Source organism: Scardinius erythrophthalmus (genome assembly GCF_964197995.2).
Source record: "Scardinius erythrophthalmus genome assembly, chromosome: 25".
In the NCBI taxonomy this organism is placed as follows: domain Eukaryota; kingdom Metazoa; phylum Chordata; class Actinopteri; order Cypriniformes; family Leuciscidae; genus Scardinius; species Scardinius erythrophthalmus.
Genome location: NC_138245.1, coordinates 12,248,997 through 12,492,789, shown reverse-complemented (window position 1 = coordinate 12,492,789; position 243,793 = coordinate 12,248,997). Strand labels below are relative to the sequence as shown.

Sequence of the window (243,793 nt, the reverse complement as noted above, 5' to 3'; positions counted from 1 at the left end):
TGTAAACTTGAATTTTTTTCTCACAGAGTAATTCTCATTTTGGATGAACACAATACAGATTGTCACTATCCACGATACATATTGTTGCATTTTTGTATTAACACCCCTATCCCTCAGCCATCTCTTTATCAACAGTCATTCTTCAAATCTCCCTCTTGCATTAGTGGAATTGCATTAGCATGGTTTAAATCATACTTATCTGACCGTTATCAGTTTGTAGCAATAAATGAAGAGATGTCTTATCGATCACAAGTTCAGTATGGCGTACCACAAGGCTCAATACTAGGACCTTTGCTGTTCACTCTGTACATGCTACCATTAGGAGATATCATTAGGAAACATGGAATTAGCTTCCACTGTTATGCCGACGATACTCAGCTGTATATTTCTTCAAAACCTAACGAGACTTACCAATTCACTAAATTAACAGAATGCATACTGTAGCTGATATAAAAAATTGGATGACTCGTAATTTCCTACTTCTAAATTCTGAAAAAAACAGAGATTCTAATTATTGGACAAAAAACTTCCTCATGTAATAATCTAGAATACTGTCTAACACTTGATGGCTGCTCTGTTAAGTCTTCGTCGTCGGTTAGGAACCAGGAAGTATGACCATATTAGCCCAGTTCTGTCAACACTGCATTGGCTCCCTATTAAACATCGCATCCATTTTAAAATATTGCTGATCACTTACAAAGCACTAAATGGTTTAGCTCCGCAGTACTTGAGTGAGCTCTTAACGCATTATAGTCCTTCACGTCTATTGCGATCTCAAAATTCCGGCCAGTTGATAATACCTAGAATATCAAAATCGACTGCTGGCGGTAGATCCTTTTCCTATTTAGAACCAAAACTTTGGAACAATCTTCCTACCATTGTCCGGGAAGCAGACACACTCTGTCAGTTCAAAGCCAGATTAAAGACACATCTCTTTGACCTAGCATTCACATAATACATTATAGACTTCTATAATTCATTATTAGGCTCATAGATTAGGTCAGCTGGAACCGGGAACACTTCCAATAAATCCTGATGTACTCGTTACAGAAGAATGACATCTATGCTAATTTTAGTGTCTTTGTTTATCCCAAGGTTTTCCCGCAGCCTGCCGGATCCCGGCTGTATCCAGATCTGACGAAGGACCTTCTCCAGGACCCGATGACAACGCAGTGCTGAAGTGCCAACTAGTCTCTCCCTATGGAGGATCCCTTTACCACTCTACAGATAAAGCGTCGTCGGGAAACTCAATTCGCGTATCTACCCCGAACTGATAAAAAAAAAAAAAAAAATTCTGTATCAAAATTATAAGGAAACACCATTACTTTGTTTAGGCTTGGTTTGTAGGGAATTCCAAACCTGCGCGCATATATTCGAACGCACATAACTATAGAACCAATTCTTAATGCACATACAACATTTTTAACATATAGAGAATATAAGTTTAGCGTGTTGTGTGTATTTCCTAATTATAAGCTTTTGGTGAAATTGCAACAAAACTAAAAGAGTAAAAGTGCATAAAAACATAAAAACATGGCGTCGTCTCAAGAAATATCTGCGTACACACTAAACCACTGAAACCGACTCAAAACGATGTAGCCTAGTAGGCTATACATACCAGACCAGGCACTGTAATTCTGCCACATTAAAAACGGAGAAGACTTAAAGCATGCGCATAAACCTCGCGCGCTATACAACAATAATATTAGGCACAGTAGCTTCTTTTTTTTTTCTTTTCTTTTTTTATCAAGAACTTTGTTGAACAATATGAACAACCATAAATGGTCTGGTACAAAATATGAGTCACGATATTCGATAGTTAACGGATGCATAAAGCTTGCCACAAAGAACTGGCAAAAGTAATCATGTGTCAAATATAGCAAGGAGACATTTTAATTGTTTACTAATCAACTAGTGTTTTATGTGTCAGTCAAAGATGTTGACAATGCTGACTCGTCATCTTCGCAGATATTGTGAACGTGCCTATAGAGAGAAATGCACACAAGAGAGTTGTCTGTTTCTTTTCGTTTTGAATTGTTTTGTTTAAAAGTGGACATATCAAGCTTTCTAGATACATTTCTGAGTTTCGGTTCATTTGAGACGAGCTCAGTTCACGAGCAATGCAAGTTATATCGCGCCGGTGCCTCCATTTCATGATGTTTTATTAACAAAGTTCGGGAGGAGCACGTTCAAATAATCAAGCAATCAATCAATCAACTCATCAAACAATTACCATGTCTACCCTATCAGCATGAGAGGAAGCATATATATATTCACTGTCAACTCACCTAACTTCCTTGACAGTTTTCAGCATCCCTCCACCACCCCGACTCCTCACTCTTGGCTTGTTCTTTCACAGCCAGGAATACGGGGGAGTACTCTGGGTTCGGGCCAAATACCGAGCCCGGAGCCCTCTCCTCGGACAGCACGCCAAATACGCATTTATTCTATCTGACTTATTTGTAAGTGTGAACTCGTGAACTGATTAAATCGTCTTAAATGCGTCTCCGTGTGGACAGAAACCAATGTAATCTTCCTGATTTAATCACGTAAAACACAAGTCTAAACACAAGCACCACTCTTCTGAATGATGGTAACCACAAACCTCCAAGAGTTTGTAAACCAATTGTTTGTAAAACATATTTAATATTTACAAATTCAAATTAAAAAAAAAAAAAAAAAAAAAAGTTTTACAGTGTATAAATAAAACGACATGAAGAAAGTTATTTCCAAAATGTAATTAATTGCACAGTCTTTGTTTTAGCTGCTTGTTTTAGCTGCTACCAATTGCACAGAGTCAAGAAATTACAACCACCCACCCCCCAGGTCTGTTGATTCAACCCCCAATGCAAATCGATCTCCTCTCAGGGAATCAAAAGAAAACCGGTTTTTTTTTTAATCCCTTGCAGTTCCTTTGTTTAAATGCTATTTAAGCAAATATACTATACATACGCTTTAAGTTATTTCAAATTAATGTTTATAGCTTAATTTGTTGATATCGCGTAACTTAATTTGACATATGTTGATATAACCAACTGACATTGTAGATTCCATTGCATGCCAGGAAGAGGCTTATGCTTTGTTTTAAGTAATGAGCATTTACTATAATATAGCCGCACTCAAGCGCACGACCGCACGCATAAAGCTTGCCACAAAGAACCGGTAAAAGTAATGATTATGAATGCGTCTAAATGTGTCTAAATACACTGTAAATGTGAATGTGCATTACACGCTGAGTTTCGGTTCAGTTATGAGATATCGCCGGCGCCTCTAATGTCGTAATTGTCTGCTATATTTACTTCTTAAATCCAGGCAATTGGTTCACGAAACATTGATTCAAATTAAGACATAATTAATACAAAACGAAATTCGATTTAAAGAAAGGCAGCTGTTCTGTTTGAGGTCTCTGTGAAAGTTTTAAAGCAGTCTTTTAGTGCCGCTTTTAGAGCGCTCACGTCCATAACCGTAAACTGACACGTTGTTTTTTCCCCTCATAAATGCGAACACGAAAATTAAAATAAAATTAATATTATAATTTTTTTTGTTGTGTCAGACAATGATTACAAAAATTTTCTCTCATATTGCTCCTCATAACCACTGAAAACGGTCAACGGAAGTTAAAAGTGGTGGGTACAAAATGACTCATGACGAAATCTGGTGGTTACACGTACACTGTGTTTGTATCTCTTTAGAATATTGCTTTTAGAAAAACTTTTAGTTGTTTTACTTTTACTTTTAGAAAAAAACGACATACTTATGAATCAAATTATTATGAACAAGTAATGAAACTGTGTCAAAATTCGACAACACAAATAATGATCAAAAAGCGATATAACGCACATCTCAGGTTAAATTAATTATATAAAAAACAGGGAACATTTTGTAAAAGCAAAACTGAACAAAATGCATACTTAAAATAATTGTATTAGGCTATGTGTTACCGAATATTTAATACCACTTCCCCATAATGTTGTAATTATTTTTTTAAAACAACATCTGTCAAACTGTCAATCAGATACCTCTTATCTGGTCATTTTTATTTTATTTTAGAAGTCATAACTGTTGATCACCCTTTGTATGGAATTTGTGAATATGAATATTTAGAAGATTTACAAACTGTCGGCAAGACCTCAAACCAACCCCGGACATTCTGAGACTAACGTGGAAAAATCTTTATGCTTAATGCATTAAGACAGTTCAATTAAAATATTTATTAATAATGTAATGGCAAATCAGATGCGCCCAAAATATAAATGCTACGCGTTGTGCTGCAACATTACCTCACAAGAAATATCTGCACAAGAACAATCACACAAGAAATATCTGCACGAATTAAGAATCTGGGTAAGTCGCATTATTTAATTTCATTATGTTAGGATGATTTTGTGTATATATATAAAAAATACTGATGGGTTTTTACAGGCAGAGTCACGTGTATTATGCTCACACTAAATTCTCTGTTGCACTTATATGCACAATCATCCTAATAGTTGTACAAAAAAGTTATGCGCTGGCAAGAACGTCACTTTGCTGTTTTAATAAAAGCAATGTTAAATATTCTGCATGCACTCATCTCCTGGAAACCACAGCAATGACAAAGCATATAAAAATTCGTAAACGTTGTCCAATACCCCTTCTTGTCTTAATTAACCTTTTGCATTTACAAATATTTTCAAATGTCTGTATAATATGGAGCGAAATATGTGCCATAATTTAACAAACAAATCCAGCATTTTGCAAACAAACTCAATCTACTTTGCAAAGGAAAACTCGACTCGCAAACAAACTCAATCTACTTCGCAAAGGAAAACTCGACTCGCAAACAAACTCGATCCGCTTTGCAAAGGAAATCATCGCAAACAAACAGAAAGCAATGTGCAAGCACAAAGGTCACAAATGCGTGCAGGCAGATTTTCTCACAAATGCGTCCAGGCAGATTTTCTCACAAATGTGTCCAGGCATATTTTCTCACAAATGCAGTTGAGCAACTTCCTCCTCTAAAACAGTAGATGGCGCTAAACTATAGGCTAATTTAGCGCTAGTCTCCCAGGAGAAGCACTGATTTGAAACTTGCCTTTGCCTACAGCTGAGGAAAATGACCGGTGAACGGGTGTGTTTCTGTCTTATTTGATCTATAATTAACCTTTTTGAGGTTTTCTCTTGCCAAACGTTTATTTCATATCTAGACAGAAATCCACATTAGCACCATAAATTAGTGATTATGTCTACACTTGAACGAATCTATTTCTTTCATTCTCCATAAATGAATGAGAACATTTCATTTAATTGAGCGGCGGGTTTCATTTGTGTGTCCAAAATAATAATTTGGGCACTGCATAGGCTACGTCACAGGCAAGATATGAAACAATTGTATATTGTTTTGTTTTTTTGTTTTTTTTGCATTAATTATTTTATTACATTAATTGTTAAGCTGACTGAATTCCAACTAGGCTAAATAAATAAATAAGTGGGAGCCTCCTTTCAATTAAATTAAATGTTCTCATTAATTTATGGAGAACGAAAGAAATAGATTCATTCAAGTGTAGACATAATCACTAATTTAGTAATTTCGCATGAGTCCGATGCAGAAAAAAATGACAAAAAGCAACAAGATGGCAGAGCTTTCAGCTTATAGATTCCCCGATCCTAGAGAGTGAAGTGCTACTAAGTGCTAATGTGAATTTCTGTCTAGATATGCAATAAACGTTTGGCAAGAGAAAACCTCAAAAAGGTTAATTATAGATCAAATAAGACAGAAACACACCCGTTCACCGGTCATTTTCCTCAGCTGTAGGCAAAGGCAAGTTTCAAATCAGTGCTTCTCCTGGGAGACTAGCACTAAATTAGCCTATAGTTTAGCGCCATCTACTGTTTTAGAAGAGGAAGTTGCTCAACTGCATTTGTGAGAAAATCTGCCTGGACGCATTTGTGAGAAAATCTGCCTGGACACATTTGTGAGAAAATCTGCCTGCACGCATTTGTGAGAAAATCTGCCTGCACGCATTTGTGAGAAAATCTGCCTGCGCGCATTTGTGACCTTTGTGCTTGCACATTGGTTTCTTTTTGTTTGCGAGTCGAGATTTCCTTTGCAAAGCAGATCGAGTTTGTTTGCGAGTCGAGTTTTCCTTTGCGAAGTAGATTGAGTTTGTTTGCGAGTCGAGTTTTCCTTTGCGAAGTAGATTGAGTTTGTTTGCAAAATGCTGGATTTGTTTGTTAAATTATGGCACATAATTCGCTCCATAGTATAATACAGTAGCCTACTGTAAATATTTGTGTCTATTACTATTTATAATTTATATTTTATTGTGGATGTTTTCTCACAATCATGACGTAATGTGAATGTTTTATGCGCCACCTGGTGGATATTCTGTGAAGCGAAACACATTGAGGGATCTTTTAAGTAGCCCCCCCCCAAAAGCACTTGCAGAATTCTGCGAGACTCTACGAGACGAATTGCCTAATGCCGCGGGAGAAAACGCGCGTTTTTAAAGGCCAGATCTGTATGAACGCCATTAGCGTTTATCACAGGTTCGCGTTTAAAGTTTGTGTAGAGAGAATGGTGTCGTCTTAGTGGCCCCTAATTTAATAACAAATGATCGTTGCGACGGAAGCGAATCAATCAAAACTAACTTTAGCTGGAAAATAACTTTATTAAAGAACCGCTATAAAGCCAAAACAATCTTACCTTAAATTATACGTTGATCTCTGTAAAGCTGCTTTGAAACAATCTACATTGTCAAAAGCGCTATATAAATGAAGATGACTTGACTTGACTTGACTTGCTCACTCTCTCTCTCTCATCGCCCAACATGAGTGCATACACCCCCTACAGCAGTATTGGCTACAGGTTTGTTGTGGTTCTTGGTCTGATCCACTTTCAACCACTGATCCACTTTTTTTTGTTTTTCAGAAATCGCTTACTGCATCTTTAACCCATCTTTAGCTTCTTCAGTTGTGTTTGATCAGGGTTGAAGCCGAACTTTGCAGGAAGGTAGATCTTTAGGAATAGATTTGGGTACCCCTGGATTAGCGTATGTTTACATACTGTGCAAAAGTCTTAGGCTTGTTAATATGTTCAACCCAAAAAAATGGTTTTAAGCCAGTTATTTATATATTTTGCTGTGTCGGTAGGAAATATCAGTTTACATTTGCAAACATTCCTTTTGCCATTAATTTTAGTAATCCAGTGAGATTTTTATATGCACAAGGAGTCTGACAACAGCCAATATGCTCCACATGGAGATCTGATCTCACCATTATCAAATCCATCTGGGATTACATAAAGAAACTGAAAATAATTGAGACAGACTGAATCCAGAAGAACTGTGGCAACGTCTCCAAGATGCTTGAAGAAACCAAGCTGCAAAGCTACCTGAAAAACTATGTGCAAGTGTACCTGGACAAAAGCTGTTTTAAATGCAAATGGTGGTCACACCAAATATCGATGTGATTTAGTTAATAGAAGTTCATTGAAAAATAAAATCTATTTATGACATTATTTTTGAAAGCATGCACTTTACAGCATTTTTTTACACAAGTGCCTCAAACATTTCATTGGATTATTATAACTAATGGCAAAAGGAATGTTTGGAAATATAAACTGATATTTCCTACTGATGCACTACAGCAAAAATATAAATAACTGGCTTAAATACATTGTATTGGGGTGAACATGCTATATATATATATATATATACATACACACACACAATCTGCTTTTGTATAGTAAATAAGACATATGGTCTTTTATTATGCTAGGATATTTGTAACATTGGATTCAGATATACCTTGATGCATATAAAAGGTAAGACAATATAAAAAATAAGACAACACTTTTCAGAAAAATGCCAGTTTGAAATAAATAAATCACAAATTTCCTTTAGATTATAGTGCAGGGGTGCAAAACTCAATTCCTGGAGGGCCACAGCCCAGCAGCGTTTAGTTTCATCCCTGCTCCAAAACACACCTAGCTTTCACCAGCTATTATAAACCTCCTTGGCCTGATGTGCTCATGCAGTACCAGCAGAACTCAAAAGGGGGTGCACAACATCAGCAAAGATGCTCAGACTCATTGGAGGCCGAACTGTAAGTCAGGTTCACAGATTCTGGTAGCCTACACGTTTCACCCATGATCAAATAATTAATGAAACGTAATAAGATGCAGTGAATCTTTTTTTAAGCTACATAGAAGTCAAGCAGATGCTGATTTCTAATGCTTTTTTTTTTCTCAGTGAAGAAGTCACAGGGTGCACTTCATGTTTACTTCGCCAAAAATATTTCAGAGAGTAAAAATGGCCTCCGCTGTTATGAATTGCTCCTAATCCACTGGAGAGGGTCCAAAATATTATGATATTTATCTGCATCATCCGAGTCTTTAAATGTGGGTGTGTTTGAGTATGGTTCAGTAATTTGATAGCACATCTGTCGATCCACAATCTCTTCAAACCGCTGCCTTTAACTCATGCAGCGCACTTTCATGTGTGTTTAATTCGCCAATTAGTCTCAATGACTTCACATGTTTTTAAAAGCATCTTTGTGAAGGTCTCAGCTTTTAAAGGGCTAAAGTGAGATAAACCCTGGGATATTAAATTCAGCATACTGGCTGGTCATGGAATGGATCTGCAGGCTTTCCAGCACTTTTGTGCCAGCAGGCATTTAAAGTTTACAGCAGGGCTTCATATGGGACTTGATGACCTTCACAAACTGCATCAGAGGAGGCATGACTACAGCTGTAGAGACATTTCAAATTCAGCCATGTCCTGTGTCGGAGACATTTACTCTTACAAGGAGTAAGGGCTCCAACATTTCTGTGGTACATGGACCTTTGAAATGTTAAAAACTAGTGCAAGATGTTGTATTTTTTTGAGTTGAGAGTGTTGAAAGTGTGTTGAGGGGTTGTTAAAATGCATTGCCTGCAGTTAGGAATACTATAGCAGATGATTTCACATACAAAACCAGGTGGATCATTCCTACTACGCACTGCATTTTCATGTAATTATAGTAATTAATGAATTATCTTTTATTATAATTTTTTTTTTTATCTCACCCTGAAAATAATTTATTGGAAAGATATAATTAATAAAATGCCTGAGCTGGTCTAAATACAAATATTTCCAAATAAATACAAAACAAAAAGGTTAAAAAGGCACTGCATAACAATGAGCCATATTTGTAATTACAAACTTTAAAATAACAGCAAGACTAAGTGAGGAGTAACACATCACCTCAAGCAAAACTCCTGTGGTGTGTGTGAGAAAGTGTTTGTATATTTGTGTTTTCTCTCTTTCAGCTTACAAAGTGCTCAAGTAAAGCTTTTGCTGCCGTCCGGCAAAAGTACAGCTCCGTTTGAAGCTTTATTGGAAAGGTATGCTTGTTCCCTCAAGTATAGTTTTACACACATGGTGGTTGCTGGAGTGTGCGGCAGATCTTTCAGGAAAGAAAAAACAGATGTGGCCTCTTGTCTCTGTTAGCCACATCTCTCTTCAGGCCAATATACATTTCTAACTGACTGCTTTTAAGAAAGTGACCCATTACGCTGACAGATATATTTTTCAAACATTGTCCGGGCTTGTCAAAAGATTTCCAGGAGGTAGTGTAATTTGTTTGTGAACAGTTTATTAGCAGCAGCGGTAACATTTCCTCTCAGAGCATCTATTAGGGCTTTCAGAGTTTGAATATGATCGCTGATGGATCTAATGCAGCAGTGAAGGAGGCAGATAAGAGAATGTCAGAATAAAACAAAGCCAAGTGAGCAGATCCAGTCATAGGGTCAAACTCCAGTGAGTCACGCTGCCCTCTGCTGGCAAACACTTAATCTTAGGCCAAGACCCGCAGCGCAAAACCAGTAAAACTAGTGTGAATCACATTTCATGTGAAAGTGTAAACAATGTGAACTAGGCTGGATATTTATTTCCACTGTAACATGTCTTTGTTAATATATAAAAAAAAAGAAAAGAAAGATACTTCTCTTCTTATTCAGAAAGCCAGTCAGTCACATAGACACATGCTGTTTTATCAGGGAATTTGAATAATATTTTATTTTATAATAGCCAAGCATTACTTTTTCTCTGCTAGTATGCTATTTAGAATATATATATATATATATATATATATATATATATATATATATATATATATTTTTTTTTTTTTTTTTTTTTTGGCATCTGCGTGTGCTGTGTCTCCTCCTATAACATCTGTATCCTGGGTATAATGATTTCACAATCCCCTCCACAAGTCATTAAGCACTCCATGCTCCATACATATATGCAGAACACACCCTGAATCTTTAATACATGAGCACCATTAATCTCTGTACCATCTTTAAAAGCAGAATTAAACTTTCATTTGTATTTTTCTTTCCTGTGTGTCTGTTGAGCCCCCAGCCTACTCTACTTTTTAAATATTAATCAGTGCTGAATCACACATTGTAGAGCGTCTCTCTCTCTCTCTCTCTCTCTCTCTCTCTCTCTCTCTCTCTCTCTCTCTCTCTCTCTCTCTCTCTCTCTCTCTCTCTCTCTCTCTTCTCTCTCTCTCTCTCTCTCTGTTTTACACTAAACACAGCAACAAGCACCAACAAGCACTGGAAATACAGTACAAACAGTAATATTGTAAAATATCATTGCACTTTAAAATAGCTGTTTTCTGTTTTAATATAATTTAAAATGTAATTTATTTATGGGATGTCAAAGCTGAATTTGCAGCATCATTACTTCTCTCATTTGATGATTTAACATGTAACAAACTAATGATCTTATAGGATCATCATCTGTTTTTGTCCTGGACATAAAATCTAGTTTTTAGGTTTTGGTTTAGTTTTAGGCTTGAGCTGTTATCACCTACAATTTCCCTCCAATTTGTGGTATAGTTATTAGGTTTAGGGATAGGTTAAGGACTATATGGATTTGACAGGAATGCTGTTCCAAGAATATGTTCTACATTTGTGAACTACAGCTCATTTCAGGGTACTTTTCAAATATAGGCTATGCTCCATTTCTAGACAAAAGCAAGAAATCAAGAAACTTTAAAGAAGTCAAAGATTAAAATATGAAAATTCAATTAATAAATTCTAACATATGGATATTAAATAATTTAGGTAATAATAAATTAATTTTCCTGAGTGGAAATTACACTGTAAATTTCAATTTTACACAGAAAATGAATGTAAATAATGCCAAACTGTCAACTGTAAATTACTTTCAAAGGCAATATACATTTTACAAAAAAAAAAAAAAAAAAAAAAAAAAATGTTTTTTTAGAATTAATAATTAACTCAGTATATCTGTCCCAATATATAAAGTACTGGTCAAAAGTTTGGAAACATTAAGATTTTGAATACTTTTGAAATAAATCCATTAAGCTCACAAAAATTCAGTACAAACAGTAATATTGTGAAAAATTATTACACTTTAAAATAGCAGTTTTCTGTTTAATATAATTTAAAATGTAATTTATTTCTGTGATGTCAAAGCTGAATTTGCAGCATTATTATTCCAGTCTTCAATGTCACATCATCCTTCAGAAACAGTACAATTTTCTGATTTTCTGCTCAATTATTATCAATTATTATTGATGCTAATGATTAATAATGGTTCTTTTTTATGAATGTTGAAAAACACTTTTGCATGCTTAATATTTTTGTGGAAACTGTGATACATTTTAATCCAGATTCTTTGATGAATAGAAAGTTCAAAATAACAGCATTAATTTGAAATATAAATCTTTTGTAACAATATAAATGTATTTACTGTCTCTTTTGATCAATTTAATGTGTCCTTGCTGAATAAAAGTATTATTTTACTTACACCAAACCTTTGAATGGCAGTGTATGGTTGGTCATGTTTTTTTAAAAAAAATATAAAGCAGCACAACTGTTTTCAACATTGATAATAATAATGAATGCATGTTAGAATGATTTCTGAAGCTGATGAGTGGAGTTGATGCTGAAAATTAAGCTTTACCATCATAGAAATATTACTTTTAAAACATTAAAATAGTTATTTTAAATTGCAATACTATTTCACAATATTACTGTTTTACTGTATGTTTAATCAAATAAATACCGCTTTGGTGAGCAGAAGAGACTTCTTTCAGAAACATTAAAAAATCGTAAGGTTTCCAGACACTTGACTGGTACTGTATTTATCAGTACATTTTACAATTAATTTGCAAACTATGCAGTTTTTTTATTTATTTTTTTAAAAACCGCACCGTAATGCGTGTAATATTGTCCCTGAATTTGTACGGTAAAGATCTGGTAAGCACAGCTGGCATTTAGTTTTTACCGCAAATTTACTAAAATAAAAAAAAATAATAATAATAATTTATAGTGCTCATCTTACAAGCAACAACATTTAAACATGTCAAACAACCCACACAATCTTGCACTTATCATTCTTTATCTAATGCGAACTGTAATTAAGTTTAATTTCATATAATGGCCTTCTTAACGGGCAATATCTCCAAAGTTTCAGTGTGTAGGTCCAGGCGGTCCCTCTTCAAGCAGCTCCGCCCCGCAGTCGAGGAGACAGCGAAGAGACTGAGACATGTGCTGAGAGAGACAGCGCGTTGTGGAGGCAGGACCGATCGTCTTTAGGTAGGAAACAGATAAAATGTCATTTCACACTCGCGAGAGCCACTGTGTGTAAGGAGCAGCAAGTTGTTCGCGCGCAGAAGCGACATTTAAAGCGGCACACCGTCAACTTTGCGCGTGATGCGGCGCGTGTGGGTTCAGCATCGCGTCTGTGAGCGCGCCACGAGCCCGCAACCGTGATAACTTTCACATGGCAGTTCGACACTGAAGTGATGGCTACTTTTTACTCTCATTGACTGATGATAAAGAAGACCGACTCGGTCAGGTGGCTTAAGAGAGGAGTCTCACGGATCACGCGCATGTGTGGAGTATCAGCAGGATTTTAGAGCGCGCACGTTCGCCTGAATGGATGGTAACTATCTGGCCACTTTTTACGAGTCTGAAAAAAGTTATTTTAAAGCCACTGCAAGGAAGAATGGATGTGAAAAGCAAGCGGTATTGTAGTTTAACAAGCAGTGCTTCTGAGATGGAAACATCTCAAGCTATGGAGGTCGAGATGCTGGATGGATCCTCCGTGATAAGTTCTTTCACTGAGCTTTGACTTTACTTTTATTCCTTCACAGAAGAATGTGATGCTTTTGAATAAGACTCTCACACATATGATCGTTCCCTTTAAACGCATCTATTATTAACTGAGCTTGTATTTTCTCCCTGTTAATTGACATTATGGACAAGAACTCTGTTGCATATCAGATGGAGTTGACACTTTTCATGGTCGTCTTCCTGTTTTGGGTCACCGTGTGTGCGGATGACAGTAAGATCATTTCAGACCGGTATGCTGTGTACTGGAACAGCACGAATCCCAGGTAAGAAACACCTCAGTGCATCACAACTGAAAGGAGTGTGAGTCAAGTTTCAACTGCTATTGCAGAGTCATGGCTAGCAAGTTTTACTCTAGTTCTTCAAAACTATAGTCAGGCCAGAGTTGTTTGGAACTTTTCCCAGTGTATATATATATATATATACACACACACACACACACACACACACACACACACACACACACACATATATACACACACACACACACATATATATATATATATATATATATATATATATATATATATATATATATATATATATATATATATATATATATATGTATATATGTGTGTGTGTGTGTGTGTGTGTTTGTATATATATATATATGTATATGTATATGTGTGTGTGTGTGTGTGTGTGTGTATGGGAAACATATGGGTGACTCTTCAATTAGGGAAACTTTTCTGACCCTCTAGAAAAAAAGGCTTTATATAAACAACCCTTGTTCTAGTGTCCAACTTTTTATTTTGTCTGTTTACTTTTACCTAATTTGAAATATAGAAATAGTTGCGAATGCAATATTTAAAACATTTAAACATTATGTTGGGCTCATCTTCTATCTAGATATAAAAAAAAATCTTTTTTACTTGCACTTAAAGCATATTTTTATTATAATTATTTTATTATTATTTCAATTTATAATTGTATTTTATATGTCAGAGATTCTGCTGTCATTACCATCATTTTGAACATTTAGGAAAACATTTTTTTTTTCCTAAAAAAGTTTCTAACTGGTTATCATGTAAATATAAATTAATTTGTGCTTTTCAACTTTTCTCCAAAATAAAAAAAAATAAAAAAATAAATAAAAATTCATTACCGTCACAGATTATTTTACTATCCTGAAATCCACTCGAAGGTTGCTCAGGCCATATACTCCGATCTTTATTGTAGGATGTGTGATGTATATTTTAATATTGATTAAACAATTTGGAAGTTGTCGAAAAAGCCTCTAATTGAAGAATCACCATATATTATTTTATTTTTTAAATATGTTTTTCTTTGATCATTTTTGATACAAGTTAGGTGAAGTGATTTAAATCAGTCCTTAACATCAAGGGACACTCAGGGTCTTCCATTTGAGTTTTTTTATGTGCGATTTCACTCATAAAACCATCAAGATTTTATAACGCACACAAAAAGGCCTCACTTGGGCACTGTTTTAACAACTTGTGTGTTCTATTTAAAAGTACTTATAGGGCTTCTCACAAAATCAGCCTCTCTATGAGCATATTGTAACTTTATGGGCTCATTTATTGCACGCTTACTGTTTGACACTTGGTGTCTGTTATGAGTTACTGAGGGCTGTGTACAGTTACATTGTGTGCCTTTGGGGTGCGGGGTTGATAATCACCCAAAATATGTTAATACATGCATAGTCTGATTTCCTGTCAGCTTTTGAAGATACTGTTATTTTGTTTACTATTCTTTCTTCATGGATGTTTCTGAGGGGGGATCAGTACTGTTCATTTCATATCACCATATGGTTTAAATAGTCTAAGATGAAGCCCCCCTCTTGGAACACCCCAGCACCCCTCATCAGACCGCTTTCAAAGGCTGTTTCTGGCAGAGGACAGGGCTTTGTGTAACCACACAGTCAAACTTATACATTACATGCCACAGTTTTAACCAATTATAAGGCATTACTGAAAAGTCCACAGATGTTTGTTCTCATTAGTTCTGTGAAGAATTTCTAAAGTTCTTTTTTGAGTTCTAGATTTGTAGTTTTTGCTTTTTGTCTTCTGTAAGAACGTTTGTATTGAACTTTTTTTTAATGAAAAACAATAGCATGGAAGGAAGTTAACAAAGAAAAAGAGAAGAGAATTTTATTTGCGTATCTTATTTTTTTTTCCAGTTCATCTTAAAGGAAAGAATGCTGAGTTGAGTGTATAATGTATTTATTTATTTTTTAAGAAAGAGACTGCACATAGTTTAAGCCTTTAAAAAGTTAATGGCCTTTTTTTTTTTAAGTTTTCTGTCCCATATTCCATGCATCCATAGATTCAGATAATTAAAAATCTCTGATTACAGCAGAGATATATTTTAATATATATTAAAAATATATATAATATATTTTTTCTATATATTTTTCCACCTGTAAGTTGTGTGTGTTTGTGTCTGCTGTGCTATGTCAGAGCAGTGAAATTTTTGTTCAGCTAAACTGAGATGGGTCTTCCCTCTGTGTGTGTGTGTGTGAGAGAGAGAGAGCTCAGGGAAAAGGCATCTCTATTATTAGGCTGCAGAGTTTTTAACCCGTACTATTGATTTTTACCGGTCAGCCAGTAAATCAATGAGATGTATCAGTTCTTCCAGGTTTGGATGGTCAGAAACGCAGAGCAGATATGCATTGTAGCTCCATTGATTTGCATTGGTTGTTTGCAAACCTGGAAAACTGAAATTTGAGTTTGCGGGCTCATTCTGAGCGGTGGTTTTCTAGCACGTCACCATAAAAGCGAGCTGTGCCGTCTGGTGTGGTTTGAGTCAAGTCTCGACTGTTTGAGTCTGTTGTGTGGCTCAATTAGAAGTGTGAGACTGAAATGACTTGTGCTAAATGACCCCAATCAGAGCATAAATAAATACACTGAAATACATTTCTGCTCTCTATGAGGTTCAGCCCTGAGGTGTCGATTTAACCCTTGTGGCTTTACGGTGAGGTCCACGAGGAGACTGGTGACTTATAAAGAGCATTTAGGGTGAAATGTGAGTTTTTACATAGGTACCCCATCATGCAGCACTTTGGAACCGTTTCAGAATGGAGCTGTTCAGGTCCGAAGAGTAATCTTTGTGATTACATTTTTGAGTGGAGCAGCTAAATAGTTAGTGAATGCTTGTGTGAATAAAGTTTAGTTTTTAAGCTATTTAGCAGGCGCTCTTATCTGTAGAGACTTAGGAAGAAGACTTTAGTTTAATTTGTGACCTGCTGAGAACTACATGGCATGTCTTATTATTGATGTTTTGCTAAGTGTTGGAAAAATGTTTTATTTTTGTAGTTTGGCACTTTTAGTTTTTCTTTTTTTATGGCTATTATTATTATTATTATTTTTAAATAATAATTCTTTATTTTAATTAATTAATGAAAGGAAATATTTTATTGGATTGATTTTTTTTTTCCGCGTGCCAGTAAAATATGCAATGAATTGTTTCTTCATAACGAATAAAGATTTTTCTGAATTTTTTTAAGCGACTCATAAAAATCCTGTTATGAAATCCGAATTTTTTTCACTATAATCTTCACTATTAAATATCAATTCACTATAATAAGAACCCATTGTTCTGGTAGGGAAGCATTTCTTTGTATGGTTTTATTTTATTTTCTCACTCTTTGGCATAGTGTAATTGGTTCCTCAAGGTTATGAGGGATGCCTAGTGTCAGAGGACTTCTGTATGAGGGCAAGACACAGATATGACTGTCTGAATCCACATGGATTTTTATTCTCTTAGGGTCATTAACCTCTATTGTGATTGGTATGCTTGAAATTAATGACTTCAAGCTTGACCTTGGATGCTCGTGTCAAACTTCAGCTCCTGTAGGTGGCAGTGCACCACATTCTGCCCCAGTTTACGGATTTGTCCGCCATTTTGTGAACCCTCACACTTGCATCTGGATTATGGTGCAAGACGATGACAAAAAAATGGAGTATGGGGTTAATTCAGTCATACTATGAGAATTAACCAGTTTTTTTTTTTTTTTTTCATTTTATTACAAATAACAAAATTTTGAGGTTTATCACCTAGGGCATTATTTTGAAACTATTAGTATATTATTGACAGTTATAATTTAGTTGTCATTTTCATATCTATCTAGCATAGAGTGTTGAAAAAATTAATGCGCTAAATGTACTTGCATTTATTGTAGAGACAAATTATCGTTACGGTAAAGCATCTGTTATTCAGACATGCGTTCTTGAATTTGTTCAAGATTTTGTGTTGTTCGCTTAAACAACACAATTCATAACACAGTTATTTAGCAAACAAGTGTGCTGATTTTTTTTAATCTAATTTATCTCTCTATGGCAAGTCATATAAATACCCAGTGCCCAGTTTATTGTGCCTGACATTAATTGATTTTTCTGTTTTAAGCAGCACTTAGAGTTCAGTCAGCTTCCACTTCTTTGTTTGTGCATTCTTTCCGTATGTGTTTATAATTCATTTCTGGGCAGCTGGAGGGTGGCAATTTACAGTCTGCTTTCATCTAGACAGAAATACCTCAAATTTCACAATGCATGACCGAGTGTTTCTTCTGCTAAGACTGTGACCTGCCGTCCCGAGGGTTGGGGGAACAATTTAGCCTCTTTGTAGGAAAACACTTTGAGAGAAAACCCATTCCAACCACCAAATTGTCGTCCATCCCGTGACTTATTGCAACTTTAGCATGAGATCGCTGTTTTGTTCGGTGGTTTAATCAAATTAACTCATCCATTAAAGTGTATAAATATAATCATTGTTTTTTTCCCAACGACCCTCGTCCATTAATACGCAGTAACTACAGTGAGGGAAAGCACTTAAACTGACAGCGCTCTGGGCACAGTGAATTCGTTAGTTTGGAAATCAGATTACAGTGGGAATGGCAGTCAGCTGTGTCCACTTGCTAAAACAACAGTGCATCTTTTAAGATGGGTGCATGGAGTCACGCAGCCTCACTGGTGCTTTGTTTCTATGAGATTACGGGCTACTTCTGTTGGAGAACTGTAGGAAGAAATTCAGTTACTGGGGTCTGTAGGTCAGCGGTTATTATAGCTATAATGCTTCCATTCTGTTATTGATGTTTACCGCTGGACTTCAGATTCATCTGCTAATGATTATCAATGACAGAATGTTTCATGAGACCTTTGTTCTCTAAATACATGAACCAAAAAGGGAATTGAGCCCTTGTCGGCAGTGAATGATGCAAATGGTCGAACGCCATATTGCATCAAAAGGCTCCAACATGTAATTAAAGATTAAAGTTGCAGCATGTTTTTTACATAAAACGACTATGAAATTTTGTAATCAGTAATCTAGGTTCAAAGATTCGTTGAGTAAAATGACGACTCATCGGCGTATTTCATTTTCAGCATTAATCAAAGTTATATTTCCTTAGGTTGGAATAAAACATCCCACTGTGCCAGTCACTGAATAGTGGAAACAGTCGTGCTTCTCTAAATTTGTATTGCAGGAGTAACATAACCCTCTCCGCCATTATCTGCACTATCCTGCCCCCCACCCTGCAACAAGATGACTGCTCATACCTGAACATTTGCACAGATGTGACATTCTTTGCAAACAACTCAAAAAACTTCAGTGTACAAACAGACAATATAGACAAACATCAAGGTTGGTGTTTATAAACGCATGTTTATTTATATTTTAAAGCAAAATATTTTAAGCTAGTTTATGTTTACGCCAGATATGTTTTGTTAAAAAAATACCCGTTAGTGTTATTGTTGTATAGTGTATAAGTTTAATGTCAAACATCGTGCTTTTTTTTTTAAACAGTGATTTATTTATCTTTAATTGTTTTGTTGTAAGGTGTATTCATTTTTCTTTGTCTGCTTTCAAAACGTTTGAAATCACTCTGATTAGAACGTCAAAACTGTTTTATAGAAAGCAGCAGCCAAAATGCTTTCTGTGCAGGCACTATGACAGTCAATTTTCACGCTTGTTCTCTGCGGTGGACACAAACCAGAATTCATTCTCAGGACCTTACAGGGCACCTTATCACCCCTGCGTCCTCACCTCTTTGTGTGGCGGTTTATTTTTGTCTGTTTTTATACCCAGCAACAGCCCCAATCACAGCGTCACCCTGCCTTCTGTATTACTCATAAATTTTAATGCCTGACCCACATTCACGTAGCACATTGGCAGTCACGTGCATCCAGGGAACTCAAACTTGGTTTGAGGTAGGTGTTCGTTCATGGGTGGATCTTTCCCTCAACGGAAGATTTCAAAGCAGCATTGCATGCTGGCTTTGGTTTAAATAGCAAATCTGAGGACTAGGTGTTTGTTTAAATATCTTCTTGTCGTGCTTTTATCCAGGTGCTATTGGGTTCTCGGTCAAGTTAGCTCGGGACGCTCCTCTCTCTCAGGACCAAGGCCTTTCTCATTTAGTGTACAGTATTTATGAGACGCAGAGTGCCAGAAAGCCCTCCCTCAGATGGGATTGTTTTTAAGCGAAGTGAGATCACCAAAACCACTTTCTCTTTCTTGTATTGTGGGCCGAATGAGCTTTTAAGTTAAATTATTTTTTAAACAAACTAATTGTTTTCTTAATTTCTTTTCCTTAATATTAATTACGCTGATTTCATGTTTGTGTTTTATAAAAATATACATATAATCACATTTCTTGAAAAACTAATTTAAGGCACCAGGCATCACATTGTTTAATTTATTCACTGTCTTAATTCGGCTGGAACTGTAGTTTAGTTCTGTTGACCCACATATAGTCGGCTCATTATGTCTATCCACAAACTCCTCATTTCTCTCCTCGAGTGATTTTTATTCGGAAATACACTCTGCTCTCTGCTAGGAAAGGGAGGGTGATTTTATGTCTCAAACCTAATTTGTGAAATTGCTTGTACATAGCCGTTTTTTTTTTTTTTTACGGGAGTCTTATATGTTATAATACTTAAAATACCTGATGTTATTCATCTGTGCTATAACTGAAAATGAAAGACATGCACTATACACATTATATGGTGGCAGAAAGAATTATGGGGAAATATATTCTCTGAAAAAAATAAATAAAAATTAGTCAGTGCCGAATTGTTTTTATTTTGACATGATTATTCAGTATTAACATGGTCAAAGTACAGTGCACTTCCTGAGAAAAATAAAGATGCAATCATTTGTCAAACAATCCTCCAAAAAATTGTTACATGGGTTTTGCTTCATAAGTTTATCATAAGGTGTCAGACGTATTCAGTCTGAATCGAGCAGTGCCGTCTTCTGTACTTCATGTGCATTTTCCTGATTATTATTTAAATGTATATATATATATATTTTTATAATGTTAAACCTTTTACTCTTCCGCACTAAGTAATTAAGTTTTACTGCTGTAATAATTGCCAAAACGATAGAAAAAATGCACATCGCTTTAAAAAAGGAACCGCATATGCTGCAATGAAATGTAACATAAAGTATTTATAAAATATTATTTTATTTTGTGTGGAATGCATGTGAATTTGAAATTATGCAGAATCCTCAATTATAATTCACACTATGGACATATAAAATACTCACAATATAAAATATTTTTTATAAATATTCACATTTATGGAGAGAGATTTTATGCGTTATGTTTCATATAGTTTAATATTCTATGTACAATAAAATCACGAACAAGATAATTTGACATGAAAGTGCCCACTTACAAAGTGGCTCACAAATATATTTCTCAGTTGGGAAAACTGAGGCCACATTTACACATAGCCGGGTATTTAGAGAAACGAATATTTCCCCCCCTCCGTTTTCAAAAATAACATCGTGCAGACATCATCGTTTTAAAAAAAATTGTCGTTTACATCAACCCGCATAACTACGCTGTCGAGCGCCATTATAACTATACCAAACCTATGGGCGGCAGTGTAGGGAGGAGCCAAACAAACTCTAAACATAGGGCGCTCACATGACGTAAGCATTTTCTAGCGCATAATATGACGTTTGAGAACCTAAAACCCCGTTTCTCACAGTTGACACGGCAACACATAACCGGCGTTTTCAGAAATCTCCACTTTGGCCGGAGTTTTTAGAAATAATCGTTTTCTGGGATAAAAACGGCGTTTCGTGTAAATGACAGGCCAAAACGCAGAGAAATATCTGTGTTTTCCCATCGTGTAAACGGGGCCTGAATATACTTGAATATTTTACTAAATGATACATATCAGTAAATAAGAATATCATACCACCTGGATTTTGGCAAAACTCTGAATGTCTCAGCTGTGTAAAATTTGAGTAATTAAGTTTAGGAGAATATGATTCCTGATGCTGGAGCCTCCAGGTGACTTTTATTTGATCTAAAAAACATTTTTTTAGTCTGTTTTGCATGTGACTCCATCTCCCTAAAGCTGAATTAGTGCCGATGTGTTTAGTTGATTCACCTGTTTTCACTTTGCAAATGTCTTCTTTTCACCAATGGGTTGAAAAGCCACTGAACACATGGTTCTGTCTTCAAGTGAGAGGGAGGAGCTGCCCACACATCTCAGTAGGCCTTGACCTTCAAATAACTCGACATTTCTAAAGGAAAAGAATAGGAAAGCATGTGAGAAGTGGAACATTGCCTCCTTAGTCATCTGGGAGTTTTCTCTCTTGAACTGTAGATACGTCAAACCTGTCATTCTTGCAGAACCAGAGAAAAGCCCTCTTATGCAGGGAATGTGTTGGCAGAGCAGGGACTTGGGTTTGGGACCAATTCATGAAGGAAAACTGCCGACCCTTACCCTAAATATCTGCTGCACGCCCACTGCCAGGGATAGTGGGACAGTTTTTAAATGCATATCTGTATCACCTCATGCTCTCCATGCACTGCAAACCATGCGGTTTCATGAACTCAGCCAGCATCTGTAGCTATGCTTACCACTGACAGATCCTGCTCAGCATTTACTTAGAAAAGCTGAATTAAGCAGTAATTCTAAAAATAACTTTAATTTGAGCAATAACATGTTTGCTATAAATGAACATAAAAATTACATACAGTTAAAATCCAATATTTATTCAGCAAATAAACATTTTGTTTTGTTTGGTTTTTAAAACAAATTAGTTCGGGATTGTATTACTTGTGAATAAAATGGTCATACCTAGGATATCTAGGTCCACCAAAGGAGGGAGAGCATTTTCACATTTAGCTCCAAAACTCTGGAATAGCCTTCCTGATACTGTTCGTTGCTCAGACTCGCTCTCCCAGTTTAAAACTAGATTAAAGACGCATCTCTTCAGCCAGGCATTCATATAATACTAATAGTTCATAAACGCCAGAGGAGAACTGGCCCCCGACTGAGCCTGGGTTCTCCCAAGGTTTTTTTTTTTTTCTCCATTAGGTCACCTGATGGAGTTTTTCGGTTCCTTGCCACTGTTGCCTTTGGCTTGCTCAGTTGGGGATATTTAATTTAATTAATCAATCAACACTATTGATCAGCATTACCAAACGTGGACGTTTTCCACTAGAAACAAACATTGATGTATTATTTTAATTTAATACTGTGAAGCTGCTTTGATACAATCTGTATTGTGAAAAGCGCAATATAAATAAACTTGACTTGACTAGATGGAGAGTAACACGGCATATTGTTTAATGTCAAATGTAGGAGAGTGATGATGCTCAATAACTGTATGCGTTGTTGACTATGTAGATTTAGGAAGATATTATGATATTGCTGAATTCAGGTTTAATCCTTTTGTTGGGGTAACTATATTAATAATTAAGACATTCATACATTAATTACATTATACCTGTATATTGTTGTATTTTTGCAATGCGTTTGTATGGTGTTACTTAACGTTTTTTTTTATTTTTTTTTTATTAAGTACAGAAATGCAGCCCAAAAAATAAAATGTTCAAAATGTTGTGTAGTGCTTTTCGGTAGTTTTTGCTACTCAAGAAGCAGAATTATTTTCAGAAGTGTCTTTTAGTGACAAATTGTTGTTTTCTCATAGTCTTAATCAGGAGCAGGCGTGGACAAGGAGGTCAGTTTCTGTGCCCTTTTTTTCGCCCCCAGCACAAAGACAATCACGCCTCCGACTGAACCACCAACCCCCCCCAAAAAAGTGGAATTTTTGATGTCTTCTGATGACAGGGTTCTGCGAGAGAGACTGTGGTTGATATCGATTAATAATGACAAAACTATAACATAACTGCGTGAGCTTATTTGCCAACCAGATGTTTACAAGTTATTGTGGAGAATGGGGCTAGTTGTCAAGCTTTTTACTCCTGTGAATATATTTATTCAGAGTAGGTTTATTTTTGAAAGTTAATTTCTACAGGCATAAACGATAAAAAGTCTTGGCTTTTCCGGTTAAAATTGACCTTTGTTCAATAGTAGATTCTTGTCGGGTTTGTGTACTATTTAAGTTGTAATAAAAATATGATTAAGTAATTTTGTTGTTGTTGCGCAATGCACGGATGAAAAAAAAAAGTAGTGTGCACAAAAATATTATAATATTTGACTTGAAACGTCTACAGATCCAAATTTAGGAAATAACCCACTTGACATCTGCCATATACTATACATGACTCTAAGTGTAAAAATACACTTTCCTTCCCAAAGAGAGAACTTTCCTGATGTTTGTTACACCCGTATATTTGTTACAGTGAAGATCAGTTAGTTTTCTCTGCTTGTTTTGTGAAAGGCAAAGAGACAGTAAAGTACACGGAAAGAGAGAGCACGCGGTTCGGCCTTTTTATGTTGCATGATGGGTAGGATGATTGAGCTGTGTGCGGGCGGCACTGCATATGCCCGAAACAGCCTTAAAAATGCCTCGGCTGCCTCCAAATGTAGGTTACTGTGACAGGCAAAGCAAAAATGTAATTCTCACAAGCCTGCAGTGATGCTATGGTACCTTTGACCCATGTGTCATAATGTAACACTCGGAAATACATACTTGGAGTTTTAATGTAACTCTTGAAATAATTTGGTAAGAAAAAAAGATGTTCTCTACGGAAATTTTTTATAATATTGCTAAATATTAAGATTTCTAAAGTGCGTTGTGGTTTAAGCATACAGGAACATGGGGCCAAGGCTGCAGTGCAAGGAACAAATTGCATTTCAGTTATATATACATATATTTTTTTTACACCATTGGAAATAAATTGAATTGGTTGATTCGGCTTCAGCAGGTCAGTGTGTTCAGTCCAGATTTGTGCTGAAAAGAAGCGTTGCATAAAAACCCATTGACAGAAGCTAGAGAAGTACTTATCTTGCAAATTTCCACGGCATATACTGTACGTTATTCTGCCATGAAATGGCTAATCCCGGCACAGGTGTGATCACGGATTGATGTCTCACCTTTTGAGCTGTGAACGAGCCAGCTGCTGATCAGGACACAGGAAGATTACCTGGGCAGTGTTGTGAGTTTAAACAGGATTAGCCATTTCAACTCAGGTGCTACGCTAACAGGATTATAGACTTACTTCACTGCACCATCCCAGCTTCCAGTTGTAGTCCAAAACAAAGGTATGTTTGACACACCACACATTATTGTTGTCGACAAACATTTGGCCACACGCTTAGTGTTTGTTTTTTGATGATCAAATACTTTTTAACATTCCAATGTAATATGCTAACTACAAGTAAGACATTAATAAGTTGATTCCCCTGAAAAGTGTAAACACACTGTCTCTGAGGTAATATCAAAACAAATTCTGTTTGCGAACTCTGACCAGCCTGACATAGCAACAGTGGCTCACCCAATGGCGTGAGTTCGGGGGTGAGGCTGTCTGTTATTTTGACCAATGAGAGACATGGGTGACTTTTTGAAAACAGTTGTTATTTTCTATAAATAAATTCTGTTTGGTAAGGCTAGTTGCAAAAATCTGTCATACTTTAGCTTGAACATACCCTGATTAACATTATATTAGTTTTTAAATTAACTGGATACTGTTTACCGTTTGTGTTTTAGCGAATGAGATAGATTCTCAGCCCTGATCTCTGTTCACATGATATTCTGGTTATGATTATTATCACATGCTTCATGTTCTGTGTGACAAGGGTTGATGACAACCCGCAGGACTTTGGTCTGTTCAAGGCCAAACAGAGAGAAAATCCCAAGAAGGATGTATTTTTAATCCAAGGATTTTGTCTTGAAAAGCCAAACTCCTCCAGAGGGCTTTGAGGTTCCTCCAGAATTCCACGGCTCCTCAGCCACGTATCATGGGGGAGGAAAGAAACTGCATGTCTATACTGATAAAGAAAGATTAGTGTTGGAAATTAATTATTATGAAAATAATTTTATTGTCATGTTTGAAGTCTTAAATGACATTCGTTCATGAAATATGTTGCACAAGCCAGTATTGGTTAAATATGGTTCTTTTAAAAAAAGATTCTTTTTTTTTTTTCTGGTCAACCATTGTTACAAATCTGATGTAGTTACAGTTGTGGTCAGAATAATTGGCACCCCTGGTAAATATGATCAAAGATGGCTGTAAAATAAATCTGCATTGTTTATCCTTTTGATCTTTCATTCAAAAAATGTGCAAAAATCTAAACTTTCATTGAAGTAAAATAATTGAAAGTGGGGGCAAATTGCATTATGAAATAAATGTTTTTTCTTCTTCTCCAAAACACGTTGGCCATAATTATTGGCACCCTTTTATTTAATACTTTTTTGCAACCTCCTTTTACCAAGATAACAGCTCTGAGTTTTCTCCTGTAACGCCTGATGAGTTTGGAGAACACCTGACAAGAGATTAGAGACCATTCTTCTTTACAGAATCTCTCCAGATCCTTGTTGGTGCTTCTTCTCTTCAGTTCACCCCACTCATTTTCTATAGGGTTCAAATCAGGGGACTGTGATGGTAATGGCAGAAGCTTCATTTTGTGATAAGTGACACTTTTTTGTGTTGATTTTGATGTTTGTTTTGGATTGTTGTTCTGGCCCATTATAAGATTTCTAGCAGGGGCTGTCAGGTTTTGATTTTTTATATGTTGGTATTTGCTACAATCCATGATACCATGTATCTGAACAACATTTCCAGGACCTTCAGCAAAACTAATAGGCCCACAACATTAAAGATCCAGCAGTATATTTTACTGTGGGCATGGGGTACTTTTTATCCCTGTTTGCACCAAACTCATCTTTTTTTTTTTTTTTTTTTTTTTAGTTTAATCTGACCATAGAATCCGGTCCCTTTTAAAGATCCTGTCTGACAACTGAAAATGCTAAATTTTTAGTGAGGAGGATTTTTCTTGAAACCCTCCCAAATAACGTGGTGATGTAGGGGTTGTTTTATTTATTTAATTTTTTTTAGGCTTTCTGACCCCAAGACTCAATTTATCTCTGCAATTCTCCATCTGTGATCCTTGAAGAGTCTTTGGCCACTCAAACTTTCCTCCTCACCGTGTATTAAGACAATATAGACACATCCTCTTCCAGGCAGATTTGTAACATCTTTGATTGGAACTTCTTAATTATTACCCTGATGGTGGAAATGGGATTTTTCAATGCTTTAGCTATTTTCTTACAGCCACTTTCTATTTTGTGAAGCACAACAATCTTTTGCTGTACATCAGAACTATATTCTTTGGTTTTACCCATTGGGATGGATGATTAAGGAAATTTGGCCTTTGTGTTTTCTCATATTTATACTCCCGTGAAACAAGAAGTCATAGCTAGACAATTTCATGTTCCTAGACACCCTGGTGAGCTAAATTTTTTTAATATTAATGGGAATAATCTTCAGAGATATCTTACCTGTAAAAAATTCTAGGGGTGACAATAATTGTGGCCAACGTGTTTTGGAGAAAAAAACATTTATTTCATAATATGATTTCCCCTGACTTTTAATTATTTTACTTCAATAAAAGGTTCGTTTTTTTTTTTTTTTTTAATGAGAGATCAAAAGGATAAAAAATGCTGATTTATTTTTACAGCCATCTTTGATCATATTTACCAGGGGTGCCAATAATTCTGACCACAACTGTATGACTGTGTTGTACATGATTATGTAGCATTTGATACTATGGTGATGGGAAAAGTTTTTTTTAACACCAAAAAGTACACTATGCCTATTCATCAACTCTTTTCTAAAGAGTTTAACCAAAGCACTGTAACGATATATTCATTTGATGGTTTTCCCAATGCCACATGGGAACTATTCACATTTTTTTTTTGTACTAAAACATCCCTGATCCAGATCTCACAGACGGCATCTCTAAATCATGTGTCTGACAGGTAAAGGGCACTTAACAGGGCAAGCTGGAATTCATCAAAGCAATCTTTTTAATGGTAGGCCATTCCTCGATTCTCTTTGTGTCTTTTCCAACCAATTACAATGAAGAGAAATAATATATATTTTTAATTGTTATTATTATTATTATTATTATTATTATCATTTCACTCTAATGCTAACATTTCTGCAAGACAGTTACTTTATAAAGTAATAAAACAAATAAAAAAATCATTGCTGTCGGGCAGAAAACTCCATATTTCAACATTTTAATTTGTCTTTATAAATCATTAGCTACTATTGGTCACCTCTTATGCTGTCTGTGGGTTTCACAAAAATTTAACAAATGAAAATAGCTTGTGACTAACCCTTGTAACTCCATTGGCCCCTCAAACTCCACCCTCCTCAAAATTGAATGCATTGCAAACAAGCATAAACGATCCAAAAATGTGTGTAGCACTTCAAAGGTAAATAAGGAACTGTTTGTTTGTATAAGTACAGCTTTTTCTTTCTATACTCAAGAAACACTATATATAAAGGCTAAAGTTTCATGTATTTCTTTTAAGCGGTGAAGAGTGTCTTAGTCTAGCATTTGTCGTCGAGTCATAGCCAATACTGTCTTAAATAGCCTGTGTGTAGCACTTTATCTTTTTATAACATGAGATTTTGACCAAATGACAGAAAAAACGGAGCGCCCACATAGCTACAATAACCTTCATAACCTGTAAGTTGATGCGGATGTAAGTTGCCTCAGATGCGGCCATTCTAATAACAGAAAAAAAAAAGAAAACATGACATTCGCTGGTCAAAAACTTTGTAACTTTGTTTGAGCTTGATTGTTGTAAAATTTAAATTATATAATGACTCATGCAAGTAAATGATCATAATGACGCAATATCAACTTTGACAACACAGTGTTTATTTATTTTTAAAATAGAGGGTTTTTTTCCATTTCTTGAAGTAGCAGTTTTGGTTATACAAGGTTGCTGGGAAGGCAAAAATTTATTTTGTCTATGTCATAATATGTAAATCCAAAAATCCGTCCCTGCACAAAGATATGAATATTGACACAGACTTTCTTAATTTTAAAGCGTGCCCTTTTCCCCCTTTTTTTATATATATTTTCAAATCATGCATTGATGCGTTTTTACACTCTTAAGCATTCACTTTGCCTTCACATTTGAACAGAAGCAGATTTTTGTCAGGTACCAAAATTTAGTATCTGTGTATTTTAGCAATACAGAGGAACAGTTGGAGTTGGTATATTCAGTTCTTCTTTAAACTTGCATGGAAATGTACAAAACTTCTGAACGTAACCTTTCATCATCTGTAGTTTGACCCAGATAGTTAATTATGATGGAGAATTCTCTCCAACGCTGAGGGCAGTCACAAAGGTCAAATGAACGATCCATTTCTATCCCTTTTCTTCCAGATGTTTGGAGTTCAGTGACAATGGCAACAATCACAGGAGATTCAGTGTCATTAACCTCTTATTCCATCACCATTAACCCTCCGGTGAAGAAAAAATCTAAACCAAACACATCAGTGAGACACATAATCTGTCTATTGCTGTCAGTTCATAATGTCTTATTTTTAGGTCAAACAGATGTGCTGTTTCATCATGGTTGGTGTCTGTGTGTGTGCGTGTGTGTGTGTTTGGAAAAATATTGTCAACACTGATAGCTCTATTCCTAAACCTAGTGAGCTGCCTTGTTTCATATGGCCTACATAGGCAAATGATTTGTAAGGCAGCATCCTAAAAAAATCAACCTCTAACTTGTTTGTTTTGGAATGCTCTTCATGGAAAAATAGGTAAAGGAAGAATAAATATATTCTAAAAAGAATAAGTATATGTAGCACACACAAATGTTAAAATAAAATAGATAAATAGGGATGCGCCGATAATAAAATTCTAGCCAAAAACATTTTATTTTATGGCCGATAATCAGTAAATAGCAGATTATCACAATTCTATACTATTTTGTCACACACACAAAAAAAAACTGTGCTTTTAAAGATTACCTTTGAGTGTTAGATTCAAAGGTTTGGAGACGATTTTGTTATATTTTTGAAAGCAAATCTCTTATGCATTTATTTGATCAAAAGTACAATAGAACAGTAATGTGAAATATTGTTACAAATAAAATAATTGTTTTTCTATTTTAATATCTTTTAAAATATAATTTATTCCTGTGATGGCAAAGCCTGTCATATGATCCATCTAATAAGGAATCATTCAAGCCTATTTTGTACTCAAGAAACCATGATACAATTTCTTTTCTTTTTGGTACTGAATGATTATATATAACTATATAACTGCAGTCTATCTATAAAAATTTCACCGCATTCTGGTGAAGAACAATGCTCTCGTTTTTGGAGGCAGCATGGGAGGCCTTAAAATGCTAACTAGATTTTGGAAGAGCAATGTGTGTTGATGGCTCTGTTTCTGCTTCCTTACTGCATCATTAGATCATCTCTTTGTCCTGCGTCTGTTCCACATGTCTGGCTGTTCAGCGGCTCTGCATGTCAACACATCACGGTCAGCAGGATTAACCGGTTCCTCTCCATTAGAGAGCCTCCCACTCGGACACACTGAGAGTATGACATTTGCCATTCCCGTATGCTGTAAAAAACATAGCTTAATACACTCCATTACCAAGCACTCTGGGAAAATGTCTTTTTACCTCATGTAACGGTAACAGACTCTCTTTTTTTTCTCGAAACCTGTAGCCAGTGGTCAAAGTAACCGTTTGCTCACTAGACAGCAGCGCACTTAGTTCTTTTGAAAAGCCACTGCCTTATACTGCTGCTTCTCAGGTCGAGGAAAGAGGGAATTTCATGGGTCATTAGCATGGTTCATAACCACGCCTTACGCTAAGGACTTTTCAAGATGTGATCTCGATGGGCCTGCATTTGATGGTATAAAAAGAAAGAGCATTTGGGGCCTCGCCTGGATGTGGGGGAAATTTCTATGCACTGAACTGCCTGCCTGAAGGGAGACCAGGAGTCGAACGGTGACTCACAGTGTGGCGAGTGATCTAAACATCCAGGAGGACTGGAAAGGTGAGAGGTCTTTTAAAACCGAGTTCAGGGGTCGATCTTTTGGTAAGCTCTCGGTGACATCTTGAAACTTCAGCTTCAAGACCAGAATGTTTGTGCCCAGTAAGTGGACACGTTTGATGCCTTTGGAGGAGCGGCAGGCTCATCCTGGTTTGATCCCTTACAGTCTCCCTTTCTAAGTGCTAGTAGGTGCTGGTGAGGTTGTTTTAATCTGTCTGCAGAATGGGCAATTAGGAAATCCTCGGAAGCACCGGGCCACTGAGCCCTTTATTGAGGAGCTCACTCCACACACAGGGATTAAATCGGCAGAGAGAGACTCCGCTGCAAGGGTCTTTTCTGCCACATTAGCTTTTACAAAAGGGATTTCAGAGGTCTAGGAACAGCAGCCCCCACCTTTGCCCCATCCTCCGTCAGAGTTCGGTGGTCGCAATTAACCGATGTTCCCATAGAAGGTGCATCTGCAGGTCCGGTCGGGATGAGGGCCCCTGTGTCCCCTGCACTACACCCTTTAAAACTATAATTAAAGTTGAGACAACTCTTAGAACCAAAGAGATGATGGGAGGGCTAAAGGCGCTTTGTTCAAGGCCTTTTTGGAGGAAATCAAGCCTTGTTGGTTGAACTAGTCTGCATGACTGATCAGCTTCAACAGACCACAGGGTGTAGATGGGCTTTGTGTGCTGGAGAAGGGGGTGGCATCAATAAAATGCATTGAGTACTACTCGGATAACTTCAAAAGCCAGTGGCTCAAACTAGCCTGTATCTAAGCTGACAGATGAAGACTAGACTTTCGATTGTTATTTAAATGACACTTGAATAAAGCACATTTTCTTTTTTCAAGCAAAAGAGACAAGAGACATGTCTAAGGACATCACACAGCACCTAAAAAAGGCTAATGCGTATTTACCGGTCAGTTCAGTACTGAGGTATTGCTGTACTACAGGCTGTTTTTTTAATATGTTTACTGTGTCGGAAACGAAAAGAGACATATTTTATCCATTAGACAAACTTTATTAAATCCCGGGGCACTCAGGGGAAAATAGCAGAGGGATTATTGCTCTTTTACAAACGACTAGTTTTGTATTACGATATATTGCCTCTTTAGACACTCTGAAACTTCATTCTTGGCTTTGCCGGTGTTTGTACTATGTTGAATGCTGGCCTCTGCAGTGCCGGCTTGGTTCGCAGTGGCACAGTGCACCAGGCTTTGTTAATACTGCCCTTAATCCCTGCCCTTCAGGGGGCCTTATACCCAACACCCACTCTCTTCTAAGATCAAGAGCCCTGTGGGCGACACTTTCACTGTAGAATAGCCTCGGGGTATCATTCCGGTCACAATCACATCGCCACACTGAGTTATGGCACAACTGTTAAACTTGGGCTTTTACTTGTCTGATATCTGACAGAAAACTTGAGACACTTGTAAGAGTTAGAAAACACTCCTGAGTTTAACTTGTCTTATTTTGTGGTTCGCAGAGTTTTTAATGGCTGATGCAGAGGACTGGTCAGCAGGGTGACTGATGGCCTGGTTGTGCCTGCAGAACACATTTTAAACAAAAGCTTCACAGAATAAAGTGAATGCCTGTCTACATGTGTCCTGCCCCTTGGATGTTCATTTATTAAATATTTTGGCTAATTTGATGATGTGGCCAGTGCAAGTTCAGTACCCTCAACTCTGTTTAACACATTTTATGCTATTTTTCCCACCAAAAGCAGCACAGAAAATTACAGAAAAAGTCTGAAAATGGGAACAAAAGGCTGATTCTTATATACATTTTGGAACTGACACTGTGGAATGCCCACTTTAATTAATCGGCTGTTCAAGGTACAGTTATACGGACCCCAGTAATTTCAAAATATTGGACAGTTAATTGGCTTGGATGATATAATGATCTTACTGTGGTGAAGCTCAAAGTGCAAATCTGTTTGACTGGCAGTTTTGACAGGAATTTTGCTTCTGTACGTTTATCTCATAGAATGTCCTATTCTACTGCCTCCTCATCGTCTAAAATCAGGAATGAATTTTTTTGATGGACAAGGATAGAAAATTATACAACTTTTGTTCAGACTAATTGAGTGATATGTTGTGAACTTTTTACAGTTTGGACCTGAAGACACAAAATGAATGTATTAATTATTGGTTATTTAGACAAAATGTCATACATGGGAAGATGTTGACCTTTCTGCAAACTCCACGTTATGTTATTACCACACTCCAGAAAAGAGTCATCTCTAATGAAAAACAAACAACGCTTTCTTTATTGTCTTTTGCCAGCCTGTGATTTGATATACATTGTTTAATTTCTGTCGAGTAATGTATACTATATATACTCATGAAATGGAAGCATTTTTGTACCCATTGACTGTTCATTATGGATGACTTCAGATCGCTGCATGTAGCCTTTTCATAAATCATTTAAAACCAAAGAATAACTGTTGTTCATATCTTTCCCTACCCGCAGGGAATGAGACCTAGTTACACACGAGTTTGAGCTATTTGGATCCAAGTAGAAAGAAATGGAATGAATTATGCGGTGCATTTATGTAATGGCTCTTTTAAAGACATGCTTCCCTGATCAAAAAGAGCCGGTTCGACACAGCCTCTGGCCTCCCAGTACATTAAAACCATTACACTGTCAGATACGGAACCACACGCCAGTGATTGATAAGTGTTGCTTACAGTAAACACGTGTTTGTACAATGTATCATTCAAACGGGGCCCCACATCCTTCTAGCTTTTTTCGAGTTTGAGGAGGGTGTTGGGAATCTGAAACATGATATTACACCTCAGAGCATTCCGTCACTCTGTACTTTTTACCCTTGGCCAGAAATCATTCAAGACTTTGCCGGTGTGAATTCCCACCACTGTAACCCAAGGCTAGTGCAGAATTCTTCAACATGCATTACACAGGTGCCATTAGCCTCTGACCACGTTTCTCTTCTGTTGGGGTTTTCTCTGTTGCTCACAGTAGAACTTTAGGAGAGTCTTCATTACAAAAACAAACAAACAAACAAACAAACAAACAAATTGCTTATTGACTGGCATTAGTCTTTCTCCAAATCTGCCCTTACTGACCATAACTGTGGTACCCATCTCTGATAGCCCATATCCTGGCAGGGAAGATATTTTCTCATGTGATACTATACCACAGCCTACTGTGTGTATTTCCTCAGGAAAATCACAGCTGCGTGTGGGACTGGATGTGTTTGCATGTGTAAGAACACGTGTAATGTTTTTTCCAAGTCGCCATTATTTAGAGTAATTTACCGTATATTTTCATGTGCAGTCTGATATTTTAATAATTTTTATGATATTGAAGTTTTATTCAATCAAATTAAAAAATGGTAAGTTTTTTTTTCACTGTAAAAATATGATCAGTAATTTCTGACAACATGTGTTTTTACATTGCTTTTACCTATCATCATGAGTTAAGCAATTTCAACCTTTTTTATAAGTTATACAAGATTCAATCTTTTTTTTAATGTTAATGTAATTTAAGTTGAAATTATTTCCAAGTTGTTTGTACTTAAATTTAAGGCAGCAACTTTTTTTTTACAGTGTTCAAACATATCATGTCATACCAAAGAAGCTTACCTTGAGTTTTTTCATTACAAACACTATATAACTGTAAAAATAAATTTAACCTCTCAACGGGTCTCAAGAAGTATTTATGGTTTCAGTGCTATTTAACACACATTAAAGTCGGCATTCAATTGAAGTAAAGATCTCTTTTCTTCCCTATTGTTAAGTATGTCTGAGTGAAATGACTTCTTGAACAAGAAAATTTGTTCTTGGGACTTGATTGGATGATTGGAGTTTAGCTATGTTGAGCTAAGTTGAGCTATTCCAATTAACAATAACAATTTGTAGAGATTTTTTTATATACATTTTGTGCATATTTTTCATGTTCAAATTTAGGCTGGATGCCTGAACCAAAAACTGTTTGATTCCCATTGAGTTTCATCACAAAACAATGTTAGTTGCCATGTTTTTAGCATCAAGCCATTAATAAGTTTTATTTCAACCAAGATGTTTTTTTGTTATAAGTCATTAAGTCCACCTTGACTGGGCTATTGGACAACATAACCTTGTACATAGTAAACTCATAATCACCACTTAATACTACCACAATCCTCTGTTTATGAAATGATTTCCTCTGCTAGGGTCCATCTCCTTTGATTTCTTTTTACCTTGGCCTAAAATCCTCCTAGTTTTTCCTTTCTTTTCTCCATTTTTTTGGGGCTGCCGTACGAGCGGGGCAGAGGACGATGGTAAAGGCAGAGCAATAACAGGAGAGTTAATGGGATTATGCAAATGAGAGCACTCTTAAAGGGCCCATTTGAAGTGTTTAATGGAGATTATGGAAATGGTTCACTGGCTTCAGCGTTTGGAGTGGAAATGAAAGGCGTTGGAAAGGTTTTGGGAGGAGGTTTGGTGAGTAGGGGACACAAATAAATAAATAAATCCAATGGGTCTGCTTGTCAGCATTGTGGGAGGAGAAGGCAGGATGGATTGAGGGATGAGCCGACTAGGAGGAGGAGGAGGAGATGGAGTGGAGAGAGCAAGATATTTGCTTGGCTCAAAGGTTATAATGCTCTTTTTTTGCGATTTGGGGCAGAGGTTCAGTTTGCTGTCAGATTTAATATTAATGTTACAAACTCATGAAAGTTTGGAAGCACACTCACAGACCATTCTTCCCAAGAAGTGTGTTTTATGCTGGGAAAATTGCGGTTCTGAACTTGGAATTAATCACGAAAGTGCAGACGATGTTGGATACCTCTCTGTGAGTGTGTTTTTGGATCTCCAGTCATGTCCAGAAGAAAAATCCTGAAGAGAGCTTATAACTTTGCTTGAAGATGGTGATCTGCCCTTTTTTAGTCCTGTCTAGATGGACATTTGACTAAATGACATTAAGTCTGGTTCACAACGCAGCTTATGCTGGCCAAGAACCCCTATTTAGACAGAAAGAGAATGACCAGTTACAGTTGTTTTTTTATGGAATATTTAGGAGTGTGAATAATAATAGATCTGTCTTTAAAAATCACTAAAATAATGGTTTAGACATCAAGTGAGCTTAGAAAGCAAACGAACAGTTCTACTCGCTCGTCTGGATTGCCACAAACTTTCATGAAGCCAATCAAAATATAGCTTCACTAAAAAAAAAATATGGTGTAGGATTTACTTTGAAACAATTTTCACTCAGGAATTGCTAGTAAATTTTACAAATAATTATACAGAAACAGCAAGTAACGTTTTGAATTAAACATGACATTTTGAAGTGGAACTAAAGAAATGTTATTTTCTTGTACAACATACTCAAGTATTTTTTTTTTTTATATAGAACTTCTAAAAATCGTTTTTTTTTACATTATACCAGAATAACCAGATGTGATGACAAGTGATTCCAAGTTTTGTGGGTGGTCTGTAGGCAAAATAGAGAAAAGGCATATATTATTGATAATTGCATACATTTACTTATTTGTTTACTTGAGTTGACTAAATAATACAATTGATTAGCAAACTATTTGAATCTGCATCAGCCCTACTTAACATTGTTTTTCAATTTTGGATCAATTTCACACTATTGTGAATGGACAGTTATAAATGTGCACAGAGCAAATGGGGAAACATAGTCGGCCCATGCGTATACTGCATAAATTTATTACTTAATAAAGTAATTGTGAAAGGATTTGGCCTTGTTAGTTAAAACTGTCCCTCTCTGGTTTTACAACAAAAATGGCTTCCAAAGTAAGCACCCCTGTGGCTAACATATTTTAATGTTGAAAAAAACTGCCTCAATATTTGCATGTATTTTCTACAGAGCCTTGGACACAGATTCGGTCCAGAGAGCAAATAAACCCACCTGATCTCGGTCCATTGCTCATTGAACTAAGCGAGCAGAAGCAATTGAACATGCTACACATTTGAGACTAATTTTCCCGGCCTTTAATTAGAGGGGCTCCCACACATTGTATGGCTCGGCTGTTTGAGCTCAGGATTTAATTGCCATAAGACACTTCAATAAACATGAATATTCAATAAATAAAATAAGAATGGACACTTTTACTTTTGCCGTTTTGTGTTAGAGCAATATTAGGAAATTCAGCTTCACAGAAATGTTTAAAGATATACAAGCGAGCACATTACAAGCTGCTAGCTGAGCTAACTCTTCGTTTAGCAGGAAATTAATGTCCATGTTCAATTTACACATGCTGTAGATATCTCTTTTGCTCTGTTAACGGCTCACTTTAATGGCATATAGTTACTGTATATTAGCAGAGCTGAATCACTCTCTTATTTTTTTTTATTAATGGCAGTGAATGCAAGTACTCCTTTATAGCTTTAATTTAATTAAGATTAGCTACTTTAGTGGCCTAGCTTTTGTTTTGTTTGTGGAATAGATTGTTCATTGCCGTTTTGAAAATTAGCAAATATTCATACACTGACGTAAACTATGATTATTGGAGTATGTTTTACAAGAAAATACTATTTCAGTCTTTCTACTTCAAATTTACAAGTGTCAAATGTTCCAGGACAGGTTCAAACTATGGTAATTGATTTAAGCCCTATTCGCACTGGATTAGTATTATGGGGACCTCGTGCGATTTAGAAATGATCCCCTCACATCTGAATTTCGTGTGACGCATTCGCACGGGATAAGCGAAGCCTGTGATTTTACTAGAATTTACTGACTTATCTCCCGGATACCTGTATGATATCAATAGGCTATTGCTTGGAAATGCCTTGTCGTTATAGGTCTAGCTGTATGATATATCATAAACAGAAGAATGTTCCTTACCGCATGCTGCTATACATCCATCTACATCCATCTTTGGCGAAATATGGTAGGTCATTTGCGGGGGAATTTGTACTTTACCAATTACAGACATGGCCGATTCGCACGGGATTAAGATCACAGACAACCTCCGCAATTATTACAAATGACTAGAGGTCACCAGGTAATACTTATCCCGTGCGAATAGGGCTTATGGCACATACAGTACATTGCGTTTTTGTCATTTCTGTCATTGTTAGCGGGAGGAAGAACAGCACATTTCTAGTGACTGTTGCTCAGAGCAGGTGCATACAGGGGGGGAAATACCCTTGGAAAGCTATCAAGCGCATTTTATTACGTGTAACTGCACCACTGGCTCCATAATTAAAGTTTAGGAGTGCATGTATATTGTTAACTTTCAGAGCAGTGATTTGGCACTGCACAGGTTTAGATGTTTGGAAGCACTGAGTTTAATGTAGAAGAAAGCTCATTCGATGGTAGAGCATGTATCTTTACTACTAGACTGGCTGAAATCTGTTCTATTTAAATTTAAAACGATGCATTATTTAAATACTTTCTGCCATGGAGCAGTGCAATGCTGAAGAGGAAGATTTGTTTTGATGAATGATTATTATCCACATGAGCATTCATTGTAAATACATTGCATTTCACAAAGCTTCACTTCACAAAGATTATTATTTTTTTGATTCCTCATTTAATCTCATGGCTCTAACATTGTTTTTCTTTTATTAATGTCCAAATTGTAGGTATATACAGGGTTTGAGGGAGGTGGGACACTGAGTCCATTGTGTGAATTTCAAGGAGGGAGTTCCAGTTTAAAATGTAGAGGATTTCCATCTTTTATTCACGCAATAGCCTCCAAATGCTATGCAACTTTCATACATAAATATAGTGGGATTTTCTGCATCTATGGTTTAAAAATGTAAAATATGTCCCCAACCAAGGTCCCCCCAGTGAATCTGTGTGTGTGTATATATACTTTAAGTAAAAAGTAATAATAGCTGTTCCTTAGATCTTAAAAAAAGGTTTGACATAATATTAATTTATACATAAATCAATATTTATTTAGTTAAGTAATATAGTTTTGTATTACCTTACAGAATATTTAAAACTTTGGTGTAAGGAATATCTAGTATTAATTTGTACTTGGTTATAAAATAAAAATATAACAGTTATTCAAACCATGAGAAACCAGCATGATTATATATAGTTTTCCTTTTCTATATCGTGGACACTTTGTCATTGACCCATTCGTATTCTCCTTCCTTTTTTTCTTTGCGCCAATGCCAGTAATGGATTTCGAATACATTACATCACCTTTGATGTGTAGTTGTGTAAAAAAAATAGCCTGTGCTTTTAAAATAACAGTAACCTGTCATCCAGCCTCAGCCTCATCCAGCCCCGGCCTGTCCACATTCTCCTGCACATGATTATTGATTATCATGCTCACAGAATTAACACTCAAGGCTGGAGGAGAATCGGAAACAGGGGTCCGAGCAGCAGGCCCGACGGTTCTGGCTGAATGAGGAGCTGTGTTCAAAATTTAAAACAGCCCCAGACATGTTATTCTGTTAGCAGCACTTCAAAGTCACCACTGGTTTAAAAGCAAGAAGAGTGAATTAAATTGACTTTGTGAAGTTCTCGACCTTAGTCTGCACATAAAACCTATTCTTCCTGTCCCAGAGCCTGCGGCTCGGATGGAATCGGAGATTCTTATAATTTTTTCCTTCACTTTTGGTACCAGATTGATAGTGTTAACAAATTAAGTATGTAGAATAACAGAACATGTTAACTATCTCTTCATTCAATCTTTTCCTGGGTAAATTGCGATAGTTTGAAAGATGTAAGTCACCTTTCGAATAACCCCTTATGCCCCGTTCTCCGTTAGCTCCTCGGGCTCCTCTCGACAGCTTTGTCTTGGAAATACCAATCAGGGGCCCACATCAGAGAGCTTCACTCCTAGTCCTGTTACTTAACTTTCATTCCCTGAAATTGATATCGAGTGATGAGATGGATGAATCGCCCTCTGAGACGTGGGGTCCGCCGTCCCTCCCGGACTGTGGTCTGGACAAATGAGTAAGATTTGGGAGATGGAAAGGTATCTTAGCACTAATGTGGTTCTATTCCAGAATGCTCTGAATATATATCCCGGCCAACTCTATTATGGTATCATCAAAGAAAAATAATGACCTCCACGTTACCGACCGAAATTGAAAATCTCTCTCATCTTCGTCATCACTTAAACCACTCAGTTTTGCTCCGAACCATCAGGCTTTTCTTAAATTATGTGACTTAGATGATTTTCAACAGAGATCTAGGGCATTTATATTCAGGCTTTGACTTGGACAGCTCTTGTTTTGTGATGATGGATGCAAAATCAGTGCTACCCCCGCAGGCTTCCTGTGCGCCTCGTCCTCTGGGCCGATTTCCTTTGAGAATGGAAGCCGCATAAGCAAAGCACTTGGGTGGTGGATGGACACTCCAGTCCTTTCCTGTTTGGCATTTGTCTCTTCCCTCCAACCTGTTGAGACACAGAGCCTGCAGCCGTTCCATTTAAACAGAAGCCTCTCCTTCTCCTCTCCGCTCCAACTTTCATGTTAACAAGTGCTCCCAGGTGGGAGTTGCCATGGCGATTTCCCCATGGCTGCCTTGGAGACGGGATTGGGGCGGAACGGGGAGCAGGTTTTCTGCAGACAGCTGAAGCCCCTTCTTTTGCCCTCTTCCATTTCCTCTGTTAATTTTTTTTTGTGCTCAAAGCTAAACCTCACCTCTTAGAGCATGGCTATAAATCAGTGATTTGTGTCCATCTGCGAAGTTGCGTCACTCAACTAAATTGAATTGTGCATAAATCGCCTTCAATTTGGCCTGAAGTGCTCACTCGCGGAAGTCTCTGGTTACGCGGTGATGCCTGCGGATGCAAATTGAGTGATGGCGCATGAGTTTTGTTTTCATCTTTGTTGAAATGTCCATCCATCATAAATTTATTAGTCATAAATGTGCCTTACATAAATGCTCAAGCAATTTGACACAGCACATGAGCTCATTCTTCAGGAAATTGAGCATCACTTGAGCCCGATGCTGTTTAAGGTGATGTCTTTTTGCAATAAACTGTAATTTTTATCCGCCTGGATGAACTCAGGCTTTTATTGTTCCTGCTTAAAAGACCAGTTTAGACCAGCATTTAGGGGTCAATGACAAATACGAGTGTTCAAAAATAAAGAAAACTTTTAAAAATGTAGTTTAAAACAAATATGGCAAGATCTTAGAAATGCATTTTTGTTATTAATAAAGTTTTATATATATATATATATATATACATATATATATATATATATATATATATATATATATATATATATATATATATATACATATACATATACATATACATATACATATATATATATATATATATATATATATATATATATATATATATATATATATATATACATATATATATATACATATATATATATATATATACATATATATATATATATATATACATATATATATATATACATATATATATATACATATACATATATATATATACATATATATATATACATATATATATATACATATACATATATATATATATATATATATATATATATATATATATATATATATATATATATATACATACATATACATACATATATATACATACATATATACAGTGGGGAGAACAAATATTTGATACACTGCCGATTTTGTAGGTTTTCCCACTTACAAAGCATGTAGAAGTCTGTAATTTTTATCATAGGTACTCTTCAACTGTGAGTGACGGAATATAAAACAAAAATCTAGAAAATCAAGTAATTATTTTTGATTAAGTAATTAATTTGCATTTTATTGCATGACATAAGTATTTGATACATCAGAAAAGCAGAACTTAATATTTGGTACAGAAATCTTTGTTTGCTATTACAGAGATCATACGTTTCCTGTAGTTCCTGACCAGGTTTGCACACACTGCAGCAGGGATTTTGGCCCACTCCTCCATACAGACCTTCTCCAGATCCTTCATATTTCGAGGCTGTCGCTGGGCAATACGGACTTTCAGCTCCCTCCAAAGATTTTCTATTGGGTTCAGGTCTAGAGACTGGCTAGGCCACTCCCGGACCTTGAGATGCTTCTTACGGAGCCACTCCTTAGTTGCCCTGGCTGTGTGTTTTGGGTCGTTGTCATGCTGGAAGACCCAACCACGACCCATCTTCAATGCTCTTACTGAGGGAAGGAGGTTGTTGGCCAAGATCTCGCAATACATGGCACCATCCATCCTCCCCTCAATACGGTGCAGTCGTCCTGTCCCCTTTGCAGAAAAGCATCCCCAAAGAATGATGTTTCCACCTCCATGCTTCACGGTTGGAATGGTGTTCTTGAGGTTGTACCCATCCTTCTTCCTCCAACACGGCGAGTGGAGTTTAGACCAAAAAGCTCCATTTTTGTCTCATCAGACCACATGACCATCTCCCATTCCTCCTCTGGATCATCCAGATGGTCATTGGCAAACTTCAGACGGGCCTGGACATGCGCTGGCTTGAGCAGGGGGACCTTGCGTGCGCTGCAGGATTTTAATCCATGACGATGTAGTGTGTTACTAATGGTTTTCTTTGAGACTGTGGTCCCAGCTCTCTTCAGGTCATTGACCAGGTCCTGCCATGTAGTTCTGGGCTGATCCCTCACCTTCCTCATGATCATTGATGCCCCACGAGGTGAGATCTTGCATGGTGCCCCAGACCGAGGGAGATTGACCGTCATCTTGAACTTCTTCCATTTTCTAATAATTGCGCCAACAGTTGTTGCCTTCTCACCAAGCTGCTTGCCTATTGTCCTGTAGCCCATCCCAGCCTTGTGCAGGTCTACAATTTTATCCCTGATGTCCTTGCACAGCTCTCTGGTCTTGGCCATTGTGGAGAGGTTGGAGTCTGTTTGATTGAGTGTGTGGACAGGTGTCTTTTATACAGGTAACGAGTTCAAACAGGTGCAGTTAATACAGGTAATGAGTGGAGAACAGGAGGGCTTCTTAAAGAAAAACTAACAGGTCTGTGAGAGCCGAAATTCTTACTGGTTGGTAGGTGATCAAATACTTATGTCATGCAATAAAATGCAAATTAATTATTTAAAAATCATACAATGTGATTTTCTGGATTTTTGTTTTAGATTCCGTCTCTCACAGTTGAAGTGTACCTATGATAAAAATTACAGACCTCTACATGCTTTGCAAGTAGGAAAACCTGCAAAATCGGCAGTGTATCAAATACTTGTTCTCCCCACTGTATATACACGCAAACAATCAGCAGCCACCTTTACTTTAATTCACTCCTGAACCAAAACAACTAGTTTATGCAGTTCATGCCATCTCATTATTACCATAATTAAGTGATGGCAAGCCATCACGTTCTACGGGAGCCGTTATACGCTCACATACGCGGAATAATGCGTTTCTATGGCAACGGCAACACTATCAACAGCGAAATGAATCTGCGGCAGTCAGGTGGTACAAGTCGGAACTCTTTAAGTTGTTTACGTTCATTAATTGTAATATTATGTGCTTTGAGATGAGGTAATTTAACGCTGTCTCTCGTGATGCTTTGCAGACTCTGCTCTGGCTGTGTGTGTTCATGTGTTTTTGAGGAGGCATGGCTTTGGAGAGCGCTCTGAAGGGAGACTGGGATCTTATGCTTTTAAAGCTAGCATGCTATTGCTACCCTCTCCAAAATTGCCTATCCTTACTAGAATATCATGAATTATTAATTACTAAATATGATTGTTTTTTGGGTGGTTGTACCACATGACATTTTACAGACATTTAACAAAGTATTTTGCCCTTTCTATGACATGGCAAAATTTAAGGAACTAATTTACACACAGTCATGAGGGTCTTCAGGAGTTTTCTCCATGATATATAATTTCTCTATATGACATATCACCTTTTTCATGTTTTGTTCCTAAATGTTTTTGCATGTTGGTCGCACCACATGATGGCACATGATGGGTAGTTGTGGCCTAATGGTTCTAACCTGAAAGTTGTGGGTTCGAGTCTCAGTAGCGGCAGGAAATGTAGATGTGGGGAGAGAATGAACGGCGCTCTCTTCCCACAACTGAGGTGTCCTTGAGCAAGGCACCTAACCCCCAATCTCTCCCTGGGCGCCGCAGAAAATAAAACGGCTGCCCACTGCGTGTTCAAAAACTCACTGCTGTGTGTGTGCACTTGGATGGGTGAAATACAGAGCACAAATTCCGAGTACGGGACACCATACTTGGCTACACGTCACTTCACTTTCACTTGACTTTGGCAGCCAATTTTTTTTCTAGTATTGATCAATTTTTTTCTTCATTATATTCACATTTTAAGTGTATATCAATTTATTTAAATTCAGAAAAAAAAACATGCTCAGAAGAAGTGTATTTAAGTCATGACTTGCATTTTTAATGTACTTTTAAATAAATTAATAGATTTAGACAGAAAATGAGCATCATGTTATATAAATTGTCTGGACTGGTGCATATTGGTTTGGAGAATGTTAATTTGTGGACCAGAATGACCTTTTTTTGTGAACCTGGATGTTGCAGCATAAGATGGTCAAAAAGACTGTCTAGAACACCATGCTGATGACCAATAATGCTGGTCCTTCTAGCAGGGGTAGTCGAGGTAATTATAGTTAATCATATCAGGTTGATATTCTACTTGGGGTATCATAAATGTCGGACTGGTGAATTACTAATCAGCTAGCAACACTCTGACACCTCTGATGTTTTCCTTACAGAGGCGACTGTATCCTTTCCTGTGTCTGTGAGAAACGCTGAGTCTGAGATGAGATAGATATGGTATAAGAGATCAAGTTTTCCCTTATATAGAGTCTTCCCTCCTAGGGGGTTCAGCCTTCAGATATCTTCCTGTGGGTTAAATATTGATGTATCTGCACAGGTCAGGATTACGGGATTACACTTGAATCTCCGTAAAGCGCATACTGTAAAGTCTGTAGTTCTTTTTTAGCGCTTATCCTGAGTCCACCCAGAGGATGTGCTTACTGTTTCAGAAGAGAAATGTGAACATCTACAGCGTGTCCTGTAACCTTTTTTTTTAGCCCAAACCACAAAGTAATTCACATGATACAGTTCTCATCTACAGAGGGTTTAGGCTCGACAGGGCCACCCTTGCCCTCTACAGGCGAGTGAAAGTGTATCATATGAGATTGGCTCCAGAACAAAATAAGTTAGCCACACAGTGTGAAATGAGAGAAACTCGGGGAGACGGAGAGATTTTAACCCTGGTTTCGGGTTTATCTTTCTTTTGATTGTACTCTCAGTGCTTGAATTGGCGACTGCCCCACAATCAGGTAAATACACCACTATTTGTTAGTATGTTGTCACTATGAAACCAAAAATTGTCAATTCTTGTTTTTAAGAATAATATTTCAGCATTTATTATAAATGATTTATGTGGACATCACTATTAAACAAATCATGCGCCCTCATCATTTTTTATCAAAATAATTTTGATTAAAGTTATCATTTGGTCAAACCTTCTCTTCTCTGTTAACGTGTATTACTGGGATAAACTGACACTCACATGAGATCGCAGCAAAAGCAATCTAACCACAATCTAAGAACAATCTAACAATTTCATTTGGACATACATCACAACATGGAAGACAAGACTATCACAACTTCTGTTTCATGCCTACTTTAAAGAAATGTATACTTTCATTCAGCAAGGATGCATTAACTTGATCAAGAGATTTCTAATTCAGATAAATGCTGTTCTTTTGAATTTTCTATTCATCAAAGAATCCTGAAAAAATGTATTGCAGTTCCCACAACATTTTTATGCAGCAACACTTAATAATTTAAAGGGTCATGTGACACTGAAGACTGGAGTAATGGCTGGTGAAAATTCAGCTTTACCATCACAGGAAAAATTATATTTTAAAGTATATTAAAATTGTTAAATTAAAAACTGTTATATAATAAAATATAAAATATTTCACAATATTACTGTTCTTACTGTGTTTTTGATTAAATTGTTGTAAACATTTTATATTTAATTAACAAAATTCCCCATCTGCAGACTTCTAATGAATAAAACAAGCTTATTTTATGATTCTTCAATTATAATATAAATATATAAATGTACAAATAAAAATATTTATGCCCCCTCCCAATCTATAATTATGATTTTTTTATTATAATTTGCATAATATATGTATGCGCTTTTGATTTACATGATCTAATCACATCATTTAATCAGTGTTTTCTTCTAATTTATTGTATAATTGTGCTATTCATATTATTTTACAGGATAGAGTAAGATACAATGAGGTGTGCTCTTCACGACTGAAGTGGACTTGACAAAACAGTCAGTAGACCTGGTGGGATCGTAATGCATTAGATCAGCGTGTTTAGCGTTTATGATCTTCAAAAAAGTGGCATATTGGAGCTGATGAACTGGAATGAATTTGCTCTTGTGGATTTGTGTCAGTTTGATAGCTGTCAAAAGCGGAGATATTTTAATCAATTTCTCTTCATCCTCTCCCCTTGTTTTTCTTCTTCACACTGTCTGCTACAAGAAATATCTCTTTCTAAGAAACATTAACGTAAGCCTGATATACAGCTGAGATGTCCTGCCCTCTGCTGAAGTGCTTTCAGACCTGTATGTCTCCGTACACCCCCGAGGGCAGGCCGGAATGTCTTACTGTGCGGAAAAGTGTTTTTTTAGGGATAGCGATCGGGGAAGCGGTCGGAGTGGCCTCCTCTGTCATTCACAGCTCAGGATGATGCGTATCCTGAGGGCCATTTCAAATGACTCCTCTCGTCTCCTCCTTCCTCTCGTTGGGAGGGAGCCCTAGTATTTGGGCGGAGTTGGAAGGCCTGCTGGCCAGGGAAATAGTTTTTATTCAATGCATACATAATCAGGCACCCTATCTGAGCGTTCACCTTTCTCTCTCTCTCTCATACACACATTACCGACGAGCAGATCTGCTTCGAGGCCGAAACACATTATACACTCACTTACACTAACACAATACTTAGCACAGACACGGCTGGAAATACACACACACACACACACACACACACACACACACACACACACACACACAGAGTTTTACTCTTTGTTCTCTCTCTCTGTCTATACACCAGCTGCTTGATCACTCAAATTTGGGGACGCCACATATATCATGCATGCCCACACAAACACACAGACACATGTAAAGTCTTTGCAGGCTGTGTAAGTGGTTGGCCTTTGCTTTTATTAATGGGCCAGATTCCCAAAACGCTTTGTTTACCCAGAATGCATTTTTTTTTTCTCCAGCAAAAAATATTTGTTCGAAACCAATGGCAGCTGCCTTTTTGTCCAGTCAGTTGATGACTTTGTGTACACTTTGAATGAGGAAACTGGTGTCAGACTGGCTTTCAGATCACTTTAATGTATGTTGTTGTTCTTTACAAAAATATTAATATACATAGATTGTACAAAACTGCTTAATTGATTATTAATTTTAGAAAAAAATCGTGTGACTAACATTTAGAAACAAAAACATGACAGGAAATTATATCACAGTGTCAAGGTCAGTAAGTCTCTTAAAATATCAGATAATTTGACCTTTGGAATGAAAAATAAAAACGTAGCCTATGTCTGGAAGAGTTGTTCACAATAAGATCAACCTCATGCAACGATATTTAAAAGTGATTCATTTTCTATATAATAATAAATATTAATAATTAAAAATGAATTTTCATTTTTAGTTCAAAAATGAAAAATAAATAAATAAACTGTCAAAATTCCACGTTGAAGCTCGATGAATTTTCTGCATTATGCTGCTTTTTTTGCCTCTATCACCTATGCTTCCTTTTTAAAAAGAGGGAGGCTCTGATATAATCTAGGGACCTGAGCATTCAGGATACTGCTGTGATTTAGGTCAGTAGTTTCGTTTGTTTTTATGGGCTGTTCGTAGCTCCCAAATGAAACGGTCTTGGAGAAATTATATGATTAACAGAGTCAACAGAGAAGCCAGACAAATGTGCTCCCCTGAAACTGCCAGATACAAAAACGAGAGACAGTGAAAGGTTTGGATGAGGACACACTAAAAATGGAAGTCATCCTAGTTTTGGAGGTCCTGTTTGACTCGCATTCAGTCTGCATGCTGTCATACTCCAGACAGCCCTGGTGCTCAAGACCCTCTAGAGAGTGATGCACCCCCCACCCCCCAAAAAGACGACTCTCCTCGTGGGCCGCCTTTTACCCCTCGCCCTCTGTCTCGTCTCTGTTTAAGGTGGTGCAATTTGGGGCTTTCAGCTCACAAGCTTTAATTCTTAAAGACAGGCCTCTATAAATTATTCATGCTTCCATTGCCAGCTTTCTGCATATGGTGCTGGAGTATTACTGGTGTGTGTGTGTGTGTGTGTGTGTGTGTGTGTGTGTTTGTGTTTGGGGTGGGGGGGAAGGTGGGCCACAAAGGCAAAGCTAACGAATGCTGGGGTCTTAGCAAGCTTCCTGTTTAGCATTGTAGATACACCTTCAGAGGACCGGGTTACTCTTTGTTTCTCTCTCTCTCTCTCTTTGTGTGTGCATTTATAGCTAAGGGAATGGTGCCTTTGGCAAAATAACTAAATCATTTTAGCAATTGCCAGGCCTCTACTAGCTACAGTAAGAGATCATTTGGAGAAAGTTTTTACCTTTGGTTTAATTTTACGCCTCACTAGGGCTTCCTTCTTGAAACAAAATGGAAGCAAGAGGACGAGGTTGTCTAGCTTATGGCATAGATTGAAACCTTGTTCTCTGGGTTTGACTTGTGCGTGATTGGCAGTCCTCTTTTTTCAAAGTATACATGTGTCCACACATTGATTCAAATTGATATGAATGGATGATGAATTGTTCTCTATTTTAGAAGCATTTACCATTTTAAAAGCTTTTTTGATACAATTAGTTTAGGGATCCAGTATCAATGACTGTCCAGATTTGTATGTCTTTCTGTCTATATATAGAAATATACATATTCATAGATGGATTGAAGAGCCTTAAAATCATTAAATTGTGGTAGATGCACTAACACAGCAGTTAGGCTTCAGGAAAAAAAAAACTGCTGAATCATTTATGAATTTTTCTAATGTTTTTTTTTTTTTTTTCTGCAGAGATGCTGGATCAAAGAACAGCAGTACTACAGCCCTCCACTGACTTTAACATGTGCTTAGACTGTCAACCACTTCTCTCTGATTTTTGTGTCAAAAAACACAATACTGGTCAATGTTATTTGTAACATGGACAATTAGGACTCGTCTTGTTGACCAACAAGCAGAGACCTGTATTGTGTTTGACACTACACACACACATGCAGCAGCAGTATTTAAAACTCAATTTAAAATAAAAATACAAAGCTTAAGAGCACTTTAAAGTAGTTGGGGTCTGATAAAACATCTACTATAATACAATACTTTGTGTCGCTCGCAAAAAAAAAAAAAAAGTCAGAGTACAAGGCTACTTTGAATGGCTGTCAATGTACAAGCTTTTTGACAGAATAAGTCACAAAATGGAGAGTGAGTCTGAAGCTGGCGCTTTGGTAAAGCTCATTTTTGGAGGGATGCTGGGCAGCGGCTGGCAAAGAAACTTGGTGATTAGAAGTGAATTTGCTCACTCTCTGGAGAATTATTAATTCCAGCCATTTAAATGTACCCGGCGCTGCCCATGTCCTGCTCTAAACACAGTGACTGAGTGTTGTTACAGAGAAACGATCCTAACTTACTGCAATTACAGAGTCTTGCTATTAGAGCCAAGAAAATGCTCAAAGAAAAAAAAAGCCATTTCTCTTTTGCAGTGTTGCTCACAATGACTCACAGCTGTGATTGGAAGGCTGCTGTGAAAGAGAACAAATGGATTCCTATTTGATAAATTTGGTTTAATTTCTCTTGCTCTCTCCCTGGCTGTGGTCCTGAGTGGGAGTGGACTTGTGGATGGTGTGAATTTGCTTTCTGGTGCTTTGGTTGGAAAGTTCAGAGGCGTTTATGCCTTGGCACACTCGTCCAAGCACAGTCTGTCTCGGTAATTGTGGATATAAGCAGTCAGTCATGCTTTTCCCTGCCCACCAGCTAACTGGACATACACGGCAGTGGTAAGGCCAGAAATTTCCAAGCGAGTTGACCCAGTGGAAATTGGATCTATTTGTCTATTTTATTTAAGTTTTCCTCAAAGATTTGACACCCTTCCTTAAGCCTTTACAACATATCTGCTCATTTACACAAGCAAGCAGGGCTCAGTTTCCATGCAATGAATGATGGGAAACTGAGCCCTGCCTGTTTGTGTAATGAGCAGACAATAAATGGTGTGAATTACTGATTTACCACTTATTGTTTTACTGTTTACTAGTGCTGTACAATGCACTAACAATTCACTAACAAGTGATTATAACAGTCACTAACAGTCAGCTGTGTGGAACAGGGCTTTGTTGATTTCTCGATTTTAATTGATACTTATATGGATTCTTAATCTCAAGATTGATCTTTGTGTATATAATGTTTTCTGTTGATGTGTGAACAAAACTTCAATAAACTTTTTTAGCATGCCTGCCATCCAATAATCACAATTAGCTTTGTGCTTTGTTACTTTTAATGTGAAACATCTCAACTTTTGTTGATTTTATCACGAAATTTAAAGAATAAATGTTGTTTTGGCACTTTTTAATACAGCGTGACAGATCACTCTCTATAGCTGCATCAGTTCAAGTGGCAGCATGAACTGATCATCTCTTACTTTTTCTTTACTACTAGTTATAACATTAAATAAACGTGAATGAACATCAGAAGGTATGTTGAAAATAGGATGACTGACTGAAATGCATAATGTCAGCTTGTAAACAATATGTCATGTAACGTTACATTTACAGTACCTCAGGAAAGCCACTCAGTGTCCATATCCTGTTAGTTAGCTAGTAAAATAACTAGAAAGCAGCATTGTGCTAAATATATGCACTGTATTACATATTCATTTTTAGTAATGTCTTCATTATGAATGTTTGAATAAATCTGTCTTGAAAGCAAAATTACAGCCGTTGTTTAAATGGTTATATTTCACAAACAAATTGAAGTAGAAACATTATTCTGTTATTAAACAGTAATATATTTTATTAATTGATTTATTATTAAATAACCCTTTATTTAACTGTTTAGGTAAAATTAATGAAAATAATAATAATAATAATGATTTTCAGTTTCAGTTTAAGCCCAGAAATTGTATTTCTGTGCATATGGTATTTTCCATGCACATGCATGTAATCAAATAGTCACTATAAAGTGATAATACAGCTGTCATATTAAGAGTTATGATTTCTTCCATTTATGTAATTACTGTATACATTCTCTGATGTCACTCCAAATGGTTGATTTCAATGCCATGTTCTTGTCCTGAAGTGTTTTAATTTTTTTCATAATAAGGCTAGTCTCACGTTTTGAGTTTGTTTTTTGATCTGTTTCTCTGTTCTGTTCATGTTTGAATTTCCATGTTATTCTTCTAGTCATTTAATTGGTTCAGTTCTCCTCATCATCTCCCTGTTTGTTTCTATGGTTTCTAATTGATTGTTTTAGTTCAGTTCAGGTGTGTCATTAATGATCTCATCCGCTCCTCTGTCTGCCCTCACATATTTAAGCCCTCAGTTTCTGTCTGTTCTTTGTCTAGCTTTGTTTTATGTCAGTGAGTTTGTGGTATGTTTCTCCTTGTTGATACTTCTGTTTATTGTTTGGATTATTATTTTAAAAGTCTCCTTGAATATATCTCCTTTGTTGTGCGCTTTAGTACTGCAGCCACCACTACCTGACATCTAGCCAGACAAATGTGTTCCAAACTACCATATTGGATATGCGACCAACTGCTGTTCAAACATGAAACTCATTCTTCAGACAAATTCAGTACATTTTTCTTTTCTGGGAACATGCTTTGTTAATTAGCATCATCATAATCAACCTTCCTTCTCCTTTTCCTCCTTCATTAAACGGCGTGTTTAAGTAATGGTTTTGATGACCGCTTGATTAGCAGTGTTAAATGTAGTCATTTGTATTTTCACAGAGCGCTGTTTATTTTCTCACATGCTCTTCAGAAGGCTGTTTTATTTTTTTGTGTGTGTGTATGGAGCTGTAATTCATTTTTATGTCAGGACTAATTTGTGTGGATGGAGTACTTGGTGTTTTGTGTTCTCTCACCTCAGATGACACTAATGACTTGTCCCCGTGCACTCAGAAAGCAACACAAGCCGCTGAGGACATGAGAGGCACATAATTATTACTTATTTTGGAATCGCCTGTTCTTGTTAATTTGTAAATGTGCTTCTTACAAGCAAACTTGAACATCTTTCCCTGTATTTCTACATGATGCTGTTACAGTTAGAATAACGCAGATTAAGCGTGTTTTCTGACTTCCTGTGTAAGTTTGGCTCAAGGCTCTGGCAGTGACAGAGTAACAGTCATTGGAAAATGACTGACAGTTCAGGCTGTGCTTTGATTGTGGCTAACAAGACCGCAGTGGTCAAGTCAATTTCAAACTTAAAAAAAAAAAAAAAACTGGTAAGCTTGTTTTAGTCGATCAAACAAAACAACATCAGTCTGTCATCATTGTCAATATCATAATTTTTGAAGGAAGTATTGAGATCTGCGCACACACAAAAACAGATTAGATCAACAAATTAGAGTAGACCATTATTCCTGGACACACAAGAGAGACCAGAGGTTGCTCTTTCATAGCTGAGGTGAATTAATATTATTCTCAGTTTAGTTTAATTTAATTATCAATTTTATCTCTGTTTCTCCTAAAATTCTTCAATTAAAACCTAAAATGGCACAATTGTTAAAGGAATAGTTCACTTAAAAATGAAAATTCTGTAATTTACTTACCCTCAAGTTGTTTCAAACCTGTATGAATTTCTTTCTTCTACTGAACACAAACGAATATATTTTGAAGAATGTCAGTAACCAAACAGTTGATGGACCCCATTTTTTTCCTACTATGGAAGTCAGTGGGGTCCAACTGTCTGGTTACCGACATTCTTCAAAATATATTCCTTTGTGTTCAGCAGAAGAAAGAGATTCATACAGGTTTGGAACAACATGAGGGTGAGTAAATGATGACAGAATTTTTAAATTAAGTGAACTATTCCTTTAAGTATAAAGCTGTCAAATGAATGTGAATAACATAGTACATACTGTTTATAATTGGGTCTTGGAAGAAATGGATGAGTAATGTTTGAGTTCATTATTTTGACATTTCTGATTGCAGATATTTTTGCTTTGGAATTGTGAGCACAGTTTGAGATGTTGAGATCTTGAGGTGACACATGTGAGACAGCTTATTAATTATTCAAAGCTTATTAATAATTAAATAAATTTTGTCTGCCAAATCGAAGTTATGTGGTCCAACCATCATGCTGAAACATGCAGGAAAAAAGGACTGTGTGTCAAGGTTAGTACATTTCTTATAACATATCAGATAATAAATATCAGGCAATTTGACCTTATAATGACAAAGCAGGGTTAGGTCAGGATGTAATATGTCGTGATTTGACTCCCCAAAAACGTAATGTAATTTATGAATTAATTATTCATTATATTTACACTTTTGTTTTACCCTAATGCAAAAGTCTCAGTTTGATCTCTGTTTAATCTTGTTGCCATTTTCTATACATTGTGACGTCGCAATTTAACAGGCCCCACCCACGACTGGTGAAGGAATCTGGCCTGTTAGCTTATGGCTCATTTCCACTGAGCGATACGGTACAGTACAGTACGGTACGCAATTATTTCCATTTCCACTGTCAAAAGTTGTGAATGGTACCAAAATGCCGAACCGTACCGTTAGGGTCGCCATTTCCATAACACCAAAAAGGAGGACACTTTGCGGCATTTAGTGAGGCAAGAATAATTGCATAGGACTCTGGTGTACTTGCAACTACAATACAATTTTGGCCATCATATCGATGGTATCATGATACAGTGATTCTGAAATAGTCTATTCATTGCCAGACAATTTGATCTACGATATATATCTTGATGTAGACCTATGAGTAACAGAAGATGCAAAAAAGTGTTTGTTCACAGTATTTGTATTCAAGACATTGTGATGTTTGTTTCAAAAACTGACCACTGAGATGAACCTGTCTTGAAAAGTGCACAGTGCCAGAAAACATAACATTTCTGGACTTCTGGAAATAACAGCAATAGGCTACATAAATAAACAAATAATGAATGCAAAAAATAAATAAATACACATTTCACTTCTTAAAGAAGTTCACTGTCTGCAGCAGCTCAGGCGACAACAGTACCTCTAGGGTCATCATGGCCAAATTCGTGCTCTTTTGTACCCTGGTAATTCAGAGTTCTCGCGAGAGCACAAGTTGAATTTGCTCAGTGAGTTACTTTGGTGTCGAGTAAAGATGCTCATTAAATATGCCCCTCTATCTGAGCTGCACCAATCACATCGGGTTATCTGATATAGGCGGGCCAGAGGCGAGATGACAACAGCACTGCGACGTCGAAGTCATTAGTAAACATTGCAAGATGGCTATGGATGAACACCATTTGTTTGAAACGGCTTTGGCCGCTACAATGAAATATTTATACTTTTTCTCTAAAAGAGGAACAGAAGACGGCGCTCGAATCGTTCCTTTGCAAGAAGGGTGTTTTTGCTGTTTTGCCGACCGGATACGGTAAGAGTCTAATCTACCAGTTAGCTCTGCTGGTAGCTAAGCGATAACTTGTTGTGATTGATCGTAGTGTTATCCAATTGCGTGCAGTGAGATTTTCAAATGCATGCTTGGTGCCGCCCCTCGAGCTGGCCGATTTTCATTAGTCGACGCCAGACCATTAATCTTTCAGATTTAGGTCTGGATTTCCAGGCTAGCTCTTTTGTCCATTCCGGATTAAATGAGGTCTGACTTTTTGGCATGTTAATGTTATGATATGACGTAGCCAGCACGTGGACTCCACGAGGTAGAGGCTTGTTTACGTTTTTAACCAATGATATAGCAAATATTTATTTGACAACGCTTTCAGACAATCATTTGTTTGACCAGAGATCTTACAGCATTAGACGTTATGCTGCTGCGTCCCAATAAAGATTCTAGAGCGGGGTTTTTTTAGGCCGATTCAGCGCAACTCCAAAAAGGAGGACAAATGAGTGTCCGGCTTGAGGCTGCGCCGGACGCCGGACAGTGGGCTTAAAAACCGGACTGTCTGGCCAAGTCCGAACTTTGCATATATGTATTGAGAAACGCCTAATGTCAGCGCTTGTCTTCTTGGCCTCGTTTACACTGCAGGTCTTGATGCCCAATTCTGATTTGTTGCCTATATCCGATATTTTTGACCGTCCATTTACACGTTCTTTCGATTGTGACCCATATCCGATTCATGTGTTTACACTTGACATACTATCTGAAACGTTGCGCATGCTTAAAGGGGTTTTTTTGCACAGATGGACGAATGCGAAATATGCTTGATGCTAGTTTTGCGATATATGCAAAGTTTGCCAAACATCACCATGATTTTGAGGTGGAGGACAAAAAGGGCCATCAAAACGCGAAAACTGTGTGTCATGCACGTGAAAACTGTGTATCAAATGCACGCAAAAACAATTTTTGCTGTAAATGGCACGAGAAATAAAATTTGTGCTAGCCTATAGATACGCACTTTCATGAGATCGTGGCAGGCTTTAACGGGGAGCAGTGGGTCTGAAATTTTAGGATGAGCAAGCCAACCTTTGATATGTTTTGTCAACGTGTGTCCACATTCCTCTCCTACGACAACACTACGTTTCGTCGGGCCATTCCGTCCCTTTGCAGATGCGGTTTCTATCATCATTAAACCGCGGAGACATAGCCTAATGCCTCAGAAAATACGATCTGCCTGTTTATATGACAGTCACATTGGGACAAATCTGATTTATATCTGATTTATTTCCACATATGAATGAGGCCTGAAACCGATTTCGAAATATCCTAATGTGTTTTTTTTCCTGTTTACACTGTCGGAACACATCCGATCTGTGTCACATATAAGCAAAAAATCGGAATTTGGTCACATTTCTCTGACAGAGTAAACGAGACCCTTGTGAAAAACATGCCGAGAAACAAGTACAAGATCAGCTGTATGTCATCCATTGTTGTTTACTATGTCGCTTTCTTCTTCGCGCGAAAATGACGTCAATCGCTTCTTTCAGGCATAGGCTACACCACACCTATCAAGTAAGGGTACTGTTGGCGGTGGAAACGCAAGCTGGATCAGGGTTTACCGTCCCGAATCATACTGTACCGCTCAGTGGAAACGAGCCATTAGATCCTCCTCTGAGAGAGCTGCACACAGTCCGCCATGTTTGTCTCCTTGCTAGAGCAGCGAGTGGAAACACAAGTATGTCTTAGCAACGTGATAAACAATCTAAGAGCCCATTCACAAGGAACGCACTTTTTCATTCCATTGTACTACTTTTCCATTGTTTTTCCAATGTAAATATGCTAGATGGACGTTTGACCATTGCGCTCGCATCTCGCACATTTAAAGTGTCTAGCGTTAGTGGCATTTTAATAATGCAGCGCTCATGTTAAAAAAATCACTTCTTGACACCTTGCGTTTTACACTGCCCACATCTCGCATCTCGTGTGTGAATGGCCCCGAATAGGAGAAAAAAGACGCAAGGTCCATCTAGCGCACTTGTATTTTACATTGAAAATAATGGAAAGCAATGCTTTTTCTTTGGAAACGGCTCCATACTGTTTCTCCAGTTTTGTTGTTGCCAAAGTATCCAAGGCACGAGCTGTAAAGGCATAGCCCTCTTCTGGAAAGGTGGGTGGGGAGCAGCAGCTCATCTGCATTTAAAGATACACACACAAAAACAGCTTTGTTTTGTTTCCACCCAAAAAGGGGCATTTTGGGCATGGTATAACAAATGATTTGTGGGGTATTTTAAGCTCAAACTTTAGACACATTCTGGGGAAACCTAAGACTTATATTGCATCTTGTAAAAAGGGACATAATAGGGCCCCTTAAAATCAATCCTGTGGGACATACTGGACAGAAAGAAACTGGCAAAAGTAACAGCATCTCAGACCTTATAAATGTATTTTCTGATTTTTGTCAGTGCACAAATGATTCATGCTCTTGGGAGCTCTATCCACCCTTCAAAAATCCCATGAGTCAGTTCCCCATCAAAGGTGTTTGCCACATCTGACTACACAGGGAAGAGAGCTGCATAGTGCTAATCCTATAGAAAAGCTGAAATATGATGTTGTGTGCAGCTCTATGGGGGATTACTTTCCTCTAGTTCAGATGTAATCCCCTAAAGTGAATTCACTAATGACATTAACACCTTTCTCTCTGCTGGAGGGGAAAATGGGAAGGAAAGGCTATTGCTCAAAGGACTGTGTGACCTCACATCGGATGTAGTGATTGTGACATCACATTGGTGAAATGTAGGTTGGTGGGAGTGGAGCTCCAGGAAGAATAGAAGATTCTGATTTCATAATCTCACTTATTAAGCGATGAGCTCCCTTCCAGTGTCCTTGATGAGCTCCTTATTAATAACCGAGCACATGTTTCATTTCTGATAAATTCAAGCACACGGATTCAAGCACACGCATCGCCAAAGTGAGACCCCCCACCCCAGCCCCCCTCTTCTCTTTTATTATTGCTTTCCTTTCCCTAACCTGCTGCGTTAAGTTGCATGAGTTGGACGTCAGGCTCTCTGGCAAACATGCTTGCTCGGTCTGTCAGATGTGACGGTGGGAGAATCGGTGGGTGATTAATGAACTCGTGTCTGTTACCAAGCTCAAACTGTCTCCGTCAACTCATGGGTGGATGTGAGGGGCTGACAGCCCACGGCGGATTAGCCAGCTCCGGACCGTTTCTGTGTGGCTCTCGAATCTGTAGCCTGAGGATTTAATCTGGACAAGAGAAACATGGCCACACGCCTAAAAAAAAAAGTATCCTTCAGCTCGACAGGGACAGCGTTTTGGCCGAAGCTTTTATGCGTTACCCGCAGAGTCTATTTACATGTCATACAAAAGTGCGCAAGTAGATAGGTTTGATAGAAGTAAGTTCAAGGGCCTGAACCTGACACAGTTGATCCATGTTTAGATGTTAACCGAAACATATAGTTTCCATAGAAACCTCAAACGGTCTTGGCATAATATACAATCAGCTGGTCATTATGAAATGAACCCCAACATGGTGAATTAGGACATGTCAAACTTGAAGGGGTTTATTTTGTGATAATGACTGTCTGATTGTAAGTTATGCTGCTTATTACATGACTACCTGGCTACCTGCAATAATACATGGCTGCTTATTACATTGATACCTGCAAAGTAAATAAATTAAATGGACATAATATTGATCTGAGATGAAATAGTAATATTTTATCATTGTGTGAAAAAAAGAGATGAAATAAAGGGGTTTTGGGATATGATATTGTTTGCTTTCGGAAACAGTGAGTTATAAAGTTTATTGTTCATTATAGCAAAATAATGAGCACTATGATTAGAGTGGACTACATAAGCAAAAATGTATATAATTGAAAATTTTATAAAAAATAAAAATTGGGAAAAGGTAAAAATGTATCAAAGTGAAAATGATGATCAATACAAATGTATACACAATATACTGTACAATCTCATTACATTTTAATACCTACTGCAAACTCAAAAAACGAGTAAAATATGATTTTTTTTTTTTTTTTTTTTGCCATGCATTGGAGAAACACTGGCATAACCATAACAAATAAGACATTTATGTTTGTGTTTATCAGCCTTTAAAGGAATTTCAAATTACAGTCAGGTTCTTCTGCTTTACTGTAACTTTATTCTATACTCCCACAATAAAGTTAAACCCACAGCAGTGCAGGACTAAAGCATGGGCACAAGCACTTTAAAGTTGCAGACTCTCCGTCGCCTCTAGACCTTTTCAAGGGTCATCATAGCTGTCTCTTCACACGGCTGTTTCTCCTCAGTTCAGGCTACAGTCGCTCTAGAGACAAAACTGAAGGGTTGTTCTTGGATTCTGTGCTTTTCCTGTGGGTGTCTCTTTAGATTAACTTTGGCTGCTGATTTTTTTCCCTCAGGAAGAAAATGGCAAGAAAAATGGTGTTCTTTAACCCTGGGCAGATTTTCCAGGCCTGCTAAAGTGCTCTAATAAAAGGGGCCCCTTCAGACTCAAGCGAAGGCTGAGCGCAGTTTATGGGCGCTTGCAGATATGGATGACTAGCTGTCAGTGGCCTTGTTATAACCACACTTTCCACCTCCATTTTGTTTTTTTAAAAGGCTGCTTGTTGTTCCCTTAATAAACTCACAGGTTAAGATTGCATTCAGACACCTTATATTTATACTTTTTCTAAGGGTGTCAAAAGTACTTTTGTGTTTCCTCTTGAAGCACTTTCAAAGCAGGCATCAGGACAACATGTTGAAAGTTCTTGTGCAGTGAAATGATGTGGATGTTCTTTTAAATTCATTAAAATAAGAGACCTTAAAGAATTATTCTTAAAGTAGGACAATGCAATGAAGTCAATATTGATGCCACATCAATGCCACAAAAAAAGTTACTCAAAGGTGAAAAGAAACAGCAGTTATTTTGTCTTCAAATTACATCTTAAAGGTCTTAAACTAATAATTTACCCAAATAAGAAAATTATAATTATTTACTCACCCTCATGTCATTTCAAATATGTACGACCTTCTTACTTTCATAGAAAGCTAAAGGAGATATTTTGAATTATTATACTGCAAACAATTTAGAAGAATTATACTTGCTGTGTGATTAGGTTTCCATCTAAGTATTATGAAAGTGGCCTATATATGCTTGTCTTCTGGAGTCATACGAGAGCTTTCCACAAGGATCGGATTAAAATCTGTGAGTTGAACATGAGAACAGGATCAGTCCGATTTGTGAACAAATTCAGATTCATTAAAAAAAAGATGACGCAAAAGAACGATTAATTTACACAACAGATATTGCTACATCTCTCATGGATGCCCCAATAAGGGCAGAAAGAAGGACAAATGGGTTTGAAATGACACAAGGGTGAGTAAATAATGACAGAATTTTCATTTTTGGATGAACTAATCCTTTAATCTGCTGTGTGACAAACTAGTTTTTGCAACAATTTGTGCCATTTTGTGATAAGTGTGAATACCATTGAGGGATCCCGCCTGCCTTTTGACTGATCTCTGGCTTGAATCTGGCTTAAATCTCATTGGAGCAGCACAGAGGAGAAAGGCCAGCGAGTAACAAATTATTAAGGCATGTTACCGCCGCTGATTCTCAGAGATGTGTCAGAAAAGTGGCTTTAATGAGCTTCTCCAATCAATAATCCTTTAACGAGGATAAGAACTCTCTGATGAAGTGGGATGCCGAATTCCCCTCTGCAACATCTTTTTCCGCCTCTCACTCACCTGCTTTGTTTGTCTCAGTGGAGGCACGGTCACAGAACGCAGTGCTCCCCTCACCGGCAATCTGCAGTTACACAGCAACTCTTTCCCCGCATTAGCAAGCTGCAATCACACAACGCACCCCGCATCGGCAATCTGCAGTCAATAGGCTTGAAAAAGACTTTATTTGCGAGTATTGACAAATGGGATGATGAAGTCAGGATGGGTTCTCTCTCCCTACTCGGCTTGAAGTCTCATTCCATTTGGATCGAGAACAGACAGTGGTTGTTAAATTAATGTTTCGAAATACTGAGTTTAGGGATGAGACGGTAAAGGGATAGTTCACCCCAAAATGATAATCATCTACTCACTCCTGCTTTGTTACAAACTTATCTGCTGTTATTTAAGACTTCTGAAGTCATACATTTGAGGGACAATCACATTTCAAGATTAGTAAAATCATACGGGTTTGGAGCGTCATGGGGATGAGTATATAATGACAAAATGTATATTTTTGGGTGTGAACAGTCCATTTAAGGCGACATAGTGTGCAGTGCACTTATTCATATGTTTGCTATTTTTTTTTATTAGTGTTTTATCGTGCAGAGGCATTTTTAGGCTTGTTTGTATTTTGATTTTCCAGATTTCCATTCGAGGCCATGTCAGATGCCTAGATATCATTTATTCTCTCACCATGAGTGTCACAGAAATCCACATAGTTTTTAATGCCCTTTCAATGATTTAGTCATTAATCATGAGAACAAATGAAGTAAGTTATGAAATGTTCGTGGAAAGACAGTGGAAAACTAGTAAAATTCACCTCAGGTCCCAAAGATGAAACTGCTGACACAGATTCTTTGTTTCATTTCTTATTCACATAGTGCAGGCACCCCCTGTTGATTAATACTTCTCATGATTGATACTTTTTCCACCATTGTTAAATGACTGGGTTGCAACAAAAGCTTGCAGAGATTTCCAAGAATGACTGGCCTCTCTCTTGTTTTCCTTTTAATTTCTTCCTGAGGTTTTTTTATTTTTTATTTTGGTCTGTTTTAAAGCTGAAGTGTGAAATTTCTCTGTCACTACACCACCGAACCGGAATAGCGAAATTGATGAGTGTTTTTAAAATGTAACTGATTTCCATTGTTAGGGTCAACTGTTAGCTCCACCCCAAACTGGGGCTAACAGGATTCTCAAACAAATAGAGCAATGTTTTGAAAAATAAAAAAAACTACAGTGTTTTCAGTGAGTCAGCCTACAAATGGCTTACTTATTTTTGATTCTGCATATAAAGCTGAGATAGGAGAAAGTATTAAACATAACAGTTTACCTGTCAGGGATAGTTTTTTTTCTTTCTGTAAAATATTATTTTTTGTGTGTTCTGCAGGAGAAAGAAAATAATACAGGTTTGGAACGGCAACGAAATGACTTGGGTAGTGTGTTGTCTTTACTTAGCTGTTTCAGTGATGCTGTTATCACGATGATACTGTGGACCAGCATCAGGCAGAAGATAGTCCATGCTTTATGTGATTACTGTAGAAATCCACAGTGAGTTCACTTGCTGGAACATGTCATGTTAATGAAGTAAGAGTAGATTTACAGAAACATTAGGCACTATTAAAACTCTATTTTAGAGAACCAACTGGCTCCACATAAAAAAAAAAACAACAACACATTTTTACATGATTTTTAGCTGAATATATATATATATATATATATATATATATATATATATATATAATATAATATAATATAATATAATATAATATAATATAATATAATATAATATAATATAATATATATATATATATATATATATATATATATATATATATATATATATATATATATATATATATATATATTTTTTGTCTCATAGTTCAGCATTGTACTGGTAGGGACCCTGAATGATTGCCCCAGCCTGGTAGGGTGGTATTTACAGGGTTTCTGGAGGGGGATTGGGGGCATGTTCCTGTCAAAAGGAGGGTCGCCTCTCCACACAGCCAACTGCTACTCATGAGTACGGCCAACGTTGCCTGTGGTAACCTGACAAAGCCAGCAATGGTGAGGTCATTAGAGGTTGGAAGGAGTGCAACACAACTCTTGCTGTTTTTTTTTTTTTTTCACAGACAAGGGGAGGGAGAGGGTGACGGGTGGGGTTCAGGATTATGGGGCTTGTCCTTTGGAAACCTTTTCATTTTTTCCCCAAATCTGATTAGCCTTTGAGATGTGTTTTTGCAAAAAGGGAGCGAGGGACGCAAGAGGGGGATGAGAGGGGTTAGATCTCTCATCCTTCAGCTATTGTTCACCTACTATAGAACGACTCAGTATTTCACAGCAAATTAGTCTCTCTTAAGAGCTGTAGTCTGGAGGATCTCACAGCACCGATGCCTGTTTTTCGGTTCGCAGGTAATGAAGGGGTAGTTCACTGAAATATGACAATACTTTAATTTAGGCCTTGTCTCTCCGTTTTGGCCTTGCGTCCACACTGAGACTGCGTTTTTATTAATGAAAACAAACCTTTTTGAAAACGCTCTCCAACGTTGATAAATTTGAAAATGCCGTTTTCGCGTTGTAGTGTGGAGTGTCAAAACAGAGGTATTTAAAAAACGATGACGCAAGTTTAGTCGTGACACATATTGAACCTATAGATAATCATGTTTATACAGGTATTGTGCCTATTATGTGCTATTAACTGTCACACAGTTGCTAAATATGTTACTTTGCACACTCTTCACATCACAGTCCTGCAAATATGACAGAAAATGTACTCACATTTGCTGTCCTGCAGCAATAGATGAGAGTAGTTGTGTTTTAGACCAAACATATGGTGACTGAGTGCGACCTGGACGCATCCTGCCAGAAGAATTGCGCGATAACTTTATTATTTATTTTTCCGTCAGTATCATCTCAGTGAGCTTTTGTGAGGGTTTACGCATGCGCAGTAAGGTGAATTTGGCGTTTTCAGACGTTTCAGTGCGGATGAGAAACTTTTGGAAAACGTTTGAAAACACTAGTGTGGACTGGTAAAAAAGCCATTTGTATCCGGATTAATGTAGACGTAGCCTTAATCATTTACTAACTCTTATGTTGTTTCAAACCTATATGACCTTTTTTGTAGTGTAACACAAAAGAAGAATTTAATAATGTAATACATATTTAATAAATGTAATAATGTTGTGGTATTTTTTTTTTAATGCAGTTACAGTTAATGGCGACTGGAGCTTCAGAAAGAATGAAAAAACATCATAAAAATATATATTTTTTTAAATGGCTGATACAAAGCATGCAATATTTTCCAAGTTACTGTCTGAAGCCATACACGAGAGAGTGTGAGGAACATAGTAGAAGGGTTAGTTCACCCAAAAAAACAAACAAACAAAAAAACCTTAAAGCATTACTATTACCTTAAACTAATTCACCCTGCCTCTGCTTCAACCAAGTCTGACTCAAAAGAGCAATTTGTTCACACATGTTCGCAATTCTTATACAAACTGTTCATATGATTTGGATATTTTTAATGAATCAGTTGATTCAATTCACAAAACTAGTCTGAATGATTTGTTTGAATTTAATTCTGGAGTAATTCAATTCTCACCAGCTCACTCCATTCACATCAGTTAACAGCTCACAAAAGGGGAAAGATCATATAAAGAAAATTTTGGTCTGTTCATCACGCCAAGCTATTGTATGACTTCAGACTTCATTTGGAATATAATAGACCACTTTTATGCTTTTTTTTCATGAAAGCTCATCATCCACAATCATGTAAGGTCTAGTCCACATTTATTGTAACTGCATGGAAAAGAGAAACTAGCACATTATTCAAAACATCTCCTTTTGTTTTCCTTGGGTGAAAGGAAGTCATACAATTTTGGAATGAAATGAGAGTGAGTAAATGATTCTAGAATGCTACATTTTAAATAAACAATCCCTTTGAGCCATTAAACAAGCTTATAGTGTACAATCTAGGGTTCCTCCAAAAGTATGTGGCAAGAAAAAGATTCCTGGTACTCCTGGATTATCCAGGCTTTATCCAGAAAGAGGGGCCCATTCTCTGTTTCCACAGTGCTAAACTGGGCTCTGCGCCCACGCTACAGTAGATTCATGACACGGGCATTTGGCCGACAGTCTCTCTGACTGTGGAAAAATGAGCGGGCAGGAAGCTCAGAGTCTTTTGTTCTCTTTTGCCGCTGCCCTCACAGGAAAACACCAGGGTCACATGGTGTATGATGGCCCTGATGCTTAAATGCACATAATGGAGGGCAAGACAGGCCGAGAGAGAAAATAGATGGGTGAAATTTTGCACGCATGAAAGATAAAAGATACGAGACAGCTGTGACTGCAGCCTGGATTGGTATTTTATAGGAGCCTGTTTTCGAAGTAATTTTTCATCCCTATGTTTCAGAGCAACATTATGTTATTTGAAACTACACAAACTTTCCGTGATTCTTTGTAATAATATCTTTGTAATAATGTAATATAATATTGCATGTGTAACTGGTCATTTCTTTTACTTTAGACTCAGCGTAGATGGGAAGGGGGAGTTCTGTAGTTTCATTTGTTGACTTTTTCAGGCCCGTATCCACATCTGTGTTTAATATCCTCCTTGATTTGCCGTTCCAATGTTTAATGGAAGTAGTTATTGTCATTATGTTGTACACATTGGCTGATGTGTTGTTATTAAAATGACTATAATTTATAGCAAAATGCAAGAGTATGTACAAGTAATTGAATGTATAAAATCTCTGATGGGAAGCCAGTAAATGTGCCGTTTCCCAGATTCCAAGCAATTCGTTTGAAAAATTAACCCAACATGCGTAGGGTTCTGTGTCACTCACTATGCAAAAAAAAAAAAAAAAAAAATGTTGAAGGGCATTTCATCATTTCATCTGTGCACTATCCTTCTCTTAAAATAATCTCAGTATAATATATCACACATCCAACGAGATCCAAAAAGGAGTCTTAAATGCTTTGATGTGCTCAGTTGGATTACTCTAAAGCATTTTTAAGGAACGGGAAAAGAAGAATTCCCGAAGATGAAGGATCTGATATTGCTGTGCTGTTCCCCCCTCAATAACTCCTTTTAGGATCAAATGTTTTACAGAGAGAGCACCTGCACTTGTTCTTGACAAAAGCAGAAAACACTTGGATAAGTGGAGCTCCATGTCATGGTTAACCCAAGACCTATATACCCCCATCACGTCTCTAAAACAAACCTCCTGATTCTTGTGAAGCTTCGCACCCCTGCCGAGCTGCTCTTGAAGTTACGGGGCTTCCTGCGAGGAAGAATGGAGACTCTATGAGAACTAAACTCATTCAATCTGGGGATTGGGGGGGATCCTGCTTCTTTGTCTAGATGGAGACGGGTTCTGTGACCAATTAGTGTTTTATTGGTTAGCAGTGAGCAAGAGGCTCTGTCGTATGTGTCCTAAGAAGTGTGTGACTGAATATTCTGGTCTTCCCTCCCTGTGGCCTTTTCTTTCCCCTTCAGGGGTGCGTTTCCTGAAAGCATCGTTAGCCAACTATGGTCGCAAGTTCCGTCATTATCAGCATAGTTCAACGATTTGGTGTTTCCCGAAACCATCGTTCCAACGAACGTTGGAAAAAACTTGTGTGGTTGGAACGACAGCTCTCGAGCTGTGGTTAGAAGCATAGTTTCTAGTTTACATGAGATGTAGACTGAATAAATCCTTATCTTTAGCAAAATAAGCAAGCTGACATTCAGTACAGCCCGTGTTAATTATTTTGAATACATACAAATGTAATTTACGTCTTTCAGTTTGTCAAGAGATTTAAAGCACCGTTTTTGAAGAGTGCGCATGTGCGAACGTGCTCTACTATGTAAGAACGAGCCAAATATTGAGTCTGGTAATAAAGCAAAATAACTGAGAAAAATTAGAAATGGTCTTCAGATGCCATGTCTGTAACTTATATGACAAAATCTAGCGTTAATTCGATCTCAAACAGATTAATTAAAATAAATTATTAGTCCACCACGTGCGAGACGTCATAAACCAACGTGGTTGAACGATACTTTGCCACATACGGTTTCGGGAAACAGTCGTGACTAGCTAGTTGATTTCTCCAACGATGCATCGTACTATGGTAGTTAAGCAGCGAGCTATATAGTTGTACGGGAAACGCACCCCAGGATAGATACACTGTGTGTCCGAACCTCATTAGAAGAACAGCGAGCGTGTTGTTTTTTCGAGAAAGAGAAACCTAGAAATGGAGTAGGTGGTCTAGCATCCTCCAGCAAGGGAATGTCCTGGGTTCAATTCGAGTTAAGCTGTATCGACAGCATCTGTGGCGTAATGCAGATGACCTCAGGAAATAATTACAACTCTTACAACAGCTGTTAGTTGAAGTACAGTAAGTACGTTTGCATGTGCAGTTATAAGGGTCAATGACATGTCAGTGATACAAGGGAAAGTCTTTTAAATATCTAATTTTTAACACATGTACAAAAAGTACAATTAGGTAAAGGTTGCAATTTAATTTGCATTTACATTCAGGCATTTTGCAGACACTTTTATCCAAAGCAGTTTACAAAAGATGAACAATGACTCTAAAATGTCATGTGGTATAACCATCAAGTATATATTTTTAGTGTACATATATTCGCAAAGACAGAGTATAACTGCACACTCATTTAAGTATTTTTTATTATTTTCCGAAATTTCGGCAAATAAGCAGTCTTTGTCAAGGTACAACTTGTCAAGAACACCATAAATAGAGCTGACAATTACTCAAAGCAATGGTGTTTTCCAATTCCTAAGAAGTTGTACCTTGACAAAGGCTGCTTGTCGGCCGAAACGTCGGAAATTATAAAAATACTTAAGTGAGTGTGCATTTATTCTTTACAAAGTTCTTTTTTTTAACTTGCTCCTCAAAAATGTGTGTGTTTGCCCTAGCTATCGCTCTATTTAAGAGGCATCTTAGTCATTTTTTTTTTTTTTTTTTACATATTTGAGGTAAAACATGTTTATTAATTATAGTATTATACATTTTACATTTACATTTACATTTAGTCATTTAGCAGACGCTTTTATCCAAAGCGACTTACAAATTAGGACTAAATTAAGCGAGTCATCATGAAGAGGCAAAAACAACAACAATGCAAGAAGTGCTCAAAATACGAAGTTCAGGCATTATTCAGAGTAGCATAAGCCCGATAAGTGAGGTTTTAAAGGGAAAGGTTTTTTTTTTTTTTATGAGGTTAAGTGCTCACGGAAGAGATTGGTTTTCAGTTGTCTTTTGAATGTTGTCAGGGATTCTGCATTCCGGACGAGGGAGGGGAGAGCGTTCCACCAGCATGGAACTGTGAATGAGAATGTTCTGGAAAGTGATTTTGTGGCTTTCTGTGATGGAACCACGAGACGTCGCTCTTTGACCGATCGTAGGCTTCTGGTAGGGATATAGGCTCGTAGGAGTGAGTGAAAGTAGGAGGGAGCTGAGCCTGTGATAGATCTGTAAGCAAGCGTCAATGCCTTGAACTTGATGCGAGCAGCAAGAGGAAAGGCCTGATCTTCCTGATGTTGTGCAGTGCAAACCTGCATGATCGAGCTGTCTTTGAAATGTGATCTGTGAAGGTCAGCTAGTCATCAAACGTTACTCCAAGATTTCTGACCGACCTTGATGGGGTGATTGATGATGAATCTAGCTGGATGGTGAAGTCGTGCTGTAGAGACGGATTGGTAGGGAGGACGAGAAGCTCAGTCTTTGCCAGGTTGAGCTGCAGGTGATGTTCCTTCATCCATGTGGAGATGTCCGCCAGACAGCTTGAGACCCGTGCAGCTACTATGGGATCATCTGGTTGAAATGAGAGGAAGAGCTGTGTGTCATCAGCATAGCAGTGGTAGGAGAAACCATGTGCCTGTATGATGTGTCCCAGTGATGTAGTGTAGATGGAGAAGAGGAGGGGACCAAGAACTAAACCCTGGGGAACCCCTGTGGTCAGTTGATGAGCTCTGGATATCTCGCCTCTCCATGCGACCTTGAAGGACCTACCTGTGAGATAGGACTCAAACCAGTGGAGTGAAGTTCCTGTGATGCCCAGAGATGAGAGGGTGGACATAAGGATCTGATGATTCACAGTGTCGAAAGCAGCAGACAGATCCAGGAGAATGAGGACTGAAGATTTGGAAGCAGCTTTTGCGATCCGTAGGGCTTCTGTGACCGACAGTAATGCAGTCTCGGTCGAATGCCCTTTCTTGACATCCAGCTGGTTGTTTAGAGACAAGAAGGATGTTACTTGGTTGAAAACAGCTCTTTCAAGTGTTTTCGCAATGAATGGTAGGAGAGAGATAGGCCTGTAATTCTCTACAAATGATGTGTTTAGTGTTGGTTTTTTAAGCAGTGGAGTAACCCGAGCCTGCTTGAATGCTGTAGGGAAAGTGCCAGTATGGAGGGATGAGTTGATGATGTGTTTGAGTGCTGGTAGAAGTGTGGGAGAGATGGCTTGTAGAAGGTGTGAGGGGATGTGGTCTAGAGGGCAGGTGGTAGGATGACTGGAGAGGAGAAGTGTAGATACTTCTTCCTCGGTTAGCGGAGAAAAGGAGGACAGAGGGTTATTGGCTGTGGAAGGGGTCAGTCTGGGTTCCTGAGTGTGTGGAGCTGAGAACTGATTGCTGATAGTTGTTGTTTTGTTGGTGAAGAAGTTCGCAAAATCGTCAGCAGTTAAAGAGGAGGTGGGTGGTGGTGGAGGTGGACAGAGGAGAGAGTTGAATGTCTTGAAGAGTAATCGTGTGTTGGAGGAGCTGTTGATCTTGTTGTGGAAGTATGAAGATTTTGCAGCATGAACATCAACAGAAAAGGAAGAGAGGAGAGATTTATACATACTCAGGTCAGATGCGTCTTTTGATTTACGCCATTTCCTCTCAGCTGCCCTGAGTTCTGTCCGGTGTTCACAAAGAACCTCAGACAACCAGGGGTTAGAGGGAGTAGCGCGTGCTGGCCTGGAGGAAAGAGGGCAGATATTGTCTAGAGAAGAGGTTAGAGTGGAGCATAAGGTATCCGTTGCGGTATTCACATCCAGAGATGAGAATTGTGAGGGTCGGGGAAGAGAAGATGACACGGCAGAGGAAAGATGGGAGGGGGAAAGTGAGCGCAGGTTTCGCCTGAAGGTGATTGGTGGTGGGGTTGGTGGTGCAGGGGTAGAGAGTTGTAGACTGAAAGTAATGAGGAAATGATCTGAAACATGGAGGGGTCTCACCAAAATGTTGTCTGTGGTGCAGTTGCGTGTGTAAACCAGGTCCAGTTGGTTGCCAGATTTGTGAGTACCTGTGGTGATGAGTCGTTTGAGATCGAAAGAGGCTAGGAGAGAGGTGAAGTCTGTTGCATGCGGCTTTTCAAAATGAATGTTGAAGTCACCGAAGACTAGAAGTGGGGTGCCGTCCTCAGGGAAAGAGGACAGCAGCACATCCAGCTCCTCTACGAAGTTACCCAGCTGACCTGGGGGGCGGTAAATGACTACAATATGGATCTTGTTGGGAGTTGTAAGTGTAATAGCATGATATTCAAATGAGTTGTTGTTGCATAGAGAAGAGAGCGCTGAGTATTTCCAATTGTTAGAAACGAGAAGCCCTGTACCCCCACCCCTCCAAGACTGGCGAGGGGAGTGAGAGAAGGAGAAATTGCTAGAGAGAGTAGCGGGGGTTGCTGAGTCTTCTGGACGAATCCAGGTCTCAGTCAAGCCCAGGATACTAAGAGTAGAATGAGATGCAAAGGCTGGAATGAAGTCAGCTTTATTGACTGCAGACTGACAATTCCACAGACCCACGGAAAGAGAGAGAGGAGTGTGTGAGGATGAGATAATGGGACGCAGATTAGCAGTATTGCGCTGCCTTTTGCGCGTGATGAAAGGGCGTTGCCGAGAGATAACCGGGATGTATTGAAAGCACATGTTGATTAAGGTGAACAATAAGATAAAAAGTGGAAAGGGAGAAGGAGATACTTAAGTGCCTTTCTGGTGTCCTTGTCCTTGCTCGGTGGAGTCGCGCAGGTAGAGTCGCTGGTCTTTACCCGAGTCGGTCTGAACACGAGGAGGCTGAACACGAGAGCTGAACGCTTCCGCTGACGCTTCCGCGACAGCGCGCAAATTACATAGATATAGATATAATGCCTTCACCGGCTGAGTGAGGACAGCTGTTGTCTCGGTCCGGCAATTAAGTCAATAAAGCGAAAATGGGGCAAATCGAAACTGCTAGGAGCAAATACTTAAGTGCTATTAAACTGCAATAATAATTTCCACATGCGGCTTTTTATTAAAATAGCAACGCGTTTAAAGAAAATACAGAATTATGTGAAGTTAAAAATGAAACATAAGCAGAGAATCGAAGATAGGCTTACCTTGACTTAAATATAACACTGAAATAACAGGAGAACTGAGTATTCGAAAAAAACACTTGCGCGCTCTTGCCGTGCGTCTTCTGCTGACCGCTGGTCCTAATTAAAATTAAATTATTTTACTTATTCATTCTTAAATATCTATGTTTTTGGGGAGTGGCTTGTGAGATTTGAAGCTTGCCTTATCATAAAAAGGTCAAATTATTTGATAAGAGACGAACTGACCTTGACACACAGTCATAAGGGTTTCCAGGGTATCTATGATATCATTTCCTGTTTGATGTTTTTTTCTGCATGTTGGTCACACCACATGACGTTGAATTGGTGGGCAAACATAATTAATACATAGTAAAGCAGTTTTGTTTAAATATTTTTTCTAAGAAATAATGATAAAAAGATTATGGAAAACTACTAAGGTTTGGTTTTTGTCTTTATCACTTACTAGCTTTCTCTGTGTAAAGTATCATTAGTTAAGCTGGTAAAGTTGGTTACTTTTGTACGGATTCTAGTGCCAGTTGCTTCCAGCTCCTAGCTCTTTCCAAATTGCTATTTTTAATAACTAGGGATGAGTCATAATTGTTTTCTGTGGTAATCATCATTAATCAGTGAACATTGTTGATTGTGTGTAACGTTTGAACCCGGAACATTCCCAGACATGAAGACATTTGCATTTGTAAACAGCTTCTAAAAAAATAAAATAAAAAACAGTTCTCACAACAACATTTACATGTTTGTATATATTACAGTTGTAATGGAAAGTGAAATTTCATCCAGTTCGCTTTCTTTCTCCTTAAAAAACATACTTCCCAACAACCCTTGTCCTATGATTGGCATGTCATTAGAAACATGCACATATGTGACCTTACATACACTCTTACCCGTTTGGTTGTTTTTCATAATATCTGAATGTTTGGAGCAAACTATTATTCTTTGCTTTAGTAAATGAAATATTTATTTTGATAAGAATTAAAAAAACATGAACTGAATTTATGTTTATTGTTTCTAATACCAGTTCTTTTCTCTCTTCTCTCTCTCTCTCTCTCTCTCTCTCTCTCTCTCTCTCTCTCTCTCTCTCTCTCTCTCTCTCTCTCTCTCTCTCTCTCTCTCTCTCTCTCTCTCTCTCGCTCTCTCTCTCTCTCTCTCTTTCTCTTTTTCTGGTTCGCCTCATCCTGAATTGCTGCTGTTGTGGAAAAAGGTAAGACATTCTACTTAAATATGGTCCTATTCTTGTGGTATTTGAATGTCTGACAAGTTTATTCTTTCATTACTAATAAAAAATAGCCCATCTCATCATCAGATCCAAATGTTCAAACTTTTGCAACACACTTTGCTACCTGATGTATTTTTTATTTTATTTTTTTGTAATTTAGTGTTTTTATTTATTTTGACAAAGTATACAAAATATTTTGCAATAAAAGAAAGAAAACTTATACAACTACTAATTCCCCTCTAACCTCCCCCCTTCCCGCACCCACCCCATTGCACTACGGGACATTGAGCAATATCTGAATAACCAGGGATAAAATAAAATTCATACAGAGAAAGACAAATAAATAACACTAATAATAACACCCAAAATAGTAGCTGCAGATTAAGTAACCAAAACTGTCTTGACTGTAGAAATCCAATTCTTCCACATCGACAAAGTCCTAGAGTTAGCGTGATTGGACCGTGCAGATGACAGCTCCAGGTATAATATCTCCAATAAAGAATGCAGCCAATGTTTAATAGAAAGGTCATGCGGAGGTTTCCAGCGTACCTGATGCATTTCTGAGTGAAATAGAATATGCAACAAGAATGACATTTTGTCCATTAGGTCAAGTCAAGTCAAGTCAACTTTATTTATATAGCGCTTTTCACAATACAGATTGTATCAAAGCAGCTTCACAGTATTAAATAAAATAGTACATCAGTGTTTGTTTCTGGTGTAAAACATCCACGTTTGGTAATGCTGATCAATAGCACTGTTGAATCGATTAATCAAATTAAGTATCCCCAACTGAGCAAGCCAAAGGCAACAGTGGCAAGGAACCGAAAAACTCCATCAGGTGACCTAATGGGGGAAAAAAAAAACCTTGGGAGAACCCAGGCTCAGTCGGGGACAGTTCTCCTCTGGCGTTTATGAAGTAGAGACCGGATTTAACTGTAAGATTAAAAGTAGGCTATTATATAAATGCCTGGCTGAAGAGGTTAATTAATCTCTTTAATCTGGTTTTAAACTGGGAGAGCGAGTCTGAGCAACGAACAGTATCAGGAAGACTATTCCAGAGTTTTGGAGCTAAATGTGAAAATGCTCTCCCTCCTTTGGTGGATCTGGATATCCTAGGTATGACCAAACGCCTCGAATTTAGTGATCTTAAAGAGCGCGATGGATTATAGGGCGATAGAAGATCCGTTAAATAAACTGGAGCTAAGCCGTTTAGGGCTTTATAAGTCAGTAGCAATACCTTGTAATTAATACGGAACTTTATAGGTAACCAATGTAGTGATGATAAAATTGGTGTTATATGGTCAAATTTTCTTGATCTAGTAAGAACTCTAGCGGCGGCATTTTGGACTAACTGTAGCTTGTTTATTGAGGATGCAGGACAACCGGCTAATAAAGCATTACAGTAATCTAGTCTCGAGGTCATGAATGCATGAACTAACTTTTCTGCATCAGAAACTGATAGCATATTACGTAACTTAGCAATGTTTCTAAGGTGGAAAAAGGCTGTTCTTGTAACATATGAAATATGATTTTCAAAAGACAAGTTACAATCTAATATAACACCCAGGTCTTTTACTGTAGAGGATAAAGTAACAGGACATCCTACTATGTTAAAGTTGTATTGTAAGAGGTTTTGTGGGCGGTTTTTTGAACCGATAAGTATTACCTCTGTCTTATCTGGATTTAATAAAAGAAAATTGTGCGTTAATTTAGCGTTTTCATCCGGCCGTGATGAAATATATAGTTGAGTGTCATCAGCATAACAATGGAAACTAATTCCATGTTTCCTTATAATATTTCCAAGTGGCAGCATATATATTGAGAATAATAGAGGGCCTAACACAGATCCCTGCGGCACTCCATAGTTTACTGGAGTTATGATCGATTTTTTTCCATTTGAATAGACAAAATGGTAGCGGTCTGATAAGTATGATCTGAACCAGCTTAATTGCTTGTCCTTGAACACCGGTATAGTTTTGTAGTCGATCTAAGAGTATTATGTGATCTATAGTATCGAACGCAGCACTAAGATCAAGTAAAACTAGTATTGAGATACAGCCTTGGTCAGAAGCTAAGAGTAAATCATTTGTGATTTTAACGAGCGCAGTTTCAGTGCTATGGTGCGGCCTGAGCCCAGACTGAAACTTTTCATAGGTGTCATTTTCTTGCAAGAAAGAGCCCAGTTGGGCAGACACAACTTTTTCTAATATTTTGGACATAAAAGGTAGATTTGAAATGGGTCTATAATTTGCTAGGTTATTTGGGTCTAATTGTGGTTTCTTAATGAGAGGTTTTATAACTGCCAGTTTAAATGTTCTTGGAACATGACCTAAAGTTAAAGATGAGTTAATAATATTGAGGAGAGGCTCTTCCACTATAGGTAACACTTCTTTCAATAGTTTAGTTGGTATGGGATCTTATAAACATGTTGTTGTTTTAGAGGAAATGATAAGTTTATTTAACTCTTTTTGTTCTATAGTTGTAAAGCACTGTAATTGTTCTTGCGGGGTGATAATCGAGGCTGAATTATAAGGTGCGATTGAGGATTGAACGTTTACAATTGTGGTTCTGATGTTTTCTATTTTCTCAGTGAAAAAATTCATGAAATCATTACTACTAAACTGTAACGGGATATTTTGTTCAGGAGACATCTGTTTATTTGTTAGTCTAGCCACGGTGTTAAATAAGAACCTAGGATTGTTATGGTTGTTTTCTATTAGTTTGCGGAGATGCTCAGCCCTGGCCGCTTTTAGGGCCTTTTTATAGCGTGACATACTGTCTTTCCACGCGATTCTAAAGACCTCTAAATTAGTTTGTTTCCATTTACGCTCTAAATTACGGGTTTCTCTCTTTAGGACATGCGTAGTATTGTTGTACCATGGGGCTTTAATTTTCTCTCTGACCTTTTTTAGTCTCATAGGTGCAACAATATCCAATTTTCCAGAGAGAATAGTGCTCATAGTGCTGGTTCTTTTAGGAAATCAGCGTAAGGCCCTGGTGGTCTATATACGGTAGCCAAGGCTAAAGATAATAGGGATGTTTTTCTATCATCTAAGAGCTGCATTTAGTACAAGTACTTCAAATGAAATAAACTTATAACCCGTTTTCTGAGTAACACTAAGAAAATCTCTATAGATAGTTGCAACACCGCCGCCACGACCAATCAGACGGGGCTCGTGCTTATAGGAGTATCCTGATGGAGTAGACTCATTTAGACCGAAATAATCATTTGGTTTAAGCCAGGTTTCAGTAAGGCAAAGTACATCGATGCTATTATCTGTGACTATTTCATTTACAATAACTGCCTTAGGTGTGAGTGATCTAATGTTTAAAAGACCTAGCTTTAGAAATTGTTTTTGTTTACTAATAACAACATTTTCTGTTTTAATAACAATTAGATTTTTCCTAGATCCTGCAGTAGATTTATTATTTGATCGCACTAAACGAGGAATAGACACAGTTTCTATGCAATGTTCTACACTAGTATTTATATCAGTTAATTTGGTGCAGCAGAGACTATGATTTGGACTTTTGGTTACTAGTCAAAAGGTATTTAACATTTTGGAGATGTTATCTGACAGAAGATCCGATCCGAATCTGTTTGGGTGTAAGCCATCAGCACGGAAAAGCCTAGGACGCTCCCAAAACAGATTCCAATTATTTACAAAGAGCAGTTTCTGTTCATTGCACCATGACGTTAACCATTCATTTAGCGCGAATAATCTACTAAACTTGTCATGTCCTAGACGGTACGTGGGAAGCGGTCCTGACACAATGATCGTTGTTTCAGGCGATGTGCTGCGTACCGTATCGATCAGATTCCTGAAGTCTTTCTTCAGAACTTCCGTCTGGCGCAGCCTGATGTCGTTCACTCCCGCGTGCAATACCAAAGTTCCGACGCGCTCGTTATCGTTCAGAATATCGGGAACGCGAGCAGCGATTTCAGAAACACGAGCACCAGGAAAGCAGTGACTGTGCACCTTATTTTTACCTGATGTAGCATGGACGTGCCGAACAATGGAATCACCGATGATCACAGCATCGCGTTCTGTTTCGCGAAGAGGGGAGAAGCGGTTTTGTGTGGATATCTCGAAAACCGGGAGGGTCGGAGAGAGTCTTGGTCTAGACCTGACTCGCGTCTTCCGCTGCAGAAATATCCAGGCTTCGTGGTGGCGTGTTGGAGCCGGAGTGAACGAGACCATGGCTTATCGCGACCTTGGCGCTTGGGACCGATGCCGAGTAACGCACGGAGTAGACGAGGTCGGAGTCAGCGGGTTAGTAACATTAATCTCTGATTTGTGAGCATCGGCGCGTGATGTTTCAAGAGCCAAACGCCGGTCTATCAGCTCGGCCTGTCTCACTAAAAGGTCGTGGATCTGTTTCTCAACAGCTTCCAGCTCAGACTGCACCGCGTGCAGCTCAAAGGTGTCTTCACCTGCACCAAAAGGTAGACTACATACATCTGATATATTCGCCATTTTAACAGATGGACAGTAAGTTAGCAACGACACTACCAGTGATGCTATCAATTAATACTAATTTCTGACAAACGTCTTAGATATAATCCGTCTTTTTAGTGGTACGGGTGTAGAGTAGACGCACGATAGGTGAAAAATGTTTGTAAGTGAGTGTTGAGAAGACGCGTTTAGCCGTGATCCCCGGGAGTAACCTATAAGAGTATCCAGCGTTGGATCCCTAACAGGCTTGAGACACGTCTGCTCAACAGTCCGCATTGTAACTATGAGGTTTGAGCAGTAGTGCTTCTCAGTGAGGAAAAGTAGAAAATGTTTGTTGTAAGTAAGTTTAAAGAGTAAAATCAAGAATTATAAATCAAATCGATGGAGCTCCAAAGACAACAACGCGTTCAGACGCTCTATTAGACTGGTAGTATGAGGGGAGGATTAATAAGAGTGATTGACATAATCAGCTGAAAATCAGTAAATTAATAAAACTTAATAAAAAAAATTCAACTATGTATGGGTCATTTTGATTTAATGTTAATTTTAATATTTGGTATCAGTCAAGTTCAGTTGATTTTAAATGTAGGTATATATATATATATATATATATATATATATATATATATATATATGGGTATGTGAGGGTAGACCCCTCACATTTCAGCAAACATTTTCGTATATCTTCTCAAGGGACAATACTATAGAAATGAAACTTGGATAGATTTTAAAGTAGTCAATGTGCTGCTTGTATAGCAGTATATATTTACTGTCCTCTGAAAATAACTCAACATACAGCCATTGTTGTCAAAATACAGTAGCTGGCAACAAAAGTGAGTATACCCTAAGTGAACATGTCAAAACTGTGTCCAAAGTGTCAATATTTTGTGTGAGCACCATTGTTATCTAGCAATGCCTTAATCCTCCTAGGCATGGAATTCACCAGAGCTGCACAGGTTGTTGCTGGGATCCTCTTCCACTCCTCCATAATGACATCATAGAGCTGCTGGATGTTAGACACATGGCGCTTCTCCACCTTCCACTTGAGGATGCTCCACAGGTGCTCAATAGGGTTCAAGGTCTGGAGACATACTTGGCCACTCCATTACCTTCACCTTCAGCTTCCTCAGCAAGGCAGTTGTCATCTTGGCGGTGTGTTTGGGGTCGTTATCATGCTGTTTGGCCCAGTTTCTGAAAGGAGGGCATCATGTTCTGCTTCAGAATGTCACAGTACATGTTGGAATCCATGTTTCACTCAATGAAGCGTAACTCCACAGGACCAGCAGCACTCATGCAGCCCCAGACCATGATGCTACCACCACCATGCTTGACTGTAGGCAAGACACAATTTTCTTGGTACTCCTCACCAGGGCGTCGCCACTCATGCTGGACACCATCTGAGCCAAACAAGTTTATCTAAGTCTCATCAGACCACAGTACATGGTTCCAGTAATTCATGCTTTTGGACAGGTTGCTTTCAGCAAGGTGTTTGCGGGCTTTCTTGTGAGCCAGCTTCAGAAGAGGCTTCCTTCTGGGACGACGTGTATGGTCTGAGCACTGAAAAGCTGACCTTCCGCTTCTGCAACCTCTAAGCAATGCTGGCAGCACTTATGCGTCTGTTTTTTGAAGCCAGCTTCTGCACCTGACGCACAGCACAAGGACTCAATTTCTTTGATTGACCCTTGCGAGGCCTGTTCCGAGTGGAACCCGTCTTGTAAAACCTCTGTATGACCCTGGCCTGTACTGTAACTCAGTTTCAGGGTGTTACCAAACTTCTTATAGCCTAGGCCAGGGGTGCCCAATCCTGCTCCTGCCGATCGACTGTCCTGCACAGTTCATCTCCAACCCTAATCAAACACACCTGCCTTTAATTTTCAAGTGATCCTGAAGACCTTAATTGGTTGCTTCAGGTATGTTTGATTAGGGTTGGAGATGAACTGTGCAGGACAGTCGATCGGCAGGAGCAGGATTGGGCACCCCTGGCCTAGGCCATCTTTTTTGGGAGCAACAATTTAAATTCTCAAATCCTTAGAGAGTTCTTTGCCATGAGGTGCCATGTTGAACATCCAGTGGCCAGTATGAGAAAATTGTACTCAAGGCACGAATTTTAACTGCTTTAATACAAGATACACAAATTTGTATGGTCCTGTCAAGCAGACAAAAACATGAACATGATGAATAGGAGCTATTTTGACAATAATGGCTGTATGTTGAGTTATTTTCAGAGGACAGTAAATATATACTGCTATACAAGCAGCACATGGACCACTCTAAAATATATTCAAGTTTCATTTCTATAGTATTGTCCCTTGAGAAGATATACTAAAATGTTTGCTGAAATGTCAGGGGTGTATTCGCTTTTATGAGATACTATATATACATATATATATATATATATGAAGAGTTCAGATGCAAAAGCCTCTAAATGCCATCTGAAATTTTCTTCTAGAATGATCATTTTTATCAAGCTCGTATATTTAAATTCAATAATTTCACTTAAATGGCAATGAAGATTACCTATTAATAGTCATTTAAGTGAAATTACTGAACTTAAATATACAAGCTTGATAAAAATGATCATTCTAGAAGAAAATTTCAGATGGCATTTAGAGGCTTTTGCATCTGAACTCTTCATATATATATATATATATATATATATATATATATATATATATATATATATATATATATATATATATATATATATATATATATATATATATATATATATATATATATATATATATATATATATACCTGAAATCCACCCTAAAGCCAGAGCCTTTGACTGTGAGATGATCTCAGCAAAGAGCCAGTGAATTCCCACAGGATGCGCCGCTCCAGACTTCAGTCCTTTTATCAGAACCCACATTATGTGTAATGCAGGAGAGGTTCCTGTCCTGCTCAGCAATGATTTTCCTGACAATTGTGGGATACTTTTAAGACCAAGATGGACTGAGAGAATGCACAGAACTGTTGAATGTCAACTGTTTCAATAGAAGCAGAGACAGTGTGCTTTTTGAAGCACACCACAGATCTTTAGGCGGTGTAGTTAACCTGGAGCGGAAACCCCACATTTCCAGGCTGCTCGTCCTTTTGAAGATCACTCATGAGGTCTATAACATGGACCCGGGGTTTGCAGGTTTGTGGATAAGCCGAGTTTCTGAGCTGAATATGAATGTTTGAGCGTGTGCAGTCATGCAGATGAGTGAATATGTGTGTGTGTGTGTGTGTGTGTGTGTGTTTACGGAGGGATTGGGTCTGAAATATGCTGTTTATTTATGAACTGTGCTTTCAGACAAATCATGATTTCATCGTGCAGAGATGATGCTCCTGTCTTTCCAATGAAAAGCCTTTAGTATCCGTTTAACTGTCCATGGGTCTGCATTTGTAAGTGTGTTTGTATATTGTATATATAAATTAGAAGCGTGAGAACACGGCGGGTCCTGAAAGCTTCATAGTCATGATTTTCGGCTATACACATAACAGTGACCTCATGATTTAAGAGTAATTTTTGGCCTAAAAATTCTCTCCCGTGCGCTAAATGAAGATGAATGGCTTTCCTCGCTCTCACGTTGCTCCCTTATTTGTGCAGCTTTGCTCTTGTCATGTACAGTTTTGCTCGGTATCGCTCAAGAACGAGAAAAAAAGACCCAAATGATCTCTAAGAGATATTTTCTAGCAGATTTGACAGCATACGATCTTTTCCAATCTAATGGCTCTTTATTGGCCTAATGATGAATTTCTGTTAAAGCGCCCAGCGTAAAACAATCTCTAATGGCCTCGTGTCATGAGAGAAGAAATCATTCCGGGGGTCAGCACTGGAATTTTCTAGCTCCACCAGCACTTCTCATTTAGCATTCGCTGTGTCGTTCTTGTTAAATAATTGCCTTCCCCGGCTGGAAAGCAAGAAGGTTCTCCTGATAATATAAGTTTAGTAAGAGGCTCTCGACAGCGATATTCCATGATTCAATTAAAATTGATTCAGTTTAGTCTGTCCGGGAATATGATTTTCACTTTGCTCCTCATAAATCGAGAGCGGAGCTGTTTTACTTCGAGTGATGCCTTATCACTGTTGACATTGGAAAGCTGTTTAGAGTCACGGTCACATTTACAAACACAATTTGGACAAGAATGCAGTCGCTGCTCTTGTTTATGTAATATGAGAATGTGCAAAGACATTGTATTGTTTCTGTGTAGCTACCCATAATGAACAAAATACAAGAGTGTCTCAAACGATTTAATAAACAAAAAATGAGTACAGTTATGGTTTCTTTGTGAAGGACATCATTTTGTTTTCTTTCTTTCAGTCTTTTTCATGAGCAGCATAGGTTATTTGTAGCAGATAAGCGGGTGTTATAATGGGAATGGTAGGGATAGTTGACTAGGTGACTAGTTGTCAAACAACCAAGTCAGTTAAAGTGTTTTAGTTTGTCGGATAGGCTTTTTCTTACATTATAATGAATATCAGCAGTGCTTAAATTATTGTGTACTGTATGACGACCACATTTAAATGGACCTTGACCATTGCATTTCACACTGCTTTTGAACATTTGAAATGGTCTGTAACCACCCTAATTAATACAGGGCTTTGATTTTGATTGGTTGATTAGTCAAAACATGTCCCTGTGATGGAGTGCTCAGAAAGTCAGTGGTTTGCTGTTCTGTTTTGCTAAAGAACGCACAACTAAAGTCATCTCAAATCATCTCAGTCTGGAGATTTGGAACCCTTTTCATGGGTTCAGCGCAGAAAAGTAGATTGAAGGCCCCTCTGAGGTGGTCCGCACGCTTCCCTCACCTCCTCTGAACAGGTTACTCTCCTGCCATAGGATTAGATTTCTTCAAGCCGAAGTTCTCAGTTTGCCTTTTTGACGGAGGAGTGTAGCTTGTTAAACTTTTCTCTGCAGACAGGTTCGCTCTAAGCTTTAAGAGAGCTTTGCGGCTGTTTTCTACTACATCTGCTGTCTGTACTGGTTCGTGGCTGTAGGAGAAGATATTTTTTGATGGACAGTGGCCTAAAAGGGCCACTTTCCAAACCAACATGTGTTATATTGAGTCACTTGGACACAAATTAGGGATTATGTATTTCTTTCATTGTACAGGGAGTTTGTATGTATCCTCAAAGGCATTAAACTGCTTCAATACTTTTTTGTGTTTTTTTTTTCTTTTCTTTGTTTTGTCAAGTCAAGTCACATTTATTTATATAGCGCTTTTTACAATACAGATTGTTTCAAAGCAGCTTTACAGAGATAACAGGAAAATAATGCAAACAAGTTTGTTTCCAGAAGAAAATAGTGTCACAGTCCAGCTTAAGTAAGTTCAGTTTAATTTTTGTTTTAAAAAAAAGTTATTAATTTAGTTCATTTATATATATATATATATATATATATTATATATATATATATATATATATATATATATATATATATATATATATATATATATATATATATATATATATATATATATATATATATATATATTTTTTTTTTTTACTGGTTATATATATTGCATAACCGTGATGTCATCGTCCAGCTCAGTTCATTTAGTGTCAATGCAGGCATATCAATATTATTGTTGAATATTAAATTAAATGTTAAATTTAATGTCCCCAACTAAGCAAGCCAAGCCAATGGCAAAGGTGGAAAAAGGCGACAGTGACAAGGAACCAAAACTCCATCAGGGCAGAATGGAGAAAAAAACCTTGGGAGAACCCAGGCTCAGTCATGGGGCCAGTTCTCCTCTGGCCAATGAACAAACAGTGTATGATTATGATTCAGGCAGCATTATAGTTCAGAAGTCAGATTGGTTTGGAACAATCAGAATATTATCCAGTTCCATCTGGTTGAAGATCAGAGCCACGCCGGTATGGAGACGGGTTTGTTGAGGATCAGTGCTGATGGCTGTCGTGTCGATGAGGCCTTCGATGAGAGTCTAGCTGACACAACCTCTGCTGACACTTCAGGGATGTGTTGTGGTCGTGTCTAGGTACAGGTCCGCCATCTGATCATGTATATGGCCTGATTTTGTCTTATTTAATTTAATTTAATTTATTTTAATTTCATTTTATTTTGTTTTATTTTGTTTAATTTCATTTTTTTTTATTTTGTTTAATTTCATTTTATTTTAATTGTTAACAGAATGCATGTTTATGTATAATATAAAATGTGTCTACATTTTTATCTAAATATCAAAATGTTTATAATTTCGTTTTTATTTATCATTATATATACATTTATTTAAATCAATTCAAATGTATTTATTCATTTATTTATTTATGGAAGGGATTTGGGGCCAATGAGGTTAAAGGGGCACATCCCTGTTTAGGAGACATAGCTGTCTCCCTACCCTACTGTCCAGGGATGGGGGCGCAAGGACTCTCTCTACCAGCTGCCCCTCTGTCCTCTCAGGGGTCAAAGTTTAAGCTGAGTGCCCACTCATCTGGAACCAGCAGCCATCACCAGATGCCTTTGCTGATACCATGGTTTCCTCTGCTCAAACACACACACACACAGCAGCAGTCTCATGAAGGCCATTCATAGCTGTTTTTAAGAGGCGCCCAGCTGTTGAAGAGAGGTAGTAGGAATCTCACGTTTCCTAACCTCTGTTTAGAGCTCAGTCGGAGCTTAGTTAATTGTTTAACCAGATTCATCAGCTGATGTGGGCCCCTTTGTTCTGGTTTTGTGGTAAATCCACTCATTGAAAAAGACTGTTGAAAACTACAAAGCGGAGAACACCTCAGACAGCACTTTAATTTCAAGGATTTGTGCATGGTTCAAACTTATTGTATAGGGGTTGAATACTTGTACTATGTGTGTGTTGTGGGATCAGGTTTTACCAGGGAATGTTCTAATACAAAAAATATATATATATTTTTTTAGTGAAAATCTTAAAATGTAGACTGTTTGAGGTAGGGCTGGGCGGTATATCGAGTTTGTACGATGCATCAAAATATATATATTTTTTTATCAGCAATATAGAATGAGGCAATACCGTTTGTATCGATATACATTTGTTTGAAATTACGAGCACATCTGAAAACTAGTGGAGGACACAGATTGAGCTGCTGCTGGGAAATGCATAATCCAACTTGGCCTAAACATGAGATGCTTTATATTAAGGGCTTCAAAATAAGGCGTATAGGATATAGTTGCTGCATATAGTTTAAAGCGGCTAGCCCAGTCAGATGCTCTGATAGATTGTGCTGTTTAATGCGTTGAGATGTGGTGTTTTTCTCAGTGCAGAACTTACATTTCACAGGCATATTTTCAATCTGTAAATGTTAAAAGATCATGCAAATATTTCCATTTAGAAACTATCAACTTATTATATATCAACTTATTATTTAATAAAAGCAATTCCCTACATCATAAAAAGTATTGCTTTGTCTGTGTTTGTGAGATTATAGATTACATTCCCTAAAATTAGAGCAATTCATCTTAAATCTAAATAGTATTTTGTGATAATAAATTTGCAATAAAATAAATTAATACTTTATTTAGCAAAGATGCGTTAAATTAAACAAATGTGATAGTAAAAACATTTATACTATTACATTTCAAATGCGTTTAAATATATTTGTACCGCCATTTCCACAAAAATATTTAGCAACTGTTTTCATCATTAGTAATAATAAGAAATGTTTATGGAGAAGGATCATGTGACACTGAAGACTGGAGAAATGGCTGCTGAAAATTCAGCTTTGCCATCACAGGAATAAATTACATTTTAAAATATATTAAAATAAAAATAGAAACAGTTATTTTAAATTTGAATATGTTGCAATATTATTGTTTTTGCTGTATTACTGCTTCAAAAATGTCTCCTTGTTGCGCACAAGAGACTTTCAAAAATGTTAAACAAATCTTTCCAACCCCAAAACAATTAAATAGTTTTATTTATATAGTTTAAATCATATTACATTATTTAAAGGGATACTCCACTTTTTTTGGAAATAGGCTAATTTTACAACTCCCCCAGAGTTAAACAGTTGAGTTTTACCGTTTTCGAATCCATTCAGCCGATCTCCGGGTCTGGCGGTACCACTTTTAGCATAGCTTAGCATAGATCATTGAATCGGACAGGACCATTAGCATCTCTCTAAAAAAAAATGACCAAAGAGTTTAGATATTTTTCCTATTTAAAAACTTGACTCTTCTGTAGTTACATCGTGTACTAAGACCGACGGAAAATGTAAAGTTGCGATTTTCTAGGCTGATATGGCTAGGAACTATACTCTCATTCCTGCGTAATAATCAAGAAACTTTGCTGCCGTATATGGGTGCAGCAGGCGTAATGATATGACGCTGCGCCTGAAAATAGGTCTAATAGGTTAGACAAACTTAGTCCCGGTCACGTTGGAAGTTACCGAGCTGGGACTATTTTCAGGCGCTGCGTCATATCATTACGGCTGCTGGACTCATGGTACTTTAAGGTACCAAGTTTTAAATAGGAAAAATATCGAAACTCTTTGGTCATTTTTTTGAGAGAGATACTAATGGTCCTGTCCGATTCAATGATCTATGCCAGACCCGCCAGACCCGGAGTGCGGCTGAATGTATTCGGAACTCAACTGTTTAACTCTGGGGGAGTTGTGAAATGAGCCTGTTTCCAAAAAAAAGTGGAGTATCCCTTTAACAATACTTTCCTGTAGTTAATAAATTATATTATTAACATTCTCTCTTTCAGTGCATTCTGGGATTTTTCTTAAAACTAAGGGGATGTATGCAATTATTTTTGCCAAAATCAGGTATCTACCTTTTGGAACAGCCTTAGATGACCATAAATGCTGCCTGCAGAAGAAGCTTACTAGGTTTTGTAACACAGCATGTGTCCATGTGAATCAGCGTTACAGTGAGGATGTGTGGATAGTAAGGACGTAGTGAAGTGCTAATCACCTGAAGCACAAGGGATCCTGTGAACGTGATTGTGTGTGTTTGTGAATGTCTTAAAGGACGGTGAAACACAGATAGCCTTTCATCCCCTCTTCAGGGCATCCTTCAGCCACTATCTCCATAGGTGGGTTAATCGTCCCAATCACTGGCCATGACACTGTTTGTCTGTGGGATTTGCATGAAATTTTAATGAGTGATTGGATTAAAATGGCTATAGGGCCATGCTTCCAGCAGTCTGTAGCATGTAATCCCTGCCGTGGCAGGCTAGCGATAAGGGCACGTACTGGCCCAGTGTGAGCAAAACCCCAGAACGGCCAAGAGCAGCAGCGCAGACACCCAGATACAAGGATGCACAAATCCTTCTCTGATTGGCCATGCTTAGAGTTTGCAGCTTTTTCATTGGCTTACCAAAATCCTTTTTTTGAAAATCACTTCAGTGGTTCAGTGGTACCTGAATTATATGTAATGGAAAGAAGTTATTTGCCCGATTTTCCTTCTGTATGGAAAAGAAGAAAGGGAAAAGAACAAAGTAGAAGAATAGAAGAAATCCACATTTGTTTTTCTTTTTATGGAGGCTTAGTCTGTTGTATTTAGCACCCATTATGCTCCTTATAATTTTTTATTTATTTTTTAATTATACAATTCAGCTAACTGACCCACTTTTAGAGAGCACAGATAAAAGGGTAGAGAAAATAATTTACTGTTAATCTGTTAAATTTGAATGTTCCAGTATAAGATATATACTATATACCATACTATTATATATTTGACTACATATTATGAAAAAATATTGTATTATAGAATAATTGTTTATATAGTACATTATACTATAAAACAAATATGTTACATCATTATATAAACATTTAGTTTTAGTCCTGTTTTTGGGCTAAATGAGATAAGAAAAGAGAAATGTCATTTTAAATTTCAAATAAAAAGAGAGAAAAAAAAGTTGTTTAGAAAATTTAGACTTTTCGTCACCTCTTATTTTTGAAACATTTCTCCCAACTCCTGGTGTCTGCTATAGTATGCAAATGCTACTTGGGGGAAATCCTTGCCCTTTTCACAAAGTATCTCAGAGAGAGTTTATTGTTGTCCAGCCTCTTTGATTGTCCTTCCATATCCAGGACTGACAGGCAGCCACCTCAGGGGTTGTGTGAATACTGCAGACATGCACCCAAGCAGAACAAATCTTCCCTCCCTCTGCCCCCCTCATAGCACTGTACCTTAGGACACTTCAGAAGTAACCTGACCATTACACACATTCACAATATGGTGAAAAAAGTACATAAAAAAGAAAAGAGGGGAGATGGTGTTACACAATGGCTCTCACACTGAGCATGGACTCTTTATTTGAATTTTCTATGGTTTTGAGGCCAAGCTCCTCGCTGAAGTAAATAGAAAAGTGGTCTCGGAAATACTGTTTACTCAGCAGAACCTGAGTATTAAAAATCCTTTCCTTGGAAGGTTAATGTTTCCTTGTGCAGTGGCCACAGCCGTCCTTTGTTCTTCCTGGTTATAAGAACCAGGATGACCTACAGATAGAAAAATAAAACATAACCATGTTATTTCCAGAGCACCAATGCTGTTAAACAGTTCCATCCCAGAGCCTGAAATGCAATAAAGTTCACGGCATGTGTTCAGCACTGTGAATCGGTAATTCATTTTTCTCCATTCCTCATGTTTCTGCTTTTAAAACCCAGATGAGATTGAATTACCCATGGAACTTTGCCACAAATATGCAACTTTTTTCCGCTCTTTTCGTTTTCTTTTCCTTTTATAATGGCTCCCCACTGTGAAGTTCTCCCATAAACACTCAAAACAGACAGGGCTGGGAACAGGTTAACCTGACCATGTTGCGTCACGCTAGCACCCTGCAGTCCTCAATGGCGAACCTATAACATGGGAAAAGTTTAGTTTGAAAAATGGGGGTTGATATAGGAGGGATCACGTGGAGTACAAATTAATCTCTCGCATGGCACATCGTAGTTTGTTGATCTTTAAAGAGTTCCCTTTCGTTTGGCAACTCCTACGTCTCGTCGGAGGAGTTTCCAACGAATTGGGATCACGCTAGGGAGACCAATTGCCTTTGAGTGAATTAAAACGAGCCAATGAACATTGGCATGCAAGATTTGCATTCCGCGGCCCGCATACCAGTGTGGGTTTAAAGACGGAAGCAAGCGCATACACAAACGCTTTCTGCTTCGGAGCCGACCGGTTGTGTCTTCTGAGTGAATGAGCGGTCGGATTGTGTTTTTCCGTGAGAGCTCAACGAGTCTGCTGTTTCAAGACCTCTCTGTGTTGGTGTTACGGCGCAGCAGTGATCTTTGCGATCTCCCGGATATCAACTGTCACTTCACCAGATCTGCTTCTTTCAAAGAGCTGTTGTCACAGCTGGTATCTGGTTGAGTGCACACAGTGGGCTTGCAGTTTCCCCGCTGTGTTGCCGCGTTGATCCCTGTGTGCTTCAGCACACTAAGAGAGCGTTTTCTGAAAGAGCAACACGAGTGAAGATCGCGTCCTTTTCAGGATGACATTTCACCGTGTGTTTCTGGATGCGGTCGTTTCCTGTCCACATTTGATGGCCACAATCACTGTTTCACATGCCTGGGAGAACTAATAAGCGTGTTGAGACTGCGTTTGTGGGTGGTTCATGTTCTCTCATGAGAGCATGACCACGTCGGCACGTTGTTCGTCTCTCCTTTCTCGTAAAGGCTTGAGCCGCTTAGCGTGCCGTGTGCCGTCGAGCTGCCGGCTGACAGCGCGGGTTGTCATGGCAACCCAGCGCGCGTCGTTCGGCGCTCTAGATGCGCGGTCGAGACTCGTGTGCCTCAATGAGGTGGAGTCCCTTTGCTTATTCCCCGATCTAGTTTCTCTTCTGGTGTCCCAGAAAAGGGCTACTTTGGCTAATAGCATTGGTGATCTGAGGATTACAGTGAGCGTACCACTCACTCCTCTAGCGCATTGCAAACATGCTGAGACTGCGTTCGTGGGTGGTTTATGCTCTGTCATGAGAGCGTGACCACGTCGGCACGCTGTTCGTCTTGCCTTTTTCATGAAGGCTTGAGCGCTCAGCGTGCAGTGTGTCAGCGATGGCCACGTTCACTGTCTTGCATGCCCGGCAGCTTTGGATGGCATTCTGGTCCTTCTCATGAGGGACCAAGCATTTCATTCGGGGCTCCAGGGGAGGATCAGATGTCGATCGCTACATCGGAGAGAGGGCTGTTATTCTCTGGAAATTAAGTTGATGCTGAGTTCCCACTATAATGGTGTGTGTGCTCATGCTGAATCAGATTCAGACTTGACAGCCACACTTTCCCGGGCTACTCTGGGGGTGCTGTGCGACGCTTAAATGCCTTGCCCGTGCCTGTCCGGATGTGTGTGAAAAACTTTGGCAGTATGGAAGCATTTTGGCGCCAATATGGCAACCAAACATGCCAAAATCTGCTGAAAAGTTTTTCCTCTCTCACTACCCTTAGTGGTGAGGCGGCTTTGTTAATTGCAGACCGCCACAGTGCACAGGGGTAGTTCTGAGTCGAGGTGGAGCTGCGCATAGTGACTGACTGTGATTAAGTCACAGCGCTGGCCCTCGGTCAGACGATGTCCACACTGGTGGTCCAGAAGCGCCTCAAAAAAATACAAATAAAAAATAAAATCAGCCCGCTCGGAGTTCGTCTACCCCCCCAGCAAGAGGGAGGGAAGTGACCCTGAGACGGGCGACCCAGCGGATGTGATATCTGCTCTTCAGGAGTGCGTGTCGGCACCACTCCTTCCCCCGGAGGAGGACCGGGTGGAGAATCTTGCTTCTGTTCCGCCGCTGGTCTAACAGTCAACGGTACCCAAAATTTCAATATAAGAGCAGTTCCACCTCCTCTGGGTCACACACGGTCGAGACTGGCCGTCAAGGACGACGCTCAATTGCCTCGCTACTCCCAGTCTCCCCCGTCCAAGAGGGCCAGAATGACAGTGCGCGCCGCCACGTTGCCTCGCCGCTCTCATTCCTCCTCGCCCCAGCGCTCAGATGGCAGTGACACTGCTACAGCCTCATCACTCTCGTCTCTCGCTGGGTAAGAAAACGGTCGAGACTGGCAGTCAAGGACGACGCTCAATTGCCTCGCCACTCCCAGTCTCTCCCGTCCAAGAGGGTCAGAATGACAGTGTGCGCCGCCACATTGCCTCGCTGTTCTCATTCCCCTCGCCCCAGCGCTCAGATGGCAGTGACAACCGCAGCAATGTCTCCGAAGCCGGGTCCCTGCCTTCCACCTAGCTGCCTCTCCGTGGGTACGCCGGTGGTCCGGGTGGGCTCGTTGGTACGGTCTCTCGAAACCTGGCTAGCGCTTCCAAGACCGTCCCGCTGTCTCACCCGTACCATCCGGCTCGGCTATGCAATTCAGTTGCCCGCCGGCCTCCCAAGTACAGGGGCATCCGCTTCACCCAAGTGCGGAGCGTCGATGCCCCTGTCTTGAGGAAAGAGATCGACATCCTGCTGGCGAAGGACGCGATCGAGCCGGTCCCTCCAGCCGAGATGAGGTCTGGGTTCTACAGCCCTTACTTCATTGCCCTGCACAAGCTCCCGTTCAAAATGCTCATGCAGAAAGGCATCTTCGAATGCATCCGGTCGACCTGAAGGACGCGTACTTTCATGTCTCGATTCTTCCTCGACACAGACCGTTTTTCTTCGCGAGGGACGAGCATATCAGTACAAGGTCCTACCCTTCGGGCTGGCCCTGTCGCCCCGTGTCTTCACGAAAGTCGCTGAGGCGGCCATTGTTCCCATGAGAGAACGTGGCATTTGCATTCTCAACTATCTCGATGACTGGCTCATTTTAGCTCACTCGCGAGGTCTGTTGTGCGAACACAGGGACGTGGTGCTCCGACACCTCAGCCAGTTGGGGCTTCAGGTCAACTGGGACAAGAGTAAACTCTGCCCCATGCAGAGGATCTCTTATCTCGGTATGGAGTTGGACTCGGTCGCTCGGACCGCGCGCCTCACAGAGGGGCGCATCCAGTCAGTGCTCAACTGCCTCAAGTCCTTTCAAGGCAGGTCAGCGGTCCCACTGAAACAAGTTCAGAGGCTCCTGGGGCATATGGCAGCCGCAGCAACACCGCTCGGTCTGCTCCATATGAGACCGCTTCAGTGCTGGCTTCACGATCGAGTCCCGAGATGGGCGTGGCAGAGCGGCACGTTCCGGGTGAACATCACCCCGCACTGTCGCCAAACCTTCAGCCCTTGGTCAGACCCTGCTTTTTTATGGGCCGGAGTGCCCTTAGTACAGGTGTCCAGGGATGCTGTGGTTTTCACAGATGCTTCTGTCAACGGCTGGGGGGCCACGTACAACAGGCATGCAGTCTTGGGTCTGTGGACGGGGCCCCAACTGCATTGGCACATCAACTGCCTAGAGTTGCAAGCAGTAAGCTTAGCCTTGTGCCGCCTCAGAGGCTTACTTCGTCACAGGCATGTACTGGTCCGTATGGACAGCACTGCGATACATCAACCACCAAGGTGGTCTACGCTTCCGTCGTATGTCACGACTCGCCCGCCATCTCCTCCTTTGGAGTCAGAAGCATCTGAGGTTGCTTCGAGCCATTCACGTCCCTGGTGCGCTCAACCGTGCAGCCGACGAGCTCTCACGGCAGCCGCCTCTTCCGGGAGAATGGTGACTCCATCCCCAGGCGGTCCAGCTGATATGGGAAATCTTCGGAGTCACTCAGATAGATCTGTTTGCCTCTCCGGACACAACCCATTGCCAGTTGTTCTATTCCCTGACCGAAGGAACTCTCGGCTCGGATGCACTGGCGCACAGCTGGCCCCAGGGCCTTCGCGAAAATATGCGTTTCCCCCAGTGAACCTTCTCGCACAGACTTTGTGCAAGATCAGGGAGGACGAGGAGCAGGTCCTGCTTGTTGCGCTGTATTGGCCCAGCCGGACTTGGTTTGCAGAGCTCATGCCCCTCGCGACAGCCCCTCCTTGGCGATTCCTCTGAGGAAAGACCTTCTCTCTCAGAGACGGGGCACCCTATGGCACCCGCGTCCAGACCTCTGGAAACTCCATGTCTGGTGTCTGGTCCCTGGACGGGACGCGGATGTTCTAGGTCAGTGGTTCCCAACCTTTTTCCTTGGGGCCCCCCCTATGTACATATTTAACAATCCGTGACCCCCCCCCCCCAAATATATATATATATATATATATATATATATATATATATATATATATATATATTTAGGGGTGTAACGGTTCACAAAATTCACGGTTCGGTCAGCAAAAAGAAAGAAATGCCAGAGAAATTTCCTTGATTTCATTTTTTTATTCTTTTTTTTAATTAAAAAACATCATAAAGTATGATTTTTTTTTTTTTTACTTTTAGCAATTCTAGAGCTATAATTCACTCTTCTTATGAGCATATAAAACAAAACAAAAATGTAATATTGTAGTAGTTATAAACAAAGGTTTATATTATTTCAGATTAACATTTGAGGGCAGCAATTGTATTCATAATGTAAAAATAAAACCGATGTAATGTTACTTGAAGGCATTATAGCCTATTCCTGTCAAACTTCCATGGGTGCAGTTAGTGTTACTACAGTAAATCCATGGTGAATGTTGCAGATCTGTGGACACTGTTTCTTCCAGCTTTCCACGTCAGCGCTGATCCGTTAATAACGGAGAAATGTGAATGTTTCTCACTAGATCTCGCAGCGATGTTATTACTTCAATCGCGAATTGAAATGCTTTATTTACTGGATCTCTTATTAGCGCTGTGTAGTAACATTATCGCATGATCACGATCGGCTCGCGCTGCACTGGTCCAAACTGATAAACGGTCCTTCAACCACACAATAACGAGCAGTTTCGTTCCGCTTGCATTACGTTTGCCATTTGATGTTGGGCAATGTTGTGGTCGCGCCGGCGTCTCTTACATTATGAACGTGCTTGCCACGCGCAACGCTCCTATACATTTGAAATAATGAAATTGTAATTGAAATTCACCTCAAAGCATATCCGCTCCCGCGCCCCCCCTGTGAACTCTGGCGCCTGGACCCCAGGTTGGGAACCAATGTTCTAGGTGGCCTCCCACAGGCTGTAGTAGACACCATCACTTCCGCTAGAGCCCCATCTACGAGGCGCCTCTATGCGATGAAGTGGAACCTATTCGTCGGTTGGTGTTCTTCCCAAAGGGAAGGCCCCCAGAACTTGCCCGATCAGTGTCATGCTTCCTTCCTGCAAGATGTTTTGGAGCGAAGGCTATCTCCCTCCACCCTCAAAGTGTATGTTGCCGCGATAGCTGCACATCACGATGCAGTAGAAGGTAAGTCTTTGGGAAAGCATGACCTGGTCATCAGGTTCCTCAGGGGTGCTAGGAGATTGAATATAAGCGTTGATGGAGTTAATTGAGACAGTGGAAAATCATCCAGTCCACTGGCAAAACGATTGAGGCCTATTTTCAGATCAGGCTGTTATCCAGGGCTTTTAAGAGCCACAATACTGAAATCCAAACTGTACTTGTAAAAAATAAATGAATAAATCAGATACCATCTTTATCTTCAATATTTTTGATTTGTGGCTAAGATTTTCTTCAGGGATTATTGGAAAGATACAATGTGTCCATGTAGAGGCTTTTAGCTGAGCTGGATTTCTGAAATTAATACCAGGGGTATTTCTAGTTCAATATATAATTGAAATGTCGATTGTTGTTATCTATGAATTTAAAATGCAAATAATAAAATGCATCATTTTAATAATTATAGCTTCTAATGCATAAACTCACTGCATTGATTATTTATTTATTTATTTTAAAGCTTTGTCTGGTCACACTACTTTTAGCTCAACTAATATGTCATTAGGTGTCTTTTTACTACTGTGAATAGTCTAAAACAAGAGCCTTGTCGTCTGTGTTTGGCTGTCTGGTAAATACACTCTTGTTTGTCATTCACTTGAGAGGTGTTATAGGCATTGAATTTCAGCGTTTGAAAGGCTACAAATCAATGGCATTGACCTGTGACTTTTATTACCTGCTGAGCTGAACTGATAGACAAGTCTTTACTGAGTGTCTCGTTTGATCAGACGTTGGCAGGGCACATGTCTCCTGGTCTGTTCCTGTCTCTCGTCAGCATGTTCTGCAAGCTTTCCACCCGCTTTTGTTTAGTTTTACTGTTGGTTTTTCCCCTGTTGCAGTACTTTTTGGGGTTTTAGGCTTATTTAAAAAAAAAAAAGATATGGCCATCAGCAGCTCACTTCTCCACTTTCCAACTGTACTAAACAAATGATTTGAAACATATGAAGACAGTTTTGTTTGAAAACCTGTTTCTGGCTCAGGGTTGATTTTTAAATCTCATATTTTTTATTTATCATATTTTCAGCTTCCGGTCTCATTTTTCAACTCTTGAGATTCTTATTTTTTTTACTGTTTAGGTGAAACCTTGGCCTTTGTGTGAAGGTTGGTGTAACGTTCTTGTGGTGAACATGCATTGATGGCCCAACACATTCAGCATATTGGAGTGAAGAGGGCCCATGTGGAACCTTTTTAAGTAATTAAATGTCATAACCAATAATGGGGGATGAATTTCTCAAGCTGTTTTACGGCCGAGCTCCACAAATTCTTTCCCAGAAAAAAAAAAAAAGAGGCATTTCCAAAAAGATAGGTTTGCATCTGCCCCTAAATGAGAACCAAGTGACATTTTCTTAACCTGCTTCTTTCTGTTGCTTGGATCGATTTTCCCCGCTTCACAATTGACAGATGCAGTCTGTATGTGAGCCGTATTTTGAAGAACTCAATAGGAGAGCACTTCTCTAAGGAGTCAGACCTCTAGACTAAATGCATGGCATTCTGTGAAACTCTTTTTTTTAATTTTTTTTTATAGGCTTCTGCCCCATTCAGACCTGCCTCACATTCACAAGCGTACATGACAAATAGGAGAGGATGTGAACCAGGTTGTCCCGCTTGTTGGCCCTTCATTTATTTACGCAAACAAATGGATTGGGAAAGAGGGGTGTGACTGGTGGGGGAACGGAAAAGAAAGCGGTCCAGAAGCAGACTGCAATGACATAGCCAAAGTGAGAGTGGGCGGGGGTTTGAGACAGGGCTGTCCTGGCTACACGCTGGGATCCTCAAAAGCATTTGCCCTCCTCTTTTCATTACCCCGCCCACACGTGGAAGATGAGGCGACGTCCGGGCCTGCTTCGTACAATCAATTGGTTACGGCTGAAGGGCGGGTTAAACAGCTTGTGGGGCTCAAGCGGTGCCCTTCTCCCCCTTGGCAGATGTCTGGGAATCTTGGTAATGGAGGTGGCCGCTAAGGCACAGATGCATGGCTGTGATAAGTTAGCAATGACATAGCTTAGACTAATTTTTTGGGGGAAGAAGCCTTGTGGGGGCTCGGATTGGCTCAGAGTCAAGTTGGGGTCACTGATTCTCCTGAGTTGCGAATACTGGGCCGTGCTATCTGACAGCGCTAATTGAGTTGCTCGCTTCCTTAATGAGAACTCTCTCAGTTGCATATCTCCCACTGTCTGTGTGTAACATGACCACAAAATATCATTAAACAAAGACTGACAGCAAAGGTGAAGGGCCACTAATTCGACTGTGCAGAAAAACTGCACTACTTAATGAGAGACTGTTTGTGTGGCTGTGTCAGGCATTATTAGGGACAGAGGGCTGGAAGGGGCTCATGTTCACTTCAGGCTTTGCTACTTGCTAAGTGAAATAAGAACAGTTATTTTTTATTTGCCATTTACTCTTCTTGGGAAAACTTCCAAAAATTTAATAAATACGGATCACAGCACCTATTGAATTTTGAGATTATAAATCCCCTTGTGATGCTATTCTATTCACACTTAGACATTTATTAAACTATGGGCTCCACACAGTGGTGGAAATTACATATTTGGAATAAAATGGCCATCTTGCTAAGGCTAATTTCACAGCTAGCATTTTATGTATCTGAAATGCATGCAATAACACAATAATTTCAGACGTTTTGAATACTTATACGAAATTACAGAATTGCTGCCTGGAAATGACACAAAATATATATACATGTATGTATGTATGTATGTATGTATGTATGATATGGTTCACCTATCAGATACATCGTCTGTTTTTGCTGTTGATTTACATGGTAATGTAGTAAAAAATTGGTGTTAATTTTTTACTACATTACTCAGTATTATATTTTTTTCAGTGCGATGGTGCACTTGAATTAATTACACAGAAGTTATTTGTGTCTCACGAAGAGAAACACGGACAGAAAATATATTACCAACCAAAGAGAAAAACATTTTGGGCCCTATCATACACCTGGTGCAATGCAGCGCCAGGCGCGACACAATTGTTTTTTGCTAGTTTCAGCCGGATGCAGTTATCATTTTCATGCCCTGCGCCATGTTGTTTAAATACCAAATGCATTTGCACCCATTTGTGCGGCAGTCTTTTTTTTTTTTTTGTTATTTAAAGAGCGCGTTAGTAATATGCGCCTATAGGCTGATCCACAACTCGCATACACACTGCTTAGTACACACAGGGACGCACGCGCAGCAGCACACAAACATGCCAAATAGGGGTGCACGATATTGAAGAAAAATGTGATATGTGATAACTCATTAAATAATGCGATATTCGATATGCGATACGATAATGCTTAAAGTGTGTAAAATAAACTTAAATTATCTTTAAAATATATTTAAAATTATATATAATATATATAATATATATAATTATATATATAACCTACATACGTTTCACATTCTTTTTGTGACAAGAAAACATCCCTACAACTTCTGAAAGTGAACAGCAGTATTTTACTGTAGCATAAGAAGTGTTATTTTAACATCAGTGTAAACCAGGGGGTATAGGGTTTCAGGTTATCCTACATTAGGGTTATTTAACAACAGAAACTGAATAATCAAACGTAAAAACAAAAACAAAAAAAAACTGCTTAGATTTCACTGTATGAATTAAATATATACTGATTCTTATTAAAACTACAAAAGTTATTCAGCCAAGAGCAGTGAGTGATTTTCTCTTTGTCTTTTGTTCATGACCCCAGTTATTGCAAGCCATTGCGATATGCATATTGCGATATATATACTTTTGCGATATTTCAATAATTTCGATATATTGTGCAGCCCTAATGCCAAATATTAAAAATAAAAGGATTACAGTGTAAAAGATTAATATTGTGTACATAAAGATATGGTGGAATCTGGCTTGTCCCGTAGATGGTCTGCTTGCGAACGAGCAGATTCGTTTCCTCTCTGGAGACGCGTTCAGTCTTTCCGCTTGCAAATTCCGCCATGTAAATATCAATCTGCCATGGCACGAGTGCAACTGGCTTTTAAACGGAATGAGAGATGAGACTCTGATTGTTTATTGCACATAAAGCCCAAAACACACCCATTACTCATTAAGAGAATAGAACCCTTGTAGACTATGCGCTGGGCGCGGAGACCATTTTTCCCATCGTTAAACTAGCAAAAGTGGATTTGGACTCGCCCTAAGTGCACTTGGGCCGTGCGACCATGCGCTTATCGTTAAAATAGGGCCCATTATTTCCATATTGTCGCGAGTTGCTCTTTCGCTGATATACCTGATGATTTTGCAGTTAATTACTTAAAATACAATTTATCATTGGGCAAAAAACAGAAAGCACATGCTTTTGTGTCAGGTTGTAATGTTAAACATAATGGTAAAATTGTGTGTATTATGACCCACCGGGACCTGATGTGAGATCCACCAATTAGAGAGTTTCCTTAATCTCAATTGTCTTTTTGATTGGTTACAATGGAGAATACCCCGTGTTTTTCCATCTGTGCTCGGCCAATTCCATGGGGTTGCATTTCCAAGGCTTATGCTACTTGGCCGACTGAAGGTTGTCATGGAAATGTTTGATGTATTTTGTATTGATGTTTGCCAATAGGCTAGTAAAAGTGCTGGGGTAAAATGTATTTCGTATTATAAGTACACCAACCCCAATCAAAAAGTGAGAGTAATATCACAAATAAATAGTTGGACAAGATTATGACACACATAATTCTTAATAAATCTATTTCACCCCATCGCGATGCAGACGTGGATGATTCTGCATCGATACATTAATAGACCATAATCAATTATAGCCTACTGAGGTTTCTCTGATGTCATTCGTCACATAGCGTAAAATGGCGGAGCATGTGGACTAGTATTGAAAAGTGAGGATGCAACGCATCGTGATTTGGAATCGAATCGAATCATTGACATGATAATCCTAATCGAATTGAACCGTGAGACCAGTGACGATTCACACCCCTACAAATTATTGGATTTGAAGGTTTTGCTTTTTTTTTTTCTCCTACAGGTGACATCCCAGGCTCCATTAAAAAAAAAAAAAAGTTTGGAAAATAAATTAACCTCTAAGACAAGATAAAGATAAGATAAAAAGTGCCCATACCTGAAGAAACACCAGTTCATATTTTTCTGTAGCTGAGTAATGAGTCCAAGTTGCATGAGTCCAAGCATGAGTCCAAGTTGTGCTGGTCTTCTTGGAGCTGGAGGCTCTTAGTGCTGAAGTTGAATGTTTATTGGTTCTTCTTTTGGATTTACAATAGGCAAATTTAAGAAATTGGCAATGATGCAGTGAATCTCTTTTGTTGGAAACATGTTTTGTTTCTCTGCACTACACTACAGGTCAGAAAACATCATCTAGTTACTCTGGCCATGGCTCCTCTTATTTCCATCCAAAGCAACTAAAGAGCTCCAACACTAATTAGCATTTGTGGAAAAAAACTTGTTGTCAGTCCATAATAAAACTTCTGTTTAAGGTTAATTTATTATTATTATTATTATTATTATTATTATTATTATTATTAGCAGCTATCAAGGGCCTGTTTTTTGTATGTGTTGAGAAAAATAAATAAAAATGGTTTTGAATTGATGTGTGCGTTTGTAGAACTCAAAAAAACATGGGCCCAGACAAGGCCTAATTGTGAACCGATGTAAAGTGACAGGGAAAAGTGTAAATCATCCATTTAGCTTGGGCTGTGCTGGCACACAACAACGTCTTTGATGGAGACTTGTAATTGGGAAAATCTGGCTGTGGTTTATGGCTCCAGTTCCCCCCTCAACAGCACCTCCTCACCCTTACCCACCAACTCCACCAATCCCCTCAGAGCTTCCAAATCATCCAAATCAAACAGGCATGTAATTTCCAGCAATTGTGGTATGCTTTGTGCAGAATGTGTGCTTCATGAAACCTGAAGCTTTGGTGAGAGTGTCTGGGTAACAAAAAAAACGCAAAGGGTTTAAATTTAACCTACAGCTTCACGCTAGAGTTAGCCAGCCACACCAGTTAAACTTGTTTTTCCCTAAAAAAAAATTTCTCAGGTTTGGGTACTGTGTATAAAATCGGACAAACTAATCACACATTATATCGCAAAATGCAAAAATTATACTTTGATAAAAGAAACGGTGTTCTAAGGATCAGCCTATGTAAGTTTCTGTTGCTGTAATACAAGTCTGTTTCATACTGTAGATGGTTTCGGACTAGATTCTAACTTAGCTTGCAGTTGCAGGGGTTCTCATTTTGTAATTTTTTGCAATTTGGGGCAGTTGTCATGACTCCTGTTTGGTGTCTGAAATGTTGCTGACCTCTTTCAGGCCCTGCTGCCTGCCCTGGGCACTTTCCCAGCAGGTAAGAGTGCATTATTAGCAGTGGGATAATTAATTGTCAGGCACACAAAAGGCAGGTCCTGGCCCTTTCAGGACCCCTGAAGGACCTCTTGTCCACTGGAAGCTTGTAAATCACGCAAGCTGCTAGGGTCAGCCTGGCAGCCCTTTCTTCATATGGTCTCCAATGCAACACTAAGACTAGATTCATGTGAAGAAAAGCCTCTTTCAGCAGCAAGTAATATTTTATATATTCTCTCGCTTGCCGTCGCGAGTCCCTCGTAATCAGATAAGATCCACTTGTTTTTACAATGAAAGACCTGAATGTCACAGTGGCCTTGAGCAAGAACCTGGATGCCGTGGATAGAATCTTCTAGATAAACTTAATTACACATGCAGCCTTGAGTCTTGCCGTGCCCACAACCTGCGAACGGGAGTGTGTGGGTCTCCCCTTGGAACAGTGGGCCCCGCTGCACTCAGAAACAGCACTCAGATTGTCTTGTTTTTTGTTTTTTTGTGTGCAACCAATCTGCAAAAATTGGATATATATATATATGAATTGTGTAATTGAAGCAGTCTGGGATCAGTGTTGCACAATGCAGTTTCCATAATGCAATTCAAATCAATGACAGCTAAATAATTTAAATACTCACTGCACAGAGCTATACCATCAAAGATAGCCCCTGGTTAAACTGTACTGTAGATATAATTCGCAGGGTTTTGCTCTGAATACAGTTTTTAAATGTGAGGAGGATGACAAGCTTTTGTCTTGTGGCATGGCTTTAATAACATACTGTACACATGAAGAAATCATGCACACATACAGACACACATTGGTGTGAAGGTGAGGAGAAGGGAGATTGTGGCACACAGGGCAGATGGCAGGAGGCAATGTGTCACCATCCACTTGAGGAAACGCCAGATACAAGGGCTGTGGGAGCCTGAGTCTCCAGTGGGCAGATGGGAGTTCTCTTCAGAGAGTGTCGTCTCATTAGCCAAGCTCATTACCCCAGTAGAACCAGATCACTAGATCTGACTTGCTCTACATTACCAACCCTGAGCTTCAGAGTCTAAACATCAACACAGACTGAGACTCAATCATCAAATCTAGAGCCAATAGACAGTTAGGTTGGAACAATACCAACATTTTGCCTTTGCTATAATACCAGCCTCTGATACCTCACTATTGACACTTAAGGCTACAAAAAAAAAAAAAAAAAAAAAAAAAAAAGTATGTTTTGGCCCTAGTCCTGGTGGCTTGCCTTAAATAAATTAATTATATTCCAGAATGGAGAAAATCCACATTTTATTTTATTTTATTTTATTTTATTTTATTTTATTTTATTTTATTTTATTTTATTTTATTTTATTTTATTTTATGAACTTTTATGAACTTTTATGAACTTTTATATGATGATATTTAGATAATTTTAATGATTGACATTTATATAATGATAATAGAAATCTGTTATTATTATTTTTATTTTATTATTAGTTACACCCTATTTGTCGGAGACTTCATATTGCAGTCCAGATTTGGTACAAAATGATAAAATTGTATCGCTTTAAAGGTTTGGTACCCCTTTTTTTTTAATATCCTGAATTCAATGCAACTCTAAAAATAGTAGGAAAGTAAATATGAACAGAGGCATTTATTTTAACTGTTAACCCTTATTTCCCTGGATTTGTGTTGTTACAGTCATCCCGTATTAACAGATGGCTGTTTTGATTCTTTTGGCACACATACTCACATATACTAAAAAAAAATCTGCAGCGAATTAACCAAGAAACTGTACTAGAATGTTCTCCCCCTTGGAATTGCATACTTGTCAGGATCAGTTGTTTATTGATAAAGCTTATGAAAATGTCTCATGTTTGTGGTATGTGGTTGCTGGAGATCTCTCCCCGTTGTTTGTGTGTGTAAGCGTGCGTGTGTGTGTGTGTCTTGCTTTAGATGTGTTGCAGAAGAGTGTATTGACGTTTTCAGGGGCCCGTGGGAGGCTCACACTGGAGCATCCTGCTCTTTCATCTGCTGCTCATGGAGAAACGTGGTGAGAGAGAACTCACAAACAGAACTGAGCAAAGAAGCCTGTCATCCTCATGAAGTGTGTGTATGTATGGGACGGCTGTATGTTTTTTTACTTTTCCATGATTGCCCTGGGCTCCAGGCTTTTTTTTTCTTCATGTTTTCTTCTTCGTCCTCTTGTACAGAGGAGAACGAAGATCAGGCAAACATAGTGGCCTAATTTTGTCTCAGGGATCCACTGATTCTCTCCTACTGCAGGAGAACTTCCTGTGTGGAATTCTAACTGTGTCCTGTAGATGAGATAGACCATGGTGTACAGAGCTCTGTTAGTAATTCAAGAACAAGATAAAGAGTGAATAAACGCTTTAAGCGTCCTTTGTACGATACAATTATAGATGCAATTCAACCACACATGCTGACGTGAGCTTTCTGTGAATGGGGATTTGAATAGCATGTTCACAACCAAAGTAAGTCTTACCAATTATTCAGGGCGAAAAATGTGTGACGGTGATGAGAACATACATTCAGATTCAGAATTTATCTCTCTAATACATCATTTTTGTCAGTGATGAGAAGCTGGTACATTATTTACATAACATAACATAACATAACACATTATATAATAGAATCAAATCAAATCAGTGCATCAAAAACTAGAAAAACAGAACAAATAGAAAGAATATAATTAGAATAGATCACTTTGTAACAGAACAAAATAAACAAAAAAGAGTTTATAAGAGTTTAAGGGGAGACACCCCTGGTGAAAAAAACAAACAAAACAAATAGATATCAGCATGAAACTTCCCCAGTTGATTACTGGCATTAAGACAAATATCTTTTGTATTAGAAGTTTTTAGAATATTTATGTTTAAATATGCAAATTAGGTATTATCTCAATAAATATGCACTAATTTGCATATATTTCCAGAAGAGAAATCTGAACATTGGATAAAGCCAGATTCAAAATTCTTGTTTCATTTTGTTGACATATTAGAGTCAAATGTTTTTACAGAGGGGATTTTGGATATCTCTTTTTATCACTCCATTAATCAGAAAAAAATGTCAACAGCCATAAAAAAATAAATTTTCTCAACTCAACTGGAGCAAAAAGGCACACTTATGCAGTCCAAGGAGGAGAATGGCACAGCAAGCCGACACTACAAACCGGGCTAAGGTTAAGTGTGAGAGGGGAGCCCATGGAAGCAATCGGATACAAGAACCGGTCAGTGCTACAACGGACCAACACAGGGGGCCCAAGGTATCAGAGACGTACACAGAGTGAGGCAGCGGGTTAGAGACAGGGACCCAGCTCGGAAGGCCCGAAGGCGGCCCGAAGCAGGGTCTGAGTTGTAAACACCTGTCTCTAGGTAGCGGCAGAGAATGCGTGTGGCGTGACCGTGTCCTCGAACGCACTCAATGCCAGCAAATGAAGCCAAGTCTGTATGTACGTATGCACCATGTAGTGTTACAACTAAGCCGGAACAGCGGAACCTCCAGAACAAAACACTCTTCATAAAAAGAGCTTCCGTAGCTCGCGATCACCGCTGCAATTGCTGTCAACACCAGCACTGAGAGAGTCTTCCAGAAGAACACAGACAAACTCGCTTGTTGTGAAACAAAACTCTTCAGAGACATCAGATGATCCGATCGGCTCCGAAGCGAAAGACAACTGGCGCGTCCATCCACTTCCATATTTATACCTGCGCTGTGGGGCGGGGCGTGTGATTTGATTCACGCATGCCAATGTCCATTGGCTCGTTTTTACAATACTCGAAGATGACAGGCTCCCTAGCGTGATCCCAATCAGTCGACACGTCGACTATGTCGAACGTGACCAACTGAAAGGGAACTGAAGTGAATAGAAATTAAATTAACTAAACTGAGTAAAATAGGTAATTGTGCAAAATGATAGAATTTGATGGTATAACAGTCTAAAACTGAACTAAACAGAATAGAGCTTAACTGAGTTGAATAAACAGGAATACAGCTGAACTGCATAAAATAGATCATAATATAGCAGAATATAGAAAGGATACTTCTAAAATATAAGAATAAAATAGAATGTATCTGTCTAAAACCAAATGGAATATAACAGATCGGTCTAGAACAGACCTGAATAGAATGGAACAGATGTGCTAGGAGAAAGTATAATATAATAGATCAATCTGGAACAGAATAGAAAATATTATTCTAGAGTAGAACAGTTCTAGATTAGAACTGAATTTAATATAAGGAAACTGCTAAGAACTGAACTGAACAGAACAGTTAATTTTGCAGTAAAACACAATAGAAAACTGTGTAGAACTGAATAGAACAAAAAAGTTCAGTCTAGAATAAATTGAATAGAATAGATACAACTAGAAGAAAATATAACCAGTGTAATATAATAGATCAGTCTTGAATATAACTAAATAAAATCGATTATGTTATAGTCGAGCAGACCAGAATCTAACTGAACAAAATAGAGAACGGTTTTATCAACAGTATTGTGACTAATATATCAACAGACTGGGTGGATGGAGAACAGGGCAGCATATTGCTGTCTGAGTGCCAGTGTCCCACATCCCATGTGTGTCCTGTTGGAATAAATTCCAGCAAAGGAAGGATGATGTGTGTGCAGATACAGGTGGCACAGGGACACAGCACAGATTACATGAAGGGTGCCGTTCTGTTGTGTGAAACACGCCTGCTAACTCTCAGCCTGATAATCAAATGCAGTTTGAGCTTTCAGAACCAGATGCACCCAGGCCTGGCATAGGGAGGGGTTCAAGAAAGATTTAAGTTTCTTAAAGGCATAGTTCACACAAAAATGATAACTCTGTCTATTCACTGAAAGTCTATGGGCCCTATTTTAACCCTCTGGGGTCTGAGCTGTTTTTGGGGCCCTTGAGATGTTCTGACATGCCCTGACATTTGTGCTTTTTTCAGTTGCTTATAAACATATTAATGGCAAAGGTGTAAATTCACTCTATAAAGCACAAACAGGGCTACCATAATATGTGAGCCACGTGTATGTACATGTTTTCATTTTTGAGAGAATAATGTTTATGCATGGTTATTGAAAAAACTAAAAACTAAAATTTCTGAAATAAGGCCACAAAACATAGTAAATATGTGTCAATAAGACTTTTGAATAATGGATGTCCTCGCCTAGTGTTTTTTCTTCAAAATCATGTGAAAATAGTCTTGCTTTATCGTTCACATAAAACCATACATTGATTTAAATTGATGTAAAACAGGTTTTGCTTGGAAAGCCAATATGCGAGGAGTCGTGAACGAGGAGTGGTTTACAACTTAGAACACCCACTCTGCATAATGACTCTGCATAATTAGCCATTCATTCAGGTGTGACACTGACTGAGCCACAATGCAAGGACAAAGGATATTTAGAAGAAGACTTATATTGATCATTTAAGATTTTGCTTACATCTATCTTGTAAATATGTTTTGCCATTTTATTAAAAAGGTTACAATTACAACAATATTACAATTTCAACAATATTTCAAGTGTACTCTTTCTTTGTAAAAAAAGAAAATGATTATAGGCCTACATTTTATCTATGTATTCATTACTTTCATATTTCGCCTGACTGTAACGTTGTTTTCATGAAATATTAGGGCATATTGTTAATTTGCAGTTTAATACGTTGCTTATACAAATAGCCTACATTTTATTTCAACATATTTCAGTCGATTTTTACTCATCTCAGTATAGCAATACAGTTTGCTGAAACATCATCATTCATTCACACACGCGATTTAAATTTAAACTGTCTTTGCCAGCTGTGGTAAACAGCGCGCATCTCTGCCGTTCATTCATTCATAAACAGAAACCCACGTGAAGAAATTCACGTGAGAAGGAAAAAAACTAGTATTCCTCAGCTCGCTCCTCGATATACCCGCACTTCTGGGGGACATTTTCCATTATTATTCCTCACAGCTGCAAGACGGTGTAAACAAGTAATGATCTGAATAAACTTGTGTTTTCTCGCGCTGATATGGGGGCGTTCACAGGTTTGCGCGGATTGCCTCAGTCATTTGCGTTTGAATAGCGTGCGCTCTCCGTGGGCGGAGTCACATTACATCTGAATTAGATGTAATTAGCTCGACTGGAATCGCTCTCTTTTAATACAGATTTCACAAGATGAGAATATTTGTTTTTTATATAAATTACTTCATTAAAAAGAAGAGAATTCAAGCTTCATGCCTGTGTGACTGTATGCCTGTTTGACTGAGTATTCGCTGAGTTATTGTTCATTTTCGGACGCGTTTCAGAATGGACTACACTGGCAGAGAGAAGGCAGAACTCGCTTCGTGTTTATTTTTCTTTATTTGGCAAAAAGCACAGCACTTTGTTTTTATTGTGAGTATACACAAAAATAATACACATTTAACAGAATCGATTGATGTATGAAACTTGTTTTGTAAAATCAAATTCAAAAGAGTATTTCGGGTCTCAATTCAACTCATAAGGAAAAAAGCGAGCAGATCACGCCGGCGTGATCTCCGACCTCTGAGGGTTAACCTAAGCGCATGGTCTAAAGTGCACAGCGCAAGTGCACTTAGGGCGTGTCCGAATCCACTTTTGCTAGTTTAACGACGGGAAAAATGGTTGGCGCGCCTGGTCTAAAAGGGTTGTCCCTATTCTATTAATGTGTAATAGGTGTGTTTTGGGCGTAACGTGCGAGAGAGTGTACAGAGTGTAATTTCCCATTCCCTTTAAAAGCCAGTTGCACTCGCGCCATGGCGGATTCGCTATTTTTATGGCGGAATTTGCAAACGGAAAGACTGAACGCTTCTCCAGAGAGGAAACTGATCTGCTTGTGCGCGAGGTTAAAACGCTCGAGCAGACCATCTACGAGACAAGCCGGATTCCACCAGATCTTTATGTACGCAATATTAATCTTTTACATTGTAATCCTTTTGTTTTTTATGTTTGGCTAGTTTGTGTGCTGCTGTGTGTCCCTGTGTGTGTAATAAGCAGAGTGTATGCATGTTGTGGACCCGCCTATAGGTGCACATTACTAACATGTTCTTTAAATAACAAAAAATTGCCATTGACTTTAGGCCATTTTTCAGTTGGTCAATGGCACAGTCTATTTCAGTTGCCTTAAAATAGCAACGCCTGAACACACCTCGTTTTCAGACCAGCATGCCCATGGGCGCAAATGCATTTGCCATTTAAACAACGTGGCGCAGGACGTGAAAATGATAACTGTGTCGGGCTGAAACTAGCAAAAAACACTTGCGTTGTGCCTGGCACTGCATTGCGCTGAATGTATGATTGGGCCCAGTGGGGCCCAAAACAACATGGGACAATATGCATACAAGCACTATATACAATTTCAGTGCATATAATGCCTACTTTAGCGAGAATGCGGGTGATTGGTGAATGCAGGGTTTTGTGTCGAAATACTGTTAAGTGAATTTTCCCCTCAAGGTTTTATTCATTAGAAAACGTATACATTTTGTGTCAAAAATTCTGGATGGTTAGTTTATATTATGCAATGCAATAAATAAATAGACAAGAAATAATTAAGAATCTGTTTGATAGGCCAATTTTCTTTTGTTGAAGGAGTAGAGGACAGCAGACTTTTTGGCCCGAGTGCACATCTTTTCATTACATCATGACCATCTGTAATTAACGTTGTAGTCAGTGCCATTTCTTAATGTTTACTCCATGTAAATATATTACAATAATGGGAAAATGTATTATTTATTTTCCATGGGAGTGAATCTGCACGAGTCATCAGAGAGCAGCGGTTTGAGGCTGGGTGGCCAAATTGTTGCTCAGGTAATTTTAGCTGTTTACGTTTGGTTCATTATTCTGGGCTCCATGCATTCTATCTCCAACTGAAATTACCCTCCATTATGGCCATTTGATATTGACTTTAATTTGAGTGCATGTTATTTTTGTATATATCTCATGAACCGTGCAGATTGATTTGATTTGGCTTTGTAGATTCATTTAAATACACCCACGCCCTATAGACATACGCACATGCGTAAACACACACAAAACACCTACAGCAAATACACACTTGCATTGCCTCCAGAGACTGTAGAGATGAGACGGCTCTAATTATTGTAATGTGTCTATTTGTGTTATTGTAACTGACTATCAGGGAGGTGGCAGAATGTTGTTTCCAACAGGGATCTTTTCTTTCTCAAACATCTCTCTTTATGAGACCCCTGGGTAACATCTCCAGCGTACAGGGTGATGGTCATGCGGTGCATTGTGGGAGTGAAACTCTGAAAAACTGAGATGTTTGAACAGGCAGCCTGTTCCATGTTGAGACCTCACATGCGACTCCAGAGGAAAGTGAACCTGGATGGGACCAGGCCTCCATGGACACCTGATGTTCCACTAATTGGCCATGGGTGAGCGGTGTGAATCTGCAGCCAGGGCTCCGAGGCATCAGAGACGAGCAAAACAGGCTTTGCGTGAAAGGCCTTGGTATGATTTTATTAAATTATATTTGATGCTTAATGGAAACTCTTTACCTGTGGAACAGCATCCATTACCGCACACAAGGGCTTCGGGGCTCTTTAGAAACTTGACAAAAAGCTATCCACCCAAGACCCGCTTAAAGACAAAAACGGGGCTGTGAACCTGTGTTTTTGGAAGATTATAACATATTTTCATAAGCCTTTTTAATGAAATGGAAATTGATGAACAAAAAATGCAGGAGAGCCCCACCCCCCACCAACCCTGTCACCAATCTTGTCCAAAACGTGTCAGGGTAAGGACAACGCTCAGAGGATTTTGGCACTCACATTTCACTGTTGTTTTATTATTTGTCCGCCATGTCAGGGGTTCCCAACCTTTTTTGTGCCAGGGACCAGCATATTCATAAAAAAAAATTCCAGGGACCAGTTGTCAATTTTTAATGCCTCAATTTTAAGATGCATCGTTTGGAACATATCACTGTGTAAAACAGTAACAGCCTATCATTTATTTGCATATAATGAACTAGGTGGCAACAAAGGCTACTTGTATGAATATACCAATCTTTTTAAACTTTCAGACCGGTTCACAAAATGTTTCCCTTTACTACCATACAATTAGGTCTACTTCAAAAGCAACTCACACAGCACTCACTCACTAGCAGGTGGCAGTAATGGCAAATTGTATGAAAATACCAGTCCATTTCACCTGTCAAATCTCTCCAGAACCACTAAAGACAATCACTTCAACAGCAACTTAGTGTTTTCACTCACCAACAGTAGGGCTGGGATAAACGATTATTTTTTAAACGATTAATCTAGCGATTATTTTTTCGATGCATCGATTAATCTAATGATTCATTTTTTCAGACCGATTCGATTTCGATTCGATTCGATTATCGATTATCTCCCCATTAATTGACTACTAACAATTTATACATGTTGATTTACATATCTGAATGAAAAAACATGAATTCCTTAACATTGCAATATATGTTTATTGCTCTTAAAATTACAAAATAAAAGACTATACAAGTGCAAAGTAATGCATTCTTAGTCAGAGATAGCATTCAATAAAACCTTGAAGCCTTGAAAACACATAGCTTACTGAAACAAGCTTACTGAACATATAGGGCCTAGCTTACTGAAAAAAAAGTTCTTCTTTCAGATGAAAATAACAACAACTTGATGTCTAGCATTCAATAAAAAAAATAAAAAAGGTCACCCAAAATACTTGTTTAGAGCAATTGAAAGAATACAGTAACCAATGTAAACTTGAGGGCTTTAAGCTAATACAGAGAGTGCTTTTCCAACAAAAAATAAATAAAAAATATAGCTGCGAGCAGCGATTGCGGGCCCAAGCCGGTGGCACCGCCAGCCTGGTGCCTTTAGTTACACTTTGATGCTTTGTACTTCACTCACGTTCCAATATCGAAGGGAAAAATGATCCTCTTCACATGCGCAAAAATGTGCTTGGAAAATTCACAGTGGAGCGGTGCTTACTGTGATTGTACGAATTGTACTACTGACTATTTAGAGCAGTGTAATCTTTATATGTTAGGTTGACCATTTTATCCTTATATTTTATTAAGTCTATAATGAACAGGCTGCAATGTCAAGATTGCAATGCTGGAGTGTGTGTGTGTGGGTGTGTGTGTTCATGTTTTTCTGTCCCGGTGGGGACTTTAACCTGAATGCACACAGACTCATGGGGACTCGTATCACAGTGGGGACCTAAATAGAGGTTTACCAAGCTTCATACAGAATGAGTTTTTTTGGAAATGTAAAAATGTAGAAAGTTTTCAGTGATGGGTAGGTTTAGGGGTAGGGTTAGTGTAAGGAGATAAAATATACAGTTTGTACAGTATAAAAATCATTAAATCTATGGAGAGTCCCCACAAAGATAGTAAACCGTGTGTGTGTGTGGCGTGGGCGCGATTGAACAGTGGACACATAAAAACATACTCCGTCATTATACAGGACGACATTCAAACTGCAAAGTTTTAACTTATATTTGTGTACAGTCGCAATAAAACACAACATTGTGCTTTTGTAAAATAATTTCAAGCAATCAACCCCCGAAAGGCGCTAATTTTAAAATTAAACTAAAATGCTCATGGCTGCACGGGCATTCATAACGGTGCGCATCCACGGCGAGGAACGAGCAGAACAGAGTGAACGTTTTTCAGTTAATTCTTACTTCCATAGGAATTAATTTGAAACGCTCGCTCAACCACTATCAATGTCAGTGTGGACGAACATATTTTACTTTCGTTTTTAAGTTGGCGATTCAAAAGCCCCCAGCGGTGTCACACGTCGATTAACCGGTGGTAAAATATTCTCACCGTCACATACCTAGTATATTTTTATGTAGATACAATAGGCCTACCTGATTTTGAACACAAGAGGGCAGTATAGCCCTATGTATGACTTGACTTTTATGGGACTAAATAGTACAATTACTATTTTTAAACTTATAAATATTTATTAAATTGAAAAAAAAAAGAATAAAATGGGTTTAGTTGTGATATTTTTATACTTTTATATAGAAATAAATGGTGTTTAATTACATTTTTAGAAGATGAGGCTTTAAGTGTTACTTTACTTTAGTCCCTCACTATAGCAAAACCGTTTGAGATGTTTAATATCCGTTCACAATTTAGCATCTTTAATGTATCTTTATCATTTTGAAAAAGTTTGGTGTGAATAAAATAAACCAGTTAGGAAGAGTAGCTAAAAACTCAGAGTCTGAAATATCCAAAAAATCCACATTCAAACCAAAATATCTGACTTCCTTTTGCTCTGAGCTAATAACTGTAAATTAGAAAGTTGTCCGGCTCAGTGAGACCAATATATATACTGATTTTTGTAACTGTTGGTAAAACTAACCCACCCACTTTTGTCAAACACATGTTGAAAGTGACACACTTCCTGCTGCCAGTTGGTGGCGCTATAACTTTGACTCACAATAGTTACATCCATCTGATCTGCCTCTTACCACGAACATACTGCTAAAGTTTCATCAAGATCAGTTAATGTATGCAGAAGTTATAACACTTCGTCTCCTCTCTTTTCTCACCATAAATTTGTTTCCTCGCCACGGCCAAACCGTTCGAGATATCAAAAATCCGTCCGCAATTTAGCATTCTCAATGTCTTGACTTCATGCTGACTGAGTTTGGAGGTGATTGAATGAATTCTCTAGGAGGAGTACTTCACATTCCACAGCAAGCGTTTTCCAAACAACCCATAATAGCCGACTTCCTGTTGGGCTGGCGTGAAACTTGACGAGGGAAAGTTGTTCGGCCCGATGAAATCTATATGTGTACCGAGTTTCATATTAATTCATGCAAGCGTGTTTGATATATGGACCAAGTTTTCAGACCCTGTTGAAGAGGGCGCTGTTGAGCCCCCCTGCCACGCCCGTTTCTGAAACTTTTCACATGTCTACTGGCTAATAAGTGTTATGTGTCTGTCGAGTTTCATCCAATTTCAAGCATGCTAAGAGTCTCAAACGCATCCGAAAAGAATATTAAAATTTGATGCGTTGCCACGGCAACAGTATCTAAGATATCAATAATCCTTTCACAGGTCTACATCTGCCGTGTGTTTACATTATACACATAAAGTTTGAAGCAAATCGGGTAAAAGTAAGAGGGTGACTTCAAAGCATTTTGAAAGTGACACACTTCCTGCTGCCAGTTGGTGGCGCTATAACTTTGACTCACAATAGTCACATCCATGTGATCGGCCTCTTACAATGAATACACTGCTGAAGTTTCATCAAGATCAGTCAATGTATGCAGAAGTTATAACACACTTCCTGTGTCCCATTATTCGCCATAAATTCGTTTCCTCGCCACGGCCAAACCGTTCGAGATATCAAAAATCTGTTCGCAAGAATTCATCCTCAATGTCTTGACTTTATTCTCACCGAGTTTGGTGGCGATCGGATGAAATCCCTAGGAGGAGTATTTCACATTCCATTGTATGCGTTTTCCAAACAACATATAATAACCGACTTCCCGTTGGGCTTTTGTAAAACTTAGAGCACGAAAGTTGTTCGGCCCGATGAGATCTATATGTGTACTGAGTTTCATATTATTACATGCAAGCGTGTTTGATTGATGGACCAAGTTTTCGGACCCCATTCCAGGGGGCACTGTCGAGCCCCCCTGCCACGCCCCGGTACCAGCTTCAGCCCGGCCCTGATGGCCCCAGGTTCTGACGTGTGTGCAAAATTTCAAGAGTTTTTGAGCATGTTAAGGGCCCCAAAAGTGGCAAAAAGGCAAAAAAAAAAAAAAAACCTTACGGAAACAATAGGGCCTTCGCCCTTTCAGGGCTTGGGCCCTAATTAACAGTGGGAGCCAGCAGCCTGTCATGGAGAAAAAATAAATCTCCGAATGCTCCACGTGAAACTTTGGTGTTCCGCCCTTTTTCTATCGTGTCTAATGATTTTATGATTTTGGTTAATATGCACGAGGGAGAGAGAGAGAGCAAGACAGCTCTCGTGTAGTTTGAAGACTGAGTGCGCGAGCGCCCATGAAACTTTGGTGTTTCGCCCTTTTTCTATCGTGTTTAATGATTTTGATTCATATGCACGAAGGAGAGAGAGAGCAAGCAGCGCTCGTGTTGTTTGAAGACTGTGAGTGCGCGCGCGCGGCCGGGGCTCTCTCTCGTACGCGCCCTGTCAGGCGCAGCAACATTCTATTCTACATCACTCACCGATCAAATAAGGCTTTGACAGCAGCCAAAAAAAGATCAATGCAGAAAAACCCCTGGATTGGTTATATAAAGTTGGACAGAATGTTGATCCGGCCATCGCGTATATTCAGCGCACATAAGGTAAACGTTTTGCGAACGTTTTTTAGAGAAATAAAAACAGGTCGACGAATCGATGCGCATATTTAGCGTCGACGTATCTTTTGCGTCGACGTCATCGATGACCTCGACGCGTTGTCCCAGCCCTAACCAACAGGTGACAACAAAGGCTAATTGTATGAAAATAAGAGCCAGTTTCAACAGTTTCAGAATACAATAGCAAACACATAACTTAGTGATTTCAGCCAATCATTTTTAAAAGTATAAAATTAGAGATTAAGCTTTATCCTTAAACAAAAAATACCAGACCAGACCAATGAGAACAAAACTATTTTAATGTGAGCATGAACCGCTTATTGATATTACTATATTTGTAGCTGTGCACAAGACAAGCTGTTCTTCCTGGGCATCCATAAAAAAACATATGCATCCAAAACAATGCACACAAATTCCAGGATACAATAAAATGAAATTTAAAAAGGTCTGCTTCACAAATATGAACGAAAACCAGCTTACAGTTTTTCACCACAAATAACACACAACGGATTTGGCGCCACGGAATCGCCTGTTGTCGTAAATCCATACCTAATGTATGTATCGTATTTATGAAGCTTGACTTTTCTCTCTCTCTCTCTCTCTCTCTCGCTCGCTATTTTCGAGTTGGTCATCGCCTTCCTTTTACCGGAACTTTCCGCAATGAAATTAGCCATTGAAAAAAATATCACGGCCCGCTCATCTCTCCACATATTGTACGTTCACACCGCCGCCGACTTGAGCTTCCAAAGTTACCGGAAGTCATTAATTTTCAATGGAAGCTGGCTTCTCTCAGCTGCAAGGAGCGTCAAATCCATCGGCGTCGCGTTTTGAGCGTCAATCAGAAAGTTGAAAGTAGCTAGTGATGTTACGTTCGTGAACGAATCGTTCTTTTTGAACGAATCTTTTAGGTGAACGAATCGTTCTCGTTCACGTAATCCATTGACTCATATTTCTCGTTCACTGAAATCCCTCCCTCCACAGCAGCGCGGCGCTATTAGCAGCGCATGCGCAGCTCAGTGAACCGGGCAGCTCTGTGTTTTCAACCTGACAAAGAGTGACTAAACCTCGAGCCAATAGCCTTCGAGTATGAGATGTGACGGAGCATGTGATTTGTTAAATGTAGTGAACGAATACGCCCTTCACTGACTGTGACTGAGTTGCTTTTGAGTCTTAACCTATTTTTTACAGTCTATGGGCTGAACGAGAGAGAGATCTCATTCGTGAACGAGTTGAACGAACTGGTACACGTTGTTCGTGAACGAAAAGAACCAGTTGTTTGAACGATAATGATGGCGAACAGATAGAGCTAGGTTTGTGTAGTTAGCATATTTCCATCAAAGAAAGAAATTTACACTTTACCATTGTAATGAAAACAGTTTAATAATGCAAGCTGATGGCTACATGTAACAAAGACAAATTAACATTGTCATTTTTTACTTGGTTTGAGCTACGTGGGCGGGGGGCACTTCACTGTTTACTTGATTTAAATTTACACTTCTCTTTACCTGCTTTTCTTATTTTTTTTGTGTTTTAGACTTAGTTTTGTGGTATTGCACTGTACAGTACTGTAACTTAAGCACTGGTGTTTTATGTTTCGTTTTGTATTATCAAAAATGAATTCATTACATTTTATTCATGTAATGCACTTCTCTAAAAACTAAAACAAATCAAAAAAATATGACGGTTAGGTCTCATTTGCATAACGTCAGCAAATATCATTTCAGTTCGGGCTGTGAAGGGGCATGCAATTGGTTGGATCTACTGAACGAATACGCCCATCACTGACCGAGATCGCTCGCTCTGTTTCGAGTCTGAACGAGAGAGAGATCTCGTTCGTGAACGAATTGAACAAACTGGTACATTTCGTTTGTGAAAGAAATGAATGAGAGTACCGGGTAGATCGGTCATTTAGCATGTAATTCAATCTCATTTAAAGCGCAGTTATGTGTGCACATAAAATTGTTTATATATTCATATTTAACATACAGAACATAACTCAATGTTTAATATAGTCCCAGATTTATGAATGTGTATGTCTGACCAAAAACTTTAAAATGTTAATTATGCAAGAAAACCTTGCTTTGGTCATCTGAACCTCTTATTTAGACTTGTTTTATTAATTTAGTAAAAGTAAGGCATACATTTTAACAAAGCCAAATCAGTTTTTTTTTTTTTTTTTTTTTTTTTTTGTAACAAGTAAATACGTTCGTTAAAACATAGCATAAAAGACACTCTTTTTCGCCACCTGCTGCAGTATGTAATATGAAGAAATTGTCACTGAACGAATCAGTGAACGAATCATTTTGGTGAACGAACTGAAAATGAACGAGTCTCTGGAAAGAATCAAAGTTTCCACCACTAAAAGTAGCTCAACTTTATGGTAATGAGCTATGACGCGGTTCAGCGGCAAGCAGCGGCAAATGCCAGACGTCCTTCGCGCTGGCTGATTCTGGAGAAACATACGATGTAAACTTTCGTTCCTACCAAAACATTAGTTCCGAGAAAAAATAATTAATTGCAGAGTTTAACCATCATAGAGTGAAAGTGTATAATTTGCATGTGTTTTTAAGTCCTGTCAGTTTAACTGGGCGCGCTTGACAGGGCAGAACGAGCAGAGAGAGAGAGAGCCCCGGCCGCGCGCGCGCACTCACCCGAGCGCTTTCTTGCTCTCTCTCTCCCTCGCGTATCCCTCGCATATTAATCAAAATCATCAATTGATACGATGGTGTCGAAAAAAAAACAAAAAACTCTCCAGTGATGACATGTTTTCTGTGTTGACAAATCTTGTGCGATATCCTAAACTGCCGAATGCATTGCTTGTTTTTTTCTGTTTACATTTCATGGTGTTTGACACTTCTCTTCTCCCATGATCGAACATAGAATGCTGCTACGTCAGAGCGGCCAAAGCGTCAACAAGCTTCCCCGTACTTTTTGACAAGCGTCCTTGACAGCGCGGCCTGAGCTTCTTTGCAGCTCAAGTCGGCGGCGGTGTGAACGTACAGCAGGTGCACCGCGCTTTTTTGCAGTCCGTTCAGATACGACGCGTTGCTAAGCAATCGCAAGGCGCTCAAAGAAACACATTTTAATCTATTTATTGTTTATGTTTATGAAAACCATTATAAGAACGCTTAATGTGGCTTAATGCAGATTAGAATGTCCCCTTATTTTGTCGAAATAACGAGATATTATGTCGATACTAGGCTACTGCTGTGTCCACCATGGTCTCCACATTCTTGATCAGCGGAAACGATTTTTGCTTGTTTGGAATCTGACTGGCCAGGATTATTGCCAAATCATGTAGGTATTTATATGGTTTGCGAACGTAGGCCTATAGGTGCTTACAAATAATGTATTTCTGACATGTGCAGTGACACGTAACTTTGAAACTATTTCTACAATCTATTTCTTCACTTGCTACAATAGACTTTAATTGTATTTATGCTACATTAGGGCTATATGTGGTCCAAAACAGACGAGCGTCTTGGGTTAAATAAACAAAGCCAAATTTTCAAGTCTTTTTTCGGGCTAAAATTGGACCAAATCAGACGGACCAAACAAAGCCCAATTTTCAACGTCTATGTTTGGGCTAAATTTGGACCAAATCAGACGGACCAAACAAAGCCCAATTTTCAACGTCTATTTTTGGGCTAAATGAAGACTATGACGGGCCGACTTGATTTAGCCCAAAAAACAACGCCTTAATGACGTCTGGTGCTGGGTGGGATAGACTAAACACGTAATATGCATGTTCACGCGTCACCGTTTTCACAGTTTCATGTTTTTGTAGTTTACACGGAGATGATAACGTTTAAAAAAAAATCTAAACTTGCACCTTGGAACCTATTTTAAAGTTTGCGTTCTCGAGCCACCAAACACTATTGTTATGCAAATAAACGGCTAAAACGCATTAAAAGTTTTATGTTTTCAGTTAAAACAGTGTCGTGTAAGCGGCCCCTAAATTAATAACTAATGATTTTTACAACGGAATCAATCAAAAAACTTACTTTAGCTGGACAATAACTTGGACTAGATAAACTAGAGCTGCTGTAAAGCCAAAACAATCTCTGTTCCATTAATTTCCTGTTATCTCTGTAAAGCAGCTTTGAAGCAATCTGTATTGTTAAAACGCTATATAAATGAAGGTGACTTAACTTGACTTAACTTTTATTATGTTTTACTGTCCTTGCACAGAGAAAATCTATTTTTTAATGGTTATATTTAGGCAGATATTAAAACCTAAGTGTAAAACAATAGTAATAATAATATTGACTTGATAATGTTAAAAAGTTGATTTACTAAAATAACTAAAACTAAATTAGAACTAAAACTTAATAAAAACTGTATAGAAATAAAAGTTAACCAAATAAAAATGACAAAACACACAACAAAATGAACTTTACCTAAAACGAAAATAAAAACAGAAAATATAAAAGTAAAATCTATAAAAGTATATCAATGATATTAAATGATACTAAAATAACACTGTTACCAAGTGCCAGCTGCAAGCTGCAAATATTTATGTTCTCGTCAACAGATGATAACTTTACAGTGAACTACAACATATGTGGCCTAAATTGTAAGTATGATAGTCTAACCTTTGCTGACCAAGGATTTAGATCTTCTTAGCACGTCTTCTAACTTTTAGTTCAGTGTAAGTTTTCTAAGCTGCCTGAAGTTGTTTTCTCCAGAACTCCTTGTGGTGACACACATGTGAAATATTCTTCACATTTAGCCACCAAAATGAATAAACTAAGAGCTAAATCACGACGGGTCGTCTTTACGTTTTTGTGACAGGTGCAGTTTTACTGAGAGACTGAGACTAGCTGAAAATGATGCTGAAAGTTCCACAATAACCTTACAGTTTGTCATTAATATTCAGGAGGAATAACAACTAAAATAATCCTGTTCTCAAAAGGACAAGACTGCATATTTTAATAAAAATATTATTTTAGTAGAAAATTATTACAGTACATTTTCCCAATTCACCCACCATACTGTAGGTTTGGCAAAACGTTAATTTTAGGCCTAGCATGTGGCTTAAAATCTTCGCTCTGTCCCATATTTGCAGCCGTCGAAGGCAGAGAGAGAGAGGTGCTAATGCGAGCTGACTGGCATTAATGGGCGCTGACTCGACCATGTGTTGCCCACAAGCTGACAAGCAGCAGGCAGCGGGCTCGTCCAGGGCCGGCTGTCCAACAGACAGACCCTAAGATTGGGGAGAAAAGCACCCCACTTTCTCCCCCGGGCCCCACTCCTCCCTCTCTTCTCAGCAACTCTGATTGATCCAGACGTTGGGTGACCTGTACTGTCAGTCAAATCTGCCCACAAGGTTCTTCCTGTCATGGGCTTGCACGTTTAGTCCACAAACACTCCAGAGTGATCAGCACTCTCTCTCTCTGAATGTCTCGACACACTCACCTGAAGGCTTTAGTAGCATATTAGATTAAAAACTAAATCAGAAGTGTAAAGCTTGATGTTATACACTACATCTGCTCATAAATATTTAAATTGAATGATAATGACGTTGCTGTTATGCACATTAGGTCCATTACAGTGCATTGCTGTCTACTTCTTAGACAATGTCATAGATGTGCACTCGACAACGAAGACTGTTCTAAAAGCCCATCGTTAATGCTACCTTCCGAAATAACTTGTTTTGTCAGCGTCGGATGTATCCTCTGTGGAGAAGGAAATCCCAGAATGCATTGTGATGAGCTCTGTTAAAAAAATGGCGGATGAGTTGAGAAAATAAACTTTTTTTAAAACTAGACAGTTTAAACTTTCAAGCGATCTTATGTGATATGTAAAAATGTGCAATAAGACATGAAAGAGAATTAAATCTGAGAGATGGTTTCTGAATGCTCACACCCGAAGCGGGCACACACAGCCGTCGGTCACACATAATTTGAGAACTGAATTGAGTTCTTGTTCATGGCTTATTGTTTTTAAATGGCCGAATATAGGCAAAAAATATTTCAAAAATTATTTTTGATTGATATAAACAGTCGGTTATGTACGTAAAAATCAGATACGCATCAATATATTGGTCTTAGTGACATCAGCCTAATACCTGTTAGTCAACTTTATCAATGTTAATCAAACAACAAAAGAAAACAAAAGATCACTCACTGCACTTGACTGAATAACTTTTGTAGTTTTAATAAAAATAATTTTATATTTAATTCATACAGTGAATAATATTTAGTGTTTGTACATTTTGATTATTCAATTTCTGTAGTATTTCTTATTTCTGATGGAAAGGCCTACCTGAAAAACTTCAAGTACTGCTTATTTTTATCTTTGTTCTGCTGTATTTATTTGCCCTATTGCTTGTAATTAGTTTCTTTGTTCTTATTTTATTACCGACTGTTCATATTGCCCACCCCTATCGTGGACAACAGTACATCAAAGTAATTGAAGGGACCACTAGATGTGTCCATCCGTGCTCACGGCCAATAGAGTATACTTAGTCTTGAGTATAAAACTATAAAACTAAATAAAAAAAACAGATTAATGGATAAGGATTAATGGATTAATTTTATAAGTAAAGCTAATTTGGTCTTTCTACTTCATTATGTCATGTTTAATTCAATGTGTTACAAATTTTTTTTTTTTCAAAGTAAATCCTGCACCAGTTTTTTTCAGTGTCTGTATATGGATCTTTAGAAGATGGCAGCAGTAGAGCAAGGCAGCATGCTAGGTGTTGGAACAGAGCTATTGTTTGACGAGTGTGAAAAGTCTTTGCATAAGGCATGACAAGTATTTTTGTGTGATTCATTATTTATGTAACGTTCATCTTTGTGTCAATATCAAGCATTATGACACAAGGTCTGTATTTACAATGGCAGCATCTGTTTCTCAGAAAGATGCCTCTTTTTTCCAAGCACCTTTAGTCATATTTGACTGTAAGTGATACATGCTGGGAATTGAGGTCCCAGTACATTACAACTGAACCTTTTTAAACCTTCTTCATTTGGTAATACGGCATGTGTGCCTCTTTTTTGACTCTGCAACCATACGATCGAGTAAATGTAGTAGAGAATCAGTCTGAATGTTTAGTCGATAACTCAGAGATGAACGAGGAATGACCGATTTTAAACCAGCGAAGCTGGACTCATGGGTTTCGACTGTTGCCCTGTAATAAGGTGTCAAGTGTGTAAACAGGTATGACAGATCCAGATTTGAGGTGACAGCTGGAGAGAGGGTGAGTGAGCCACGCTGCGTTCTGACAGACTTCTTTCCCTTCCGACATACGCACACTCCCTTCAGCCCATCCACGGATCACGGAACGTTCCACAGGATCGTTGGCCAATCTAAGTCAGCCACTGTGACATGTACACCTGCTTCGCCTTGATAGGCAGTTGAACCTCAGGACTGTCGGATGTGGCCACCCCCTACCTGCCTTGATAGGTGTGCAACTCTTGGAGACCCACCAAAGCTGGCAGCCACCAATGCTTCGTCACCCCCCGCCACATCAGTCAGTCTCAACTGGAGGGGTCCGTCCTGACGCGGATCGACCCGGCACAAGCACCACCTTTCGGCTGACAGTCCGTCACATGCAGAGGGCGCGTCAGTCACGGCTGCACCACCCCATTCTGCCATCAGCACCTCTCTGCACATGGCTAACCACAGTCCCTGCTGCCACATGGCGGGGGAGCTCATGTTTTAATACTTTGTGGAACACACTTATACCTACACACTCTCAACCTCTGGAAGTTGACAGGTCCCGCCTATCCCAGTTATTTACATTAGCCTTACTACTGTTTTAGAAGGTTTTAGCAGTCCAGATAAATGTTTTGTCTGCTGCATGACAGATTTGTGTTTGTGTATGTTAGCTACATGCTAACCTTTAGCCTATTGAATGCTATGGGTCGGAGCAGGCTGTCAGTGAGTTTGGTATTGATGGATCATGGCAGTGTAGTGCCTCAGGGATCAACAACTCTAGAGGCCTTGGGATTTAATACATGATCACTGCTGTCCAGATTTGGAATTTCAGTGCAGAGAGCTGTCAGTACCAATGTTAACAATGAGTGATGAACAATCAGTGATTGAAATTGCAACATTTTCGGAAAAATGCATATGGTACTTACGTGTGCAAAAGTTGCCACCATGATGCTACAACGTTGCTGGTGGTTGACAAGGTTTTGCTGTTAGGTTTGTGCTCCATTCAGAATTTGAAATTAGGTAGCACATGATGTAGATTTGCAATTTGATGGAGGGAGGGCATCTTGGAGTCGGGAGAGTGACAAGTGGAGGGCTGGGGACCAGGGTGGTGCCAGCAGAATGGGAGTCCTCCATTGCGGTACCTATAATGCGGGTTGCCAAGGAGGCGCTGGCAGCGTTTCTGAGGAATCTTAGCCCATTCCTCATGAGCAATGGCCTCCAGTTCAGTAATGTTCTTGGGTTTATGTGCTGTAACCGCCACCTTCAGATCCCACCAGAGATTTTCTATGGGGTTCAAGTCGGGTGACTATGATGGCCACTGTAAGATCTTTTGGTGGAATTTGAGGTATGCTTGGGATCATTGTCCTGTTGGAAGGTCCAATGACGCCCAAGCTTCAGCTTTCTCACTGATGGCATGTCATTTCCTGATACTTTGATGAATCCATCTTGCCTTTATGGTGCTGCTGACAAGAGTGATTGCTGGCAGGTGTGGGTGATTGTGTGCAGGTGGGAGCCAGGGAGGATGATGGGAAACGTAGTGCAGAAGTGACAGTTGAGATTGTGACGTTTTTTTAACAATTTCAAAATCTTGAATTTTACACAATTCAGATAGTGATTTTTGTTGTCCTAAATGTTTTTTTTTCTTTTCTGTTGTCAAAAGGTTTGTAATGGTGTTTTTTTGTTTTTGTTTTTTGTCTTGAAAATTATCTAAAGCATAACTAGTGTGGGATGAGTTGACGCCCAAAGCTTAATATTTAGAGTTTATTCCTGTTTATGCAGATACCTAACCATAATTATATACGATATTGTTAGTGATAATTGCCTTAGCAAACTTAAACTGCTACTACTTAAACTGCAACACCAAAGATATAATCTGGTCAGGAAACTTTATTTTCAAGTCCCATTATATGTCTAAAAACCTCAGTCCAAAATAATATTTCAAAAAACAAGAGCAGAGTTTACCTGTCCTTTGAGTAAAAGCCTTCTGAAAAAAAAAATGAACCCAGAGTACCTTGCCAAGAGGCAAGTTCAACCTGCCAGGCTCTGCTAGTGAGGACAGACGACAGTGCCGACTTTGATGTGGAAATGAATGGATTTATTTTTAAATTTCTTGACGAGGTGTAGCGGGTGCTCTCGGTGGCCTGTGACAGTGGCAGTTGGCAGGTGCCGCAGGTAGAGACCTCGATAGATGTCTATGTTTGATCCACATTTACCCACTGGCACTCAGACACTAGAGGAGATCCTACCCAGGAATATATGATCACTCATAGAATAGAGAAGTGAGGAGAAAGAAAGGATGCAACCAGCTTTGATGACTTACCAATAATGCGCTTAGCTCATATTCCAGTTTAATCCAGTTGGTTTTGTACAATGATATTGACTACTAGTGGTTAACATTTCCTAGTTTTCCTAGTTTTTAACTGTGTGTGTGTACAGTATATATATACTTAGAAACCAAGCAGTGTAAACGCATGTCTACACCTGTGAAACCACCCACAACAGCCTAGTATCTTCAGAAAAGTTCATATTTTACCTATCTAAAGTTTTAACAAAGTTACTCCATCTTTGTTGAAGCATTAACTACCCACATACAACAATTTCATGGCCTTTCACTGACAGACAAGCGAAATGAAATCTGGAAAAACCCTTGCAAAGTGATGATGGCACTGAATACTCCCACATCCCTCTTCACGCCGAGGAACAGGACGAATTTAATTTCGTGACCGTCTTGAATTGCAAATGTGGAAGAAATGCTTGGCAGATCTCCAGAAGAGTGAGAGCGCACAGTGCCTGACAGGCTGGTGTGTCACATTAGTCAAATGAGATGTGAAGGCTGAACCAATCATCTGATGCAGGTAAAAAGCTCCTCACGGTGTCGTCCTGACAGCTCCAGCCAATGAGAAAAGCAGGAAAGTTGTTGGCACTCTGGCCAAAAAACAAAGGCCTTGATCAATACAATCCATTACCAATTAAAGGCCTTAATGAAATAATCTGTTTATGTGAAACAGGGATCCCTCAGCCGTTAACGGAAACAATCCATCATCCAGAACTATTAAAGTCCGTCCTTTTTTAAGGATTTTTTTAAAGTCCGTCCTTTCCTTTTATTTTTAATCTCCTGATTTGAAGCAGTAGTGAAAGCCTAATGCTTTAATTCATCTGGTGGGTGGTGGAAATGCATTTCAAGATGAGGCTCTGTGCTGCAGGTGGGAGAGAAACAATTTAGCAGGTCTTGTGGTAAGGCTGGACATGGTAAGGCCAAAACCTGACTCGACCGAGTGCTTCTGTGCACGAAAGCTAATTGGAGTGATAAACTGCTGACCATCTGCCACAAGAGAGCATCTTCAGAGTGAAACCGGACACGCGGGGTTCATTGATCCACGCTAATTCCACAGGAGATGCTATTAGGCGAACGCTCGGTGGCGTGTGTGTGGAAATGAGCTTGTGCTGATGGAGAAACCGGGACGTAATGGACCCCTTCACTTACATTCTCACACCCACATTACTTTTCACCTCCTGAACGCATGTAAAGTCTCTCAGAGCCAATGAAGAAATTAGCCCCAGCGCTTCTTCATCCGCTGTGCCTCAGAGAAGATTGACCCCCGAGTCGCTCGCACTATCTCCTGATGTACATTTCATTTTATCGGCCAGCTGTCAGTGCTGGCTAGGCGTATGATAGCCTGTCAGAATGAAATGAGGATTGACAGGGCGACTCAAGCACCTCAGGTTACTTGGTTTAGACTGAAGCCACTAACTCACATTTGTCTCTTTATAGAAGACTCAAGTCTGTGAAAACAAACCTGAGTTGGTGGAAACCAATGGAGTGTTGTAAACACATTTTATTTAATCTATACGCTGTACAAAAATTATTTTTCAAAGTTTTGAATGAAACAAAGATTATTGGAAATGTTTTAAAGATGCTATTTCAGACTTTCTACTTGGAAATATCACATCACATTTAATTCAATGTGTTATTACTGACTAACTGTAATTATTTGTGAAATTTCTTAGCAATTTTGGAGTGAAATAAACCAAAGTAAATCCTACACCATGTTTTTTTTTTCAGTATATAACTCAGTGTTTTTAAGTTGCATGTCTGAAACTATAATAATATGTTCATACATTTGTATGATACATTTTCATGAATGTATTGTAATAATCAAATTTACTTTATTAGATTTTTTTCTCTCTCTTTCCTGTAAATAGGTCAGAATTTATTAGTTTATTTGAAAAAAAAAAAAAAAAAAAAAACACATTTCACACATACAAAAACTTTATATATATATATATATAAGGTCTGCCAAACCAAAAGTCTTTTAAAATAATCTGTCTTTTTTTATTTTTATTTTTATAAAGAAGCAATGTTGTTTCTGGTTCTGATCTGGTTGTAAAATGGCGTGTGATGCGACTCTTCAAAAACTTGATTAATTATAAGTAAACAATTTATAATTTAAGTACAAAAAACTTTATCTTGAAGAATAAATTTAAAAACATTTTTGAAAATAATAAGATATGAACACATTATTTTCAAGGTGTACAAAAATATTTTACTTTTTGTCTACTGTTTTGTTACTTTTTTTGGCTTCACCTTGTGGCATTTTTAGTGACATTACATTAACCTTTTCTTTGACAAGGATCTGTTTTTAAAAAATGAAACTCGCAAGAATACAAAGAATACATTTATAAGAACTCGGGGCATGTGTTTTAATCTAGATTCTTTTGTGTGTGTGTGTGTTTAGACTCTTATTTATCATTTACCTTTACATACTATATTTATACAAGGCTTCTTATAAAACCTAATGTCACCTCACATGGGTGGTGGTCATGTATAACAGTTGTTTTACCCTGTAGCTCATTTCTAATTGATTAAACTGATGGACCCCATGTAACAACACTCCCCAGTCTCCTACTTATTACTTAAAGAGAGATTCTTGAGTGTTTAAATGTGTATTTGGCTTAAAAGACATCAGTGATTATTAGTAGCAGAACACTTGGTCTACCGCATAATTTAAGAGGGCCATTTGAGGATTTGCTGCATTAGTTGCCTTCTTTTCTAATTAGATTTTAAACCGACGTATATTAAACTGTACATACAGTGTGCTTGTGTATATTTCTCTCCAGTTGTAATGGCTCAAGTGGGAAGTGGGATCTTCTGATCTCTGCCCACTCCAGCCCTCCATGACTCGTCCAGAAGAGCTGACTGTTTGCTGATGTGGTATGTCGTTAAAATGTATTCATTCTCACAACCAGTAAACAGCCAGAGCTGGAACGTGGTAGAATTGGGAAAATTTAAAGCAGAATGCCACGGAGCTGTTTATTTGTGAGACGGGCACTTCACCGTTGCCATGTTTCATATCATTCTGAAAGATTCTTATTTTCACTTTTAAGATTTTCTGATTGCACATGCTAAGGGTTTTGAGGGTGCCGAGCATAGTTGTGCATGGCTTTTTGGCAGGAATTTGCATTACAAAATTCAGTTTTTTGGAAGAGCTAATTAAAGGCCATTCACACTGACAGCAATTAAATCACTGGAGGTCGTCAAGTCGCTGTACAGTTGGTAGTAAGCGTTCATACTCGAAGGAATGGGTGGTTGTCAGAGAAACGCTGTCTAGATTTACCCTCGTTTTGGAGATTTTCGCATCGTGTTACTGCAGATTTACTGCAGATTACTAAAAAAAATCTCATCATGTCATCTTAAATAGTCAACTCTCATTCAAAATTAATTATTCGGTTGCTTTGCACTGTCAGTGTGAACCTTTTAAAACCTTTTAGTCTGTGCGCTGAGCTAAAATAAATAATGTTCTGCACAGGTCAGCACTTTTAAATAGCCATGTGATTAATGACAGCAACTGCTGCAGTATTACATATTTAAAGTTGACATGAAACGTAAGTTGCAATAGTCTTTTCTTCCATATTGTGACGTATATCCAAGTGAAACGGTTTCTTGAAGAAGAAAAAATGTTGGTCGGGGCTTGATTTTATCCATTAGGAATTGGATTGGTTTGTTATGTCATCAGATAAGAGAAGACATGTTTTTGGGAGGCTAAATTATTTTGATTAAAGATTAACGTGAATTAAAAAAAAAAGAAGATAAATCATTTGTAATAAATACTGCAATATTCCACAAAAATAAGGATTGTCCATTTTGATGTCATAGTGTTTTTATGTGTTTTATATGTTTGTAATCATGCACGTTCTGTTCCAAAAGTTAGTGAGCTCGATACACACTCATACACAATCTTATAAGGGGCTTTTATAAGCAGCATAAGCATTAATATAAAAGGCAAACTCAAACTTTGGGTAAAATAATTGTATTAATTTCAATTAATTAATTATTATTATGAATTATTATTACAATCAAAGAATACACACAGCATTGCAAGTATTTTCAAAGAGAAGCCAATACCAAAATACAATGCGAAAAGCTCAGTGGTAAAAAAAATCCAAGATGGTGGATAAAGCAACATAAATGTTGATTATAAATATATAGTAATTGCACAGGAAGATGTTACCACCTGCCGGGCATCGCTGCCTGTCGCACCTCTTCCAGTGCCCATGGGTCAGCTGCAGGGTCATCAGCCAGAAACCACCATTCACCAACGTTTCGCTCCTTTAATTCTGGAACGTCTCCTGGTGGCGGAGCAGTGACAGGGACGTCTCCCTGTCACCCCCTGCAGCTGATAGCTGTTCTCCCTGCAGCTGTTGTCTGGGGTTAGATGTTCTTCCCCCAACACCTATCTCCCCTCCTCAGCCAAAGCCAAAAGCTACCTTTCTCTGCCTCCTCTGCCTCCTCTGCCAGATCCTTTGTTGTCCTCCTTAGCCTCCCTCCGGTCACTCCTGCTTCCCTCAAGAGGCGTATGGTTGACAACCCAAGGAAACCTCAGCATCCGACCTCCACTGGGTAGATGGTCGTCTTCCAGCCAGTCTCCCGGCACTCAGCAGCGAGCTCTGAGTACTTGGCCTTCTTCCGTTCGAAGGCGGCCTCGATCCCTTCCTCCAGTGGTACAGTGAGCTCAATGAGGTGCATCGATCTTGCCTTGGCTGACCACACCACTATGTCTGGCCAGAGAGATGTGGTGGTTATCTCCGTGGGGAACCGGAGCTGCCTGTCCAGGTCAACCCTCATGTTTCACTCCTGGTTGGGGGAGAAGGGCCTTGCTGTTTCTCTTGATCTGGTGCTTCTCCTTACCCCTCCTTCCGACACAAAGATGGTGGGGTCCTCTGCTGATGGTGGTTGTTTGCTACCCTGTCGACACTCCTCCAGTACTTCGGCTAGCTTTCTCAGGACCTGATCGTGGCGCCATCTGTAGCGTCCCTGTGAGAGAGCGATCTTACAGCCTGACAAGATGTGCTGGAGACATGCGTTGGGGGCATTGCAGAGTACCCAGGATTCTTCATTCCCAAACCACTGGTGGAGGTTCCGAGGGCAGGGAAGCGTGTCGTAGGTTGAACGAATGAGGAAGCTAAGTCTTGCCTGTGGGATCTTCCACACGTCTGACCAACTGATGTTCTGGTTCATGATTCCCTCCCAGGTTGTCCAGCTTCCTTGACGACCCTGCGACACAGCCTTGATTTTGTAGCGATCTTCCTCCATCCTCGTCACCTCTGCTACCACCATCTCCTTCCTTTGCTTGCGATTGGATTAGCCCTGCTCTTCCTGCCTGAACTCTGCCCATGATCTCCCGGTGTTGTAGCCGACCGACAGCTTGATCGACCTCGGTTTGGGCATTCCACTTGCGGCTAGTAGGAACCTTGGCATTTGCGTTCCTTACTGACTCGTCTGTGGACTCCCTCAGCTCGAGAACCAACCTGGTCTTTTCTTGCATGTAGCCCAACTGTATGGACTGCAGTGGCAGCTGCAGCATGTTTTTTCCTAAGAGACCGGTTTCAGATAGGCACCGTGGCAACCCCAACCACTTTCGGATGAATGAGTTAGCTTTTCCATCCATCTTACTTACTGTTGATGAGGGAATCTCACTCATTTTCAGGGGCCACATTACCCTCCTGTAGAGTGTAAACTGGTAGCACCAGACCTTATACTTCCCAGGGAGTTGGCTTTGATCGATCCTTGCCAGTCCGTCAGAGAGCTGCTTCATGACGGTTTTCCCCATCTGTTTGTCAGATAGGTCCAGGGCCGGCTCTGTAAATCTGGGGGCCCTAAGCAGGATAATTTTGGGGCCCTGCCTTGCAGTGAATAACAGAGTATTGCCACCGCAAACCAGCAACTGTATACAATCTAACCCTTACACATTTCATCTGTACCTCTTTAACATGATTGCCCACAATTATTTTACTGCTTATTAAAGTACACTCACTGGAACAGTAAAAGTAAAGTTTCTATTTTTATTCAAATTTCTACATCTACTTTATTACTGTCTGAATGCTTTGTAAATTTTAAAAGAGCACTAACTGTTTTTGTCCACTAGGCAGCTTAAAACCTTTAGTACCAGGGACTACGGATGAAAAATAGCCCTTGGCTAATTCTGGTACATTTACAGGAATGTTTTTATTAATGTACAATGTCCCTGTCAAACTAAATAAAGCTAAAAAAAAAAAAAAAAAAAAAATCTTCAATAAAGTTGTTGCATATAGGCCTACTACAGGTGTTGCTGGAGTCTCGATATTTGAACTTCTTTTCCCTTTTCCACACTTTAAAAAGAGGGAGAAGCTGGACCAGTAATTTCTTTGCTTCCTTCTATAGTGATTTAAACATTGATGCATCAAATAGATTAAAAATTCTACAAAAGATTCTAGTTTGAGTTGGTACTTATTTTTTATATATTCCAACTACAAAAACAGTACGTCAGCGACCAATCATTAGCCAAATGTGTATATAAAATGTTTAGTTATAAAATATAAATCTAGGCTAATAAAAACTCTAGGTAACACTTTTTACATTTTACAGTGTCATTACACGTTACATGTAGTTCATATAAAAAAAATTCTACAGTAAAAACTGCTTAAAATGTGGATTTCGTTGTAGTGCCTCTACTACAATGGGATAATGTCCACTTTAATGCACCCTCTGAGGTTGCCGAGAAACATCGCCACAAATTGTGCAGAAAAAGCAATAGGCCGCTCTTTGTGCATTATGTAATGTGCCAAGTTAAAAAATTCATACAAAAAGAATTCTACAGTAAAAACTGCTTAAAATTTGGATTTCGTTAGAGTAGTAGCTCTACTATAATGGGATATTTCCACTTTAACGCACCCTCCCGAGGCTGCTGTGAAATAGCACCACAAATTGTGCAGAAAATGCAACAGGCGGCTCTTTGTGCATTGTGTAATGTCAAGTTCAAAAATTCTTAACAAAATAATTCTACAGTAAAAACATCTTAAAATTTGGATTTAATTAGAGAAGCAGCTCTACTATAATGGGCTTATGCTCACTTTAACGCACCCTCCGAGGCTGCCGTGAAATAGCACCGCGAATTGGGCTGAAGGTGCAATAAGCGGCTCTTTGTGCATTGTGTAATGTCAAATATATATATATATATATATATTTTCTAATATATATTCTAATATATATACATATATATGTATATGTATATATATATATTCTACGTTATGGGAGCAGCCAATTTCCCTCCAAAATTAAACACCAAAACGTATGAATGCAGTGTTTCTGCTACTCCCCAGAAAAAAAATGCTATTATATGCAAGTCATTTTAGTGTCAACATAATAAGCAATGTTCATTATGCGTCAATATTTACCGATAATTGCTGCAATAATAGCTGCTGCTCTCTGCCGCGCCGCGTCACGTCTAGGACAACTGGAGGTATCGCACACCGGACGCGTACTTTCTCAATTTATGGCCAACAATATTATGTTTAAGGACATTATGGAATTAAGATAATGTCTGTACTATGTTATGATTGTACTGTACAATTAAATACAATCGTTGCTAAGTCTGCAGTCTGAATTCACTTTACCTCAGAGCGTCCGTTAACTGAATGAATTGAGAATATCTCCTGAAAATCCGATAACATCAGCAATTTTCATTCAAGCAGCTGATTTCTGTAAATGAATGTAAAACTAAATGTATATTTCAGCACAGGGTGAAGTTAATATACATTAACTACGATTTGAGACAAATAAATATACATTTAATGTAAAACTATGTAGATGGCGCTCTGTGGCGCGGCAGGATTTTGAACGCAGTCCTGAGGCCATAGAGAATAATGTGTTCGAATTTAAAAGACGTGGCGCGACGCGGCGCTGTGTGTCCGGTGTGCGACCCATAGACAGTATATAAACGGTGCGACCCCCTTAACGGCTCTGGTTCGCACTTAGTAGATAGGCTACCACCAAGGCAAGTTCAAAACAAAGCATGCGCGCTGTACTGTGATTGGTGGCTCATTTGACCAGTTCATTTTTTATCCACTCATAAATAAAAAGGAATGACTGATTTTGAAAATGTAGTAGAGTAAAAAGTAAGATATTTGACTTTGAAATGTAGTGGAGTTAAAGTAAAAGTCTTCCCAAATGTAAATACTTCAGTAAAGTACAGATACGCAAAAACGCTACTTAAGTACAGTAACGAATCACATTTACTTCGTTACTGTCCACCACTGGTTAGGGGGCCCCCTAGTGGCGGCGGGGCCCTAAGCAGCCGCTTAGTTCGCTTAAAGGGAGAGCCGGCTCTGGATAGGTCTGCAGTGTACTGCCTCCCCAGGCTTTTGATGGGTTGATCTGATAGGAGTGGGATTTTTTCCCCTCCAACGACGAAGATGGTATTGTCATTTCTGACTCCTCTCCTGAGGGACAAGCTCCGGGACTTGGAGGGCTTGATCTTCAGTATATAATGTATAATTAATTCAATAATTAATACTTATTAAAAACTGAGTATTTAACCCAATATCTGTGTGTCATTTATGCTTATTATGCTTAAATATACTCATTGTTTATTATTCAAGATGGAAAAGTATTGATAAAATAATAATTGGATTAAAATTAATAATAAGTAATGCAATAATTGATTATTAAAAACAGATTATTTAACCACAATTTTTCCATGTATAATTGTGCTACTAAATATACTAAAGCCCAATTCGTACGGGATAAGTATTACCTGGTGACCTTCAGTCATTTGTAATAATTGTGGAGGTTGTCTGTGATCTTAATGCCATGCGAATCGGCCATGTCTGTAATTTGTACAGTAAAAAATACCCCGCAAATGACCTACCAAATTTCGCCGAACCCCGAGGTCCTGTGATAATATTAGTCCTGTGCGAATCGGCATCTCTGTGATTTGGCACAGTCGTTTATAATTTTTTCAAGGTTTTTGTTTCCTGTGCGCTTTTTTATCCATCTTTCGCAAAGTTGGAAACACAGTTGATAGTGTTGACAGTTGACAGTGTTTTGATAGTATTTTGGGTGCTGGGTCATATCACTATACACCATACAACTATACAATTTACCGGAAGAGAAAGCTGAAAACGTACTCGGTTACCTAATGTAACCTCGATTCTCTCTAGAAGAGGGAACGAGTATTGCGTAAGTTGCTTACGCATCGGGAAAGTCTTCTTTCTTCGAGATCTGAAGCCAAAAATTATCCTTAATTTTGTATTCATTGGCAACGCAGTGCGGCAGCCGGCAGACCATGGCAGGCTGTATGAGCGTGCTCATTGGCTGCTCAGCGGCAACTGCTTAAGCCTTCCAGTGAGCCCTGAGTGACGTCACATCCAATGAGGGCGCTTCGCGCCCTCCACACCCCTCTAACCGTCAAGATGGGTGTGGCCAGTGTGTATATAGGCAGGGCTCACAGGCTGAAATTCTGGTTTTCGTAGTCTGAAGCGCAAAAGCTTGTGGCGCGTCACGGCAGGTTACGCAATACTCGTTCCCTCTTCTAGAGACAACCGAGGTTACATTAGGTAACCGAGTACGTTCTCTTACGAGAGGTTCTCTCGTATTGCGTAAGTTGCTTACGCATCGGGAACCCCTTGTCAACGCCGTGCGCGCCGAGCATCCAGCACATGAATCCCAGGGAGACCAGGGAAAACATAACGCTGAAAACAGGTGGCCGGTCGGAGAAACGGGCCAACACATGTACAAAGCACTTCACTTCGTAGATAGATAGAGCGGCACAGCCGGTCTATACATATCAATGTAAATAGTGCGGCTGGCAGCGCGGGCCCACACAGTACATAAGCACATATTAGGGAAAGAAATAGAGCGGTTTCACAGTCTATTTGTGGGGAGAATAATCCCAGCGCGACAGAGTGTAGGGCGGGCGGCCAGCGGCGCGGGCCAGCACCAGTACACAAGCGCGTAACGGGGAATAAAGGAACAGAGCGGCACAGCCGGTCTGAGCACAAAATACTCCTTCCCTTGGTGCCATACCAGAAATATCACCAGTATGTGAACGTAGTCTGCGCATAATCGACTGGGCAGAGCATACATGCCACTTATACTGATAATAGTTTAGTCTGCAAGGCAAGTACTTACAGGTTATAAAACCTCACGAATGTCGATGGGGAGGCCCAGCCCGCTGCCATACAAATATCGTGAATAGAAATTCCGCTGGACCAGGCCCACGAAGAGGCCATGCCTCTAGTGGAGTGGGCTCTGATACCCAAAGGGCACTGCAGGTGTTTGGAGGCGTAAGCTGCTGCAATTGCGTCCACTATCCACCTGGACAGGCTCTGTTTCGAGGCAGCGAGACCCTTGGTGCGTCCGCCAAAAGAAACGAAGAGCTGCTCGGAACGCCTGAAAGCGGCGGATCGCGTGATGTAAACTCTCAGCGCCCTAACAGGGCATAGGAGGTTATCACTGTCCCCGTTATCGGATGCTGGCAGAGCCGAAAGGGAGATGATTTGTGCCCTAAAGGGGGTTCCAATCGCTTTGGGGATGTAACCGTGTCTCGGTCTGAGAATGACTTTTGAGTCATTTGGTCCGAACTCAAGACATGCAGGGCTAACAAGATAGCACGTGCAGATCCCCCACGCGTTTTACTGAAGACAGAGCTATCAGAAAAACGGTTTTGAGCGAAAGGTTCTTTGAATCCACGGATTCAAGCGGTTCAAAGGGAAAAGCCTTCAGGGCCTCCAGGACCAAGGACAGATCCTTGATTCATCCGACAGATTCATCCGTCTAACTCCTCTGAGGAAACGGATAATAAGCTTGTTCCTTCCTATTGCCCGGCTGCGCATCGTCACAGCGAACGCTGCAATAGCCGCCACATACACTTTAAACGTGGAAGGGGACCTGCCCTTATTCAACAGCTCCTGTAGGAAGGAGAGCACTCGCGGGACCCCACATGTACGTGGATCGAAGCTCTTAGTAGCGCACCATTTAGAAAACACTGACCATTTAGATGCATAGAGTCGTCTCGTGGAGGGAGCTCTAGACTGTGTGATCGTGTTCACAACCCCTTCTGGCAGGTCAACGTGTATCCGTTGATTATCCATGCATGCAGAGACCATCGCTCCAGATGGGGATGCCAGATCGATCCACCGGCTTGAGAGAGGAGATCCTTTCTCACCGGGATCGGCCATGGGGGTGAGTGCGACAGCCTCACTAGCTCTGGGTACCAGACTTGGTTCTCCCAAGGCGGGGCTATGAGAAGCACTGGGTGGTGCGTTTCCCTGATCCTCGCTATGACCTGTGGTAACAGGGAGATCGGAGGGAAAACGTACAGCGGGAGGCTGGGCCAGGTTTGGGACAGCGCGTCCTCGCTTTGAGAAAAATATCGGGCAGTGAGCGTTGTCTTTCGACGCAAAGAGGTCGACCTCCGCTCGCCGAATAGGCGCCAGAGGAACTGGACTGTCTGAGGGTGCAGGGACCATTCTCCCGGGGGAATAATGTCTCTGGACAGTCTGTCTGGGCCGATATTCAAATGGCCCGGCACGTGCGCGGCTCTCAGCGAGCGCAACGAGCGGTGAGCCCACACGAGAAGGCGTTCTGTCAGGTTGCACAGGTTCCTGGACCTGACACCGCCCTGTCGGTTCACATAGGACACCACGGACATGTTGTCCGAGCGGACTAGCACATGGTGTCTGACCACAGGCTGACCACAGGCCAAAGACCGGTTTGCCCTCGAAAAGAGCGCCCCAACCTGAGGTGGAAGCATCCGTCGAGATAACTTTGCGGTGTGAGACGGCTCCCATTGTCACTCCCCGCTGGTACCAGTCGGCCGCTAACCAGGGCTTTAGTGCTGAAACGCAGCTCTGAGTGACTCTGATTCGAATGCCGCTGGAAGCCCAGGCTCTGTGAGGCACTCGGGCATTCAACCAGCGTTGCAGCGGGCGCACACGCAATAGACCCAGCTGAAGCACTGCTGCAGCTGAAGCCATACAACCCAGCATCCTCTGAAATGTCTTGAGAGGTGCGGTGCTGCCCGGTTGGAAGAACGCAGCCAGGCGTTGAACGCAGCGCGCGCGCCGTGGCGATAGGCGGGCCGTCATTGCCACAGTGTCCAGATCCAAACCCAGGAAAGAGGTTGATTGACTGGGCACTAATGAGCTCTTGGTCCAGTTGACCGTGAGCCCCAGGCTTTCCAGGTGGCTGAGAAGCACTGTTCTGTGGGCGATGAGTTCGGCCTCTGACTGTGCTAGAATCAGCCAATCGTCCGGATAGTTAAAAATTCGCATCCCCTGACCTCTCAGGGGAGCGAGAGCCGTGTCCATGCACTTCGTGTATGTATGGGGTGCCAAAGACAGGCCGAACGGCAGGACGGTGTATTGATATACCTGACTGTCGAAGGCGAATCTCAAGAATGGCCTGTGACGGGGTATTATCTGGATCTGAAAGTATGCGTCCTTCAGATCAAGAGAGATAAACCAGTCCCTCGGGCGAATTTGCGCGAGGATCTGCCTGGTTGTGAGCATTTTGAACGGTCTTCTCATAAGAGCTTTGTTCAAATATCTCAGATCCAAAATCGGTCTGAGAGCTCCGTCCTTCTTGGGAACGAGGAAATATCGGCTGTAAAAGCCCGACTCGCTCATAGAAGGGGGAACCGGTTCTATAGCCCCTTTGCACAGAAGTGTGGCTATTTCTGCTCGAAGTAGATGTGCTACTTCCCCATTCATTCTCGTCTCGGTACGCGCCCGAAAGCGCGTGGGGCGGCGAGCGAACTGCAGAGTATAGCCTAGTTTTACTGTGCTTAGCACCCATTCTGATGCGCCTGGAAGAGCTTCCCACGCTCTTGCGTGTGCAGCCAGGGGCAGAATGGCCTCCGGGCTCTGATTGCCGCGCATCGCGGGCTCGAGAGCTCGAAACGTGCAACCGGACATTATGCTCATTTGAGATTTCTCTGGGTCGCCGTGAGAACGGTGGTTGCGCGCAGGCGAGCGGGTAGATATACCGGTTCGTTGGCTGCGAGGTAAACATCTGCAGTAGCCGTGGCAACGGGGACTGACAGAGCGTGAAGCTTTGACAGTGGTCCAGCCGCAGCGGGACTTAACCGTCTTTTCTTCCCTCATGTATAGACGCTCATAAATAATCGAGCACCATGTGGTGCGAGTGGTGCGAGAGGCGGGTTCGCTTTCTGTATGTAAGAAAAGCTGGCCACGAGCTCGGAGAAGCGAACAGTAAAAAAATTGATCTGCCGCGAGAGCTGGGCTCGAACACGGGTCTCTGGAGTTACAGCCTATGATTCTGCCACTGGGCTACAGGGGAGAACACATTAGCTTTCGGTTAGCGCGAGCATATAACAGTACGACCTCATGTTTGTTTGCAGTCGTGCGTGTATTAAAAACAGGCTCGTTTACTGCAATAGTAATATTTCCAGCTGCCTGAACTTAAGAGGGGACTGAGAAATGTTTGAGAATTTGGCAGTTTGTCCAGCCACAGCGGGACGAAAACACTCTCTCTCAACCCGGGTCTCTGGCGCAAAAGCCTAAGATTCTGTCACTGAGCCACAGGGGAGAATACAATAGCATATAACAGCGTCAGTCTTGTGACGGCGTTTGCTTGCAGGCGTGCGTGTATTTATAGCAGGCTCGTATACTGCAATATGAACAATTCCAGTCGCCTGAACTTAAGAGGGGACTGAGAAATGTGTGAGAAATTGAGGTAGGTCCGCGCGAGGACGGAGTAGCTTTCTTGTAACGTAAAGAGAGCTCCAGGACCGTCCGTTTCTGCCATCCCTTGTGAGCGGCGCAGTTTGCGCGGCTCGAACAGAGGGAGAGGAAGCTCGCTCCGAGACCGTCCACTTCTGCCATCTCTTGTGAGCGGCGCAGTTTGCGTGGCTCGAACAGAGGGAGAGGAAGCTCGCTCCGAGACCGTCCACTTCTGCCATCCCTTGTGAGCGGCGCAGCTCGAACAGAGGGAGGGTGTCTATCTCATTCGCCTCATCCCCTGACGCGGCTCGGGCGAGAGCCGGCGGTTGAGCGGCCGGGAGGGGGGGGCGGAGAGAGTGAGAGAGAAGCTCGAGGGGGAGGTTCCGGCGAGCTCCTCAGTCATATCAGTCTCCGGTGGTCTCTGCGAGTGGCGCTTCCTATTGCGCGGCCCGGCAGGGACAGGCGGAGCGACAGCTTGGTCGAAAACTTCAAGTCGAGCCCGCAGGGTCGACATTGAAAGTTCTTAGCACTCGGGGCAGCCGCCCGTAGAGAGTGCGGTGGCGGCGTGCTCGCGGCCCAGGCAGAGAGCGCAGAAGAGGTGGCGGTCTCCGTTGCTGAGCGGGGCGCGGCACGAGCCGCAGGAAAAAAACAAAGCGTTTTGACAAAAACGCCTCGTGCTCTTTTAGAACAGTGAGAGATAGTGTGTGTCGCAGGGCGAGCACACACAGCAGTAATAAAAGGATATGTCGCCGGATAGCGTAGCAGGCACGGCTGGCTGAAGGCGGCGAAGGCGGCCGGCTTCTTTAGGCGCTGTCCTAGGCTTGCTGGTCGCTGGTCGAAGAGCTTCGCTGAAGACAAGAAAATCAGAATTTCAGCCTGTGAGCCCTGCCTATATACACACTGGCCACACCCATCTTGACGGTTAGAGGGGTGTGGAGGGCGCGAAGCGCCCTCATTGGATGTGACGTCACTCAGGGCTCACTGGTAGGCTTAAGCAGTTGCCGCTGAGCAGCCAATGAGCACGCTCATACAGCCTGCCATGGTCTGCCGGCTGCCGCACTGCGTTGACAATGAATACAAAATTAAGGATAATTTTTGGCTTCAGATCTCGAAGAAAGAAGACTTTCCCGATGCCTAAGCAACTTACGCAATACGAGAGAACCTCTCGTAAGAGAACCATCAGAAGCAAAACAAAAAGAATGATTAGATGGAGATGGATGTATAGCAGCATGCGGTAAGGAACATTCTTCTGTGTATGATATATCATACAGCTAGACCTATAATAACAAGACATTTCCAAGCAATAGTCTATTGATATCATATCCGGGAGATAAGTCAGTAAATTCGAGTAAAATCACAGACTTCACTTATCCCGTGCGAATGCGCCACACGAAATTCAGATGTGGGTGGGTAATTTCTAAATCACTAGAGGTCCCCAGATAATACTAATCCAGTGCGAATAGGGCTTAAGTCATATAATTTATTGAAGACTTAAAAATAATGATACAAATTATTAAATTTAAATTAATAATAATGAATGCACTAATTAATTGAAGAAAAGCAAACTATTTTACCTGAAATGTTTGTGTGCCATGTATATTGATGCTTATGGACCATTTTCACAGACTGTGATGATGACACATTTCCATAGTTATTAACATTGTGAATTTTAAAGTTTTTAATATATATATATATATGTGTATATATTATTTTTTTTTTTATGAATACACAAAACGGTATAATATATTTTTACCTCTTTTGGAAAGTCATGGAAACGCTATCACTGTTTCTTTTTTTTTTAATTTGCTTTAAGGGCAAATGCAAATAAAAAAATGATATAGTCATCTCCCAATTTTACCCGACTATGCCATCATAGTCGGGTAAACTTGGGAGATGACTATATCAATTTTTCATTCCTCTTCTGAGTACCCGGAAATGCAAAAAGGGTCAATTTCTTTCTTAAAGTCCATAATGAGTGTGTGTAGGTGTGTTGGTCATGGTCTGAGAGAGTTCTGGTGTGAATAAAAGGTCTGGGTGGAGCTTTACATCAGATAAGTGGACCGACTACTCAATTCAGGCCAACGGCTCCTTCAAAAACAGCAACTCATTAGAGCAGCACAGAGACCAATCAATACAACCATTAACCAAGAGCAGCACTTGAACAGGATCAAACCTGCTCAATTGGTCAGCATTGCTGCACTCTGCGGTCGCCCCCTGTTTCACTCCCTTTCGAAATTTCTATTCCTCTCTCATATTGATAAATCACTTTACTTCATCTGTTTATTACTAAAGGACTGGTAGGACTCTCATTCTTGGACCTTTTTGCTGAAAATGACTTTAAGACAAGTTTGTGTCTGGCACCAGTCTATATCTATAGAATGAACACATAATATGCATTTGCACGCCATCAGCGCACAGATGCGTGTTTTTGAAGTTTACGCGGATATGATAATGTAAAAAAATAAAAAATAAATCAACGCTTGCGCCTTGGAACCTATTTCAAGGTTTGTGTTCTCGGGCCACCAGGCACTGTTGTGCAAATTAGCAGGCCTGAGCGCATTACGGGTTTTCTGTTAGAACGGTGTTGTGTTAGCGGCCCCTAAGTTAATAACTAATGATCTTTGCAACGGAAGTGAATCAATTAAAACTAACTTTAGCTGAACAATAACTTTATTCTTGAGCTGCTGCAAAGCCAAAACAATCTCTGTTACTTTTAATTTCCTATTATCACTGTAAAGCTGTTTTGAAACAATCTTGTTAAAAGCGCTATATAAATGAAGGTGACTTGACTTGACCTAGGCATCCCCAAAAGTTTTTTTTGTAATCAGAGGTTAAGATTTATTTATTAATCTGTTCTTGAGCAGTACAACCCAAAAGTTTACTTGTGCTCAGCGCATTTTATAGAGGACAGCTTCCTGAACGGCGGCTATATACAAAGACTACTTACCACTGTGAAATGTTCTGCTCATGTCGTGCTTGCAAAGATCGATCAGCTTAATCGATCATCCGCATTTTCAGAATCTAACTTCAGGGCTCAAACTGATACAATAAAACCAGCAACACTGTTAACTTTGTGTTTACAATTGCATAAAGTCCTCCTGCGGTCAATAATTTAATCCTTTAAAACTCCTCTTTGATCACCAAAATTACATTTTTAAACATTTCTTCCTGTGAAAAATAAAATAAAAATTCATGCCTTAAAATAGCTTGAATGCAACTCTACACTCTACACATTAATATGCAAATTAGTCCTGCCTCCACTCACTCACACCAGCTCAGAAATCTACTCAGTAGTAAAGTTTACTGTAGTAAACGCTGCACAATGGCAAGTGGAAATACTGGTTTAATGGAAGGGATGATCGCTTTCACTTTCGCTCTGCTTTGCTTGAACTGATGCGCTACAATGATCTCTTGCGCCACATTAAAGAGCTCCAAAACAGTATTTATTGTTTCAAATTTTGTGATAAAATAGACAGAATTTGAAAGCTGTGACTTTGTTTCATATCAAAAGTAACAAAGCACAAAGCTTATTGCAATTTATTGGACAAACATTCAAGATGAAACCTGAGTGACGCACGGTCTCTGTTCAACTTAATCTTCATAAATGAATCATCTAGCCTATATGTTTTTCCTGTAAGTTTGTGAATAAAAATGAAAATGTGAACAAAAACAGAGCCTATGAAATGGCTTCTTATCATTCAAATTAAGGGTAATAATAGATTATAACTGAATTTTACGACCCTGTCCGTCAAAATGACGGACAATGTGGAAGTCTAATGCGAACTCTGACTTAACATGCATTTTTATGTTATACTAATGCCCCTTGTAGTAGTGCTGAGAATACAGTGTGCATTTGAATTATATTATGAATTGCGGTCTGATGTTCTGGAATGCAATGAGATGACGTACAAATGCATGAAAAAGATTCCCTTTAATTTAAACACAGGCCAAACTCCCTGTAGTCATATTCTCCCTTCTCCGTTTATTGCTTATTTTGGTATTGCATTATTTTCACTTTCCCTTTCAATTCTGTCTGGAAAGAAGAGCCAAGGCTCACCAACCTCATTAACACACTTCAAATAGAATTATTAGGAAAAAATGAATAAGTGAGCAACAGTTTGTGAAAATGTAATAATTCAGTTGTTCTGCTTAGCCGTAATTCCCCGGGATTTCATTAGGAAGTGTAGAGGCACCTAAAAAGAAAATCACTCTTTTATTTGGCTTTATGCATATTGTATTTTAATGCATGGTAGTTTTGCGCTGGAAGGCTGTGATGGTTTTGCATGTAATACTGTACGTCACGGTTCTGCACGTAATACGGGAGGTGAGCGGAGAGAATGTGCAAATAGCGCGGTATTAACGCACATCTCATCTGGGACCTGAGTGGCAAGAGCGTTTATTGTCGATGCAGAAAACCACAGATAGAGTTTTATGCATTCTGCTTATGGGCTTGTAGTCATTTACAAAATGTATAATTTCTTATGTAAGGCTGGCTGCAAGTTTCTTTTAGTTTAGGGTTATTATATAGAGGGATAAAAGTGGCAGGACAGATCTTAAATATTTGATTGGCACTTTTTCATTTTAAATCCTAGTCAGATGGGTGGCGAGAGCTGAACACTGGGTGTTTTAAGAGACTGGAGAGGGTAGCTTGCTCTAACCCCTCTGACCTATGACCTTCATCTCATCAGGTTTTTTGTCCATTACTGACAAGAAGGTCAAAGATGTTTTGCTCCAGCTGTGGTTCATGAGCTGAGCATCAAATTCTTTCCTTCTTAGAAATGTTTTTGTTTCATGTCTCAGAGTTTTTCATCAAAACACTCGCTGGGTAATCTACTTGGACACGAAAATAATGTAACCAGCCAGGCTGTTGTCTCATTGAATAAATCAGGATTTCCATGTCATGTTTTTATAGTTCTATTTGCCTTTTTATGGTTTTATAGCCTGACTACGTCAGACTTCGTACTTCCGCTCAATTTCATTTCGCTTCTGTACTCAGTCTGAGACCACGTCATAGCTTTCCGTTTTCCTCCGGCCTGAAAACAGCCGGGCCAATCAACGAACAGAGGGCGGGCTGAGAGCCGTGACGTAGACGCTGATTGTACCGTGGATGCGTAGATTTACTTCACATAATCTGCAAAAGTCGTTCTCAGCCATGTTCACTCCGGTATTTCGCTCAATGGTTTTGTTTTCGCATGTGTTTACAGTGGAAGTTAGATGCGGCTGAGCATGCGCATAACACACGCCATAACCAAACGTTATGTGATTGGCTTACGGGTAACCAATGATTTTAAACTTCAGACAAGCGACCCCCCGCGAGAGAGAAAACACTTCTCTATTATGCCATTCCAGACTCTGTCTACGAAGCAAAGCGAAGTAGCAGAGTTTGGTATTACCAGGCTAATGGTTTTATGCTACAAAACTCAATTAACAATCATAACATATTAATATGCAGCATTGTAAACTATACATTCAGGACAGAACTCACATGAAATGGTCACACTATCGAATCAAAACTGGTTTCCTTAACCTTGGGGCTTTTCCTGTTTCAAAGCATGATCACAAAACCCCCTCCCACCCAAAAATACAGCATATTTTTCATGAAGCCTGAAGCAGAAATGCAAGGAGGTTTGTGTTCCAGTCCAAGTACAGGTTTCCTACTGTATGTAGCATCTAATAAGAGCCTCTCTATATGGGGGAAGGAGGGGGGAAGAAGAAAAAAAAATAGCTGTGTAGCCTGAGCTAATTGGAGAGCACTTCCCATTTCAGGACTCCTCAACCTCTGAAAAAAGCAAGACCAGATCAAAGAATTCTGCTCTTTCCCTCAGGATATTAGAGAGAGAGAGAGAGAGAGAGAGAGAGAGAGAGAGAGAGAGAGAGAGAGAGAGAGAGAGAGAGAGAGAGAGAGAGAGAGAGAGAGGATGCAAATAGAGGAGGGCAGTGCTAAAAAAAAGGGAGATGTATCCTCAAGAGATGGACAAAGAAAAAGAGAGAGGGGCATGTAACCAGCAGAAAATTTGAGAGAGTGGATGGTGAGGCAGGAGAAGGATGGATGTCGTAATGAGATGATGCTTGAGTGTTTGACTTAGAGAAACAAACAGAACAACTGCTATGAACAAGTATTTTCCCTTCAAAACAGTTTGATTCAATGAGAAATTCCAAAAATATTTCATTGTTCTTTTATGTTATCAATAGGGGAGTTAATTTCACACAATAATTTTGTGTGGTTATTTATAATAAGATAACAAGATAACAAAAAACACAATTGTTCTCCCTGACGCATACACTATTAATAATATTAATAATCAGCAAAGATGCATTACGTTGATCGAAACTGACAGTAAAGACATTTATAAATATTACAAAATTTCCATTTCAAATAAATGGTGCTCTTTTGAACTTTTGAATTCTTGAATTTGAATTGAAGTATTACGTATTAAGTATTCTGAACAATCATGGTGTCCACAAAAATATTAAGCAGCACAAGTTTTTTTTTTTTTTTACGTTGAAAATACCGGTAATACAAAATATTTATTGAGTAGCAAATTTACATTTTAGGATGATTTCTGAAGGATTATTTGGCAATAAATTCTGGAATAATGGCTGCTGAAAATTCATCTTAACTATCTCAAGGAGTAAATTACATTTTAAAAAACATTTTCAAATAGAAAAGTTATTTATATTGTAATATTTAACATTACTTTTTTCCTTTTACTGTATTTTTGATCAATAAGAGAAAATCTACTGACCCCAAATGTTTGAACTGTGGTGAGCATAAACATTTTTGGTCCTTGATACAAATATATACTAATTTCAAGTGATTTCAACCAATTCAGTCTGTTTGACAAGAATCATGTCAACTGAGTGATTTGTTCACAAAGCAAACTATCAACCACATGTGTTTTTGTCCTTGACCTCCATCTACTGGAGTGGTTTGTTTTATTCACTTGCTCAAAGCTGATCTCCCAGATTCATCATCAACACCAAACACACCACTGTAGGAATGAAGGTCAAAGGTCATTGTCATTATTGCCTCAATAGCCAATCATCAGAGCCTCATTCTTATAATAGAGGCAATTCTTTCACAGGTCTTTTGCCATTTTTACAATAGATCCAGAACTTAAACAGTCCTCAGTCGAAGCAAGACGATGTAAAGTACACTAATCTGATTAAACTTGATGTGTTTTATCGAGCTGATGTGGGCGTTCATAAGTTTGCATGGATCGCCTCAAATCATTTACGTTTGAATAGCGCGCGCTCTCTGTGGGTGTGTTCACACTATAATGAGCTATAATGAGCTGAACTGAGAACGACTGACATCTCTCTCTTTTCATACAGATTACATAAACAGAGAATATTTGTTTTTTTTATATAAATTACTTCATTTAAAAGAAGAGAATTCAAGCTTTATAAAGACATATCTCTCATGCCTGTGTGACTGAGTATTCGCTGAGTTACAGTTCATTTTCAAACGCTTCGCCGACCCCAGGGGATTAAAGGGCCCTGTGACAGCAGGTGTTTGTCCTTGAGCGGTGTACTGTAGCATCGGGATCAGACCTCCCCTAACCTCAAGCTGATTTTCTCAATGCTACAGTATCCGCCTGTGATGTTTTTATCCGCTTTCTCCTTGCTTCAGTTTCCTCCCTCATTGTCTGACTTGGAGGAATAATGTGGGAGATAATATTAGGGTTCTGCTGTTTCCCCTGGGCAGAAACCTATTTCCAGATCTTTCAGAGGGTTCGCAATTCGTGCAGAGACGGAAGACGGAAAAAGGCGTCATTGTTTCAGAAATGAGTGTCGTCCTGTGTGAGGGCATATTTATTTGCTGCGTACCCAGCAGAACAGCCTCTCTGGTGTTTGTGTGTGTGCCTGCCTGACACAGAGCAAACGTATGTGTTGAGCCTCTATTAGCAGTTTAACAGTTCTGACACTTCATGTCAGTTCTGACACAACAGTTCTGACTGTACTTCATACAGTTGTCTGGCTAATAATGGCACTTTTTAATCTCCTACAATGCTCAATGAGGTCCTGTTGCCTTCTTAAAGGGATAGCTCACCCCAAAACTTTTCCCCCTTTACTTATTGCTTTAAAGTGCCCCTATTATGGATTTTTGAAAATTACCTTTCATGCAGTGTGTAATGTAGCTGTATGTGAATGTAAACAGTCTGCAAAGTTGTAAAGCTGAAAGTGCATCATAAATAAGGTTAGTTTATCTCAAAAGAAAGAGTTGACTCTGAACCACTCAAACAAGTCGTTTGGAGTTCGAAAATATTTTCGTTAAGTTCACACGTCATGACTTACTGCATTTGTATAATGCCCGCCTACGTTCTGCGTGGACAGGACATCTTGCTGTAGCTCGTTTGTATGGATATCATGTCATCAAGACGCTGTGCTCTCCATTGTGAAAGTAATTTCGGTTTATTTTCACTTCCAAAGGATGAGGCTATGAAGAATCAGTGTTTAAAATTCATCTTTACCACAATACCACAGCAGTATAATCCCAAAGATTTGCTGTGTTCCCTTTATTTTACCGATGACTGCTTCTCAAATCTCGGATTTCAATGCGGGATTCGCAAAGCGCTTGCTCTAGGAAGATGGGTCAGTACCCAGTTTATTTGGACCAACTTGCCCCTCAGAATCACAACCTGTAAGTATGACTAATTATTGATGTATATATTTTCTACCGGTGTTCAAAATACTTAGTTTTGTGTTTTATATTGTGTAGGTCTCCTGCTAACTGGCTAACTCACGTTATCACGGTCTTACTGAAATACTTCTGCTAATCAGTTGTGGGCCACTATTACCTAAAACTGTGTCTATTAATGCAGATCTGTCATTCTCACTACTTTGAGTAAAGATAAAGGATGGAGCAAGATTTGTTTTACCAACGTTTATGTTACATCAGTCATTCACGCTAGAGCTTGGCTAATGTATGCACCGTCACTGATACAGTTCCCACATGTTTACCACAATAAATTTGAAAAATACACATCGGTTTGTTGATGGACATACACTTGTTAATGCTGATGGTGAGGAATTACAGTTGCAACATCTCATAATGTACCTCAAACTGAGTAGTGTATCACTGAGAAACGTCCTGCTCAAGTCGTCCTTGCGATGGAGGTTCGGGTTGAATGACTAGTTGTTCAAATGTTTCATCATCGGACTTGCGGTCAGATTGATATGGTAAAATTGACGTCATCGTTTGTTACTGTCTTTATTTTATGGTGTGTACAATTGCTGAGCTGTAGGAAGCCTCCGGATGGAGCTGAAGTTCAGTTATGGCAATGGGCATTTTTTTTCTGACACACGCACTGGACGCAGTAGACAAATCACAACAGACTGAGCTTTCTGGCCAATCAGAGCAGAGTGGCTCGCGGAAAGGAGGGATTTAGAGAGATTGATTCATCCATGGAGTCGTTTGAGAATCATTAAAAAATGTGGTGATGTGCAATGTTTATTATGAGAAAATTAAACAGTTTGTGACCATTGATGCATGTAAACCTGTTGTAGGAGACCTCCAAAACAAAATTAGGAAACAAATGCCGTGACGTCAGAACAACTCGTGGAAGACGAAAGCCGTCGTGTTTATAACTGTGACAATGTGCGCTTAAACCAGGATCAACTAGACACTGGATTTTCACAAGTATGTGAAGTTTGCAGCTCCATTGTGGCAGTAAACTTGCATTATGTAATTGAATGAATAATTTATTAGATGCACGCCGGTCTGTTATTGTAGGGACATCGACATTATATTTTCACGCCCCTAAACATGATGCGGAACAACACAAACTGTGATTGACTGCGTTACATGTCAGTCAAACGTCCTTTTGGGCGGTCCTTCGCCAAGAAAAGCTGTGATAGAGTCCAGAGCTTCTGCCTTCAGTCTGAAGGTCTGGCTACGCGAGACTACTTCTGACCTGACTCATAACATTTATTTTAAATAGATCAAATCTGGTTAAAAGTGCTAATCAAAATATAGTTCTTGCTAATTTGTGCTGGAACTACTGTTCCATTTTCTCGTTGCACTGGTATTTGTTGTAGTTCTAAAATTGTCTCGTTGTAATGGGCAGATTGAGACATATTCTTGGAAAGCACACAGTGTGCAGCAGGCTCTCTCCATGCACTGATGACACACAACACCATGCTCAATTAGCCCTACAGTTGGCTTAATGACCACCGAGAGTCAAAGACACGGTTTCAGCAGGATTCAGGAAAGAGGTGTGAACCTGGACAGAAAAAAGATGTCGCCCAGCTTTCTGGGATTTCCCTTTCCAGTTCACTGCTCAGAGTTTTGACGTAAGGGATCATAGCTGTTTCACACTACTGACATTTCATATGCCAAAAACATCTATATGGTTAATAATTAATAAATTAAAATAATATTTTTGAATAGCTTGAATATGAAATTAATAAAATACACATTTTCTGTTATCAGCTCATTTTAATGTCTTCATTATAATTCTGAATCTTTTACACACTTTTAGTCATTCGATTTTATTTTTTGTTGAAAATTGTATAAAAGTTTTTTTTTTAAAACCATTTGAAACCAACATGAAAAGATTTGGTCTTTTATTCACCATGGACATTCTTGTTTGTCATTGGCCCAAAATAAGGGTCACCTTAAGAAATTAAAATTCTGAAAATGTTTAGTAGATTCCATTTAAAAACGTGTAGTTAGTTGTCAGACATGTTCAACAAGCACAGCATTGAGTTTCTTTGTGTTTGATGTTGTGCCTCTGCATTATTTGTGAGTATTTTCGTGGCCAAGAGCAGCTTGCAGTGAGCTCAGAATGACGTTTCCTTAGAGATGAGAAAATGGACAGATGGAGGGTTTGGATGCTGTTGGCTCAATTAGCACACATTTCAGTCCCGCTGCAGCCCTCTGTTGCGGACAGCCAGTCCCAACCTTTTATAATTATGGGGTTCCAGCCAAACAAGGGCCAGCCTGAGATATCACTGAGCTGCTTGCAAAAAGAACTACCATTTTTTGACGGAGCGCTATTCACGCTGAATGGCGTTGATGTTAAATACTGCAGTATGGGGTGATCCACTGATGATTGTCTTGAGGGGAAAGACACTTCTCTCTGACTGCGATTAGCACCTCCCTTTGGGATATAGACTAGCTCAAGCACACCCTAGGTTGGGTAAATGGGTTCATTCAAGTCTTGCTGTCAAGCGGAAGGACCTCAGCCATTGTCATGAATTTGTTGTCTGTTGTTGATGCCGAGGGGAGATGGTGGAACTCTGGGAATTATAACTGCTCCCTAAAAACCACACAGCAGGGAAATTACGCTCCTGACCCCAGACCTCTGGAAAGCCACTGGGATCACCTTGCTATGATTAACACAGAAGCTAAAATTCACAAATGAGGCTTGACTAACAAAGAGAGCTAAATGTATCGCTTCCTTCCTTTCATTCGTTCGTGTGCTCCTTACTTCTGTCATCCTGAATCGATGGGTAAATCTTGACTGTCACTCTCTCAACCAGCTTCACAGGGTGCAGAGCTGGAGGTCATGGCCCCCATCGATCCATCAGCCTAGTTGCCGTCTGGCTCGCTGATGGATTCTGTCCCCCCCAGCTTGGACGACTAGCGCAGGCACCGAGAGAGAGATTTGTCCCAAGCAAAATACTTCAAGCTTGTATTTAGCTGTAGCTTTAGACTTGCTCTGTCAACTTGGTCTGTTCTTTTTTATTTCTAAACGGATCCACACTAATTTTTAATCAGTAAAACACAATTTTGTTCCCGCAAACACTTGCTGTCAGCGTACCAAAGGTGTGTCAGAATCAGTATCATGTAGTATCATGTTCAAGCCATAAAGTGCATTGTTGTACCATGCTGGTGCTCCGCCTAGAAGGGTTCAGGAAGAGTTCAGAAAGGTTGGACCAGATCTAGACATTGTGCGACTTTGTGGTTGGGTTTCATGTAGCATGTGGCACTGAGCTGTAGTCTGTTACACTGAAGCTGATCTGGCTGTCTTTATTTCCATGACATCCAACTCTCTCTCACTCAGCTTAACCAATAACAGCTGACAGCTGCTGCACATCGAGCCCTGAAGAGTTCTAAAGGGTGAAAAGGTTTGATTTTAGGTAAAATTTTGGGTGGTGCTTTAATTGCCCTTATTTTTGTTGTTATGGGAAGAGCGCATCTGACGGGAGATGGGTATTCTAAACTGGCACAGTCAAATTCACTTGTGTATTTGTGTTCTTTTGTGCAGATGGAAGTTGTAATATTACATTTATGTTCTGACTAATCCCATAGGATGTGTTTGGTTGAATTAATTAATAGGGATGTCCCGATCAGGTTTTTTTGCCCTCGAGTCCGAGTCCGAGTCATTTGATTTTGAGTATCTACCGATACCGAGTCCCGATCCGATACTTCTATAATACATAAAAAAAGAATAAAGAAGAGCGAAAAACAGATCCAGGATGTTCCTTATTTTTTATTTAATTCACCTTATTTTAACATTCAACAACTCTGTTAACAAACAGAGCACTTCTGTGAGGTAACTTGAACAATCAAGTAATAAATAACATAAATTCTTCACTTTTGGACTTAGTGCAACAGTAAATATAAAAAAAATTCTAATATATAAACAAATAGCACCTCAACTTAAAATACCCAGCAGGCATGTAAACAAATAAAAAAATAAAAGTGCCACAGTGTTTGCAAAGCCAGTAATGTGCTTTTAGGAACTGCACTCGCCGGTTTCACACTGCATGCGTTAGCAGAGCGTGCAGCGCATATATTTTTCGGCGCCCATGTTAACAGATTAGAGCATTCACACCGCACGCAGAGGCGGCGCGGCAGCACCTAGCAGGAGCAGAGCAGAAGCAGCAGTGCCGCGATCGTTTCGGCGCCGAGTCTATTTTTGCTGCGCCGCTTACGCTGAATTAAAGTGACAATGTATTGATCATGGCCAAAATACACCGCAGTTTTATCCAAAAAGTGCATTGATGATATCTATTGTGTTTTAAACAGTCGATCAAATGACCAACAGCAATTTAAAAAGAAAACAAATGTCCAAAAACAAACTTGTTGCCAGAACAATAAAAACAAAGATGAACCAAAAGTTATATAAATTAAATTATTAATAAAATAAGCTTCTTGACAAGTCTTGTCTCTTAAATGTATTTGAAAACGAAATAAAGCAATGCCAACTTATCCATTATAGAGTACTCTGTCTGTACACAACCCGCGGTTCAGCCGCGCGTGATAAACGCAGCCAGTGTGAAAGCAAAACGCGCGTGTCCTGCTCCTGCTCACCATAGCTCTGCTAACGCGTGCAGTGTGAAACCGGCGTAACTCTGTGCCACCGCATAACTATAGATGTGTTAAAAAATAATGAGAATATATAGACATATATATCCGAGTCCTGATCGGGAGCTAACGTCCGATCGAGTCTGAAACCACGTGATCGGGCCCGATTTCCGATCACGTGATCGGATCGGGACATCCCTATTAATTTACCCACTAGAAAAGCATTTCAGTTTACCGGTCATCATTCACTCTTTGGCTTCAGCTCACGCAGCTGAAATGACAATATGACATCGGTTATTTGATTGTTATTATATGTTTCTTTTACAAAAACATCGATTTTTTTTTATATTCATTATTTTTAATAACCTGCAGTTATTTTCCTTGTCATATTTTCACAGTATATTTCAGTATTGTTTTTAATTAAAAATAATACAAAAAAGCCCATTCTTAGTGTAGACTCAGAATTGGGAACATGTACGTTTGCAACAGATATCAAATCGAATACTGTAATGTTTAAATCCTGCTCATTTCATGCAGTCTGTTGTAGAGCTGGGTTAAAAATATTGATTTATTAATCAAATGAATGAATTATGAATTAATAATTTTTCATTTTGATGAACCGATATTAATTCTTAAGACCCAAGAATCAATCTTTTAGTCTGTTTTCAGTTGATGAATGAGCAAAACTTTATAGCGTGCCTCCCATCAAATAAATTGCAATAAGCTTTGTGTTTTGTTACTTCTGAAATGAAACAATGTCTCTCCTTTCAAATTCTGTCAATTCTATTATGAAACGTCAAACAACAACTTTGGCACTCTTTAATGTGCCGTGAATGATCGCTGTAGAGCCTTAGTACAAGTGAACCGGCACCACTGATCGCATGTGAACTTATCATTTCCACCTCTTTACTAGTTCCAGCATGAAATAAAAATGAATGAACAACGGAAGGCATGTTGAAAGATACAGTACTTACCTACTTAACGAAATCTGTATAATGTCTCATGTAATCGCTCAATCTGTGTTTCAACCGTGGAAAGACTTAATTATAAATTCTAAACTCATTAGTCAGCTAGAAAAAAAAAACTCTAGAAAGGAGCAATTTGCTTAATATATGCTCTATATTGCATATTAATTGTATCTTCGCTTAACCTGTTCCTCAGTATTTAATGTATGTTTTATCATCACATTTCTTTGAGTCACGTATATTTAAAAAAAAAAAAAAAATTAATTTGTGTAATTTATATGTACGTAGCCATTTCCAAATCAGGTAATTTTAACTTTTAATATTATAGTAATATGTATTATAGTAATTTAAATTATTATAGTAATTTAATATGTACCAACTGGGGTTCCCTGTAAAGTTTACAGCAATAGTTGAGAGCTATTTTTTTCCTTGAGAATATTTTCCGTGTACTGTACCTGATACACACCCCAATTAATCAGTATTGAATCTAATCGCAAGCTTGTGAATCAAAATCAAATCAAATCAAATCATAAAATTTGTCAATACCCAGCCCTAGTGTGTTGAATTTACTCATCATTGACTCATCTGTAGCATTAGGGTCAATGACATGACTCAATGTTTTTTGTCCTGTCTATTTAAGTATTCAAAAATACATCAAAATGTATTTCTAATATACATCCTCTATGATGAGCATGATTTTTAAATTGTAAGTATTTTTTTTTGAAGAGCATATTATCAAAATGAAGAAAAAAGCCTAATTACAAATTTTTTTTTCCACAAAATGGACAACCAACATGCAGAAATATGAAGGAAAAAAAAAACAGGAAGTGATACAGTATCAAAGAAAGTATACCTTCATGACTTTGTGTCAAGGTTAATACAGTTTCTTAAAATATAATTTTACATTTTTATGAAAAGGCAAGGTTAGTTTGTGTGGTGTGACATCTATGAATTGTTAATTCATAATATTTGTAATAAATACATTTACCATGAAAAATTAATTTAAAAACTTTGATGTACACATATTCTAGGTGCAAAATATAATTTGGTAAATATTGAAGTACTTTTTACTTGGTTAAAATTTTGACATTTTTAGTCTTTCTTGAATTTCAGTCTTTCTTAAAAAAAGGATGACATGTTTTTTTTTTTTTTAAACCAATATGAATACAAAGAGCACATTTCTAAGAACTTGGCACAATTTTTTTTTTTTTTTTTTTTTTTTTTTTTTGTGGAGAGTTAAATGTCATTGACCCATGTGTAAAATACACTGGACATGTATTATTTTAGCAGTAATCTGATATTATTTGTAATCATGGTAATTTGAAATTATTACGTTGTATTATGTTTCGTGTTTGCTTTAAGGCATAGCCTAGCATGCAGCAGGCATTCTCATCCTATGCCAGGAATAGCCATTAACATGATTTGTGCAATTTATTGTAAGCCAGTTTCATAAGCATCTGCTAAGAACATAAATGTAAATGTAGACATGTCATGTACAAGGTCATGAAAAATGCATTACCCTTTGTCGGCTAAGCACTCGCCCTTTTCATCAGCGCTGGCCGCCTCAGTGCTCTGTAAGAAATATAAAATAGTCCTTTAAAGAGAGGGCCATATTTTCTCGGGCTCAGATAGAAGCATAAGGATGATTTTTTTTTATTTATTTTTTTACATAGTTTACATATCCTTTCCATGCATTTTACGGCTCGCCATTTTTGCTTGACATTATAAACCTCTGATCTTAGTTCATTACTTTTCATAAAAAGGTTGTGCCCTGTGATCTGACCGCAAACAGAAACCGAGGGGACTCCATGGGGATCCATTCTCACTCTGTCACCTTTCACAAAGAAAAACACAGCTAATGCATGACTACTACATGAAAGGGCAAGAAGAAGTGGACGAGTCTGGTGACAACAGACGTATCTCCTAGCCAAGTCTGTCATCTCATCACTGTAGAATAGTGTTTGGAAAAGAAAACCTAAGCAGACCCTGTTGGGATGGCGGTTGGGGGTGTGGAGGATGGGAATCCTGGGAAATGGGCAGTAGTCTGGGCTTAGGTTACTTTTGTTTTGGCCCTCTCCCCCCAGGGGGCTGCACCGCACTGCCACCGTCTTCTACTCCTGTGGGCGTTTCAGACACACTGATCCAGTCGCCTCAATAGGCTCAGGTTTCCCATTTCCCCACTGGCCGATGCAGGCTGCAGATAACTTTGTCTCTGTGCTTGTATCTTTTATCTCACATCTGGGAGACTTGCCTGGGAGCTGGATGGTGACTACACTGCCTGCTTTGTCTCGACCCTTGTCATTACAAGGCTCAGGTTGCGGGTGGAGCTGGCAGACCTCCACCTGAGCCGACCCATCGTGTGCACTCCCAAACATGCTCGACCGTTGGGTTTTTTGGGGGTGTGGCCCACATTACCTGGTGTAGGTTAAAGTGGGGATAAAAACACACAGGTCTTGATGACTCTGCAAGTTCTGATGGTTATCTAAGAAATTATACCTCTGTAATTGCTATGAAAGAATGTTGCCTGAATGTTTGGATGGATTTCGCTTCACCTCCCAGCTCACTGTGCCCGCATGCCGGGATTGTCAATGGTTTGCTTGTCCATTAGCTTTCCAATGTGCTGACTCAAATTAGAGTTGGAAAAGGAAAAAACACTGATAAACTATCCTGTTAAATTGACTGTAAAAAAAACAACCTGGCAGCTGTGGTAATAAAATACAGTGATTATGGTATGGTGCATTGTTGCCTGTACGTATATTTAGCAGCTTATAACTTACATTAGGTGATATGTCTGTATACTAATCTACATACTATATACTATCAAAATCTGTTTTTACCTTAAAATATCCGGATGACCACCATAATAATACAATCGAATAGTACAATAAAAAAGCAACATGGGGAATTAAGAAAACACGAAAAGCACTCATACATTTGACCAATAAGTGGAAATTGGTTATTTTTAGCGTTTTTCAGAGCAATTTTGTTTTTCCAGGTTGAAGCAACGTCACGTAATCTGAGGTAGAAGCATGCATCAGGAGTGTGTGATTGGCTGCCAGGTCTGGAGAACACAATTCTACGTCATCCGGTTCTGAGGCTTCTCTGCATTTATTCATGACAAAAAGCTCATTCAATCCAATCATTGCACCATAGTATGCATGAGATAGATTTACAGTGGAGAATTCAAATGTAACAAAAGACCATTTCAGCACTGTTCCTTCACCTCTGCCTGTTCAGGGTTGCATTTGGACAGTATTTACAGTAAAATTACATATAATGCAATGTTTTTCAATTTATGTCAAGCTAAATTAATCAATCAATCAAATTAACATTCTTCATAATGTATAATTAAAACACGTTTTTAAGACAAAACAAACACATTGAACAACATGCTGTATTGAGCAAACCCAAAAACATTTAAAAAACAGTACAATTCAAAACAACTGATAGAACATGTTGTTATCATTAAATATGATGAAATCTGAATATCAGAATATTAATAAAAAAGAATAATGATGAAAATGAACTAAAACAAAAAAACCTGAATAAGAGGAACATTTAAAATGTACCCATATTGTTACAAAATTTCTGTCCGTTTCTTTCTAAACACGATAAATGAACTTTAATTGTGATTGCTTCTCTAATCCCTTCTTCACTTTACAGATTCAGCTTAATGCATCACCTACCTTTCTGCTATTTCTTTCCTTTCTTCCACCTCTGACCTAAATTTCCTGACTGCATACTCTTTTCTGTTTTATATAAAAAAAGTAAATTATACATATAAAATAACCAGTGAATCTCAATGTATTTAATTAATTTGATTATAATTACCGAAGGTTTAAGGTGGCCCACTTTACCTTTTTTTTTTTTTTAAGTGGGCCACCAGTATTGAAACACCTTACAAGAAAACTAACAAATAGAAGAAAAAAAAAACACTTTTATTTCATGTTAAATGTAACAAACAAACAGGAACTGTCACAATAATATTTTCTGTTTACATTTAGTGATCAGCTTTATAAGTTGTACCTTTCACCATGAGGGAGTCCTCTTTGGAGGTGAGGCCACACCCACCAGTGTCATATAGATAGACCATTTGTAAACAGCAATGAAGTATTTTGTAGGCAGAGCCTATCTGTGGCAGAAAGTGACAGTTCTGCAGTAGCAGTCAGAGGAGATCTGCAAAAATATTTACAACAATATATATAACATTTACACATCATTCTATTATTTTAATGGTTTTAGTTGTCTAACACAATTAAGCTAACTGCAATGGGTTGAAGTTTCCTGTCCCATACTCATACTCATATAGGCTATGGGTCAGGTATCCAACTAAATGGCCAAAATTTCCGTGGTTGGACATCTTTGTATACCTTGTGGAAAAACCCAGCATATAAACAAAAGAAAAGACCATTTTTTGCAATTCCGATTCTGACATCCAAAGGCACAAGAAGGCATATTTTTCCTTATTCCGTGGATCTCACCTGTTTTTCTGCCACAATAATGCATACACAACTGCAGTGACATAACTATGACATGCTCCCAAATTGTCAATTGCATAAGCCCAAACTATTTTATCATTCAAAGAAATAGTGTCCCTAAAGACCAATGTTATGCACTGAAAGTGTAAACCCATTGAGCACAGTCAAGGTTAAACAGCTCACTTTACCTGATGGTCCGCTTTATCCCAATTCACCCTATAATATTTTGTCAAAATGCACAGATCAAGTTGAATGGAGAAAGATTATTTTTTAAAGATATCTCTTTTTAGGGTTTTAGGTTTAAGTTTACAAAATGGCAGAAGTTAGCAAAACTGCTAATTGCTTATGGCTTTCATAGAATAAAATACAAATACCCTATGTTTTTTTATAAGATGTTTTGGGATGATCTTTCTCGTGTGAACACACATACAAAAACACATTGTTTGGTTTATCATGTTTCCTGCTGTTTTGTCTAATTTTCATTTGTTTGCTAAAAGCAGACGTTCTGACCAAAGAAGCTGCAGATTACACACAATGACTATTTTTTAACTAGTTAGACAAAAGTACATTTTTGGGTTAGCACATCATGTTGAGGATCTTTTTAAAAACTTTCTTTCCTCAAGAAAAGCATGGAGAACAGTGGTTATTACTTTTAGGGGAAAGGATTCAGTGCAAGATGTTTGACTGAGTATAAATGGCAAGAAAGAAAAGAATGCATCAATCCCTTTTAAAAGAAGCCGGGCAAGATGAGAGCGGCGAGTGGATGAGAGTCCGTCACCCAATCCTTCTCCTGCGGGCCAGGGCGGGCTTATAACGTTATTACACTGCACTTTGCTAATGGTGTTAAAAAAGACAAAGAGGGCAGGTCAGGGATAGTGGGACGGGTGATACACTTAGCTTTAGAGTACATGGCATTACCATCATTTTCTGTTTCATGCCCTCTGACAAACCCCAGTCCTGTAGAATCCTTCTCAAACTCTTTTGTGTGTGTGTGTGTGTGTGTGTGTGTGTGTGTGTGTGTGTGTGTGTGTGTGTGTTTGTTATGGGAGTGACAATTAGGAAGAGGGTATTATAGTGTGTGTGTTGATGATTTTTTAAAAATGTAAAAATCCAGGAAGTTTTCTGTGATGGGTAACCTGTGTGTGTGTGTCCGTGTGAGTGTGTGTGACGTATACAGGGTTTCCTGCATATGCATGTGTGTTTAGTGCATGTGTACATGCGTCAGAACGCACAAGCGACTGAGTATCTCACTGCGCTCTTGTTTGTTTGTGATGGTGTATTTTCTAAGACAGGTGTTTACTCACCCCATGATGAGAAAACAGCATGTTATCACACTATGGAGAAAAGCACTCACAATCAGACAGCGCAGATCCCAGCAGCCCTCTAGAGGACGTAACATGCAAAGAGAATGTATTTCATTCCCTTTAATCAGTAATCTGGTACACATGACGTACACATTGTATTTAACCTGAAAGTTATTACATATGGCTGAGGTAAAAAGGGCCTGCACTTAACATATCTGTATGTTTTCCATGTTTCACCTTTTTTATTTGTAAAATTAAATGAAATTAAATTATTGATGAAGGTGTCAGAATGAAAACAAGAGGCTTGAATTTGAGCTAATATTTTGTCTTATATTAATATAGTTTATAAAATAAGTAAATATGTTAATGGTTTTATATATACATTATTTTATTACTTATTTTATAATAAATATATGTGTGTGTGTATATATACTGTATGTATATATATATATATATATATATGTATATATATGTGTGTGTGTGTGTGTGTGTGTGTGTGTGTGTGTGTGTGTGTGTGTGTGTGTGTGTGTGTGTGTGTGTGTGTTTGTGTGTGTGTAACCTTTGATATAAATAAATATTATCTCTTAGGGATTGTGCTGGTAATTATAATAAACTTAGAAAGTTAGACGTGTGCAGGTACACTGTATGTTTTTTTTTTCTCTCTAAATCGCATCTACTTCAAAATGCCATGTTTAATTAAATGTGAAAATTGCTTTTTCTAATTATTTGTGAAATGTAGCAATTTCCGAGTGAAAATTGTTTCAAAGTAAATCCTACACTTTTTTTTTTTTTTTTTTTGTATGTGTGTGTATTGTTTGATGAAGGTGTAGGTGTGTTTTTGCTTCAGATAAACCTTGTTTTCAAGGTATGTGTGCCAGAAAAATCCCTTTTAATCTCTCTCGTCTGCCATTACCACCCACAAACTACTGCTGTTTCTCTCTCTCACACACAGGCCTACAAATGTGTGCTTTTTTCCTGCTTCCACAACCCTGCAGATAGATTGTTGTTTTTTTGTTGGATTTGGGAGGAAATAAATAGTTTCTTCACTCAGAAGAATATGTATTTTGGGTGAGAGTGTGTGTGTTGTAGGAAGTCTGTGAGTGTCGTGGGTGGTTTGTGGTGTTTTAAGGGTTGTGTGTTGTCGAAAGTGGAACGAACGGTGTGCATTGTTTTAGGCGGTGTGTGTTTTGGGGGGCGGTGAGGGATAAAGACGGGATGCAGAGTGTCTTCTCAACAGGAATCTGCAGGTATGAGGAAGTTTCTTAGCTGAGACATTAAATCCCAGAAGCCTCATTACACTCGCCGTCAGAGCTTGTAGTGACGATGAGATCCAAACGTGCAAATTTAAAATAAATGCCAGACATCCTCAACTCCTAATAACAGTATTTATCATAAAGTTTGAGAAAAGTTCATTTGAAATGGGAAAAATATATATAAATACAGTGGCGTAAAAGTATCTGAGACCACTTTGACAACCTTGGATTTAAAATATGATATAAACCTGTAAAGTTTTAGGTTTTGAAAAATGCATAACACAAAAAAGTTATGATGTAAAATGCATAATAAATATGTTATATTGTACATTTTCTGTAAACATATATATATATATATATATATATTTGATAGAAGCAATATCTTTTTGACAATATATTAGTTATTGGCCAGAATTAGAATATTTATTGTTATTAGGGGCCAAGCAAGCACTGAAAGTGCATAGGCACCTATTGAAATCATTGGCGTTCTTCTTCTTCTTCTTCTTCCGTTTCTTCTTCTTCTTCGTCCGTATGGAAGTCTATGGCAGCCCATAGAACTGCTTGTGGGAAAGTTATGAAATTTGGCACACCGATAGAGGACAGTCTGAACAGTCACCATAGCAAATTTGGAGTCTCTAACTCAATCCGTCTAGTGCCACCAACTGTCCAAAGTTTCACTCATGTTTATGCTAATAACTTTTGAACCATAAGGGCTAGAAACGAAATTCTTTTCCTCACTGATTCCTTGGCTCAAGACGATTCGATTGCATCATGAGACGTCATTTTCTGTCATGTAAATCTTTCCAACATTTTGATTTTTTTTTAAAAACCTACTTTTTCGAACTCGTCCTAGATGGTTGCTCCGATTTTCACAAAAACTTAACCAGATTATCTTCAGACCATGCCGAGAAACAGTTATGGAATTGAAATTGATTTGTCAAACGGTTCTTGAATACCGCGCAAACAAATTTTACGTATCGCTTGCAAAAACAGACATAAGGCTGTATCTCCGCAATGCTTTTTCGTATTCAGACCAAACTTAGTACATGTAATCACAAGCATGACTTGAGGCTACATGCTGCGTTTCAGCGCAGCGCCACCTACTGGTCCGGAGATACAGAAAATTGCTATTTTTGGTTATAACTTCTGAACGGTTTGTCCAAAAATCATAAAAGTGGTCTTGCTAGATTCAGAGCGCCATGCCGAGTCGACTGATATCCAATTTTTCCATATCGGCCATTTTGAATGTTGTTCTATAATGCTGTATTTTATGAACGCATGAACGTATCGTTACAAAACTTGGTATGGATCATCGGCACAATGCTCTGAAAGAGTCTGACAAGTTTCGGACCAGAAAAATGATTTACATGCTTATAACTTGTAAAAGTTAAGCTTATGGATTTGGTTGACTTATTTTCACGGAAGTCATGTCCTTAGGTTCCTGAATCCTTGCCGAGTCTAACGATATCAAACATTCTAGGTTTTGCCTTATGGTTAGCACAATGTTGTAAATTAGTGCTTAAAAAACATTTGCCAATATCTTCAAAACCGAATCGAGACGAAACCACCGTAGGAAGTTGGGAAACATAGGTCGTTGGCTAAAAGCTAATGCCCATGTCAATATTTTGATCGTAAGTGGCAAAAAAATCCAATCAAAGTCGCCCATGGGTCATTTTTTATGCTCTCATATATATAGATGTCTATGACTCCAAAACAAAATTAGATATGTTCACCAAATTTGACACACACATGTATGGGCTCACTTTGAGAACACACACAAAAAAAGTGGTGGAACTGCGCCAAGGACATTGCCAATAATTACAATATAATATCATGATATTAAATGCAACACTTTGCGAATGCATTGGTGTATCGTTACAAAACTCGGTATGTGTCTTGATAATCCATTAAATCATATTTTTAGTTACTGTATATATGATTTTTCAGCCATTTTCAGCCTAAAATCATATTTAAATGTCTTTAATTTCTCATTGTTGCAATTGGTCTGACACTCCCAGCCATGTTGGCATCTCTTATTGGCGTCTTTGCACTTGGTCCCGATAAGTGCTGCTTGCAGCTGTATTTATTTATTGGTATCGTCCAATTTTAGATGCTTAATTGTGCATGCAATTTTCTATTTGCCATTTAACGCTCAATTAAAAAATATATAATAATAATTTTACTAAACTGTTAATATTTTGCAAATCTCTAAATATCTATTTTATTACGTTACATTTTAATGTTGTGATGCCTATATTTACATGTGGGTTACTGTATTATATTTAATTTATTTAGAAAAGTACAGAATTGTAATATTTATCAGTTATAATTAAAAATAAGTATCAGACAGCATTTTTAATATCAATGCAACCCTAATTTTCACAAAAAATTCAAAGCAAAGGGAGATATTTTCTTTTAAAGAAATTGCTTTTTAAGAACTACAACAAACGGCTGGTAGGGACAACACAACATTCCTCCCAGGTAAGTAACATCACAAACCCTAAAATTTACATAAACCCTGTCCACGGGAACGCGATTTATAGATCATGACATAATATGCTAATCAATGACTAGAAGATATCTACACATAAGCTACATAAATTCATCAACTAACCATTCAGAAATGTTGTCTACAGGTTGTCACTTCTTCTTGAGTCTCTCCATCTTTGTCTGACTCCAGTTTGAACTTAAAAGGCTAAAAATATGTAGGCATGGCAGTGTTCATGCAACACGTGCACAGGTGACCTGGGTCTGAATCCATCTCAGGCCATTTCCTGATCCTTTTCCTGTTACTTCTGTACTCTTCTGGTTGATTAAAGGCAAACAGCAAACATTTATTTTTTATTTATTTTTTATATATGGATAAGCAGTTCTTACATACAAGGATGTAAACTTGCAGAGTAGCTGAACTGAGGTTGTGAAGCCGCTGTGTGTGTAAACATTCTCCATTAGCAGCCCATTAGAGCTACAGTACAATGACAGAGAGCATCCCAGCGCAGCTGCTTTGGCTGTTGTTCTGCTTTGATGATAGAACATAGATTTGTTTGCAGATCTTTCATTTGCCGGGCTGCACTGGTCCCTTCTATTTTCACCCACTGTCTTTCAGTGACTAAAAGGTCTTACAAAGCTGGCTGAGGCATAAAAATGTAATTAACCAAGTGTCCCCACAAGGACGGGGGACTTTTATCTAATGATGGCCCAGAGTAAATGAGGATGCCATGTGAAGAGAAGGTGGATGTGGACATGGACCTTTCGAGAAAACACACAGCACCTGGATAATTACACACACACACAGACCTACACATCTGAACGTATAACTTTGTGTTAAAGAAGGGTTTAAAAAGGAGCACAAAACAACTATTACCAGGGCTGGACTGGGACAGAAAATCGGCCCTGGCATTTTGGCCCAGACTGGCCCAATATGATCATAAACACCACCCATCTTTGCACGCCTTTGAATATGTTTTTGTTTAACTCCTATTCATTAAAACCGCTAATGCCATGTAATGAGTGAGTATAAACGAGTGAGAGTTAACAGATGAAATAAGTACAAAATTGTAATTTATTAATACAGTCGAACTATACTCCACAGTGATGAATCCAAAAAACAAGCTATAAGCTGCATTGACAGTGTTTCTCAAAGGAATTTTGGTAAAACTGTGGTGGGTGGACCTCTAGGGGGGTTTGGGGGCATGGTCCCCCTAAGAATTTTTTTTGCATTTTAATGTTAAATTCATCAATCTGGTGCAGTTTGAGGGTTCAAAATGAAAAGCTCCAACCCATATTCAGTGTGCAAGTATAACAAAGAAAACAAATCAAACCTCTTTTAATAACAGTGTCTGTCTATATTACACTACTACATAATAATAGTTATACTATTAATCTCATGATAGTAGCCTATATATTGTAAAAAATAATGCACCGAAAAATAAAGAAAACTTTCATAATTAGTTTTGTACTAATTTCTAAACTTGAAAGAGATAAGCACATGATCTTTTATTTTGACGGAAACTGCATCGAGCTTTTATTTTGGCGGAAAACATGGATACAAACGTGTCTCATTAAACTTCTAGTAAATTGCTGTAATTGTCAACTATGCAGATGTGGAAATTATCTGTAACTGGGTTATGGGTTCCTACACTCATAGCCAAAGTGTTTTGAAAGTAGTTCTGCTTACCGCGGACTCTACGTTACACTTTCTCATCTCTCTCTCCTGATCCTCCTCACTATCCTCATCATCAGCCACTGGAGCTGATGAAGGTCCTGCTGCTGCAGAAAACATATATATCTTGACACATTTTACAGCGTCTGCTTGAAGGGCCTGTATCTATTTTTCACGCTATTTCTCTGCACATGCCTTGCGTTTCCTCTCCATCTCTCAGACTATTTTGACAGATACACACTTGACACTGCACGCTCGCTCAGAGCCCAGAGGGGGAGGTGTTTAATGATGTGATTGGGCCAGCCCAGTGTCAATCAAGATAACAACCAATGGGCCGCTGATCTACGCGTTTCATGGGCCGGTCTGTCAGTGGAAAAAAAACTAACGCTTACCTTTTTTTTGACCAATGCATTACACCGGCACTAACCCAGCGCTGTCAATTAAACAAAACAAAACGAATGGGCCGCCGATGTACGAGTTTTATGGGCCGTAAAAAAAAAAAAAAAAAAAAAAAGTATGAGATGTATCGGCCCAAAAGCACGTCGGCCCACCGGGCATTTGCCCGGTATGCCACATTACCAGTCCAGCCCTGACTATTACTTTTTATCTCACATGATGCACATGTGTTTTGTCCTCTGAGGCTTTTTTCCTATTCTTTTTCTTTTTTGTTTGTTTAATTTTTCTCAACCACCCCCCTCCCATGACAACGTTTTTTAGCCCTGGCTGAACGTCAGCTGGGATAACGTTTGCATAAATGCTGTGATAGAAAATTTGCTCAAGCAGAGTTGGAATAACAGGAGAGATTACGGGGAGATGTGGAGGGAAGAGGGGGCCACGGAGGTCTCGGCGTCTGCCTGACACAAAGAACAATAAACATGTTCCACATGGGGAGAGGTAGTCCACAGACCAAGCCCAAGCTGAGCATGTGGAAATGGGTTCCAGACCCAGAGCTGTCGGCACAAAGGGCCATTCTCGCGCACATGCACACAAACACACACTCATGCTAAACTCTATGCTGAACTGAGGGGGAGGGCAGACAAACACTGGCATAAAACTCATGCGGGCCCAGCATATAGCCCTGCTGCACGCTGGAGGTAGTGATGCATTTGAAGAAGAATTACCCTGAATGTGTGAGGCTTGTGCCAGGTTATTAGCTGGCTTTATTTGCCCTAAACTATTATGGCCTGGTCATTGGTTAATTGCTAAATAAACACACATATTTGCTTCGGCTGCAACTCAACTAAAGGTTCAGGACAGACAAAACCAACAAGAACTTCTAAATGAGGGCCAAACTCCAGAAGACCTTCACAAACTCATCATTTTTGTTTGACCTGACAGAACTTGGCAAATTTTAGCATCTGCTCTGTGGCAGGTTGTGGTGCAAAATATAATTTATGACTTGCTCAGTGTCTATGGCTTTCTAAAGATGAAAGAGTTGTCTCATTTCTCTCTCCTTACAGAAAGCTTGACTGTCTTTATCCAGTTGTACAGAGGTAGACCCCCGCCCGACCCCAACCTAATCGATAGATGTTTTTTTTATAAAATACTCAAAACCACTTTTCCACTTCATAAACCCAATTTTTGAAATTCGCAACATTGCTTGAGAGACATATATTAAAGGCTCAAATAGTCAAAGCGGCTCTGTTTGTAAAAACCAGGAGGGTCTAAATATCATGATAAATCATGAATTCTGTCTTATCTGATCTGCTTTCTTGGTTTTAACCTCTTCCATTAAAGATGCTTCCTACTATGGGCCTGGAAAACAGGCTATTCTACAGGCAAACATTTACTAAAGGAAGTTCTGAAATCTGGATCTGAGGCTCTCTGGCGGCCAGACACTGATGTAAAAAACACAGCACTTCAAACCCCTTCTTTAATCGCAACCACCAGGAAAGTTCACCCAGAGAGTCACCCTCCTTCTAAACACGCCAAACGAGAGTAGTTTGGTCTGATTAATTGATGTCCTGTTGAAATGATAGAGGCTGAAGAATGAACTAAAGCCCAAAGAGCCCCAAAATCCAGAGTTGGATTTCTGCACACATACATTTTCTCCAAATAGGAAGAGCAAGAAACTTAGTACAGGTTTTGCACTTTCTAGGATGTAATATCTTACAGCCTCGCTGATTGAATATTTTAGAATTAAATTAAATCTGAAACAAAATTCATGAAGAAAAGTTTATCAGCCTTAAAATAAATATGATTTGTTAGTTTTCTGCTTCTCCTTAATTTCTGCAAAGAACCCTACTTCTATTATTTGCTGTATTGTGTTGAGTTGGCCTTTATTAGAGTTTAAAAATGTAGATGTTACATTATATGTTCAGATCTGTTCCTGTGTTTTTTTTTTCAGGAGAACCCGAGGAACATTGCATTGCATTGCAGAATCTACTGAGACAATTGTAGTTATAATATTAAAGCTGCAATCAGCATTTGTCTGGGTTCAAGCATTTAAGGCCTTTAAGGACATATGCGTAAAAAGACGTTAAGTTTTATTTAGCAAGCAAGTAACGTATTCGGTTACTAACGTAACCTCGGTTCTCTCTAGAAGAGGGAACGAGTACTGCGTACGTATCTTACGCTAGGGGAAAATCCCTTTTCCGCGAGATATTGAAGCCAAAAAATTATCCTTAATTTTGTATTAATGTAAAACGCGTTGCGGCAGCATGCAGACGTAGGCAAGACGGCTCGCGTGCCTATTGGCTGACCTGTGGCAACTGCAGCAGCCTATCGAGCGAGGCCATTCGTCACGACCCAATGATCGAGCCTACCACTGCGTCACGTCCCGCCGAAACAGGCGTGGCTTAGGCCTATAAATAAAGCTCGGGGCTGCTAGTATCTGGTTTTTCATCGCCGAAGCGAACCAGAGCGTGTTGCATGCATGGCAAGATACGCAGTACTCGTTCCGTCTTCTAGAGAGAACCGAGGTTACGTTAGTAACCGAGGACGTTCTCTTACGAGAGGTCTCTCGTACTGCGTAAGTATCTTACGCTAGGGGACCCAATGTAAAACGCCGTGTGTGCTGGGATCCAACACCAAAGTCCCAAGGGCAGGTGCCCGGGGCTCATATAGTGCACGATCACCAAGGGAACTCGCAGAGAGTCCGGGAAAAAAGGAGTGAGAATAGCATTCCTTTCCCACATTCAGTAGCGTCCCATAGGCGCAAATTAGTTAATAGTACTCCATACAGACAGGGCGAAAAAACTCGGCCTGAACTGATGAATATTGTGGGTCTTACTTACGCACTGCCCAAAAGTAATTTGGTCGATCAGCGAGCAGCGCTCAGCAGTTTCAGTATTCTGAACCGATAGCATCAGAACAGACAGTACTGATTTATTAGACCGACAACAGCTTAGCCTGTAAGGCGGGAACCTCTAGGTTATAAAATCTTATAAAGGTAGACGGGGACGCCCAGCCTGCCGCCATACATATATCTTGCAAGGCAATCCCACTGGACCAGGCCCACGACGAGGCCATGCCTCTCGTGCCTTGGTTTGAGTATGACTTTCGAGTCATTTGGCCCAAATTCCATACACGTCGCGCTCACAGAAAGCACTTGTAAATCCCCTATGCGCTTCACTGAAGCAAGAGCCAGAAGAAACACTGTCTTGAAAGACAAGTGTTTGATATCTATCGTTTGGATAGGCTCGAACGGGGCACCTTTTATTGTTTCCAATACCTTAGAAAGGTCCCACACAGGGACTGAAGGAGGTCTGGGAGGATTAAGCCTCTTAGCTCCCCCAAGGAAGCGGATGACTAAATCGTTCCTTCCAAGTGACTGGCCAAGCATTGGTTTAGTAAATGCTGCTATGGCCGCCACATAAACTTTGAGCGTGGATGGGGTCCTACCCTTATCCAGCAGCTCTTGTAGGAAGGAGAGAACCTCTGTCACCCCACAGTCTGGGGGTGATATGCCACAAACTGTGCACCAGCTAGAGAACACTGACCATTTTGAGGAATAGAGCCGTCTGGTAGACGGGGCCCTAGCCTGCGTGATCGTGTTTAACACTCCCTCTGGGAGGTTAGCGGGTACCCGTTGATAGCCCACACATGAAGGAACCATAGCTCTGGGCGAGGATGCCAAATCGAGCCCTTGACCTGAGAGAGGAGGTCCCTCCTCACTGGTACTGGCCAAGGGGCAGTGCTTGTCAGCTGCATCAGAACTGGGAACCAGGCCTGGTTCTTCCAGAGCTGAGCCACGAGCAGCACTGAGCATCCCTTTTCCCTGATCCGTTCCAACACCTGAGGCAGGAGCTAGATGGGGGGAAAAGCATAGAGCGGGCAGCGGGGCCAAACGTGAGCCAACGCATCCCTGCTCTTGGAAAAAAACTCCGGACAGTGAGCGTTTTCTTAAAACGCAAACAGGTCTACCTTCGCTCTGCCGAACTTCTTCCACAGTAGTTGGACTGTCTGTGGGTGTAGAGACCATTCCCCTGAGGGAACATTGTTCTTGGACAGTCTGTCTGGTCCTATATTGAGAAGACCTGGCAGGTTGCGCTGAGCCCATACCAGGAGGCGTTCTGTCAGCCTGTAAAGGTTTCGGGACTTGACATCTCCCTGGCGATTTATGTAAGACACCACTGACATGTTGTCCGAACGGACCAAGACGTGGTGCCCTCTTATCTGGGGACAAAAACGCGCCAACGCGTTGTCTACCGCCAGCATTTCCAGGCAGTTTATATGCAGAAGCCTCTCCCGTTCTGACCACTGGCTGAAGAACGGTCTGCCCTCGAGCAGCGCTCCCCATCCCGAGGTGGATGCGTCCGTAGACACCACTTTCACACTCGAGGAAGTCCCCAGGCTTACACCTGATCGGTACCATTCGGTTGCTTTCCAAGGTTTCAGAGCTGAGATACATTTCTGATTGACCTTGAGACGAAGCAGACCGGAGGTCCACACTCGGCGCGGTACTCACGCTTTCAGCCAGAACTGCAGTGGGCGCATGCGAAGCAGACCCAGCTGAAGTACTGATGATGCCGAGGCCATGAGACCCAGCATCTTCTGAAATTTTCTGAGCGGGACAGTAGCGCCGCAGCGGAAAGAATTCACCACGCGCTGAGTATTCAGCGCGCGCTGTGGCGACAGCTGTGCTGTCATAGACAGCGAGTCCAGCTCTGTGCCCAGAAAAGATATTCTCTGACTGGGAGACAGTGAACTCTTCGCCCAATTGACTCTGAGACCCAAATTCTCGAGGTGTTCGAGTAAAATGGTCGTGTGCTCTATGAGCTCCGAGTGTGATTGAGCTAGAATCAGCCAATCGTCCAAGTAGTTCAATACTCGCATGCCCCGCAGTCTGAGGGGTGCGAGCGCCGCGTCCATGCACATCGTAAATGTAGGGGAGCTAGGGACAAGCCGAACGGCAGGACTGTGTACTGATATGCCTGGCCCTCGAAGGCGAATCTCAAATATCGCCTGTGACGTGACGCTATCTGTATTTGGAAATACGCGTCCTTCAGATCTATTGACATAAACCAGTCCCCTCGGCAAATCTGCGCAAGGATTTTTCTGGTCGTGAGCATTCTGAACTGGCGTTTCGCAAGCGCTCTGTTCAGCTGTCTTAGATCTAGTATGGGTCTGAGACCCCCGTCTTTTTTCGGTATCAGGAAATATCTGCTGTACAGTACAATATCCCCTTCGCTCTGAGCTTGAGTTAAAGGCTCTATGGCCCCTTTGCTCAACAGTTTCGATATTTCGGCTCGAAGTAGGTGTGCTACTTCTGTTTTCACCGTAGTTTTGACGCGCGCCGCACAATGGTGGGGGGGCGTCGACTGAACTGTAGCGAATAGCCTCTCTTTATAATGTCTAGCACCCACTCCGAAACCCCGGGAAGCACTGCCCATGCATCTGCATGAATGGCTAGGGGTTGAATGTGAAGCGAGCTCTGGTCGCTTGGCGACAGAAGAGCTTCGGTGTGCTGTAACATTTGAGGCAGGGGGCGCGCTGATCACAGTGGGCAGACTGCCCGCGTTCAACTCCTGTGTGGTGGTCAACCGGGAGGGGGAGGGCGGGACAAGTCCCGTAGGACTTGTCATGTCTGTGAGTGAATGCGGGCGCGGGACAGCGGGCACATTTACTGCACTAAACACACTGTCTGCCTGGGCAGACTGAACGTGTGCTGGTTTAGTTTTTACAGAAACCGTGAGACATGCAGAACGTAGTGTTTGTGGGCACTGGGTCGTGGGCAAGCGGGCAATGGTTTCCGGCTTGTTTACTGCAAAATACGCTGGAACAGTCACATTTCCTGGAACTGAACGAGCGAGAAGTTTTGGTGGAAGTCTGGCCGCAGCGAGACCTGAACATCGTTGTTTCCCTAGGCGTGCTAGGACGACTTCGGGACCTCGGGCTTCACCGCAATCCTAGGCCGGGGCCCACGCAGAGGGGGGCGGCGGCTAGTAGAGCGAGAGCGCGGTCTCGAGCTTCAGGCCTGTCGGTGCTGCGAAGTGGCGGCGGTGGGCGGAGGTTGTGGTTGTGAGCTCCAAGCAGACGGTTTCGCACGGCCTGTTGTGGAACTGAAGCGCTTCGGGAGGAAGTGCTTCATGGCCTGTGATGCTTTCTGCACCTCAGCGAATCTTTCCACGAAGTCATTGACAGAAGATCCGAAGAGGCCGGCAGGAGAGAGAGGGGCGTCGAGGAACGCAGAGTGCTCTGACTCAGACATCTCTGAGAGCGTCAACCATAGATGTCTCTTAGCTACAGTGAGAGAGGCCATGCTCCGTCCTATGGCCTGTGCAGCAGACTTAGTGGCACGGAGAGCGAGGTCCGGGGCGCTCCTCAAGTCTGGCACGCAAACTGCTTCCGGTCCTTTCTCATCCAGCTTTCGGAGGAGATCGGCCTGGAAAATTTGCAGTGTGGCCATCGTGTGCAACTCTGACGCAGCCTGTCCAGCAGCGGTGTAAGCGTGGCTGAGCATAGTTGACGTCGTGCGGCAAGCCTTAGAAGGTATCAACTTAGCGAGCCGCTAAAGCTTCTTCCACCGGCGGGAGAGAATGGTATCCTCTGTCTTTGGCACAGTCAACAGCGGAGAATGTCAGCGAGACAGATGGGCGCATTCTAGCTGAGAGGGGGGTGTTCCATGACTTAGCGACTTCTTTGTGAAGCTCAGGAAGAAAGGGTGCAGGTCTGGAAGCAGGCGAAGCGCGATCCCCCGGGAGGAAAAATCCATCCAGCCGGTTGTGAGCAGGCTGCTCAGGCGTCGACCACTCGAGGTCAGCCAATAGGCACGCGAGTCGTCTTGCCTATGTCTGTATGCTGCTGCAACGCGTTTTACATTAATACAAAATTAAGGATAATTTTTTGGCTTCAATATCTCGCGGAAAAGGGATTTTCCCCTAGCGTAATATACTTACGCAGTACGAGAGACCTCTCGTAAGAGAACCACTGACATAATAGATGGAAAAGACCATTTACAGCCAATACAGGCAATTTACCATAGGAATTTTTTTTTGCGTTTAGGATTTATAGGCTTTTGAGTGTATTTTGCCACACCCATTTTCTAAATGACGCTGTTATAGCAACCCAAATGGCAAAGTTCAACTTTTTTGATAATTATTGATCTAGAGAGTCCAGAGAATTGTCCTAGACTGGTTTGTTTTTTCCGATTGGGCGAAAAACCTAGGAGTAGTTTGCAAAAGTAGGTTTTTAACATATTCGCGAATATTTAATGAACGGTTTGATTGACAGAAGTGATTCTTGAGGCAAAGTTGTTCAGAATGAGGCGATCTATCAAATGATATGCATATTGTGTTGATGTGTGTAACACCACGTGATTACAGAGCCGTAAAACTCGTTAGCGCCGATTTCTTTAAAAATTCTTACAGACCTCTAGGGCCATGAGTCAAACATGCCCATCGTTTATGTAAGTTTCGTTCCGATCGGCCTCCGTTAACCTTGTCTAATAGGTGCTCAAACTTCATTGGCCGATGGCGGCCATGTTTTTCGACATACACCAATGTCCTCATAGACATACATGGCACCTTGGATCAAGACACTGCATACCAATTTTCAAGTCAGTCGGACTAACGGTCAAGTGGTCATGGCCCTTTATATGTTTTTTTTTCATGTTATAGCGCCACTTAGTCTTCAGTCGTCGTGATTTTTACTGTGACCTCAAATTTAACTCATACATATGTGTATCGAGTTTGGTGAAGATATCTCATTTACTTCTTGAGTTATAGCCATTTTAGTAATATAGGCTCCTCCCACAACACACGTTCTGGCGCCCCTTAGCAACCGAGAATCGAAATTTCAACTTTTCTTTTGATAATTATTGAGAGTCCAGAGAACATTTCTGCACTGGTTTGGTTCTGATCGGGCGAAAAAGTAGTTTTTTGACAAAATTCAAAATGGCAGACAATTTTGCATACCAGAAATGAAATCTGAGATATACGTTTTGTTTGTCATGAGGTCTGGATTCCAATGATATAAGACTCTTGAGTCTATGGCATACGGTCTAGGAGTTATGAGCAGTTTTGCACTTTTGGTAGCTGTAGCACCACCTATTGGCTAATCTGGGTAATACTCTGTCAACCTCTCCTCGATTTTTGTACTACCACCTGGCCAAGTTTCAAGTCTCTAGCACTTACAGTTTGGACAATCACACACTTCGTGCTTGAAACCCTAATAAGTAGATAGCAATGCTCAGATCATTTGGTTTCCATGAGTTCATACATTCAGACTTTTGATTACACAGGTTATCTTGACAAATTTCAGCCCACATTATTGAGATATCTTCTGAAGAGACGTGTGATGTTGAGGATATTTTTCTTAGGAGAAAGTTCTGAGAAGAAAACTTTAGCAAAGGTCCAATTTTGTTTTCCATTCAATCTTAAAATGAGAATATGTCAAGAAAAAGAAAGAAAGTGTTCTTTCTAAAACCAAAAAGGTTATTTTTTGGCATCAGAATATATAACTTTTTTGTGGTTCTATCTGGATTGTTGACATGATGAAAATATCACACAGAGAAAGGGAGGCTGTACAGCTCATTTAGAGATGATATGAGATCAGCTGTTGATGTAGCAGCGAAGGAGGAGGAGTTCAGGGAGGTCTGATCAGGACTGTGCTCAGAGGACCTGAGGAGATAGACCGGTGAATACAGTATGATGGATGAAGCGAGCTCACCTAACTGCATGCATTAGCTCTCTCTAAACATTCTGGGCTCACTTATTGATATTTCCATCTGTCATCTCCTCCCTCCGCCACCCTGTACCCACAAGCCACTGGCTGTAAGGTCATTTTTTATAACAAGATACTTTTGAATCAAAGGGAATGACGTGTTGCCTCGGTGTGTTGGATCATTTGGCCGACGACTCCAGATTTAATGACATCTGGGAGTGAAAGGGAGGAAAGGGCATTGATATCGATTTGTTAAGGCATAATGCACCATATAAATCTGAAAGAGATATGCCTGATCCACGAAATGTGTAGTAATGATAACGCACTTTGTATTAAAGGGCAGCTAACACATGTTTTTTTTTTTTTTGTTTTTTTTGTTTTGTTTTTGGCAGGATGATTAAATTTAGGGCTCCGTAAACATCAGGAGGGTCCTATGGCGAAGTTCTGCTTCCATTACTCTTTGCTGAGCTCTCGATACCATTTACTGGAAAGCTGTGATTAGAGGCAAACTGACACAAAAACACTCAAAGAAAATAAGATGGAGTTTGCGCATCTCTGCAGAGAATGAAGCATTTTACTTTCCAGGAAGAGAAATATCGAGGTGCTGAGGCGCTATAAGAAGAACATGTTTATTTATTTATTTATTATTATGATTTTTTTAAATGTTTTATTGAGCTTTTTGGTTACGAGGCAAACTAGAACAACATCAGTGATGTAGTCCATGTTGCCGTTTATATAAGGTCTGGGGTTTAAAGTATTGCTGATGGACAAAAAAAAGTGACAGAAAGAAATGGAGAAAGGGATACATTCAGTCATGCAGTGTGAATGAGGTTGTTCTCTGGGCCACTAAGATAAGGCAAGGAGATGTCTGGAGGAGCTTCATGTGCTGCTACAGCTGGTGTTTGGCCTGGCTTGGCCCTTTGACAGTAATTCCAGACCTAGATTAGCTGTCATCATATGCCAAATCTCACTCCAAACCCCCTGCCTACTGCCCCCTCACCCCCTGGCCCTGTCCCTGTCCCTGCCCTCTCTCCCCTAAAAAACACCATGTGATGTTCTGATTTATATAGACTACACTAACAGTCGACAAAGTAAAGCTTTTTTAATTTTCTTTGTGTATCATGTGATTTGCTTTTTTGGGGGAGGAGGTTTTATAAGGTCTTTAGTTCCATTCCAAACCTGTCTCCGGTTCATAGACGTTCCAAATGCAGAGACTTTTCTAAAAGATAGGCAGTTTAATGCTCCTTCTTTTGGCCAAATTCAAAAAGCAACAAATTAATTTTGATGAAAAATGTTAGAATTTTACAACTGTTCTGATCCAGTATGATGCCTCATTAAAAGAATGAAATTCTTGGAAAGAAACCAAGAAGTAAGTAGAAAGAAAGCAAATAGTTAGCATAATCTTTTATTGTTTATAAGAAAAAAATATTTTAACAAAACTGATTCACTGATACTAGTATTTGGAAAACATTTGTAATGTATAATGTGGTGCAACTAACATACAGAAACATCAAATAATCTGACCTTTTTATGGCAAGGGAAGGTTAGATCAGCTTGTGAAATGTCATGTGGAGCGACTTCCTAAAAACTTCATGATATTTATTCCTAAATAAATCATGATATTTGTTAAAAATACTTTTTATCTTACAAAATAAATGTAAAAACATTTTTGAAAATAATGATTAAGATGTGTAAACTCATATGTATTCAAAATGTAAGGAGAGTTTATTATTATTTTTACTTATATATATATATACATATATATATATATATATATATATATATATATATATATATATATATATATATATATATATATTACATGGCTTGGTTGAATTCTAATGTAGAATGCGGTCTGTTATTTATTGATAACAGACCGCTGCGAAGTATAACACACTGTTGCCATGCAAAGCAGAGCGTTGCCATGGACGCAGGATTCTAACCGTAGAGACGGAACAGACTATTTTCTTTAGCGAAAGCAATACAATTGGTTTTAAATCAATAAAAAGAAATTAATATTTCGTATAAAATTATTGATTTATTTGGTAGGTAGCCATGTTATAAGCGGGATAATGTAGAGTGAGGCGGTTGTTATAGCGAATACAACCCCTTCTGGCTGATTCAAGACCCCTCTATATATATATATATAGCATCATTTTTCTTAAATCAACTGTATTTTTTTTTTTTTTTTATAAATCATAAGTTGCTGCCTATTTAGAATGTTTCAAATCTGTCTTTTTTATGAGCTTTTCAGTAGGGATGTAGACAGAGAGGCAGCTCACTAGATTTTGGCACAGACCTTTTTTTGTGTAGGCTTTTGTTAACCCAGTGCATTTCTTCTGATTTCATCTCATCTTTGTTTCACTTTGATATTCTGTTAAATTGGATGAAGCGCCTTGGTATGGCTTCTCGAAGTGTGAACACTTAATTTGAGTTTGCTGGCTTATGTTCTGTAGTGTCTATAGTGAAGGGGACTTATGGGGGTAAATTGATGCCTAAAACATTGAAAATGGACAGACTAAAAGTCACAAATAGATATTACAACTTGTAAACACAAAACACAATCTACAAATAGATAAAAAATCCGCAAACAAAGTCCTCATGATCTGCAAATGTAAAACAAGATTTACAAATAGATACAAAGTCCTCAAACAAACTCTTTGTGATCCACAAATATAAAGCATGATCTACAAAAAGATTAAAAATCCACAAATAAACATATCCTGATTCACAAATAGAAATCAGTGACTTGTACTTGAAAACCAGAATTTAAATGAATTTAAAGTGACTTGTTTGCAGGTGAAGATCATGTTCTGTTTGTAGATTGTGTCACATTTGTTTTCAGAATTCTGACACTATTGTTTGGCTGTTGTGACAAAATAATGCCATAATCATTGAAAATGAAGAGACTATGAGTCAAAAATGCATATTACAATTTGTAAACACAAAACACGATCTACAAATAAATTTAAAATCTGCAAACAAACTCCTCATAATCTGCAAATGTAAAACACAATCTGTAAATAGATTCCAAATCTGCAAACAAACTCGTCATGATCCGCAAATGTAAAACAATATCTACAGATAGATAAAAAATCCACAAACAGACTCTTCATGACATACAAATATAAAATGCAATCTACAAATAGATTTAAAATCCGCAAACAAACTCTTTATGATTCACAAATAGAAATCAGTGACTTGTACTTGACTACCAGAATTTGAATGAATGCAAAGTGATTTGTCTGCGCATGAGGGTCATTATTTGTTTGTAGATTGTGTTGCATTTGATTTCAGAATTTTGGCACAACTGTTTCGCTGTTTTTTCCATTAAAAAATCTACAAATGCCCTCCTCACAATTTGCAAACAAACACAGTCTAACTTGTATTTTCAAACCACTGTAAAAAGACATTCTTACACATTCTGTGCAAAGCTCAGCATGCAAGTGTTGGATCTGTGTTTGCAGATCACAGGGCATTCACAGATCCCTCTACACGCGTTTGCAGATCACAGGGCATTCACAGATCCCTCTGCACACGTCTACAGATCTTTTTGGCACTATCTTTCCGCTAAGTGTGTGACTACGATCCACACGTGTAGTGAGCCAATCAGGGGTATTGCTTCAATGTGATGTCACGCCCCCTCAATAAGCCCTTTTCAAAATAAGAGCTGACACTTCCCGGATGGGTGGGCTGGGCTCACTGCCATTTACTGTTGCCGGTGTTGGACCGAAATCCGACTCCCCGGACAAATCGCACTTCCCATCGCGTGCACGCGCAAGCGAGTTTAAATGCACTTCCATTTATATGCACTATTAAATGCACTATATCCATTTAACGATCGATTTTTCACACACCAAGCACCCAGATCCTGCATGGAAGCTTTGTCTACACTTCAATAAATTAACAGAAAGTGAACTAGTGTGGATAAAAGATGCAAAAAACAAACACAAACAAACAAAAAAAAAAAACATGGCAGATCGATTCAAACTAAACTTCGACGAGTAAGGAATAAAGCCAACAGCTATCAAAACAAAACTGTTAATTTCACTTAATTTAACTGAACTTATCGTTTGTGTGTTAAACACGCTGTGGTTCATAGGAAAATATTGTAGGCCTACTCTCCCCATTGCACATGAATGTAATTTTTCACGAAGATATATTAAGAGTTCATCAAATTGTAGCCTATGAGGCAAATAGGCTACCTGTCTTTTTGTTTGTTTGTTTGTTTTTTGCTTAATTGCGTCTTAAAAATAGAAATAAAACAAACTATTAGTGATAATTGAAAAAAGAAAGTAAAGAAACCTTAGACATTTAAAAAAAAAAAAAGTTATTTTCCAGCACATTATTGCCCCAAAAAGCATTATTTATTTCATTCATTCTTTCAATTTTACATCTTACATAGCTTATGGATATACAATTAAAATAGCTGGAGCAATTGCTTTGCGGTCAGGTGCCCTTTTTTTAAATAATAAAAAAAACTGCTAAAAAACGAGATGGGTTTAGCAGGGGGAGTGGTGATTCAAATATGATTCTATTTGTGTAAACACGTTTAGTGGAATTATGACCAAAAGGTTCTATTTTGGTCTCATCTGACCACATGACTTTCTCCCATGACTCCTCTGGATCATCCAAATGGTCATTGGCAAACTTAAGACGGGCCTTGACATGTGCTGGTTTAAGCAGGGGAACCTTCCGTGCCATGCATGATTTCAAACCATGACGTCTTAGTGTATTACCAACAGTAACCTTGGAAACGGTGGTCCCAGCTCTTTTCAGGTCATTGACCAGCTCTTCTCGTGTAGTTCTGGGCTGATTTCTCACCTTTCTTAGGATCATTGAGACCCCACGAGGTGAGATCTTGCATGGAGCCCCAGTCCGAGGGAGATTGACAGTCATGTTTAGCTTCTTCCATTTTCTAATGATTGCTCCAACAGTGGACCTTTTTTCACCAAGCTGCTTGGCTATTTCCCCGTAGCCCTTTCCAGCCTTGTGGAGGTGTACAATTTTGTCTCTAGTGTCTTTGTACAGCTCTTTGGTCTTGGCCATGTTAGTAGTTGGATTCTTACTGATTGTATGGGGTGGACAGTTGTCTTTATGCAGCTAACGACCTCAAACAGGTGCATCTAATTTTAGGATAATAAATGGAGTGGAGGTGGACATTTTAAAGGCAGACTAACAGTTCTTTGAGGGTCAGAATTCTAGCTGATAGACAGGTGTTCAAATACTTATTTGCAGCTGTATCATACAAATAAATAGTTAAAAAATCATATATTGTGATTTCTGGATTTTTTGTCTCTCACAGTGGACATGCACCTACGATGACAATTTCAGACCCCTCCATGATTTCCAAGTGGGAGAACTTGCAAAATAGTAGGGTGTTCAAATACTTATTTTCCTCACTGTATCTTGCAAGGCAATCCCACTTGACCAGGCCCACGATGAAGCCATGTTTCTCGTGGAGTGCGCTCTGACACCCAACGGGCATTGTATGCCCTTGGAAGCGAACGTTAGCGCAATAGCGTCAACTATCCATCTGGATAGGCTCTGTTTCGACGTGGCTAGTCCCTTAGAACGCCCGCTGAACGAAACAAAGAGCTGCTCTGTCTGTCTGAAAACAGACGAGCAAGACACATAAGCTCTTAATGCCCTGACTGGGCAGAGGAGGCTCGCATCTCCTTCCTCATCAGGGACCGGTAGGGCTGACAGGGAAATGACCTGCGCCCTAAACGGTGTGTTGAGGGATTTTGGAACATAACCGTGCTTAGGTTTGAGTCCAACTCTTGAGTCATTAGGCCCAAACTCCATGCACGTCGCACTCACTGAGAGCGCGTGTAAGTCCCCTATGCGGTTCACTGAAGCGAGAGCCAGCAGAAACACAGTCTTGAAAGACAGGTGTTTTAGATCAATCGTCTGTAAAGGCTCTAATGGGCCACCTTTCATGGCTTCCAGCACCGTAGAAAGGTCCCATACGGGGACTAAGGGAGGTCTGGGAGGATTCAGTCGCTTAGCCCCTCTAAGGAAGCGGATGACTAAATCGTTCCTTCCTATTGACTGACCAAGCGTTGTTCTCGAGAACGCTGCTATAGCCGCCACATAGACTTTGAGCGTGGAAGGGGTCCTGCCCTTATCCAGCAGCTCTTGTAGGAAGGAGAGCACCTCCGTCACCCCACAGTCTGTGGGTGACACGTCACGGGCTGCGCACCAGCCCGAGAACACTGACCATTTCGAGGAGTAGAGACGTCTCGTAGACAGAGCTCTAGCCTGCGTGATCGTGTTTAACACTCCTTTTGGGAGTTCAGCGGGTACCCGTTGATGGCCCAAACATGAAGGGACCACAATTCTGGGTGAGGATGCCAAGTCGAGCCGTGGGCCTGGGAGAGGAGGTCTCTCCTCACTGGCACTGGCCACGGGGCAGTGCTCGCTAGCTGCATCATAACTGGGAACCAAGGTTGGTTTTTCCAGAACGGTGCTACCAGCAGTACTGAGCATCCTTCTTCCCTGATCCGCTCTATCACCTGAGGCAGGAGAGAGACGGGGGGGAAAGCATAGAGCGGGCGGCGGGGCCATACATGAGCCAGCGCGTCCCTGCTCTTGGAGAAAAATTGGCCGAAGAACGGTCTGCCCTCGAGCAGCGCTCCCCATCCCGAGGTGGATGCGTCCGTAGACACCACCCTCACCCTCGAGGAAGTCCCCAGGCTTACACCTGATTGGTACCAGTCGTTTGCCTTCCAAGGTTTCAGAGCTGCGATGCACTTCTGATTGACCTTGAGACGAAGCAGACCGGAGGTCCACGCTCGTGTGGCACTCGCGCTTTCAGCCAGAACTGCAGTGGGCACATGCGGAGCAAGCCCAGTTGAAGCACTGATGATGCTGAGGCCATGAGACCTAGCATCTTCTGAAATTTCTTGAGCGGGACAGATGCGCCGCAGCGGAAAGAGCCCGCTGCGTGCTGAATGTCTACCGTGCGCTGTGGTGATAGCCGTGCTATCATGGACAGCGAGTCCAACTCTGTGCCCAGGAAAGATATCATCTGACTGGGGGACAGAGAGCTCTTCGCCCAATTGACTCTGAGACCCAAATTCTCGAGGTGATCGAGTAAAATGGTCGTGTGCTCTGGAGCTCTGAGCGAGATTGAGCTAGAATCAGCCAATCATCCAAATAGTTCAGTACTCGCATGCCCCGCAGTCTGAGGGGTGCGAGCTCTGCATCCATGCACATCGTAAATGTACGGGGTGCTAGGGATAAGCAGAACGGCAGGACTGTGTACTGATATGCCTGGCCCTCGAAGGCGAATCTCAAAAATCGCCTGTGACGTGACGCTATCTGTATTTGAAAATACGCGTCTTTCAGATCTATTGACACAAACCAATCTCCTCTGCGAATCTGCGCGAGGATTTTTCTGGTCGTGAGCATTCTAAACTGTCGCTTCACAAGCACTCTGTTCAGTTGCCTTAGATCTAGTATGGGTCTGAGACCCCCGTCTTTTTTCGGCACCAGGAAGTATCTGCTGTATAGCCCTCCTTCGCTCTGAACTTGAGAGAGAGGCTCTATGGCCCTTTTGTTCAATAGTTTCGCAACTTTGGCTCGAAGTAAATGTGCTACTTCTGTTTTCACCGTGGTCTCGACGCACGCCGTATAGCGGCGAGGGCGTCGGCGAAACTGCAGCGAATAGCCTCCTTTTATAATGTCTAGCACCCACTTCGAAACCCCAGGCAGCTTTGCCCATGCGTCTGCATGAATGGCTAGGGGTTGAATACGAAGCGCACTCCGTTCGCTCAGCGACAGAGAAGCTTCGGTGTGCTGTAACATAAGCATCGCGCTTATGACATTTGAGGCAGGGGGTGCGCTGATAACAGCGGGCAGATTGCCCGCGCTCGACTCCTCTGCGTCGGTCAACCGAGAGGGGGAGGGCTGGGCGAGTCCCATAGGAACTATCATGTCTGTGTGTGGATGTGGGCGCGGGATAGCAGGCACATTTACCACACTGAAAACATTGTCCACTTGAGTGAAGCGAATGCACGTTGGTTTAGTTTTTACAGAAACCTTGAGACATGCAGAACGTAGTGTTTGTGGGCACTGGGTAGTGGGCACATTTACCACGTTTAATGCGCAATCGATCTGAGTCGATTTTATGTGCGCGAGCCCTGTGTGACGGGCTGTGCTTGTGTGTAGGAATGGGCAGTGGGCATTTTTTCTACACATAAAACACCATCGGCCATGGCCGGGACACCAGAAAATTCACTCTTATGGGATTTATCTGGGTAGCCGTAAAAGCGGCGTTTGTGTGCAGGCAAGCGTGCTGCGTCGCCGACTTGTTTACTGCAGAATACACTGGAACAGTCAAATTTACTGGAACTGAACGAGCGAGAAGTTGCCATAGAAACAGAGAGCGTCAACATGTTGGCGTTTGTTTGCAGGCGTGCGTGTATTACAACAGGCTTGCTCACTGCAATATTGACATTTCCAGTCGCCTGAACTTCAGAGGGGAATGAGAAATGTGTGAGAAATGGAGGTCGGCCCGGCCGCAGCGGGACTAACAACACTCTCTTCTCCTTTCACCAGTGACGCACGGGAACCATAGAAACGGTGTTTGGGTGCAGGCGAGCGGGTTGTAAAACGCGCTCGTTGGCTGCAAAATGCACATCTGCAGTCGCCTTTCATGGAACTGACAGAGCGAAGCATTGGCGGCATAATTTATCTGCCGTTAGACCGGGATTCGAATACCGGTCTCTCGTGCGAAAAACCTAAGATTCCGCCACTGAGCCACAGGGGGGAACACAAAGGCTATCAGATGCACGAGCATATAAGAGAGCGTCAACATGTTTTCTTCGGCGTTTGCTTGCAGGCGTGCTTGTATTATAACAGGCTCGTTTGCTGCAATATTGATATTTCCAGTCGCCTGATCAGGGAACTGAGAAATGTGTGAGAAATTGAAGGCCAGTCCATCCTCGGCGGAACTAAAAACACTCCTTTCTCCTTTCGCCGGTGAGTGACGCATGAATGGGGCGCAGGGGCAGGGTAGCTTTCTTGTAACGTAAAGAAAAACTGACCCCGACCGTGTGCTTCCAGCCTCCCTTGTGAATGGCGCAGTTTGCGCAGCTCGAAAAGAGGGAGAGAGAAAGCTAGCCCCGTGACCGTCCGCTCCTGACATCCCCTGTGAGCGGCGCGGTTTGCAGTCTCGGAGAAGGATACCAGGTGAGTCCTAAGAGTCACCATAGGCAGTAACTAGCTCGCAGTGAGAGCTGCGTGATCCTCAGGAAAGGGGCGTCTTGAAAAAGACGCCCGGGTCTTTTAGTGCAATGAGAGTGTGTGTCGCGGCGGCGAGCACACACCACACATACACAAAACACAGTAGCAGAGAAAGGATATAACGCCGGATAGCGCAGCAGGAAGGAGACTGAAGGCGGCGCGGCCAGCGGCTTCAGAGTGTCGACTCGTCCCGCTGAAAGGCTTTTTCAGACGGCGCGGCTTCTCTCCGGATCCAGCGATGCGTGTGCTTCGCTTGAAGGATGAAAAATCAGATATTAGCTGCCTGCGAGCTGTATTTATAGGCCTAGGCCACGCCCGTTTCGGCGGGATGTGACGCAGCGGGTGCGAAGCGCCCTCATTGGGTCTGACGTCACGCCAGGCCTTGCTCGATAGGCTGCTGCAGTTGCCGCAGAGCAGCCAATAGGCGCGCGAGCTCTCTCGCCTATGTCTGTATGCTGCCGCAACGTGTTTTGCATTATTAAAAAAATAAGGATAATTTTTGACTTCAATATCTTGCGGAAAAAGGATTTTCCCCTAGCGTAAGATATCTTACGCAGTACGAGAGACCTCTCGTAAGAGAACCTGATGTATCTGATGTGTTAGTTAAGGCTAGATCCAATCAAAATAAAATACAGGTTTTTTGGGGGGATTAAATACCTTACTTGTAGAACATTTTTTATTGTCAATATCTGTAAATAAAAAAACGCCTCACTTTTCAAGCAAAACCGTGTTTTTTCTGTGTCCACAGAAGAAAGGCTGAGTAATTTGATGTGAGGATGAGTAAACAATGACAGAATTTAGATTTTTGGGTGAACTATCCCTTTAACGTCCAAATGCTTTTTAGGTCCACAGTATATCCACACTGTAGTTTGTCTGCATATGAAGTCCCAGTTTCTAGCCAAGTGACTGCTGTTTCTGTGTCTTGAGTCGTACCTTCCTGCAGGTGCTCAATTTGTGTCTAAATTGCCCCAGCCAGCAAACTCATTTCAGAAGAGCTGGGTTGAAGCCAGACCATGTGAAAACTCTTAATGAAGTGGCTTTCTCTCTCTAAACCCCTGTCAATCTCTGCTCATCCACTTCCACTTGGTCATTCCAGTCAGTTCGGCCTTTAGCACCAAATCCCCCTTGACCAATCCCATCCTGTCACATACAACACAGGGAATATCTTCAGTGTGAGTGACAGGAGCTACTAGCAATTTCTTTTTTTGTCTGATAAAAGAGTTTTGTGTTAAAAGATGTTACATTCTCAATCTTCGTCCTGTCATTGTGAGATCTTTTGCAATTTTGTGACTCTCAAGTAAGTTGTTTGTGTTTGTTTTGCAGATTCTTGCATGGTGAATACACAGTGGAGGTGGCCATCAACGACTACCTGGACATCTACTGTCCGCACTACGAGGACCATCTTCCTCAGGAGCGCATGGAACGTTACATCCTTTTTATGGTCAACTATGACGGCTACACCACCTGCAACCACCACATGAAAGGCTTCAAGCGCTGGGAATGCAACCGCCCAATGAGTCCAAACGGGCCCCTTAAGTTCTCAGAGAAGTTCCAGCTCTTCACACCCTTCTCTCTGGGCTTTGAGTTTCGCCCAGGCCACGAGTACTACTACATCTGTGAGTAACCTTCTCCTTTCTAACTCTCAGACTTCAACTTCAAATCCCTCATCTATGTTTTCCTGTGACCAGGTGTCAGTATGGCCCCAGGGTGCAATCATTCACTGAAGTGATGGTTCTTGGGTTACAGGAACTGGGGTGTAGAGGGTAAAGGAAGACTTAATAAGGTTCACAACAACATCTGATCAATAGCATGTGCCACATGATTCAGTCTGCTGAAACCTGTTATGTGGTCTCTAGAGACATATGGCAGAAAGAACAAATAAACTAAGTGTTTGGTTTATGTTATTAGGATATGGTTTATGGAACCAAATGCAAAGTGTAACAGAAACTTAAAATTACAGGTTACACATCTTGAATTTACTTGGAACCAATTTGTTATGCACAATGATGTATTTGAAGCAGAATGTTGTTTGTAAATGGCTTGTAAACAGTGACTCATCCACAGTAGCGGGTTTTCCCAGAGTAAACAGAGAGAGACATAATTCTCCTGAAATCTCCCTGATTTGATATCACAAGAATAACATTATTTTTTTGTTCTTCCCTATCATATTTATGTTGTTATTTCCCTGGTGTTTGTTTCTGAAGGTAGATTTTATCAGGTTTGATGAAGGCTGAAGGAATGGGTCTTCACATCAGCAGGAGCTTAAAGGATAGTTTACCCAAAAATGAAAACTCTGCCATCACCTTCTTGTCCAATTCCAAACCTGTAAGACTTTCTCTCATGGAACATAAAAGAGAAATTTAGCAGACATTTTGCTGTCGTTCTTTTCTATACAATGAAACTGAATGGGGACCAAGGGCTGTTAAGTTCCACAAATGACAAAAAGCACCATAAATATTGTATTATTATTTAAGAAATGCAGTATTGTTATGTACTTTTATGCCACTTATTTTTTACTAATTGTATTATCCCTGGTCACATTTACTTTTATTGTATGCTAAACTTCACATTTGTATTCCAAAGAAAGCTGTTTCATCCTTATCTAGGCATTTAATTTTGGTGCATCATGCCAGGTGGACCACTCTTTTCCAATGCCAACATTTATTTGAGACATTTATTTTAGCAATTTGAATGTCCAGGAGTTTAATCAGAGTCGTCAGGGCAGAAAGTCCTGTTCTACTCCTGAACTCCCCTGGGAGCAGAGTTTGGCAGTATCCTGATGTCTCCGTCTGATGAAAATGTCAATTTGTTGAATGGCATGTGCACTATTAGCTGTGCACTTTGCCACTCTGGGTGAGATCGGTGCAAAACACGTTACCAAGGCCATCATGCGAAACTGTCCAAATTATGCTGATTGGTCAAATCATATTTAACAGAAGGATCCTGATGGGAGTAATTGCATCTCCAGCTTCTGGGGTGCCATCCATTACCATTTTTCAGATAACAACAGCTAAAAGCCATTAACCTGGAGGGGGAGTTTTTGGCTCGGAATGGTGCCCGGATGACAGGCCTGACACTTCGTCCTACGGAGGCGGCCCGCCCACCGCCTCAAGGTCAGGCCTTCGCCTGGCCGGACGAATCAAGTGGGGTTCTGCTTTATCCTCTTCTTTCGCTATCACTTTCATGACAGGGGGGAATTTGCTGGGGTGCATCTGTCCCTGTTTCACTAATGGTCTTCTGAAAGGTGTCCTTTGGCCTGATAAAAAGGGCTCCTGCTGGGCACAGGCAAAAGGAAAAGGCTCAGGGCAGCACGACGAATGCATTAATGAGTCAATTTCTCTTCTTTTTTCTCCTCACTTATGCTTTTTTTGTCTGCATGTTTCTGTGTTTATTCTGACTTTTAGAAGATAGAAGGGAGTTTGAGAGAAAAGTTTCCTGTGATAAAAGAATGCAGCTTTAAGTAGAATGGCATGATTTTTACCCCTCACCCTGCTAACCATGTCCCGGATTGCCTTAAAACTGTCCCTGTGCCCTCAGAGATCGGCAGACCAGAAGTTCGTTGGACACAACTTGTAGTTCTGCTCATGACTATAACCACCCATTGTGTCACAGGACACCTAATCCTAAAAGCACAGTCACACAAATTTCTCTTTTGAAATCTAAAAGCACATTTGTCCTAATACACGTTGAAGAGTCATTTCTAATAGTTCATGGCCATCTGTTGTATCTAAAAGCCAAAAATTTAGAGGCCAGAAACATTGAGGGCACAAGGAGTAGTGATACCTTTTTATGTAACAAAAAGTTTGCTGATAATGCTAACTTTTATCAGGACAAATAAAACACGTCTTAAAGGGATAGCTCACCTAAAGATGAAAATGTTGTTCCAAACCCTGCGCGATATCATGAGAAAATTTTACTATTATATGTTTTGCCGATTTGGAGGCAAATTCATACAATTTTAAGTCGTACGAAAAGATGATTTTAAAAATCAAATTAATTTAAATTTGCCAACAATTTGCAGAAACATAAAATAGTTTGGAATTGCCACGAGGTCCAGACCTTTTTGACTTTCTTTCTTTGTTAGAACACAATCAACAACAGAAAATTAGAAGAATATTCATTCTGCTCTTTTGCATACAATGATGGTAATAGGAGGACACTGTCAAACTCCAAATGGGACAACAAAATGTACTATTAACCCTCTTTTGCTCCCTTATACAGTTAAAACTTAGGGTCTTTGGAGTCATTTTGACCCCAAACTTTTACAGAGCGATTGTATAAAAAATATAATTTTTTAATAATACAAATGATATATCAGATTTTATATTTACTTCTCAGTTATACGTTTTACTGCAACATTATTAAACTAGACTAAAAATTATAAAAATTTTATGAAAAAAACTTGAATGTTGATCAAAATTATTTCTGGATATTGGAAATTAGTTATTTCTGGATATTGATCTATGTGCTAGGGGCAAAATTCTGTCATCTGCTGGTTAGAGAAAAACCTGTAGGACTTACAGTTGTAGAAAAAAAGTTTATGACCATATATATCCAGCAGAGGCCCCATAGAGATCCATTAATTTTTTATAGAGGTGGCCAACTGCTCCTATCACAACTTTTGTGATATATATTTTGTGAATATATATTGAAACATTATAAAATCTCTCCGCGCCACCAAGGAGACGGCCAAGTCAGTCGGCCGCAGTGAGACACCTATGGTTAAATCTGTCAGAAATAGAGAAAGACAATAATTTTCTGTGGGGACGCCCCGCTTTCCCCTCCTGGCCCTTTCAGCGACGCTGTCACCCTTAGTCGTTGAGAGATTTCAGTAGGCAAAGAAACAGGTGACAGCATTCCAAAAATGTATTCCTTTTCGCCCTCATGTCTCTGAGGCTGCTGGGCGGGAGCAGTCTCGGCCGTCTACAAGCTCCTCACAGAGAGTGCAACAGAAGCAGAGCAAATAAAAAAATTAATGGATCTCTATGGGGCCTCTGCTGGAATGTTCTTATGGTCATAAACTTTTTTCTACAACTGTAATTCCTACAGGTTTTTCTCTAACCAGCAGATGACAGAATTTTGCCCCTAGCACATAGATCAATATCCAGAAATAACTAATTTCCAATATCCAGAAATAATTTTGATCAACATTCAATTTTTTTTCATATTTTTTTTATAATTTTTAGTCTAGTTTAATAATGTTGCAGTAAAACGTATAGCTGAGAAGTAAATAAAAAATCTGATATATCATTTGTATTATTCAAAATTCCTGTGTTCCCCCGCAGGAAGACTGGGGGCTAGGGCTGCGCTGCCAGCTGAAGTCTTTAAAGGGTAAAACGGATCTGAGGACCATTATTATCTCTAAGGCTTTAGCGAAGAAGTCCTGACGTCACCGGTGTCAGGCTTCTGAAGGTAGTCCCTTTCGGGGGGAAGTGGTGAACACCTCATTATACGTTGTCAGGGTTTTAGAGCAGTCAGTTCGGTTGTTCCCTGCCGGTTCACCGTTTCAGGGCACCGAATTGGCTGTTCAAGTAACATCAGAGGCCAGTCTCACCAGTCTGGTACCCGTAGTAGGATTTTTGGCAGCGTTGGAAACAAGAGGTAAAGGCTCTGCTGGACAAGAGGGCCATAAAACATGTTCCTCCTCCCAGCAGGGAATCCGGGTTTTACAGCTGGTACTTTATTGTTCCAAAAAAGGATGGGGGGGGGGGGGGGGGTTGCGTCCAATTTTAGATCTGCACCTTCTAAATTGATCTGTAAAGAAGTTCAAGTTCAAGATGCTCACGCTAAAGCAAATCGTGTCACAAATCAAGTCCGATGACTGGTTTTTCATGATAGATCTCAAGGACGCTTACTTCCACGTATCCAGTTCCTGAGGTTCGCTTTCGGGGGCGAAGCGTACTAATATCGGGTTCTCCCATTCGGTCTAGCTTTATTACCCCGTACCTTCACGGAATGTCTGTATGCAGCTCTGGCGCCACTGTGGCTCCAGGGCATTCGAGTACTGAATTATATCGATGATTGGTTGATTCTAGCCCTGGGATTCACTGACAATGCAGGCACGTCTGTCTCCTGCTTGTATCGATTTGATTCTCTTAGGTGTAAATGTGTTAAAGCTAGGCCAGTCACTCACTGTCAAACATTTTTCAGAGGCTGTTGGGTCTCATGGCAGATGCGTCCAACGTGATACTTTTTGACCTGCTGTATATGAGGCACCTTCAGTGGTGGCTCAAAACCTTCCTGAGGGGAAACCCACTTCACATGATCAAGGTCATGCGGCGATACCTATGTGCCTTGGTTATGTGGAAAAAACCTTGGTTTCTTTCCCAAGGCCCTGTGTTGGGGGCTCCTTGTCATTGCATAACGTTAACGACGGATGCATCCCTCACGGGCTGGGGGGCGATCATGAGTGGTCGATCGGCTCAAGGTAATTTCTCTTGGCACATAAACCACCTGGAGATGATGGTGGTGTTCCTAGCACTTAAGCACTTCCTCCCAGACCTAAGGGGCCATCATGTGCTTGTCCATACAGACAACACATTAGTGGTCTCTTACGTAAACTATCAGGGGGGTCTGCGGTCGCATCACCTATACAAACTGGCTCACCAGATCCTCCTGTGGACCCTGGGGAAATTGCTTTCTCTGAGGGCTATTTATATCTTTGGACAACAAAACCAGGGAGCAGACTTCCTGTTGAGGCTGAGACTGAGGCCTGGGGAATGGAGACTCCACCCCGAGGTGGTCGAAGTCCTGCGGGAGAACTTCGGTTGAGCAGATGTAGAGACATCACACTGTCCACTGTGGTTCTCCCTCGCTCTTTCTTTCTTTCTTTCTTTCTTTCTTTCTTTCTTTCTTTCTTTTTCTTTCTTTCTTTCTTTCTTTCTTTCTTTCTTTCTTTCTTTCTTTCTTTCTTTCTTTCTTTCTTTCTTTCTTTCTTTCTTTCTTTCTTTCTTTCTTTCTTTCTTTTTTTTCTTCTTTCCCTGAAGGGCAATTGGTTTTACAGCAAGACCAGCATACAAAAAAGACAATTTACAATATATTAAAAATTACATAATTAACTACACAAGACAACGATAGGCCCAAACAACTACCAACTTCCAACTACTCACCCCAATTCCTAAAATCTTACTACTAGTATTAACTATTTTTGCCAAATCAGTTTGTTTGCCTTCACACTAAGACTGCCATACCAGCATAACATAGCGCATGTTAAAAATCTCAAAATCTCAATGTACTCAATATAAGATTTGTAAAACAAAGTCATCAAGTCTCTGTAGACAGTATAGAGACATTGCTGGCCTTTTTTACAAATCGTCTCCACATTGATATTAAAATTCGGCTTGTTATCAATCACACATCCCAAATACTTCCATGATTAAACTAGCTCAAAAACTACCTGCTCTTTAATAGTTGTTCTCTTTAAATCAATTTGATTACACCTAAAATCAATGAGCATGTCTTTCGTTTTAGCCACTTTTATTTGTAGGAATGCATTGTCACACCACTGAACAAAATCATTTACTACATGGCCATGATAATTTTCTTCAGCACAGAGGCTGACAATAGCTGAATCGTCTGCAAATTGAACAATAAATCTATTCACCGTCTCATCTCTTAAAAGATTTGAAGACCTAAAGTCCCTGTCGGTAGCTCCTACGCGCCTGGAATTTGCTCCGGGTATGGTGAAAGCCTTTATTCACCCTAGACCGGGCTATGTTCCAAAGGGTTACCTCTACCATTGCGGCACCTATTGTACCGCAGGCCTTTTGTCATCCACATTTTCAAACATCAGATCAGGAGAAACTTAATCTACTGTACCCAGTCAGGGCATTAGATGCCTACGTCCACAAAGCTGCCCTGTTTATTTGTCTGTTTCTGGATCTGGGTTCCACTCCAGGTGCTTTGGTGCTCTCGTCCTAGTGTGTGCAACAATTTCACAAAGACAGGCTCATGCTAGTACGGCGCTGTGGGTATAAGGTTCCCACAGCGTCTAAATGCAGCCCGAGTTCCCTTGAAAGGGAATGTCTCAGTTTACTACTGTAAGTCCTGCATTCCTGTGATCGACTTGCTTCAGCCTATCAGAAGCTAGCGCTGTTTTGTTTTCCGGGCATGCTTTATAGTTTCCTGGTCAATGACGTCACCTGCCTATGACGTTACTTTACGCCATTGGACTGATTTCACATGTGCTTTACAACGCAATCACGCAGAGCATTCTCACAGACTCTTGACGCAACGGAACCAGGGTTTACAGTCGTAACCTGAGACATTTTTGTGTAAATTATTCTTTCAAAGTTAGCGTGATTTGTAAATGTAGAGATCTAGTCTCACGGATGCTAGTCTGACCAAAAGCAGGCACAGAGTGTTTCAAATGAGAATCACTTTAAATATCATGGCTGTCCAGGAATTTGATGTGGTGGGCGTCACAGAATTGTCACCAAATCAGCAGGGCGTCCTAGACCTTCCTTCCAACCATGGGACATTTTCACCCCAGTTGCGAGGGGAAAACAGAGACACAGAAGAGGGTCAATCAAAGAAAAAAGAAAGGAAAGAAAGAAAGAACCCTGGGTTCAAAGTTTGCACTCGAGGCTGGGTGTTTCTTATGCCTGTCCTGGGCTATTTTTAATCAGTCCGCCCTGTCGCTTGGTGCAAGACCCGCTATTATGCATCTTTTGTTCAAGACAGTGAACTGGGCTGAGAAGTACTTAGTCTGGCTATTCATCAGATGAGGCCATCTCCTCCTCCAGAGAAGTGTTTGGCTACTATCAATATTGTTGCTGTCATGGCCCCTGGGGTTATGAGGCAAAGGGGTCTGCCACAGGGTTACTTGGGGGGGTTAACTAAGGCTTAGTTTCATATCCCACAACAATAGAGGATGTCCATCACCTTTGGGTCAACCCCGCCTCGACCCACCAGAGAGGGTGACTGAGTGAATGGCAACTGTGACATTCTCACAGGCCTGTGTGCTTGAATACGGCATATGGGAATTTCAGAGACTCCCAGCACACACACACACTCGCACACACACACACACACACACACACACACACACACACACACACACACACACACACACACACACACACACACACACACACACACACACACACACACACACACACACACAATACGCCAGATCTCTGATAGCCTTTATACAAAAAAACTCTCAAAAATCTCTCTTTTGTTAGAACTTTTCTTAATGTGTCCATAATCATAGCACAAGTTATTTTTTTGTATTTGTTTAGTCTGAGAATGTCCTTTCACCAAACATTTACCTTTTTATGGTGAAATGTGACATTTTTTTTAAATATTAAAATCCTTTCTTAGTAACACTTTAGTTTAGTGTCCAATTTAACTAGTTGAATTCTGACCAGCCCAACATAGTAACAGTGGTTCAAACAATGGTGTGAGTTTGGAGCAGGACTAGTTGTTTTTCTGACCAATAAAAGATGATGTAGGAGAGTTTGAGATGTTTTTTTTAATTACAGTTTTTTCCGATTGCTAAACAACTTGAGCTACATGTGCAAAACTCTAACTACAGTCTGCACTACCAACAGTCACCTGAGCTAAACAGTTCACATAGTTGCACAGAAAACACACTTCAGCTTTGAGATGTTTTTTAACAAACACAAACACAATTTTATATATTTTTCAACATTTTAGATAGTAGATTTTATTCGTTCTCTTAAAATTGAATGATATTGTATCACCATTTTCATTTGCCATTGTATTTACATGGTACTTCAAGATATTTCAAAGAATACCTTAGTACTAACATTGTACGGAAAAACATGGTTGTACAATACATGGTAGTACAGTGCAACTTTTTTACAGTCTTTTAAGTGTATTAAAAATGCTGGATAAAAGAATTGTCTGAATAACAGTGATTCATGTTGTTCACTAAAGTAAAATGTAACCTCATATTTTGATATTGTATCTTTTGACTGCATGAGAACACCATGTGCCAATTTTATGTCCACACACTTAAGAACACCTGTTAGAAGCTTTCTGTGCAGAACACATCAGCTCTCCATTAGCTGAGCCGCTGAGTGATTTGTGGTAATTGCTAAAGGAATTTTTATGTATCTGAAGAGCAAGCTGAAAACTGTGTCATGGCAAAATCATGATTTGTTTTCCATTTGCAATCTTAAAAAAAATTAGCCAAAAATCCATTTGTGTGCTTTTGAAGGAGATGAGGGGAAACGAGTGCCAGAATGAAGTTAGACTTTTAAATGGAGAACAGACTCTAAGTGCTTTTTCTTAGACATTTGTAGTATGTGTGAGGGTAAGAGAGGGAGAGACTCACATGGCAGAGTAATGGAAATGTGTTCATTGCTCTCCAGGCAAATGTTTTGTCTGGCTCAGAGAGTACAAGAGCTCCTGGTTTCCATGGTGTCAGTAGACATGGCCTTACCAAGGACACTGAATCTCACATGTGTTTACTGTCAGAGGACCACATGGTCTTTGTCTTGGCTTATTTTTCTACATTGCAATGCTACAGAGCACAACAGTAAAGTTTCAGAAGTTAAAAGTAAACATTCTACCAGCGGGGGCTAAGGGTCATTCTAACCAGCCTAACCTATATATTAGGGATGTGCCTGAAACTGAATACCTTTTGGAAAGGCTCAGATAATGGCTTCAAAACTAATAATGAATTCTACTGAATAGTAGGAAAAATATTTGGCAGACAAAGTCACTATTAATGTTTGCTGGATAAAAGGTGAGCCAAGAGATAGCATGCTATTAAACATAAACCTCTAAAATCACTATGCAATAAGTGTGTGAAGTGAATGATTGTAAGGAAATGAGCACAGCAAGGTCTCTGTACATCTCTCAAGACTCAAGTCTTTTCAAGACTAACATCAACTAAAATACTATATCATGTATATTTTCTACTATTTAATGTCTATTTAAATGTTTTAAAAATTACTAAGTCTAAACACTGTTTGAAAGGAGCACAGTGATCACAAATCTAATAACCGTGTTGACTCTTCTGTGCAGCTCTTAGTAATCAGAGTTTTGTCAAGAATAATATCTACTAAAATATTACATTTTATACCTTTTCTATGACTTTATATCTATTTAAATGTATATGTTCCCAGAGCCAGCAAGCATTTATTTATTATTTATAACTTGTTCCGATTTGCATTTGGATGCATTGCAAAAGTAGTTTTAGCAATTTTCAACCATATTTTCTTCCAACTTCCATGTTTTCTAATCAGCTATTTTATATAGAGTCCTCTTATTTGAGGTTGTGAATGATTGTCCTGACATAACTCAAAGTTTGTATATGGAAAATGAAAAATTACGATTTTTTAAGAAAAAAATATAAAGAAATTTTGTAATAAAAAATTATTTTGAGTTATATAAGGTATTTGTTAAATGAAAAAAGGGAACATAATTACATTTAAAATGGATGTAATCTCATGTAATGTAATTTTATGAACTTCCTGTTTTATCTGAATAGAGATACAGATACATTTATTGGTCTCTGCTGCACACCGGCTGCACACCCCTACTATATGAAGAGTTCAGATGCAAAGGCTTCTAAGTGCCATCTGAAATTTTCTTCTAGAATGATCATTTTTATCAGTAAGTTCAGTAATTTCACTTAAATGCCAATGAAAATCACCTATTAATTGTCATTTAAGTGAAATTACTGAACTTAAATATACGAGCTTGATAAAAATGATCATTCTAGAAGAAAATTTCAGATGGCACTTAGAGGCTTTTGCATCTGAACTCTTCATATATATATATATATATATATATATATATATATATATATATATATATATATATATATATATATATATATATATATATATATATATATATATATATATATATATACAGCTTAATTCCAATGTTTGGGGTTTGTATATATATTTGTAAGTCTTCTGCTCACCAAGGGTGCATTTATTTAATCAAATAAAGTAAAAACAGTAATATTGTAAAATATTTTTACAATTTAAAAATAACTATTTTCTATTTAAATACATTTTTAAATCTAATTTATTTTTGTTTGTGATTGCAAAGCTGAATTCTCAGTATCCATTACCCCAGTGTCACATGATCCTTTAGAAATCATTCTAATATGCTGATTTGGTGCCTAAGAAACATTTCTTATTATCAATGTTGAAAACAGTTTTCCTGCTTATTAAAAAAAATTAAAATAAATTGGAAACGGATACAAAATTGTGTTTTGACAATTTAGTTTATAAACAGATGACAGACAATCCCAGTAAAAGAGATTCATTATTATTATTATTATTTTTATTATTACTATTATTATTATTATTATTATTATTATTATTATTATTATTATTATTATTATTTGAATAATAAGCCCATGAATTACAATATGTATTAAAAAGGGCTGTTCGGTTCCAACATTTTTTATCATTCCAGAACCAAGAATAGGAGCCCATTCAAAAAATGTTGGAACTGAACAGCCCTTTTGTCAAGGGCAAGAGTCATCTTGCCCCGGGTGGGCATCTTACCCCATCACTTTAATAGTTATAATAAAGGAATAGAAGTCTTGGAAGTCATTACGTCATTTGCAGGTGATGAGTAGTTTTTAAATAGTATTTTAAGTAGTATTTTAAATTCTTAAAATAAGTTATGTAGACTTCATAACACTGATTAATTTTACATCTCTTTATTTTTATTTTTTTAAATCCCTAAAACATGAATCAGGAAAAGTAATTCCACAATTATCAGTGTTGTGCTTTATTGGTTGAACTTGGTGGTTTGGGTTAATTGGTCACTTTGTGATTTAGGTCAACAGTAAAATTACATCATCGATGTTCTTTTAAGCCATTCTAACTAAATCATGTCAAGTCACATAGATTTATGTGAGGAATATTTACTGTAATTTTCACTTTCTCTGTCTCTTCACAGCTTCACCTCACCCCAACCTTGGTGGGAAGCCCTGTTTGAAACTGAAGGTGTACGTCAAGCCTACAAGTGAGTGTGTTCCAGTGTCTGCCCGCCATGTCTGCTCTCTGTCTATTTATGTTATTTATGGTGATACTTGCAAATAGGTACCAGGAATCTCACATCCCAATCCTCGTGTCCATTTTGATTTAAGCAGGTCAACCCTGGGAATTCTGTGAACACATGTATTAACTCCAGTGATGGGTGAAATGCTTAGCTTTGCTTAATTTATTTTCAGGAACTTTGTTCTCTTCACTCTGGACCTCCACTGATGTCTAAGACTGATGTCTCTTTTTTTATGGGGCTGATCATTCATGTACCATAAACGGTGGAGTGATAGTGTTGCCCCTCGGGGGCACTTGCTGTAGGAAGCTATTCATCTCACACAGGGCAGATAACAGTCAAAAAATGTTGACCTTCAACTAATCAAGGCAGGCAGGTTCAGACATTAAGAGACCTGCAGGGGTTCTCACACACAAGCCACAAACACCAGAATAGCCTGCAGTTAAACACAGAGGTCTTGGTTTATTTAACCCCTCACTCCAGGTAGACATGCCATATGGGTAACACTGCTTAAATCACTTTCCCTCATGTCAGAATTGTCCAGAAAATATACTCAGCTAGACTTTATTGTACAACATTTGCATTTATCACACATAGACCTGCTCATTGTCATGGAGGACTTGGCACTGAAAAATAGTCAGAAATATAAATCTTGTGCAGCAAGAGGTGGACATTTTGAATACTCTATAGCATTTACACATACTGTACACTTTTTTTTAGATTTAGTTTTGTTTAGAACTTTTGAGTAGACAACATATTTTTTTAGGTCCATGGCACGACATGTCCTGATATCATAATAAAGAAAAAATTCCAAGAATTAAATTCTTGAAAATCTTACTAAGTATCTGTCATAATCTTTTATTAGTATTTAGAAAAAGAATTCTTGCTATAAAAAACTTGTTGCTTATTAGCATGCATATTACTAGGATTTTGGCTGTTTATTAGTACGTATAAAGCACATTAATGCCTTGTTCTGCATGACCTTATTCTACATCTCTTAATCCTATCCAATAACTAAACTTAAAAGCTACAAAAACCACCTTACTAACTATTAATAAGCAGTAAATTAGGAGTTTGTTGAGGCAAAAGTTGTAGTTAATAGTCAGTGTTTATGCATATTTTTCTTTTCTCTTCGGAGCTGAGTGGTTCTATTGTTCCTGCTCTGCAATCTTCGATGAGAGAGTGTTCTACAAGCCTTATGTTCTTTGGGGAAGAAGCCTCTTCAGTCTGTGTTGGTGTGGTGGTGCTTCAGAGGTGGTCGCGGTCTCTTAAAGGGGTCATATAATGCCATTTTTGTACAAGCTAATATGATTCTTTAGGGTCTAAATTAAAAGTTTGTAATATACTTTAATTAAAAATTCTCATTAGTATTGTAAGAAAACACTCATTTTACCTGGTCAAAAACAGCTCTGTTTTCAGCACGCCGTTTAAGTGCATGTGTCTTTAAATGATAATGAGGTTTGCTCACCCCGCCCCTCTGTTCTGTGCATACACCGTTTGTAACACAATAACACAATAACACAATAACCATAACGCGTTGTTCATTATAAACGTGGGATTATGAATTATTGAGAATGTCGTACATAGAAAACATGCCGTAATGTACCCAGAGTGTAAACCTTAGCTGCATTCATCATGAAGCGTGCTAGCGATTTGCAAAGATTAATATAAATATTAATATAAAGGTTAATAAAACGTTACACTCACTTCAGTTCTTCTGGAGGTGCAGCAGGAACACGAATAGTTGGTACCGATCCTTTTTCCAGGAGCAGCTTCTTAGCAAAACCAGACCCTCGTTTGTAAAGCAGTCTGGTGTGTGAAATGATTCGCGCAAACATGAAAGCATTGACGTTGATCGTGGGGAATATTCCCTTCGAAAACAAAACTCAGCCACTGCGTCTTCAGCGATTCGGATTTAGGAACATCAAAATGACTGCTGTGTTCCTTATTGCACCCAAGAACAGAACACCACAATCGCTTAGACGCCATTCTGCTCATAGACAGTGCTCCAGCGTATCAACAATGACGGCGCGGACTATGATGACAGACAGCTCGATCACGAGCGAGGGCAGGTCTGTGTTGAAACGCTGCTGTCAATCAACAATCGTGGGAGGGGCGTCGGCTTGATTTGAGACAGGGCAAAACATATAAGAAGATTAAAAAAAAAAACACTGGATGGATTTTTATCATTTTATGATGGTTGTGTACAGGCACTGCCAACACACATTTCATTACAATCAACTTGTAAAAGTGCATGTACCATTATATGACCCCTTTAAAGAGCTTGCAAAAAACAGCTGTTTTCACAGCTCTTTAAAGAGTGAGTGCACACAGTGGGCTGCACTATATCCCTGCTTGTGGTGCCAGTGAGTGTGAGTGCACACAGTTGACCATATCTGTGTTGCGATCGAGACTCGACAGGGTTTCCGCGGGCCTTAAAAAGGTCTTAAAAAGTCTTAATTTGACCTTGTACAATTTAAGGCCTTAAAAATGGCTTAAATTGGAGCTGCAAGTCCAATATCCAATAAGCATTCAATATCATGGCATTAAATTAGGGCCCTATGATTTCCGTGATGCGGAAAACGTGTACGGAAACGCAGAAACCATTTATAAAATGGAATTTACTGTATCGTAAATGCTCTGATTTTATTACATTTGAGGTGATGGTAACAATGTTGCACTGTCGAGGCTCATGCAGACTCTCGAGAAGAAATGGAAACAAATGTGTACATCACACATAAAGAAACTCAGTTAACATACTGCGGTAAAAATCTAAATGTCGAGTTTTATAACATATAATACAGTTAAGCAACCTCACAGGACCAAGAGTACTGTCTTCCTGAATACCATTACAATTAAACATCGACAGTTTTCATACATACTGATTTCATACGACAGTTCAAAGTAGTTAAGTAAATTAAGTTACTTACATTTTAGATGCAAATTCTTGCAATATTGACTGTTTTTGTTATATTTCAGCATCGAAAATAGTTCCAAACAAAGATCACAGGAGAAGCAAAGTGCATCTCACAGTCAACGCGTTCATTACGAACGAATCAGCTGTTTGAACAAATCGTTTGAATGAATTACTCACTCATTAAGACGGCCAATTGCCGCCATCTACTGGCAGTTTAGTTTCATGTTTATAATTTTTTCCAAACATTTCTTATTTGTATTTTCAAAAAAATATTCAAAACAATATCATAACATTGTTTAATGCAGTTGTAATTTTTCAGATCAAATTTAAGAATTTTAAATGAAAGATGAAGCATACATTTAATAAGATTAGATTTTTTTTTTATATAAAGGAAAAAAAAAAGCCCTCGGCTTAAATATCACAAAAATGCAGATTTAAATGTCAAAGCTGATAGAACACTGAGAATATTGCTTCAGAATAAATTAGATTTACAAAACAAACAAAAAAATCCTATTTTTTCCAGACAAGCTTTTTTACTCTGACTGTGAATGACCGAAGGACAAGCCCATGACAAAGCTTAACTCACCCTCATGTGAGTAAATAGTTCACCCAAAAACGGAAAAATAAAAAATAAAACGGAATTTGAGGAAAAATAAAACAGTCAAACAACAAAAAGTTGTATATTTTATGATTTCAATTAATTAGACATTCTTTTTGACTAATGCAATTTAATTTAACCATAAAAATGGAGTAAAACTATAAAACAAAAAAAACATATATGAAACAGATCTAATAGGGCCCTAAAATAAATTACAAAATTAAATTGAATGCACTGCAAAAAATAAAATGAATATCTTCCTCAGGATTCTTGTTTCATAAAATCAAGGTACATTTAATTAAGATGCAAAATGAAGAAATTATGTCTTTTTTTCTGAAAAATTTGACAAAATTAAGTCAGTTTATGCTTAAAACAAGAACAAGTATCTGTCCATGGGTATGAAAATTACTTTTTCATTTGAATTAAGTTGATTTTTCTGAACCCATTGGCAGATATTTGTTCTTGTTTTAATCATAATATGACTCACAAGATTTCACAAGATTTCTTATCTTATGTCGTTTTGCATCTCAAAATGGATAATGGATATTGATTTAAGAATCTTTTAGATATTTGCACTGGAAAACAAGACTTTAAAACTTCTGAAAAAGAACATCACTTATTTGCAGTGTCATCAGAAAGTACAGTAAAAGTTATTTCCATATTCTAGTGTTTGGGAGCAGAGTTATTAAAATTTTAAGCTATGTTTTTGTAAAATTAATTATAAAGTAATAGCGACCTGTTGGAAATTGTATTTTCAAACTTTGAAGTGTTGCTAAAACAAATCATTGAGTGCTTCCTAGACATTTACATTTAGAGAACATATTGACATGTTATGTTCTTTTCAATTTAATTCCTTAAATTTTCTTTAACTGGTCTTAAAAAGGTCTTAAATTTACCTTCATAAAACCTGCAGAAACCCTGCTCTCTTCGCCTATCCTCCGATCTAGTTCCTCTTCTGGTGGCCACCAGAAAAGGGCTACTTTGGCTGAGCTCTGCGACGTTGCGTATATCGGACCTGGTTCCCAGAATGACAGCCCCTCCCTGGTGCATTCCTCAAAGGAAGGACCTGCTTTCTCACCCTATGGCACCCGAGTCCAGACCTCTGGAAGCTCCACGTCTGGTCTCTGGATAGGACGTGGAGGAATTAGGTGGACTGCCCCAAGCATTGGGAGACCCCATCACTTCGGCTAGAGCCCCCTCTATGAGGTGCATTGCATTAAAGTGGAAACTGTTCGTTGAGTGGTGTTCTTCCCACCATGAAGACCCCGGAAATGCCCGATCAGAGTTACGTATGTTTTCCTTCCTGCAAGATGGGTTGGAGTGAAGGTTGTCTCCCTCCACCCTCAAAGTGTATGTTGCCGCTATTGACACACATCATGATACAGGTAAATCTATAGAAAATCACAACCTGATCATCAGGTTCCTGAGGGAGGCAAGAAGGTTAAATCCTCCTCTCTCCCTCACTCTATACCCTCTTGGGACTTGACTCTGGTGCTTACCAGCATTTGCAGATATCCTCCTTTGAACCTCTGCAGTCAGTGGAGTTACAGATTCTGTCCATGAAGACAGTTCTCCTGGTTGCATTGGCTTCCATTAGGAGGGTAGGGGACCTGCAAACATTTTTGGTCAACGAATCGTGCCTGGAATTACATATATGTTCCCAAGGTCTCCACCACTCCTTTCAGGGACCAGGTGGTGAACCTGCAAGTGCTGCCCTTGGCGGATGCAGACCCAGCCCTAGCTTTGCTCTATCCCGTCCGCGCTTTGCTCTTGTACGTGGACCGAACGCAGAGTTTCAGGACCTCAGACCAGCTCTCTGCCTGTTACGAAGGCCAGCAGATGGGGAAAGGCTGTCTCCAAGCAGAGATTAGCCCAATGGATAGTGGATGCTATTCTGCCCTACAAAGGCAAAAGACCTTAAGTCGCTAGAGTGTGGAACTGAGAAAAATGACTTTAAAGATTTTTAGTTGTCCCGCTTAATTAATTATAGGTAGGACACTGGAAATTTGGCAAATAGATGTTTTAGTAATGGAAATTATATACATAAAAAAATCTTGAGCTCAAACTTGACTTTTGACCACTATTTTAAAGTTACTGTACTCTGCCTTTGTATTGTCAGCAAAAAGTGAGAGGTCATACCAAGGCAAAAGGCAGTAACTTCCACATTATCAATATTTAGTTGCTGATCACCATTAACAAAATCATTATAGTACACACCTGTATAAAATCTAGTGATCATGGCATTTATTTTGTATGATTTACAATTATTTATAGCCATCTACTTATTGCTATCCTGTGCTTTGGTTGCATTCTGATGGCATTATTAATACATTTGACATGACAAAATACCTCCTATTAGTCCAGCGTTGACTCGACTGCGTTTAGGGCGGGGCTGAAGGCGAAGTTTTGGCACTCTGCCAGCTAGTTTGCGAGCTTTAATTCATGGATGTATTCATCTGATACGGCAATGTGTAACGTTTTTCTGTCAACTCTGCATAATCCTTCGCGATCGTAATCGCACGTTTGTCGATGGAGCAGACCATACTAAATGTTCTGACCGCTCTGAGGACATCAGAAGTTAGAGCGACTGATGGCAGCTGTACAAAGTACACAGTGACAGGATACACCGTAATTTTAATTTTAATGGACATTAAAACAAAGGCAGATAACCTTACAATCTGGTAGGTAGCATTATTTGATTGAACACCGGCACCGTAACTTCATATTGACGCGCAGCTAAACAAAGGCAGAGCACCGTAACTCGTAATTTGAGCGTTCCAAAACAAAGCCAAAGAGCGGTAACTGATGTTACGGTGTTCTGCCTTGGTTTCTCATGGGCTTTTGGAAGTTACTGTTAAGACAAATCATTATTTTCTCGAAAAATAAACGGAATTGATTCAAGATACTTATCCACATGATAAAGAAGGTCTTGAATGTGCCAAAAATATAAATAACTCATTTTCGACCAAAAACGAAGTTACGGTCTTTTGCCTTTGCACGGCAGTATTGCTTTGGTGTATCAAACCCAAGGTGTGCCTTGCCCGCTCTGGTTGAGGGTGCACTCTACTAGATGTGTTGCTTCCTAGGCGCTTTGGTGGCAGATATATGTATAGCTGCGGGCTGGGCGAAACCCAACACGTTCGCTAGATTTTATAGCCTTCGTGTAGAGCTGGTATTCTACCATGTACTCGCCCCAAGTGACCAGTAGCTGTGCCTCGCTGTGCCATTCCCCTACGGTGGACCGGATGCGTGCACTTATTTGCTCCAGATTAGTTCCAGATTGGTGAAGATTCCAGATTCCTCCAGCAACCTCGGCAGTCAGACATGGTGGAGCATCTGATGCCAGGCCTAACACTTGTGTGCATTGGTGGAACCTGTGCTAGGCTGGGTGTCCATATTTAGTGATCCCTGTGGCGATCCCATATGTGTATTCTTCCACGGTACGGCTCCCCTCTCGGTAAGCCCGTGTCTTTCCTCTCTGCCAGTGTGTCCCCCCCTTATAAGGCTGGAGCCACCCCAGAGACCTTCCACATGTTGTACTGCCCTACTTGGCCAGTCCATACAGGTAACTTCCACATGGTACCTCCCTGCAGGAAGGGCACGCTTTCCCAGTGTTATCCAATAGTCTCACTGAGTGGGTCATGCGGAACAGCAGTGATTGACTTTCTCTGCTGATGCAGGGTGCTGGAAGGGCAACAATGTTGGTAGATATCCCCAATTTGTCGGTTCACTTCCGATGTAACGTCGAACATGACTGACTGAAAGGGAACATCTCGATCATGCATGTAACCCTCTGAGACTTTACGTCTCGTCGCCACAGTTGCTGTACCACCGCTGGGCAACTGGGTCACCGGCTTGGCTCCTAAGCGGAAACCAAATATGCGATGCATCCGCTTCCGTATATATACCCGCGCTGTGGGGGCGGTTCGTCAGATGCAAATCTTGCATACCAACGTCCATTGGCTCATTTAGTTACACTCAAAGTAGATTGGTCTCTCAAAGCGATCCCCAATTCGTCGGTTCACTTCCGACGTAACGTCTCCGTTCCCTCTTTCAGGGATCGAGGGTAACATATACTGTACGTAACTGAAACGATTTCTAAAATATAATTTTTACCTTAAACATAACATTTAAAAAAACATAAAAAAAACAAAAAAAACATTGAAAACATTGATTGAGATGTGTACAATCATATAGGGTGTAGACCTATTGGGTGTAGAAACTTTAACATTTATTTGGTTAAACCACATGACATTTTTCGAATAATTAAATTAAACTTTTTTTTTTTTATCAAAACTATAAAAAAACAAAAACTTGTAATGTACAATCTAATAATATGTAGTTTGAGGTCACATATTTCTTAAATCAATAAGGAAATTGAATCAGAATAACAATTATAATTTTTAAATTCCTTACAATTACCATCCCTATTTGCAGTCATAATTTAGGCATTACAGCCCATTAGTGTGATGTAATTGTTAGCAAACAGAAGTGTTCCAGAGAGCAGTTCAGACAATCGCATGCAAATTGAAACAACAATCCACCTCTCATTCTATCATGTATCTGTTTACAAGAGCAGTCATGACTCCATCCAGCTTCTTAGAGATAATGTGCATTGCCTTTCACTTAAATTGAATCACAATTAGCAATTTAATCTCTGATTGAATGTAACTTCAATTGATTGTTTGAATTCAAATTCACAGTTCTCATCCTTTGTCCACTATTGGACTTTAGAGGTGTAGAAAGTTGTTGCAAAGGGCTGCGTATTGTTTCAGTAGGTTTTGGACTTTGGTATGTTTTCATGAAAGTGCATACAGGATGGAGAGTAACAAAAAGAACAGCAGATGCCTGTCAGTGAAAAGCTTTATCATCCGGTGTGACCCCTCCATGTCATTGTTTATTTTCCTTCTCTCTGACTGGGTGGAATCCTAGTCTTGTTGTAGACACAAGGGTTAATTTAAACCCCAGACCCCATTATAATGTCTTTAGAGATCAAGAGACTGGAATTGTTGGACCTGAGACAAAAGCTCATTGAAAGGCAGATTTGGAAAAAGGATGCTCGAGGGGCTAGAGGTGGCAGCAGTGAGAGAGTAAACAATGCACAGAAGCTGCATCCCATTTTACATATGACTGATTATAACCAAATCTGATTGGAAATAGTATATATATAAAATAGTATGTGATGAAGAAAGAAGTCTTGTGATGGTTCTCTTTCTAACAATGAAATATGAAAAATAATATAATTACATTTAGTCATTTACATTTACATTTAGTCATTTTAGTCATAGTCATAATTAGCAAATAACTATAATTATAACGTGTGTTCAAATAGAAAAATGCAACATAGAGGCTATATAAATATGTACAAAAAATATTAAATATATTTTAAATATAAATATAAAAATATAAATAGTGTAATAAATTGTGTATATGTAAACACACTATTTTAAATATATACACTACTGTTCAAAAGTTTGGGGTTGTTAAGATTTCATGATGTTTTGTGGAAGCGGAAAGTGGAAGTGTTTAGGAACAGCAACAAATTCACCACAAAGCGGAAGACCACATAGTCACAGAGTGGGGTCACCGAGTGCTGACAGGCATGGTGATTCCAAATCTGAAGAGATCCAAACTGCCACTGGCATTAATATCAGCAAAAACTGCATCAGGATGTGTTTCCATGGCCGAGCAGCTCCTTGCAAGTCTTATATCACCAAGTACAATGCCAATGCCAAGTGTCAGATGGAGTGGTGTAAAGCACGCTGTCACTGGACTCTGTAGCAGTGGAAACATGTTCTGTGGAGTGACGAATCACACTTCTCCTTGAGTCTGGATTTGCCGGATACCAGGAGAACGTTACCTGCCTGAATGTATTTTGCCATCTGTAAAATCTGGTGGAGAATGGATAATGGTTTATGGCTGTTTTTCAGGAGGCCATTACTAATCCCCTTACTTCCATTGAAGGGAAATCTTAATGCTTCACCATACCAAGACATTTTGGACAATGCTATGGTTCCAAATTTGTGGGAAGAGTTTGTAGAAGGCCCTTTTCTATTCCAGCAGGACTGTGCCCTAGTGCTCAAAACAAGGTCCATAAAGACATGGTTGGATGAGTTTGGTGTGGAAGAACTTGACTGGCCTGACCTAAATCCCATCGAACAAATGCTCTACTGGATGAATGGGCAAACATTCCGACAGAAACACTCCAAAATCTTGTGGAAAGCCTTCCCGGAAGAGTAGACGCAGTTATAGCTGCAAAGGGGGACCAACTCCATATTAATGTCTATGTATATAGAATGCAATATCATTACAGTCCCTGTTGGTGTAATAGTCAAGTGTCCAATACTTTTGTCCATATATATATATATATCAGAGATGCTCACAAGTCTCTGAGCTAGAGTCCAAGTCAAGTCTCAAGTCTTTGAGCTAGAGTCCAAGTCAAATCTCAAGTCTCTGAGCTAGAGTCCAAGTCAAGTCTCAAGTCTCTGAGCTAGAGTCCAAGTCAAGTCTCAAGTCTCTTGTCGTTATAATAAGTGTTGCATCAAGTACAGCGACCCATCCAGGCTGCTTAGAACACTGCATAGCTAAGAAATTCAAAGCATGCAATATGTTATTATGACTCCTTTATTTATTAGCATACAGTATCAGCTTTGATTTTGGTATATAATCAGTGCAAACAGGCTATTGCAACATGACAAAAACTGAATTTTATTAGGTTTAGTGGCAACATGTTACAATGTTAACATGGTACAATTTCTGGTAAGCTACGTTTTGTTATTATTGCTTGACACAAATTTCACGATTTCAATTCAATTAAATTCTTGTGATTTGATTTAATATTTGGATAAATATTAGATACACAATATAGGTGTTCATTTTTCTCAAGAAAAAAAAATCTCACCTAATGATGTAAACAGCTGGTAGTATTACTTAATGTTAAAAATAACTCAAATTAAATATAATGCGTTTTTTTATTATAATAACAACTTTAGTAAAAGTAAAATAAAATACGTCAAGTAAAAATATAATAAATATGTAATATAGTACACATATTTAGCAAAATACTCTCTATAGCTCTTTTTTTTCTAGCCACTAACGTGCTATAGCCCATATTATGTCATCAAATGGCTTTTCTGAGGTAAATGTTATGTGACATTGTTCTCCAGCTGTTTTATTGACCCCTTTCCGCGGATGAAAAACACTGATTGATCGATATTATGTATGAGGATGGAATATACATTTCGGTAAGTTGTACTGTATCTTTCAACAGTGTTTGTGTTTATTTACTATTAGCTAGTAGAAAGGGTCGGTTCGCACGTGCCGTTAGGGATCTGTCACGTCACGTTTACAAGCGCCAAAACGGTATTTATTGTTTGAATTTCGTAATAGAATTGACAGAATTTGAGAGCTGAGCAATGAAGTAAGTAACAACCTGAGTAAGTAACCTACTCTGTCTAGTCTGTCGGTCTCCGTGTCCTCTTTGCTTCGCGATTTTTCTGTGCGTGAGAAAACGGATGTGTGGTGTGAGAGCGTGTGAAAAGTGTCAATCGCGTGAGTCTCACAGTGAATGCATGCGTGACAGTTGGCAGCTCTGTTGAAGTTTTTAAACCCAAAGCTTACGATGAATGGCACAGCAGCCAGCGGCCGGTGCAGTCGACGTGTTTGTTGTCCTCTCATGTGTGGCCGCGCGCAGCAGATAGTACTTCACGTGTTACGTAGGCAGGTTATAGGTAACGAAGGGAGGGGAATAACAGCGAGCTCATCAGACGTTTCCTAAAAATAAACATTGTTCACGAGTCCCGCAACTCGAGTCCGAGTCGAGTCTGAAGTCTTTCGAGGACGAGTCTCAAGTCGAGTCTGAAGTCACTGTGTGTGCGACTCAAGTCCCCATCTCTGATATAGATATATATATACATATATATATATATATATATATATATATATATATATATATATATATATATATATATATATATATATATATATACATATATATACATATATATACATATATATATTATGCATATTCTATAATAAAATAATATTTCTAATTATTAATACAGTGAGTCTAAAATGATTAGTCTAAAATAAAATAATAAACATGCCACCAGACCAAATCATATGATCTGAATGCGGACAGAGAACCCCTGAGGCTGAAACTGTTCCTGCAATGATTATTTTCAATGATCAATGAATACCCTATAATCACTCCTGTGCAAAAGATTCCTGAAATGCACATTGCTGTTGTCAGTTTGTTTTCTACTTTCTTGTTTTCTACATAAAGCGGCAAAGGTGCAACATGATTATTAATATGCATTATTTCTCTTCCTTTCTCTCTCAGATGACTCTCTGTACGAGTCTCCAGAGCCTTTCCTGACAGATGACTCCAGCAGTGGTTGGGCATTAACGCCCAGCCTGTGGCTCATGCTTCCGTTGCTTCTGCTTCTGTGCCCCTCATAGCATTATAATCCACTGAGCCTGACCACGCCCAACCTGCCCCACCCCATCATACATCACAATGACATGCCCTGCCCCATAAGATCTGGTGTCTAGCCAACAAACATTGCTCCTCACCTGCTCTTTGCACTGTTGAAATGGATTTTTACCAACCCTGCAACCCGGCTGGACATCCGAAAACCATCTCTAATTTACAATGACAATATGCCTCACCCAAATGCCCAAATATGGGCATTCCTGCATAGGCTTTCTTGCTCACTGACAAAAGACATGTGACGTGCCCAGCCCAGACATGTGACATGTTTTCGGCCGACATCCCACTATCATCCGCGTGTCAAGATTCAAGCGACTGTCATCTGAATCTCTCTGTTTGTCTGCATTAACCACTACCTGAGCATTTACTGTCATCTGAGCTCAGTTTTCACTATTGTGAGATTGTAAAAGTGTGCGAGTAAGTTTGTGCTTGTGGGTGCACGTATGCCAATGTTTGCATATGAACAGATGTACAGAGCAGTCACAGTCCCTTAAAAAATTACTAGAAAAAAAAAAAATATTACTCATTGAGAGAAGGAGACAAATCTATCTGTGAATCTGCCAAAGACACTACTTATAACTTTTTTTAATAGGGGGAGTGGGGCAAATACTGGCTTTGGGAAGAGATTACATGCAACCATGGAACATTTCAGGCTTTTAGATTCATGGGAGGGGAGTGACAAATGACAGTGTAGATTTTTCTATATAATTATCTTTTTTGTCATACAAAAAAAAAAAACAAGAATGTTGCGTAGATTAAAAAAACAATAGCTAAATATGGCCTTTTTTCACTGGTGCTCAATCTGAAATGAGTTTGTCTGTCTCAAACTGCAAAAATAATATTAAGAATCTTCTTAGTGAGTATTTTTGACTTGTTTTCCAGTAAAAATATATTATAATAATATTTATTTACCCCATTAGAAAATTATGCAGCCCCTAAAGTGACAGAAAAAAAAGACTTTCACATGAGTGCATATTTTGCATATGCACAAGAAACTTTTCTCTGAAAAATTTTTTGTTTGCAAGTGCAACAGAATTAAACATTTTCTCGGTCACACTCACTATGTCAAGAGAACATAATTTTTTTTTCAAAAGTTTTCCATATGTACATATTTCCAAATTTATTTATTTTTTTTTTTAGCAAAATGAACAAGAAAGTTTTTCATGAACACAATACATTTTTCATTCACATGTGCAACACACACACACACACACACACAAAAAAAGTTTTTTGTACATAAGTAGAATGCCACTTTAGGGGCTCCATAACAAATAATTTTCTGTTTTCGTTTGTTTATATTAAGCATAAATCTAACACATTTTTGTGAGGTTTACACTTAAAAAAAAAAAAAAAAAAAAATGAGTTCAAGAAATATCCTCTGAAAACATCCTCTTAATATCTTACGCAGTTTTACACAACACAAAAATACAGATTAAGAGAATGAATTTTTGCAGTGTATACAGTGCCAATTGGAAGAGGGGTGTCTGTGTCAAAGAAGTGTTTGTTGTCAGGTCTCCTTTCTTAACTTTTGTCCCAGCCTGTGTCGCTCTCTTGTTCTCTTTGTATCTGCCTCTCTCTTTCTCTCTAGCTGTCATTTATGAATGTGGTCTTTTCTATGTGCCGCTCCGTCACGCATAGATCTCCCACACTTGCACTTGCTCCCTTTATCCGTGCTGAGAAGAACCGCTGAATAAGAGGCCTCAGGACCCTGAGCGCCAGGTAACTGTGACATCATGACATCACAGGCTTTGGCGTAAAGACTGACGGACCGAGGCCTTGCACTGCAAATAGAAATGCTACATAACATGACATAGCACTTCTGTTTTGTGACAATTTCATGAAAAAAAAAATAAATGAACAGAAAGGAGAAACTATAAAGATGTGGGAATATTTGTGCTTTGGAATTGTTTTGTGACTGTAATAATATATGTCATGAAGATTTCAAGGCAAGTCGGCATGGATTGTCTAAGAGAATGAAAAACTTTTTTTTTTAAATGTCTGTTGGAACTTTTATATTTTACTTATTCCTGTGTTATTTTTAACTTTGCAAAAGAGCAACAGAAATTATTCATATGTGATATGAAATTATAATGTAGACCCTTGAATTATTAGAGCAACGATGGTACCAGTTCTGCAGTTAAATGAGTCTAGACAAGTCAGATGTTGCTGTTGTTGTTGTTGTTGTTGTTTCCTGCTTGTATCACGATGCATTCTGGTACATGTAGTCCTGAATATTTTTTTTTTTCTCCAAGTGCTACTATGAGATTATTTTTATTTGTTAATCATGTGGATAAAACATATTTTGAGTTTCTATAAAATGTTCAAATGCTCTGGCAAAGGACAACTACAAGAAAAAAAAAAAAAGGAAAGAACTGAAATAAAGCTTTTTTTGTTTAAAAAATGATTTTTTATTTACAGATTGTGAAATGTGAGTTTGTATAAATCTGTGTGGAATTGAATGCATGATATATATATATATATATATATATATATATATATATATATATATATATATATATATATATATATATATATATATATATATATATATATATATATATATATATATAATACTTTTTTTGTTTTTGAAAAGTGCGTATTCAAAACTTTGGGATATTTTTTGAAAAACATTAATACTTTCAATAAGCAAGGATAAAAAAGCTGTTCTTCTTAACTTTCCATTCTTCACTGAATTCTGGAAAAAAAAAATGCAACACGGTTTCTACAAAAACAGCACAACTGTTTCAGCAATGACAATAATAAGAAATGTTTCTTGATCATGTAGATCTTATTTATGTAGGATCATGTGACACTGAAAACTAGAGTAATGATGCTGAAAATTAAGCTTAGCCATCACAAGAATACATTTCTTTTTGAAATAAATTAAAATAAAAAGTTCACTTAACTTGTAAAATTTCACAATATTAGTTTTACTGTATTTTTGACCAAATAAATGCAGCCTTAGTGAGCATGTCACTTCTTTAAAAAAAAATTAAAACCTTTCCAACCCTACTTCCTAGAGCATCCTAATGGAACCTCTCATAACATTTTACCTAGGCTGCAAACTTAGCATGTTGTATACACTGAAACATTGTTTGCTATTTTTCAGTATTGAGTGTAATTAAAGTTTAAGATTATATAACATTAAATATATATGTGTCTTTTACATCATTTTAGATTATTGTCACTGGCTTTCTTGTAGTGGATTCTGGGATTGCCTTCTCAAATGATTTCAGAACAGATTTTATGTCTTGATGAAATGCTCCCTCTGTAGGCAGCTCACTTGGTTTGGACTTTGCAGTGTCCCAAAACCCAAATTTAGAGAAAGTCTAATCTGATGAAAAACATCTTATTCTATCATAAAAAAAAAAAAAAAAAAAAAAAAAAATGCTGATCAAACAGTGTTAACTTGTATTTTGATAAAAGCAAAGGATCTCAGACCAGGCCAAATGAGCTCCAGAGACATCCTCAAAGATATGGTAATATATCAATCACACAGAAACCAGACAACATGAAAGATCTTCCTTTGATTTTTATGTTTCCAACTTGCGGGGAGGGGGTGGGGGGAGTGTGTAGGGGGTGGGGAAGAAAGATTATCCATCAATTTAGCAGTGTAATTCAATAACTTAATCCCCGCTGGCCTTGTAACCCTCTGGGACTCTGAAAACTTCACTTTGCACTGACAACACATTTTCCATTTCTAGATGTCTCTTGCTCTTGCTCTGTTTGTCTCTCACTGACACACACAGACACCTTGTGTCCAAAGGCTTTACTATTTGAGAAGGGATGGCAGTAAATGCACCTGAACGGCTATAGTTTGCAGTAATGTTTGTAAGAGGGTCAGAAAATGGAGGCTGATAGGACTGAGTGCTGAGCTTGGTCTCATGCAGTGATGGAAACCACAGTGCCATGGGAGTCTTACTGAGGTGAGATGCTGAGGAGAGATGGGGGGTAATTGTGCACAGATTTGGACAATTTTCCCCCAATTTGGTATTATCTGTTTCCTACCAGACAGCTGAAACAGAAAATGATGGAAGATTCTAGAAAATACCCCTTTCCGTGACACTAGGGCCTCATGGAAATTACACATCATGTCATCCATAATGCATCACATTATGGAATAGGATTGATACATTACTAAATATGGTATGTATGTATGGCTTATAATTCACCATGTGGAAAACATTTTGTGTGTGTCAAATGTCATTAACATCAAGTAAAATGGATTGACATTGATGTTTTTTGACATTGATGACATTGAGGCATTCATCGCCAAGAAAACCTTATAACATGCAATTTGTTTCATTTGTGTGGGACCTACATTTATAATCTTTCAAACAAACATAGTAAACTACTAGAAAAGGGAACAATTTTACATTTCGCACCACAGGTGATGAAGTTCATTTAAAATAATAAAGGTTTAATTCAATTATCCGCTTCATTTGCAAGAGGTCAAATGTTAAACTGGGGTGAACCAATGTAGGATTGGTTTGGAATAGCATACTTCCTAGCACTGCATTAAGTATATACTATGCACAGAGTATATTTATGCATGAAATATCTACATAAGTAGTAAATAACTAGAGGGCACTCTGTGGAATATTGTATCTAGCATTGCAATGATCTCGACATGACCTTCCATTTAATGACAAATTTATCGTCTTTGTTTTTTCAGACTGCAAAGAGTTTATTCTTTTATCTTCTATTTATTTATTTATTTATTTTTACAGCAAATTGGAATTGAAAAAGAAAAAAACATTTACAAGATGGTCAGCACTCACTGAATTAAACATGGCAACATGAGGTCATTAGCATTGAGCTCTTAGGTATTTATACATAAAGTGTTGTAATGCATTAATTTTTCCATGTTTGAATCGATATGCAAATGTACAAGTTCAACATTGACAGTATCTAAAACGTATCACTATCAACGAAAACTAAAATGTTGTGAATCCTCCAAAGTTAATTGTATATTGGGTTCATACATTTGTTTATTATGATATACCCAGCTTAAGTAAGTTCAGTGATGTTTCGTTTTTGTTTTAAAAAAGTTATTAATTTAGCTAAATTATATATATATATATAGCCGCTCTGGAGTAAACCGTGATGTCATCGTCCAGCTCAGTTCAGTTCTTGTTTAATAGTGTCAATGCAGGCAGATCAATATTATTGTTGAATATTAAATTAAATGTTAAATTTAATGTCCCCAGCTAAGCAAGCCAAGCTAATGGCAACAAAGGTGGAAAAAGGCAACAGTGGCAAGGAACCAAAACTCCATCAGGTGGCAGAATGGAGAAAAAAACAGTCGGAGGACCTGGGGTCCGTTCTTCGTACGTCGCTAACTCACTTTGATTGTTGGCGATTTGGCATGATCTTGGATTGTTTGGTTCTTCAACGCACATCCTGGACTTGCTGTCATAGCAACATGTGCGCAAACTTAAACCTGCTCGGGAGCAGGCTTATTTCATGTTAACAGGATTAGATCCCGGCTTCATAAACGGAGCTGATACGGGAAGTCCAGCACAGCGCGATAGTGCACTTTCTTTCTGAGATATATATTTTTTCTCGTGATTCGTGTGATTGTCTTTTTTGTCGCTTTTATGTTTAAAAAACAGTTTTAGTTTTTTTTTTTGTTTTGTTTTTTGTGGCATTTCCAAGCCACTTAAGACCCAATGTTGTAAAGCAGTTTTTTTTTTTTTTTTTTTTTGGCTATCATAATTTTTTATGAAGATCATACAATCATGACCATGCCGATTACAGATATGTCACTCAGGCTTCACTAACGTGATTGATACCATAGACTATAGTCTACCATAGACTGCCATCAAGGCCTCAATGAAGGGGATTATGTGAACAGAAAGGGGATTCACAATGTAAATGTGCAGCCCAGTTACTATTGTGATTCTTAATATTCCAGATTAGTAATATTATATCAAATTTTAAAAAAAAGGCAGTTGACTAAAATCTTCCATATCACAAATGTGAAAGCAAAATGGCCAGGATCTGTGTATGACTTAAGAATTTTCAGAGATTCACATTTATGCACATTATTTGAAAGTGGTAAGGAAAGTTCACAATTAAATATCAAGCTCACTGTATTACAAACACTTATGCTGATCCTAACAGAACGTCTCGGTTACGGATGTAACCCTCGTTCCCTGAGTAGGGAACGGAGACGTTATGTCGGATGACGACGATTGGGGTTTCGCTTAGAAAGCCTCTCACCTTCGAGAATATAAAACGAGCCAATGGCAATGAAATGCCATGGGTCTGCGGAATTTGCATAGCGTATCTCCGCCCACCGCAGGGGGTATATAAGGAAGTACGCTGCAACATGCAGATATGTCTTCGCTGAGGAGCCGAGACTGAACTCAGGCGTTTTTCAGAGATACAGCGGAAGTGGCAGGAAGACGTAACGTCTCCGTTCCCTACTCAGGGAACGAGGGTTACATCCGTAACCGAGACGTTCCCTTTCGTGGTCACTCCGAGTTACGTCGGATGACGACGATTGGGGTTCCAGTCTAATCACGCCACCTCGGCTGTCATCCAGTGCCCTGCGTAAGTCTGAGCTCCCTGTTGTGAGACTAGCACGAACGAAGGAGTCCTACTTAACACAGGAATACCAAGGTACACTGGGAAGCATATCTCAGAGGAAATATGCAATTATGCCCAACCCTAAGGGGGGGACTTGGAATACACATATGACCCAGAGGGCTGCATATGGAGTATCACTGGGGTGTCCAACCGCAGGTGGAATATTTAAACCCCAGGGGTGGCAAGATGGCTTGCCAAGGGAAAGGCACACGCTCAAAAAGAGACTTACAGTGGAATACACATGTGGGGGTCGCCCAGAGGGGGGACCATGCACATGGAGGCACCTAGTCAAGCGCAAAAGCTGCGTTATGGCAGAATGGCATAAGTCAGGCGTTGACGTAACCAGTGCTGGAGGAAACTCAGAGCTTATCAGACTCACCTGAGAAGATAATCGCACGTATCCCGTCCGTGGAGAGGAATGGCGAGCAAGCGAAGACACCTGAGCAGAATCTAGTACCGGCTGGTTGAAGCGAGTACATGGGAAGAAACTGGCTCTACTCGAAGATTATAGAATCTCGCGAATGTGTTGGGTGTCGCCCAGCCTGCAGCTCTACAAATGTCTGTTAGCGAGGCGCCATGTGCTAGAGCCCAAGAGGAAGCCACACTACGAGTGGAGTGGGCTTTCACACCAAGGGGGCATTGACGACCTTGCTGCTGGTATGCCAAAGCAATGGTATCCACTATCCAGTGAGACAACCTTTGCTTTGAGAGAGCCTTTCCCTTCAGCTTCCCACCATAACAGACAAAGAGCTGGTCTGAGGTCCTGAAACACCGCGTTCTGTCTATGTAAGCACGAAGGGCGCGTACTGGGCAGAGCAGTGCCAAGGCTGGGTCTGCCTCCTCCAAGGGCAGCGCTTGCAGGTTCACTACTTGGTCTCGAAAGGGTGTGGTAGGAACCTTGGGCACATATCCAGGCTGGGGTCTCAGGATCACGTGAGAGTTAGCCGGCCCGAATTCCAGGCACGTTTCGTCAACCGAAAATGCCTGCAGGTCCCCTACCCTCTTGATGGAGGCCAATGCAACCAGGAGCGCTGTCTTCATAGACAAGAACTTAAGCTCTACTGATTGCAAAGGCTCAAATGGAGCACTCTGCAGGGCAGTTAGAACCACTGAGAGGTCCCAAGAGGGTACGAGGGGAGGACGAGGAGGATTCAGTCTCCTCGCTCCCCTCAGGAACCTGAAGATCAGGTCGTGCTTTCCCAGAGACTTACCATCAACTGCGTCGTGATGTGCGCCAATGGCGGCAACATACACTTTCAGGCTGGAGGGAGACAGCCTTCGCTCCAGCCCTTCTTTCAGGAAGGAAAGCACGACACTGATCGGGCATTTCGTGGGTTCTTGATGTTTAGAAGAACACCAGTTGACGAAGAGGTTCCACTTCAACGCATAGAGATGTCTCGTGGACGATGCTCTAGCGGAAGTGATGGTAGCCACCACCGCAGGTGGTAGGGTCCTCAAACCTGCCTCGTCCCGTCCAGGAGCCATACGTGGAGGTTCCAAAGATCGGGACGAGGGTGCCAAAGGGTGCCCCGTCCCTGAGAAAGGAGGTCCTTCCTCAGAGGAATTTGCCAGGGAGGTGCTATCGCGAGGAGTACTAGTTCGGAGAACCAGGTCCGGTTGTGCCAATACGGGGCAACCAAAATGACCTGCTCCTCGTCCTCCCTGATCTTGCGCAAGGTCTGCGCAAGAAGGCTCACTGGGGGAAACGCATACTTGCGTAGGCCCGCGGCCAGCTGTGCGCCAGTGCATCCGTGCCGAGCGTGCCCTCGGTCAGGGAATAATACAGGTCGCAATGGGACGAGTCGCGGGAGGCAAACAGGTCTACCTGTGTGTTGCCAAACTGATCCCAAATCAGCTGGACCGTCAGGGGATGGAGTCGCCATTCTCCAGCGAGAGGCTGAACTTGAGACAGCTCATCGGCCGCCTGGTTCAGGCGTCCCGGGATATAAATGGATCGAAGCGACCTCAGATGCTTCTGACTCCATATGAGGAGGTGGCGAGCGAGTTGCGACATACGGCTGGAGCGTAGACCACCCTGATGGTTGATGTACGCTACTGTTGCGGTATTGTCTGATCGGACTAGTACGTGCTGACCCTTGAGCAGCGCATGGAAGCGGTGCAGGGCGAGACGTACAGCCAGCAACTTGAGGCAATCGACATGCCAAAGGCGCTGGGGTCCTGTCCAGGAGCCCGCGGCAGCATGACCATTGCACATGGCGCCCCAGCCCGTGGTGGAAGCATCTGTTGATACAACAACATGCTGGGAAACTCGTTCTAAGGGCACTCCGGCCCGTAGAAAATTGAGGTTCGTCCACGGGGTGAAGGTCTGACGGCAGGCTGGAGCCACTGGGACTCGGAGCGTGCCGTGTTGCCATGCCCACCTCGGGACTCGATCGCGAAGCCAAAGCTGAAGCGGTCTCATATGAAGCAATCCCAGCGGCGTTACTGCGGCTGCGGATGCCATATGCCCCAGGAGCCTCTGAAAAAGTTTCAGTGGAACCGCACTCTTGCCCTCAAACTGACGAAGACAAGTCAGCAGTGACTGCGCGCGCTCGCTCGTAAGCTGTGCGCACAAGGCGACCGAGTCGATCTCCATACCGAGAAAAGAGATCCTCTGCACGGGGCAGAGTTTGCTCTTCTCCCAGTTGACCCGAAGGCCCAGACGAGCTAGGTGCCGGAGCACTAGGTCCCTGTGTTCGCAAACCTGGTCTCGAGAGTGAGCTAGGATTAGCCAGTCGTCGAGATAGTTCAGGATGAGAACCCCGTGTTCCCGGAGGGGAACAAGGGCTGCCTCGACGACCTTCGTAAAGACGCGAGGAGACAGGGCTAGCCCGAAAGGGAGAACCGCGTACTGGTATGCCCGCCCCTCGAAAGCAAACCGAAGAAACGGTCTGTGTCGAGGTAAAATGGAGACATGGAAGTAGGCGTCCTTCAGGTCGATCGCTGCAAACCAATCCTGCGGCCGCACACACTGGAGGATGTGTTTGGCCGTTAGCATCTTGAACGGCAGCCTGTGAAGGGAGCGGTTCAAGACGCGCAGGTCGAGGATTGGCCGTAACCCACCGGACTTCTTGGGTACAATGAAGTAAGGCCTGTAGAAGCCGGACTTCATCTCGGCTGGAGGGACAATCTCGATCGCACCCTTCGCCAGTAGGGTGGCGACCTCCGCTCTCATGACAGGGGCATTGCCACCGACCATAGTGAAGCGGACTCCCCTGAAGCGGGGAGGAGATATCGCGAACTGAATCGCGTAGCCGAATCTGATGGTTCTCGCGACCCAGCGGGACAGTCTGGGAAGCTCTAGCCAGGCCTCCAGAAAGTGCACCAGAGGGGTCATACGAACCACAGACGCACCGTGGGTGGGGCAGCGAGGCGGAATGACCGGCACCGACGAGGGTGGCATAGCGGCCCTGTGTGGGGGCACGGTCATTAACCGCGTCCTGCCAGAGAAGGCCAGGGGAGGGCGCGCGTCCCACGGGGGCGTGCTCTGGCAGGGGTCTGGCGACAGAGGGGGATTAGGGGAGCGTGGCCCGTGGGCGGCGCGTGCTGTCATCCACATCCTCTTGGGGCTTGGAGGAAGGGACATCTGTTCTTGAAACAAGAATTTCCCCCCCGGCCCTCCACCGGGGAAAGGAGTGGCCCTGCTACCAGCTCCTGAGAAGAACTGAGCCCTAACCCCAAGCTGCCCGTCTCAGAAGTGCTGCTTAGCATGGCGTTTAGCCGGCTAAGGGGCGGAGACAGACCCTCCTGCGACCTCCTCGTGCTGTGGGCCAGTGAAGGCTCGAGGGGAGGAACGCAGAGGGGCGGTGTCGGCGGGAAGCATGCTAAGGAGACCGCACGGACAGATGACCATCGGTGCAGAAGGTCCTGCGCCTGCTTATAGAGTGATCGAAGACTGTTGGGCGCAATCCTTAACCACACCGCCGACTAGGCTGCCCGTCTCAAGAGTGCTGCTTAGGCTGGCGTGGCAGTCTAAGGGGCGGAGACGGGCAGCGCCTCCCTCCTGCGACTTGCTCCTGCTCAGGGCCGGTGAAGACCCGAGGGGAGCAACCGCATGGAGGGGGCCTTGGCGGGAAGCAGACTAAGGAGACCACACGGATGGATGACCATCGGTGCAGGACCCAAGTCTACTTCAGGTGGTCGAAGCCACACCGCCAAAGAGCCCAGCCCGGGACATGGGGGAGCTTAGAAAATGAACTCTCAGACACTCCCACATCAACCTGGCTAAGCCCATGTCTGGACCACACTAGTGGACATCACCTGACCCAGGATCACGCAGGTGCTGATGTCGCCTGAGCGAGGTCGGCAGTGTGCGTGGCGGAACAAACCAGGCCGGGCATGGGAGGCATAGCGTCCCAGCATAGGGGTGTGGTTAGAATTTCCGCGTTCTGCCAGGGTTGGCCAGGGAAGGACTAGCGTTCCACTGCGGCCGGTTCGACAGAACTCCCGGGACAGCACTGCATCGAAGGCACAGGCGACACACAGCACTGCATGACCGTGCCACGATAGTGACAGGGAACATACAGACCATGATCGCTGTGCGATCGAAAGCAGCAAAGGCGGAGGACACCCGCGGGCCGCGAAAGTCACATGGAGTCTCGCGCAACGCAGGCGTCCTGATGCACGTCCGGGAGAGGCTTACAGCGCTCGGGGGGAGGGCGGGGCCACACAGCTCTGGATCGGTCCCGGCAACGATGGCACTCCCGTGAGAGGCAACGCAGTCGAAACTTCATTTCCAGAGGAATCAAGCCCGCCTTGTGATGCTGTGAGTGCATGGTCTGCGATGTGGAGGGGGGTGTGGCCCGAGGAATTGACTCGTCGGTTGTTGTGCCACACCAAACCCTCAGATCACCCTGGCCACCAGCCAAAGTATCCCTTCTCGAGGAAGAGATAAATTGGGGTGTGGCAGAGGGGACTCTACTCACATGGAGATCATTGAGTCTTGATCTATAAACATCGCGATGGTCATGTTCGCGCAATGAAAACATGACTCATCAACGAGCACTGCCGAGCGTGATTAAGCCCAACACGCAAAACAGCGCTCGCGACCGTTAGGCAGATGACTCACGCACACACATCCAGAAAATACACGGGCGAACCGTCTTGAAAAAGACGTGCCGCGTGCAGCTCTTTTAGAGAGTGGAAAAGCTCAGCAGAGTGCTGAAGCGCCCAGGGAGAAACACACTCACTGTCGGCAGATTACTGCACAAATCAGCAGCAGGAAATGCGATCTCGCTGGAAAGCGCCTTCACACCAACACACTGAAGAGCCGCTCGTCTCGAAGAGATTTGAGATAACACTCAAAAGGCTTGTAAAGGTGAAGTACTGAACTTGGCTCCGAAGCGAAAACATATCTGCATGTTGCAGCGTACTTCCTTATATATCCCCTGCGGTGGGCGGAGATACGCTATGCAAATTCCGCAGACCCATGGCATTTCATTGCCACTGGCTCGTTTTATATACTCGAAGGTGAGAGGCTTTCTAAGCGAAACCCCAATCGTCATCATCCGACGTAACTCGGAGTGACCACGAAAGGGAACTGCATTTTTTTCATAGGTGATTATGACATGTTCCTGCCTGCAGACAGGTGTTTTATGACCCCATTCCCTGACCCAAACCAGTTACAATGCAGCTCTTGCCAGAACAAGGGCACACAATGATATGAACTTTGGCTAACTAAAGGGAAGATTTCAGTGTCTGAAAAGTCTGAGGGTTGCACACCTGACAGGGCCTGTGACATTGTTGCATGTGCTATATTACACAACATTGCCACAAAAAAAAAAAACACTTTTCATTAAATGCTTAATAAAAGACAAATATGCTTAGTTCCTTGAGTTTTATTTCAATTGTTCTTTGTAAAGAAAAGCCAGTGGTCAGGTGCCTGCAACAAGAGATATTAGACACATGCCTCATGCAACAAATAAAAAGGAAAAGATATGTCTCCTCTGTCCGTGCAGACTCTTCTGGAGGCCTTTCTGTAGATGTGCAATCCTGTAACTTATATTGCAGCCATAAAGCATACAAGTTAAGTAAAGTTATTTATGCACTTGCAGGTAGGCTAGTTCCTCCATATGACAGTTATCTGATAGGGTTTATTCACTGTCCAGTGTAATGGAAACAAATTGACATTACAAAGTCTTATACTTTCTTTCCTTTGGAAAGTTAGAAAATGTCCACTTACTGCACATATTTCAGCCATCACTTTCTTGGGAACAGATACAAGTGTTGGTGTATTATGTAAAAGTGCACAAAAGAGGAAAACACAATGTCATTACAATGAACTACACTGGGGAAAAATGTGATCAATAACTCATGAACCATAGAACCGGTAGCTCCTTCTCTGAGCGAGTCAGGCTTTTACAGCCGTTACTTCCTCGTGCCCAAGAAGGACGGAGCTCTCAGACCTATCTTAGATCTGAGATATTTGAACAAAGCTCTCATGAGAAGACCGTTCAAAACGCTCACAACTAGACAAATCCTCACACAAATTCACCCGAGGGACTGGTTTATTTCTCTCGATCTGAAAGACGCTTACTTTCAGATTCAGATAATACCCCGTAACAGGCCATTCTTGAGATTCGCCTTCGACGGTCAGGTATATCAATACACCGTCCTTCCGTTTGGCCTGTCTTTAGCACCCCGTACATTCACGAAGTGCATGGATGCAACTCTCGCTCCCCTGAGAAATCAGGGTATGCGGATTCTGAACTATTTGGACGATTGGCTGATTCTGGCACAGTCAGAGATAGAGCTTGTATCTCACAGAACAGTGCTTCTCAGCCATCTGGAAAGCCTGGGTCTCACGGTCAACTGGACCAAGAGCTCATTACTGCCCAGTCAGTCAGTCTCTTTTCTGGGAATAGAGCTGGCCTCTGTGGCTATGACGGCCAGGTGTCGAACACGGTGCGCGCACGCTTGGCGTCTTTCCAGAAGGGCAGCATCGCTCCTCTGAAAACATTTCAGAGAATGCTAGGCTGTATGGCGTCAGCTGCAGCAGTGCTTCAGCTGGGCTTACTGCGTATGCGCCCGCTGCAACGCTGGCTGAATGCTCGAGTGCCTCACCAAGCCTGGGCTTCCGGCGGCATACGAATCAGAGTGACCCAGAGCTGCGTTTCAGCCCTGGAGCCCTGGTTAGCGGCCGACTGGTACCAGCGGGGAGTGACGATGGGAGCTGTCTCGTACCGAAAGGTCATCTCGACGGACACCTCCAACTTAGGTTGGGGCGCTCTTTTCGAGGGCAGGCCGGTCTTTAGCCTGTGGTCAGACCGGGAGAAACGCCTTCATATAAACTGTCTGGAGATAATAGCAGTCGAGAACGCGCTGAAGCGTTTCCTCCCAGACATACGGGGCCACCATGTTCTAGTCCGTACGGACAACATGTCTGTGGTGTCCTACGTGAACCGCCAGGGCGGTGTCAGATCCAGGAATCTCTGCGATCTAACAGAACGCCTCCTCGTTTGGGCTCAGCACTTGCTACGCTCGCTGAGAGCCGGGGATGTGCCGGGCCACCTGAACGACGGCCCAGACAAACTGTCCAGGGACAACGTTCCCCCAGGAGAATGGTCCCTGCATCCTCAGACAGTCCAGTTGCTATGGCGCCTTTTCGGCAAAGCCGAAGTCGACCTTTTCGCGTCAAAAGACAACGCTCATTGCCCAAAGTTCTTTTCAAAGAACGAGGACGCGCTGGCCCAAACCTGGCCCAGCTGCCCACAGTATGCTTTCCCTCCGATCTCGCTGTTACCACAGGTAATCAAGAGAATCAGGGAAGCGTGCCACTCGGTGCTCCTCATAGCCCCTCGATGGGAGAACCAAACCTGGTTCCCAGAGCTGATGCGGCTGTCACACGTAGCCCCATGGCCGATTCCGGTGAGGAGAGATCTTCTCTCTCAAGACGGCGGCTCAATTTGCCATCCCCATCCAGAGCGCTGGTCTCTGCATGCATGGATAATCAACGGATACCCGTTTATCTTGCCAGAAGGGGTTGTGAACACGATCACGCAGTCTAGAGCTCCTTCTGAGAGAAGGCTCAGACACGTCTAAATGGTCTGCGTTCTCCAAATGGTGCGCCGACAAAAATCTAGATCGACGTCGGAGTCGACGCGCGGCCAGTCAATAGGAAGGAACAAGCTCATCATCCGCTTCCTTAAGAGGAGCCAGGAGGATGAATCCCCTGCGGCCCCCGTCGGTTCCTATTTGGGATCTTTCTTTGATCCTAGAGGCCCTGAAAACATATCCTTTTAACCTGTTAAGCTGCAACCCCACTTTTGAAAAATCCCAAGAAATGACATACCCAAACTGAAACAGATACAGTTCATGAACCCTTTGTACTAAAAGCACAAGTATGATCTCATTTGAAAGCTGACACCTGGCAGTTTATTGTAAATGTAGAATTAATTATTGTCATAATGACAAAAATTGTTATAAATAGCTTCAAAGTTTTGTAAAGTTATTAGAAATTATTTTTTATGAAATATCCTCATGAAAATAAAATTGAAGTTGGCACTGGAGCAATCTAGAAATGCACTACAGCTAATGCCACATGTCTAAACATTTTATGTTTAAAATCTTAAGATAATAAGTCCAAAACTCTGTATTTAGTGAAATGTTTTTCAAGACCATGTCATGTGACTTTATTTTGATTTGACGCTAAGATGCTTCTGATGTTTATTGCCATCTTCTAACCATCTATCCAGTATATTGTCTTTATTGTTTTGTGGTGCAAACGAGCCCCATTCAGTCTCAGTCTCCCCCTGCACACATTCACACCTCTCCAGCCTGGTTATGGCTGTAAATATGCATTTCTTTTGTCTGCATTATAGTTACTAACGACTGGCTATTCACAGGCTATTCATATGGTTTCAGTCACTAATTTCTTTTCTCAAAGTTCACCCTTACATTTTAAACTGTATCTAATGCATTTCTTGAATAAAGAAACATTTCAGTAAGCATTCAAAAAATAATAAAAATATAACTTCTAGGTGGCAGGTGCACCTAGGGCTAGCTAGCATGTTAGCTTAGCACACCATCAATACACGACAATTTATGAGATTAAAACCATGTTTGTGCTTATAAACTTACTTTATAAAGCAAATCGAGTGTTTTAAATAATTTTCTGTGATCTAATTTGGCTTCAGATAAAAAATCAGACAGAAAATATACTATTGGATAGTGTTCTGCACAACGATTCTATATAGATTAGCATTACATTATAAATATAATCTATTATTATGGAAATACCTGGCATGGATTGAAAAACACAGGTAACTCAAATATCATAGCAAACATGTTTATTGTCTTCAAAATGTCTGTATCTGCATGTTACAGCCAGTTACAGTGCGATCTGTTGTTAGCTGTGTGTGTGTTCGAGGCTTCCTGGATTGTCACATGATTATGGCACTTCTTCATGTTCTAATACTGTGCACAGGGCGGCGAGGGCGCCCTCAGGCTATTGGTATGAATTGAAAACACATTAACAGAGTATGCAAACGCTCATAATGATTACATCGACGCATTTGGGTATAAATTCAATAAATATTATTCCTGTCTATAGAAATCTGATGTAAACCTATGAGAATATATCAATATTTCTCCAAATCTGCACATTTTTGAGCTAAAGCCTAGAACAGTGGTTCCCAACCCTGTCCTGAAGGCCCCCCAACACTACACATTTTCTTTGTCTCCCTAATCAAACACACCTGATTCAACTCATCAGCTCAATTAACCCATGTGATAATGAGCTGATGAGTTGCATCAGGTGTGTTTGATTAGGGAGACAAAGAAAACGTGCAGTGTTGGGGGGCCTTCAGGACAGGGTTGGGAACCACTGGCCTAGAAGGACGTTGTTTTGTGTATCGCTGTCATGACGACAGCACAGAGTTTTTTTATGAATGAAAGCGGCTGACGCGCATAATTCATATCAAAGGTATCGACTCATTTTTTCATTTCATAACTCCTGACACAAATTAAGAAATAACTGTCGCTATAAGTTTCTCAGAATACAATAGTGGTCAAATACTGAAACTTGAGTCTTATATCTTTTTAATGATGTATAGTTTGTCAAGGTATAACATTAAATCTGATAGTAACTTTGAACTATATATAAATAAAACCGCTTCAGTGCGCCCGCGCTCTGGCAATGGTTAACAGGTTAAACCATTAGATTCTGTGGATCTAAAATACCTCTCGCTCAAAACCGTTTTTCTGATAGCCCTGTCATCGGTCAAACGTGTGGGGGATCTACACGCGCTATCTGTTAGCACCGCGTGTCTCGAGTTTGGACCAAATGATTCTAAAGTCATCCTCAAACCGAGACATGGTTATGTCCCCAAGGTGATTGGCACTCCCTTCAGAGCGCAGGTCATCTCTCTATCGGCTCTGCCAGCATCCGGTAGCGAGGGCGATGATAACCTCCTCTGCCCTGTCAGGGCTCATTCCACTAGAGGCATGGCCTCATCGTGGGCTTGGTCCAGCGGGATTTCTATTCATGACATTTGTATGGCGGTGGGCTGGGCCTCCCCCTCTACGTTTGTTAGGTTTTATAACCTGGAAGTTCCCGCCTTGCAGGCTAGACTTTTGTCAGTCTAAGTGGTGTGTATGTTCTGCCCAGACTGTTTGTGTGCAGGCTACTCTCACGTGACTTTAGCTCTCCTTGTTGAGCTGCACTATAAGGGTTGATATTCTTTAATATGGACCGGCAGCGCCGCTCTGTATCCCCTACGGTGTGCTTATGTACATGTGCTGGCCCGCGTTGCTGGCCGCCTGATTCCCACTTATCTGCGTTCCCCGGGCTTCCCCTGGGACTCATGTAGTGGATGCTTGGTGCGCACGGAGTTGACAAGGGGTTCCCGTAGCGTAAGCAACTTACGCACTACGAGAGAACCTCTCGTAAGAGAACGTACTCGGTTACCTAATGTAACCTCGGTTCGCTCTAGAAGAGGGAACGAGAATTGCGTAACCTGCCGTGCTCGCGCCACGTGCTTATTTTGCTTCAGTCAATGAAAACCAGGGAAGCAGCCCCCGAGCCAGTCCTTTTATACACTAAGCCACTCCCATTCTGGCGGGCTGTGACGCGTGAGGGCGCGACGTCACGCAGGGCTCAGTGGCAGGCTGCTGCAGTTGCCGCAGGGCAGCAAATGAGCACGCTAGATAGCCTGCTATGGGTCTGCTGGCTGCTGCACTGCGTTGACAATAAATACAAAAATTAAGGATAATTTTTTGGCTTCATATCTCGAGAAATTATGACTTTACCCGTAGCGTAAGCAACTTACGCAATACTCGTTCCCTCTTCTAGAGAGAACCGAGGTTACATTAGGTAACCGAGTACGTTATAGGCCATCTGCATCTTCCCCCAAAATAAACGTTTTCTGTAAAGTAAGAATTTGTAAGAAAGTAAGAACACAAAATTGGTGTTCTTTATATTTTTTGTTTGTGAATTTAAATCACAATTTTAACCAGAAAAATCACAGTTATTTTTTGTACAGGAACCAAATGGCACTGATTAATCCTGCCGACTCAAAATTTTACAAAAGGTTTTTTTTTTTTTCTTTTTTTTTTTTGAGAGCGCTATACCAACATCAGCAAGCATGAACATGGAAAAATGAAAAAGCAAACACCTTGGAAATGACAGGTATGTTTAACAGGAACTGTTTGAAGAATGGCACAAATGTGTGCAAATGTTCAGGGTTGAGTTTCCCGATAACGTTGTCTCTTAGCGCGCTAAGAAGACTCTTAAGGTATAACTTAACTAAAGGTTTACCATTGCTAGGCGTGTTCCCCGAACCATACCTTAGGAAGCTGCTTAAGATATACCTTCTTACGTGCAACGTTACCCGGTGCTGTCCGTGGCAATGGTGCTGAATTGGTTGATATCGATGGCTCGAGAATCAATTATTCTCTTGTGCAGGGGCTGTTTTACTGCACTTTAGAAATAGTTGAAATTGCATTTATTAGGACTCATTGGATATTATAAAAAATAATCCAAACTATTAAAGGGTAACTAAACCACTGGTCAGAGCCTGACTCCACCCACTCTGCAATATTTGAAAAATGCTAGAAAAGTGGGCAGACCCCAGCGGAGATAGAGGGGACGAACCGAGGGGGCGTGCACCTGAGACCCGCAGTGACGGATTAATTGACAGCTGCTGTCAGACTCTAAAATGGAGAGTGACTCAGGGTCGCAAGACGACATAGAGAAGGCATACGATATGATGTGGAGAGAAGGATTGTTAATTAGAATGTGTAAATTAGGAATCAAAGGACGAATATATAGATGGATTAAGGACTTTTTACGAGGAAGATTAATACAAGTTAGACTAGGGAAGAGTTATTCAAGAAAATATATTGTTGAGAAAGGAAGACCTCAAGGGAGTATAAGTCCTTTATTATTCTCCATATTAATAAATTATGTTTTCAGGGAGAATGGGATGGGATTTTCACTTTTTGCGGATGACGGGGCGATTTGGAAGAGGGGAAGAAATCGTCTTGGTTACGTATGGTAACCCTCGTTCCCTGAGTCCAGGGAACGGAGACGCCTCGTCGGGGGAATTCCCCTGACGAATTGGGATCACGCTAGGGAGACCAACTGCCTTCGAGTGAATTAAAACGAGCCAATGAACATTGGCATGCAACATTTGCATTCCGCAGCCCGCCTACGAGTGCGGGTATAAAGGCGGAAGCAAGCGCATACACAAATGCTTTTCGCTGAGGAGCCGGACGGTGTCCAGTCCTCCGCGAAGGTACAGCAGCATGGCGACGGGACGAGGCGTCTCCGTTCCCTGGACTCAGGGAACGAGGGTTACCATACGTAACCGAGACGTTCCCTTTCGTCATCAGGGAACTCCGACGCCTCGTCGGGGGAGTTCCCCTGACGAATTAGGATCCCTACCAAAACGCCATGGTGCTGGCCCCTTCCAGCGCCCAGCTAAGCTACAGCCCTGCAGCAGTTTCCAGAAATTTTGCGGGAGCTAGCTAGGGAATCACACTGCTGTTCCGCAAGACCCAATCAGTGGATATTGGATAACACTGGGAAAGCGTGCCCGTCGCCAAGGAAAATAATAATGGGGGGGAACGCTGCGGAAGCTGAGGAGGAGTGAGGAGCGTACTCAACAGGGACAACAGAATGAGTCTGTCAAGGGGAAGACACGGCTGAACTGCACGTGGCAATCATGGGACGCCACAGGGACCACTGGAAAAGGCACCCAGTCTACTAGCAACTCCTTACTGAAGGTAGCAGACCTGGTGCCGGGCGGTCCGCAACGCCTGGCACCGGAGGGGGTGATGGAGGAACTCACGTGGTTAGCCGTTTGTTGGGTAACCAAACGGAGCGAAAAGACGCACGTATCCGCTCACGGAATGGCGTCGCAAGCCGACACACCTATTCCCTCTAATTACTGGCCGTAGCAAGTACTCGGGAGGAAACAGGCTCCACAAGTAGGCTATAAATCCTAGCGAACGTGTTCGGTGTCGCCCAGCCCGCAGCTCTACAAATGTCTGTTAGCGAGGCGCCTTGTGCCAGAGCCCAGGAAGCGGCAACACTCCTAGTGGAGTGAGCCCGCAACCTGGGTGGGCAGGGCTCACCCTGGGACTCATAAGCCCTGGTGATAGCATCCACTAGCCTGTGGGCTAACCTCTGCTTGGAGACAGCCTTCCCCTTCTGCTGGCCTCCATAACAAACAAAGAGCTGATCTGAGGTCCTGAAGCTTTGCGTTCTGTCTATATAAACCCGGAGGGCCCGGACGGGACAGAGAAAAGCTAGGGCTGGGTCTGCCTCCTCCTGGGGCAGCGCTTGCAGGTTCACTACCTGGTCCGCGAAGGGAGTGGTAGGAACCTTGGGCACATATCCGAGTCAGGTCTCAATATAACATGAGAAAGGCCAGGCCTGAACTCTAGGCACGATTCGTCGACCGAAAAAGCCTGCAGATCCCCTACCCTCTTGAAGGAAGCCAATGCTAACAGGAGCGCTGTCTTAATGGACAGGATATTAAGCTCAACTGTCGTCAAAGGCTCAAAAGGAGGACTTTGGAGCGCTCTAAGCACTAAAGTTAAGTCCCAAGAGGGTACAGGGTGCAAATCGCGAGGTGGATTTAGCCTCCTAGCACCCTTGAGGAATCTGATGACCAGGTCGTGCTTCCCCACGGACTTACTGTCAACTACATCGTGATGTGCGGCTATTGCGGCAACATACCCTTTGAGAGTGGAGGGAGACAGCCTTCGCTCCAACCCCTCTTGTAGGAAGGAGAGCACGACTCTGACCGGGCAAGTTCGTGGGTTCTCCCCGTGGGAAGAACACCAGCCGACGAACAGGTTCCACTTCAGAGCGTAGAGGCGCCTCGTAGAGGTCCAAAGGTCTGGACGTGGGTGCACTAGGGTGCCCCTTCTCTGAGAAAGTAGGTCCCTCCTCAGAGGAATCGGCCAAGGAGGGGCTGTCGCGAGGAGCATGAGTTCTGGGAACCAAGTTGGGCCGGGTTGGCCAATACGGGGCCACCAAAAGGACCTGCTCCTCGTCCTCCCTAACCTTGCACAGGTTCTGTGCAAGAAGGCTCACTGGGGGAAACACATATTTGCGTAGGTCCAAGGGCCAGCTGTGTGCCAGGGCATCCGTGCCGAGAGTTCCTTTGGTCAGGGAGTAATACCACTGGCAATGGGTCGTGTCCGGAGAGGCAAACAGGTCTACCTGTGCGGCTCCGAAGATTCGCCAAATCAGCTGGACCACCTGGGGATGGAGTCGCCATTCTCCCAGAAGGGGAGGCTGATGTGAAAGCTCGTCGGCCACATGATTGAGCTCCCCGGGGACATGAACGGCACGAAGCGACCTCAGATGCTTCTGACTCCATAAGAGGAGGTGGGAGGCGAGTTGCGACATACGATGGGAGCGTAGACCACCTTGTTGGTTGATGTACGCAACGGTCGCAGTGCTGTCCATATGGACCAGTACGTGCTTGTGTTTGAGAAGGCCCTTGAGGCGACACAAGGCTAAGCGTACTGCTTGCAACTCTAGGCAGTTGATGTGCCAATGCAGTTGGGGCCCCGTCCACAGACCCGAGACTGCATGCCCTTTGTACGTGGCCCCCCAGCCCTTGGCAGAAGCATCTGTGAATACAACAGCATGCCTGGAAACCTGGACTAGGGGCACTCCGGCCTGTAGAAACACAGGATCCGACCAAGGGGTGAAGGTTTGGCGACAGTGCTGGGTGACTTTGACCCGGAATGTGCCGCTCTGCCACGCCCACCTCGGGACTCGATCGTGAAGCCAGTGCTGGAACGGTCTCATATGCAACAGGCCGAGCGGCGTTACTGCGGCTGAGGCTGCCATATGCCCCAGGAGCCTCTGAAACTGTTTCAGTGGGACCGCTAACTTGCCTCGAAAAGCACTGACTGGACGCGTTCCTCTGTGAGGCGCGCAGTCTGGGTGACCGAGTCCAGTTCCATACCGAGATAAGAGATCCTCTGCACAGGGGAGAGTTTGCTCTTGTCCCAGTTGACCTGAAGCCCCAACTGACTGAGGTGCCGGAGCACCATGTCCCTGTGATCGCACAACACATCTCGCGAGTGCGCCAGAATGAGCCAGTCGTCGAGATAGTTGAGAATGTGAACGCCTTGTTCTCTCATGGGAACAATGGCCGCCTCCGCGACTTTCGTGAAGACACGGGGTGACAGGGCCAGCCCGAAGGGTAGGACCTTGTACTGATATAGTACAAGATATAGTTCTGTGTCGGGGAAGAATCAAGACATGAAAGTACGCATCCTTCAGGTCGATCGCTGCAAACCAATCCCGGGGACGAATGTATTCGAAAATGCGTTTCTGCGTGAGCATTTTGAACGGGAGCTTGTGCAGGGCCCGATTCAATACTCGCAGGTCCAGGATTGGCCATAACCCACCACCTTTCTTGGGTACAATGAAGTAAGGGCTGTAAAACCATGACCTCATATCGGCTGGAGGGACCGGCTCGATCGCGTCCTTCGCCAGCAGGGCGTCGATCTCTTTCCACAAGATAGGAGCATCCACTGGACGCACACGGGTGAAGTGGATGCCCTTGAACTTGGGAGGCCGGCGTGCAAAGTGAATTGCATAGCCGAGCCGGATGGTGTGGATGAGCCAGTGCGACGGCCTCGGGAGCGCTAGCCAGGCTCCGAGAAACTGCCGCAACGAGCCCACCCGCACGGCACGCTGAGCGGCTCAAGTCTTTACGAGAAAGAGGAGACGAACAACGTGCCGACGTGGTCATGCACTCATGAGAGAACATGAACCACCCATGAACACAGTCTCAACACACTGATTAGGCATGTGAAACAGTGATCGTGGCCGTCAACCAGGCATGCAAGACAGTGAACGTGGCCATCGCCTCGATGACACGGCACGCTGGGCGCTCAAGCCTGCAGGCAAGGCGAACAACGTGCCGCTTAGGCATGTGAAACAGCGATCGTGGATGTCAATGAGGACAGGAAATGATCACATCCAGAAACACACGAGTGAAACGTCATCCTGAAAAGGACGCAATCTTCACTCGTGTTGCTCTTTCAGGAAGAAAGTACTCTCTTTATTGTGCTGAAGCACACAGGGATCCAACGCGGCAACACAGCGGGGAAACTGCAAGCCCGCTGTGCGCACTCAACCGTTTACCAGCTGTGAAAACAGCTTTTGAATTAACAGCGTGTAGACGCAGCCGGCAGACAGGAATCGCGTGGTCACAGAAACGCCGTCTCACCAACACAGAGAGATCCCCTCCCGAAACAGCAGACTCGTAGAGCGTAAGAACGATACAATCTTAAAGCTCATTCACTCAGAGAGGACACAACTGGTCGGCTCCGAAGCAAAAAGCATTTGTGTATGCGCTTGCTTCCGCCTTTATACCCGCACTCGTAGGCGGGCTGCGGAATGCAAATGTTGCATGCCAATGTTCATTGGCTCATTTTAATTCACTCGAAGGCAGTTGGTCTCCCTAGCGTGATCCCAATTCGTCAGGGGAACTCCCCCGACGAGGCGTCGGAGTTCCCTGATGACGAAAGGGAACTGAAATTTATTGTTAAAAAGCTACAGGAAGCTATTACGAAAATAAAGGGAGTGTTCATATAAATAGGGGTTTAAATTCTCAGTAGATAAGACAAAGATAATGTTGTTTACAAAGAAAAGAATTGGTACTGAGGTAAAACTAAAGTTATATAATCAAGAATTGGAAAGAGTGAAACACTTTAAGTTTTTGGGGTTATGGTTTGATGAGGGAATAACATAGGATGTACATATCCAGAAAGTAATGGACAAATGTAGGAAGGTGTTAAATGTTATGAGGTGTTTGGTGGGTAGTGATTGGGGAGCTGACAGAAATGAAAGCGTAAGCGAAAGTTCTACCAGAAAGACTTCACTGCCACGTCATTAATTCATAATTCCACGCTACCAATCACAGCTTGACATCAAATATAAAAGACTGATCTTACCGTCCCATTTTGCTGCCCGCAGGTGTCGTAGCAAAGTTTTCTTTTCACGCGCATCCGTCACGCAGCTCAACATGTCGATCAAAAACGATCGTAGACTTTGTCTTCTCTGATTCAGATGAAAGCAGCCGCATTCAAACTAGGGAATCTCCCTGGTCCCAACTGCCCTCTGAGAAAATCGTCAGTATCCTGGAAGAGAGTGGGTTCCCAGTCAGCAATGACCTCTCAAGGAACGATCTCATTCTCCTGGCTTCAAACACCCTGGGCACCTCTGCTGCCTCACCCGAGGATGATCCTCCAGCCATTCTGGCTCCAACCCCTCAACCCAAACCAGCAGGCAGGAAGCGCTCCGCCAAGTCCTCTTCACCAGCTCAAGCCAAAAGGCCTAAAACCTCTGCACCAACAACTTTGCCTAATCCTGGAACAGAAGGATTCAACACGCAGCTCGTAAAAGCTATCCAAGGTCTCACCGATACGGTCAAAGGCTTTGAAAGTAGGCTAGGAGTGTTTGAGTCCGCTTTTGCCTTGAAAACAACCGGATTACCTATGCCATCTTCATCTCCAGACTTATGCTCTGCCTTCTCCACCTTTCCCGGCGTGGCTGATCAGCCTACGGGTCCCTCCACGTCCACCGCTTCGGTTTTCATCCCATTCTCAGATCGGGCGCCATTTCCGAATGCTGCCACGTCAGCATCTACTCCGCTCTTCAACCTCTCCACGGCTACACAAGCTCAAAATTTCGGTAGGCGCTTCGTTCCTCCTGCTGCAGTTACCGTGTCTCCTAAAATGAGATCGGATATCATTTTAGGCAAGGATATTAATTTAGCTGCTCTACTGCTTCCTTCGCCAGCAGTTGATCGGCAATTGGTTGACTGTGGTGATGTGGCAGTTTTCCTGAAATCCTCTGATCCCAGACTGCAACGCAACTTGTCGTTCGGCGAATTCGTCATCGCGTTCGGGATTTTCAGAGACATATTATGTCAAGCTTTTCCCGACCGCAGGGAAGAATTAGATCTCTACCTGGCTATGTTGGCAGATTTCAATCAGAGATACGGAGGCACGCTCTTCTACGAATATCATAAATCTATTTCAGCAAAATCCGCTTCTTTCACAACTCTGTTCAATACTAGACTGGACTGGTCTGTCACTGACTCCGAGCTTTTGGTTCGTCATTTCGGTGGTCAACGAGCTCTGGCTTGTGTTGTGTGCGGCTCGCACGGTCATTCAGCTGGTTTTTGCCCCAAAGGACTCGCAACAAGGGAGTCAACCGCTGTCAATGGTGCTGATCCTTCACACGCCCCATTTGATGTAAAAGGCAGACCTATAATCGCTTTCAATGGCACTCCTATATGTAATAACTTTAACGAATCTGTTTGTAACTATGCTAAGTGTAAGTTTTCGCATATTTGCAGCTTCTGCAGAGACCCGCACCCAAAATCTGTCTGCCCCAGACGCTTCAGACCAGCGTCCAGAGGAAAAGCGCCGCCTCAGAAAAAATTCTAAACGGTCACCCATCTACTCCTATCAACATAGCTACACTCTCCAGCTACCTTTCCTCCCACCCTGATTCTTCTTTTGTTGACTACTTAATTACTGGGCTCTCTCAAGGATTTTGAGTCGGAGTTTGTTCCCCCCTCTCTACCTCTTACGTAGCTAAAAATCTACAGTCTGCACTAGCTGAACCTGACACAGTCTCAAGTCTTCTAGATAAGGAGTTAAATAAAGGTTATATAATTGCCCCTTTTAGTTCATCTCCTTTTTCCTTGTATCGAATTAATTCCATAGGCATAGCTACATGCAAATATTCAGGAAAAAAGCGTCTGATCTTCGATATGTCTTCTCCCCATTCTAATAGCCTCGCAAGCGTCAACGAATGCATTCCTTCAGAGCCTTTTTCACTGTACTACGCCTCGGTAGACGATGCTATCCATCTAATTAAGATAGCAGGTTACGGTGCTTGGTTAGCCAAAGCAGATATTACTGATGCTTTCAAAATCATGCCCATTCACCCTTCCGACTGGCATTTTTTTTGGCGTTAAATGGGAATCTTTGCTCTACTTTGCAGTGAGACTCACTTTCGGGTGTAGAAGTAGTCCGAATATTTTTAATTGCTTATCCGAGGCTTTGTGTTGGATCCTGTTGAACGTTTGCAAGCTCCCGTTCGTCCTACATTTACTTGATGATTTTTTACTAATAGATTTTCCCTCACCACAAAGCACAGTACTGGACTCGCTTAAATCACTATTCAATGACTTAGGCGTGCCCCTTTCAATTGAGAAAACCATAGGTCCTTCTACTTCCCTCGAATTTCTAGGTATCGTTCTCGATTCAGTCCAGATGCAAGCCTCTCTCCCTAATGACAAACTTCTTAGAATAAGGTCGGTCCTGGAATCTTTTCTCGTAGCCCACACGGTTTCAAAACGCGACATGCTCTCTCTACTCGGGCATCTCAATTTCGCCATGAGAATAATCCCCCAAGGTCGCTCCTTCATTTCTCGCCTGCTTACGCTGGCCCATTCAGTCGACAGTCTGCACGACTCGATCCTCTTAGACGATGGGTGCCGATCAGACCTCAGGTTTCGGTCACACCTGCTTAATAACTGGAACGGCATCTCTTTTTTTTATAATGATGATTCCGAATCATCCGTCACACTCGAGCTATTTACTGACGCAGCCCCCTCTAAAGGTTTTGGGGGTTTCTTTCAAGGACAATGGTTTGCAGAAAAATGTCCGGATGCATTTCATTCCCTGATTGCGAATTCGTCCTCAATTGCTCTTTACGAATTATACCCCATTGTTGTAGCCTGCGTTCTCTGGGGTACCGCTTGGTCTCGTAAACGTATTGATATGTACTGCGACAACCAAGCCACAGTCGATATCATAAACAAAGGACGTTCGAAATGCCCGGTAATCATGTCTCTACTTCGACGCTTAACTTGGCAATCCGTCGCACACAATTTCATCCTTAAAGCAATACATATTCCAGGACATTCTAACGGCATTGCTGATGCTCTCTCTCGCTCTCGTTTGCAGGCTTTCAGAAGTCTTTGCCCAGCAGCAAACCAGGATCCAACACCATGCCCAAACCTAGCCGAGTTAATCCTCGATTAAGCTCTCAGTTTCATACCCTACTGAATTCTGCCAGATTTTATATCACTCAAGGAGTCTCCCAATCAACACTTAAATCATACAATTCTGCTTGGTCCCGGTTTACCATTTTTTGTTTTTCATTTAGAATCCCCCTACTGCCCATTTTAATATCGACAGTTTGTGCATTCTTAGTTCATTGCTCTGATTCTCGTTCTCTGAAGATCGCCACAATACGCAAATTGCTGGCCGGCATTCAATTTCACGCACGATTTCATAATCCTAACTTTCCGAGCCTTTTCTCTATGCCTACAATTCGGCTTTTACTCAAAGGCATAGAGAAGTCTGCCCAAAAGACTCCAGACAAATGTCTTCCTAATACACTAAGCCTTCTGCACAAACTTGTATCTTCATTACATAATGGATTGTTTTGTGAGTATGTTAACATTCTTTCAGAAGCAGTGTTTTTAACCGCGTTCTACGGGTTTATGCGATCAGGGGAATTCGCATCTGATTCAAAACATTTTAATTCTGCTTGTGGCTTGGCTATTTCCGATTTACGTCTTTCCCCCACTTTTTTCAATTTATTCATTAAGTTTTCGAAAACAGATTCTTCTGGATCAGGCGTTAATATTTCTATATCTAAAATCAACAATTCCTATTGCCCTTATACCTCTATGGTTAGATTTCTCAAAGCACGACCACGCACTTCATTAAACTCTCCTTTATTCATATTACCGAATGGTCTTCCAATGACAAAGCACTGGTTTATAACTCATCTAGCTTCTGTCTTAATGCTCCTCGGTCTTTCTTCACATCTATACACTGGGCATTCCTTTCGGATCGGAGCCGCTACAACAGCAGCCGAATGTGGCGTTCCCGACTCCACTATCCAAATGCTCGGCAGATGGTCGTCCTCAGCATTCAAGACCTAAATCAGACCCGACACCCATGTTCTACTAATGCTCAACAAGCCCTCTCAACCCATAATCAAGGTAAATTTCTTCGCTAGCTACTGGTGGTGGTTAACGATCCAAACATCTATCATACGTTCGATTTTCGCTGCTAATCTGTTAAGTTATACACGCAGTCAATCGTGGCTTTCTTGCTTTACTTTGTTCTTTACGTCAACTCAGCCCATAGCTGATTAATATAAAATAGCTTTGATGAAAATACCATAATAACGCTTCAAGGTTATTCGTATCCCTGCTTAATTATGTCTATCTTGACTTTCATTTCTGATAGCTGCAATATGTCTAAGCCTATCGCGGCTTCTGAAACCCTACGATCACTGCAATTTTTACGGCCAACCGTGGCCTATTTCATTAATGCAAATTACATTTAATCTTGGTTCTGACGCATGAACTCAGCCTATCGAGGCATTAGCCTATCGAGGCATTAGCCTATCGAGGCATCACTATTGAACGAGCTTTTATGATTGTACTTCAAAGTCAAATATTCATGGCCAATCGCGGCTTTTACATCAACACACATCGTAGCTTCCCTGATTGCCATAATCCAAATATGTTATCTCGGCCTATCGTGGCTAATCGGAAAAGTCGCGTGCGACAGCTTTATCATTTATAAATGTAAGGTCAATTGCGGACCTAATTTTAAGAAAGACGGGGATTGATGCATATGCTATTTAATTTTGCTCTTATTTATATTTTATTTTCTCTCTATTTTCATACCCCGGATGTATGCATCTTAAAATCTCAGCCTATCGAAGCTTCGTTTAAAATCTCCACCTCAAGTTTCACGGCCAGACGTGGCTTCTGTTCATGTTTAAAAGATGATAAGCTCAGTTCACATATAGTGACATTCCCACACTCGATCTTGTTTAAGTTTCTAATCAATTATCTTTATCTCAGTATATCTTGTAGTTTTATCTCTCACATACAGAAACTCACCTTAGATAAGCAATAAATAAGTTGTCTAATTGTCTTTCCTATTTTTACTAATTCTCCTGCATGCTTTTCAGAATCCTCATAGGTATGTACGGAATTCATCTCATATTCCTTACTTTTTGGGGGTAGGCTCCGCCCCTGCCTCTATCATCAGGCAGGACCTACAAACTAACTTTCAGACCCGGACAGAGGACGGGGCCTACGCCAAATCACTCTGAGACGGAGCTTGTCGAGCATCTACTTTATTTTTGTCTGTAAAATCCTTTCATAAAATAAATTCTATTTTATTCGAGAATCCTCCTGAGTCTTTTTGGTAGAACAGCACTGAAGGCAATTTATTGTGGATTAATTAGATCAGTACTGGATTATGGTTGTGTGGTGTATGGATCTGCATCAAGCACATCCCTCAAAAAATTAGATAACATTCAGTTTCAGGCTTTGAGATTATGTACAGGGGCATTTAAAACAACTCCAACGGCAGCACTGCAGGTGGAAATGGGAGAAATGCCACTCGAGTTGAGAAGAATACAGCTATCTCTGAATTATTGGGTTAATTTACAGGGCCATAATGAAGATCACCCAGCACAAATCACTTTAAAACATTGTTGAGAAAAGGAGAAGAGGGAGACAAAAAGCTTTGGGTGGACAGTTATACAAAAAGCAACAGAGTTAAAATTAACTCTTATATCCAGATTTACACAGATGCATCAAAGAGTTTAGTTAATAGGATAGGAGTAGCTTTTATTGTTCCAGGGTTTCATATTACAATAGTGAAGAGGATTAGCGATAATGTATCAGTATACACAGGAGAAATGCTAGCAATTCTGTTAGCAGTACAGTGGATAGAGGAAATAAGATCATTGAGAGTTATTGTTCAGATTCAACTTTATCATTAATCAGTTTACAGAGCAGTCACTCAGACAGCAGAGCAGATATTTTGATAGAAATACAACAAACATTATATAGAATCCAAATGATGTGCTTTGCAGTTATATTTTTGTGGGTGCCAGCACATATTGGAATCTAAGGAAATTAAATGGCAGATAAGGCTGCAAAGGAGGCCACAAAAAGAGAATACATCGATGTGGCAGTTAACATCAGTAAGATGGAAATAGAGCATTATTAAACAGAGGTTGAAGAAAAGGTGGCAAAAGTAATGGGAGGAAGATAGGAAAGGACAGTGGTTTTACAAAATTCAGAGGAGAGTGGGAGAAATGAGATGTGCAGGAAGGAAAAGGAGAGAAGAGACAGTTATATCTAGACTTAGATTTGGGCACACAGGATTAAACAGCACTTTATTTAAAATAGGTAAACATAACACCGGCGGATGTGAATACTGTGGTACACTGTAAGAAATATGAGGGAAAAAGGTGGGAAATGATCCAAAACCTTAGAATGACAAGAATACATTTTGATTTAATAGAAATTCTTAGAAAGAACTCAAGAGATAAGTGCTATGGAATCGTTTTTCATTATCTTAGAATAATCAATATGATTGAGAGGATTTGAGTCTTCATTTTTGTTTTGTTGATTTTATTATGTTTTGTTTTGTTGATCTGGTTTTTGTTTTGTTTTGTTTGAAATAAAATAAGTAGTAGTCATTTAGATCCACACTCCATACCAGTTGGTGGCGGTAAGGCACCATTTCGTTGTGTGCCAACCGCCAAAAATAAACTCCAGAAAGAAGAAGAAGGGTTGCAAGACGACGTAAAGTACATGCATCTGATGAGTTTTATCGAGTTGATGTCAATAGCGTGTGCTATCTGTAGGCATATTCATATTTTGCCGCTATGTGAAAAAATTTAGCAAAATGCGCCGGCGCGTTTGTCGACCCCAGAGGATTAACTTTAGCCTAACCATAAATTGTGATTAAAATATATATGATCACTCACATCAAGACGCCGCTGCGGTGGTGGAGTCCATGCAGGAGGAGCAGTGTTTGGCACTGCGTCGCTTTTCAGCGCGAGCTGTTTGGAGAAGCCCGTTTCCACCTCTATTGCATTGGAGAAGCAATCCCGCATAAAATGCAGGTTGCACACTTGAGCTCTAGCCGGGAACTCAGGCCACTTGGTCTTCCAGGCCAAGTGCATGCAACCACTGGCGCCTAATTTCCAAGTCTGCTGGAAAGCTATGCAGTCCAGCAGTGCTGTTGCAACCAGCAACACTACACCTACGTACCCTCCTGACCACTGTACTAAATACAGATAAATCTACGCGAACTTGAAGCTATCCTAACTGATGCAATACTATGCGTTGTAGCTCGTACCAAGGGCGTGGTGAGCTGGAACCTGCTTACGTCACGCAGTACCGCTTACGTCACACAGTACCGCAAACATCCAATAGGAAAATTCAACTGCAGTAGCCACCGTTCAACCTGAAGTGGGCAGCACTTAGACGTTTTTACACCATATATTGTAGAATTAAAACACTTTATACCCAAATGTCAAAAAAGTTACTCGAATCAATGAACAGCACTAATAAAGCCCTATTCTTACAGATCATTAACTAAAAAAGTTAGTTTAGGGTTTAGTTACACTTTAATAGCCTATAATAGCCTAGCCTACATATATGAATTGTATCATATATTGCTGCCATGATAACCATTTCAATTTTTTACGTGCTTTATTCTCTTTCCCATTTTTGTTCGCTGAGGTGGAGCTGTGATGAAATATTGTTCTTGTAAATACTTTCCAGCATTTCAGTAATAAAAGTGTGCATCTTACGTACGGTGCTCGGCAGTGATCAAAAAAGATTTAAACAGTGAATTTTGAATCTCTTCTTGTAAACTCAGAGATTTGGATTCAGACGGCAATTAAATTACCACATGACCTGTTTGTCAAAAAACAGTAGACTAATTTGGCCAGAGATTTTTACGCGGGTTGGGTGAGAAAAAATAAATAAATTTAGGATTCGGACGTCACTAAAATCACTGACTTACCCATGTAAGTAGAAATACCGAATGAGCCCATGAGAAACAATTAGCGTCCGAATAGAACTTAACTGACAGTAGCCTATGCTATCACTAGCCTTTAAAAGCGCTCTTTTTATTAAATTAATAATATAATATATATAATATAATTAAAATTCTAACAACAATCAGTGTAATGACAATTTTATTCTTTGCATGAAAACACTTGAATTAGCCTAATTGAACACTGTCGGGGTGTATTAAAGCTTCAGAATTATATTCATATAGACCTGCAACAGTGATAAGGTAAAGCTAAGAGTGGTCCAGACCAACCTTCCGAACATATGACTTACAGAAGGTATACTTAACTAAGAACGTTTCGGGAAACACGTATTATCGATAAGGTACAGCTTAAGGTGTAATTTAAGAACGACGTAGCGTTAAGAAATTTTCGGGAAACGCAGCCCAGATCTCTCTGTTTAGATCAGTGTTCTCAATAATGTACCCTTTGTCCTTTGTTATGTATATTTGGATTATGTTGTGTTGTAAATAAAATCCAAACAATCAAAAAGCCATTCTTTTAATCTGCTCACATTCTTTGTCTAGTCCCATTCAGCTGATAGGGCCATTAGGGGAGGGTTTTTGTCTTCCCAAGTGTGAAACACATCAATATTCATTATGATTCACGCCCTTCCCGCATACAGCTTTCTAACACAAAATGTGTCTTACAAATTTTAAATCTATATATTATTTTATGTCTAACCTACGCGATCCAGTTTTCAGAAGTATTGTGAACAAATATTCAGAATGGGTTTTATGGCCTTATTTCAGTGACTTTTTTTTCACAAACCACACATAAACGTAATTTTCTCAAAACTACAAACGTTTACATACATGCTGTTTAAATATTATTGTAGCAGAGTTTGTGATGTATACAGTGTAATCAGACTTCAGCAATGGAAATGTTATAAACAGAAATAAGCACAAATGTCAGTGCATGTCAAAACACATCCAGTGCCCAGAAAACACCTCAGACCCTAGAGGATTAATGCCATCTCTCGTGATGCTATTGCTTACCTCTCCAAAAAGTAGATAAATGTTAAATAAATAAAGGGAGATAACAGCGTCACATTTATTTAGCACAGTTAACCTATTTTAATAACAGTTCCAGTATGTGCTATGTGCTTTTAGCAATCGTTATGTTGAATGTCAGCTTTGCCTAACATCGGTTACGTTTTTTTACGAGCAATGTGAGTGACATCCACTCTGGTAGAATGTCATCCTGTAGCCACAAGTATACCACAACCATCACATTCATCTGCACTGGTGAGTTGAGCCAAACTCACATATTTACCAAATCAATGTTCCTCCTCCAGCAACTTGCAGTTTTAACCGCTAGAGAGACAATTTTTCTGTAGTGCAGTAATTAATAATTAAATCCATGCACACAAGTTAAAAGTTCTTTCTCCATCACTAAATGATAAGCAAGAGCTCTTGGATTGAGTGTGAGTATTGAACTGGGTCATCTGTGACGGTACCATCACTAAGGATCTGGCAAGTACATAAAAGACTTTAGGTTTTTGAAGCTGTCAGTACATTGATTTTGTTTGTATCACTCCACAAGCAAAAAAAGAAGAAAATAAATTAAATACTTTACATAAAAAATCCTACAAATACCAATATACAGTAAGGAATTCATGCAACAACAGTGTAACTACAGTTTAAAGTATTTATTGTTGCATAACAAATACTATTTACATACTATTAAAAATGTAAACAGTATGGTGCATACTGCAGTTATGCTGTAACCAGAGGTATTCCACCTATAAGATTATATGATTTGGTAAAGTCAAAGTATTCAAGCACACACAGTGACCAAATGAGGAATGCACATTATATACAGCAGCCCTTTTACAAACCTCTAACCAACTCATGTGAAACATTGACAGAGTGAGGAGTCTGCTAGAAAAAACAATAAACGAAAGCACTCTTTGCTAATTAGCATATTGAGTGCTGTACCTCTTGAAATTCTTTAGCAAGATGAACTGATTGGTATTCTGGAGTCCGCTAGTATCTATCATCTCCAGTAAATTTGCTGTGAACGGTGACTGTGTTCCTGTCGCGTTTCTGTGTGCCACCACTCCGCTGTGCTCTTGTGCGATAACAAAGCTCAGCCTGACCTTTTAGCAATCAAAAGCCCAACAGTCGATGTCCTATCAAACTCTCAGTGTGAGATGCCTATGCCTGGTTCAGGATAGTGCTGGTAGATTGCACCCTAGGTATCTCCTAACATGATTAAGAAGGGGCAACTAAGATGTATTACTCCTAACAAATCAAGCCCAGCAATTTCATGGCCAACACAGTAATCCTGCAGCATGTCACCCTGCACGGACTTGCACTTACAAATAACATGAGAAACAAAACTAGTTAAAGTCCCTCCGCCTTGATCTGTCTGACCATATAACAACCTCAGCAGAAACTATTTAGCCTCCTACATTATGTCAAAAGAATTTCATCCAGACTCAGTAATCCTGGAGGATTCCTAATGTGGAAAATGTCAAGGAATCCAGAGGTCAGACTACTGCATGCCATGTGTTCTTTTCCCTTTTTTCATGAATGGATTATATTTTCCTGATTCAGGAAATTATTTAAAAGTCAGAAATATACATGAGAAAACCATTTGATAAATTCTAGCATTGTTAGGGAATGTTACTTTTAAATGTAACATGTAACAATAATGTATTACACATCAAAAAAAAGTTTTGGGGGCAGACTGTTATGATGATGAGGAAGGAGAACCCAGGCGCAGACAAAGTACACTAAACACGATTTATTATAGGCAAAAAGGGGAAAATAAAGCCCACAATGGGGTAAAACAAGACAAGACTGAGGATACTAACTAGACTATAAACTTGACAGAAGTCTAGACACAAACTAACAGAAAATACACAAACAGGATCTTCACAGGACTCGTAACAAAGACAGGATACTCACAGGAACTATATTGCAATGACTCACATGAAATAATAGCACAGGCAAGATTCACAGAGTAACATCACAGCAGTATTCACAATGAACCGACACAGGACAGAAAACACAAGAGGATTAAATAGGGAGAAACTAATGAGGGAAACAGGTGACGGCGATGATACAATAAAGATAACAAGATGAGATAACAAGGGGGCGGGGTTACATGACGAGACCACGCAAGCACACAGCCAAACAAATGGCCATGTGCTTACACACAAAACATGGGCCTGTCATGATCCTGCCTCAAGACCAGGGAAAATCAGAGACAAGAAGGCAGAATCATGACACAGACCTGACCTGTTGAAAAGAGATGGTCTCCATACTTCCTGGGGTGGTGGCACTCTTCTGTCTAGTAATCTGGGACATGGTCTTGGTGTTAGTTCTTGACCAACTTGGGCCCAGGTCAAGAAGCAGGCTTAACCGACCATCTGCTAGCCACCACATGTCACAAAAATCTCACCACATAGAGACTCCTTGATATCATAATATAAAGACTGTGTCTGTCCCTCAAACTAGTAAATACTAAAAACTCCCAAACCTATTCAAGGGTAATTTAATAAATGTTACAAATATAGTGCAGATAAACAATTTATAAAGCTTAGCTTATCTTGCTGAAAATTAGATCCCCTTCTACTAAAGGACTTATTGTTAATGATATGATCACAGATCACAAGCTAGATTTGCTATGTTTTGCCAGAAACCTGGGCTCATATGTATAAAACTTCTCAGAAATGCTATTAAAGGGATAGTTCACCCAAAAATGAAAATTACCTCATAATTTACTCACCCTCAAGTCATCCTAGGTGTATATGACATTCTTCTTTCAGACGAATACAATCAGAGCTATATTAAAAGATGTCCTGGCTCTTCCAAGCTTTATAAAGCTTGCAAAATCATGCTAATTAATAATGAGCACATGTAAAAACAAAAGAGAACCAGTTAAATTTTAACCCTCTGAGCCCGAAGAACGTGTCGGTGTGTTCTGCTGGATTTTTTTCCTCATGACAGCTTTTTTGGCCATACTGTAAAGCCTATCAATGGTGCACATTAAGATTTTCCAACCCAGTTGTCTTTTCAATGAAATTTATTGACAACTCGGAAAAACACCAAAACAATCACATGAATAGGCTTAGATGGTGGCAAGTTGATAGCAAGTTAAAAGGATTTATACACCTATCAGTGCAGACGTTCAATAATTTGACTCAAATGATAATTCAAAACAGTGACAAAGACCAGCTCCTAGAACAGAGCCAGAAAAACACCTTTATTATTTGTGCTATAACATTCACAAACAAAACATAAAAAAAAAAAAAAACACTTTCCTCAAATAACACACATAAATTAAAACAAACATACACTTCAACCATATATCACATACCTGGCAACATCTTAAAACAAGCGTTTTCCAAACCATCATTACAACCTCAAAGAAAGAAAATCGCTGCCACCTATCTGGCGTTGTCGTACCTTGCAACAGCTTACAACAACTGTTTTGTAATCTAGGCACAAACCCTTACAGTCTGCACAAAATATTTTAATACACATGATTATACAAAATATCACATTAAAAACAAATAAATCAAACATAAGTCAAGTCAAGTCAAGTCATCTTCATTTATATAGCGCTTTTAACAATGTAGATTGTCTCAAAGCAGCTTTACAGAGATAAGCGTATAATTTAAGGTAACAGAGATTGTTTCGGCTTTACAGCAGAGTTAAGTTATTTCCATCTAAAGTTAGTTTTAATTGATTTGGTTCCGTCGCAATGATCATTTGTTATTAAATTAGGGGCCGCTAAGACGACACCATTCTCTCTACACAGACTTTAAACGTGAACCTGTGAGAAACGCTGATGGCGTTCACATGAGCATTTAGAATGGGTTCTATAGTTATGTGCGTTAGAATATACACAGGTTTGGAATTCCCTACAAGCCAAGTCTAAACAATATACTTGTCTTTCCTTATAAATTTTGATTAGGAATTTTATTTTATTTTGTTGCTTTGGGGTAGGACCGCGAGACGAATTTTCCCGACAACGCCTTATCTGTAGAGTGGTAGTGGGATCCTCCATAGGGAGAGACTAGTTGGCACTTCAGCACTGCGTTGTCATCGGTCCAGGTGAAGGTCCTTCGTCAGATCTGGATACGGCCTGGATCCGGCAGGCTGCAGGAAAAACCTTGGGATAAACACATACACTAAAATTAGCGTAGATGCCATTCTTCTCATGATGTAACGAGTACATCAGGATTTTTGGGAAGTGTTCCCGGTTCCGGCTGACCTAATCTATGCAGCATAACATTAAATTATAGAAGTCTATAATGTATTATGTGAAAGCTAGGTCAAAGAGATGTGTCTTTAATCTGGCTTTGAACTGACAGAGTGTGTCTGCTTCCCGGACAATGGTAGGAAGACTGTTCCAGAGTTTTGGTGCTAAATAGGGAAAGGATCTACCGCCAGCAGTCGATTTTGATATTCTAGGTATAATCAACTGGCCGGAATTTTGAGATCGTAATAGACGTGACGGACTATAATGCGTTAAGAGCTCGCTCAAGTACTGCGGAGCTAAACCATTCAGTGCTTTGTAAGTAATCAGCAATATTTTAAAATTTATGCGATGTTTAATAGGGAGCCAATGCAGTTTTGACAGAACTGGGCTAATATGGTCATACTTCCTGGTTCTGGTAAGAACTCGAGCTGCTGCGTTTTGAACCAGCTGTAGTTTGTTTATTAAGCGTGCAGGGCAACCACCTAGTAGAGCATTACAATAATCTAGCCTCGAGGTCATGAACGCATGAACTAATTGTTCCGCATTTGTCAATGAGAGCATATGACGTAATTTAGATATATTTTTAAGATGGAAAAATGCAGTTTTACAGATACTAGACACGTGACTTTCAAATGAAAGATTGGTATCAAAGAGCACACCCAGGTTCCTAACCGACGACGAAGACTTAACAGAGCAGCCATCAAGTGTTAGACAGTATTCTAGGTTATTACGTGAGGAAGTTTTTTGTCCAATAATTAGAAACTCTGTTTTTTCAGAATTTAGAAGTAGGAAATTACAAGTCATCCAATTTTTTATATCCGCTATGCATTCCGTTAATTTTGTGAATTGATAAGTTTCGTTAGGTTTTGAAGAAATATAGAGCTGAGTATCATCGGCATAACAGTGAAAGCTAATGCCATGTTTCCTAATGATATCTCCTAAGGGTAGCATGTAGAGAGTGAACAGCAGCGGTCCTAGTACTGAGCCTTGTGGTACGCCATACTGAACTTGTGATCGATGAGACATCTCATCATTTACTGCTACAAACTGATAACGTCAGATAAGTATGATTTAAACCATGCTAGTGCATTTCCCGTAATGCCAACATAATGTTCTAATCTATTTAAAAGAACGTTGTGGTCGATGGTGTCAAATGCAGCACTAAGATCGAGTAACACTAATAGAGAGATACAACCACGATCGGATGATAAGAGCAAATCATTTGTGACTCTAACGAGAGCTGTTTCGGTACTATGGTACGGTCTAAATCCGGACTGGAAATCCTCGCAGATATCATTTCTTTCAAGAAAGGAACACAGTTGTGAGGATACTGCCTTTTCTAATATCTTTGACAGAAAAGGTAGATTCGAGATCGGCCTGTAATTGACTAATTCTGAAGGATCAAGTTGCGTTTTTTTAACAAGCGGTTTAATCATAGCCAGCTTAAAGTTTTTTGGTACGTATCCTAGAGACAAAGACGAATTAATAATATTAAGAAGAGGATCTATGACCTCTGGAAGTATTTCTTTCAGTAGCTTAGTCGGTATAGGGTCTAACATACATGTTGTAGATTTAGATGATTTAATGAGTTTAGTAAATTCTTCCTCTCCTATAGCAACGAATGAATCAAATTTTTCCTCAGGGAGACTACAATGCACTGCCTGATGCGATACTGTAGTAGACGGTTGCATAGTTATAATTTTGTCCCTGATATTATCAATCTTATAAGTGAAGAAGTTCATAAAGTCATTACTGCTGTGTTGCTTGGAAACTTCGGTGCTTGAAGCTTTATTTTTCATTAGTTTAGCCACCGTTTCAAATAAATACCTAGGATTATGTTTATTTTCTTCTAATAGGGTTGAAAAATAAGCAGATCTAGCAGCTTTTAAAGCCTCTCTGTAAGTAATTGAGCTCTCTTTCCATGAAATGCGAAATACCTCTAGTTTTGTTTTCTTCCAGTTGCGCTCCATTTTTCTGGCTGCTCTCTTAAGGGCCCTGACTATTTTCTTTAATCTTCTTTAAGCGCAACGGAGCAACTGTGTCTAAAGTGCTGGAAAAGAGAGAGTTAAAAGTTTCTGTTGTAATATCTAGTTCTTCTAAGCTATCTGAGATGCTGAGATGATGAAACTGATTAGGAAGATTATTAATAAAGCAATCTTTAGTAGCAGAAGTGATAGGTCTCACATATTTGAAACACGGAGTCGGCTTTGCAGCCTTGGCTAAATGCAAATTACACAAGACTAGATAATGATCTGAGATGTCATCGCTCTGCTGCAGAATTTCAATGGCATCCACATCTATTCCATGTGATAATATTAGATCTAGAGTATGATTACGACGATGAGTAGGTCCTGACACGTGTTGTCTAACTCCAATTGAATTTACAATGTCTTTAAATGCCAATCCCAATGCATCTTTTTCATTATCGATGTGTATATTAAAATCACCAACAATTAGTACTTTATCTGCAGTCAATATTAACTCTGATAGAAAGTCCGCAAATTCTTTGATAAAGTCTGTATGGTGCCCTGGTGGCCTGTATACAGTAGCCAGCACAAATCTCAAACGTGATTTATCGTTTACACTATATATTTTTACATTAAGCACCAATGCTTCAAAAGAATTATATTTAAAACTTGATTTCTTAGTGGTTTTGAAACTATTACTATAAATTACAGCAACACCACCCCCTTTGCGTTTCAGACGAGGCTCATGTTTATAACAGTAATCTTGCGGGGTTGATTCATTTAAAGTAATGTAATCGTTTGGTTTTAGCCAGGTTTCTGTCAAACACAGCACATCTAGGTTATTATCTGAAATCATATCGTTAACAACGAGTGTTTTTGAAGTAAGCGATCGAATATTCAGCAACCCAAGCTTTAGCATTTGCTCATCTGTATTATAGCTGTTCTTTATTTGTTGAACATCAGTTAAATTTTTAACCTTAGTTGGGTTTAAACGTTTTTTGGATTTCCAAATTCGGGGAACAGACACAGTCTCTATATGATGATAGCTAGGTGAAAGAGGCTCTATGTGATGGGATTTATCTGTACTTGGTGACGCGAGGCCGCTAGCAGACAGTCGGTTAAGCCAGTCTGTCTGCTTCCTGACCTGAGCCCCAGATTGTCATGTTTGAGCTCTAAGACTATGAGCCATATTACTAGAGAGAAGAGCAGCACCATCCCAGGAGGGATGAATACCATCTCTTTTCAACAGGTCAGGTTTGCCCCAA

At 40.3% G+C, this 243,793-nt stretch overlaps 1 protein-coding gene across 2 annotated transcripts; it reads left to right on the top strand.

Annotated features, from left to right (window-relative positions):
• The first annotated feature begins 12,506 nt into the window (after window positions 1–12,506).
• efna2b (ephrin-A2b) lies at window positions 12,507–204,068 on the top strand. 2 transcript variants are annotated; one of them, XM_081358068.1, is made up of 5 exons: window positions 12,507–12,941; window positions 13,265–13,395; window positions 179,661–179,953; window positions 191,238–191,303; window positions 203,193–204,068. In XM_081358068.1, the coding sequence occupies exons 1-5, from the start codon at window positions 12,939–12,941 to the stop codon at window positions 203,309–203,311; spliced, it is 612 nt and encodes a 203-aa protein (XP_081214194.1). In that variant the 5' UTR covers window positions 12,507–12,938; the 3' UTR covers window positions 203,312–204,068. The 2 variants fall into 2 exon arrangements, with proteins under 2 accessions (XP_081214194.1, XP_081214193.1); XM_081358067.1 differs by lacking the exon at window positions 12,507–12,941 and having other exon boundaries at window positions 13,144–13,395.
• The last annotated feature ends 39,725 nt before the right edge of the window (window positions 204,069–243,793 follow it).

Coding starts and splice junctions, on each gene's coding strand:
- efna2b (XM_081358067.1), top strand. CDS start 13,256: ATGGACAAGAACTCTGTTGCATATCAGATGGAGTTGACACTTTTCATG. Junction 13,396..179,660: donor TGGAACAGCACGAATCCCAG/GTAAGAAACACC, acceptor TTTGTTTTGCAG/ATTCTTGCATGGTGAATACA. Junction 179,954..191,237: donor CCACGAGTACTACTACATCT/GTGAGTAACCTT, acceptor GTCTCTTCACAG/CTTCACCTCACCCCAACCTT.